General features: G+C 38.2%; 14 protein-coding genes and 1 pseudogene across 32 annotated transcripts in view; 10 read left to right on the top strand and 5 right to left on the bottom strand.

Annotated features, from left to right (window-relative positions):
- The window catches only part of zhx3a (zinc fingers and homeoboxes 3a), a 12,694-nt gene extending 10,447 nt beyond the window's left edge, over nt 1-2,247 (bottom strand). The window contains exon 1 of the mRNA XM_051673289.1: nt 2,012-2,247. The gene's annotated coding sequence lies outside the window, so the exon portion shown is untranslated. The remainder of the gene's footprint in view (nt 1-2,011) is intronic.
- Nucleotides 2,248-6,385: 4,138 nt separating this feature from the next.
- Nucleotides 6,386-16,162, top strand: fam83d (family with sequence similarity 83 member D). Its single transcript, XM_051673423.1, has 4 exons — nt 6,386-7,315; nt 9,491-9,658; nt 11,814-11,938; nt 14,725-16,162. Exons 1-4 carry the CDS (start codon nt 6,842-6,844, stop codon nt 15,674-15,676), a joined length of 1,719 nt encoding a protein of 572 aa, XP_051529383.1. The 5' UTR covers nt 6,386-6,841; the 3' UTR covers nt 15,677-16,162.
- A 39,236-nt stretch (nt 16,163-55,398) lies between these two features.
- LOC127426534 (transcription factor MafB-like) lies at nt 55,399-56,709 on the bottom strand. The gene has a single exon (XM_051673402.1). The coding sequence runs from the start codon at nt 56,498-56,500 to the stop codon at nt 55,505-55,507; it is 996 nt and encodes a 331-aa protein (XP_051529362.1). The 5' UTR covers nt 56,501-56,709; the 3' UTR covers nt 55,399-55,504.
- A 3,453-nt stretch (nt 56,710-60,162) lies between these two features.
- On the top strand, nt 60,163-62,643 carry LOC127426535 (DEP domain-containing mTOR-interacting protein-like). Of its 2 annotated transcripts, none has more exons than XR_007894799.1 (4): nt 60,163-60,283; nt 60,475-60,653; nt 61,181-61,359; nt 62,512-62,643. XR_007894799.1 is itself a non-coding variant. In XM_051673403.1 (4 exons), the coding sequence occupies exons 1-4, from the start codon at nt 60,443-60,445 to the stop codon at nt 62,553-62,555; spliced, it is 525 nt and encodes a 174-aa protein (XP_051529363.1). In that variant the 3' UTR covers nt 62,556-62,643. The 2 variants fall into 2 exon arrangements, 1 of the variants encoding a protein (XP_051529363.1); XM_051673403.1 differs by lacking the exon at nt 60,163-60,283 and adding an exon at nt 60,805-60,895 and having other exon boundaries at nt 60,443-60,653.
- A 5,043-nt stretch (nt 62,644-67,686) lies between these two features.
- Nucleotides 67,687-85,666, top strand: LOC127426014 (activity-dependent neuroprotector homeobox protein-like). 2 transcript variants are annotated; one of them, XM_051672437.1, is made up of 5 exons: nt 67,687-68,056; nt 69,276-75,565; nt 81,189-81,301; nt 82,368-82,457; nt 82,564-85,666. In XM_051672437.1, the coding sequence occupies exons 3-5, from the start codon at nt 81,194-81,196 to the stop codon at nt 85,279-85,281; spliced, it is 2,916 nt and encodes a 971-aa protein (XP_051528397.1). In that variant the 5' UTR covers nt 67,687-68,056; nt 69,276-75,565; nt 81,189-81,193; the 3' UTR covers nt 85,282-85,666. The 2 variants fall into 2 exon arrangements, with proteins under 2 accessions (XP_051528397.1, XP_051528396.1); XM_051672436.1 differs by lacking the exon at nt 69,276-75,565.
- Nucleotides 85,667-90,298: 4,632 nt separating this feature from the next.
- On the bottom strand, nt 90,299-98,631 carry LOC127426015 (GATA-binding factor 1-B-like). Of its 3 annotated transcripts, XM_051672439.1 has the most exons (7): nt 98,495-98,631; nt 95,812-96,019; nt 94,824-95,309; nt 93,978-94,123; nt 93,767-93,892; nt 93,258-93,563; nt 90,299-92,765 (listed from the first exon to the last, which is right to left on the bottom strand). In XM_051672439.1, exons 1-6 carry the CDS (start codon nt 98,561-98,563, stop codon nt 93,285-93,287), a joined length of 1,314 nt encoding a protein of 437 aa, XP_051528399.1. In that variant the 5' UTR covers nt 98,564-98,631; the 3' UTR covers nt 90,299-92,765; nt 93,258-93,284. The 3 variants fall into 3 exon arrangements, with proteins under 3 accessions (XP_051528399.1, XP_051528398.1, XP_051528400.1); XM_051672438.1 differs by lacking the exon at nt 90,299-92,765 and having other exon boundaries at nt 92,982-93,563; XM_051672440.1 differs by lacking the exons at nt 90,299-92,765; nt 93,258-93,563 and adding an exon at nt 93,595-93,641 and having other exon boundaries at nt 93,706-93,892.
- Nucleotides 98,632-111,264: 12,633 nt separating this feature from the next.
- si:dkey-13a21.4 (uncharacterized protein LOC494576 homolog) lies at nt 111,265-118,812 on the top strand. 6 transcript variants are annotated; one of them, XM_051672134.1, is made up of 5 exons: nt 111,265-111,431; nt 112,345-112,471; nt 114,488-114,706; nt 114,800-114,925; nt 118,522-118,812. In XM_051672134.1, exons 1-5 carry the CDS (start codon nt 111,379-111,381, stop codon nt 118,810-118,812), a joined length of 816 nt encoding a protein of 271 aa, XP_051528094.1. In that variant the 5' UTR covers nt 111,265-111,378. The 6 variants fall into 6 exon arrangements, with proteins under 6 accessions (XP_051528094.1, XP_051528099.1, XP_051528095.1 ...); XM_051672139.1 differs by having other exon boundaries at nt 114,800-114,921; nt 118,522-118,668; XM_051672135.1 differs by lacking the exon at nt 118,522-118,812 and adding an exon at nt 117,133-117,348 and having other exon boundaries at nt 114,800-114,921.
- A 264-nt stretch (nt 118,813-119,076) lies between these two features.
- LOC127425837 (host cell factor 1-like) lies at nt 119,077-147,780 on the bottom strand. Of its 2 annotated transcripts, none has more exons than XM_051672130.1 (28): nt 147,617-147,780; nt 145,328-145,532; nt 137,931-138,079; nt 137,669-137,829; nt 137,360-137,568; nt 137,178-137,262; nt 136,973-137,079; nt 135,659-135,838; nt 135,117-135,452; nt 134,753-134,904; nt 134,470-134,652; nt 132,166-132,390; nt 131,966-132,070; nt 131,326-131,542; nt 131,082-131,218; nt 130,823-130,955; nt 130,481-130,677; nt 129,277-130,240; nt 127,553-127,677; nt 125,737-126,054; nt 123,933-124,161; nt 123,013-123,285; nt 122,736-122,839; nt 122,516-122,653; nt 121,781-121,966; nt 121,095-121,392; nt 120,943-121,006; nt 119,077-119,226 (listed from the first exon to the last, which is right to left on the bottom strand). In XM_051672130.1, exons 2-28 carry the CDS (start codon nt 145,521-145,523, stop codon nt 119,187-119,189), a joined length of 5,511 nt encoding a protein of 1,836 aa, XP_051528090.1. In that variant the 5' UTR covers nt 145,524-145,532; nt 147,617-147,780; the 3' UTR covers nt 119,077-119,186. The 2 variants fall into 2 exon arrangements, with proteins under 2 accessions (XP_051528090.1, XP_051528091.1); XM_051672131.1 differs by lacking the exon at nt 147,617-147,780 and adding an exon at nt 147,412-147,526.
- A 16,443-nt stretch (nt 147,781-164,223) lies between these two features.
- LOC127425838 (opsin-1, short-wave-sensitive 2-like) lies at nt 164,224-168,952 on the top strand. Its single transcript, XM_051672132.1, has 5 exons — nt 164,224-164,711; nt 164,958-165,126; nt 165,338-165,503; nt 168,418-168,657; nt 168,779-168,952. The coding sequence occupies exons 1-5, from the start codon at nt 164,336-164,338 to the stop codon at nt 168,884-168,886; spliced, it is 1,059 nt and encodes a 352-aa protein (XP_051528092.1). The 5' UTR covers nt 164,224-164,335; the 3' UTR covers nt 168,887-168,952.
- A 2,865-nt stretch (nt 168,953-171,817) lies between these two features.
- On the top strand, nt 171,818-175,179 carry LOC127425840 (red-sensitive opsin). Its single transcript, XM_051672140.1, has 6 exons — nt 171,818-172,033; nt 172,400-172,696; nt 172,852-173,020; nt 173,936-174,101; nt 174,200-174,439; nt 174,522-175,179. Exons 1-6 carry the CDS (start codon nt 171,931-171,933, stop codon nt 174,618-174,620), a joined length of 1,074 nt encoding a protein of 357 aa, XP_051528100.1. The 5' UTR covers nt 171,818-171,930; the 3' UTR covers nt 174,621-175,179.
- A 1,161-nt stretch (nt 175,180-176,340) lies between these two features.
- On the top strand, nt 176,341-184,996 carry LOC127425841 (red-sensitive opsin-2-like; annotated as a pseudogene).
- A 2,968-nt stretch (nt 184,997-187,964) lies between these two features.
- Nucleotides 187,965-229,963, top strand: LOC127426203 (transcription factor E3-like). The gene is made up of 16 exons (XM_051672853.1): nt 187,965-188,005; nt 188,426-188,539; nt 188,888-189,005; nt 189,772-189,855; nt 191,903-192,006; nt 192,109-195,441; nt 195,537-195,676; nt 195,821-196,000; nt 200,489-200,724; nt 209,467-209,691; nt 211,557-211,652; nt 222,287-222,398; nt 222,475-222,531; nt 222,632-222,707; nt 222,878-223,025; nt 224,835-229,963. The coding sequence occupies exons 8-16, from the start codon at nt 195,835-195,837 to the stop codon at nt 225,285-225,287; spliced, it is 1,569 nt and encodes a 522-aa protein (XP_051528813.1). The 5' UTR covers nt 187,965-188,005; nt 188,426-188,539; nt 188,888-189,005; nt 189,772-189,855; nt 191,903-192,006; nt 192,109-195,441; nt 195,537-195,676; nt 195,821-195,834; the 3' UTR covers nt 225,288-229,963.
- A 2,282-nt stretch (nt 229,964-232,245) lies between these two features.
- si:dkey-245f22.3 (uncharacterized protein LOC492819 homolog) lies at nt 232,246-236,944 on the bottom strand. Its single transcript, XM_051672907.1, has 3 exons — nt 236,824-236,944; nt 236,293-236,520; nt 232,246-232,678 (listed from the first exon to the last, which is right to left on the bottom strand). Exons 1-3 carry the CDS (start codon nt 236,942-236,944, stop codon nt 232,365-232,367), a joined length of 663 nt encoding a protein of 220 aa, XP_051528867.1. The 3' UTR covers nt 232,246-232,364.
- Nucleotides 236,945-239,777: 2,833 nt separating this feature from the next.
- Nucleotides 239,778-263,970, top strand: cxxc1b (CXXC finger protein 1b). Of its 2 annotated transcripts, none has more exons than XM_051672845.1 (14): nt 239,778-239,976; nt 240,441-240,556; nt 240,696-240,796; nt 240,930-241,054; nt 252,579-252,734; nt 252,817-252,948; nt 253,553-253,660; nt 253,762-253,940; nt 254,263-254,470; nt 262,880-262,990; nt 263,112-263,161; nt 263,273-263,369; nt 263,447-263,599; nt 263,702-263,970. In XM_051672845.1, the coding sequence occupies exons 1-14, from the start codon at nt 239,974-239,976 to the stop codon at nt 263,846-263,848; spliced, it is 1,686 nt and encodes a 561-aa protein (XP_051528805.1). In that variant the 5' UTR covers nt 239,778-239,973; the 3' UTR covers nt 263,849-263,970. The 2 variants fall into 2 exon arrangements, with proteins under 2 accessions (XP_051528805.1, XP_051528804.1); XM_051672844.1 differs by having other exon boundaries at nt 240,930-241,075.
- Nucleotides 263,971-266,976: 3,006 nt separating this feature from the next.
- Nucleotides 266,977-287,028, top strand: LOC127426177 (uncharacterized). Of its 8 annotated transcripts, XM_051672803.1 has the most exons (18): nt 266,987-267,118; nt 267,260-267,565; nt 273,266-273,644; nt 276,400-276,540; nt 276,623-276,749; nt 276,873-277,183; nt 277,294-277,376; nt 277,506-277,537; nt 277,632-277,802; nt 278,027-278,101; nt 278,229-278,264; nt 278,343-278,420; nt 278,647-278,811; nt 281,964-282,194; nt 283,899-283,973; nt 284,221-284,313; nt 284,893-285,003; nt 285,119-287,028. In XM_051672803.1, the coding sequence occupies exons 2-18, from the start codon at nt 267,559-267,561 to the stop codon at nt 285,593-285,595; spliced, it is 2,592 nt and encodes an 863-aa protein (XP_051528763.1). In that variant the 5' UTR covers nt 266,987-267,118; nt 267,260-267,558; the 3' UTR covers nt 285,596-287,028. The 8 variants fall into 8 exon arrangements, with proteins under 8 accessions (XP_051528759.1, XP_051528758.1, XP_051528761.1 ...); XM_051672805.1 differs by lacking the exon at nt 267,260-267,565 and having other exon boundaries at nt 266,979-267,118; XM_051672797.1 differs by having other exon boundaries at nt 266,980-267,565.
- The last annotated feature ends 1,330 nt before the right edge of the window (nt 287,029-288,358 follow it).

Raw genomic sequence — 288,358 nt, 5'->3', positions numbered from 1 at the left:
TCCTTTCCCTTTTCTTGCCCACAACACACAGAGGGGACTAAATCCTGTGTTCTTCACCAAAAACACTCTCACTTGGGGTACATTTTTTGTACCGCTCTCACCCGAAAGAGACAAAACTCCAATTATTTTATTTGACTGTGCTCTATGTTTATGCCAGTAAACAAACTGGAAACAAATAAGGATCCTTCCTTTTTTCCGCTCTGTAATTTTTTTTTACCAACAGAGCACCTCAGAATTGTACAATAGCCAGTATTTGCGTTTCCAGAATTGCACTTGCCATTCTTGCAGAACAAAAAACGTCCATTAAGGGCAGAGACAAGTTTTAGAAATTGGCAAATGAAATTAGTTCTTTTTACTCATGCAAATAGAAGAGGAATAAGAAAAAAGAAAGATGGCGGAGCATCATGAATTGTACCGAGTCAAGTGCCAGGTCTTGATAAATGCCAACTCCTTCATACAAAACCATGCTTTAACAGCTGAAAATGGCTACTTGTATTGGTGGCATTCTGCCGTTAAGCCAAAAGTTTGTCTCGAAAAGTACAGAGGTTAATACAGGCTTTTCAGAGAGGTTTAAGGGGATATCTCCAATCGCAGTCATTCCATGTCATTCTTCGTTAGATTTACAAATTTAATAAGGTAATGTGAGATATCACAGAAGGGCATTTTTGTTATTACATGCACAGAGAGCTTTTCATTGCAAATAATTTAATCGTAATCATTTTTGACTGCTCGTATAGCATGGACGGAGCCGGATGAAATTTATGAATACTCCATATTCATAATTCCGCTTCGAAATCCAGTTGGCATTAGGCAGACAATTTTCCTCTCTTAATTCGAGAAGTGTTACATAAACCACCGGCTTTTACTGGAAATTAACATTAACACACCTCAATTTTGTGCCGTGATTTTACATTCTCTTTAAATATTACACAATAAAAAAAGAACTGTGCATGTTTGTACACACAGATCACATTTTCTTTGGTATGCATGAACAAATACTCTGGAATGCTCGTGATTAAAACGGGTTTGATGTTCTAATTGCTCAAACTCAAGATGAAATTGGAATGGAATATTACCTTGTCTTATAACAACACAGCAGACCAGACAGGGAAGAACATTATTCCTTATTCCCACACAGGGAACAGAAAGCTGCATACTAAATGGGTCCTATAAAATCCATGCATTCCACACCTCTTGACAGATGAATGGTTTAAATGGCAAAGACTATAAAATATACAGTACTTTACAAAAACTATCATTTCTACTATAATTTAAACTTAATGTAAAATGCCCGCTAAAGCATGAGGCAGACAGTTGAGATGGAACGCATTCTCAATGTGTTCCATTATAAATAATGATTTATAATGTGTGATGTCACAGGCAGGGTTATGATTTAGAGTTGAATGGGAGTTTGAGTACATTCTGTCCCCATTAACAGTTGATAGCGCGTGCTTGTCTAGATTTGTGCCAGCTTTTAACTATGGATCCGTCATATTTTGAAAACCTATCCCTTTGCCTCACCGGCTTGATTTACAACCAGAACGTAACGCAATAAACGACATGCATCGCACTTTAAAGAAGAAAAAAACAACACAATCTGAAGTAGAAATCTGGCGCGAGAAGCATCGAAAGCGACATGCAATACTACCATCACATAGTCACGTTGTAGCGTGCGAATAATCAAATTGGAAGCAGACACGAATATTGAGTAACAAACTGTAACAAACTGGTAAGTTAACCCTTTCGCGTCGTATTGAGGCACTAGTAACCTCCATCCGGCTAGACATTTCTCGGGAGTTTCAGTGTAGCGCAGCTCCTATGGCTGTGTGGTGCACACTTTGGCTATTACCAAAAAAATTTTAACTAAGCACTCCCATCTACTGTCGCCATTTTATACATAGAGGCTGCATATGAATAGAATAACGAGCAGCGCTCGTCTGCTACTTTTGAGTACTATTTGAGTCACATAAATGGATCGCTTTCACTTCTTGAAAAGTCAAAAGTTTCCTACCTTATTCGTCGGCTCCGGTGACTGCGAATCAGTTACTGAAACAGAAATGAATAACATTTAGATTGTGCTCCGATTCGGGTCTCGGGGGAACAGGAGGGGCCGAGACCTCTCCTCAGATGAACCCTGTGAAGTAACGTGAACCCGTCGGGTCACCGCGATATGGAGCATCTAGTGCTTTATGATGATGTGCCCGGCTGACATGGGCGCCGCTGGAGTGGAGAGAAGGGAAAGAAATGTATGCCAGGCGCTCTCAAATAAGGGCACGTGATTAAAACGCGTCACCCAAACCCAAAATCCTGATCCTACCCCTCTCTGTTCTAGGACGGACTGAGCAGACACACTGAAGGGAGTGACTCATGCGCAAATGTCTAATATAGCCATAAATATGGAGCAGCACTTTCGGTCAGTAGGTCGTATGGGGACGTGGGGGGGAAAACTACTAGAGCTACTGTGAGCATGTGCTTACTACTACAAACAGATATTTGTAACATCAATATAACTGGAACGAAATGCTCGCACTGTTACTATAGAATAGAATCTCTATCGTCCACAATACACTATAGCGTAATAAATCACGCGAACTGTTTATACACATTCTGTGTAATTAATTGCATCGAAACCTGTCATTTTCCCGCCATATTTACCAGCGTCCATTAACAGTGCAGCAACAGTGATTGCAAACGGTTTGAGAAGGTAATTTGAGGTAAAGTAAGTCTGTGTGTTCACACAGACAACTGTTGTGCTCTCCGTGCTGATCATAACCAGTCAACCGGAGCAGAACAAAAACGGCCTGTCTGTTATCAACAGGTTGCGTGATACTCTCTGTATGTGGGTTCATAAATACGTACAATGTTTCAAGGTCTTTTTTCTGTCCTCTTCTCTTTTCATTTCTTTTCTCGTGGTGGTGGACGTGCTTTCCAGGTGCTCCCCCTCACGCCAGAGTGGCAATTACACCTTCAGAAGAGCAGCTTTATTTATTTATTTATTTATTTATTTATTTATTTATTTATTTATTTATTTATTTTACAGTACAGGCGGAGATGAATCTGATTGGATAAAGCCCGAAAACACCTACTGTCCATTACGAGACGGTTGCCATGCGGTTTGCTAAAAATCTGGATAGGCACTTACAATAGAAGTGAATGGGGGCCAGTCCGTAAATGTTAAAATATTCACTGTTTCAAAAGTATAGCCGCAAGACGTAAACAATATGCACATTAACATGATTTTAGTGTGATAAAATCACTTACTAACCTTTTCTGTGTAAAGTTATATCCAAATTTTACAACTTCGTTGCCATGACGACATAATGGCAGAAAAAAATAACGATTTAAACAACTTTACAGCTCAAATATTACATGCGTTTTAACAGACGATTAATGTAATAAAATGTAACAAAAATTAATGTAAGTGCTTTTATAAAAGTATAAGCTTCACGTTTCTGCCTGTACACCCTCCGAAAATTGGCCCCATTCGCTTCCATTGTAACTTCCTCACTGCAACTTCGATTTTTGCTTTTTTTAATGAAAAGGAGGGACAAGTCGAAATTATTATTATTATAATATTTTTTTTATGGTAATCAACATTATACCACAAATGTATATATATATATATATATATATATATATATATATATATATATATATATATATATATATATTTTATTTTTTTTGTTTTTAAAGAAGCAAAAATCGAGGTTACAGTGAGGCACTTACAATGGAAGTGAATGGGGCCAATTTTTGGAGGGTTTACAGGCAGAAATGTGAAGTTTATAATTTTATAAAAGCACTTACATTAATTCTTCTGTTAAACATGTATTATTTGAGCTGTAAAGCTGTTTAAATCATCATTTTTACACCCGTTTTAGGGTTTGTTGACATCATCATGATGACGAAGTTGTAATTTTGGATATAACTTTACACAGAAAAGGTTATTAAGCAATTTTATCACACTAAAATCATGTTAACACACATATTGTTTATGGCTATACTTTTGAAATAGTGAGCATTTCAACATTTATGGATTGGCCCCATTCACTTCCATTGTAAGTGCCTCACTGTAACCCAGGTTTTTGCTTTTATTTTTTATTAATGTTTTTTTTTTTTTTTTTAAGAAAAGGAGGGGCAAAATGAATTAGTCAAAATTAATTTTGTTGTTATCAAAATTATGCCACAAATGCTGTCAATTGAGCTTAGCTTGTGATGAACCCTGAATATTCCTTTAAGGCTTTGCCTGAAATTTTCCCATTCCCATTTGAATGTACGGTCGACATCGGTTATGGATGTGTCAGCCTACCTTTGCAAAAAATATTCAGTATATCTAATAAAAATAAAAAATTTAATTGGAATAACCTGTTATGTCATGTTAGATCAACTGTTTTTATTGCACCACAGAAGGTACAGTACTGTGTAAAAGTGTTAGGCACTTACATTTACATTTATTCATTTGGCAGACGCTTTTATCCAAAGCGACTTACAAAAGAGGAAAACATAAGCGAATCATCTTAAGGAGACAGTGGTATGAAAAGTGCCATATTACAAAGTTTCACTAGCATCAAAATAGTATTCAAAACAGAATAAAGTGCAACAGGAAATGTTTTTTTTTTTTTTTTTTTTAATGACTGGTTAAGTGCTCATGGAAAAGATGTGTTTTTAGTCATTTTTTGAAGACAGAGAGTGAGTCAGCTTCACGGATTGAGTTGGGAAGGTCATTCCACCAATGTGGTATGATGAAGCTGAAAGTCCGGGAAAGTGTTTTGGTACCTCTTTGTGTAGGTACAACAAGGCGACGTTCCTTAGCCGACACTTGTGAAAAATGTTGCATAGTGAGGATGTCTTCAAAAATAGTTTTAATTTATCAGTTAACATCATACAAACATAAAAAAGCTAAATCAATATTTGGTGTGGCCACCTTTGCCTTTAAAACAGCCCCAAATCTCCTAGGTACACCTGGACACAGTTTTTCTTGGTTGTTGGCAGATAGGATGTTCCAGAATTTACCACAGTTCTTCTATCTGTTTAGACTGCCTCAGTTGCTTCTATCTCATCATGTAAGTGTAAAGTAAGTTGCTTCTGATGCTAGTGAAACTTTGTAATATGGCACTTTTTCATGCCACTCTCTCCTTAAGATGATTCACTTATGTGTTCCTCTTTTGTAAGTTGCTTTGGATAAAAGCATCTGCCAAATGAATAAATGTAAATTTAATCCCAGACTGACTCGATGTTCTGTGGGGGGCCCTGTGGGGGCAATGCCATCTCTTGTAGAGCACCCTGTTCTTTTATTCTAATCTTTTCTATTTGCGAAAGTAATGTTTGGGAGTCTAAAATGTATTTTTCCTGTTGACACACTAAAGTAGCAGATATAAATAACCATCTTAAGACAAATGTTTTTGTGAAACATCTTAAGTGCCTAAAACCTTTGCACAGTACTGTACATCCAAGTGGTTTTATACTATTGTAAATAACCACATTATTACAGTTATAATTAATATCACTAAAATATCATCATTCATTAATATTACAAGATAGTAATTAACAGTAATAGCAATGCTGAATTCTCATTTAACAATACATGTATTCTTATGCTATGTCTTATTCTTATTGATCCATTTTTTATTCTATACTTTCTGCCTTTTTTTTTTTTTTTTTTTTGTACAAACATTCGCATGCACAGGTTAGCTGGAAATGCGTTTCACCAACTTAACTATTCACAACGTGTACGTGACAAATACGACTTTGACTATGAGTTACTTCTTTAAAAATTGAAATTGTGACGGGGCCTGGTTTATATTTATGCCTGAATTTATATTTGATATTTATATCGAATTTACCTAAATATTTTCAAAACACAGCCTGTGAGTGTGCAGTCATGAAGTGAGTTAGTAACTGCCTGTAATTCAGCAGCAGTGTTGCCAACTAGTTTCAATGGAAAGTAGCTAAAGCCTGCTTGGAAAGTCGCTAAATGTCGTCATAAGCTAATTAGCATATTCGTAACGTCATCGCGTCTTATTTGAATTTTGCATAGTGTCCGCCCTTTACTTCTCTGTGCTTACCGTACATACTGTAATACCCTATTAATTCCCTATATCTATCAATCTCTCAGAGAGAAAGTTAGAAGTGACAGAAACTTATCTTTTCTCTCACACAGCGCTCAGCCATAACAAAACCAATATGTGCATATTTAAAAAAAAAAAAAAAAAACTATGTGCATGTTTACAAAAAACTATACAGATTCGTGATTGGTCCTTGACAACGCTGTTTGCACATGCGAAGCTCATTCACATCTATGTCAGCTGCCGTGCGGTCAACTGATTGTGCTGCTCCGTCTTCTCGCCTGCTCACCTCTCTCTCTGTCAGTCTCACTGAACAGAGTAGACGCAGAGAGTGGTGTGCCTCCGAGTCCGGGCAGGAAAGAAAGACCACGGGCTCGCGGGGGAGTACTGGCGACTTTCTTCTACGGAAGGTAGCTAAGGTTTGTCCAAAAAGTCGCTAGATATGTCGCTTGGCGCTTTTTTGAATGAAAGTCGCTAAAGAGGTCTGAAAAGTCGCTAAGTTGGCAACACTGTTCAGCAGCGAAGAATCACGCCGCCTCTGTCTGCCTCCAAATTCAAACTCTTGACCAATGAGCGCAGGGCTGATTGTCCAATGGTGTTCTTACTTGGTGGACACGTGACCCAACAATTCGACTGGCAACAAAATATCAACCAATGGCCGTCTGACAGTGGGATGGGCTTTACGAAAGTACAGGATACAGGTATCGGCGCAAGTGGTGGATATTCCATTTAGGAACGTTAAGTGTCATTGAACGTGGAAGACTAAACGACATTCAGTTATGGCTCTTTCCCAGTGTCTTGAGGATTCGCCAGGCTGGCGGACACCGAGGACAGGACAGGATGTCAACGTCAAAGAATTGTACAACGAGAGACACCGACTCGCTCTTGAAGAGTTAGTCGCTGGCGGGGTCGAATCCTTCATGGGATTCCTAAAGAAAGAGAGAATCCCCAACTTTCTGTCGGATGACGAGATTAGGCGGATTTCACGTGCAGCTGTCGTGCCGAAATCTGTTTCTTCTATCGGAGATGATTCTCATTTGGACCATTCTGGCACACTGGACTGCTCATCTGTCACTTATTTCCCTGCGATCTCCGATATTGAGCCTCCAGTTTTAGAGATGGGTTGGCCAGCGTTCACTACAGGATCATTCCGCGGAGTGACGCGCGCTGTTGCACACTTCCAACCAAGTTATGGCGAGTGCATTTATAGTTGCAAAGAGGCGGCCAGGAAAATGATAAAAAATGCAAAGGAGGTAGTTTCTCACGTTTTTACTGTTTTAGTCATATACGTGGCTTATGTGCACCATGATTATATACTGTTTGTTACAATGAATATTTTTGTCAGCTGTTATATGAGATGAACATGTTTTCAGTTTCTAAATTCAAGTCATTTAAATAGTTTATTGTATATTTTATTCTGGGGCTTAAAGTAAAAAATAAGTGATCCGGAGATAGTAAATAAAAATAAATATATGCTGGCATGAGTGGTTTGCAAAAGGGCTGTGTCGATACAATCAAATATCGATATATCGCGATATTTGTTTTTCATTATATTGTATCGATACTTTATATCTATGTATCGATATTTATACTGAACTATTTGTGCATTCATATCATGTAAACACACAAAAAAGTTGTCACACTCTTACTTACAAATAAATTTAATGAGCTCACCAAGGGACAAAAACCTTATGTTTCGAGCTACATGCTCATCAAACATCAGTATATAACTGAAATATACCCAAATTAATTTAAATTTAAATTGATTTAATCGAATCAAATATTTCAAAATCAGATATCATGTTGTATCGCAGTATATCGAATCGTGTCGTGTATTGCAATACCTGTCATATCCTGAGGTGCCAGGCGATACCCAACCCTACTTTGGAATAATCTTTTATTATTATTTCTTAAAAATTAAGCAGTGAAAATGTTATTTTAAAATATTATTAATATTATTTTGTCCAAAAAATCAAAGTCAGGTGGTGTATCCAACATGCATGCCATTCTGTCATGTGACAAAAAAATAAATAAATAAAAAGAAAAAAGAAAACATTAAACAGAGAAAACCCCTTTTATTTAAAAAAAAAAAAGAGAGAGAGAGATATTTTGACATTTTGTATTAAAAAGGCATATTTTGTTCATGTCAGATGGAGTAACCCTAAGAAAAACTTTGATATGCGTGACTCAAAAGTTCATGATTTTCACAATGTAAAAAAAGAAAAAACATTTTCCTTTAATATGTTTGAAACTTTTTTTTATTTTTTTTAACATTTTATGATTAGGTTGTGTACATGTGCAAGAAAAGTATTTTAATACCTTTTACTTAATGGTTACACCGCTTGACATTTTTTAAGTTATTACATTGTGTTTTTGTTTTTTCTAGAAAATGCTGTAAATGTTTTTCAGAAATGTATGAAACCAACATGGACATAAAGTTCTACATTTATAAAAGATTTCTCATTTTTATCATCTCAGACAACATATTGGTCTATTACTCCTAAGCAATAATTAATCTGTTGTTCGCTGTGCTGAAACTCGGTTCAATTGAACTCAATCCCATTTTATTTGTGTAGTGCTTTTCACAATACATTGTTTCAAAGCAACTTTACAAACCCCATGTGAATAAGTCAAATGCGACAAAAATCAAAGCAACACTTTAACACTGATTGTTGTATAGGTCTTTATTTATTTAATCTTTTGTCCATCTTTCAATAAGCCTATAGTTCCTGTACTCTATTGATCTTTGTCTGAATGATTCATTAATTTCCCACAGTCTTTTTTATTCATGCTTGTCCACACCTTGAATCTAAAGTAGTCCTTTTAGTTTGATGTTTTATGCCTATTTTTCTTGGTAGAGTATAACAACCTGAATTCATTTGATGGGTTTTAACCGCACAGTAAAACAACAATGATGAAAAGTACCTCTTGTTCCAAGATTTCCCTCCTCTCTCTTTGGGGTTTCAGGTGATGTCTAGAAAGGTAAATCTGGATCTGATGTGTGGAATGCTAAAAATTTGCTGAAGCGTCTTTCGCACAGAACTGTTACCTTTAAGGTCTGAACTTGAAGCATTGAGGTGCCACGACAGGCTCTTCACGCCTTTAAATTAAGTTTAGGTTTCTGACCTGAGTGTATTGCAGTTATAGCTGCAGGCAGCCTGGATCTGTTCCAGCTTACATCAACTTAAAGGTCCAATGTAATAAGAAATCATCAAAGTGCATAGTCAGTTGCATGCCTGTCTGGCTCTTGTATGATTGTCAAGCTGGTTGAGGATTTGGTTTATTTCCACCATATTTGGATAAAGTAGAGCTGAACTTGTGATGATAAATTCTCAATTACAGAATCATTTAATGCACTTTTTTATTTTATTTTTTATGATCTTCTCTGTGGGTGGAGGTTATTAAACAGAAGTGATTTTTATCCTTAGGTGATTGCTATTGTGACTGACTCTCTGACAGACCTGGATATCTTCCAAGACCTTCAAGAAGCATGCACACGCCGCCTAGTCCCTGTGTACATTCTTTTGGACCAGTCTTCTGTCCCCTCATTCTTACAGATGTGTAAAAACCTACATGTACATTTGGATGAACTACAGGTATGCATATAGTGTGATGAATACTGTTTATCCAAAAAGGAAAATTCTGTCATCATTTACACCCTCATGTTATTCCAAAGAAGTATGACTTGCTTTCATCTGCGGAACACAAAATAGGCAGCAAGTTAGCCTCGGTCACCATTCACTTTCATTGCATATTTTTTCTTTACAATGAAAATGAATGAGACTGAGGCTAAAATTCTGCCTAAACTCTCCTTTTGTGTATGGGTTTGGAACAATATGAGTGAACCCTCTAATCATAGGATGGCAAGGGAAGACTCATTCATATTTATGAAGAAAGCTCTATCTGAGTGGGTAGCATTAGGTTTAGGGGTAGGGTTAGTGTTGGGTTATAGTTTCTCTGTCCAATCAGGAATCACTTTCCTCGTGAATATAAATGACTCTTGTCCTGCCATCCTACATTTTGGGAATTCACCCCCACGCAATATGTGACTAACAGGCAGCTTTCTCTGTTATGCAAATACACTTTATAGTCCTTTTTTTGTCAAGGAGTTAATAGAAACACAGTCAGATATGTCTAAAGCAGAAAGCAGATTTGTATTAAAATATCAGATCTGTGAATTTGAACTTGCAGTGAAAATGCAGCCTGATAGACCGAGACAACCATTCATTAACCTTGGCTTGATAACTTTATTAGTTTTAATCATGCAGTGAAGACCTGAATTCTATGTAGTTTTATGTTGCATTTAATTACTTTTCTCAATTTCTAAATGTTTATTTGAATTTTGTTACTAGGGATGTCAAAAGTACCAGTACTTTGGTTCCAAGTCGATACTAAAATAAAAAAGTGTTTCTCCAGTACCATTAGTACCGAGCACCGACTCAATTCGGTCTCTACACACTGTCAGACTAACACACGGCTGCTTTCAAATGCTCACACGCTTATTTGAGTGTGTGCTGTTACTCATTTCACACCGAAATGAATAATTCCTCAAATTAAAATTTTTATGTCCTAGTTTGAAAATTAAACCACGAAAGGATGCAATTAAATTAAATTAATAAACAGTCTGCATGTGCTGCACGCTTCAATGTGAATGTGTGAAGCTGCTCATAAGCCTGAAAACACCAAATTTTATGAGCATCACACACTGTGCTTGTTGTAGATAACGGGAGAGCACACATTCACTTTGAAGCTTGCAGCGCCAGCAGACTTTATATTTAAATAATACAATTGCAGCATTTTGTGCTTTAATAATTGCAATTTAAAAATTCAATGGTATGTTAAAAAGTATTTGTTCTATTTTCATTTGATTAAAGTTTTATGAATTCATTTTGGTGATTAAATAAAATTAAACTTAAAAAATGGAACTGCCATTTCAAGCATTTTCTAAAAGTTGTCGCAGACTAGTCCACACTGAAACGTATGAAAATGCTTAAATTCCCTTACTGAGCATGCGAACAATGGCAATGGCTTCCTGTCGCCTTTGAAGAAGTGCAATGTGAAGATTGTACAAAGTAACCCTAATCTTTATCAGTGCTATCAAAGTGAATAGCAGGCACAACAACGCCACTACGACATGGGCCACCATCTTTATTGTTTTGGATTGAATGGATCACATGACAATAAATATGTCATCGTTTTCAGATATCTTCATTTCCCCAGTCCACACTACAACGTGGAGACAGCGTTTTCAAATGTATCCACTTGGGAGAGCATTTCCAAAAAGCTCCGTTTTCCCTGTCAAAAACTCCATCTCAGTTTGGACAGCAGGCCAAAACGTAGAGAAAATGATGCGCTTTCAAATGATGGTATCGTGACAACCCTACTTGATACTGCTGTTAGAAACTTTCAACACTGTTTGCTTAATTTGTTTCTTTGTTTTTATTATATTACTGTCTATGTCTTGAATAATTACTTATTAACTTGAAACAATGGTTATCTCATTAACAAATAAGTAAGTATTAGTTTCGGTATCAAGAATCATCAAGTTACACTGGTATTGGTACCGACTGCTTACATTTTGGTATCGTGACAACACTACCTTACTGCAGTATAATGGCATTATGAAAAAGTAGATCTCATGCCATAGAAGTGTGAGCACCACTGCATTTTTATCCTAACAAAGAAACTTCATGCTATGTCATTTTGAAATAATTGTTATTATCTATTTTTTATTTGTTTTTTAATTTAAAGCAAATGAACGTACGGACCATAACAGGCTCTACCTATTACATGAGATCAGGTGCTCGGATCACTGGAAAGGTTCATGAGCGATTCATGCTGATTGATGGGAACAGAGTGGCGACAGGTTCATACAGGTAAGACTGATTATTTTCCATATGTTCTAAAGATGCTAATTGCAGGTTGTAATGGTATACCTTGAGTGCATAGTGGGGGAAAAAAGGCACTTCAGAAACATTCTTATAAACAGGGTTCATACAAGGTGCTTGAAGTACTTGAATTTGGCTTTTTTTTAATTTAATCCTGTAAAATACATGAAAATAGCCATTTTTAACAAGAGGTGCTTAAAAAGTGCTGGAATTATAGAAAATCGTTAAATACATTGCATAAATAAGTTACATTTATTTATTTATTTTTGGAAAAACATGTATACAATCCTGTTACAGAAAGACGACACCCCCCGATGCTACAGTCAAACACCAGATCTCTTCCAACTTCTTGCTCTCACACATGTCTCGTGTCATGAATCATGGAGAATAAAGGATTTCTTTGAATATATTTTTGCATAATTCTCTCTGTGTGCTGTATGCTTCTTATTCAGAACCGCTTACAAAAACACAACAATGATTTTCATGACTGTCGTTTCCATTAACGGTACTCAAACATACTGTACATTCTTCTGCTGGAGCAGATGAAACACCATACTAACACACTGTGACAGTGTTTCGAGAAGCACTATTCAGTTGCATGTGCAGCAAGAAACACAACGCAACCAGTAGAGTCAAATTGATGAACAAATGACTATTATGAGCTGGTTCTTTTTAACCATATGGGCAGAGGTCGAGACCACTGCTGAAGCAGCACATAGATGGCGATGTCACGTGGCACCCGTTACTTTTGGCAGTGCTGTTCAGAATGGGCCAATCACAATCAATTGTTACTGGTTGAGGATTTAAAGTATTTTATAGATTCTGCTGTGGCAAATTTCACAATCCTTGCAACTATCAGTTTTAATTACAAATTACTCCCAGAGTGAAAAAATTCTCCAATAAGATGTAAAACGTTCTTAGATTTGAATGCGGATCAGAGGAGGATTCAGTTTGTGAAGCTCTCCCTTGTGTAAAGAAAGCATTGTGTTTCACAAAACAGGATGTTTCTGACAACATTTGGGTCAATATCAAAATATGTTGACAAACATGTCCCTTGACTTTTTAGTCATGAAAAAGCTTTCAAATAGCCAAAAAAAAAAAGTCTGGGGGGATTTCTCCTGAAGTCCACTATCATCTCCACTGTTTTGAGCGTGTTCAGCTCAAGGTTGTTGTGACAGCACCAGACAGCCAGCTGTTCAACCTCCCGTATGTATGCAGACTCGTCACCATCGCGGATGAGGCCGATGACCATGGTGTCATCTGCAAACTTCAGGAGCTTGACAGAGGGGTCCTTTGCAGTGCAGTCATTCGTATACAGGGAGAACAGCTGTGGATAGAGAACGCATCCCTGAGGAGCACCTGTGCTAATAGTGAGGGTCCCGGATGTGAGTTTCCCCAGTCTCACTAGCTGCTGCCTGTCAGAAAGCTGATGATCCATCGACAGATTGGGTTGGGCACGGAGAGCTGGGTCAGTTTGGTTGAGAGAAGATCAGGCATGATGGTATAGAAGGCTGAACTGAAGTCCACAAATAGGATCCTTGCATAAGTCCCAGGTCTGTTGAGGTGTTGCAGGATATAATGCAGTCCATTGTTGACTGCATTATCCACAGACCTACATGATGTTTCAGAACGCTGCTTTCTGCAAAAACCTTGGAATAACCTGCTTTAAGTGCATGTAAACGTGATCAGTGAGGCACTTCCACTGTAAGTCAATGGGGCCAATCTGTAAACATTAATATACTTACTGTTTCAAAAGTGTAGCCACAATACTTAATATGTGCATTAACATGATTGTAGTGTAAATTAATATATCGCATACTAACATTTTCTGTGTAAAGTTATAGCCAACTTTACAACTTTGTTGCCATGACAATGTAATTTCAACAAGCCCTTAAACCCTAAAATTACTGTAAAAATGATGATTTAAACAAATGTACATATCAAATAATATGAGTTTTAACAGAAGAATTAATTGTAAGTGCTTTTATAAAATTATAAGCTTCACAATTCTGCCTTTTTAAACCTTTCAAAAATTTGCCCCATTCTTTTCCGTTGTAAGTGCCTCACTGTAAACCTTTTTTTTAATTATTATTATTTTTTCCATCCCCCCTTTTTCACCCAATTTGGAATGCCCAATTCCCAATGCGCTTTTAAGTCTTCGTGGTTGTGTAGTGGTTCGCCTCAGTCCGGGTGGCAGAGGATGAATCCCAGCTGCCTCCACGTCTGAGACTGCCAACCCGCACATCTTATCACGTGGCTTGTTGAGCGCGTTGCCACGGAGACATAGCGCGTGTGGAGGCTTCACACCATCCACCGCAGCATCCACGCTCAACTCACCACGCGCCCCACCGAGAACGAACCACATTATAGCGACCGCGAGGAGGTTACCCCATGTGACTCTACCCTCCCTAGCAACCGGGCCAATTTGGTTGCTTAGGAGACCTGGCTGGAGTCACTCAGCACGCCCTGGGATTCGAACTAGCGAACTCCAGGGGTGGTAGCCAGCGTCTTTTACCATTGATCTACCCAGGCCCTGATTTTTGCTTTTTTTAAGGAGGGATGAGTTGAAATAATTTTTTGTGGTAATCAACATTATGCCACAAATGCTGTCAACTGAGCTTAACTTGCATTGAACCCAGAATATTCCTTTAAACTAATGTGTGGGTGTGACCTTTCCAACAATGCAGAATGATTATAAAGGATTTTTGTTTTTTTTTTCAGTTAGAGATTTTTCAAGTGATTTGCGGTGTCACTTTTTTTTTTTTTATCTTCAGGTTTAACTGGACCGATGGCAAACTCAATAGCAGCAATCTGATCGAGTTATCTGGCCAGATAACTGAGAGATTTGACGAAGAGTTCCGCATCCTCTATGCCCAGTCCCTACCACTGCCGGTGAATACAAGAGCTCCCTCTAGTGCCAGAAACAGCGCTATATATGACCACCTTGTCCTCAAACCACCTGGAACGCCTCCCTCCCACTTGGCACGAACAATAAAGCCTCAACCAGAATGTCTGACGAGCACTCCAGCCAGACTTCAGACCCCAGAGAGCCAACAGATGAATAAAGACAGAGAGAATCGAGACAGAAAGAGTAACCCAGTTTCTGATGCTTCCACTCTAGGAGAAGACTGGATAGAGCAGGAGCTCAGGGAGGAAGTGTTAACCTCAGATGATCATCCTTGTGTGCCGGCAATGAACGTTTGCAATCACATTACGACTCACACTCAGACAGTGGATGTGACTATCTCTCCTACTTTACCTTCCTGCCATATCTCTACACAAACGGCCTGCCACACAGCAGACATCAGTGTGCAGACAAGCACAGACACCTTGCCTCCACAAACCTCCTCCAGTAGCAGCCAGATCAGCCACAGCGCCTCATCCACCTCAAGCTCTTCTTCACCCAGAAATTGCCCAAAACTACAGGAGGTGGACTGTCGCCCACCTATTCGCCGCAACGTTGCAGTCCGTCTAGATGGAAACCTGAGGGTATGCTTTCAGAAGCTCACTAAAGAGCGACAGTACCACTACTCCTCGATTCGCTCCAAGCTGGACCACATGGTGACACTGCTCTCTCACAAGAGGGAACTGGTGGACCTCACCAACCTGACTCTGAGGCATGGCCTACACAGAGGACGCAAAGGTCAGCAGGATGTCAGGCAGTTTCACAGTGCACTTGACAGTGCGATGATGGGGACTTGGCCTAGGTCAAGGTGTCTACAGTAAAGGAGGTCTGGAGAGCGGCCTAGTGGTGGGTGAATTGGTGTAATCCTGCTTTGTTTTAGTAATGCACTTTTTCGAGAAAAACACAATCCTTTAGTGTTTCATAGAGAATGAATCTAATAAATTAATCAGAAAAATATTTTAAATGATCATATGCAAGTATGATGCTGTTAAAAAAGACAAATGTGCAAATATACTGATTTTGTTGTTGTTTGTTTCACTTTAATTCTACTCAATGTTGGATTACAGGTAAAGGAAAATACTATGGTATAATTCTATATTTACAATTGTTTTTAAATACTGTTGTGAAATAAACCAAAGTGCTTTTCTATTTGGTGATATAAGTTTGACATCCAATTGTAAATTAGTTCTTTTGTACCTGTTTGTCTACATTTTACCATTTCTGTTGTTAGTTTAAAGTTAAGGAAAGTTATGAAAATGACCCTCTTTGTATCATTATTATGGTTATATTCATATAAAAAATGATCAACAGTCACCAGTGGTTGTGTATTTTTTGTCTGATATAAGCGAGTGAATCCAAAATAGTATTGGAAAAGCATTTGAATATTTTTTTTTACACCAAGGTTAAAGAGATCGTTCACCCAAAAGTGAAAATTCTCTCATCATTTACTCACCCTCATGCCATCTCAGATTCTTCTGCTGAACACAAACAAAGATTTTTAGAAGAATATCTCAGCTCTGTAGGTCCTCACATTGCAAGTAAATGGTGGCCAGAACTTTAAAGGTCCAAAAAGCATATAAAGGCAGCATAAAAGAAATCTCCAGTAGACTCCAGTGGTTAAATCCATGTCTTCAGAAGAGATATGGTAGGTGTGGGTAAAAAAAAAAAAAAAAAAAAACAATAGATCAATTTTTGCTATAAATATCCACTTTCAGGTCCACATGTTTCTTTTGTTTTTTTGATGATTCACATTTTTTGTGCATATCGCCACCTACTGGTTGTGGCTGGTCAAAGGTGGAGATTTATAGTAAAAAATTACTTAAATATTGATCTGTGTCTCACACCTATCATATCTCTTCTGAAGACATGGATTTAGCCACTGGAGTCATTTTATGCTGCTTTTGTATGCTTTTTGGACTTTTCTGGTCACAATTCACTTGCACTGTATGAACCTACAGAGCTGAGATATTCTTCTAAAAATCTTAATTTGTGTTCTGCTGAAGAAAGAAAGTCTTACACATCTGAGATGGCATGAGGGTGAGTAAATGATGAGAGAATTTTCATTTTTGGGTGAACTAAACTTTTTAATTATTTATGATTGACTCATTTTAATAAAACAGTGCATTTAATAGATATGCTTGTTTTATACAATGAGTATAAGGGGAATCTAAAATTGGTCACATTTATTTTCACTACATTACAGAATTATAAGTTTTGTGCAGATAACTTATTGTAGTTTATACAATATAGGACTGGATGTAAGAGGACCCTTCCATGAAGGATAACTAACAATATTTGTTATATTAATTTTCCAGAATGTAAGTTGTTTTTGCTGTAACAATTTCTAAAGTGTAAATAGACATAAACAATCCTAATTGAATTACTAGTTTCTATTTTCAGAGTGTATTACAATAAAAAGGGACAGATTTAGAAATGGTATGGCGACTTTTCAAACCCACTGTAGGCACTGTAAATCAGTGGCTACATGGCTATGTTACTTTGGTGAGACTACACTAAAAGCCATAAGGGATTACATTTTTATTATCCATTACAATTAGTCATGTAACATGTTTGTAATCTAATGGATCTTTCATTAAAAAAAATAAAATAAATCCATCTCAGCTGACGAATAATTCTGTAAAAAAAAAAAAAAAGTCAACATCTGCATGTTCATGGATTTCACTGAAAATGTGTTCTTGGAATTCCACGTCACAACAGCAACAGTCCTTTGCAAACTGAAGAGGGCGCTATCATCTTGCATCTTGCAAGTATTTCATTAGGTTGATGTCTTGAATAACATTCTGGATTATAACACAAAAAATCAGAAGTGACAGTTAGTGAATTTTTTTTTAATGCAGGTCAAGTGGATACTAGTAAAAAAGCAAATAGAGAACAAACCTCTTTGTTATTTTAACAAATAACATATTTCACACACACACACACACACACACACCACGCCTTAGCTATCTAAATGGGGACTTTCTATTGTTTTATATAAAGCTAATTATAATAATTATATACTAACCCTAACCCACACCCTAAACCTAACCCTAAAAACAGTTTTTAAAAAGAAAAACATTATTTAATTGATGTGTGGATCGTAAGCACGCATAGATATGTAACTTGTATTTGTCTCTTTAGAAGCATATACTTGTGTGTACATCTATGCTTTAATTACAAATGATGACCTGTCCCAAATATCTACATTTATCATGTTTTCAATAGTCTCATCGTGAAAACAAAATCGAGGTGTTGTAATGTCCAGCAAGGAAAATGTATCCTGTGAGTTTCATAGTTAGTGAAGCATATTTAGCATAAAATGCAAGTAACGAAGGAATGTAAAATATCTCAAACCGAATTAATATTCAGATGCTGTTTAACACCTTAAATTATCATACTTTCAAAAGCCAACCCTGAGATTTTACTATTAATAGGTTGATTAAACAGAACATTAAATAATTGTTGGCGGTTAATTATTTATCCTGTTTTCACAAGTCTTTTGAACCATATCCACCCCTCAGGCACCGTTCAACGAACTGTCCAATGAACTGTCTTAATCCCTTCTCTTAAGTAAGAAACCTGCTTGTTGTTTCCTAAAAGCAGTGGTTCTGCTTTCAGTAAAGGCTACTAAAGTAACAGTTGACCTTAGGTACATTTTAAAAGTTACCTAAGCCAAACTGTGCATTACTTAAATACAAACAGTACACATACTTTAGTCAATAGCTGGTCAATATGAGGGCAATCTATATATTATAATTAATGATGAAATATATTGTGGAGTATTTATGTTCTGTAGAATCAGATTCAGAGTGAGCTTTATTGCCAAGTATGCTTACACATACAATTTGTCTTGGTGACAGAAGCTTCTAGTGCACAAACAATACAACAACAATACAGAGATAATAAAAAATAGAATAAAAATAAAAAGCTAATAGAAAATATAAGTATATATAGAAATACACATTAAGACTATATATATATATATATATATATATATATATATATATATATATATATGTATGTATGTACAAATACAAATCTGTTATATACAGATAGTGCAAGGGAATGTAATGGAAGAAGAGGTAGGATATGTTGGATAAATATAAATAGACTAAGCTGTGTATTGCACATAATTATTGCTCAATGGGGCAGTTTTAACTGTTCATGAGATGGATAGCCTGAGGGTAAAAACTGGGTGCCAGTGCTGATCGTACAGGTGCTGAAAGTGAATTTCCCTAGTCTCACTAACTGCTGCCTATCTGTCAGAAAGCTGGTGATCAACTGACAGATAGAAGTGGGAACAGAGTGTTGGTTTAATTTAGTTCAGAGTATAGCTGGGATGATGGTGCTGAAAGCCTAACTGAAGCCCACAAAAAGAATCCTTGCATATGTCCCTGGTCTGTCCAGATGTTGCAGGATATGATACAATCCCATGTTGACTGCATCATCCACAGATCTGTTTGCTCGATAAGCAAATTGAAGGGGATCCAGAGAGGGTCCAGTGATGTCCTTCAGGTGGGCCAACAGCAGTCTCTCAAATGACTTCATGACCACAGACGTCAGAGTGTTTCATTGGCAATCAGAGTGCTTCCTACCATTCATATATTTATATGAACATTGTTTAAGATACAATTGTTGGAGTCGGCGCCATATGAGGTTTGGACATGTGAACGGTTAGCTCTGCGCACTTTGCTAGTTTTAATACTTTTTGTGTCATAAACCGGTGAGACTTGATACACCCTGATTCTTAACTGTTCTAGGAGACAATATGTCAAAGAATTCAAAATCCTCTGGCTCTGGAGACATTAAAAGACACTTACATGCTCAAGCTGAAGCCCCCAAGCAGCAGGCCGAAAGCCCGGGACTCAATTTGGCCAGTAAGGTGAAAGAAATTTGGTGACAATTGTTGAACATGTTGGCAATGCTGATGAAGGTTGTTGCGGACTTGGAGTAGCTTGCTGTAATACGTCAATCGATCACTGCCATAGAGACGAAATTCACTGAGATGGTTATAAGAATGGTGGATGTTGAGAAACGGATCGATTATCTGGAGTCTTTGGAGAGGGAATTAGCTGCTAAGCCACTAGCAACCAAGGCAGACTTGGAACACATTTGGAAAAAGTTGGAAGACCTTGAGAATCGTAACCGGCGAAACAACATCTGAATTGTGGAATTCCTGAGCAAGCAGAGGATCAGAATATGGTGGAATGTCTGGACGGGCTCTTTCCAAGTCTGCTCGACATAACAGGCCATAAGCTGGAAATCGAGCGAGCTCACAGAGTTCCGGCTCGGAGATCCATTGAGGGAGACAGGCCCCGATCAATTCTGGCCAAATTTCTGAGATCATCCGATAAAGATCTCATGTTACGTGAGGCGAGGAGTAAAGGAAGGCTTTCTTGGAAAAACCATAGCATTTTCTTGTTCCCAGACTTTGAATTCGACAAGAGAGAAACGTGATCGATTCAAGGAATGCAAGAAACTCTTATATCAACAGAAGGTAGCTTTTGCATTGATGTTCCCGGCCAAACTGAGAATGGATGCTAAGGATGGCCGCAAAATTTTTACATGCCCACAGCAAGCATTGTCCTTCATAAAGTCAATGGAGTAAGTCACTGTGTGATACTCATTTTGCAGCCGAGTGGACCTGACTCACTGAACATTCACTTGACCGTCCGAGGAAACTGGGCACCTTTTTTGTTTCTTTTTGTGCTGGTTCTGCCTAGTGGCTGGAGTTTGTTTTGTGGAATAACACTCATTTGGGACAGTGTTGTGGATGAATCTGCACGTTCTTTGTGCTTATGCCTTCTATTGGTTGGAGTTTGTTTTTTGTAGCAGCACTCCTTCGGGACAGTTTTGTGGATGAATCTGCACGTTCTTTGTGCTTATGCCTCCTATCGGTTGGAGTTTGATTTGTGGTGTATTTCTTGCAGGACATTGGAGTGATTAGGTCCTGTGTTGCACTCATTTAACAGCCGGCTCACTGAACACTCATTTGACTGCCTGAGGAAACTGAACGTTTTTTTTTGTGCTGGTACCGCTAGCGGCTGGAGCTTGTTTTGTGAAGGAACACACCTTCGGGACAGTTATGTGGATGAATCTACACATTCTTTGTGTTTATCCCACTTATTGGCTGGAGTTTGTTTTATAGATTATTTTCTTGAACGGGAGTCTGTTTAATGCCCAGTTCAGTACTCGCAGGTCCAAGATTGGCCGCAACCCATCGCCTTTTTTCAGTACGATGAAGTAGGGGCTGTAAAACCCCTTCTTCATCTCGGCTGGAGGGACAGGTTCTATCGTGCCCTTCTGAAGGAGGGTAGTGATTTCTGCGTGCAAGGTAGCAGCGTTTTCGCTCTTGGCAAAGGTGAAGCGAATACTGCTGAACCTGGGTGGGCGCCTGGCGAACTGAATTGCGTAGCCGAGTTGGACGGTCCAGATCTGCTATCGCGACGGATTGGATAGCACAAGCCACGCGTCCAAGTTCCGCGCAAGGGGGACCAAGGGGACAACGTCGTCGGACGTATCGGCAGGTGGGGCCTCGCGGCGGGGCGGAGCTCGAGGTGCCACACCATGTCGTGGCCGTGCTGAGTCTAGGGACATCGAAGCACTTACCTGGCTCCTTGCGACCACCCCTGGAACAGCCTGGGATGGGGGAGGAAGAGGCCTGTCCTCGTAACCCGTGGAGACTGCCACATCGGGGGCGGCTGTGTGCCACAGCTGGGCGCTCAGGGGCGGAAAGGCCACCGCTGGAAGGAAGCCGCTCTTTTGCTGAACTGTTGGGTACCGCAGCCACTTGGGCATACGGCGAAATCAAACAAAAAGGCAACAAAAGATTTTCCGCCCGGCCCTCCACCGGGGGATGGAGTGGTCTTTTTACCAGCTCCAGGTTAGTGGGTTCCCTCGTCTCTGGGTTGCCCATCTTAGGGGCGCTTTGATGACCTTCGTGGGTTCTTAGGCGCCGGCTGCGAGACGGGTGGCGTCTGCTTCCTGCGGTGGGCTCCACGCCAGGGCCGGGCCGAAGGGGCGGGCTGCGGCGGAGCCGGTGCAATCACCACAGGAGGATGCCCTTGGCGACGAGCAGACAGGGTGCGGGATCTTGAGCCACGCCGGGGCAGGATATGCCGGATTGCCTCCGTCTGCTGCTTCACCGCCGAGAACTGCTGGGCAAAGTCCTCGACGGTGTCGCCGAATAGGCCAGCCTGGGAAATGGGGGCAGCAAGGAACCGTGTCTTGTCGGCCTCGCCCATCTCGACCAGGTTGAGCCAAAGGTGGCGCTCCTGGACCACTAGTGTGGACATCGTCCGCCCGAGAGACTGCGCCGTGACCTTCGTCGCTCGGAGAGCGAGGTCGGTCGCCGAGCGCAGTTTCTGCATCAAATCTGGGGCGGAATTACCCTCGTGCAGTTCTTTCAACGCCTTGGCTTGGTGGACCTGCAGGAGAGCCATGGCGTGCAGGGCAGAGGCGGTTTGTCCAGCAGCGCTGTAGGCTTTAGCCGTCAGGGATGACGTGAGCCTACAGGGCTTGGACGGGAGCTTAGGGCGTCCGCGCCAGGTGGCGGCGCTCTGCGGGCATAGGTGCACCGCGAGCACCTTATCCACCGGAGGAATCACCGTATAGCCCCTGGCCACCCCGCCATTGAGGGTAGTGAGAGCGGGGGAACTGCGGAATCGGGGCCAGGCAGTAAAAGGTGCCTCCCACGATTTCGTCAGCTCCTTGTGCACTTCCGGGAAGAATGACACTGGAGCGGGGCGTGGCTGCTTTGAAAGGCGCCGCGAGCCCAGGAGCCAATCATCAAGCCGGGAAAGCATGTCCGTCATTTTGTCATCGGCCTGTGACTGGGCAATCGTCCCCGAAGGGGGAAGTCCAGCTGAGGCTTCTGTGTCCGACTGGACAAGCCCGCTCTCCGATGCTTTGCTCCAGATTTCATAATCTTCGTGGGCTCCGAACAAGAAGCCAGACTCGCCGAGACGAGCCGGCAAACTCATCCGGAAGCCCGATTGGGGCAGATGAGCGTGCTGGGGTATGGGAGGTCTGCGGGGGGATACCCGGCGGAGACGATCCCATTGGGGTCCCCAAATCACCCCCAGTGCTAGCCGCGCTGGCCTCATACCCATAGGTAGAAGGACCGAGGCGAAAGCAAGCCACTACCGCAACGTTGTCATTGTCATGTTCTCGCAATGAGAACATGATCCATCCACAAACACTGCCTCCGTTTGGGTCGCACCCAGACACGAAAGACAGCGATCATGACCATCCGAAGTTGAGAGATAACGACCGCAACCAGGAATAACACACAATCGGAAAGGCATCTTTAAAAAGACGCGTCTTTAAAAAGACGTTCCGTGTGTGCCGCTCTTTTAGAGAAATATATACTCTTTTAGAGGAAAAAGGCTCTTTCAGAAAATATACTCTCTTGTTTTCTGCCGAAGCGCCCAGGGGCGTTCTCTGCAGTGCACCAGTGCAGAGGAGGGAGAAGCCGCTGAAATGCGCCGTCAGATCCAGCAGAGGTGAATGAACAGTAGAATTCAGCTCAATGAGCATGACCGTTCGGCTCCAAAGAGAAAATCTGAATGAGTGGTTGCATACCAGCTCCTTTTATACCCGTATATCCGGGGAAGTGGCATGCAAATACCACTCGCCAATTTTCATTGGCCTTTTATCAAAGACCAGAGGTGTCTCGGGCTCCCAAGAGTGACCCCTAGTGTCACTACATCGACACAACGTCGAGTGAGTGACAGATAGGGAACATTAGGCATTTCATTAATGTCATGTGGTCAGTGGTGAATGATCAGACTCTGATCGCTGCCATCTCACTTGACGTCGAAAGGCATTTGATATGGTGGAATGGGATTATCTTTTTAAGATTTTGGAAATATCAAAATAGGGGATAAACACATAAAAAATTGGGTTCTGACCAGTGTGATGACAGGCAGACAGATTGTTTTAAGGGGATGGAAGTCGGCTGGAGCATCTTCATTTCGGGAGTGGTGCGCGGAGATGGGGAGGGTGGTTTTTCGAGGAGGTGTCATATAGAAGGCTGGGGATCTGGGAGTCATTTGATGGGAAATGGGGCCGTGATTTGGAGTTTTGGGGGGACTCTCAGGGAAGGGCTGTGGAGAGAGAGGCGTAGTTTTAGTTGTGTATGATTATTATATTCTTTTTCTTTATTATTATTCTTTTATTTTATTTTTGGTGTGTGTGTGTGTGTGTGTGTGTGTGTGTATACTTACGTGTGACCATTGGGATGTTTGTTGGGGGTCGGGTGGGGTTGGTGATTGGGGAGGGATAATAGAGGGTGTTAAATGTTGATTCAATGTATATTTATTTTGTTTTTCTTTGTCAACTATTTGAATCAATAAAAAATTTTAATAGAAAAAATTTAAATAAATTAAAACAACTGAAAAAAAAAAAGATACAATTGTTGAACTTAGGTAGGCTAATGCACTAAAGTGTCATTCAAATAGCGCATCATCAGGTTTTGCACAAACTTGTGGAATCCATGCCAGCTCAAGTGATATCAATTAATTTTTCAATTCAACTGCGAAACTGAAGCATTTTCACCAGTGGACACCACCCCAATGCATACAGAAAGCATGGATCATATTTACAGGTCATCGTGAGGTACTGCAAAAAATTACAGAGAGTCCAGATGGAAATTTTTCTTCTTCTTTTTGCATGGCAACATTTTTGTTTGGTGTTGTATGCCATTGGCAAGTTGGCAAGTTCTCTTACGATTCTAAGGGGATATGGAACAAACTTGGCACCACATGGGTGTATATCCATCCCTAATACAGTTATGAGTAATCCCAATTAAACTAGATTCACCTTTGTGACCTGACTGCCCTTGTCAGCTCTTATGCCCCTTCACAGGGCTCTAGCAAGCACCTGATTTTCTATCAAGGGGAGGCTGGAACAGTTACCATCTGGAGGAGGATGTTTGGCCCGAGGATACAAAACAATGACATGAAAATACAAGTCAGGGGAAAACAATGTGATGACACGTGCCAAAATGGCCCCGCCATGTCTTTTGTAGTTTACAGGAGAGATTTCAGTTTTACTGTCCCCGCTCCTATTTTCGGCCTTCAAATACTGATGACACATCGTTGTTTTCATTCCCTGTGGATCTGATGAAATGCAACATGTTCAAGTAAAGTTTTCTGCTCGTTCCCTGGTGTAATGTGTTCTTGCCCTTCATATCTTCTCCTAGTGCTCACATTTAATTTCAGACTGTTCCATTGCCTAATGAGAGTGGAGATAAACTTTATGAGATGTAATGCTTTTCTCTGGATCACTGTTTTAGCTTCATGACCTTGGTTCACGCTTTCAGCAAAGCAGTAATACAAGCCACATAATAGTAACTGCTGTCGGTGAAGATAATCACTGCTACATCTAGATCTGTGTGTCAGCACCACTGCCAAATGGTGTTATTAATAGAAACCAATGTGTGTGTTAGGTAAAAGCAGTCTTTTGTGTCCTGTGGTTTTTGCTGTGTGGGCTGTGCGTGTATGACCACGAATGTGTGAATTGGGGAAGGTGCAGGTGCAGCTCATCTGTTTTGCAGTTCTGTCTTTTTAGTGATTAACATTTTTATTAATTTTCAAAACAAAGAAAAACAAAACATATATATAATGATTCAACATTAACTCCCACTACTTCCCCTCCCCAATCAAGAACCCCACCCGACCCCAAACGAACATCCCAGTGGTCTTACATAAGTACACACATTTACAGAGAATAAAATAATAAATAAATAAATAAATAATATATATATATATATATATATATATATATATATATATATATATATATATATATATATATATATATATATATACACACACATACATATACATACACACACATATACACATACATACATATATACACACACATATATACATACACATACATACATACATACACATACACCTATAATAAACATACAACTCTAAACTATACCCCTCTCTCCACAGACCCACTGCGAGAGCCCCCCAAAAATGTCAAATATCTACCCCAATATCTGCCCCATCTTTCCCAATAAAAGAATCCCATATCCCCAGCCTTCTACATGTTACCTCCTCAAAGGCTGCCACCCTTCCTATCTCCTCGCACCACTCCTGAATTGAGGGTGCTCCCACCGACTTCCAACCCCTTAAAACAATCTGCCTGCCTATCATCGCACTGGTGAGGACCCAATTTTTTATGTATTTATCACCTACGTCGATGACCGCCCCATCACCCAAAACACAGAGTCTGGGGCTAAACGAAATCCGAATGCCCAACACGTCACACAGAACACTCTGTACCTTCAACCAAAATTCCTGAATCTCAGCGCGCCACCAAAAAACATGGGCCATGTCTCCTTCCTCTGATTGGCATCGCCAGCAGGTGGGTGTGTCTTTAAGACCAAGCCTATACAATTTAGAGGGGGTCCAATAGAACCGATGTAAAATCTTGAATTGTATAAGGCACACCCTTGCATCTCTCGATGCAGTTTTTATGCTTTTTAAAATCCTAGCCCATTCTCTCTCCTCCAATTCCAGGTTTAAATCTTTCTCCCATAATCTCTTGAGAGTGGTTGAGACTCCGTCCCCAGACTCTGAATTAATAAGGAGTAATACACTGATGCCTCGTGGCCCTTTCCAAAAGCAGAAATCACCTCTCCTAGAGTATCTGCTGCTTTAGGGGGGTGTATGTTACTCCCAAAAATAGTACAGAGCAAATGGCGTAACTGAAGATACCTAAAAAACTGATCTGGGGATCCCAAAATATTGAACCAGATTTTCAAAGGATCTCATCACACCGCTCTGGTAAAGATCACCGAATGTATTAACCCCCCTCACAATCCACTCAAACCAACAAAAAGGGGACTTATTAATGCATAGTTTGGGGTTTAGCCATAGGCTCGAGGCAACATTTAGATAAATATCTGAATTAAACACTCTGGACACTTTTGTCCATATTGAGTGTAAATGTGAAATAATGGGGTGTGATTTAACTTCTCTATTCAGTTTGATGGAAAGGCTGTGCAATGGCAAAATAGGGGCAAGAAGTTCTTGTTCAATGCAGAACCTGGGAGGGGCTCTTTCAGGTGGAAGTGACCAATGAGCCAAATGTCTGAGACCGAATGCATAATAATAAAACAGAATCTTGGGTAGGCCTAGCCCACCTTTGTCAATCGGCCTATGTAATTTATTGAAATGTAGTCTGGGGCGCTTACCACTCCAAATGAAAGACTTCGCTATGCTATCAAATTGCTTGAAATAAGAGAGGGGCACATCTACCGGGAGAGTCTGTAGCAAGTAGTTAAATTTTGGAATACAGTTCATTTTAATAACATTAACCTTCCCAATCATCGATAAATGTAATGAAGCCCACCTGACTACATCGCTCGAAAACCGTTTTATTAAAGGGTCAAAATTAACTCTGACTAAATCTGACAAATTTATTGGGAATAAAATGCCCAAATACTTAATGCCCTGTTTGGGCCACTGGAAGGCACCTGGCTGGAAGGCCGTTACTGGACAGTACGCTGTCAAAACCAAAGCTTCGGATTTAGACCAGTTGACTTTGTATCCTGAGAACTTGGAAAAGGAATTAATAATTCTGTGGAGGCAAGGCATAGATCTAGTGGGGTCAGAGACGAATAATAAAATATCATCTGCATAAAGCAAAAGCTTATGTGCCACACCTCCCGCCAGCACCCCTGGAAAATCATCATCTTTTCTTATCGCGGCTGCTAATGGTTCCAGGGCAAGACAGAACAATAATGGGGAAATAGGGCAGCCCTGCCGAGTGCCCCTATCCAGAGTAAAATAATCTGAAATTAATTCATTTTTTTTTTTACCGCTGCTACAGGGTGTCTATAAAGTAACTTGATCCAACCAATAAACGTACTCCCAAACCCATACATTTCCAAAATCTTAAAAAAATAATCCCATTCTACCATATCAAACGTCTTTTCGGCATCAAGTGAGATGGCAGCGACCGGAGTCTGATCATTCGCTACTGACCACATGATATTGATGAGATGCCTGATGTTATCAGAAGAGCTGCGGCCCCGAATAAACCCCACCTGATCTATATGTATAAGAGATGTCATAACTTTACTTAATCGATTAGCCAAAATTTTAGCCAGAATTTTAACATCTAGATGGATCAGGGAAATTGGACGGTAACTTTTACACTCGCTTGGATCTTTGTCCTTTTTAAGAATCAGACTGATCCGGGCTTGTGTCATGGTTGGCGGAAGCTTTCCATTCTTTAATGATTCAGTATAAACTTCTAACAAAAGTGGAGCCAGTTCTGTAGCATAGGATCTAAAAAATTCAGCGGCAAAACCATCTGGCCCAGGAGCCTCGCCTGTAGGTAAGGACTTAATTACCTCGTCAAGTTCCTCCAAGGTTATCTCAGAATCAAGAGTGTTTTTTTTTGCTCAGTCTTCAGTTTAGGAAGATCTAATGGTTCCACAAAGTTTCTTATATCTTCATCAGTAGACGAAGATGTGGAACTATAAAGATCAAGATAGTATTCTTTAAAAGCATTGTTAATATCAATGGCTGAGGTAAATATTTCACCACCAGCAGATTTCACTGAGGGAATGGTAGAAAAAGACTCTCTCTGCTTTATATATCTAGCCAAAAGTTTTCCTGCTTTGTCCCCTGACTCAAAGTATGAATGTCTTGCCCTGAACAACCAAAACTCCACTTTCTGCGACAAAATAGTATTATACCTGTATTTCAATCGGGTCTATTCTCTGAGACCATCAGATGACATACGGCGCTTCAGCTCTGCCTCGGCACTTTTAATATTTCCTTCCAACTCCACAAGTTCTCGTGCTTTGGATTTTTTGATAAATGAGGCATACTGTATGATCCGACCCCTAAGAACCACCTTAAGTGCCTCCCAAACCACGCCCACAGAGGATACTGAGGACCAGTTGGTCTCCATATAAACATTGATTTCAGTCTTTAACATTTGTTGGAAATCAGGATTTTGCAAAAGGGATACATTAAAGCGCCAACTATATGATTTCCTTTTCTCTGTATGTGGCAATATCTCTAAGTTCACCAGGGCATGATCTGAGACTAAGATGTTTCCAATTGAGCAATCAACAACAGATGAAATGAGAGAATTTAAAACAAAAATCTATTCTAGAGTAAATCTTATGAACTGATGAAAAAAATGTATAATCCCTACCAGATGGGTTCAAAAGTCGCCAGATATCTACAAGACCAAGATTTTTACAGATCTTGTGAAGTGTCAATGTTGCTCTAGGGGGTTTACACACTTTTGCTTCACTATGATCAAGGACTGAGTCCATCAAAAGATTAAAGTCTCCTCCCAATATTATATCATGAGGGGTGCCAGCGGTTTGCAACATCCCTTCAAGATCTATAAAAAAGCCCTGATCATCAGTGTTAGGTGCGTAAATATTAGCCAAAATCAACCTTTGCCCCTGAATGTCTGCTTGAACAACAATGACTCTTCCTAATTTATCTTTAATCTGTTTGAGACATTTGAATTGTAGATGTTTATTAATCAATATAATAACTCCCCTGCTCTTACTTGAGCCAGCACTAAAGAAAACATGTCCACTCCATATCTTCCCAAATTTTTCAGCTTCCTGCGGGGAAAGATGCGTTTCTTGAAGAAACACTATTTCATATTTCTTGCACTTAAGAACAGAAATAATCTTCCTTCTTTTTATGGGGTGCCCCAACCCATTCACATTCCATGTGGAGAGAGATAACCCATTCACATTAACATTAGACATATTGATATAATAAAAAAATAAAAAAATGAGTGTGTCAAAAACAAGATTACACAGACCACATTCCCCATTAGTGAAACAATCAAACCCCGAACTTCCCCCTGAACAAAACAAACAGAAAAAAGAAAAACGTGCGCATTAACCCCGCACACGACAGCACTAACTGGCGACGATCCCTCTAAACTCAAAAAGTCCATGTACACATGCGAGAACCCCCGCGATGACTTTGCCATCGGATTATTCAAGTCCAGTGTTTCTGCTCAAATTTTGTGAGGCACAATTACATAACAGAAAATACTTTGTAAAACAGACCCCAGCCAACAGGCAGAATAACAGAAAAAACATGTAGATTCATTCACAAAACTGTCTCGAAGGTGTGTTCCTCCACAAAATAAACTCCAGCTGATATAAAGCCATTCAGTTTCCTCGGACAGACAAACAAATGATCAGTGAGCCGGCTGTTATGAGTGCTGCAGATGAGGAAATCATTCTACTAGGAGGCATAAGCACAAAGAACAAACATATTTAACTACAACTGTCCCGAGGTAGTGTAATTCCACAAAACAAGCTCCAGCCACTAGGCGGAGCCAGAGCGAAAAACAAAACCGGAATCCATAACTTACACCATAACTTACTCAGCCCATCAACTTTATAAAAGACGTCCTTTATGTGAGCATGTAGATATTTTGTGGTCATCCAAAGCATCTATTCTCGATCTGGCCAGGAAAAAAAAAATCTTCAGTCAGTGCAAAAGTTTCTTGGAGTTATGCCATAAAACAAACTCCAGCCACTAGGCGGAGCCAGAGCGAAAAACAAAACCAGAATCCCAGTTCCTCGGATGATCAAGAGCCAAACTAACTCGGAGGCCGCACAAAAAAATAAAAAATAAAAAAATACACCATAACTTACTCAGCCCGTCAACTTTATAAAAGACGTCCTTTATGTGAGCATGTAGATATTTTGTGGTCATCCAAAGCGTCCATTCTCGATCTGGCCAGGAAAAAAAACATCTTCAGTCAGTGCAAAAGTTTCTTGGAGTTATGCCATAAAACAAACTCCAGCCGCTAGGCAGAGTCAACGCAAAAAGAAACAAAAATGGCACCCATCTTCCTCAGATAATAGAGTATCTGAACCGCAAGTCAGTCCACTAATATAAGAAACATCAAATGGCTTACTCACTCCAATGTATTTATAAAGGAGAGTGCCTGTTTTGGACAAGTAAATACTTTGCGACCATTCTTCGTTTCTATTCTCAGTTTGGCCGGGAACTTCAATGCAAAGGCAATCTTCTGTTGGTGTAAGAGTTTCTTACATTCCTTGAACTGATCGCGTTTCTCTCGTGGAATTCGCAAAGTCCGGGAACAAGAAAATATTATGGTTCTTCCAAGAAAGCTTCCCTTTACTCCTCACCTGGCGCAACACGAGATCTTTATTGGATGATTTCAGAAATCTGGCCAGAATCAATCAGGGCCTGTCTCTCTCAGCAGATCTGTGAGCTGAGACTCTGTGAGCTCGCTCGATTTCCAGCTTGTGGCCTGTTATATCGAGCAGACTTGGAAAAAGCTCATCCAGGAATTTCACCATATCTCTGCCCTCTTCATGCTCAGAAATTCCAACAATTCGTATGTTATTCCTTCGGCTCATATTTTCGACGCGGGCGGATTAGCGGATAATTCCCTTTCCGATGACTCAAGATAATCGATTCGTTTTTCAACTTCTGTCACTCTTGTAAACAACTCAGAGAATTTTGTTTCCATCGCCGTAATCGATCGACGTATTACAGCGAGATCCTCCAAGTCAGCAAGAACCTTCGTCAACATCACCGACATGTTGGACAACTGATGCTGAATATCTTCTCCCGACGTGCCGTCCAAATCGTGTCTCCGGTCCGCAGTCCCTTCAGAGGCCTCAGCTTGAACACATAAGTGTCTTTTAATGTCTCCAGAGTCTGAGAATTTTTACTTCTTTGCCATATTTACCTCAAAGAGCAAGTATGTAACTGGGTGTATCGAATCTCACCAGATCACAACATGAAAATAATTAAAAAACTATAAAAGTTCACAGAACTCGTGTCTCACACGTCTGTCTCTCGCATGGCGTCACGTGAACTCCGCAGTTCTGTCTTTTTAAAGACGCAACCTGATCTCACAGTGAAATTGGAGCAAAAACATTTCTTTAGCTGAAATCAGTCTGTGCTTACCTAAATTGAAAACACTGCCCCCAGTGGCCAAAGCAGTAGGTATTGTTGTGCGCATGGGCATGTGTGAGCTCCATTTTCTGGGTGAAATGTCCACAGAGGGGTGCCAAAAGCAAGTTGTTTTCAGCTGAAACACAGGAGGAGGAATGCATATTTTATAAACTGTACCCCCCAACCCAAACCCTTAAACCTTAAACTAACCATCCATCATTTTTTTTTTTTAAATCTCTGAATCGCGCTCGTCACTAAATATGGTACGTGATTACTTCCTGGTTTCAAAGCAAGATCCGAACCCAGGTCTTCCATGCTTCTGATGCGACACGCTTCCGCAAAGTTAAACACACTTGAGCCGATGCAAAAATGTCTGATGGGAGATGGTGCTTGTCATTGAGTCGGCAAAATGTGGCCGACCTAGGGTACTGGAACTCTTGGAAACAACATGATGACTTCCCGTGTGATCATTTTGGAAGAAGATATAGCATTAGACCTAGATCTTGTTCCAAACCTGTATAAATGTATTTCTTCCTGTATAACAGAGATGTTAGGACTCAGTCCCCATTAACTTTTACTGCGTGACAAAGATGCAATGTAGATGAATGGTGACGGAGGCTAACATTCTGCCATACATCTCCTTTTGCATTCCATGTAAGAAAGAGAGTCATATGGGTTTGGAACAATATAAGAGTGAGTAAATGATGACATCATTTAAATTTTTGGGTGAACTATCCCTTTAAAAAACAGTTACTTACTGAATTACAAGGTAAAATGCATTTCAGACTTATTGAAAAACCATTAACCCAGTAAACACTGAAGTTTAAATTTTAAAACAAGGTAAAGGTAATTCCATGATTCTGTTATTCTGTTTTCTGATTTAGATGTTAAAATCTGATTGCCTGTGGTTATAGAGGTGCCTGAGAGGAGAAGCCTGTGCAAAACAGATAAGGCCCCTTTCTGCTACACTCACTCACCCTCTTCCAGTGTTTTCTACAACTTTATAGTATTTATCGCAACTTATCTCCCAGCCTGGATGCACCACAAACCCTCTCACCCCCTCACAGTTTAACCAGCAGCAGTCAAGGAGGCACGCCTGCTCTACCAGCACTCTTTCCATCTGCTTCATCAGTTTATGATAGAGAAGTGTGAAGTTACAGCTGATTCTGAGAGCTGTTAAAGCCCTTCTGAAACATGCACCAATAGCTTTTATCAACAGATAAAGGGTTCAAACAATTATGAACACATTAATTCATAACGCATAAGAAGAATCCTTTTATGTTTGTCAGTTTTCAAATAACATTTCAGACTGAAAATTAAAGGATAGAAATCAACAGCTTTTTATTAAAAAGCTTTTATTAAGCTTTTTTATTAAAGCTTTTATTATTTGCCCTCTTACTCAAAAAATTATTTAAGATTTATACATTTCATTTTCTCAACAAAATTCCATGAAATTAATTGAATTAATCTAAAAAAACGAGAGTAGTCTTTAATAAAATAAAGTTTTATTTACTTAATTGTGTTAAACATTACACAATTCAATTTGATAGAATTTTGTTATGAAATGATAAATTATGAAATGAAATGTGCAAACCTTAAAAATAGGCTAATATATATATATATATATATATAATTAAGGGTTGGAATTGATTTTCAGAGGCATTTTCACCTTTATGAGGTTTTTTGTTGTTGTTTTGTTTCCAACCCATAGAAAAAACAGACCATGTCATCCACTTATCTAAAATACTTCAGTTAAATCAATGGTCACACTTTAGGTTGTATTCATTAACATTAGTTAACTATATTAGTTAACATGAACTAACAATGAACAATACGTTTACAGCACTTATTAATATTGGTTAATATTCTTTTTGAAGTTACACTAGTACATTTTTTAAAGCTGAAGTGTGTAACTTTTTCAGTGTTAAAATACTTTCTCCTATACCATTTTTGGGACCCCTGACAACTTTACCATCTTATCGCAACCTGTACTGTACAACTTTTTTTTTTTTTCATAAAAAGTTATTATTATTAATAAACATGAGCATAAACATGATTGCACATTAAATAAGAGACACTAAAAACTTTTCTGAGTTTTAAAAGTTCATTAAAATAACTTGATGCATTTAACAGAAATAACTACAATAAATGAATGAATATATATCAGAATGTTTGATCATGTCATTGGTAGTTGGGAATTTGTTTATAATGGAAATATTGGATTTTTTGTTTTAAATGTTGATTTAAGTCATCTCTTAATATGAACAGAATATTCACTTGAATATCTGAAGGCAAATAAAACCAGATTCACGTTGTTATTGAATATTATAAAATATCTTAAATGGGAGAATTTCACTATGTGGGCATTTTAGCCCCCACGTTTTTACTCTGAAAGTGTTATGGCTGTTAAACAACACATGTCCTCTTGACTATTGATCACCACCTTCTTGGTGTCTGTTTCAGTGACTCAATCCCATCAACATATTGATTCATTCAAATTGATTTCAGATGGATTTTGTGATGTAATCTATTAGCTGCTCATGTGCCTGTTAAAGGCTTTTAAATGATCAGCCAAATTGAGCTGTAGGTCAGATGAGGTCAAGAAAAATTATGTGACAAGAGAGTGAAAATGAAACGGTGCGAGTCGAGAGAGAAGAACGAAATGGAAGTGTAATTAAATTACTGAGAAATAAAACAGGGAAGGTCATGGAACTGTATCTTGTTGACTCATATGAAATATCGTAAGCATACGATTTGTAATAATTGACACAGATTTGAACCAATGCCAGAGCGAGATACATCAACACCTCAAGCTCATTCTATGTTTAATAAACTATCTTCCTCTGCTGTGCAGACTTTTAAAAAGCATTTATTTTGTCACAAAGAGTTGTTTTAAGTAAGGAATGTTCCGGGTTCAATTCAAGTTAAGCTCAATTGGCATAATATTGATTACCACAAAGAATAATTTCGATTTACCTTGTTTATTAAAAAAAAAAAAAAAAAAGAAAGCAAAATTCGCAGGTACATTATGTAATTTACAATGGAAGTGAATATAGTGAATATACTGTAAGTGAATACAGCCACTAGACATTATACATATTATACATGATTTTCAACCAATGGATGAGTCTAAATTATTTTTTATGCTAATCTACATTATTCTACAAATGCTGTCAATTAAGCTTAACTTGTATTTAACCTGGAACATTTCTTAAACTGTTCAAACAATGTAACAAGGGTGGGTTGTTACTACTAAAATGAAATAATATAATAATGACAATATTATTCATTTATTTTAAAAATGTTTTCTTCTGACCATGACAAGGATCCTTAATGATTATTTAGTAAATATTTCATAATATTCAATTTGGACAACAACAAAAAAGTGCTACTGGGGTGAAGGCATTACGTAAAAATTGGAATATTTACTTGTTATTTATAAGAGAGGAAGATAAAGAGAAGCAGCAACTGCTTCTAGTTCAACAGCATCTAAAAAATTTTTTGGGGTAAACAGACCATATTTTCAAATAAAGGCTACACACAATTCTTGGTGTCTTTAATTAGAAACTCTCAAGTAAAGTGTTCTTAACAATACTTTGTTTCTAGTAAATTGTACTCACTCTTTGTTTTGGACATTTTACTTCAGCAAAGCAGTACTGAATTAAGCCATGCTTCCAAAAGTGTACTAACATTTCAATGAGTTTTTAATGTGCTTAGGCATGTAGCACACAACACACATACTTATTTCATTTACCTGTGAAATTTACTCAAATTAGCAAATAAATATGACAAGGTTTTTGCTTTAGGATTGGTATATGATGACGCATTGTAAAGATAACATGCAATCATAAATAATATTTACTTATAAGCTACAGAATTCATTTTTACACGTTTATAATTGATTACAAATATAGAATTGATTTAATATTTTCAAGTTCACACTTTATTCAATGTAGAAAGTACTTAATCATTTCTCCTATATTTACTTCACCACAACATAATTTTTATCAGTCTATATGTTTATTTGGTTCAGTGTGGTCATCAGTTTCAAATCATGTGTGGGATTCCTTTGGCAATTTTTTTTTTTTAAATATATATTATTATTGTTAAAGAAAGCAACTGTGCATTTACAAACATTTACTCACCCTTCAGCAGCCAAGGGGGGGTTACATTAGACATTTGAAAGATTGAAAACTTAATGCAATAATGAAGCAATTAGTCAAAAGCACTTGCCTACGTCAATGTGAATGCCGTCTGAATTATGCAGATGGTGCAGTCTCAATCTCTCCTGTGAGCACGTATGAACTTGAATTTAACTCAAGGGTATACCCTGCTCTGTAAATTGGCTGGCCAACAGAAGAAAAGAAATCGAGGTGATGTCTTCTACACATGCTGACGTTTATCACAATATATTCACTGGTGGTAATGTGTTTAGACGCGTATGTCAAGACCACTGGTGTTGTGTTGGGGGGGAGGAGAAGCTAAGTTTATCCTGCTAGATCAGCACAACTTTGATTACATTGATTGAGTTGACTGCAGAGGACATCTTAACAGTGTGACATGATTACGTAGAGAAAAGACTATAGCTTCCATTTTCTGCTGTACAGGCCTACACATTATGCCTGCCCCAAATAACAAATATATATAAAGTATATTTTTAAATAACTGGAATAAAAATTATTGTTTTATTTGAAACACAAAATATTTTTGGATGACTATATATTAACGAATGTGTAATTGGTTAAAAATGTCTAAACCTAAAAACAATTTTAGGGACACGATTCATTAACATATATTAATTGATTGTGTGACAGAATTGAAAATTGCAATATTTTTGTTGCAATATTTAAAATAAAACATATTGGACATACAATAAAATTAGCTTTTAAATTATTTTGTAAATAATTTTTAGTATTGGGAATTTATTTAGGATTTTGATTGGCTTTAGATTTTTACTATCATGAATGGAGTGATTAAATGTAATGAAATATATAGGGCTGTCAGTCAATACATTTTTTTAATCTAATTAATTACATGGTGTGCCAATTAATTAAATTAATCCCAATTAATCGCATATATAAATATTTGCTAAGAAAGCCCCTCAAATAACAATAATTCAATATATAATGATGAAATAATTATTAATAGTTTTATTTAAATTATTACAAATAATATATATATATATATATTATTATTATTATTATTATTATTATTATTATTATTAAAAACATATTCAGATAATTAAAATGCATTACATTATTGTGGAGTTAAGCATTGATAAGACAATACAAAAATTGGCTTTAGAATACAATGTATTGTTTATTTGCATATTATTGAACATAAGCCAATCATTGGCCTACAGTTCATAGCAATCCATTTTGCAACTGAATTTGTCAATCAGTCCGAGATTTATTATGAGGACTTTTCTAAAGACGCATTATTGTACACCAGCGTCAGACGGATGCTTTTGGAGCATCTCACTTTGGTTGCGTCGCGTTATAAATATACCATTTTTAGGTCGCTGTGTCAAGTTAAACGTACTTTAATACTTAGAAAAACACGTCTTGAGATCCCTTAATTCAGATTTGAGCTCCATCAAGCTGCGTTTTGAATGCAAGAACGTGTCCTCATGTTGTGCTGTCTGCTGAAGGGTTGGTTTGTTCTCTATATAAAATGCGCATTGCCTATACAGCTGAAGTTTTGCTTACTGCCCCCTGGAGAAAACAGGTGGTACTTCAAGTTTGAATTGTTCCGTAATCTTCCTTATTACGGTCCGAGGACATGATTCATTTAGTTAATTTTTTAACACTTTTTTTAAATATAATTAATCGCACTGAATTAACACGTTAAATCGACAGCCTTAGTAATATAGTGAGTAACCAAAAGTGTACTGCAAACAAAATTTGCAAATATCACTTGTACAAAATCAGACCTTGGAAATTGTTTCAATAATGCAATAACTGCACTGAATTAAGACAATATTCAATGTACTACTCTCTTTTGCCCAATGTCACTTTTGTAAAAACTCATGACTCATAAATGCATAGATGTATGTTTCAGTACGTATGTGTAAATGTTAAGAACAAATATCTACGGATAATAATGATATCAGGCTGAGATCAAATGGTTAGCAATATTGCTGTAGGTTTTTTAAATGTGTTAAAAGTAGCTAATTTGATATCTGTCAGATCACCAGTAATAGTTATGTATACAACAATGGACAGTACAGAGCGTCTAAATCCTGTGACTGACGAACGTACTGTTTTCTCACACCACAGAAGAAGCTTTCTGCCGACTCAGTGCTTTGTTTATCGGCTGTATTTATACACTTCTTCTTTATGGTGGCTTGACAGAAGGGAGTGGCACGCTGTTCTCAGTGTCACAGTTTGTTGTGGAGGTGACAGAGTGGATCCTTTACCAAACTTGTGCATTTCTTTCTCTCTCCATAACAGAAAAGTGCTAATTGCTTGTTTATACTGCACATGCAGTGATAGGGTATATTTGCATGGATTTGGTTGTAAAACCATCAGCAGTTACAGTGCAAAGTGTTTAGTTTTCAAAATGGCTTTTGTCTGTCTTCACACACTACCAGTCAAAAGTTTGGACACACTCGACTGAATATTTACATTTACATTTATTCATTTGGCAGACGCTTTCTGTCAAAAAATCCAAAGCGACTTACAAAAGAGGAAAACATAAGCGAATCATCTTAAGGAGACAGTGGTACGAAAAGTGCCATATTACAAAGTTTCACTAGCAACAAAATAGTAGTATTTGAAACAGATTAAAGTGCAACAAGTTGGTTAAGTTAAGTTAAGACTGGTTAAGTGCTCATGAAAAGATGTGTTTTAGCTTTTAGTGTTTTTTGAAGACACACTTATATACTGTATGAATATACTGCTTGTTTCTCATGATTTTGAAAACCAATTGATATTTTTTGGATGTCTTGTAGACAAACATCAATTGTCATGCCAGCTTATGAATTTCTTTACTATTCTAAAATGTTATTGGATGTTAATGGATAAACTGGAGCATATAGTGAAGGAAACGCAGGCAAAAAGTGTTTAAAAAGGTTCACAGTGTGCAGAGCTGTAATCTAGGCAATGTTTTTTTTTTTTTGTTTTTTTTTAAATAAGAATTAAATATACAGTATGTACAGACACTGAATTGTCAGTAAACACAACAGAGGTTTTCAGTGGCTGACATAAATATTGAGTGCGATGTGTGCATGCCATATTGCCATTTAATAATCCTCATTGGGCTGGACAACCACAAAACACACTTAAAGCTAATTTTCTCAGTCACAATGTTGGTATAATTACTGACTTTTGACATTATAGGTCAATATTGTGTATAATAATTTTAAAAATGTAAGCGCACTGTAAAAAGTAGTAACCTTAAAGGAATATTCTGGGTTCAAAATAAGTTGAGCTCAATTGACAGCATTTGTGGCATAATGTTGATTACCACAAAAATTAATTTCTACTTCTCCCTACTTTTCTTTAAAAAAAGCAAAATTCTGGGTTACAGTTTTGCACTTACAATGGAAGTGAATGGTGGCGTAACGTAAATGTTAAAATAATCACTGTTTCAAAAGTATAACCACAAGATGTAAACAGTATGCGTGTTAACATGATTTTAGTGTGATAAAATTGCTTACTAACCTTTCTGTGTAAAGTTATAGCCAATTTTACAACTTCGTTGCCATGACAACGTAATGTCAACAAACCCTAAAATGACTGTAAAAATTACGATTTAAACAACATTACAGCTCAAATAATACATGAGTTTTAACAGAAGAATTAATTTAAGTGGTTTTATAAAATTATATGCTTCACATGTCTGCCTTTAAACTCTCCAAAACTTGGCCCCATTCACTTCCATTGTTTAAAGAAAAGGAGGGACAAGTCAAAATAATTTTTTGTGGTAATCAACATTATGGCCACAAATGCTGTCGACTGAGCTTAACTTGTATTGAACCCAGAATATTACTTTAAGGAGCTATTTTTACTTGATCTAACACTTGTTAAAACATATATTTTAATTTGAATAAAACCAGATAAATTAGTTGTTACCACATGAAGCACATGTTTTAGGTTAACATTTTTCTTCCATTGCACATCAGATTAGCATCGTCTGTCAGCTTTTTGTTTTAAAACTGTAAAGCTGCATTAAAACATATTTCAAAATATTCATATTAAAACTTGGAATACCCAATTCTCAATGCGCTCTAAGTCCTCGTGGTGGCATAGTGACCCGCCTCAATCCGGATGGTGGAGGACGAATCTCAGTTGCCTCTGCATCCGAGATCGTCAATCCGTGCATCTTATCACGTGGCTTGTTGAGCGCATTATCGCAGAGACATAGCACATTTGGAGGCTTCACGCTATTCTCGGCAGCATCCACGCACAACTCACCACGTGCCCCACTGAGAGCGAGAACCACATTATAGCGACCACGATGAGGTTACCCCATGTGACTCTACCCTCCTTAGCAATCGGGCCAATTTGGTTGCTTAGGAGACCTGGCTGGAGTCACTCTGCACGCCCTGGATTCGAACTCAAGACTCCAGGGGTGGTAGTCAGCATCAATACTCGCTGGGTAGCTCAGGCCCCCACAAAAACTTTTTTTGATGAGAAACAATAATGCAAATACACAGTGTCTCCAAACTTAAGTCACACTTAAAAATGTTTGGATGTCATTAAATTAAATTAAATTTTTCCAATTACATTCTGTCACATTTATGTGTTTTGTCCTTGTTTTCATGTCTTTTATTTTGAAAATCTAGTTCCTGTTTTATGTCATGTGTTCCCTAGTCGTTACAGAATACCTGACCTAACCATGAACCCAGAAATCCAACTCCTATGCCTACGCCAGGGGAATTGTCCCCTGGAGGATTATGTGGAGGACTTCTGCGGTCTGGCCTGCCAGGTGGACTTTAATGAGGTCGCCCTCAAAGACTGTTTCCATTTTGGATTGAGTGAGCCAATCTCCTCGTTGATGCCTGGCGGTCGCAGTTCCCTAAATCTGGTTCAGTGTATCGACCTTGCCCTGCAGGTTACTGGTTCTACGTTCTCAATCAACGAGCCAACGCCCATGCCTGCCACGGTTAACGAGCCAATGCCTGTAACCTCGACCATCCCAGAGCCTGCGTTTCTAGCCTTGTCCGTCCCAGAGCCTGCGTTGCCAGCTTCGGCCTCCGAGGAGGAGAAGAAAGGCTTCCGTTTCCAAGTCTCAGCCCATGTTCATGACCACAGAGGTCGTCTCCGAGTCTCAGCCCATGTTCACGACCACGGAGGTCATTTCCAAGTCTCAGCCCATGTTCACGACCACAGAGGTTGTCTCCGAGTCTCTGCCCATATACACGACCACGGAGGTCGTTTCCAAGTCTCTGCCCATGTACATGACCACAGAGGTTGTTTCCAAGTCTCTGCCCATGTACACGACCACAGACGTCATCTCCGATTCTCTGCCCTTGTACACGACCAGGGAGGTAGTTTCCAAGTCTCTGTCCATGTTCACGACCACAGAGGTTGTCTCTGAGTCTCTGCCTATGCCCATGACCACAGAGGTCGTACCCGAGTCTCTGTCTACGCCCACGACCACAGAGGTAGTTCCCGAGTCTCAGTCCATGCCCACAACCATAGAGGTCATTCCCGAGTCTCTGCCTAAGGCCACGACCACAGAGGTCGTTCCCGAGACTCAGTCCATGCCCACGACCACAGAGGTCACTCACCAGACTCTGCTCATGTTCACGACCACTGAGGTCTTTTCCCAGTCATCCAGGACTCTTAGTCTCGAGCCTCCCATGGCTCTGCCTTCTACGGCTTCACTCCTCGAGCCTACCACGGCTCCACCTGCCACAGCTTCATCCCTTGAGCCTCCTATGGCTTCGCCTTCCACGGCCTTGCCCCTCAAGCCTACCATGGCTCTGCCTGCCATGGCTTCACCCCTCGAGCCTCCCATGGCTCCGCCTTCCACGGCTTTGCCCCTCGAGCTTCCCACGGCTCCGCCTTCCACGACTTTGCCCCACGTCATGGCCGCCAAGCCCAAGTTCCACATCATGGCTGCCAAACCTGAGTTCCACGTCATGGCCGCCAAGCCCGAGTTCCACGTCGTGGCCGCCAAGCCCGAGTTCCACGTCTTGGTCGCCCAGCCCGAGTTCCACATCATGGTTGCTCAGCTTGTGCCACCTTCTGCCCCAGATCCCCAGTGGGCTCCATGCCATGTCATGGCCACGCCAGAGTCAGCTCCAGGCCATGTCACAGCCAAGCCAGAGTGTACTCCAGGTCATGTCACAGCCATGCCAGAGTCAGCTCCAGGCCATGTCACAGCCACGCTAGAGTCAGCTCCAGGCCATGTCACAGCCACGCCAGAGTCAGCTCCAGGCCATGTCACAGCCACACCGGAGTCAGCTCCAGACCATGTCACCGCCACGCCAGAATCTGCTCCATGCCATGTCACTGCCCTGAGTCTGCTCCATGCCCTGTCACCGCCACGCCTCAGCCTGCTCCATGCCATGTCACAGCCATGCCTCAGCTTGCTCCATGCTATGTCACAGCCATGCCTCAGCCTGCTCCATGCCATGTCACAGCCATGCCTCAGCGTGCTCCATGCCATGTCACAGCAACGCCTCTGTTCTACGTTCCAGGCCCGCCTCCGCTCCACGGTCCAAGCCCGCCTCTGCTCTATGAGTCATAATCCACGTCTACCATGGCCAAGTCAGGATACCATGTTTCCATGTAGCCACGCCCCCCCCCACATGTCAAGTCACCACGACCACCCCCCCACCCCCAGCTCGCTCACAGTGAACTTTGTGTTTATGTTTTGGGGTGTCGGGAGCTGCCCCTAGTGGGGGGGATGTGTCACGTTTATGTGTTTTGTTCTTGTTTTCATGTCTTTTATTTAGAAAATCTAGTCCCTGTTTTATGTCATGTGTTCCCTAGTCATGTGATTCCTGTTACCCTACATGTTCATGTGTCCTGTTTTCATTGGTTATTTGTCTTGTTATCTTGTTATCAGTTCTGTCTGTTCATTGGTTCCCTCTTCATTGTTTTACCCCTTGTCCATTTATTTGAGCCCTCATGTTTTCCATTGTCCTTTGTGAGGTATTGTGTTTGGTAACATTGTCAGTATATGTCAAGCCATGTTAATGTCAAGTCAAGTTTTAAGTTCATGTTTATGTTTCACGTTTGTAGTTAGGGTTTTTTGGTTTTCACATTTATTTATAAAATTGCACTTGGGTTTTTCATTCCATCGTCATCATCTTCGTCACTGTGATTTTTTTTTTTATTGAATGTATGAAGTAAGTTTCCCTAAAGTTCACACAGATGTTGTAACGGGTGTAGTTTATCACATTAACTATAGACATGTTCTACCTAACTTCTGACAACCAGATAGTGTCTAACCTCTTTTTGTGCAATGTTTTTCTGGAAAAGTCCACTTGGATTTTTTTATTTAAAAATAATGCCACTCGGTTAGATATTCTGTTATCTAATGAAAAGATATTCAGACATTTTTAAGTGTGATTTAAGTGTCCAAACACTTTTTGGGGCCACTGTATATGTTTGTGGTCCACAGTCTTGGCGTAAAATGTTACCTCAAAGTTACACATTACTTACAACTTCCCCATTCTGTTGATGCTCATAAGCCAGAGTGAGAGTGTCAAATGCCCTCAGAGGAGAAAGTGCTGACAAGCGAGCTCAACGTGAGATGGCGAGGCCTGATAACGGCTTTTGGAGTCTGATCCCTGTTTGCCAACTGTGGGAAAGCTTGTCTTGTCTGTCCCCCATGTCCTCTAGCAATCATGGTCCTGTTACAGACTGGTTTCAAGATCAGCTGAGACAAACAAATGCCTCAAAATGAGTGGCAAAACACCAGCTATACTGGGTGGAGGGAGTTACACTTGGGTTTCTGTGTTTTGTTTTTTGTTCTTTATACTTTAAACTTTGAGATTGACTTATCTCTGATAATACGGAGGACATTTAACTAAAACTAAACGCTGAGCTGACTCATTGTTTCGCAAGAATATTGTCACAACACTGAGCTACTTCAACAGCAGGAGTTCCCTCATCCATGTTCAATTTCATGCTTTGATGGGAGAACGTAATACTCTTTTGGAAACATTTGAGATGTTTTAGACACACTAACTCAAGTTTAAGACAATACCAAAGAGAAGAGTGCTGCTATATCTGATATGCGCATATACACCCGGTTGCTTTGTTGTGTGTGAGGAACCACAGTCTTTTAGGCACTGTCATTTACTCTATTGCACTATGAATTACTCTATAACATTTGACCCCACCTATAAAGACTGATCGAATGTCTGTGTTCTATGAAAACCGTTAGTCAGCTCTTGAGTTCCTTTGAACACACATGACTCGTCCTCAAGCTGATTAGGTAATTCGGTGTGTGACGGAGGTTTGAGTATGCTGATTCTGTTTTGTGAAGTACAACTGCAAGCAAAGCCTTTTAGGCCAGAAATATACTTTGCACAAGTAAACAAACGCAGATGTGAACATTTGGCCAATGCATTTTAAGCGTGCACTTCCATTGAACATACTGTGGCGGTAACAAACCTCAATACTCAAGGGGGTGATAGAGTTACCTTCATATATCTGTGCTGTTAAACCAGAAAGGTAGTAATTCAGGTAGTTAGCTGTATACATGTCAACTTGACAGCTTGGTCTTGTGAAAATAATGTGACTGTGGCAACATTTTGGCAAAATAAATTTCATTGCATGCATCGTGGCAGTTCTGTGGTGAAATGTCCACTGTGTGTCAGAAATTCTCCCAAACGGATGATGTTTATAATCTTGTGCGACTCCGCATACACATGCGTGGATTTCAGAACAGGGACTAAAAACGAAATGTTTTTTATTTCGGTTCGTTCTGAGCAAAAACTATATTTTTTTATTCCGGTTCGGAAGTTCCGCAGCCACCTTTCCAAATGGTAACCGGTTAGAACAAAATAAAAGAATGGTTAATAATGTTCTTTTTTTAAATGACAGTACTCTGAGCTAAGAGTGGGTGAAATACCAGTTGCGGGGTTGCCAGATCTAGCAAGAGAAACAAGCACTGTGATCTGGAAAAACAAGCCCAAAATATCTTACCACACCAAAATAAGTGAAAATAAGCCATTAAATTTTTACAAGCATACAGTTAATTCAAGTATAATTTTTTTATTACAGATCTGCTTCTCAGATCATCTCAAACCTGGTAGCATCAAATCTGTATTAATGCATCATATCTATGTCACGGTTCCGGCATGTGTGCCGGTTCTAACTGTTGTTTGTTTTTTCTCTCCCTCGTGTCTTGCAGGTGGAGCCGGCATGCGTGATCCGTGTTTCCATGGGAACGCTGATCGGTCTCGTGGAGATGCTGATCACGGTGATGAGTTTCATGCCCGCTACCACCTGTTTTCTCCTAATTGCACTCCCTTCTTATTCCTCGTTTTTCCTCTCCTTCTTTGCCAGTTTATTGTTTCCTGTTACTGTTGACATGTGTGCTGTTTATGGTAAAGTCTAACTTCTCTCTCGTATAGTTGGAGCGAGCTTGAGTATCTGTTGGTTGCCTGTTTATCAAGGAGCGATACCTGTCTGCTTGAATTCTCTCACAAGCTGTGCCCAGGACTGTGGAGGAGGATTCCTTGGTATCTGCCTGTGTCTCAGGAGATTCATCTGGGTCTCGCTTGCACCTCACCAGCCTTCTACGGACCTCGTTGGATGAGCTCGCATTTTGGTTGGCTGACGGTCGATTGAGGTCTGGTTACCTGTCTGCTTGCATTCGCCCCTCACTTGATGCCCAGGACTGTGGAGGAGGATTCCTCGGTTTCTGCCCATGTCTCAGGGGAATTTGTCTGGGCTTCGTTTGCACCTCACTCTCTTCAACGGACTCCCATCAGAGTGCTCCTGACTTCCACATGCGCACATTCTCCTCACGAACACACTCTCCTCTAGCCCGGAGCGGCTTTGCATCCCTGCCTTCTTCAGTTGGCACTGGCGCACTTGGACTTGATTGCTTGAACTAATTATTAAAGTTGATCTCTGTCTCTGCTTTTGGGTCCTTCATCCTCCCCCACTTCCCAAATGCGACAATCTAACAATAATTCAGTGAAGACATGGAAACAACTGAGAAAAGTACTTTTTACCATTTTCCTTGCATCTGGATTAGCCGTACATGTACTGTACAATATGTAGTAATGTTACATACACCTGTTTATTCTGTTCTGTTTTCTCTTTGAGAGGCTGCTAATTGGATGGGGGGCGGAGACTTTAATTGGTTAATACCTGACACCCTACCTATTTAAGAGGTGCTGGCTGCTCAGCATGGCTGCTGCCCTAGGAAACCAGTTCTTTTGCTGTGGTTTTTTTTTTTTTTTTTTTTTTCTTTTTTTTTTAAGATTTCTTTTCTTTATTTTGGAAAAGGCTGGTGAGTTTGTTCTTTGTATTAGTTAAAACAGTTTGAACAGAGAGGAGGTAAGCAAGCAGATCCGGAAGATTTACTATTTTTGTGTTATTTTTAACGGGAGTTAAGGAGTTTCTTATCTCTCAGTTTGTTAGTTTAAGTTAGCTAGCTCACCCGGCCTTTTTTGTTAAGTTTTGCACATGTTTATATTCATTGATATTTTTGTTTGTTGTAAATAAAATTAATCTCTTTCCCTGACCATTGCACTGTTTTGCTCTTATTTAACGGCTTTCTATTTTGGTCCCAATTTGGGTCGTAACATACTGTAAATTGGGGGCTCATCCGGGATCTGGACTGCCTTTGCATTGCTACTTTTCTTTTTGTTGTAGCATGCTTTGTGCCTGCTGCATTTTGTTTGCATTGCTATGCTATGAAGTGGTCGTTTTTTGTTTTGTTTTTAACCACTGATTTGCCTTTTTTTGGCTCTTGTTGGCCAGAGGTTTTGGGATGGTTTATAGGGCACAGTCTTGTGTTTTTGCCTATTTGTATTTTTTATCTACACTAGGCTTTGTTAGGCACTTGTTTCAGGAAATTTTTTGTGATGGAGGTTTTTGATTTAGATAAGTTTGTGCAGTCTCCTTCTTTGGAACAGCTCAATGTTTGTAGAAAAGCTGAGCTTCAACAAATAAAAGATTTCTACAAAATTTTAATTGCCCGTGGTAGATTTGCATTGATAGACCAAGAAGTGTTCCTTATGATGCTGTGTTAAAAAAAAAATGTTTTTCAGACTGATCCTTTTGTTCAGACTACTAGTGAGGTTGATTTGCCAGTTGCTGTGAAATCTCAACGTGTGAAGGAACTTGAGCTTAAACCTCAAGAACTTCAGGTTAAAGAAAAACAGTTTGCAAATGTCTTGGAACTCAAAAAGTTAGAACTGGAGTCAGGCAAATTGGAAATGGAGAAAACACTGCATCTAAGAGAGTTAGAACTTAGTGCTGTTAGATCAAGTAAAACTGTTGCTCCTGTTACTTTTATTGCTACTGCTGACTTTGACATCAGTAAAAACATTTGTTTAGTCCCTCCTTTTACAGAAAAGGATATGGATAAATATTTTACTCATTTTGAACGTGTAGCTACATACTTAGGTTGGCCTAAGCGTGTTTGGACATAGTTACACATAGTTGTTAAAAAGGTCTTCATCTACAGAATACAACATACACAATGGGCAATTAGGCAAAGAAATGTGTGATGCAGCAGCTTCCTTCAGGATCACAGCACATGTTTTTTCGGGCAACACGAAGTGGTGTAACTGTGATAAACCCTTAGGCCTTTGGTTTCATGAAAAAATTATTGGAACGAAAATTATGACCGGTTACCAGCAATTAAAAATAGCTTTTTCACTCTGGAACAATTGAAAATGACTTTGTTCCCATTTTTGGTTACGTTCTGCAAAAAAAATGTGTTCATTTTCATTCCTTGAACCGTTTTCAGTCCTTGGTTCAGAAGACTCTGGGCTGTCAGTAAAGCGTTAAACTTTCGATGCACAAAGTCATGTGAGAAAACATGGCGCCGATGACAGCGGAGTTTGTCTTTGGGAGAAACAGCAACAAAACTATTTCTGGTAAGAAGCCTAATTAAGTTTTTACATTGAAACCTGTTTAAATCAAAAGTCTCTACATTCATCATGAAACTCCACGCTGCTAAACACAATGTACACTATGGTGTGCAGTAGCCCATGGTTTTCATTAGAAATCCTAAATTTAATGTGCATTTTCTCATTGAGAAAAAAATTCGCTTTCAGAGTTATGTGGAGTTTGGATGAAGATATGGTGCATTTCTAACTGTTCTGACAGACAGTACACTGGAGGTTAAGTCATTCACTAAATAGTGAGCAAGGGAGCATTCTTTAGCTTTCCTATGCTGCTAAGCGCATTCAATCCAAACTTCCTATCAAAAGTTTAGTTTAAGGCTGCAGATGATGTTTGAACCACTCAACATGTTTGGCACATGGAACAATAATAATCAGTAAATAGATTCAGAATTTATAATGTATAATTTTATTGTAACAGGGTTTGCAATGACTGGACCATGCTGGCCATTACTTGTATCAGAATTAATTATGCTAATTTCTGATTGGTAAAATGCTTCATCACTGGCTATCACTTGTTTGATGCAAAGAGAGAACTTTTACACGACAACGATGTACTAAAAATGGAAAAGTTTTTCCTTTGCGTTTTTGAAAAGTTTTGCATACAGATGACAACGTTGTCAAAACGATCCCCGTTCACACGGATCTGCGAAAACTATTAAAAACGCTGTATTATGGATGCCAGGCCAGTAGTTGGCGATGTCACTTTGTAAAGAAACACTACATGCCTGCGCACATAAGCATTCTTCCACAGAGCGGTGAATACAAACAATGAAGATGGCGATCACTAGTCGTAGTAGTGATGCAGTAAATCTACACTTTGCTGGAAAAGCGTCAATAAACTCAAAATCTTGAGCAGCACAAACACAGTCTTGTAGTCCATCACTGAATTTTTGAATGTCTCACGCGTTGTTTTGAAGTACTCGCATGCCTATAGATTGAACACGTAATACATGTGCGCATGACATCATCATTTTCACAAATTCTCGTTTTTGTATATTTACACGGAGATGATAACAGCATCGTTTTCAAAAACGTGCACTTTTTCAAAAGTTTGCGTTTTCAGGCCCCAAAACGCCGCTGTCGTGTAAACGAACAGCCAAAACGCATACAAATTTTTCCGTTTTTAGTTGAAAACGTTGTCATGTAAACGGCCCCTTAGCCACGCTTTGCACATATGTGGACATCAATTTTAGGAAAACTATTTCTTCTAGAATTTTTGTACATTTTTTTGGCAATGATTATTAGGTACTACTAACAAATCAAAAACGGAAATGTAAAATGCACACAGCAGTCATGCTCGGGTCTCAGGAGGTTAATGTTAATGCTCTATCTAGTTTTAAATCTATGAACCCAACTTCCCTACACTAAACCTTAAACCTAAACCTAACCAATAGTGTCATGAAAAGCAAATGTGAGATGAAGAACAGATATTTGCTGTAGAACCCCTTGTGACAGCGCTGAGAACGTATTTTCCTTTGTGAATTCGCGGTCTGACACATTTCGGAATGCAACGATGCACAGAATAAAATCATTATTATCTACATACTTGTGTACTTTGAGTGTGTTTAAAGTTTCTTATACTGCTGGCTCTTATACAGTTTGGCTCTGGTTTTTTAAAAAAAATCTTCTTACTGAGGACATCTGCAAGAAACCTCTCTGTGACTGTCCCTCTGTATATTGAGAATAAGATCACCTGGTGAAATATTCAGAATGTAACCTTTGTGGCTCCAGACATGCACTTTTTTGTTACTTTCTAGTACCTCTGTGCTCATGAAAAGCCTTTTTTGAAATATCTGGCTTTTAAATAACAGGGTGCACATCAGACTTACAAAGGAATGACCCACTGAGTTTGATGGGCCAGTTTAATCCAGTGCTTAAGCTGAGCTAAAAGGCAAGTGAATCAGTGCCAGAGGTCTATTGGGAAGTGACAGTGTGGGAGGAAGCCTGCTCCTTAGTGGGTCATGTGTATGTTGAGTGCTCATGAAATGCTGTCATCAGTTCTGACGCACAAGAGACCAGCCCGCAACTGCTTATCTGAAAGAAAGAGATCTTTTTTTTTTTTTTTTTTTTTTATCTACAAAAGTGTACAAGAATGTTTGCAAAGGTCCACATACACCTAAACATATTGGTCAGGTTAATTACATTTAAAATGTTAGGTGAAAAAAAGTTTTGTATTTTGTTTTTTAAGTAAAAAAAAAAAAAAAAAATCCAAATGTGAAAAAAATTATAATAATAAAAATTAACTTGGATAAACACTTGCAAAATGTAAAGTGGGCTTAAAAAGATTTGTCCACATTGAAAATTTGGGATTCAAAATCTAATTTAAACCTCAAAATGAATAGAAAGATGTAAAATGTAAAATAAAATAAAAATGTATGACTCAATCTGAATAAGAAATATTTAACATTTTGTACTATTTCTAAGTCACTAATCAAATAAGCAAATCAGTGACATTGACCATGTTAACCCCTTTGTGCAAAAGGTCAGATTTCCTTGCTTCTGCTGAATCTTTGGAACAGTCTGGATCATCAGATTTTGACATTTGCACACTTGTGGAGTTCGTGCACTGTTAAAAAACAAATTCCATAATTTTAACAGTAAAAGAATGTAAAAATGTTACAATAAGAAAAAAAAAGTTAATAAGTAAATGGGTAGTTACCTTAACATAAATGGTAAAAAATGATAATATACAGTATTTAACAAGATAATACATGTAATTTTACTGTAAAATATTGTAAATTTTTAGTTTTTTTCATCGTGTTTTTTAGATGTAAGAAGTATGATTTTACTGTATAACTAACGGTAAAAATGTTTATTATGTTTAACAAGAGAATAAATGTGCTTTTTATGGTCAACTTTGTTAAAATTACGGTAAAAATCAATACTCGGGTGTTCCCAGAAGTCCCTGCGTGTCCTTTCACATTTCATTATATGTTATGGGAATAGTTATGTTTCTTCTTATATTTTTAATATTAGTTATGGACATTAGGGTGTTCTTTGTTATCTTTTTGCATTTTAGTTCATGTTTATTGCATTATTTTAGTGGCACAAACGTTACTCTACTGGTGTTTTGGGCTTGTGTGAGTGACACTGTGCACTGTCTCTACATGTGTATTCATTATTTCTCCTGAAATGGTCATTCTTGATAAACCTTAAGTCTTTATGTGGTCTTTTGTAGTTACTACGGTGATAAACAATATATATTAAAGTGAAAAGCAGACTTTTATATTTTCAGAAGGTTAGTGTATAGACACATTTCCAGTACATTTTTTGGCAACCACAGCTGCAGGCATTTTACTGTAAATTTAACAGAATGGTTTTTTTTACAGTGTGCTGTCATTAAAACAAAAGGGGTGGACATACTATGAAATTATATCATGTTAATTTTTCATTTACCTTTTCACTCATGTTATGCTGATAATATCATTTGAAATGAAAACTGAATTTAATTAGAAAATTACACAATAGAAAGTGGAGAACTTACAAAAATGAGATGATTAGTTAATTGATTCAAAGTGCTTGTGAAATGGTTAATCACAATGAATCACAGCTCCCCCACTAACTGTCATAGCTCCAAACACAGAAACAAGTGGACATCCTGAGCGGAAACCACAAACCCCATCGCCACGTTGCATTCCTTTACTTCATCTCCCCTCAATCTCGGACAAAGTCACTTGACCAGACCCCTATTTAGGAAGTGAAAGAGGAAGCCCTATATATCCCCATCCATCCTCACTGCCACACGGCTGCTGCTGCTGCTGTTCACTTGAAGGGTGTGTGTGTGTGTGTGTGTGTGTGTGTGAGTGAGAGAGAGAGAGAGAGAGAGAGAGAGAGAGAGAGAGAGAGAGAGAGAGAGAGGACATTGGTATTATCCACACTACAAAACAGCCTGAAAGCAGGAACAGACCAGTTCTGACCAGCCAAGTTCTGCTTGACAGATCAGGCACTTTTGATTCAATGTTGATGTTCTGCGAGAGAATGTTTAGTGGTTTAACTGAACTAGAGTCTGAGCAGTTGCTCGGGTCACTGTACTGTAGCTACATAGATCCTTTGGGAATTCTAATTTACTAAAATCAAATAATACAAAAAGGTGCAAGGTGATTATTATTATACAAAATCTGATTTAAACAGAAATAAACAGAATTCCTGTTAATATTTCAGTTGAACTTTGCACTCAAATCGTTACAGTTATAATCTATTTAACCCTTAAAATCTTTAGTATTCCTCAATCTTTCTCTTATAAATAATGTAACACACAGAAAATTCCAAAACTGCAACAACAAAAAAAGTATAAGTTTAAGTATCAAAAGTGTATAGGGTCATTAGGGTCATTGCACTTCCATAAATGATATTTTTATGACTATTTCATATCTATATAAGTTTATTATCACAGTATATCTTTGTTTATTACAAGATAAATTAGTATCATATTCATACAAATAAATACTTTATCACATTGATTTTCTGTGAAATTATCAACAAGGGTGAATTATCAGTATACAATATGCATACATATTAAACATGTTATTTCTTACTCAAGGTAGCACTGTTGTTTCAGTGATTGACTTGATTTACATTTGTCATTGTTATTTGATGAAGAAACAACGTGGAAGTAAACTATAGCAAGTGTAACACATAAATACTATGGCTATTGTCATTTTGTTGTACTACTGAAATTATGTAAGTTGTGCATCTATTTTGACTCAATAAGTGCCTGAGAAAATACTTATGTGTAGCTTATGTTAGCTTATGTTATGTGTAGCTTGTGTGTATCTTATGTGTTGTGTAGCTCAATAGGTATTTGATAGACAGTTGTATCTCATGAAATTTCAGTGTGAAATTAATGAATCTTATCCTGATTTGTTGCATTTTCTCTTTAACATATAAAAAATAAAACATCAAAATATATTTTATTCTATTATTCTCTAACTGTCTTGAAAATATCTTGAAAATTTGACACTATCTGGGCATTTTGTATATCCATTTGTGATAGATATACATGCTGGGTCTCTAGAGACCCGAATATGTAAGAGTGTTTGGTGAAATTCACATGCATTTAGGGGTTAACGTGAATTATTAACTTTTTAATGACATTTATTTAAAAAAAAAAAAAAACTGCTTTAAATTAGAAAAATTAAAAACAGTCTTGTTAGTCTATTACCAAGTTTACAACTTTCCTTGGTCTCTTCCTGCCTCAGTCTTTCACATTTCAGTTACCCTCTGATGCCACAGAGAAGCAGACACCTTGGGCAGAGTGCTGACTCAACGGCCCCCTCCCCCTTGGGCAATGGCCGTATAGGGGAAGGAGGGGTCTGGAAGGTTCAGTAATTAGCCACAATATCTTACGCGCAAGAAAAGAGGTTGTTGACTTTTACAATGGCACTGTGTACGCTGTGATAGTGTGAGTTGTTTCATTATATTTCGATAGCAAAAGATAAAAATAACTAATGCTAATTATGATTACTTACACTCACTGAGCACTTTATTAGGAACACTATGGTCCTAATACAGTGCCCGATGTAGTCTTCTGCTGGTGTAGCCCATCCACATCAAGATTCGACTTGTTGTGCATTCTGAGATGTTATTCTGCTCACTACAATTGTACAGAGTGGTTATCTGAGTTACCATAGCCTTTCTGTCAGCTCAAACCAGTCTGGCCATTCTCTGTTGACCTCTCTCTTCAACAAGGCATTTCCGTCCACAGAACTGCCACTCACTGGATGTTTTTTGTTTTTGGCACCATTCTCTATACACTCTAGACTGTTGTGTGTGAAAATCCAAGGAGATCAGTAGTTACAGAAATACTCAAACCAGTCTGTCTGGCATCAACACTCATACCACAGTTGAAATCACTGAGATCACATTTTTTCCCCATTCTGATGGTTGATGTGAACATTAACTGAAGCTTCTGACCCGTATCTGATTATTTTATGCACTGCACTGCTGCCACACGATTGGCTGATTAGATAATCTGATGAATAAGTAGGTGTCCAGGTGTTCCTAATAAAGTGCTAAATGAATTTTTATTATACAAAGCCTACTGTGCAGCAAAAATCATGCACTTTTATGCAGAAACCTATAGCAGAATATGTCCACAAAGCTACAAAACAATCCACTGACCTGGATGAATGTCACTCATGTTCAGTTCAATTTGCATTGATCAGAGTTCACACTGATTTTATAACAAGCATTCTTTTGGAAAACAATGACAAGCTTCTTTTGGAAGCTTTTGCTTAGTGAAAACCCACTTTTGCACCTGTGACCCGTCAATGGCTAGCTGTATTGCACAGGTGGCACGTCATAACAGAGAGGTCAGTCTTGCACTAACGGTTAAGGAGCAGTTGACAACAAGGTGAAGGGTTAAAGGCCATTTTGCCACACATGTTTTTTGGAGAGTTCCCGAGAAATGGAGAGTTGTGCAAACCAAAAATAACAACCACTGTTCGTGGACTAGCTTTACTCATTTAATTTCCCTTAACTAACAATGTGTAATCGATACTTGCCTTCACGGACCGTGCACACTTCAATCTTTTTACTTCATAACCCAAAAATATTCTGAAGCTACACATTATTTATTTAGAGTTTAGATCAGTCAAATCTAACACTAGTTGTGGAGTTCATGGAATGTTTACAACTTTACGAGTTTTTAGTAAATCTCAATACTTTCCAGAGAAATAGAACAACAGGTCAGATAGATGACCTTTGTTTTCCTCTTAAGGAGAGGGCAGAGGACGAATTTCCACCATGGTACAATCAGTGCTGTGCAGTTCTTCTCCGAGTCTCTTGAGTCATTAGAAACACAGTTGTCTCAGGAAGCAGCCGTTAAACAAGGTCAAAGGTTGCAGCAAGCGTGTTCTGGGTTGTTTGTGCGAAAAAAATATATAAATTTTTTTTCTTACATATATGCATTTTGCAGATGCTTTTATCCAAAGTGACTTACAGTGCATTCAAGTTATACATTATATCAGTTTATATGTTCCCTGGGAATTGAACTTGTGATCTTGGCATTGCTAGCGCCATGTTCTACCAGTTGAGCTACAGGAACCCTGTATGAAACATTTTTTTTTTTTTAAAGTTCATGCAAAAGTTGTGTGTTCTTGTGAAACATAAGACAAAGATTAGGGAGAATTAATTTTTCTTTAAAAAAAATTTATTCTGGAGGAAATAATAAAATGTAAATCACATTTATTTACATCTTTAGGGAACAAAATTCTGATTAATGAAACAAATACATAAAGCCACAAGATCTATCTGAGAAACACACACACACACACACACACACACACACACACACACCAATGCAATGCATCTATTGCCAAAAGGGTCAAATGTCATTTGCACTGCTGTAATGACTGATGAAGGCTATTGTGAAAACAAGCAGATAAAAGATACAATATCAAAACCAGCTTGACATGTCAGGGATAAAAGTCGAATGAAAAAATAATAATAAAAAAAAAAAAAAAAAAAAAATATATATATATATATATATATATATATATATATATATATATATATATATATATATATATATATATATATATATATAATAGCCTAGTTACTGCCTGACAGAATTAAAAATCACTTTTTTCCCTTTTACAGTGCATGTCCACAGATTGACATAAAAACTAGTTCAGCTATCGCAAGAATTTAGGCGATGATGTATTTTCACTAGAGTTCATTCCGTCAACTAGTCTCTCGCATTTCAGTTTATACGCGTCCCTCTCGCGCACTAACCGACTGAGCTCGTGCTTCAGCTGCTCAACTTGAGTCGCGAGGTTCGTCTTCTCGTGCTCCAGCATGTGTTTTTGATGAACGCGCTTGTGTCTGCAGGACTGCGCGTATCCCCGGTTTTTCAGGGTACGGCGTTTCTGCTTCAGGCGGATAACGTCGTCCTTACTCATGCCGCGGAGGTGTCTGTTCAGTTCGCGCACAGACATGGTCACCAGCTGCTGGTCTGAGAAGCGGTTCTCCGCGCTGACGCCGCGCTCGTTCCGTCTGTGGTGCTGCTGTTGATGGATGTTGTGGGACTTGAGCAGGTGTGTCGCACTTTGAGGTGAACAGTCGAGGTGTTGCATGAACTGTTCGACGCCTTTTCCATGCGTAAAGTCGTGCGCACCCGCGCGCATCTGGAGCGCGTCGAGATCGGTGAACTGCTCGTGGTGATACGGATGCACGTTTGGCGCGTGGAACTGACCCATGCTTCTGTATTCCTCCATATCTGCCTGATGGATCTGTTCTGGATGCATCTGTTGAGGCGCCGGGTGTCCATGCATGAGATTTGCGCTTAGGGCTTCCCGGACATCCTCAGATGTGAGATCGAGACAGTGTGGATCAGCGTGCTGTGGATAAGCCCCAGTGCTCAGGGTCCAGCTGTAGAGATCTTCAGCACCGCTTCTCTGTCCACTCGGGCTGAAGCTTGGCGATGAAGGCACGGAGCTACACGGGGTGCTCATCGGTGTGCTGGACACGGAGCCTGGTACTTGTACACTGCAATGTTGAATGAATGAACGCCCAGGTCCCAACGCTGCTGCCTCCTTTTTCACGTCAAACCTCGTCATGTCAAAGTCACAGTAGTCCAAATTCAGCTGATTTTTGGCCAAGTCCAAAAGACCATGTTGCTCCGCCGTCATGATGCCCGTTTCGATGAAGTAAGCAACTTGTTATAAAGTTATTACTGTGGTTTAGGTGTCATTAATATGTTCTGAAAACGCGATTCCACAACGTCACCATAAAAACGTAAAGCTTTAGACTTTCAAAGGAAAGTTGACAACTGATCGCTGTTCTTCTTTCAGATGGTCTCTCTGTGAGCTGCGCAAGATGTGTGTTGAAAAGAAAGTAAATCACGCTGCTTTAAAAGCAGCCGCGCAGGAAGACCACGCCCTCTTCCTATACACCCTTCCTACTTTTAGAAAACAAACTTTTAAAACACTAGGTAAAATACTAGTTTATTTAATTTGTTTAACAATGGCAACATCCAACTGTGGACATGCATTCACATTTCCACCACATCTCAAATTATGTATTGTGTTTGACAGCATTGTGTGGTGGAAATGATGTATATATCATATTTCATCTCATGCTCTTCACTGACAGAACTGTCTCCTTTACAAGTACACTAACCAAGGCCTAACAATGTCTTGAACGTTGGGGAGTGAGTGACCAAACCATTTTGGGGGTGGGGGGGTCGCAGGTGTTGAGGTCACAAATATAATTGTCCTCTTTGGTCCTTTAAAATAGTAAAGGCTCTGAATGCAATGATTTTCTGAATAAAGGCTTTAAATGCAATAAAGGCCCAAAATTGTATAATTTTTGGTTTTAAAAGATACATGTTTTTTTTTTCACACAGAAGTTCACACAGTACAAGACTACCACTGTGTCTACATTGCTAGCAGTTTGCCTGTTTCTTTCTTTTTTTGTGCTGTATCAAAGAAAAGAAGAATATAATTTGAATTTCTTTTCATCACTGATGTATCTGTAAATTTACATGACTGTGTCAGCAGGCTAGCAAAAAGAAAATACACAAAATTATTTACTGCCAATCTTAACACAATATTTTCTCCAAGAACCCGAACGCTGCTCTTTTCCATACAAAAACAGTTCATATTGAGAACTACTGTCAAGGTCCAAAAAAAAATAAATAAATAAATAAAAAATTATTAATATACCATAAAAGAGGTCAATACAACACAAAGCTGATTTGTGGCTCCAGAAGGCTTGGAATATAATGCACAAGTCATATGGACTACTGTTATGATGTCTTTATACTGAACCTTTATTAATGCTTTATAGTAGTTGTTCTTTTTAAGCTTGACAGCTGGCCTGGCTCCAGCTCTAAGATGTAAGGTGGGCCATAGGACCCGCAGGGTGGGCCGAACAGTTGGAGGTGTGGGTGTAGCTGTAGTTCTCAAGGTGGGTGTAGTTCATGATTGGGTGGGCAAAGGCCTGTGGAGCCAGGCCTGCGACAGCTCCTGCTCACTATAAACTGTTATTCTATGTAATAGAGTTACTTAAAATATCTATTTTTATGTTCCAAGAAAAAGTAACAGCATGTGGGTTTTGAACAACATAAGGGTGAGTAAATGAGTGAGTAAAAGTACATTTTCCATTCTCAGGTGAACTACTCCTTTAATTGATGGCTCATCCTCAAAATAAAATGGTCTCTTTTAAAAGAAGACAAAATTCAGAATTAAAGACATAAATAAATTATTTAGAAAATTGATTTCACAGGTCTTACCACGTTCTAGTTTTAATCTGAGGGTGAAAACACTCTACTTTGTGTTATAGATCATTTTCTAAGACAATATCAAGTGAATTTTCTAAAAGGCTACTTAAGAAACTTGCCAGATAACCACATTCACTCAATTCCTTTACAATATACACACATTCGCTCTTTATCTTAAGCCTGACAACTGAAAACGGCTCCGTTAATGTTTTCACATTCAAATTTATGAATGACATATGAATCACGTGACATTTTTAATTCAAAATGGCAAATTTCTCCAAATGGTAAATAGTTTGCACCATTGGAATTTACTGTTGGTCTGTACAACATTTCAATCATAAAATAGTGGGCTGCTGACACTGATGCGTGCGTGTTGCATGGCGCTGGAATAATCAACAAGGTTCCCACTCGGCTTCTTAAATCCTGCCTTCATCAGTTTGATTGGCTATTTCAAATGACATTGACGAGCGGCATTAGACTACTGTGCATGCTAAAAATGCAACTTTTTAAACCATTATGTTATTCCTGCAACAACTAAATGACAATTAAACAACGGTGCATAATGAACTGCAGCAGAACAGCAACAAGGATATCAATTATTGTGGGGACAATCTAGACATATCTGATTATTGGGGGGGACTTGTCACCCTCAGAGTATTTTGTGGTTACGGCCCTTACACTAACTATAAAAGACTTTTACCTATTGGAGCACAATTGTTGATTGTGGTGAAAATGACGCCACAACTACGGGACAGTTGTAATTGTATATGCTTATTTCACTCTTTTTTCACTCTCAGGTTGGTGGAGGGAGTGTGATGCTCTGGGAAATGTTCTGCTGGGAAACCTCGGGTCCTGGCATTCATGTGGATGTTACTTTGACACGTACAACCTACCTAAAGATTGTTGCAGACCACGTACACCCCTTCATGGCAACAGTATTCCCTGATGGCAGTGGCCTCTTTCAGCAGGATAATACACCCTGCCACATTGCAAAAATTGTTCAGGAATGGTTTGAGGAACATGACAAAGTGTTCAAGGTGTTGACTTGGCCTCCAAAATCCCCCGATTGAGCATCTATGGGATGTGCTGGACCAACAAGTCCAATCCCTGGAGACCCCACCTCGCAACTTACAAGACTTAAAGGATCTACTGCTAACGTCTTGGTGCCAGATACCACAGGACACCTTCAGAAGTTTTGTGGAGTCTATGCCTCGATGGGTCAGAGCTGTTTTGGCAGCATGAGGGGGACCTACATGATATTAGGCAGGTGGTTTTAATGTTGTGGCTGATCGGTGTATAGTAAAAAAAAAGGACTTAAATATATATCTGTTTCTCAAACACACCTATCATATCACTACTGAAGACATTGATTTAACCACTGAAGTCATATGGATTACTTTTATGCTGCCTTAATATGATTTCTGGAGCTTCAAGTTTCTTGTCACCATTCACTTGTATTGTTTGGACCTATAGAGCTGAGGTATTCTACTAAAAATCTTTGATGGTGTTCTGTAGAGAAAAGAAAGTAATACATATCTGGGATGGCATGAGGGTGAGTAAATGATGAGAGAATTTTCATTTTTTGGCATACAATCCCATTAATATGAGAGTTACTTAAATGTAAGTAATAAACCAATATAAATTAAGATGGCGTTTGGACCATAGTCCAAAGTTATTATGTCAGGCTATCTGAAAACTCTTGTGGTATGATGGCATGCTTTTCTATTTACTCTTTTACTGACACCATGTGGCCATTATTTGAAACTGCTGATATGTATAGCAAAATCTCATTAGGCAGGAAAGTTTGTTGTTTTAATTTAGGGGATAACTTAAGATTTAGCCAATTCACTTTTTAACAGTTAATCATCATTGCAACTGTGCATATTGCAGTTTATGTTTAAAGGGTGTTTTCAGTAAAACCACCCTACACTGAAGACAATAAATTCATAGTGACAAGGAAGTAGACAGAGAGAGAATATTTTTGTGTACACAACATTTCACAAAACTAAAGAACTGGTGTCTCCGAGCAGTGCATATTTAGTAAACACAAGTGCACCAATAAAGTGAAGAAAACAAGTGCACAAAACCACAGACATGAAAGAACATTAATGGAGCTACTCGGCAGCATTCAAAGTACAGCAATATCGAGGCACCAAAAGGAAGAGGAAATGATTGCCGGAGAATAGCTAAGGTATGCTATATTAACAAGAAGGTCAACATAATTACAATGTATTTCTGTTTGAATTATTAAACATCTCACTACCTGACTTCATATAACTATTTAATTCTACAGATCTGTTTGATATTGCACCATATAATATTCTATAAAAGACATGTATTTAACATAACAATGGTTCTGATACAACCATCTCTATTTTTGAGATTGCGGTTGCAAGACAGCAAGCTGATTAAGGACCGCAGACACAATTTGCGCACATACCCCAATTGCTTTGTGGCTCAGGAGCTAATTGATTGGCTGATTGCTCTTAAGGAAGTGCCAGATCGAGTGACCGCTGTCCAGCTCATGCAGCACCTCATGGACCATGATATCCTACGTCACGGTACATAAAATAAGAAAGAATATGATTGTAAGACAACAAGGTCATGTCTGCTGTCCTACTGTGTTCATCTCATATAAAGATCCATTTATTTGACTGTTTGTGCTTGGACGAATAGGTTTTTAACTTAACATTCAATTTCTCAATTTTATAGTGTGTGATAAGTGGCCCGTGTTCAAAGATGCCAAATACTTGTACAGATTCAGAGAGGATGGAACATTTCCTTTCAACATACTGTATGAATAGTAAGACATTTTCTTAGTAAGAATAGTAAGAAACTGTTAATTTAAATAAATGTGAGAACAGGGCTCTGATATGACAGAGTATTACCATAAATAACAGTGATCACCCATAATATGTATTGCTATTACCACGCACATTATGTAATTACACTGTTATTGTACAAACTTGGGTTTTCTCTTTAATGCCTGTCATGTGTTAAATGATTCTTTACATGATCTGTATCATGATCTCTGTATGTTCTAAAAGTGATCCTCAATGTATAAAGATTTGTCTTTTGCTCTTTACAGTCTGATTATAAGCAAAGACTACATCTTACAGCTGAGACAGGAAAAGGGAGTGGCTTATGAATGCTCTTCCTCTGGTTACATGTTAATTGATTGGCTGCTACAGAACGGTGAAATAGAGAGTCGAAGACAGGGACTAGAGCTCTGCAGGGCTCTACTACAGCATGGTATCATTCAGCATGGTGAGAACAATAATCAATATAAAATATTGTCTGGCTTATGATAGAGTGTGATTAATTTACCCCTTAGCCAGATATAGTGCTTTTTACATTAACCCTTAAATTAATCGTAATATAGGGGTCTTTAGAGACCCAGTACATTTATCTATTAGAAATGGATCTACAAAATGCCTAGATAGTGTACAATTGGAAAATAATAGAATAAAATATATTTTTATATATTTTGATGTTTTATTTTGCATATATCAAAGAGATAATGCAACAGATCAGGACAAATCTAGAACAGAATTCATTATTTTCACAATGAAATTTCATGTGACGCAACTGGCTGTCAAACATACAGTATATTGAGCTACACATAAGTATTTTCTCAGGCAATTATTGAGTCTAAATAGTGCACAATTTACATAATTTCAGTAATACACCAAAATGACAATAGTCATTTCATTCTGTTCATGTGTTAAACTTGCTATAGTTTACTTCCACATTGTTTCTTCATCAAATAGCAATGTCAAATGTAAATCAAGTCAATCACTGAAACAACAGTGCTACCTTGCATGAGAAATAACATGTATAATATGTATTTGTACATGCATATGGAATAATGATAATTCACCATTGTTGTTCATTCATTTTTGCACAGAAAATCAACGTGATATAGTATTTATTTGTATGAATACAGTACTCATTTCTCTTGTAATAAACAAAGAAATAGATCCTGTGATAGTAAACGTATATAGATATGAAATAATAATACAAATATAATTTATGGAAGTGCAAAATAAATAAATAACAACACTATTACATACCTAGGGTCTTTAATGTTCCTATACACTTTTGGTACATAAGCCATTATAAAAATCTTTTTTTTTTTTTTTAATTTTGGCATTTTTTTTGTGTTACACTATTTATAAGAGAAAGATTGAGGAATACTAAAGAGGTGTGGGCACAACTCCAAAAAAATCGATGAGGTACAGGCGGTGGAATGAGGACCAGGGTCACTAAAGACCCGACGTATGCGTTTAAGGGTTAAATGTGTGATTTTGAAGCAAGTCAGTGTAGAATAACCAAAGCAACATACCTGCATACAGAATGCGGACCTCTTTGTAATATCATCTCTGTCTCATCATATCGCCTCTCCATTTCTTTCTGCAGTCTCTCTGAAGCATCACTTCTTTGACAGTGGGCTGCTGCATTAATTCTGCATTAACTTCCGCCGGCGACGCCGTCTCTCCCAACTGTTGCATGAAACTGATGCTGAATGTGTAACGGCAGAACCAAGAGGACTTTGCTGAAAGTCCTTTCACAGTCTTCTGAGGGCAACAGTAACTTCTTATCTGGTGGTAAAATGATTACAAATCAGTTGCATACACTAATGAATATTTCTAAGCTTTGATTATGAAGAGTTAGAACTTAAAGAGATGGTGCTGAGGCAAATAGTTCTAGGATGAAACCCATTTCATCCAGAGTGTATTCAGCACATTAAATACATGCCCAACACTTTTGGAGAAATATGAGGTAAAGTGCATAGAAAAAATTGGGATTTTTAATGTAGTTATTATTTCTATTTTATATTTAATTTGTAATTTCAATTTAGTTTCGTTTTTGTTAGTTTTTACACTTTGTCTGTTAGTTGTAGTTTATTTAGTTTTTATTTCAGTTTTAGTATTTTATGGCTGCTAAAGCTGAAGCATTTATTGATATCACTTAAAATGTCTAACATCATAACATTTCTCAGGGCAGTCTTCAGTTACCTCCATCTAGTAGCATTTCCATGTTTAATTAAGATGGATTGTAAATGTTTCAAATTTTATAATAGTCAAGTCAAGTCATTTTTATTTGTATAGTGCTTTTCACAACACGTGAATCATTTCAAAGCAGCTTTACAGGAAATCATGCATTAACAAAAACAAAGACAAAAAACTTTTAACTGTTAAATCTATAATGTCTTACAGTGATCATTGTGTAGTTTGATTAAATAATATAGGGTGAAGATGGATGTATTTCCTTAAATGGTTAAAAACCATTACTTAACTTTTTGAGGTTTTAAATTGATGATTTGATGTGTGGCAGAGCTCTTTTCATGACCACCGGTCGGAAAAGCAATGGTAAAGAAAATAACAGAAATTTGAAGTATCTTTTCAAGGTTATAAAAACGTAAAAGTTGACTTAATGTTCTTAAATGTTACATATGATGATTTATGATGTGAAAGTTAATTTAAAATAATTTGTATATATTTTTTTAGAATTGTATTTTTCTCTGTCCCACTTTACCAATACTGCCTAAAAAATCTGGTAGTTAGTAATAAAAGTGTCTTCAATGGTTCTTCTTCCCAGTATTGAGTATTTCTTTATTTTTGCTTTTGACTAAGGTAGGAGACATCCTACATTTTCTATAAAGGTATAATGTCAGGTTATGTGGCATTTGAATTAAATTTAAATTACATAAATAAAAGTGCCAAGAAATGTAAAGCTTCCAAATGTGTCCCACTTTGCCCATATTCACCCTACTGTGTATCTGTCAGGATTGTAAGTGTAACATTGTAGGATTGTTTAAGTCAAGTCAAGTTTAGTCAAGTTTATGTTTTGTTTCACGTTTGGATTTACAGTTGTTGGATTTCACTTATGTAAATAAACTGCACCTGGGTTCTAACTTCATCATCATCTTCGTCAGCCTGTCTTTGCCAGCAACGTTACGGTATCAAAAACTAAAATTAATCCAAGGTTATTTTATTTTATTTTAATTCGTTTTTTTTTTTTTTTAGTTTTTCCAATCATTTCAGCTTTTATTTTTATTTCAGATAACGAAAATGTTTTCATTTAGTTTTTGTTTTATTTTCCGTTAATGATAATAATGCTGATTTGAACCCCTAGAAACTTGAGTGACAATAGATTGAAATACTTATCATTACTTTCGAATTTCAAAAACGTTTAAGGAACTATCAGTTTATGTGTTGTATGCCTACATCATGATTGTAGCTAATTTCAGCATTTAAATAAAGTTATCATATTTTAATTTAACTAACTTTAAGTAATTTTAAGTCATTCTGAGGCACCTTTGGAAGTTTGAGGCCCCCTGGTTGGAAACCAAAGGTGTAGTGCATTAATATCTGTTTATAGATAACAAACACTGTGTATACACTTTATTAATTCATAGTTTCTTTCAGTTCATCTGACTGAAGATTTAAACGTGACTACAAATGGGCGATGTGAATGTTTGACCCACCAGCAGCACAGTTTCAATGGATACCCAATCACGGTCTCTCTTACCACTACACTCGCAATACAATGCAATCCTAAATCAGGTTATAATATGCATAATAAGCATTTGCATACTTTCATGAATTAGCTAAATGCATAACTGTAATATTTCAAAGCATAAAGTAGAATTTAATAAGCACTTGCCTTTGCAAGAAAACATTTAGAGACATTAATCTATAAATTGACAAATACTGTTCACAAAATGCATGTGGATTATCATAATAGACAGTGCTGAATAGAAATGTAACCTGTGAGGACCTGTTATCTCCTGGTGCTCCTTATGTACAATGAGTTCTTACGGTAAGTCCTGCATACATCATGCTCAGTTGGCCATGACAATAGAACCTTGAACTACAGTCTGTTTATGTGAATTTTATAATTAAAGATTCTCGGAGATGCCCTCAGCTGGGGATTTGTAGTATGAGGAAAATCACCTTGGCTGTGGATCCCGGAAGCCCTGCTGCAGTAGCAGGAGTTAAGGTGATCATAACCCATGCACACACGAACAAACACAGACTTAAATGCTTACACAGTAAAAGTTTAGAATCCCTCATCGGCTGGTCTCAATTTTTGCTTAGGGACGGCAATTTGTGTGCCGAGTGAATGGATGCAGTGTGCTTTTTCAGTGTGCATCATCCTTACGATTTTCCTTGTGCCCCTCCAATCTGATGGCAAAATGACCAAGGGGGACCCTTCCTGTCAGACGAAGAGAGAACCTCTTGTCCACCCTTAAGGTCAAACCCCCCCCCCCCCAAAATACTCATACCCAAGTACTTGTCCCGCAAAATCCTATAAATGAGTCACTCTATATGGGTGATACTGGTTGAAGTATATGCAGTATTTTTTCTTTGTATATTATTTGTTTATATACCATGTAAAATCCTCAAATATTATATTTCTAAAATATATTAATTCATTTTTTTAAAGGAACAGTGGGTTTACAAATTAAAGATATTATAAGTAACATCATACTGATCTTATTGCATGTCTAGTTTTTTTCTTTTTAATGACCATGTTATTTTACTACAGCTAAATTGTTACCACTGGGAAATCATTATTTATGTCAAGAAAGAAAAAAGAAAAATACCCCTTAGTTGCGATTGTAAGGCTATACTGTCATTACGGGTTTGCTTAACTTAAGGGTTTTTTTATCCGGCCCCAAATCTCTTTTAAAGAGTAAGACATTTTCAGAATCCTTCTGTCATATTTAGAATTCAGAATCCTTGTCATATTGTTGTTTATTTTTATATGTAAGTGGCAGAATAACAAATTACGTCAGTTTAGATTAATAACTGTGGTAACTATGGTATACTGGCAGAAACTGTTATTATGGTATCTTTTGTAACATGCCTACATCTTAAAGGCCTATTACAATGACATGACATGCATTTTTTAATATTTTAAAATGTTTCTTAATGTTCACTTATAATATTAGTAAAGTTTTTTTGCACAAAACACAGTCATATATTTGTAAAACATGATAATTTTCCCACCTCATTCTGAGCCTGTGTCAGAAACACAGACTCCTTCTCCTTTAAGACTTGACAGTCAACGCCCACTGTTATGATTGGCTATCTGCTCTTGACTGACCTGCTCTCTTCTTTGGAAGTGATTAAAGATAAAAATTAGGCATTGATGTGTTGTTGTGTAGGCAGACTGTGACATCACAGTGTGGAGGAAGTAGAGAACGAGTCGTTTTGGCAGCTTGGTTTCAACAGATGCTCTTTTTGCAGTGAGAAGAAAGTTTTGAGTTCTGAAACTTACAGTATGTTTTTATTAGTACAATGACCTCTTAGGCTATATGTCAAAAGTTCAAGGAAATTTTGATTCCTCATGTCATTAAACTTTTAAAGGTGCTGTGAGCAATTTTTGTTCTGGAACTTCCACGAGACTGAGTCGTTCAATTAGACACGCCCTCTCTTTCCAAAACACCGCCCTCCAAAGATAGCGTTGACAGTGCATCTTCTCATGGTTGTAAAACACAACAGTAGCAAAACAGCACCCTCAGCTGACAAGCGGTATGATAGGTATGGGTGAGAAACGATATGAGTGATATGATAGGTGTGGTTGAGAAATAGATCAATATTTACGGCCTTTTCTACTATAAATCTCCACTTTGTCTTTCACTTTCACAAGTGGAGATTTATAGTAAAAAAGGACTTAAATATTTATCTGTTTCTCAACCACACCTATCATATCGCTCATATCATTTCTCACCCATACCTATCATACCGCTTGTCAGCTGAGGGTGCTGTTTTGCTACTGTTGTGTTTTACAACCATGAGAAGATGCACTCTCAACGCTATCTTTGGACCCACACCTATCACATCTCTTCTGAAGACGTGGATTTAACCACTGGAGTCATATGGATTACTTTTATGCTGCTTTTATCTGCTTTTTGGACCTTCAAAGTTCTGGCCACCATTCACTTGCATTGAAAGGACCAACAGAGCAGAGATATTCTTCTAAAAATCTTTGTTTGTGTTCTGCAGAAGAAAGAAAGATGTACACATCTGGAATGGCATGAAGCTGGGCAAATGATGAGAGATTTTTTATTTTCGGGTGAACTATCCATTTAAGAGTTTGTTGTCCAAAAGTCATCAAGACAAAAAGTTAAAAAGCTCGAAATTAAATGACAAACTACATTACGGTCCTGGAAATGCCTGGAAACACCAGAGCTAAAGCCAAATGTCTTACCGTGTTATATTACAAATCTGAGGATGATAACTCTGAAACTAAGGGTTTTGTGAAACATTTTCAAAGATCAAGTCACATGGATTTCATAGAGGACAATATTGTGCAGAAGTCATTTTAAGAACGAACCCCTCCTTTGTGCTATTACTTTGTGAATCAATGACTTATACACTCACTTGATTTGTCTTGTGTCAGCCTCCCAGACATCAGTGTGGTCCCTTTTTAATTTCACACACACACACACACACACACACACACACACACACACACACACATATATATATATATATATATATATATATATATATATATATATATATATATATATATATATATATATATATATATATATACGTCACTTCCGCATGGAATCGTTCGCCATTTTGAACAGGCTGGGCTGGTGTGTGGAACAGTCTCGAAGAGAAAAAACAGTTTCCTCTGTCCCGTGTTAGAATTGCTGTCACAGAACCGGCTATCTAAACGGCTCGTTTCATGAACAGGTCCATGAGGTGCATGGAAACATCACTGTGGTCTGTATGAATTCAGTTGATGACACATGGTGCGGATTCTCAGGATGAGTTTCCGAGATCCCCCGGCGGCAGCAGCAGTAGCGCGAAGGACAACTGCAGCATCTGTCCGGGCCGAATAAACCACAATCTGCCTCTGTCCTCTCACCCAGACGATCAGTTGCCCTGTAAGCAAAGCGCTTGGAAAGATTTCCATGCGAGACCGTGAAGAAAAGCAGGTACCGTGTCCTTATAAACGTCTGTTTTCCTCCATCCACGCTCTGTGCTTTTGTGTAGTTCTGAGTGAACATCAAACATCCCGCGGCTAAGCTAGCGCGCTAACCGACTATCTTTGCGCGGAGGGTCTCGATTTTGTTGGCCTCTTTGTTATAGGTTAGCTTCCGAAATAAATTAGGGGGTGGGGATTTATACGCAATTTACTTTTTTGTAATTGTAAAGTTGCCGCATGATGTTAGTTATGCGACAGTAACCCGGCATTATTTTGCTAAGCCCATCAATAGTATTTAAGGCCTGCTTTGGCCTGTATTGTCTAGTGGGGCTGCACATGAGTTGCATTCATTCGAGCTGTCCCATTCTCTGCGCTGGTTGATGCATTGTTTCAGAAGTCACATTTATATTGACGTAGTTTGTTTACTTCTTGCCAAATCGGATGCTTTCTTTCTCTGCTACTTTAACTGAATCGAGAATTGTCAGCACTTATATCATAACAATTGTACAATGCATATACTGTTACATAATTAATTTCTTATTTACCTTATGCGCCAGAGAAACTAGAGCGCAGCCATCTTGAAAAATTTGTCTCGGAACTTCCGTTCCAGCGGTTCACTGTAGATATCTGTGGTGTTGATGTCAGAGTGTAATTAGCTAGTGAAGTGGATTTACAGGTTATAGAGTTGTCATAAACTATCATGAGTATTTTAAAGTGTTCATGGGATGTCATAACTAAAAACGGAGCTGGGAGATTTTAAAACATGAGTACTTCATAAATACACAAGATCCTACCTTCACACTGTGGATGTCCTGATATGCCTCTGTGCAGGGCCGTAGCTAGTGGGGTGAAAGGTGGTAACAATTCTAGGGGCCCAAATATCCAAGGGGCCCCACAACACATTCTAAACTGTTTTTTTTTTTTTTTTTTTTTTTTTTTTTTTTGTCATTAACAATTTTTATTGAATCCATAGTCAGATTTAAACAAACGGCACAAGAAAACACAGAATCAACTTTGATAATTATATGCCCCCCTCCCACCCGTCACCCAACATACATCCCAGTGATCAAACATTGAATTATAACAGACACACATATAAACAGACAGTCCAAAGAAAATACTTAATGACATAAAATTAACCAACAAAAATGAAAAGGTTCCACATATTAATTTACATGTATTTATTCAAAATTGTCCCTCTCCACTGCTCCTCCATGGCAACCTTCTAGGAAAGCCAAATAAGTGCCCTACTTCTTATCATAAGCACCCAAACTGCCCAGCCGTCTATGTGACATCTCTTCAAAAGCCGCCACTTTGCCCAACTTGGTGCACCACTCATGAAATGAGGGCGCACCAGCTGACTTCCATCCCCTTAGAATTACCTGCCTGCCGATCATCACGCTGGTAAGGACCCAGTTTGTTATATATTTGTTAATTATGTTAATGAAAATACAAAGTCTGGGGCAAAATAAAATCTGAGTGCTCAAGACCTCATAGATAAAATTCTGAACACTCAACCAAAACTCTTGAATCTTAGTACAGAGTCAAAAAACTTGGGCTATGTCCCCTTCCTCCAACTGGCATTACCAGCAAGTAGGTGTGTCTTTAAGGCCAAGCCTATACAATCTAGAGGGAGTCCAATAAAAACGATGCAGTATCTTAAATTGAACGAGGCGCACCCTTGCATCCCTAGACTTAAAATTTTTAAAAATCCTACCCCATTCTCCATCTTTCAGTACTCTCCCATAACTTAAGATATGTTAAAACCCCATCCCCTAGACTCTGAATTAGCCAGGAATAGTACGCTGAAGCTTCATGACCTTTTCTAAAAGCAGCGAGCACCGTCTCAAGAGTGTCTGCCGCTTTAGGGGGCTGTGTACTACATCCAAATGTGGTACGGATGAGATGGCGCAGCTGGAAGTACCTGAAGAATTAAGATCTGGGAATCCCAAAAGGCTGTATTATATTTTCAAAGGATTTCAACGCTCCATTTTCATACAGGTCACCCAGCGTAGCAACACCCTTCTCAATCCATTCTGTCCAGCAGAAAGGGGACTTGTTGATGCACAATTTAGAGTTCAACCAAATACTTGTACGTTCAGGTAAATGTCCGAATTTAACTTGTGGGAAACTTTTGTCCACACTAAATGCATGTGCGAGATAACGGGATGTGTTTTTACTTCTCCGGGCAGCTTGGTAGAAAGACTTTGCAATGGCAAGATAGGGGCAAGGACCTCCTGTTCAATAAAGAGCCAGGGAGGGGCTCTCTCAGGTGGAAGTGACCAATGTGCCAAATGTCTGAGACCAAAAGCATAATAGTAAAATAAAATCTTGGGGAGACCTAATCCTCCTTTTCGAATTGGCCTATGTAACTTACTGGAATGCAACCGAGGGCGTTTACCATTCCAAATAAAGAATTTAGCTATACTATCAAATTGTTTTAAAAAAAAAAGAGGGGAACTTCAATGGGGAGAGACTGTAGTAGGTAGTTGAATTTTGGAATACAATTTATTTTTATTACATTAACCTTCCCAGTCATAGATAACCTGTCCACATCACTCAAACCTTTTTATTAAAGGGTCAAAATTAACTCTAAATCACTCAAATTTGCTGGAAATAAAATGTCCAAATACTTAATGCTCTGTTTGGGCCACTGGAAGGCACCCGGTTGAAAAGTCGTTACAGAGCAATACGCTGTCAGAGCCAAAGCTTCGGATTTAGCCCAATTCACTCTACAGGGCTCCAGACGGGAAAAAATTATGCAGGAGCCATTGGCTCCTAAACTGAAACATTAAGGAGCCAAATGGCTGTTTTTAGTCGCCAAATCACAGAATTGCTTGATTTAGATTGCTGTTCAGAAACAAGATAGAAAGCCATAGAAAAGGAATACAGCTGATAACCCATTAATCGGAGGTTTAATAAACAGAATATATTGTTGAGAAGATAACTTAGCATTCCCTTTTGTCTCAAATGTTCACACCCCTTTCATAATTTATACAAATATAAGAGATAAAAGATTTTTTTATTTAGTACTGCCCTTCAGAATCTACAATACAGATAATTACATATAGTATATGCATATAGTAGTTTGTTGCCTTCTTGAGCATCAGTGAATGTTTGCACCTTGTGTAATAGTTGTGTACAAGTCCTTCAGTTGTCCTCAAGTGTCAAAAGCTTGATCTCATATATATATTATAATTTTGTTATTATATAATATAAATATCTATAATTCAATGTTTTTTTTAATATTTCCTTAGTCTTTCTTTACGAATACAGGATGGCCCAGACACAGAGACTACAAGAGTGCAAATTGAAAGAAATTCCAGATGCAGTTTATTGTGCTACTCCAATCCCAATCAATAATTAACAGAAGAAGAAAAAAGTGGTACACAATACGGGACTTTTAATTATAAAGAAGCCCGAAATACACTTGGGACTCTTATTTTGAAATGTCTGCACTCCCAGATGTGAGGACACTGACGGCTGATTCGCTGAGAAAGTGAATCTGATTCAAACTGCTAACCTGAGCTCCTGAGTTCAAACCCTCAGCTCTTTTCGGGTGATTCAAAAAGACCCGGTTCAAAAGAGTAATTTGTAAGTTGGTGCAGCGAGCTTTCATCACGACAGAACGGGTAAAAAGCTGTGCGAGACACACTGGTTGTGTGCGCTCTAAAGATGTATTCAGTAACTCACAAGATGATATCTGACGAAACCGCATATGAACGCACACAACCCGACTGTTGCCAATGGCGACTAGATGTTAAATTATTCTCGCAATAAATTTTTTTTGGTCGCATTTGCAACCATTTTAGTCACAGTCTGGAGCCCTGCTCTGTATCCTGAGAATTTAGAAAAGGAATTAATAATTCTATGGAGGCAAGGCATAGATCTAGTAGGATCAGAGACGAATAATAAAATATCATCTGCATAAAGCAGAAGCTTATGCGCCACACCTCCCGCCATCACATGGGAAAATCATCATCCTTATCGCGGCTGCTAATGGTTCCAGGGCAAGATAGAACAATAAGGGGGTGCCCCTTCCAGAATAAAATAATCTGAAATTAATCCATTCGTTTGAACCGCCGCTGCCGGGTGTCTATAAAGTAACATAATCCACCCAATAAAAGTATTCCCGAACCCGTACATTTCCAAAATCTTAAATTAATCCCATTCTACCATATCAAACACCTTTTCGAAATCAAGTGAGATGGTAGCGACTGGAGTCTGATCATTTGCCACTGCTCACATGACATTAATGGAACACCTAAAGTTATCAGAAGAGTTACGTCCCCGAGTAAACCCCACCTGATCTATATGTCATAACTTAATCAGTTAGCCAAAATTTTTGACAATATTTTAACGTTTAGCTGAATCAGGGAAATTGGATGGTAACTCTTACACTCACTTGGATCTTTGTCCTTTTTAAGAATCAGACTGATCCGGGCTTGTGTCATGGTTGGTGGAAGCTTACCATTCTTTAATGATTCCATGTAAACTTCTAACAAAATTGGAGCCAGTTCTGTATCATAAGATCTATAAAATTCAGCAGCAAAGCCTTTTGGCACCGGAGCCTTGCCTGTAGGCAAGGCTTTAATTACCTCGCCAAGCTCCTCCAAGGTTATCTCAGAATCAAGAGAATTTTTTTGCTCAGTCGTCAGTTTAGGAAGTTCTAATGGTTCCACAAAATTTCTAATATCCTCATCTGTAGATGAAGACATGAAACTATAGAGATCAAGATAGAATTCTTTAAAAGCATTATTAATATCAATGGCTTAGGTAAATATTTCACAACCAGCAGATTTTACTGAGGGAATTGAAGAAAAAGACTCTCTCTGCTTTATATATCTAGCCAGAGGTTTTCCTGCCTTGTCCCCCGACTCACAGTACGACCGTCTTGCCCTGAATAGCCAAAATTCCACCTTCCGCAACAAAATAGTATTATATCTGTATTTCAATCGGGTCAATTCCCTGAGGCCATTAGACTACATTTGGCGCTTCAGCTCTGCCTTGGCACTTTTAATATTCCCTTCCAATTCCACAAGTTTTTGTGCTTTTGGATTTTTTTGATGAATGAGGCATACTGTATGATCCGGCCCCTAAGAACCGCCATAAGTGCCTCCCAAGTCACACCCACAGAGGATACTGAGGACCAGTTGGTCTCCATATAGACATTGATTTCAGCCTTTAGCAATGTTGGAATTCAGGATTTTGCAAAGGGATACATTAAAGTGGCAACTATATGATTTATTTTTCTCCGTATGTGGCAACACCTCTAAACACACCAGGGCGTGATCTGAGACTAAAATGTTTCCAATTGAGCAATCAGCAATGGATGAAATGAGGGACTTGGATAACAAAAAAATAAATAAAAATCTATTCTAGAGTAAATCTTATGGATTGATGAAAAAAATGTATAGTCCCTCCCAGATGGGTTCAAAAGTCTCCAGATATCTGTAAGACCAAGATTTTTACACAAGCATCAATGTTGCTCTAGGGGGCTTGTCGCCTCCCAATATTATATCATGAGGGGTGGCAGCGGCTTGCAACATCCCTTCAAGATCTATAAAAAAGCCCTGATCATCAATGTTAGGTGCATAAATATTAGCCAAAATAAGACTTTGCCCCTGAATTTCAGCTAAATCAATAATGACTCTTCCTAATTTATCTTTAATCTGTTTGAGACATTTGAATTGTAGATATTTACTTATCAGTGTAATGACTCCCCTGCTCTTACTTGAGCCAGCACTAAAGAAATCATGCCTCCCTATATCTTCCCAAATTTTTCAGCTTCCTGCGGAGAAAGATGCGTTTCTTGAAGAAACATTATATCATATTTTTTTTTACACTTAAGAAGAGAAATAACCTTCTTTTTATGGGGTGCCCCAACTCATTCACATTCCACATGGAGAGAGACAATCCACTCATATTAACATTTTGACATAAGAAAAAATAGATTATGTGTCAAAAACAAGATTATAAAGACCACATTCCAACATTAGTGCTACAATCAAACCCCGAACATCCTCTAGAACAAAAAAAAGAAAAACGTGCGCATTAACCCAGCGCACGACAGTGCCAACTGGCGTCCATCCCTCCAAACTCAAACAGTCCATGCACACCTACGAGAACCCCCACGACAGTCGGATTGCTCTAGTCCTGTTTCTGTACAAATTTTGTGAGACAAAATTACACAGCAAAAGATAATCTATAAAAACAAACTCCAGCCAGTAGGTGGAATAAACACAAAGAGCATGTAGATTCATCCATAAAACTGTCCTGAATGTGTGTTACTCTACAAAATAAACTCTAGCCGCTAGGCGGAACCAGCACAAAAAAAGCATGCAGATTCCTCAGAGTCAAGTGAATGTTCATTGAGCTGGTCCACTCGGCTACAACGTGAGTACAACAAGATGACTTACTCCATTGACTTTATGAAGGACTGTGGGCATGTGAATGTTTTACGGCCATTCTTAACAGCTATTCTCAATTTGGCTGTGAATATCATTGCAAAAGCGACATTCCGTTGATGTAAACGTTTCTTGCATTCCTTGAATCGATCACGTTTCACTTTTGTCAAGTTCGCAAAGTCTGGGAAAAAGATAATGCTGTTTCTTCCAAGAAAGCTTTCCTTTACTCCTTGCCTTGCATAACACTAGATCTTTATCGGATGATCTCTGAAATTTGGCCAGAATTGATCGGTGCCTGTCTCTCTCCGCGGATCACTGAGCAGGAACCCAGCTTATGGCCTGCTATGTCGATCAGATTTGGAAAGAGCCCATCCAGGAATTTCACCATATCCTGTCCATCTACTCCTATGATAAACACGTTATTCTGCCGGCTACGGTTTTCCATGTCCTCCAACTTCTCCCAGACACGCTCCAAATCCACCTTGGTTGCTAGCAGATTAGCAGATAATTCCCTCTCCAATGACTCCAGGTAATCGATCCGTTTCTCGACATCCCACACTCTTGTAACCACATCAATGAACTTCGCCTCAATGGCGGTGATCAATCGACGCATTGCAGCAAGATCCTGCAAGTCAGCAACGACCTTCGTCAGCATTGCCAACATGTTCAGCATCTCCCTCACCTCCCCAACCAAATCGACTCCCAGGTCCGCAGACTGCTTGAGGGCATCAGCTTGAGCACATAAGTGTCTTTAATGTCTCCAGAGCCCAAGGATTTTGAATTCTTTGACATTTTGTCCTCCTAGAACAGTTATGGAACGTGTATCGAATCTCACGAGTTTGTCATAAAAAGTATTAAAACTAGCAAAGTACGCTGAGCTCAATGTTCACACGTCCGATCCTCGCATGGCGTCACGTGACTCCCCCTAAACTGTATTTTTTAATAGGAAAGGTGCCCAGAGCAATATACAGTCAGGGGGCCCAGATGACCTATTATGGCCCTGCTTCTATGCTCAAGAAACTCCAAGAGACAACACAAAGTCATTCAAAATATCCCTGTAAGACACCTCTGACCATCTTCTCATGTCATTTACCCATCGTGTTATAGTTAAGGTGAGTAGATTTTTTCTTTTGAGCGTTAAACTGGGACGGGGGAAGGGGTGCAACTGTATTTATATACGCACACATACAAATGTGAACGTGTATGTTTTATTTTATATTCCGTTTACAACAGTTTTAATCACATTAAGGCCTCTAAAAAAAAATTTAGGTTGGCAAATTAATTTTAAAAAGTACATGTGTAATAATACGAGCTGTCACTGTTGGAAATTTCATAACCACACAATCTAACACAAATTAAGTTGAAACCTAAAAATTAAGGACAATTACACATATAACAGTTTAACGCTGGTATCATGAAAAAGTACAGTTTGTTATAGCTGTCTGAATGTGATCTGCCAGGTCCAACTTACCTCCATGAGTGTTGGGGAAAAAAGAACATTTAGAGAGACAGAAAAAACACCTCACAAGCATTTTCACATAGTAAAGGGGTGGTGTAGACTCACACCATCAACTATTGGGGAAAAATACTTTCTGTGCTCCCACACGTAATCCATTTTGATCGACTCTTCTCAGTAGCTTCAACACAAACAGGAGGTTAGATGACAAAATTCGGAAGAGCGGAGCGCAGAAAAGGGGCAGAGCTGAATAAGGTGAATCATTTTTAACCTTTTCTGAGCCCTTGACACACATTTAAAATGAAAGTATTTTCCTTTAAACTATGTTCAAAGCTTAAGTGTGTAACTTTGTAGCTTAATATGCAGAAATAACTTAAGCAAGCCATTCATATAGGTTGATTTCTTCAAAAACTGTCAACACTGTGTCTCTGGCACTATAAAAATATTGTTCTGTTTGAAAGCAGCCCCACACATTGCGAAGTTAATATAATTCTATAGTGGCACAGAAATTCTACACTTCAGTTTTCAGCAGGTACAATCTGCCAATTGGTTATTAGCTTAATCATACATTTTGGTGAAGTCTTGTTGCAAATGTATTAAGCGGTCTGCATTTGCACATTTCCTAGTTGAAGCTGTGTATATTTTGTTTTTCTGATGTTAATTCTTTCTCGTATCTCAGCTTAACCTCGTAAAGTTTATTCTTAATTTTTCACACTCAAATTTAAAAGCCCCCCCCCCCCACAAATAAAATAAAAAAAGACTCCAATAATTCATAAATAATATTTTATGTATTCACATATGTGCTCGTCCATAGACATTCAGGCTAAATGTCATTTCACACATCACCCCCATTGTTTCATCGAATATCTCGGAATATTAGTGGACTAGAAGCTCAATCTAGGTGTCATTAGAAATCCTCACATGTACATAAGTATTCACAGCCTTTGCTCAGTTCTTTGTTGAAGCACCCTTGGCACCAATTACAGCCTCACGTCTTTTTGAGTATGATGCTACAATCTTGGCAAACCTATTTTTGGGCAGTTTCTCCCATTCTTCTTTGCAGGACCCTCTCGAGCTCCATCAGGTTGGATGGGGAGCGTCGGTGCACAGCCATTTTCAGATCTCTCCAGAGATTTTCAGTCGGGTTCAAGTCTGGGCTCTGGCTGGGCCACTTGAGGACATTCACAGAGTTGTCTCAGAGCCACTCATTTGTTATCTTGGCTGTGTGCTTAGGGTCGTTGTCCTGTTGGAAGATGAACCTTCGCCCCAGTCTGAGGTCCAGAGCACTCTGGAGCAGGTTTTCATCAAGGATGTTTCTGTACATTGCTGCATTCATCTTTCCCTCGATCCTGACTAGTCTCCCAGTTCCTGCCGCTGAAAAACATCCCCACAGCATGATGCTGCCACCACCATGCTTCACTGTAGGGATGGTATTGGCCAGGTGATGAGCGGTGCCTGGTTTCCTCCAGACATGACGCTTGCCATTCAGGCCAAAGAGTTCAATCTTTGTTTCTCATGGTCTGAGAGTCCTTCAGGTGCCTTTTGGCAAACTCCAGGCGGGCTGTCATGTGCCTTTTACTGAGGAGTGGCTTCCGTCTGGCCACTCTACCATACAGGCCTGATTGGTGGAGTGCTGCAGAGATGGTTGTTCTTCGGGAAGGTTTTCCTCTCTCCACAGAGAAATACTGGAGCTCTGTCAGGGTGACCATCGGGTTCTTGGTCACCTCCCTGACTAAGGCCCTTCTCCCCCGATCGCTCAGTTTGGCCAGGCGGCCAGCTCTAGGAAGAGTCCTGGTGGTTCCAAACTTCTTCCATTTACGGATGATGGAGGCCACTGTGCTCATTTGGACCTTCAATGCTGCAGAAATTTTTCTGTACCCTTCCCCATATCTGTGTCTTGATACAATCCTGTCTTGGAGGTCTAGAGACAATTCCTTGGACTTCATGGCTTGGTTTGTGCTCTGACATGCACTGTTAACTGTGGGACCTTATATAGACAGGTGTGTGCCTTTCCAAATTGTGTCCAATCAACTGAATTTACCACAGGTGGACTCCAATCAAGTTGTAGAAACATCTCAAGGATGATCAGTGGAAACAAGATGCACCTGAGCTCAATTTTGAGTGTCATGGCAAAGGCTGTGAATACGTACATGTGATTATTGTTTTTATTTTATTTATTTATTTATTTATTTTTTCGTTTTTTATTTTTAATAAATTTGCAAAGATTTCAAACAAACTTCTTTCACGTTGTCATTATGAGGTATTGTTTGTACAATTTTGAGGAAAATAATTAATTTAATCCATTTTGGAATAAGGCTGTAACAACAAAATATGGAAAAAGTGAAGCGCTGTGAATACTTTCCGGATGCACTGTATTTAACAGGCATATTTATTGAAAATGATTGAATGAATAGTGCAGGACCAATAGAGCAACCTAAATGGAATTCACCACATAAGTTACTTAACATATTAAAACAGTCAGGACATTGTTTAAAATAATTAACAGGTAGACTAAGCAAAATCTATGAGAGAGAAAATGCGCTGAAAAGCCGTGCGTATTTCATGACGTGCAGTCGTGCCTTAGCCATTGATCTAATATGACAGCTGTTCGATAAAGAACGTTAGCCAATTACAGTTACCCAATAACAGATGTAAATAAAATAAAAGTAGCCATAGGATAGAAAAAATAGGCTTGTGATGTAGCCTAAAATAAACCTAATGTATTTTAAACTAGAGCCCGACCGATATGGAATTTGAGACCAATACCGATTTTAGAGGGGGAAAATTAACTGATTACCGATATGGTGGCCGATATAGTTAATTTTTGAGCTGGAATGAAAACAACCCTTTTCTATGTGGATTGTTCACCGATTTTGCACCGATATGACTATGCAAAGATACACAGAAGGTTGCTTTCTTAAATATTTTTATCAAAGAATATTTGACATTATTATTATTATACATTGTCATCAAATTCTAGAAATGAACACTGAGAAAATAAAGAATAAATAAAAATACAATAAATAGCTTAAAAAACATCAGTACTGTATGTTTAGTATCAGTCAATTGCTGACCATTACAATAAAGAATAAATAAAATAAATAGCTAAATAAACCTCAGTACTGTTTAGTATCAGTCAAATGCTGACCATTTAAATAAATAAATTCAAATACAATAAATAGCTAAATAAACATCAGTAGTACTGATTAGTATCAGTCAAATGCTGACTATTTTAATACTGCCAGTCAATTAGTGGCAGGTTGTAAAACAAGAAGCATTTACACCTTCCGAATCAAGCGGTGTTGCACCGTATTCTGCTATACAAGTTCAGGGGAAACTTTCAATGGTGGAAAGCCAAACTTTTAAATATAACATTTTATAAATGCAACGACTAGAATTGTTCAGTTGAAGGGGGTATCAAACTGTGAATCCTGAACAAAACAGTTTAGTGACAGTTTCCACTCAGTTGAAAGGTATGAAAGTAGCTACGTGATTAGCAAGTTAGCTATAAGCTTGTTGTCACTGAAAGTAAAAGACTTTGTTTATTTTACTTTCCAGCATTGCGTCTCACCAACTAGGTAACAACATAGCGTGAAATCAACACTCAACAGACACAATCCACCACCTCACTTTTGTCTGCTGAGCTGCAGAAAGATGCTCTGATGTTTACCTTTCAATCTGCTACATTACTGACAAACTATAGCTGGCTAACACAGCAAACGGATGTGATAAACATGAGTGATATGGTTGTCAGGGGCAGGGTTAATGTTATATTAGTTATATTGAAAAGGGAAAATGATGGGGTCATTTTTTATTAACTTTCCAGTATGTATTTCACAAATTAGTTAGCAACTTAGCGAGAAGACACCATTTAACTCAGCACCGCTTAACTCCGCCCTGTCTGCAGAGCCACCGTCAGATCAGCTCTGTAAACAGTCTGAGTGCGCTCTGCTGGACAAACTACGATATGACACCAATTCTAAAGCATTGTTTTCTGCATTACATGTTCTGAAAAAAGTTTTCATATCTGCGCATATTAGTAAACATATACGCCGATACGATATACCGGTGAAAGTCTAATATTGGCCGACCGATATATTAGTCGGGCACTATTCTAAACATGACGTGCACACAGAAAAGAGTGTTTAACCCGTTAAGCAGTCGGCACCTCATTGAAAATAAACCGTCATTTTCTAGGTTACTTACTCAAAAGCATACATTTATTGATGAGCAAAATTAACACGTCAACATGGTCCGGTGAAAGACGGGACTTGACTTACCTGAGGCTGCTATCCTGCACTTGAAAAAGCCTGCACAGCGGAAAAATAACGTACAAGCACAGATGTAAAGAAGATTCAAATGTGAAAACATTCATAGAGACTTTCAAAAGTTTGGAAATCCGATTCCCGCACCACCACCGAAGTGAGTTTGCTTATCTAGCTAGATTTTCCTGCGTGCGCCGCGAGTGAGAGAGGGAAGAAGCAAGCGCGGCCTGAGGTAAAATGAAACGTATCTGCTCCAGATATTCTCTTTTTAAAATAATATTTGTATTGTTAATTCTATTTAAAATATGTAACATTAGTATTTAAGCGCAGCCTCTGAAAAATATAAAGCCAAACTTAAATGTGTAAAAATTATGATCAGTTTAATGGGGGAAATATTAACCGACTAGTAATTCCAGTGTCGACTAGCAGCATCAACTGTTCAGTCAACTAGTCTCACACATCCCTATTTTATATTCATATTAACATTTCTTCCACATGACCTCTAGATGGCGCTGATTTGTGACGTGAATGTTTTCAGGCCTTATTTTGTTATTTTATGTAACATAAATGCAGAAGTAATGGTTATCTATGAAAAGTTCAGATTCTACGCTTTTAATCCATACCCCATATGCCTGACTTACACATTCCAAGACTTGAACATTTTAAGTGTAAAATTTTTTTGCAACATAGCGCCCCCTTTTGGACCTGCCGGGTCCACAGAGTTATGCAGAGACAACTATAAATAAACCATTTGATGGCTGATTTCACCTAAAGTGTAACACTCTGTGGCACTATCAAAGCAGCCAGCAACATTGGCTCAACCATTGGCATGAGTTGGGGCAGGACTGTCTGTTTGTAAAGCAGAATTTTAAAAAAAAATCTATTTAAAACGGATTATATTTGCAACTCCAGCTAGTGGTGCAGAAATTACACAATTCTGCTTTAACAAAAACACAGGTGACACTTAAGAACAACAAGCTTAACTAACATCATCCTTTTCTTTTTAATGTGTAGAAGAGATGTTTCAGCTTCCAGTGAATAACCTCACTCGGTTGAGGAAGGCCAGGAAGAAAGTCAAGAGACTACTGAGTGATATTGGCCTTGACTACTGCAAAGAGCATGTTGAGGTGATTATTCAAAAAGTGTTCTAGACGCCAGTGACGTGACAATTTTATTTTTATTTTTTTTAATTTTTTTTTGTCTGAATCTATTATATATATATATATATATATATATATATATATATATATATATATATATATATATATATATATATATATATATATATATATAAACATTACAAATGCAATTCACACAAAACAATGACTTAAATTCACCTCTTGTATGTACATGTTTTCAGTTACTGAGTTAAGTCATTTTGATATTTTTTCTAGGGCTTAAAGTAAAAAATGTCATGTGGTGTTGGTATGAGTAGTACAGATTTTTTTTATTATTATTTCTTAAAAACAAAAGCAGTGAAACAATTTTAGCTATTTTTATATATATATATATATATATATATATATATATATCTCATCATGTGGTGTAACTAACATGTAGGTTGCAATTATGTTGTCATTATGTTGTCATGACAAAAACATAATTCAGCGAGAGGAACCCTTTAGACACTGAAGACTGTTTGTAGAGTATTAAAAATAAATGCTTTATTTCATATTAAATATTTATATATTTACATGAAAAAGCACATTTTGTTCAGGTCATTTGGTGTAACCTTAAAAAAATCTTGATATTCTTGACTCTGAAAAAAAAAAATCACCTTGAAAAATGTTTTCCATTTTTTTAAATGAATTATTTAGTTGTGTACACTCGTGTATTCAGTGTGCAAGGAAAGTATTTTAATACCTTTTACTTGATGGTTATGCCACATGCCATTTTAAAATCATTAAAAACCTTTTTGGTGAAAATGCTGAAATGTTTTTAAAATATTTGTGAAACCAAAATGGATTCAAAGATTACATTTCTACGAACTTGGAACATGTATTTTAAACTGGACTTTTTTAAAGAGTTCTCATTTTTATTACCTCGGACAGCCTTATTTGTTAATGACGATCATGTAAGCCTAGACTTTTATTGTGCTTTTCATATTGTGTCATATTTAACAAGAAAGCCCAATATGCTGTAGACACATTCACGGAAGACATGGCAGTTCTTTTAACTGTCTTTTTTCTGTAGGACTACAAAGAGTTTGGTCCCAGTGATTCGTATATGAATCAAGCCTACCTTGATGTTTGTCTGTGGGATCCATCCTGGACAAAGGCACAGGTATGTCACATACAGCTGCTGCAACAGAAACCTTCAAAGCAAAATATTATTTTTTTCATGCCAAAACAATCCCCTCTAATTTTGGTTTGTTTCTCACGTGTTGCAGGACTACAGGACGAAGCAGTTTTGCTGCTCAGATTGCCCATTTGCCTCCAAGTATTTCTCCGCCTACAAAAACCACTTCCGCAATGTTCACAGAGAAGACTTTGAGAGCCGGATCCTCCTTAACTGCTCCTATTGCACATACAGTGGGAACAAGAGGACTCTGGAAACCCACGTCAGGCTCTTCCACATGCCTCAGAATATGGTGCGACAGGGTGCTGCAGGTCCTCATGGAGCCCAAGTGTGGGTCAAGGACAACATGCGGGTAGACAAGCCCTTACCAGGTGATCGAAAGGAGCTGCCGGTCTACTACTGCAAGAAGTGCACCTATCGAGATAGACTGTACAATGTGGTGCGCAGGCACATCTACAGGGAACACTTCCAGCATGTGACCACACCTTACCTTGGAAAAAACTCAGAGAAGCAAGAAAACAGTGTCGAGGCACCTGGCAACAGTCATGGAATCCACTGCAAGAGCTGCCACTTTTCGCCTCGTTCTTATGAAGCACTGGTGCAGCATGTTATCGAGTTCCACGAGCGCATTGGTCATCAAGTCACCGCTATGATTGGACACACCAACGTCATAGTGACGAGACCCCAAGTGAATATGATTCAGAGGGGCGTTAATATCACTCCTGGTGTGCGTGCTCAGACACCTCAAATGAATTGCTTCAATATGCCCAAAATGGTAGGGTTACCCGTAGGCAACCATTTCAAGCAAAGTGTTGCAGGCAACTCCATGCCTGGTCAACCAGTGCGCATTACACTACCTGATAAAGCTTTCATGTCTGGTGCTGTCTCCCAGTCACATGCAGGAAAACACCTGCGCAGCTGCGGAGTCCATGGTGCTACACATCTTAATGCTAAGTCAGCTTCTTTCTCCCCCTCACTGAAGAGTCTACCTCTCTCTTCATCAGTGCAGGCTGCTACTGCCACTTTGACATCGTTACAGGCTAAGAAAGCCTCAGCCAATGCTCTGAACACCGCACAAACACAGAAGTGGAAAATTTGCACCATCTGCAATGAACTATTTCCTGAGAATGCATATAGTACTCATTTTGAAAAAGAGCATCAGGCAGAAAAGGTGAGAGCCATGGCGAAATATATCATGAAGATCCACAACTTTACTAGCAAGTGTTTGTATTGTAACCGTTACCTACCCAGCGACTCTTTGTTGAACCATATGCTAGTGCATGGGTTATCATGCCCACAATGTCATTCCACATTTCATGAAGTCGAGAAAATTGTAGCACATAAGCGGCTGGCCCACCCTAACGAGGTAGGGGATGCGCCAACTGGCTCGCCTCTCACATTTGATCTCACACTTCAACAAGGAAGTCCCAAAAATGTTCAGCTTATTGTAACCACCTACAACATGAAGGAGACACCAGAAGCATCTTCAACTGCTCAGCCACAAAACAGCGCTGTGGCCAAGTCTGCAAAGGCGCCAGAGAACCAAAGTGATTCTGTGGTCCGAAACATGTCCCAATCTTCGTTGTCCCAGAAGAAAGAAGTTGGTAAAACACTCTGCCCTCTATGCTTCACTATTCTCAAAGGTCCCATCTCGGATGCCCTCGCCCACCATTTACGGGACCGTCATCAAGTACTCCAAACACTGCACCCTGTGGAGAAAAAGCTAACGTACAAGTGCATCCACTGTCTGGGGGTGTACACTAGCAACATGACAGCTTCCACCATCACGCTTCACTTGGTCCACTGCCGAGGCGTTTGCCAGACACCAAAAGGTCAGAGCAGTAAGTCTATCTCAACTGCGCTGGGATCACCAGGAGCTGGGTCTCTCAAGCGTGAGTTAGTTGCCTTAGATGCATCTGACCCCAAGAGGAGGAAAATGGTAGACCAGTCCAGGTATTACCCAACAGTTTTTGTTGAGAAGCCAGAGGAACCCATTGTGTTGGCCTTAGATCCTAAAGGTCACGCCTATGAGTCTTACGAGGCACGGAAAGCTTTCCTTACAGCATATTTTAATCGACATCCCTACCCTTCCCAACGGGAGATCGAGAAACTTGCTGCAAGTCTCTGGTTATGGAAGTCTGACGTCTCGAGCCATTTTGCTAACCATAGGCACTCATGTGAACGAGATTTCGTCACCCGCAAACCTGTTATATTACTAGGCTTTGACATGAAGATGGTGTGCCAGCTCAAGCATGACATGACCTTTGATGGTAAATGGCTGTTCGAGATCAATAATGAAGAAAACAGTGGATTCTCAAGGACCTCAAAATTTAGATCGAAAGCTCCTGTTGGGTTTTTTTGTGCAGATGATGGTGCTAGAGCTGTCCAATTCAAGGAGGAGAAGCAGACTTCATACACTGAACAAAGTAGTCAAAGCAACTGTGCCTTCAAGCCATGCCCTGGATCATCCTCAGAACCTATTGCCATTGACTCGGACAGTGATTCAGAGCCAGAAGTGATCCCTAATAAAAATCTGAAACGTAATCAACAAGCTCCAGCGTTTAGGCCTTTAGTAGTTCCATCCCACACAAAAGGAACAGTGCTGCGAGAGAGCTTCCATTACGAAAGTGGTGTGAGGGGGAGCAGAAGTTCTCCCAGAGTTGGGGCCAAAAGTCTTGATGATTCTGTTTCTGGCTCCAGTCCTGAAGAGGCAGCCTGGTCAAACAGCATGTCTCCTGAAGAGAGCCACTACAGACCAGCAGAACGATTTGAAGTGAAGGGGGAAAAGGTGGGGTTGCTTGGTAGATGATGGCTTGTGGTGACAATCCCCGCTTCTAGAACTCTTCATGCCCAGATTTGTAGGTCAGAGTCCTTACGTCATATTTGGTTGACATCAAATGTTACGATATGAACATGACATGATATTAACTGTCAATGTCATGTCAAGCCAGAGGGGTTACACACTTTTAACTTAAAGTCATGTTAACTCTCAAACAATTCTGTTTTCAAAGAGCGGAAAAACTAATATACTGTATGATAAATTTTTTCAACCGATCCATAGTCCTTGGTGATTTCTTTTGTTCTCCCTTTTTTTTATACTGTTCTCTGTATTTAATCATACACTTGTTGGAATTGTAACTAAATTGATAGGTCTATTGTTTTCCTGATCAAATAAAAAGGATGGTGTAATTTACTATCAAGTGCTTGGATGTCTTTTTGTTAAAGTTCTTCTGATTTAATTCATACATGTTAAAAGCAGATATCTTCAGTTTGCACAATTCACATTAATACCATATGACTTTAATAGGTCTGATAACATTATAATGTGCAGGCCGTTGAGTTTGGGTGTGCTCACTCAATGTATTTTCCTGTAAACGCTAAATAAAGTTACGTTTTTCAATTAGTTTTTGTTTTTAGTTCTATCTCAAAAACATCTCTCATAAACAGTCATCTTTAGAATCTAAGGGGTCAATTATTAAAGTTGCTGTGTATATTCCTAATTGTTGTGGGGGGGGGGGGGGTATAGGTATAGTACAGGTATAGTTCACCCAGAATGAAAATTCTCTCATTTTTACTCACCCTCGTGCATTTGTTTCTTCTGCAGAACACAAAAGTAATATTTCTAGAAGAATATCTCAGCTCTGTAGCTCCACACAATGTGAGTGAATAGTGACCAAAACTTTGAAGCTCCAAAAAACACAAAGGCAGCGTAAAAGTAATCCATATGACTTCAGTGGTTTAATCCAAGTCTTCAGAAGTGATCTAATCAATTTTGAGTGAGAATAGAGCGAAATGTAATTCCTTTTTCACTGTACATCATGCCATTGCAGTCTCTGGACACGATCATGATTTCAAGCCGATTACTTCCAAGTGCTTGACTCATGCGCAGCGTGTTAGATGGCGCCAGGAAGTGTAATTGAGCTTGAAATCATGATCGCCAAGAAAACGGCTCATGTCAAGATTTATAGTGAAAAATGTGTTACATTTTGGTCTGTTCTCACCCAAAACCGATTAAATCGCTTCAGAAGACTTGGATTAAACCACTGAAGTTTTATGGATAACCTTTATGTGCTTTTTGGAGCTCATAAACATTTTGGTCACCATTCATTGTGTGGACCAACAGAGCTGAAATATTCTTTTAAAAAATCTTCGTTTTTATTCTGCAGAAGAAAGACCTACACATGGGATGGCATGAGGGTGAGTAAATGATGAGATAATTTTAATTTTGGGGTGGACTGTCCCTTTAATGTTTTATCAGGTATGCGAATGGCCGTTTGAGTAGTCCTGTGCAAATAGTTTTAATCTGACCTCTCAACTATCTTTATTGTATTGTATTGACACCACACTGCCTGTAGAGGTCACTGTAAGCTCAATGTCATTAATTTGACTGTTGACTTGCATGGTCATGGCAGCTGCTTTTGATCATGTTTGCCTAATATTAAGGCAAAGAAACATAAATATAGTCTTTGCACAGACTCTCAGTGTGGATAAACTGACAATATTACGCGTGCCAATTTTACATTGCTGTTGTATTAATAGGCCTTATAGTCCCTCAAGTAGACATTTAGTGCATGTGTGTGCATATGTTGCATTTTGTCTTGCAATGCACTGATTCGGTAGACTTATTGAAGTCAATTGAATGTCATGTCTGAGGTTTGTATTGGCAAGTATTTAGGAGTGAAGAGACAGAGGGACTTCAACGGATGGCGTTTCGAATTTGTTCAGCTGATCCTGTGGTTGCTAATCTCTTGCAGTCATTTGTTACCATTTCCCCAATACATAGTTGGCCGTCACAGCAGATAAACTCCGTAAGAAAACAGAAAAAATAGATACCCACCTGCCACTCAAGAGTCTGTTGATGAAAAGTTTTAAATATATCTTACTTAGGACAAACATCAATTTCTAAAGCTTCTCTTATATTTAAATTTGCGTGTGGTTAGTTTCAGGATCTATAACAAGTACAGTATGTCACGTTGAATGGCTAAGATAAGAGAGATTGACTATTTACATTACCTTGTGAAAGATGATGACAAAAGGCTCCTGGCAAGCTGCAGTGTATTTATGCAAGTATTTATTACAGAAACGAGCTGTTTGTAATATGAACTTTTAGCTACTTGTTTACTTACTGTTTATGCTTTTGTACAATGTTATTGATTATTTTTGGATAAAATATACATTTATCTGCACGAGCAGAGATATTCAAGATTGAATGTCGGTTATTGCACGGTGGCAAAATGTAGGTACTCTAGTAAAGCTGATTAATTCAGATTAACTAGTCAACCAGAGGTTAGAATTAGGTAGTTTCCCCCTCAGATGTTCATGATCTGGTCTTCACTCTTGCACATGACTAAAAATCAGTCATGCAAGGATTTGCGCAGTGAACACAATTATGCAAATATTTATGTATTTATGGAATTCGTCCATTAATTATACTAATTCATTTTAAGGAACAAAAATTCCAGGTGCTTGAGTTATGTTTACATTTGTTGCATATGAGCTGCTAAAGCTGCAAAGATCTGTTTTTGGCAAAACTTTGTGGAAAAACAGTATTTTACTGAAGCCCAGCCATTACATTATGTTAAAGTCAAAGTTGCAAAGTTTGTAATTTCAGTGTTACTATCAATGTTTGATTTAATGTTTAATTTTGTGAAGAAAGAAAAAACGATGTAAAAATTAATTTGTCCCTTTTAATCAGTCCTGTAATTTGGAAACTCATCAACACATTTTGCCTTACAAAACATGATTTAAATGACCAGAGATTATTTAGCAGAGATGGGCCACTTCTATTCAAATGAATGGGAGAAATTGGAACGCTCAACCAAGGCGTTCTGAGCGCCTAACGGTCAACGGATGTAGAAAGGAAGTCCCGCCATACAGGTAAAAGAGCAAATCACTTTTTGGATAGAGACATCGCCTGTCAATCAACTCGAGAACGCGCATGCGTATTAGCTATACAAGCCAGGAAAATTGCGGTTTTTTTGTGTTTGTTTTTGTTTTTCGTAAGGTAAAGAAGCACCGTTTATGAAACCAGTTTGGTCAGATTTTAGTGCTGATTTAAAATATGCTCTTTGATCATAATCTTGACCAACCATTTTTGAGATTTTGGTCTTTCTCCATTCAAGTAGATAGGAGCTGCACTGCCATGACTGGAAATAGTCTCCCAAGAGCGTTCCAAATATGGCCGACAGTTGACTGACTGACTAGAAAGACTTTGAAATGACTGAACTCCGAGTCCCGTATTTTGGCGTACTGTATTTAAAGTTGCTGTTAGCCGTTTTTATGGAATGTTATGCAGAATATGTTTATATTCCCTGAAAGATATCACTGAAATAAATTACCTGTGTGAACGGCAAACAAAAATGTGACTGCGGGCTGTGGTCACAATCTTTAATCAGCCAATCAGAAGACTTTGATGTGATTTCGGCCTGTCGGTCATTTTTCACATTCTCATAGTATAGTAGTTGAAGCGGTTCATTTAGGTTTAACGGCTTATTCAGATTCATAACAGTCATCAGTTGATGGTGCTATTTTGCCACTGTTGTGTTTGACAATCCTGAGAAGACCTGCTGCTGCTCTTTGGTCTCAGCGATATCTGTGGAAGGCAGGAATTTTGGAAAGGGGTCTGTCTAATTTAACGGCTCAGTCTTGTGGAAGTTCCAGAACAGCTAAAGTCGTTTACATCACTTTAAAGCCCCATTCACACTGCCAGCGACTTTGTGGCTTGGTGTCGCTAGACTCTGCGATCTGTGTCGCTAGTGGGCGTTCCTACTGTTTGTCACTATAACGTTATAGATGAAGTTACTGTTTACAAACATACGCTCCACCCCACCACTTCTGGGTTCTTTTGGTTGCCCAGAAAATAACTGCCATCTATGGGTGCTTTGCTCTGCGCTGAAACTGTCCAAAAACTGCTATTTGTGGGGTTGAAACACCCCGTTTCCCACAGATTATTGGAGATTAGGGCTTCTTTAAATTTCCACCAGATCGTTGCATCAGGGAAAACTCTGGATTTTACATAAATTAAGATATTTCACGGGGCACCGTCATTGTTGTCGCATCTGCTCTATTAGACCCAATTGGCCCGCCGCAGCTGTTGGTGGATTTTAACTTTTTTTTAATGAAGAAATCGTGCAAACTCTGATTGCAAACGGCTGTTTTTAATTTCCAAAGCACTGTCGCTGTGACAGATACGAGGTCAAATATGATCTAACGATGATCAAGACCACTATATAAGATATAACATGAGGAACGGGACCCTTCTTCATCACAGCAGCGCATGGACTAATGTTTGTGAAAGGATAAGTGAATAAAAATAATGTCATTCTGCTAAAATGATGTCTTTGCATTTATTTTGAATGCAGTAAATAATATTGTTCTATCGAAAATGGCTGTTATTAAGTTTTGAAATGGAATATTATCATATTGAAGTAAAATATTATTTGTTATATGTGGGTTAATAATTTATTACGCTCTATAAATCTTAAAAGATTATAAAAACTGCAGCGCTGCCTATTTCCACCATTGAAATCTGCTGCTCAAAAGAACCCGGAAGCACGGTTTCCTGCGGTGTGACATCAGAGTAATTTCATCTATTAGAGGACTGCACGTCTGGCCACAGCTTTTGATAATTTGATCACGGATGAGACCTAATACTGGTAAAATTAAGACATCATTACAATTTGAAAAGGAATCAGTCCTCTTGTCTTTAAAAATGTACATTCTGCAGTGTAGAGTGTTTTATAAACGTGCAGCAGTGTCCAGTGCATTAAATCATTAACAAGACGATCAATCAATCTATCATGAATGAATGAATCAATCAAACTCAGTCGGTTTCTGACACGTTTTTCCACATATCAATGTTTTATTATATCCATGCATGTGGTTACAGACAAATAATATAGAACAGTAAAAATCCCTCATGACACTGAAACTTCTCCGTCTTGCCTGCACTCATCTCCAGTTCGCCAGGAGACAGATGACGTGAGCGCCACTGTCTTCACTCTCATTGGTAGTCGCTCATGATTATCGCTCATCATTTGCATAAAGTTGACATTTTCTCAAATTGTCTTGTCGCTCTCTAAGGCGAACTCTGTCACCATCAGCCGCGACAGCTCGTGTCACCGTAAGTATGCTCTCATTGAAAATGAATGGGGTCGTTTCGCTGTCTCGAGCAATGTCACTAGCGGTGTGAATGGGGCTTTACGGCGAAAGTTCGAGGGCCGCCAATTTGTCGGCGAAATGACCCGTATTTTAGGGGGCCATCCCAACTAAAAGGGGACGTTACAACAACTTTGGCTAATATTATTTAAAGGTTTGGAACAAATGTTGTAAATAAAATGTTAATGGAACATCCTTATAACATTATTATTAACCTTAACGTTCTACTAACGTTAAGAAAACTACATTTTCATGTTCCCACAACCACAATGTTACGTTTGGAAAATGTTTTAAGAACATAAATTTACTAGCTGGGGTATTCGCTTGGCGAATATTTGGCAACCCTAGATAAAAGTGATTAAATGCAGTAGACCTTAGTCAGGAAGATGTAAATGTTTTTTTTTTTTTTTTTTTTTGCAATTTAAAAAGAGGCTATGAGGAATAGAGGTGCAGTCTGTTCAATGGGTTGTACTGTATATTTTCTAAATCAGTGTTTTCTGGAGTTTTGTCAACTGGATTGTTTTGGCATGACATATTTTTAATGCTGCGACAGCTGAACGTTCTACACCAAGTACAGTACAAACCATTGGACAGACTGTACTACTGTTCTCACAGTCTCATTTCCAGTCACGAAAAATTAAATATGTCGTCTATGCTGTTTGGCTGTGGGGGTGGGGACGTGTTGAGAATGTTGTTAGCATGATAAGGTATCACTTTCACAGCAGTCCAAACTGAATTGTCCCAACTCCATCACCTTGCATGAATAAAAACAGCAGTTCTGTGTTAACTGTCACGATTGTTTTCATCTGTAGCCTATTAGATGGAATGTCAAGACACAAGATAGACCCATTTCACACAGTTTTTTGCTTCTCCAAAAGGCTGTGTTTAAAAGAATATTCCAGGCTCAATACAAGTTAACGGTGCACTCAGTAATTTTTTCCTCATTAAAAAAGTTTAACTCCTAAAGAAATGAATAGTAAATTTGAAATATATGTATAAATTCATGACCACTCACATTAAAATGAAGACTCTAGTCATATCAGTGACCTTATAAAAGCTGTTTTATTCTACATGGAGAGGGTCCGCACATGGGGGCTGCCATTTTAGAATCACACGACCAGCCGAATACTACTCGCTTAATCTCAGTAACCGTCTTGTTATTTCACACTTTCACTCATTGATTAAAGTAATCATGGCTGACTGTGAATACTATATTTCTACAATGGCATCTAAAACTGAAATGATTTTAAATGATGCTGCATCCAAGCCGCTAGGTGTCAGTGTAAGTCCAAGAAGAAACAAAGACAAAGAGTGCACCTTTAAGCTCAGTCGACAGCATTTGTGGCATAATGTTGATTACAACAAAAATTAATTTAGACTTGAGGCACTTACAATGGAAGTAAATGAGGCCAATCCGTAAATGTTAAAAATAATCACTGTTTCAAAAGTATAGCCACAAGGCATAAACAAAATGCATGTTAACATGATTTTAGTGTAAAACAAAATCGCATACTAACCTTTTCTATCTCAAGTTTATCCAATTTGATAACTTTGTTGCCAAGATGGCATTACACTGTAAATCCTAAAATGACCGTAAAAATGATTTAAACAACTTAACAGCTCAAGTGATACACAAGTTTGAATAAAATAATTAACATTAGTGATTTTATAAAATTATAGGCTTCGCATTTCTGCCTTTAGACCATCTAAAAATTGGCCCCAATCACTTCCACTGTAAGTGCCTCACTGTAACATCAATTTTTATTTATTTTTTTTAAAGAAAAAGACGGACGATTTGAAATTATTTTTTGTGGTAATCAGCATAAAACCTCAAATGCTGTTGATTGAGCCTAACTTGTATTGAACCTGGAATATATAAGCAACAATAAGTAACACTAATTAGTTCTAAGTTCCCTTTGTGAGGTTTTCAGTGCAGGTGCATCTATTTTGTCAGCATCCGAGCACAGAGCGTGGTTGTGTTGTGTACACAGATATAACAGTTTTTCCGTGTGAGTTAAATTTAGGACCTGGCACAAATGGAACCTTGGTTAAGTGTTTTGTCGCCCTCCGCCAGCTTTATGGAAAGTGTTTCATTTGCATGTTCATGCTCCAAAAGCAGATGAATTGTCAAAGCCTCTGCAGAGAGGATAAATGGACAATGACACTATTATTGCATGGCAAGAGTGACCTGAAGTTAAAATAGTGAGCACTGAACCACAAGGTCTAAAACAGTTTTGAAAATTTAAATACCACAACCTTTGAAAGTAAAAGGCCTTTGTGCATGGAATGTATTCATCCATAACTGAATATTGTTGCAATAGAGCAATAGAACAAAAATATCAATGCATGGTGTTATGTTTTATAAACTTTGTATTTATCGATTTAAAAAAATTTAATTACAACACACATTTATTTATTGTCTTAAAAGAAATCACAGTATAGCACATCCAATAAGCCTTAATAAATATACAGTTGTCGTTATATGCTATAGCTGAAAGCAAACAGTGTCAGCAACTATTCAAGCTGTTCCACTATTCAAGCTGCACTATCGGTTCAAAAACAGTGACAAGACTATGCTGACTTTAAGCAAGTTGTGTATTTATTATATGTACAATGTAATGTACATGCCTTGTTATGGTCCAGTAGAAGTATCCCTCACACTAGTGTGGGCACCATGCCAGAGTGGTGAGCGTAGGACAGGGTGGGGGAGGAGTGCAGGGTGGAGGGGGGCAGCAGGTGAGGTGTGTGACTGTAGGACAGGAGGGGTCCTGGGTTTAAAGAGTAAGGTCCTACGTGCTCATCATGAGGGGCAATATGAGACATGTCAGGGTAAAGCTCTGAAGCTGCACTCTTTTTGCCCTTCTTGTTTCTGTTAGACACCTTGCGATTCCGTGTTTGTATGCCATCTTTTTTCATAGTTAAAGGCCTGTTGACCTGCAAAAAGAGAGATGGTTGTGACTTCAGTTTACCCATTTCAGCATTAAAGGGAGAGTTCACCCAAAAATGAAAATTCTGTCATCATTTACCCACCCTCATGTTGTAAACCCATGACGTTTTTGAGTAAATGATGACAGACTAGTCATTTTTGAGAGAACTATCCCTACTACACACAAAGAGAAATAAACACATGGACTCACATTGTGTAGTTTAAAGTAGAGGCCACAAGCATTGCACACAGGCTCACCACTGGCATTGCGTCTCCATAGTGTTGTAGTGCTTGTTTGGCAGTTGGCACACTGCGTTCCAGCACGTTTGCTGACAATCTGTCACAAGAGAGTGAAGTTTAATGTCTCTGAAGTCTATAGAATCACACACTATTGCCAGTTTCTTAATTGTAATTTTACATACCAGCCTCTTTTTCGGTCTGATGAGGGGTCTGTTCTGGCCATTCATCTTATGGTACAGTCCGCAAGCGTTGCAGAGGTAGTGGCCTGTACCATCTCGACGCCACAGAGGGGTGGCAGTGGCACCGCAGTTTACACATTCACGTGCCTCTGTCAAAACAAAAGTTGAAAGTAATTAATGTGAAGATCCATGGAAAATTGCCTTATTTATGAAATACGAGGGGAACGGATTCCTTTGTAAAGCCATTCTTACGTAAATTCGACTATTATGTAAGAATGGCTTTGCTCGTGTTTCATGCAACATGATTATATGGGAATTCAAAATTTTATGACCGAGTGTTCCGGTACCCATTGATCCAATTCTGCCGAGTTACTGAAAAGTGTTATCTCCCATCATACACCTTTGTGTTTACCTTTTCCAGTGGCGTTACTGACAGCATGTTGTGCAAGCAGTTTCAAAGGCATGGGTTCTGGTCCCATGGAAAGCAGGAAGTAATTGCATTCAAAAAATCAATGATAAGTGTGATTTGGAGGTTGCTTTTTCACTATAAGATTGCATTTTTACTCCACTGACAATTAGGTTTAGGGTTGGGGTTTGGGTTAGGGAGTATGGTTAATAAAAAATGCATTCCTGTTGACTGTATTACATCAATACAACTCGCTTTTGGCACCAATCTGTGGACATTTCACCCAAAAACTGGAGCTCGCATGCACACATACATTCAACAACACTTCTGGGGGCAGTGACTCGAATTTCGGCTTAATGAAAAAGGCCCTAAGCATTCTCCACTTAAGTTATGCTTAGAAATCTTCTGGCATGGCATATTTATAAAAGGTGCATATTTCTGACCTGGTGGTGAAAGTCTTATCTTGTTGCGAAGTTTGGGTGAGTAGGATGAAGGGTTCATCCAGGGTCCCGCGCTAGAGTAGAGTGCAGCTGAACTGTAATCTTGTGACGTGGCCATGTATGATCCATAGGGACTCAACATGTGTGGAGAAGGACCATACACTCCTCCAGAGGTGGAGGTCAGATTGAGGAAGCTGCTTCCACCTCCACCCATGGGACTTAATCGCTCAGCTTTTAGGGCCTCCTGGAGCCTGGGACTTTCCTTATCATCACACCTTGGGGAAGGGAAGCCCTCTTTAGAGGAGGTGTAAGAGGAGGTGGTAGGGTAGATGGACGGGGAGGTGTGAGAGTGAAGAGGTGTTTTTGTGTAAGGACTGCTTGTCCAGACTGTGGACGTGGTGTTGTAAGAAGAGTTCAGAGAGTGACCCGGAGAGTTGTCCAACCACTGGATGTTTCCCAGAATTGAAGGAGAGGTGTAGACCTGTCGAACTATTGCAAAAGAATAAAAAATGAAAACATTTTGACTATAATGTACCACAATATTGACTATCCATTATTTTGCACGTTCTCATAGCGTAGTAGTTGAAGCACTATTTTGCTACTGTTGTGTTTGACTACTTTGAGAAGGTGATGGTCTCAACGCTATCTTTGGAGGGCAGTGTTTTGGAAAGAGTGGGCGTGTCTAAGTCAACAGCCCAGCCTCATGGAACTTCCAGTATTGCCTGATTACTAATTATAATTCGGTAATATAAAGTCTCACGTAAATGTGGTTTCCTTGCATTAAATAAATAAAGTAATATTGGTTTGGAAGAGCATGAGAGTGAGTAAATGATGACGGACATTTCATTTTTAAGGTGAACAATCGCTATAATTTTGTACATTAGCATATGGATGGCTTCAAAGCTAATAGATATGTACTAAAAGCCACAAAAGTCTAATTCTAATTTAATGGGTTTAAAAAATTTTATTTTAAACTACAGCAGTATCTCACCTGGGCTGTGTCTGAAGGACGATGAGGCTCTGCTCTGGCCGTTATTGGAATAATATGATGGCAATAAGTCAGTCTCAGAACTGGAGTAGAAGGGCTCATCTTCCTCACCGGGTGGCAGCAACCCAGGCTCTGTGGTGTAGCTTGCTAAAGGATCATGATTGATCAGGCTGGGGGACACCCAACGAGACTGCTCAGATGAATTCTCCATCTTTCAGGTGGGGAGAATAATGTTCAGAGTTTTGGAATATTTATTGACAGTTTAAATTGAGCAATTTACAAAAAACGATATCCATTTATCCATATTCATTTGTAACAGTCGAATTGTTTTGTTTATGTTCAGCATACAAAAAGATATATCTTCTGGTTACCAATACCATTGCAGAAAAACCCTATTTGTTTTCATATATCATTAATTTATTCTGGAACAGAAAGTGTCAGATAATAGGGGGTTATTAAGTCAAAGGGATAGTTCACCCAAAAATGAAAATTCTCTCATCATTTACTCACCCTCATGCCATCCTAGATGTGTGACTTTGTTCTGCAGAACACAAACGAAGATTGTTTTAGAAGAATATCTCAGCTTTGTAGGTCCATACAGTTCAAGTGAATGGTGACCAGAACTTTGAAGCTCAAAAAAGCATATAAAGGCAGCATAAAAGTAATCCATATGACTCCAGTGGTTAAATCCATATCTTCTGAAGCAATATGATATGTGTGGGTGAGAAACAGATCAATACGTAAGTCCTTTTTTACTATCAATCTCCACTTTCACATTCTACTTTTGTTTTTGGCAATTCTTATTCTTTGTGCATATCACCACCTACTGGGCAGAGAGGAGAATTTATAGTAAAAAAGGACTTAAATATGGACCTGTTTCTCACCCACACCTAACATATCACTTCAGAAGACATGGATTTAACCACTGGAGTCATATGGATAATGTTTATGCTGCCTTTATGTGCTTTTTGGACCTTCAAATTTCTGGTCACCATTTGCTTGCATTGTATGGACGTACAGAGCTGAGATATACTCCTAAAACATCTGGGATGGCATGAGGGTGAGTAAATGATGAGAGAATTTCCCTTTTTGGGTGAACTATTCCTTTAAGCAAGTATTCAGCTGGTCATGTGTTCTCAACATGGCAGCCCCCATGAGGCAACCCATGTAAATAAATAAAGCTTTTATTATGCTACTGATATGACTGGATTCTTCATCTTATGTGAGTGTAGTTTAGTGGCAAAATGTTTTTATTGATAAAAAAAAAAATTACTGAGGGCATGCACATTTCACTATATAGTGTGCATGCATTGTTGCTGTACAATAATGATTGATGGTATGCAGACTGAGTAAACAGGCCAGATCTCAGTGATCTGATAGACATGAAATACCTGTTTCTTTACAAGTTTTTTTCCCCCTTTGGGTAACTAGACAGTATTGGCTTGTCAGACTTCCCTTTAAAAGGTCCTCATTTGACTGTGGCAAAAAGACAGCACTAAAAATACACCAGCATGTCTGAATTTGACCTAGGCTTTAACAACAGTTCGCATAAGCTTACAACAACGTTAACTCCCTTAAGGGAATTGACTATTAAAAGATTAACAGAAAATCCATTATATACAGGAAAACAGAATGACACTGTTACTGTAATGCAAGATGTAGTCTTATGAATATTAACTTCTATATGTATCTAAGCATGAATCTATGTATCAAATTGTTTTAAGCCTTAACAATATTTGCCTTTCTTTATATCGTTGTAATAAGGAGCAAGAGCTCAGATAGCGCTGTTGATAATTAGATTAATAAGAAGACTAATAATGCCAGTCTCAGCCAAACCAGAAATCAATAATTCACCTATTAGTGCCAAAGTCTTTTCTGCATTAATAATGCATGTCATTAGGCCCTATGTGTTTTTTAAAGCTTTTTGTTGTTGTTGTTTAGCTTGAGTTAGAAAGCATGAGGCCTCCCTCGAGGATTAGATTTGAGCTAATTGCAACCTACAAACCTCTGACATTATAACTTGCTTTTAATATGGCCATAATAAATTCACTAAGTATGCACCCAACTAATTTTAACAATTTTTGCAAAGTATTTTCTTTTCATTTGCCCATCATTTTATACCATGTTTAGTCAAGTGATTATGAATAGAATTACCGTACATATTCCCTTGATACCCCACCCATGTGACTTATTATTAAAGAGTCTACTTCATGGTTGCACATAATAAAAGTATCACAAAAAATACAGTTCAATTCAGTTCATGTCAATATTAAAAAATGTGGAATAATTTTTGAATCAAATTTTAAATGGCCCACGCTGGATTTGGTCTAATTAGATTAGTTTCACTTGTAAAGTAACTTGCACTTTTATTTTGATAAAATATGTTGCCACCAGCACACAAATGTATTTATTTTTGTTGATTTATTATATTGATTTATTTATTTTCATTGATTTATTTATGTTTATTACATTTCCATTTCTAATATCTTACACATCCCAACAAAATGTATTAAATGTTGATCAAATGTTTCAATAGTAACTGTGGAAAAGTTCATTTAAACAAATTTAATTAACTAATTATTAAGAAAATACTCTCTTTTCCATATCTCAACCCAGAAAATACTTTGATGAGCAAAAAGCCTGATAAAGTGTTGTAACTTTACTAGCTCTGTCTAGAAGAACTTACCTGCAAGTGATGTACTGAGTATCTTGCTGAGCCGATGAGTTGATTGTCACACTCTCCACTCCACTGCATATATCATGGAGGACTGCTGGAGAATGAGCGTTTACTGGTGCTCTGCTCACTTGCTTATCTCTTTCACTCATTGGGAACCGCTAACTTCATTTGAAATTGTAGGGCACGAATGGGTGGGGTTGGGGGTAATTTTTTTGGACACTCCTACAATTACGGCCATGCTTAGAATCTTGAATATTATATGGCACATCTCTAGCTGACACAGCAAGAGTATAGGCCAATTTAAGAATATTCTCGATTATTACAATTGGTCAGAATATCATTTTGAACAAAGAACTGTTTCCTATTCAGATGTTTTATTATAGATCTCACATTAAACCTGTAATCAGCTCTTGAGTTTCTGGGTTCCACAAAACAGTCAATATGAAACAGTTAAAGCAACAAAAAGTGGACAACAAAAATAAGTCACACTTACTTAAAAATGTACCAGTGTTATGTTATTAGATATAGAATAGATATACATTTTAAAAATTAAAAAAGAAAGTATTGTGACACATTCTAATTGCCCAAGTTTGGTGAAACATGTCCATAGTAAATGTGGTTATCCTGAAGTCAGGGGGAACTGACTTCATACATCCACTAAAAACTACCTTGACATCAGATGGTCACTGAAAAAAAAAATAGAAAAGTTAGTTCTAAAAACATTTCTAGCATCATCATTTTTGTAGATGCCAATTTCCTTGTCTATGATATTTGGTTATCTAATGCAATTTAATCCATGCGTTTTTCAGTTTAAGTGTCCATATATTTTTGGAGTCACTGCATGTCCACAAAAATACCCTAACTGTGTCCAGTGGTATATTTGATCAATTATACCAATTCCTAATCCTTTTTTTTTTTTTTAATGGCTTTTTGTATGGATCAAGCCAGATAGAGTGAGACATCTGACAGCTCATTACAATTTGTCACGGTCTGAGAACGTTTACTGCAATCATAAACTTAATACAACCCAGGAGTCAAACCTGTGATGCAAGCTCAGCAATGATACAGGTGCATTGTTGAAAAGAAATGCATAGTGTATGTTAGTATGCTATGGCACATACACAATCAACTAAGAATTATAAGTGCACAAAGGTGTCACAAAGACCAATCGAAATGGAAACGGTGGCTGTGAACTAAAGCAAATGAAAATGCAAAATAACTTTTCCCTGGCGCAGCTTAGCAAAGCTGCACAAAACAGTAATGCAAATAAACTCAAATGCTGCAATCATGGTCAGAGATATGGACCCAGCACGGCCTGCCTGAGCACAGAACTCAGACTGTCCCTGTCATTTGACAGTCAAAACACTTTCAACTTCCATCCTCCATTGTTCATTTACAATTTTCAGGGAAACTGGGATGAGATCCAGAGAAGCAAATCTATCAACAAGGGCAAGGTTATGATTTACATAAGACCCTTATTAGTTACATTGTCATTATGTGCATGGGTTAATTTCTGTCCAAAAAAAAAAAAAAAAAAAAAACGGCACATTTAAAGTCAGTTTCTAAAGTCGGGACATGTATCCCCATACAGTGGGGATGGTGGCGACATGTCTTTTTGCCATGGCCAATTCTGTCCCTACCACCCCTTTTGATATAAATCCAATGATACATAGCTCCAGTTTTGATATATATATAAACAGTATATCCAGCTTTTACAATATCAACAATGTCAGATTTAATGATGACATCAACATAAAAAACGAAAAATATGTAGAGGATGTTTTTTGAAGGCCATTCAATTAACTCATTTAACTAATTTAGTAAAATAATAATAATAATAATAATTTATAAATGTAATATTAATAAAATTGTTGGCATTGCAGTTTTAACTTGGAAAAAAGCTAATGCGCTACTAAAACCCGATCTCATGAGTAACTCATCACATAAGCTTGCATACTACTATACCACTCTTACTACGTATTTCTGCTATGTATAGATATATAGATATTTGGTAAGAGTACATTTATTCATGCACATGTATTCATTAACAGACTCTTTTATCTGAAGCGACTTACAAAATGAGGATGGATACAACATAAGTGATTCATCTTAATGAGACAGTAACATGAAAAGTGCTGCATTACAAAGTTTCAATTGCACCAGAAAAGTGCTAGCCAAGACTAGAGAGATTGGAGTACAACAATAATTTTTTATTTATTTATTTTTTAAGTATGGTCAGGTGCTCACGTAAAAGTTGTGTTGAGTAGTATTCCAATCCAAACACAGCCATAGACTTCACATCACATATTTGAGATAGAGTAAAGCTGGTCTGTTTTCTAAATCGCTGGCTGGCACAAAGGCCACACGCTCAGCATTCAGAAAGCAATCAGCACTGGACATAATATTACAAATCCTTCCATAGTGAATATGAATTGCATTGCCTGGTGTATTATTTATTATATTTTTTACATGATATGTAAACAGCCCCCTATCTCTAATCCTGTGCAACTGTCAACACCACTTTTAAAACAAAGTTAAGCTGATAGTTACAGTATTTGTGGTGTGAAGACAACAAACAAACAAAACAAACAAATAACAAACAGAAAATTGCAGTTTACAGACAAAGTTGCAGTTAAATATAAATATTAGTATAATTATAATGTATTATATTCTTTATTTTTCAAAATTTGGAATAAATTGAATCAACTCCCCAGGCAAAATTTACAAAACAAGACTCTCTGAGGACCAGAGAGCAAGAGAGAGCGAGTAAGAGAGAGAGAGTAGAGAGAGAGAGAGAGAGAGAGAGAGAGAGAGAGTCAGGAGCAGTGTGGAGGGATGTGGCTGGTGGCCGTGTGTGTGTGTGTGTGTGTGTGCTGGCTGCTCAACTGTGATAAGAGGTTATCAAGATTGGAGTGGGAGGCTGGGGAATAGAAAGACTTGCCATGACATTATGAACAAACTCACAGGAACAGTGACACCCTACAATGGTAACCAGACTACTTTCACTCACATACACACACACACACACACGCATGCACGCACACACCCACATGCTTGCTCAGCTATCTAAATGGGTACATATCATATGTACTGATGTTTTTATATAAAGCTAACCATAATTACTATACCCCCAATAATCAAAACAAGCAAGTACAACCCCCCCTACAGGTAAATCCAGAGGAAACCAATTGCGAATTAACCTTACGCGTCAGCCTACAATTTGATTTCACGGCTAAATATCTCTATTCATACGAGATGGTAAAATCATAAGATATCATACGACTTATGAAAAGTTATGACTTTTAGACCAACCAATCAGCAAACAGAATTTCAAACTGATACAATACAAGCATACAATTTTACCGCGCTTCATATCCAACACTTTATTTTAAGTAAGGAAGCACCTATGAACAATTCTACTGTATTTAGGCTATGCAATACAAATGTCTGCATTGTCATACAAGTTCCAAACTAGATTTTGTCGTTCTTCCATACTACACAAAATATATTTTACTATGAAAGTCATGGGTAGGTTTAGGGTTTGGCTAAGGGGTTACACTTTAAGGTTAGGTTTAGGTTTGGGGTTAAACTTAGAAAAAATCATAACAACATGGTTCGTTAGTTTGTTTTTGTTTTTTCTTGGAAAACAAGGTGTATGTTTTTGTATGAGCCAACTCAAGTTTTGCCCTCTTTTATTAGGACTGACATGTTTGTCTCGGTTTACTGTTTGCGCAATACAATGTGACAAAAATGTAGCGTATGGCGATGCTATAGGAAAAGCTAGTAGTTTGTTACTGGAAAAGCTACACACTGGTGTGAAAATAGCTGAATTACTGTCACACTACTGAAAATGTGGTTAATTTAGTAGCATCACTACTTTTAGTTAGTTACTCCCAACACTGGTCAATACTGCTATTTGAAATGGTCGATTTTGTCCCCAACAACACTACTGAAATTCATTCACTGACATGTAGCTGCAATTTTGTTTTATAACATTATGCACAAATTTGAACTTTATGCAGGAAGACAGTGACAGTGCAGTTTTCTGTTTAGTGAAATTATATCCATTCATGTCCCGATAAGAAGTGCAATCAGGAAGTCCTCAAATCCAGGTGCCGAATTGAAATGCACAATGCCCATGCTGCTCCACAAGAATTTACAGTTGGTGAGTGACACAAGACCTAGACGGGAACAGTTATACTGGTCAGGATTGTGCGGGGACCAGGGTAGAAAGGCCAAGAGGTTGGGGGCAGTTGTGGGTTATAGGGGGGCACCGCTCTAGTTCCAAGGAAAGAAACTTCCATGAAAGCAAGCCCTTATCTCTGGCTCACACAGCCAGCTGAGCGACTCAATGTCATGTGGGTACAGCTCAGAGGACCGCCTCTAATGCTCACTCTCTCTCTATCTCTCTGTCCATGCTGCTTTCATCAGTCTGGATGGCTTATTCTTTTTGGATTTCTAAAGCAAGACTGAATCAATTTCAGCTCACAGAAGAAGCATGTAAAAATACACAGTGTTATTGCCAATATTTAGCTACATCCTTAAATAATGACATATTTCATCCTCAAGAGTCGAAATTCTTTCTCGTCAAAGGTCTTATCCCGAAGATAAAAATGAGTGAGAACATACAGAATGCTTCTTGTCTATGGGTCGCAGACTGTAAGAGGATATCTTGCCTAAATAATTTCCACCGCTGCCTACTGCATCCACCCTATACTAAGCAAACAATGCTTATTTTTTATTGAATATTATTCATAGAGAGAGTGATACATTGGACCTGATCATATATACACATGCAAAAAACAATCCATGTTTAAAACTTTCAAAGAAGAGGATGTGTACCTGACCTCAAAGCCACAGCTCCAAAAAGTAATAGTGTGGCTCAAAGGTACCAGCTAATTTTGTCTGGGTTTTTCAGTGAGGTAAGTCAGTCAAAACCACTTTTCAGTTGTGGAGAACTGATGTCACTTTTACAACGTACAGTTTTGGCCTCCACACCCTTAACTGACTTAGAGAAAGACCCCTCCCACATGTGGACCTCTGAGGTATAGTTGTCTGCCAATATTTTTCTCTTTTGAGGAAAAGGAACGATAAAAAGCTGACTATATTTTAGTGATCAAAATTGTAAAAGCTGACAAGACATTAATGTACCAACCCCAACGTAGTCTCATGAAAACTCGATGGCGAAATCATAAAATATTTCTGGCTCGTACAGCAGAATTTCAAATCAATACACTACAGGCATAATATTTTAGCTAGCCTCCCATCCAACACTTTATTTGAGGAAAAGAAATGTGGTGGACCAACTTTATATTTGGTATCTTTAACTACTATGTACTTAAGCATTTGATACAATGTTCTTGTTATGTATGTACAGTTGAAGTCAGAAGTTTACATACACTTAGGTTGAAGTCATTAAAACTCATTTTTTAACCACTCCACATATTTCATATTAGCATAGTTTTGGCAAGTCATTTAGCATATCTACTTTGTGCACGACACGAGTAATTGTTTACAGACAGATTGTTTCACTTTTAATTGACAATATCACAATTCCAGTAAGTCAGAAGTTTACATACCCTAAGTTAAAGCTGGAGTATGTCATTTATGCGACACTAGTGCAACCGAACGGAATTGCAAAAAAAGCTTTGTTTTTAAAACAGCTTTCTGAATATGCCCCTTGCCTGCAGTTGTTCAAACAGTCAGATAGTCTTGCCCCCAACTCACACCATTGAGTGCACGGGCAGAGTGCACTGAGGTAGGCAGGTATTAGACAGGCAGGTAGGCCATCCAATCATTGCATTTGGGCCGAATGAAATGATTGGACAGGCCTGTGATTGCCACAGATAATGGATTATTATTCTTTTTAGTATCAGAGCATTTGATTTATTGATTGCTGTCAGGTAGCAAAAAGACTTTCAACCAGTTTAACAAAAAATGCTTCTGGTATAAATTGCATACTCTAGCTTTAACTGTGCCTTTAAGCAGCTTGGAAAATTCCAGAAAATTATGTCAAGCCTTTAGGCAATTAGCCAATTAGCTTCTGATAGGATAATTGGAGTCAATTGGAGGTGTACCTGTGGATGTATTTTAAGGCCTACCTTCAAACTCAGTGCCTCTTTGCTTGACATCATGGAAAAATTCAAAAGAAATCAGCCAAGACCTCAGAAAAAAAAATTGTGGACCTCCACAAGTCTGGTTCATCCTTGGGAGCTATTTCCAAACACCTGAAGGTACCATGTTCATCTGTTCAAACAATAGTACACAAGTATAAACACCATGGGACAGATGTTGTTCCTTTAAGACTTTTCAGTGAAGTTATTGGGATTTTAGGTCCTTCTTTGTTGTCTATAGTGAATAGCTCGCTCATGTCAGGATATGTCCCAGAGAAGTTAAAGACTGTAATAGTTCAACCGCTTCTGAAGAAGCCCTCATTAGACCCTTCGGTTGCTAATAACTATAGACCAATCTCAAAATTATCTTTCATCTCAAAAATTTTTAGAGAAGACAGTAGCGAAGCAACTGTTGGAGGTAGTGAAGGATAACAATATTTTGGAGAAATTCAGTCAGGTTTTAGAGAAAACCATGGTACCAATGACTCATTGATGGTGGAGGATGCTGGAGAGTGCCCCATTTTAGTGTTGCTTGATTTAAGTGCAGCGTTTGATACAACTGATCATTCAGATTTAATTGACACACTGAAGAGATGGGTGGGAATATCTGGGGTGGCTTTAGATTGGTTTGTTTCCTATTTGTCTGTTGGAGATGAGATGTCCTCCTCTTCAACAATAAATTGTGGTGTTCCACAAGGATCCCTGTTAGAGACAAACAAAACATCTGTAAACAGCAAACAAAAATGTGTCCGCAGACCATGGACAATGATGCTTTCAACCTGTCAATCACTATGCACGATTTCATAGTGTTGTAGTAGCAGCGAATTATTGAGACTTACTGCCATTTTTAAGCCATCTTGTTCATAACAGTTGTCAGTTGAGTGCGCGTTTCTGCATGATGATGGTCTCAGTAATGCTCATTTGTTATCTTTGGAGGGTGGGGTTTTAGAAAGAGGGGGCGTGGCTAATTCAACGGCTCAAAAATCGCTTACAGCACCTTTAATCAAGTGGTCACGAATATTCAGCAGGTGGTGAGAAATTTGGCCGTCTATTTTGAAACAAATTAAAATTTTGAATATCACATCAGGAAGTTAGTTCAGTCTTTCTTTTTTTATCAGTTAAGGAATATTTCTAAGGTGCAGGGCCAGATTAACAACTGAGAGGCTCTTCCTTTGAGTGAAATAATCAACTACATCATTAAAGTCCATAGCTCTGACCAAATCAGTTTCAGTTGCCATTAATGACAAGGATGTGAGACACTTCTGACCCATTTGCGTTCTCAATTCATTTTTCACATGTCACAACGTTCCCCTTCACAATTTGTCACTGGTAACGTAAGAAAGATCCGAAGTGCTATGTAGACGTTTGGAAAAATGGACTCGAGCCCCAGGTCCAAGATTGTTTTCAGCATCTTTGTACATGAGAAGTCTCCATCTAAGAGAAATGACCTAAGCTGCACAAGTTCATCACCAAGGTTGTGGTTCAAGTCAGTTGGATATGCAGAGGACAGCACCTGAGAATGTGCTAGTATGTTGCTGTGTGGTGCCTCCTTATCCATGAACAAGACCCCGAATATATCGGTAAGATGTCTGTATGCTCCAACACAATGATCTAAGCAGCACAGCAGGTTGTCAATGATAGCATAAAATGTACCTATTTTAAATCGATCTCTACCCATCAGGGTCACCTCCTCATTTGTGCTTTCATCTGCAAATGATTTTCGTTTTCTCACATGCCTATTTTCATGTGCATATGTTGTGGCCATACCAGGTATGGCTAGTGCAGCACTTTCAAATGCATCAAACGCATCTCTCTGAACCAAAACAAATGAGCGCAGTGACTTCAAGAGTCAGTTGCCAGAGTGCAGTTCCCAAATTTATTTCACTTCTCTGTAATTCTATACTGGTTGCATTAAATCTCTTCACGATGATGTTCCAAAAGTTTGCCATAAATGCAATCTCGAGTGTGCCCAATTTAGCACCCAAAGACATAGCTTCATTTCTTGTCTCTTTTCTCAGTTTCTGTGTCTGATATTTTATTTAAAATCTCTCTGATACTTTGGTAATTTTTCCACAGCACATTCTCGCACAGTCCATCGTTGCCTGACAAAGATTTAAATGTCGAGTCAATGTAACATCTGCATTGCGAAACACCATTCCCCATCTATGTGAAGATGAGGATCAGAAATTATACAGAGACTGTAATTTATCAGAGTAACTACCTGCCTCTGGGCAGTACTCTACTGCATTCACTCCGACCAGATTTAAGGAGTGAGCGACGCAGGGAATATAGTTCATCAAGAGGTTCTTGTGTTTGAGATGGGCTTGAAGCCCTTGGTATTTCCCAGACATATTCGCTGCATTGTCATAAGACTGGCCTCTGCAATTAGCCAAGTCTAAACCAAGGTTATTGATCAACGAAATCACTGTTTGAGCAAGACCTTCACCAGTGTGACTCTCAATGGGCTGGAATCCCAGAAATCGCTCCACAACACATCCTTCCCTATTGACAAATCAAAAAATAAATGTTAACTGATCGATATAGGACAGGTCTGGGGTAGAATCCACTATGAGTGAAAAATACTTAGCATCAAGTAATTCACTGACGATGGCAATTTTAGATTTTTTGGCCATTAAATCTATGAACTCTTCACAGATAGTTGATGATAAATATGACACAACGCCTCCGCCTTTATTCCCATACTCCTCAAGGTGCGCTGCTAAAAACGGGTCTAACTGAGCGATGAGTTCAAGAATGCCGAGAAAGTTTCTGTTGTGAGGGGAATGTAACAATTCGTCGTCCCCTATAAATGACAAGCCTCACTCCCCAAGAAATTTGACCACAGCTACGACTCTCTTGAGTACTTCATGCCAGTAACGCTTTTCCTCATGGACTTGCTTTTCTAAGCCCGAATTAACTGTGGATGTGCCTCTGGACCTTTTTAATAGTGAAAACATGCATGATTTATACTGCTCGCACCTCTTGTGACTACTGAGACATTCAGGGTGCTTCCAGTCACAAAAGACTTCAACAAATTGGTTGGACTTTGTGGAAAGTAGCCGGCAAGCAAAGCAATATATGTTACCCGCTGATAGAAAATAAATCAACCAGTCTCTAATCACGCTTTAGCCTTTTGGTAAAAGAGAAATCGGCATATCATAAGTGAGAGACCTAGACTTTCCGCCTATCAGTCTATCTCTTGCTGAAGAAGGGTAATGATGCCTGTGATTGTGAAAAGCAGCGGCTCCTCTGTCAATGAGAACAGTTTTCACTTGGTCACTTGACGTATCACCCCACAAAGCAGGGTCAGTAACAGTGTGGCTCCACTCCATTGAATACTGTCCGCTGTCCTGTTCTGATCCCTCATCTTGTACAACTTCCTTGTTCTTACTCCCGGTGTCCTCTGTGACTGCCTCTGTACTCTCCTCTTCACACACTGATCTCTCCCTGATATTGCCTGCTGTACCTGTCAAACCATAAACAGTTTTTTTTTTTTTTTATTCACTCAAATATTTTAGCCTATTTTTTAAGATTTACAAATTTGAATTTTGTAACAAAATTCCATCAAACTGAACTGAGTAATCTTTAACAAATATAAATAAATAAAAATAGCATATATTTAAGTTTTATTAATTTAAGTTTGCTAAAGATTACTCAATTCATTTTGATGGAATTTTATTATAAAATTCAAATGCGTAAATCTTAAAAATAGGCTAAAATATTTTTTGAAGGAAAATAAAAACAATCGAAAGTTTTACTAAAATATTATAGATGTAGGGCTGTGCAATTAATCGCAATCTCAACAGAGTTGCAATATGAGCAAGTTACATTTTTTAAATGGCAGCAAGTTGGGGGCCTGGGTAGCTCAGTGGTAAAATACGCTGGCAGTTTGAATCCCAGGGCATGCTGAGTGACTCCAGCCAGGTCTCCTAAGCAACCAAATTGGCCCAGTTGCTAGGGAGGGTAGAGTCACATGTGGTAACCTCCTCGTGTTTGCTATAATGTGATTCGTTCTTGGTGGGGCATGTGGTGAGTTGAGCGTGGTTGCTACGGTGGATGGCGTGAAGCCTCCACATGAGCTATGTCTCCATGGCAACGCGCTCAAGCCACATGATAAGATGCGCAGGTTGACGGTCTCAGACGCGGAGGCAACTGGGATTCGTCCTCCGCCACCCGGACTGAGGCGAATCACTACGCGACCAGAAGGACTTAGAGCGCACTGAGAATTGGGCATTCCAAATTGGGAGGAAAAATAAATAAATAATAATAATTTGGCAGCAAGTTGCAAATCACTGCAAAAACAGACCTTAAATCGGGAAGGTGATTAAAGAATAGCTTAGAGGAAAAAAAACTATAACTAATGCTATTATCTATAATTTAAGCAAAGACTATTTTCCCTCCTGAAATGTGTTTTTGAACAATGAAATGCATTTTTGAATGTAAGGAAAAACCATTTACCAAAATCACAATTAAAATCGCAATTGCAATATCTAGCTTTTTTGTCCAAACTGCACAGATAGCTAGCTTACTTACTCTCATCTTGTACATGCTCGTCATCCTTACTCTCTTTCTCCTCTGTCCCTGTGTCGTCACTCCCTATGGCCTCCTCATCACGCACTGATCTCGCCCTGAAATTGCCTGCTGTCCCTGTCACACCATAAACAGTTTTATTAAGTCAAAGACAGCTAGCTTGTCTAACTATGGGAAGCTAAAATATGATAGATAGATAGATAGAAAGATAGATAGCTTATCGATGGGGCTGGTGTCAACTTATTTTCCTTGTTTACATATATATATAATTTGAGATGTTTGACACTGCTGCCAACACTGCAGTCTCTCTTGCTTTTCTTTCTTTACTTTTCTTTTTTGGCTCCACTACAGCATTGATGAAACTCCATTATTATATTCATACCCCAACAAACCGAACATGAATATGAACTACCACTAATGTGAAAAATGGGCTCTAATTGGTCCATACTGTTCCTGGGAAACGAAAGCCAATAAGAGGCTATTTATTTATAACATTTTCATAAAAATGCCATCCAACTGGCTAAGAGAAAGCAAACGCATCTCAGACCGAATCTCTTCTAGCGGGATTCCGCTATAGCAGAACGCTGCGTTAATTATTTCCTCTCGTCAGCCGGAGGCCCTTAGACATCAGAGGACCCTGGGCACCGGCCCAATCGGCCTGGTTGTTGATCCGGCCTTGCCAAGGTGAGACATATTTTGAGTTTTAGGGATACAGAGAAGCTTATTCATGCTTTTATTTTGTCTCGCCTATATTATTGTAATGCACTTTTTTCAACTTTAAATCAACGCACTTTAGCACGGCTACAATCAATGCAAAATGCTGCAGCGTTTTGACACAAACTAGGTCTTTTAATCATGTTACTCAAGTTTTAGCTTCTTTGCATGGTTACTAATTCATTTTAGGGTTAATTGATTAATTACATATAAAGCATTACATTGTTTGGCACCAGATTATTTAGCAGAACTTTTAATACCTTACGAAACAGTTAGACCTGTTAGATCTTCCTGTCGTGAGCTGCTGGCTGTTCCAAGATCTAGATACAAAACAAAAGGTGATAAAACATTTGTAGTGAAGGCCCCGTGATTATGGAACAGCTTGCCCTGGGACATTAGATCTGCTGGATATGTGTCTGTTTTTAAGTCTCATTTAAAAACTCATTTGTATAAACTTGCTTTTACTACTTTGTAAATGTATTGTTTTTACCTGTATTTTTACTGAGTGTGTTTTAAATTGATGTTTTGTGAAGCACTGTGTCCTTGTTTTAGTAAGTGTTTTGATTTTATATTTGTGAAGCACTTTGTGCTAAATTGCTAAAAGGTGCTATATAAATACAGTTATTATTATTATTATTATTATTATTATTATTATTATTATTATTAATATTATAAGAAAAAAAACATCTGGGTTTGGAATGAGTCAATGGAAGTGTATATATAAGTTTATTAACAAACATCTGTCATTTGTAATGCATAAATAATTATGGAATAAGTTATCAAATTGGTCCCACTTTATCTTAGGTGTCTTTAACTACTATGTACTACAATTAAAATATATACAATACAATGTAATTATTGTGTAACTACATGTTGTTCTGCAAAATTTTCACAAGATTCACATTTGCTGCTACTGAGATTGAGTTACGGGTAGGTTTAAGGGGAAGGATTTAGGATAAGGGTTGGGGGTAGGGATAGGTTTAGGGTTTGGGTAAGAAGATAGACTTCATGGTTAGGTTTAGGTCTGGGGTTAAACGTAGGAAAAATATTCCTGTAACAGTGAGCATTTGGATTGAGTCAAGAGAAAATTCACACCCCAATTTTTCTTTAGTATCTACAATGTGTTTCTGATCCTGGTGAATTCCACTACAAACTTTCCAAATCGTTGTCAGCGTCAGCCCCTTTTTAAAAAATAAAATAAAATACACAGTACTGAATAATGCAGCAATGCTCAAGTATTTTCAAATATTACATCATGGTCTTCTATATACTGCAGAACAAGTGTAATGTCATACATTTTTGTTAACTTACACCAAAACACTGACACAGCCGCACCTGTTTAGTTTAGCAAGGCGTTTGTTTACCTTACACTGAAAATGTGGTTAACCATTACCTACTTTGCCATGTTTTTTTATGGATCAGTGTGGGACATAACAGACTGTGGTGAAGTCTGAAATGCAGCAATGGGAAGTGTTTTCTAAGATGAGTTCCTTCATGACCTCCCTTCATTGAAGACAGCTTTTGGTTATAGTTAACATGACTGAGTGGAGCACACAACACTTGAAAGTGATTCTTATCGGGAACTCAGGGTGAGTCTCTCTGCCTTAGAAATTGGTTTTTAATGATCTCGTATAAAAGCCTATTAATTCTGTGTATGTGTGTGCACATGTAGGCACACATGGGTTTTTGCATAAAAAGGCGATATGAACAACAGTAGCTTTGCTAATTTCACAATACAGTCTGACACTTTTGCAAAAACAAGCAATATTGTTAACATTGTTCTGATGTGCTACAGGTTACAGTGACCCACAATTGTTTGATTCATAGACATTTACAGTATGTGTGAGTCTGAACAAAGACATAGAGATGGTAAATGAGGAAGTAAAGAAAGAAACTAAAAGCAATGTTACTTTCTGAAGTTGAAGACTTTGTCACCAGCTGTCTGCTTTTGTTTCAAAAGAGAATTGCAAAACTGCTGAGGCATCTGGTTCTGTAACTCAATTAGGATGTTGTACTGTAGATACTCGGGAATATATTATACTACAAGCAAAAAGTTTGGACACTCCAACTCATTCTTTATTATAACATGTTTTCCGCATTTTAGAACATTAGTAAAGTCATCCAAACTATGAAATGACACAAATAGAAGTATAGGAATTATGACCAAAAAAAAAAAAAAAAAAAACTATTATTGATTCTTCAATGCAGCAAACCAGTAGCAACCAGCTGGACACTTATTGGCTGATTTTCCTTCACCATTTTTTTTTTTTTTTTTAATCATTAAAGTTTCAGTTTTGTAAATACATACGTAGTCACAATTTACAATCACCTACAAAACTATTTTCAGGCTTTTAAGCACAAGCCTTTAGATCAAAAGATTTTTTAATATCTTAAGGAACATAAATTCAGTGAACTATGTCCAAACTTTTTACTGAGTACTGTAGTTTCAGTTAATTCTCTGGTCAATAAAAATGTTTTCCCCATTTCTTTTTGTGTAAACAGAGTGGGAAAATCTTCATTCATGACACGGTTTGTTGACCATCGTTTTACTAATTTGTACCGTGCCACCATCGGGTTAGATTTCCTTACTAAAGAAATCACCATTGATAAAAGATCAGCAATTCTTCAGGTGAGAAATTTACATCCATTTACAACCAAATTTACAACCAACATTTTTAAAAATCAAAGCCAGGTCCACCTTTCAAATTGGTGTGTGGAGTATCTTAAAATAGTTCACTCAAAGGTGGAGCAAATAACGTTGCTCATCTCCTAACAAGGTCACATGTCAAGGTCTGGGTAGATTAGATGGTAAGCGAACAATTAGTTCTCGTAGTCAACGTGTTGAATGCAGGAGAAATGGGCAGGAGTAAAGACCTGAGTGACTCTGACAAGAGTCAAATTGTTATGGCCAAACGACTGGGTCAGAGCATCTCTGAAACAACAAGGCTTGTAGAGTGCTCCCAGACAGCAGTGGTGAGTATCTACCGACAGTGGTCCAAGGAGGGACAAACCACAAACCGGCAACAGGGGGTTGGGGCCCAAGGCTCATCGATGTGCAAGGGCAACGAAGGCTATCTCGTCTGGTCTGAACCAACAGAAGGTCTACTGTGGCACAAGTCACATACAATTGTAATGATGGTTACAGGAGGAATGTGTCACAACACACAGTGCATCGCATCCTGCTGCGTATGGGGCTGCGTCGCTGCAGACCGGTCAGAGTGCCCATGATGACCCCAGTCCACCGTCAAAAGCGCCTACAATGGGCACGAGAGCGTCGGAACTGGACCTTGGCGCAATGGAAGAATGTAGCCCGGGTCCCGTTTTCTTTTACATCATGTGGACGGCCATGTAGGTGAGTGCCATTTACCTAGGATGCACTGTGGGAAGACGACAAGCCGGTGGAGGGAGTGTGATGCTCTGGGCAATGTTCTGCTGGGAAACCCTGGGTCCGGCCATTCATGTGGATGTCAATTTGACACATGCCACCTGACCTAAACATCATTGCAGACCAGGTACAACCCTTCATGGCAATGGTATTCCCTGATGGCAGTGGCCTCTTGCAGCAGGATAATGCGCCCTGCCACACTCTTGATGAAGACAATGAAGATCCAAATTCCCCAGATCTCAATCTGATTGAGCATCTGTGGGATGTGCTGGACCAACAAGTCTGATCCACGGTGGCTCCACCTCGCAACTTACAGGACTTGAAGGATCTGCTGTTAACGTCCTGGTGCCAGATACCACAGGACACCTTCAGGGGTCTTGTAGAGTCCATGCCTCGGCGGGACGGTGCTGTTTTGGCGGTATGTGGAGGACCAACAGCATATTAAGCAGGTGGTCATAATGTTTTAGCTCATCAGTGTACATATACACTCATCATTCTATTTCTTAAAAAAAAAAAAAAAAAAAAAAAAACATAATTCAAGGTTGCAGTGAGGCACTTACAATGGAAGTGAATGGGGCAAATTTTGGGAGGGTTTTAAGCCTAAATGTGAAGCTTATAATTTTTTTTTAACTTTTACATAATTTCTGTTAATGTGTGTATTATTTGAGCTATAAAGTTGTTTAAATCATTGTTATAGGGTTACAGCGTTAGTTTGTCATGGCAACTAAGTTGAAATATTGCATAACTACACAGAAAAGGTTAGTAAGTGATTTTATCACACTAAAATCATGTTAACACACATATTGTTTACATCTTGTGGCTATACTTTTGAGTATAGTGCCTCACTGTAACCCAGATTTAAAGAAAAGAAGGGACAAGTCGAAAAAAATTTTTTTTTGGTAATCAACAATATGCCACAAAGGCTGTCGATTGAGCTTAACTTGAATATTCCTTTAAAGTAAGCAGTATCCAGTTGGTAGTGTGATCTCAACATGGCGACCACAGAGGCGGCGGCCCAGTTCCGTTCAAAATAAAAAAAAATTTAATAAGCTACTAATGTGACTGGATTCTTTCAGCTCATGATTGTAAACATGTTTTTTATTATTATTATTTAAGTACTATTAATTTCTTTAGGGGTTAGACGTTTTTAAAGAGGAAAAATACATTATTCACGTATAAAAGGGTTAGGTCTCAAATGACAATACTGAAAGATCTCTCATTAGCAACAAATGGTGTCATGCAGCACTGTTTTTACCCCAGATCTGGGACACTGCAGGCACGGAGAGGTTCCAATCTCTGGGCACCACACTGTATCGTGGAGCTCACTGCTGCCTTCTAGTGTTTGACGTTACATCATCCGCTTCCTTTACGGCACTGGAAGGCTGGAAGAAAGAGTTCCTGTTGCAGGCATGTCCTTCTGACCCCAAAGGATTCCCTTTCATAGTGCTTGGCAATAAAATTGATTTGGAAAATCGTAAGGTAAGTCAGCTCTAGACAACCTGTTCAACTCGGTTTGCAAGCTGAGCTGTAAAATCTCTTCGCGTGGAACTGATGGCAGGATTTGACTCACAGGTGTCACCAAAAGAAGCCCAGCAGTGGTGCAGTGATATCGGTGCAGAATATTATGAATGTAGCGCCAAAGAAGACATTGACGTGGACAAGACTTTTCACAGTGCAGCGCGAGCTGCTTTGCAGTATGTGAGTTTTAAAACATTTCATTATTTCCCTGATAGCAAACATACTGTACATCACCCAGACGTCTATTTAATTTACATCTGGGAGACGTATTTTAGGTTGTTTGCTCGTATGTGACGTTTTCTCTCAGATATCAATAAGACATTCAGCATATGTCTTTGAGACGTTTATGATTTAGATTGTTTGTAAATCTGATGTTTTTAAGAAGATTAGCAGATTTTAAAGGGATATTCCGGGTTCAATACAAGTTAAGCTCAATCGACATGCAGCTGTTGGGGCATAATATATATATATATATATATATATATATATATATAATCCCCTTTCTCCCCAATTTGGAATGCCCAATTCCCACTACTTAGTAGGTCCTCGTGGTGGCACGGTTACTCACCTCAATCTGGGTGGAGGACAAGTCTCAGTTGCCTCCACTTCAGAGACAGTCAGTCCATGCATTTTATCATGTGACTTGCTGTGCATGACACCGCAGAGACTCGCAGCATGTGGAGGCTCATGCTACTCTCCGCAATCCACGCACAACTTACCACGTGCCCCATTGAGAGCAAGAACCACTAATCGCGACCACGAGGAGGTTACCCCATGTGACTCTACCCTCCCTAGCAACCGGGCCAATTTGGTTGCTTAGGAGTCCTGGCTGGACTCACTCAGCACACCCTGAATTCGAACTCGTGACTCCAGGTGTGGTAGTCAGCGTCAATACTCGCTGAGCTACCCAGGCCCCCCGTTGGGGCATAATATAGATTACCATAAAATTTTATTTTGACTTGCCCCTCCTTTGCTTTAAAAAAAGCACAAATCTGGCAGTGAGGCACATACAATGGAAATGTTAAAATACTATTTCAAAAGTAAAAAGATGCAAACAATATGCTTGTTAACATGATTTTAGTGTGACAAAATCGCTTACTAACGTTTTCTGTGTAAAGTCATAGCCAATTTTACAACTTCGTTGCCATGACGATGTAGTCATCTAACCCTAAAATGAATGTAAATGATTAAACATCCTTACAGCTTAAATAATACACAAGTTTTAACAGAAGAATTAAAGTGCTTTTATAAAATTATAAGATTCACATTTCTGCCTTTTAAACCCTCCAAAAATTGGCCCCTGTTCACTTCCATTGGAAGTGCCTCGCTGCAACTTTTTTTTTTAAAGGTGGCACGAGTCTAAATATTTTTTTGTGGTAATCAACATTATGCCACAAATGCTGTCGATTGAGCTTAACTTGTATTGAACCCGGAATATTCCTTTAATTAGAATGCAATGCCAGAGACTATTTAGCAGAGATAGGCCACTTCTATTAAAATGAATGAGAAATTGGAATGCCCAAGGGATGTAGAAAGGAAGTCCCGCCTTACAGGTAAAAGAGACAATCACCTTTTAGATACAGAAAATGCCTTTCAATCAACTCAAGAATGAGCATGCGCAATAGCTAAACAAGCTAGAAAATTGTTAGATTTGAGTGCTGATTTGAAATACGTTCTTTGATCGTAATCTTGAACAACCGTTTTAGAGATTTTGGTGTTCCCCCCCATTCAAGTAGATAGAAGCTGCACTTTCATGACTGGAAATAACTTCCCAGGAGCATTCCAAAGATGGCCTCCAGTGGACTGACTTGCTAGAAATATTTGGGCAATTCTTTCCAGATGAAACGCTCTTAAACAGACATCTCCAAGATGTCCCTTTTAGATCTTTTCATCTGGAAAGCATCACAATCTAATTAACTTCTGCTAAACATCTTTACAAACATTCTAAATCATAAATGTCTCAAAGACATCTGCTGAATGTCTTATTGACATCCAAGACTTACTTATTGACATACGTCTTCAGACATATTGCAGATGAGCAAACAACGTGACAAATTCATCTTCCAGATGTAAACGCACACATCAAATAGACATCTGGGTGATGCACGTGTGCTATCATGGTCGTTTTACTTAAATGTGACTAATTTTTGGTACAGTAGGGCAGAAATGCAGACTACAAAAGAGCTCCAACATCCTTTGTTCCCAGCATTTTATAAAGATGCAGTTTAGAAAAATGTTCACTCTGTATTCACTTTTAATTTTATTTTTAGGTTTTCCATAACCATGGGAACCCTGAGCATTTTCAGAAGATAAATTAAAATTTTGCCTTGGACTATTCACACATTTTACACTATCAAGTTACACTTTTTGTGCCACACTCCCTACAGCTCAAAAGTCATTCTGCAGATATTGAAGACGATATCCAGATTATACAGAATCAACCCAAGACATCAAATGGAAAATGCCACTGTTGAGGCACAGATGTCAACAAAGGACAAAGTCCTCACTGCTGTGACTTCATCCATTTCAAAGTTTATGTGCATGTGTAAAGGACTGACCTGTATATAAAAATAAACGTCAATAACTACTTTATATGAATACTACACTGGGTTATCATTCCTTTATTTCAACTGAAATATCTCCATTTTAATGCAAACGAGCAGACAGTCATTATCTAATCAGCTCTATGAAAAGGTGTTTGATCAAATGTAGCAACTCAAATTCACAATACATTAATGTGGAAGACACTAGGGGGTAGAAAATCTCCCTGCATGAAACTACAATGAATCGGTCAAAATCAATCAGGGAGACCGTATATATATTTGTTTCTTTTATAAGTCAAGACAAAAAAAGGCAATCAGGAGATGACCGACATGTAAAAACATTTAGTTACAGGTAAGTATATAAAAGGCCAAAATGTCATCGTTACCTCTTGTGGTATGAATTAACTATATTACAGTCGAATCCGTACTTGGCTTTAACCAAGAATGAGAACCTCCATCAACTCCCAACATGGAGACAAACGGGTATACATTTAACATTTACTTTGCATACCCCTCAGATAATCAAAGAAAAACAAGGTAGAAATTTAATTAATCTTCACATAGACAACTTCCTTCACAAACTTGGGCAGAAAAAGAAATGTACAAATGTATGTGGTGGAACATGTGGAAAAACGTAAGAGGAAAAGCAAGAGGAAAGGAACAGCTAATTGTTGCTAATAATGGCAGTTTGGTGAGGTGTGGGAAAATTAAAATGTTAAATGTTTTGCGTTTTTACATCTTTAGGTTTGGCATACACAAACACAGAGTTGAAACAAGCGTAGAAATATGCAGTAAACAAAGTAAAAGCCCTTCAGATGTTTAAATCTGTTAACATACTTTCAACTGTAACACATTAACACAAATACAATGTCATTACTTGTGTAGTCAAGAGTCTAACAGAGCATTTGAAGATAGCATGGCCCCTCCAAAAGCTCCTCTTACCACAAATCCTTGAAAACCAATGGGGATGAACAAGAACTTAAAAAAAAAAAAGGAAAAAAGTAGTGGGTTAAAAAATACACACTCACACAAACATACACATAGGAGAAAAGCTTTTAAAAATACAAAAATAAACTACACAAAAGATCTTCGCAGTCTTCGCTCGCTAATTTTTTGTGAAGTTTTCCTTTTTTTTTTTTCGTATGGCAAATCTCAGTTCTATCAAAGTCTCTGTCTGGCCACTAATGAATGTCCTTGGCCATTTCTTTATCTGCAGTTTTGCCTCTCTTTCAGATAAATGCAAAAGTGCACAGTGATGACTTCACCAGGAGGCTGCAGTCCAGAAATAATCCTTGTGCAGATTTTACATCACTGAACAAACTTTCCACAAGTGAAAATATCCTCTCTTGTCTGGAGGACAAGTGCTTCGTTTGTTTCCCCATTTCCATTTTCTCCCCCAACCATGAGAATGACATCAAGACTCATCTCCATTCAGAAATCTTAAACCTATCTAAAACCACCCTGAAGTCCATCACAGGAAAGAGAGTAACTTCAGTTGAACGAAGAAAACTGAACAAACATTGAACAAAATCTTAAAACTGATCTTTGAAACTTCTGAAGCAAAATACATGTGTTGAAAGCAATGGGGTGAGCTGAGTGGAAGACTATACAATGCAAAAAGCTATTTGTTTTTTGTTTAGTTTTTCCATTTCCAAATATGTTGGGTGGAAATATACAAAAAAAAAAAAAAAAAAAAGTGCTTTTCTCCATTCATTCTATTAAAAGAGAAATGCTTATCCTAGAACCAATTATTCTTCATTTTAAACCCAATTTTCTTTCTGATTTTGTGCTGTTTTAATGGATGTTCTGGTTACAGTTGAAGATGTGTTGAAGTCAGATGGAGCGCTAGGAGTTGGGATAAGTCTTCCTGCTTTTGGAGGAAGAATGGAGAGAGGGCATCACTGGTCCATTCTTGCTTTCTTGAGACCAATCCCTTTCCTGTAATACAATGCAATAAAATTATATTATCAACATACTAATATAAGTAAAAAGTCCAGACTGTGACAGGGCCGTCCAGACACAGAGGCTTCAAGATTCCAAATTGAATGAAATCCCAAATGCCGTTTATTGCCTACCCAAATCCTAATAAGAAACAAATATGATTTGGTGCACAACACTGGACTTCAAATTATAAACAACCCATAAATACATTGTGAGATTGACCAGGTTACAATGCTGTATAGTTAAGTAGGCTATTTACCAAATTAAGCTTTTAATAGCCTACATATACTCATAGCACTTTATTAGAAACACTATACTAATACTGGGTAGGGCCTCCCTTTGCTCTCAAAACAGCCTCAATTCTTTGTGGCATGGATACCACAAGATGTTGGAAACATTCCTTTGAGATTCTGGTCCATGTTGACATGATTGTATCATGCAATTTCTGCAGATTTGTCAAGGTGTTCTATTGGATTTAGATCCGGTGACTGGGAAGGCCACTGAAGAACAGTGAACTCACTGGCATGTTCATGTAACCAGTTTGAGACGACTTTTGCTTTGTGACATGGTACATTGTCATGCTGGAAGTAGACATTAGAAGATGGGTAAATTGTGACCATTAAGGGATGTACATGGTCAGCAACAATAGGCTGTGGCATTCAAGTGATGATTGAATGGTATTAAAGGGCCCAAAGTGTGCCAAGAAAACATTCCCCACACCATTACACCACCGCCACCAGCCTGGACTGTTGACACAAGGCAGGTTAGGGCCATGGATTCATGCTGTTGCTGCCAAATTCTGACTCTACCATCTGTGTGCCTCAGCAGAAATAGTTTCTTAAGACCATGCTAAGTTTTTCCAGTCTTCAACTGTCCAGTTTTGGTGAGCCTGTGCCCACTGCAGCCTCAGCTTTCTTTTCTTGGCTGACAGAAGTGGAACCTGACGTGGTCTTCTGCTGTTGTAGCCCATCCGCCTCAAGGTTCGATGTGTTGTGCATTCTGAGATGCTATTCTGCTCACTACAATTGTACAGAGTGGTTATCGGAGTTACCATAGCCTTTGTTAGCTCGAACCAGTCTGGCCATTTTCCGTTGACCTCTCTCATCAACAAGGTGTTTCCGTCCGCAGAATTGCCTTTCACTGAATGTTTTTGTCACCATTCTGAGTAAACTCTAGAGACTGTTGTGTGTGAAAATCCCAGGAGATCAGCAGTTACAGAAATACTCAACCCAGACTGTCTGGCACCAACAATCATGCCACGGTCGAAATCACTGAGATCACATTTTTTCCCCATTCTGATGGTTGATTTGAACATTAACTGAAGCTTCTGGCCCATATCTGCATGATTTTATGTATTGCACTGCTGCCACACGATTGGCTGATTAGATAATCACCTGACTAAGTAGGTGTACAGGTGTCCCTAATAAAGTGCCAAGTGAATGTACAGTATACTCACCAGATGAAGGGTTTTGTCTATATTCATATAATCACCAGATTAGAGGCAGACCAATATATCAGTTTTATCAGTGCCGATAGTTGCTTTTTGAAACTATCGGTAATCAGCAAAAGTCTATTCCGATAGTTTTTTTATGGTTGTAACTTTATTATAGTTCCAGGTTTAAATTAGAGCATCAATGTGGTCTCAGACTTCAGGATTCCAACTTTAAAATGTATGTGTCTTCATGAAAACATGGTTGAGTCATGGACACTCACATATCTGGTGAAGAAACTGCTCTTTTTGGGGCAGGCTTTGCAGAGATGCCCTCTTTGCTGGACTCTATAAAGAAAGGGAAAAAACAGTGTTAACAAACATCAATGCCTGAAACAACAACCTTTTCTTTAACCAAAGAAAAGTGGCACGCTACCTTGCAGCCATCGCACTTGTGTAGCTGGGCCGTAGCCCTTCTCGTTGCGTGCCGCAATGCGGAAGATGATGGCGGGTTTGGTGGTGTAGTCTATGTGAGCGCTGGACAGGCTTGAGGACTGGACCAGACAGGAGGGTTTGGGCCCACAGTAAACACGCATGAAGGCGAGCTGAGCTGGGGCAGAGGTTTTGGCCTCAGTGGTCTGGCTGCTCTGAATGGCCAAATACACAGAATACTCCGTAATCTTTCCTGATGTCACTGATGGAGGCTCCCATGTAAGGTGTGCACCATCTGGACTCTGAGGGAAGAGATAAAGTGAGGGATGATGCTTTTAGCATGTGTGAAAGCTGAGAGTGTCAAGTAATCATAAAAAGCAGCCTATTGTTTTAAACTTCGCCTTGAAAGTACAGTGTGTAATTTCTGCACCAATAGTGCCACTATAGTTTACATGACATTTCAGAACTTCGCTTTCTGCAAAAACCCTGCAATAAATATGTTTTCTTAAGTGCATGTAAACATGAACCATCCCTTTAAGTTGGGATGGGATTGTATTTCAACCTGAAAAATATTACACATGTCACCCTTTTATCATTTCAAAAGATTTTAAAAAGGCACAATGTGCTTTCTTGTAAAAAGAAGTGAGCAAGTGCAAATTAAGATTAAACAGCCCACTCAGCCACACATACCTTGCTTATCTTTATGGCACACGGTGCTCCTGGGAATCCTGGTAAGCAGGTCTTGAAAGCAGATATTTCAGAAAAGGCTCCCCGGCCACATGTGTTTATACCCGCCACTCTGAATTTATAGGCCGTCCCAGGCTGAAGCTCCACCTTCTTCATCTGGCTGTAGTCAGGGATTGTGCCGGAATCATCCTATAACAGAAGTTCTGTCAGAGTACTTACAGACAAACAATGAAACAGTCTTAAAATATCATACCAAGTAGAGGTAGACCGATATATCGGTTTTACCAATTAATCGGTGCCGATAGTTGCTTTTTGGAACTATGCAAGATCTTTTTGGAAAAATCTATGCCGATAGTTTATTTTTAAATTTCTTTCTTTTTTTTTTTATTCCTCATCAATAAACCCCATCTGGTATATATATATTTAAAAACTCTTCATCTGGTGAATATTTTGGCTATTAAAAGATTAATTTGTTATATGTTTGGTTATTATTGAAATTTTGGTTGTACAATAAACTGCTTTTGGGATTTTATTCATTTTGGACTCTTGAAGCCTCAATGTCTGTTCCCTTCATAGGAAGGAAAGACTAAGAAATGTTTTTAATCATTCTTTAAATTGATTATTTTTATTTTTTTACTATCTGCCGATTAATCGGTTATCAGCCTTTTCCACCACCTTAGTTATCGGTATCTGCAAAATCCACTATTGGTCGACCTCTAATACCAAGTACAAACTTACATCAATATAAGCGGAGTTATCTGCAGGCATGTAGAAATGTGTTGCAACCATGTTGGTCACTTTCACAATGCCGACATCAAACCACTGGTTTTCTTTCTTCACTTGAGGTTTGATGGTAACCGTGGGAGGCTTTTGTTTCTGTAGAAAGAACAGCAGATATTAGCTATTCTTTTCCATAGCTGGGCAAGTTATACATGACTACCAATGAAACGCTACTTACCGCAGCCTCAATTCCATTGGCCACTTCAGTGAGAGCCGCCGCTACTTGCAACTTGGCTGGACTGGCGACTACTGCAGGTGCTAAAGTGCTGGATGGAGCCAAGGCTACAAAAGGGAACAAACAGAGCATTCAGAATGTCAAAATATATATGTGAATGGTACGAGTACAGTTTTGTACACAAACACCCTCTCATTCTCTACTGTGATTTTTGTCATATCGCCCATCCTATACAGCACATTCCCTAATATAATGGGTAATGTTAAAGCTTCACACATACTCTCTGCAGAAGTCCGAGACAGCAGTGTAACCACTGCACTTGTGGCAGCGGCAGATATTTCGTTGTGTCCATTGCTCTCTGATGAGGGATCATTTAGGCTGTCAGCCGGAGCCAAGCCCTCAGTGGAGAGAGCAACCTGGACAGCAGCTTGCTGCTGGGCCGCCTGGAGCTGCTGCTGCTGATGAACAAGGGCCGCCAGCTCCTGCTGGGTCAGAACAATGGGTATGGTGTGGGTCTGCTGGTTGTCTCCTCCGGCAACAACTTCACCTGAGTCTGAGGGTAAACCAGATACAAATCATTTTATGCAAATCGAAAAATCAGAAATGGAAGTTGATGGAATAAGTGGCAGAAAAATACATTTTAAATCATTGCATTTGGGGGGATTTGCAATAATAGGCAGAAATTTTACAATTATCACATAACTGTGTGACAGCTATAAATTAAAATATTAAAAACTGCATTTAAAAAAAAAATGATACTGAATTCTCACATCGTTTTCTTGAATAACAATAATATAAATTTAAATATTTATATATTAAACATTATTTTAAAAAATGATGCTGCACATTCATTTTCAACCCATTCTAACTGATGCTTCCAAGAAAGTCATTGTCACAATTTCAACAAAATTTCTCTCTACCTGCTATGCTACCTGGGTGACAATTGCATCAGCTGAATTCACACAACAAGTGTTCAAAACACAGAACACAAAATGTTTAAGTTTGCAAGGCATATAAACTTTGCAAAGCCTTTATATCAATATAAAAATGTTCATGATCGACAAATCTAAGCTGATGGGAATGCAAGAACGAGGGCCTTATTCTTGAGCCCTCTTTAAGAAGTTTAACGCTGAATTTGAACACAATAAGAACATTTGTTGTGGTTTTGTGGACAATGATAATGATGCCTGCAGTACTCACTCATAACAGCCTGCTGTGCTGCTTGTAGTACAGCCTGGATAGCAAGGGCCTGGGCTTCTTCTGTGGCTGCAGCCCGCGCTGCTGCCTCTGCGGCTGCTGTAACTGCTAGCTCCTCTGGGGTCAGACCTGTCACCATCAGCGTTGTGGGCTGTCCATCTGACATCAGCTCTGGGGGCAAGGCCAGCGCCACGGCATCCTGGGATGCTGATGCAGACTCAATGCCCTCCATCTACCAACAAACAGCACAGCCTGATTTCAAATTTTTGTAAACTTTTTTGGTCAAGTTGGATGATTGACACCTAATAAGAGACAACACTCTCATATAATACTTACCATACAATATAAAACTATATTTTGCAGTAACTTGTGTCTAAACATTAACATTGGCTAATGTAATATTAGTTGGATATTAGATCAAACTAACAAAAAAAAAAACATTCACAGCATTTATTGGTCTGGGTGTGGAGATGGGGGCGTGGTCGAGCGACGTTCTGTAGAGAGCAAGGCTGGAAAAGGGAAGCGGTAAGGATTGACACCTGGGGAAATTATCTCTAACAGCTGTTTTGTGTTGCAGTGAGAGCTGGAGAAAGATATAAGGGCAGTCCAGACCGCTGGAAGGGGGAAAGAGAGTGACGCATGAAACAGACCGTGTGTGTGTGGTGTATGTACGCTGAAAAGTGAAACGGCGTGTGTATGCATCTGAAAAGTATGATTAATAAAAAGACTTGTGTGGACTATTCACCTGGCCCCCGCTTCCTCCTTCACAAGTGAGCAAGGGAACCTTTCACACTTGGTTAAAGTAAATTTATAAATGGTTTATGTAAATTTGTAAAATGTATAAATACTTTTAAATAAATTTTTATTTGAAATAAAAAATATTATTATAAATTTACATTAAGATTAATAAATGTTATAAAATAATACGGTTTGTTAAGGTGAGATCTAATGAATTAGCTAATGTTAATGTTTAGAACCTTATTGAAAATTGATGCATTATGAACAAACTTACAACTACTAATGAACAACAGTATATAAATAAGCAAATTTTTTATTAAAACATTTACAGCATTTATTAATCTTGGTTAATGTAAATGTATGAATGGTTAATGTATAAATATACCTCTTTTATATTTATAAATGTTTATACAAAATGTAAAAATATACATTTGTGCTTTATTAGTTCTAGTCCATAATGTATTAATTTTCAGAGCGCTCTGTTTAATATGCGCTCATTTATAGAAGCTCTTAACAGAACTGTTGGTTTTCTTAAAGAGACAGTACCAATTTCAGCATGTGTTCTACAAATCAATGTAAATATTTGTAAATAGTATAAATTTTGCATTAAACAATATGTAATCAATTATATTAAATATAATATATTTATTGAAGGAATACATGGATTTGTAAATTTAAAAAAATCTAAAATGTGACAAACGATTAAAAACCAAATATTATTTGTAAAATTTATATTTTCATAATGTTCCAAGTAAGATGGTCCCCTGTATAGTAAATAGCATAAGCTGGGAGAATATTTCTTTCATATGTAAGCAAAATGGACATTATAACGGAAATACTCCCATATGAATCGACTTCAATACCGAATTGAAAGCTTGTGAATCAGAATCAGGAAATCTGTATCAATACCCACCCCTAATCTTGTTAAATATAAGATTTATAAACAAACTATTGTTCATTATTAGTTCAAACTAGGTTCATAATACATTTACTAATTTTAACAAATACAACTTCAAAATGTTACAAATGTATTAGCATTTACAGAAAATGTGGGAATGATTGACTGTACCTCTGCTACTGGTAGCTGCACCAGAGCCGTCTCTCCCTCTGCTATGCCAGAAGCATCGTGCTCCATGGGCTCAGCGGCCTCTGCCTCCATGGCCACAGCCTGAGCTTCTCCCTGGAAGTCACTCGGCATGGCCGCTGCCTCCGCCTGGAAGTCACTCGGCATAGCCGCTGCCCCTGCTTCCGTCTGGAACTCTGCCTGCATGGTGAATGCCTCTGTCTCAGCCTGGCCTTCTGTCTGCAAGGACTCTGCCTCCGAGCTTTCCAGAACAACAGGCTCTGCAATTGCCTCTGAGGAAGACTCGGTGATTGAAGAGATAGACTGCAGGAGAAGGACAGAACAAACAAACAATGAAGCTTACAAATCAGGAGCTCACTCTAATCCATTACAGAATAAAACGGTATTAAAATGGCTCAACATCGGTTAGGAGGACTAGTAGTGTCTGCTGCTCTCTGACGCTTAGATGTCGCTTAAGATGCGTTTTGGGCGATCCGTTTGAAACGGGACGATGCCACCAGGGTTTTTAATTTTGTTTTGTGTTTTGGTTTTCAATTTCAGCTTCATACGAGTTATTTTTAATGGTGCATATATCAATCATAGTTTTTTGTTTTATCAATTGTTGTTGAACAGTTGAAGTGTTATCTGCCTGTAATGACACTTGATCCAAAACAACTCATGCTCAAAATAAGACCATCAAAGTTTAAGTCAAAATTGTATTTGTCAAATTCACAACAACACGGCATACTGCAGCACTTACTGACATGAACAAAATGTGCTATAAATGTTCCATTGCCGATACACTTAGCAGTGACTACTCTGACATCTCTGCAGCATTTATCAGCAGCATGGACTAAAACCAATGTGTCAGACGGCCCGTACCAGAGAACAAGTAGTCACTTATTTATCAAAGTTTACGAAGTTCATGGGATGAAATATATTCAGAAGTTTTGTTTGAGGTCAACTAAATTAGGCTCCAAAGACAGCAGCACCCTTATTTACCGATCGTGCTAGAGGAAGGCCGATATATCGGTTTCACCGATTAACTGGTGCAGATAGTTGCTTTTTGGAACAATCGTTTTTTTTGGAGAAAAAAACCTATGCCCATACTTTTTTTTTTCTTCAAGTTTTCTAAATTGAAGCAAGGGCATACAAAGACAAATGCTCCCAATTTAATATCTTGGGATGGATACACACACACACACACACACACACACACCACTTACAGCACCTATAACAATAATAACCTTGGTGTAAACGGGTTCCGAAACATTTTAAAATGTATCCACTTCAACCACATGCGAGGTAGTCTGATGGATAAAATGAAATGCTGCCCTACGACATTTTTTCTTGTTAAATATTCTGACTCAGAAGTACATCAGATTACCAAAGTAAAGGGGGTTGCAAATGGCATTCCACATTTACTGTAAAACCTAGTGAACATTGCATTAGTAAAATATTTATTTGTTTTTAATGCCATGTCAGCTTCTATGGCTATTTTGATGGTGAAATCCAGGTTAAAAAATAAAAACAGGAAAAAAACCCAAGTAAAATCCATTTTAAATAATTTTAAAACTGATTCTGCACCGACTTTGTTCAAAACCATGTAAAAGGTGTCAGCAGAATGAAACAAGTGGATGAGAAATACCACAGTCCAATAAAAATAAATTTGATAAAGAGTGGATTCTGGCAAAAAGCACAAATAGGGGGGAATCTTTGCCTTATAGCAAATAGGTGCGTGCAAGTGCATTGGGAAAATAAATCAGACACCATTAAATACAAGCACAGAGTTGTCAGGCATGTTAAAACATAGGACACTCACTGGAACAGATGGTCCTGGTAGAGGTGTTGCCTGGGTGACTGTGGTGATGGCTCTACTCTGGGGTGCTACAGTGGACGGCACCTCTGTGTTGGTGGTAGATTCTGATGCTTCACCAGTCTGTTGGTCTGAATGCACAAAAAATCATTACCATAAACCTTTAAAGACAAAAAAGAATTGAGAGTGTGTTTGAAAACTAGCCACTTTCACGCATGAAACCAACTAAACTGCCAGACTAAATTCGCCAGTAAAGGAATCACGTTATTTCTCACAAGCAGTGGCTTTCCGTTTAATATGTATTGCTACAACCACTAAAATGCCATTTAAAGCACGTCTTATTCATTTAAACATGCATCCATTTTGACAACATTTCTTGACACAACGAAGATAGTTAAACCAAGATTAGATTTTCAACCCGAGTCACCAGTATATGCCTTAGTAATTATGTGAGAACGTGTTATGTAAGAATGTTCAGACTGTTAAAGTTGCAGCTGTGTTCACACAGCATCAATATGGACACATGTAACAATGTAACAACCAGAGGTTGCACTATAAAAAAATATCTTTTTTTACATTTATTATCATGCAGTAACAAACTAGTCTTGTGTAGCCAGACCTTTGACTAAAACGGCTAAGGTCTGGGATTTATAGCAGCTTCAATTGGTCAAGAACTGCCCAGTTAGACAATAAAAAGCTTCTAACTGACATGTAAAGCGATGTCATAGTTTGTTTAGTTATCACGTGCTGTTTAGGGGCGGGGTTATCAGAGATATATCATTCCATAATAAAAGATCATCATGGGGAAAGATATAATTCATTTAATGTGTGCATGTGTACGTGAGCAGGACACTTATTTCAGTGATATAAATAGTGTAAAAAGGCAAATAGCGGAAAATGAGTCTAAGTACAGCACTACAGTACAGCATTATAGAGAATTTCACAGACATAACCAAGTAAACAAAGAAGAATATGCAGCTCTGCTCATGAATATCTGCTTTACTTTCAGCTACATGCCTTAAACGAAACTCAGAATATCTTTAAATGATTTAATGTCACTAACCTGGCAAACTTGGACAAATCCGGTGATTATTTCGCCCTTAAAAGCATTCATTGTATCAACGTGGAACCTTGTGAACACAATTCTGTTTCCAGGCGGACTGATGAAAAGTCCTATGTGCTTCTACTCACAGAAGTTCCATCAAACTAGCCAATCAGATTTGCCCTGAGTGGTTCTAGAAAGCATTTTCCAATTTTGTGTGCTTTGCGCATCAGACGGTTAGTGTACGGACTGTGGATGGTCCATGGGTGCGAGTATAGGTCTCTGCTGAACAATAATGGGTGTTTCCCAATCTGTGGCCGTTTTCAAACTGGGATGGGCATTTCTAAACTATCCAATGAAAGTAGGGAATCTCAATGTAGTAGGCAAATCGTGTAAATCAGTTCAAAAATGCCCATCCCGGTTTGAAACTTTAAAAGAGACACATACTCTCAGGTGTAAATGGCAATGGCCCTGTCTACTCGTAATCGGATTGCCGAAATGCATCTTAATACCAGGCAATAAACAAGGCACAGACACACACAGCGGAATGCACTAGGTTAAAATGGTTTTCTTGTATCTTTTTTGTCTGTCAAAATGACAAAGCATTTGGAATGATCTGTTACTGCAGCTGTATGTGTAAAGCTCTACTGAAAATCTTCTACAAATCTACACAGAGAGAATGAAGTACCTGTTCCCTCATCTGTCTCCATAGTGCAGGTGGCAGTGGTGGCCGTGTTGGTTGTACCGGTCTCGTGGGTCTCACAGGGTGGGTTTGAGCAAACCCTCTGAACTGTTCCTGCTTGGTCGCCACCCATGTTAGATGAAGCTGTAGTAGCCGTGTTGGTGGTGCCAGTTTCGTGGGTCTCACAAGGTGGGTTGGAGCACACCCTCTGAACTGTTCCTGCTTGGTCACCACCCATGTTAGATGAAGCTGTAGTAGCCGTGTTGGTGGTGCCAGTTTCGTGGGTCTCACAAGGTGGGTTGGAGCACACCCTCTGAACTGTTCCTGCTTGGTCGCCACCCATGTTAGATGAAGCTGTAGTAGCCGTGTTGGTGGTGCCAGTTTCGTGGGTCTCACAAGGTGGGTTGGAGCACACCCTCTGAACTGTTCCTGCTTGGTCGCCACCCATGTTAGATGAAGCTGTAGTAGCCGTGTTGGTGGTGCCCGTTTCATGGGTCTCACAAGGTGGGTTGGAACACACCCTCTGCACTGTGCCAGTAGGGGCAGTACCCATATTTGAGGATGCTGTAGTTGCTGTGTTGGTGGTGCCCGTTTCGTGGGTCTCACAAGGTGGGTTGGAGCACACCCTCTGCGCAGTGGAAGTAAGGGCAGTGCCCATATTTGAAGATGCTGTAGTTGCTGTGTTGGTGGTGCCCGTTTCGTGGGTTTCACATGGTGGGTTTGAACACACCCTATGAACAGTGCCCATGTTGGCAGATGCTGTGGTGGCAGTGTTGGTGGTACCCGTCTCGTGAGTCTCACATGGAGGGTTGGAGCACACTAGAGTAACACTGCCGGAGGCATCAGCTGCCCCGGACTCAGTAGAGGCAGACTGCTCCGAGTTGGGTGAGGCCAAAAAGGAAACAGGCAGGTCTTGGCCAGGTTGAGCCTCCACACCACTGGGTGTAGTTATGAGTGTCACCTGGGTGGGCTGAAGAAAGGATGACATGAGGTTATTTGCTATTATTATTATTATTATTATACATGTCGACATAATACCAGCCACCCTGCTCTCTTTATATCTGTAACGGCCATTAAATTCCATATGGATTGACCTCTACAGGAGATGTAAACAAGTTGTTGTGTAGTGGTAATGTTGTGGTTTTACTCTAAACACTGTGTTCTGAAAAGTGAACATTGAACAGGTCAGAGAAGAGTATCTGGTCACAACCTGCATGGTGGAAGGGATGGTGGTCATGTTGCCCTGAGCAGTGGACACAGTGCTGGCATTTATGACCTGGCTGGAGAGGGTGGCAATCGTGCCCAGGGTGGTGATGGGGGTTGCCAAGGTGGCATTGGCACTGGCTACGCTTCCTCCTGCTAAGCTGGAAGAAACTGTTCCAGTGACTGTGCCAAGGGTTGTTACACCTTTGAAAGAAGAGATACGTGGTGAGAGGGTCATACTTCATAAACATTTATAACAGCGTTTGCTTAATTACACTTGTCAAAGAGACGTATACTGTCTTACAAATGTAAGAAACAGTAAAATTACTTTATAGGTACATATCCTTACCAGTTGTTCCCTTGACAACCAATGTGGTTACATTTGGTTTGACCCCAGATATTGGCGAAACAAGACGCATTCCTCCCATTGGCACAGTGCGAAGAATAGTACCGGGCTGGCCTGGAGCCCCCTTCAAAACAACCTATCAAGGAGGTGGAAAAAAGAAAGAAAACAATCCAGGTAAGAAAGTGGACCCAAGGACTCCATGTTTCTCATGACGCACCAAATATTAGGGTGACTGATCCCCCCCATCCCCCAGTCCCAATACCTGTGTAAGGCCTTGCTGGCCTGTTGCTGTACCAATCTTAGGCATTGCAGTAATGATTTTGCCAGGAGTTCCAGATGTCATCATCTTGGAGGTAATGATGGTGATGGGGCTCTTTACCCCTGTACTACTAGTTACACCTAAAATTCCAAAAGAGACTCAAAATTATTATTATTCTAATTTCCAATAACGCAAAATTGGCACAGAAAACGGACACTTCTTGACAAAAGATATGGATCTTTTTTACCTGCAGCTCCCTGTTGTAAAGCTGACATGGGTATTGTTTTGAAAATAGTGGTGGTGCCTGGCTTGGTGGTGGTACTGGGGGACATGCCACTGAAGCCCAGGATGGTGGGCTTGTTTCCTGTGCCACCTGCTTGAGAGGTGGTAATTATGGTGGTTGGTTTTCCATCAGCAGACGTTACAAGCTTGAAAATTGTGCCGGGAGGCAGGGGACCCTTTGTCTGTGGAATCAGAAAAGTTAGGATTATTTAAAATTTGGGACGTGCCCATAGCCAAATACCATATTTGGGAAGGCACAAATAATGACGTCAAAATGAATAACGAATTCTTCCGAATAACAGAAAAATCATTTTAACTGATTTCCTAGTTTTTTGGCCATTTAAATAAACTCTAGGCCTGATCACTTAGAATTAGTAGTAGTAATAGCACATTTTTCCTAAACAAGCCATATATTTTGAGGTGTCATTCACAGTCAAAGCATAAACAAGACGAGTTACATTTAATAGTTTGAGCAAAGATAATAGTAATGCTGCCTTAGCAAACACCACTAATAATAAGAGATAAACATCACTCATAAGATGTCTTCAGATACTTAATGTCTAGGTTGTGTTATTTAGGCTTAGCTTCACTTGTGTTTAATTTACCTGTATAATCTGAGTCAGTGGGTTGGAGGAGGCCTGGCCAGTCACAGCAGATGTCTGCACTGGTTTGGTCTGCACCACTGACATAACCTTACCCAAGTTAGAGAACTAAACAAAAAGAGAAAATAAACAGAGGTATATAGGGGCCTTTGTTCAATATCATTTTCAACATTGTTCAATATCATTTTGTATAATTGCTGTACCAGTGTGCCACTTCCTCCCATGGAAAGTGGGCTCTTGACGAGAGTGATGGTCTTGGTAACCCCGCCCACCATAGTGGTCACAACCTGAGCCTGCTGAGCTACGGTAACTGTGCCTGACTTGTGCACCGTAATGATGGGCCGGGCAACTGTAGTGGGACTGGACACTGTTGGACTGCCCACTTGGGCAGCGGCAGACTTCAGCATGCGAGTGGCAGGGTTGCTTACCTACAGCAATTCAATTAAATGTCATGAGATTAGGACTGGGGGAAATTGCAGTACATACTTTGGTACGACCAATAACCAATTAATCGTCCGATGTCTTGGTCTTTACATACTGTGACAGATTTAATAATTACCAAATTAAGCCCTTTACAGCCTATATATATATATATATATATATATATATATATATATATATATATATATATATATATTCACCAGATGAAGAGTTTTTTTGTGTGTGTGTGTATATAGACAATACATTCAGAAAGTATTCATTCTGTTCACATTTTATGTTGCAGCCTTACACTAAAATGCTTTCAATATTTATTTATTTTTTCACATCAATCTACAATCCATACCCTATAATAACAAAGCAAAAAACTGATTTTTGTTAACTTTGCAAATTTATAAAAAAAAACAAAAAAAAAACTGAAATATCACATTGACAAGTATTCAGACTCTTCACTCAGTACTTAGTTGAAGCACCTTTGGCAGCGATTACGGCCTCAAGTCTTTTTAGGTATGATGTGACAAGCTTTGCACACCTGGATTTGGGGATTTTCTGCCATTCTTCTCTGCAGATCCTCTCAAGCTTTGTCAGGTTGGATGGGGACCGTCGGTGGACAGCCATTTTCAGGTCTCTCCAGAGATGTTCGATTGGGTTCTAGTCTGGGCTCTGACTGTGCCACTCAAGGACAATCACAGAGTTATCCCTAAGCCAATCTTACATTGTCTTGGCTGTGTGCTTAGGGTCATTGTCCTGTTGGAAGGTGAACCTTCGGCCCAGTCTGAGGTCCTGAGCACTCTGGACCAGGTTTTCATTAAGGATATCTCTATATTTTGCTGTGTTCAGTTTTCCTTGAACCCTGACCAGTCCCCGCCCCTGAAAAACACCCCCACAGCATGATGCGACCACCACCATGCTTAACCGTTGGGATGGTACTGCGCAGATGATGAGCGATGCCTGGTTTCCTCCAGACATGACGATTGGAATTGAGGCCAAACAGTTCAATCTTCATTTCATCAGACCAGAGAATCTTGTTTCTCACAGTCTGAGAGTCCTTTAGGTGCTTTTTTACGTGTCTTACACTGAGGAGAGGCTTCTGTCTGGCCACTCTGCCATAAAGCCCAGATCGGTGGAGTGTTGCAGTGATGGTTGTCCTTCTGCAAGTCCCTCCCATCTCCACACATGATCAATGGAGCTCAACCAGAGTGATCATCGGGTTCTTGGTCACCTCTCTTACCAAGGACCTTCTCCCACGATTGCACAGTTTGGCCGGGCAGCCAGTTCTAAGAAGAGTCCTTGTTGTTCCAAATTTCTTCCATTTAAGAATTATGGAGGCCACTGTGCTCTTGGGAACCTTCAATGCAGCAGATTTCTTTTTTGTGTAGCCTTCCACAGATCTGTGCCTCGACACAATTCTGTCCCTGAGCTCTGCAGGCAGTTCCTTTGACCTCATGGCTTGTTTTTTTGCTCTGATATGAATTTTCAGCTGTGAGACCTTATATAGGTAGGTGTGTGCCTTTTCAAATCATGTCCAGTCAAATGAATTTGCCACAGGTGGACTCCAATCAAAGTGTAGATACATCTCAAAGACGATCAAGAGAAATGGGATGCACCTGAGCTAAATTTCAAGCAAAGGGTCTGAATACTTATGTCAATGTGATATTTAAGTGTTTCCTTTTTAATAAATTTGCAAAGTTATCAAAAATCTGGTTTTTGCTTTGTCATTATGGGGTATGGAGTGTAGATTGATGAGAATTTATTTTAGCATAAGGCTGGAACACAAAATGTGAAAAAATTAAGGGGTCTGAATACTTTCTGAATGCACTATATTTATACACACACACACACACTATAATATGCGCTATATGTAGCGCAAAGTCCTAACAAGTCAACACAACTGTAACTAAACAGTAGCCAACACTTCAGTATTCACATTTAATGCTATTATGATGTTACTTTCGTGTCTAAAATTATATGCCATTTCAGTCAGAGTAAAATGAACTCAAATGAATAAATATGACTTATGACCAAAACAAACAGCTGTGTGAAAATTAAAACCAAAAAGACTGAATTACCATGACAGGAGATGCTACTTTTACAGTGGATGACCCAGGTGTCACAGCCACTGTTTTGACAATTGTGGCCCCTGCCGGCATATTGAGAACAGTAGCTCCAGGTGAGGGGGGGATTTTCTGCGTGGCTGCAGCAGCTGCAGCTAAAGCTGCCATTCCACTCATCTGAGGGCTGCTGCCTATGGGCTGAAAGAACAAATTGAATGAAAAATTTGATAATTTACTAAATCAGTATTTATTATGAACAATGTTTTACAGATTCCACCTTCTCATTTTTGCTTATTACCGTTCCTTGAGTGGCCTGAGGTGGCACAACCATACGGACACCTGCAGGAAGTGATGTCACAGTGACTGGGGATTTTCCAGCTTGGGTAGCATGTCGCACAGTGACAATCGATGTCCCAGTGCCTGACTGAGGGGCTGCAACTTTCAGAATAGCTTGAATATAAAATGGAAAGTTAAATTTCACTAAACCTTTTGTTTAAATACTGAAAAAACAAAGTGAATCGAAACTATTGCTGAACTATTAAAATGTAAAATGTTTAATTACTGCGCCACTAGTGACACCAAACGGAATTGCAAAAACTAACAACATAATTGAAAATACTGCTGCACTATTACCAAAACAACAAATATTTACAAGTGAGTACCTGGGCCACGAGCTGTTGAGGCAGCCAAGGGACTTCCTGGCGTGTTGGGCAAAAGCGCTGTAGGGGAACCAGCCTGGGTCACTAGAGTGATGCCACTCTGCGGCAGACTCTGAGCAGATGGAGCAGCTGCAGCAGGCGCTGGACTCTTAGGAGAGTTTCCAGGTATTGAGGGAGCTGCGTTGAGGGCAGGTGAGGTGGCAGCAGTGGCTGATGGGATATCGTACTTCTGAAGCTGAAGTAAGTAAGTGTCTGCCGTAGATACAGCTCCCCAGCTAACCTCTAAAGAATTTGTATTAGCCCGAACAAGCTGTACCCGTGAAGGAGGATTAGGCCGTTCTGCAATAATAAAAAAAAGTGACAATTTTTTTTTGATGCTGCTCAAAATTACTGCTCAAGGGGTGATAATTTATGCATTGATTTTTCAATAATGCCATTTTTTGTGTATGAGAAATAATATTTTCATGCATTAAGAAATATTTGACTACTCTTTGTTAGATATACATGGACATAATATATACACACAATATAACTGCTGCACTCACCTGTCTCCAGGTACCACAGGTCTTTGCAGCACACCTGATTGTTCCACGCTTTGCGGTACCCATCACGTCCACTCCACACATAAAGTCTGTTGTTGATAGCAACCGCGCAATGTCCCGCTCGTGCACGTGGTATGTTGTCCTCCAAAGCGTCCATCAAAACAGTCTCCCAAGACAAAGTGTCTAGAAGCAAAATAAAGTTTGTATTGTGGTTAAAGGAAAAGTTCACCCAAAAGTGAAAATTCTCATCATTTACTTACCCTCATGCCATCCTAAAACGTGTATGACTTTCTTTTTTCTGCTGAACACAAAGACTTTTTGAAGAATATCTCAGCTCTGTAGGTCAATACAATGCAAGTCAATAGGGTCCAAAACTTTGAAGCTCAAAAAAGCACATAAAAGCAGCATAAAAGTAATCCATATGACTCCAGTAGTGAGATCCATATCTTCAGAAGTGATATGATAGGTGTGGGTGAGAAACAGATCAATATTTCAGTCCTTTTTAACTATAAATTCTCCTCCCTGCCCAGTAGGTGGCGATATGCACAAAGAATGCGAATCGCTAAACACAAAAGAACACTTAGGAGAGAAACACACTTAGGAAGGCTGTTTGTAAGTGGAGATTTATAGTGAAAAAGGACATAAATATTTATATGTTTCTCACCCACACTTATTATATCGCTTCTACAGATATGGATTTAACCACTTGAGTCATATAGATTACGTTAATGTTGTCTTTATGTGCTTTTTTGAGCTTCAAAGTTTTGGACCCTGTTGACTTGCATTGTATGGACCTACTGAGTCTAGATATTCTTCTAAAAATCTTTGTGTTCTGCAGAAGGCAGGCACTCACATCTGGAATGGCATGAGAGTGAGTAAATTATGACAGAATTTTCATTTTTAGGTGAACTATTCCTTTAAGTGCTAATTAAAACAGTTAATGGCTCATTCAAATGGTCCTAACACATCATAAAACTAGCAGATCATTTTTAAACGGATCAGTTTTTGCCTTTCAAAAGTTAATGAAAATATCATTAAAGCTGCTGAGTAATATTTTCTCCTAACACTATGATACTTTCAAAAACACTGCTATTTGTTTGGCATCCAAACATTAGATCAACCAATGCCTTAAGTTTGAGGGCGGGACTAACTGTTTGTCTAACCAATGACAGATGGGGGTAATGTTCAGGAAATCTGTTTGTAATCACTTCTGAAATTGTTTGGTGATGCTAGCTGTTCAGAAATTACGCACAACAGCTTTAATCAGCTTTTCAACACTACAAACACATGTATTTCGCCTTCAGAGCAACAACATACCCAAATTTAGGCAGGCCAGTGTGTTTGTACACTTCCATTCCTTCTCATGTGTGGCCACCTTTACATCATCCATCACCAAGGGAACCCAGCCACCAAAAACATACATCCTACAAAGTAGAGTGGGACAAAAAAAGGTCATCACTGCCGCCATGTGAGTGTAGAGAATGCTTGTGGTGATGCAATTCTAGATTCCATTAGAACTCACTTGTTTGTAATAGTAGTGGCTGAGTGGAGGCTGCGAGGGAGGGGTGCAGTGCCACTTATTGCAGGCTTGTTCCAGGTCAGTGTGTCTGTAAAGAAAAGAGCGACCCAATTATTGATCGACCTAACTGATTGATTTAATAAATTATTAATTTTTTTAACAGAAACCAACAACAATTTTCATACCAATATCTAGTGTCCAAAGATCACCCAAACGACAACCGCTCATTCCTCCATATATGACAAGACGGGACTTCTTGGTAGTTTTTTCAGTATAAATTACAGCAGTGTGGCTCTCTCTTGGAGGTGGCAGAACTCCATATGTGACTGGCATATCCCAGCCTGCAACACTGGAGCCCGGACGCAACTCGAGAGTATAAAGGTCATTCAAATATCTGAAAACATGCAAAAAAGCAATTCTATGAATCAAATACTACAAACAATCATTTTTAAAGCATAGATATCATCAGCTAGATTACTATGTGGCCAACATACCTGGGAATGTTGTTCTTGGGGTCTTCGCTGTCATTGGCAAGCCCTCCGAAGAGATAGCACTTGTTGCCCACAAGAGAAAAACTATGGCCCAGACGAGGACATGGCGGTGCTCCATTTTTAGGGGCCTTTGGTTTCAATTTTTTCCATTCCCACCTACTTGCCTGATAACATCAACCACAGCGAGAATTTCATATCGAGCCAAACACAGACAAGAAAGTAAGTCACATAACAGTGTGATAAAAATCAAAGACATTTTTATTACCTGTAACTCATAAAGGTCATTGCTGTACTTTCCATATTCCACCATCCCACCAAACGCTAACAGCCGTGTACCGTCACATACAAAGCCATAAGCTGCACAGCCCGGAGGAATGTCTCCTCGAACAGCTGGTATGAACCACTGGTTTGTTGCTGAAAAAGAGAGATCTCTCATTGTTCAGGCAATATTACAGTGATAAGACGACGACGACACTGCAATAGAGCTCTTTTGCAATCTAAAGCCAATCTAGAGGTGCAGGCAATGTAAATAAAGAGCACATATTTACATTTGTAATTATTTTTTTCTAATAATCATTTGTAAAATTGTATGTATAAGAAAAACAATGTATAAAATTTAATGCTGTCATTCTATTACATTTTTTAATCACGATTAATCGCGTAATGTTTCATAGTTAAACGCGATTAATCGCAGATTTTGAAAGTGCTGAAATTTCTCTCTAAATATACTTTTCCGGTCAAAATGCATTTATTTGCTTCTTAGGAAAGAAAACAAACCAATATGTAACAATATAATGCTTTATTAACATTTTCCAAACAATAGCACCAATTCAAGTAACATTAAATGTTTCCCAAAGTCTAAGTGTGAGTTTGACTAATTGAAAGAACTAGTCCCCACACAGGTTGCATATTCACCGCAATGGGCATGAAAACTCCGAAACGCTCATCCTCCACAATATTAATCAGCTGGCAGACTGTGGCTATCCACTTTGTTACAGCAACTGTGAAGCCGCATTCATGATTTGCATCACGGCGTCAGCATCAAGATTTGAACTCAACATGAAAAGCGCTTGCAGACAAAAACTCTTCATTCTGCGTTTTGGTGATAGTTAAGACTTGCCGTGCTTCTGTGGTAATTAAAATGCGCCTTACTTAGGCTAAAAAATACTTGATTTCTGTCACAAGTTCCATCTAGGCTTGTTTTGCACAACAAATAGTGTAAAGAGCTCCTTTCCCAAACACTATCACTGAATCACTGTTGTGGGTGTTTGTGGTGTGTAATGAGTGTAATGACTCCAGGTGGAAAAATCGCAAAGGTTCCGACCTTCCAATGAATGTTTATGCTGGTTTATGCTGTATTAACGGTAAATGAGGTAATAGCGATTGAGAAAAAAATAACGTGTTAAACTTTAATTGCATGCATCACACTATTGAAGTCTGTCCCAAATGCATGCTTTTATAACTAATGCACCGTCATGGCCTTACTGACTAGCACTACCACGGTCTGCACTCGCTTACATCACCAAGTGTGGACTCGGAGGAGGACCGTAAGGCCGTAGGTGCCATGGAACCTTTTCACATATCCGGGTTTGGAATGCGGAAGTAAACAATAGCAAGATAAACTTGTACAGTGGTGAATGGGAGACAACAGAATATACAATTTTTGCCTACCCGTTTGCTCCAACAGCAAAAGAAAAAAAATCCACCATTACTTTCACAGCTTTCCAAAAGAAGAAAAAAAAAGATGGCGGTGGATTACAGCATTCAGAAGAGAAAAAGAGGACAAATTTTCTGTCATTCCCTCAGCAGCTGTATTAGAAACCTCTTTGGAGCTGTAGGATCTTGTTTTTTAAAACATATTCCAAGGTAATATAACACAGTGTAAAATTATAAATTTATACTAAATATTTTAAAAACTGCAAATGAAAAAATTTGCTAGTTTTACACTGCTAAACGCGGAAACGCGTCACAGTCTGCGAAAAGGGGCAATTTTTTTTATTAATGCCAAAAACAATTTACATGAAATTGCACCAGTATGTACAGAACATGAAAAGAAAAATTAAAAAGAAAATTAAAAAAACCAGAGTTATGAGGTTATACACTGAAAGTCATTTGACAGTTCAAGGATTTTTGTTTTTGTTTTTTATGCCCATCACAGATGTAAAATAAGAATCATAATCTACCAAAAACAGAGTATAGGATTCTTACACAGAAATTTCCATTAATGTATAAAATATTTCCCAAGAAAATTGAATAAATTCACAATGTACTGAATTTGAGTTCGAATTGTAAAAAAGAAAAAAGGTATTAATGGATATTTTGACTCTCTTGTAAGCCAATAGTTAATTTTTTTTCTAATTATATCAGTCATGGGATTTAGATTAATATCTGTGAGGGCCAAATTAGAATTTAATGTTAAATTTAAAATCAAATAATTAATTACTTCTTTAAGGTGAATTCCACATATTACGGACTTATCTATATTTTTTAATGCCAACATTTCACATTTTTAAATATTAAAAGAAAGACCAGAAACCTGAGAAAAATATTTTTTTAATCTCCAGTGCTTTAGGGACTTCATATTGAAAATTGCCATTATTTTGATTAATCCTTAAACTTAAAATCTGTTTAACAATCAGGAATAAAAAGGGGGAAATGGGGCAACCCTGTCTTATACCTCTGTGAATTGGGAATTTTGATGTTGTTCCAGATGTTTGACACAGCTGTTTCCGCTCACATAAAGAGTTCACAGCATTGATAAAATTACTAAAATTTAAAAAAATTAATACACTATGACTAACAGTGTCAAATGCTTTTTGAAGTCTAAAAAAATTAAATAAGTGAGGGATCTAAAAACAAATCACTATATTCAATCAAATCCAGAACTAACCTTACATTTTTGAATATATAATGACCCTTCATAAACCCTGACTAGCATTCAATCAATCAACTCATTAAGACCATGTTTAAGTCGTTTTGCTAAAATTGAAGTCAAAACTTTATAATCATTATTTAATGAGGTGATTGGACGCCAGTTATCAATCAAAAGTGTCTTTTGGGGGTTTTGGTATCAGAGTAATAACACCCTCTCTCACTGATGGTGGAAGGTATCCTTTAACCAAAGATTCTTCATACACTGTCAATAAGAATATAGAGATTGTGTCACAGAATGTCTTTAAAAGTTCTGAAGTCAATCCAATCCATCGCTCCCAGAAGATTTATTGTTTTTTTTAGCTTATTTATGCCCTCCTCAACTTCTCCCAATGAAGTGTTTTCAGAACATACAGTTGAAGTCAGAAGTTTACATACACTTAGATTGAAGTCATTAAATCTAAAAAGGTTTTAACCACTCCACAGATTTAATATTAGCAAACTATAGATTTGGCAAGTCGTTTAGGACATCTGCTTTGTGCATGACACAAGTAATTTTTCCAACAATTGTTTACAGACAGATTTTTTCATTTTAATTGACTATCATAATTCCAGTGGGTCAAAAGTTTTCATACACTAAGATAACTGTGCCTTTAAGCAGCTTGGAAAATTTCAGAAAATTATGTCAAGCCTTTAGGCCTTTAGCTTATGATAGGCTAACTTGGAGTCAATTGGGGGTGTACCTGTGGATGTATTTTAAAGCCTACCTTCAAACTCAGTGCCTCTTTGCTTGATATCATGGGAAAATTAAGAAGAAATCAGCAAAGACCTCAGAAAAACAATTGTGAACCTCCACAAGTATGGTTCATCCTTGGGAGTAATTTCCAAACATTCATCTGCATGAACAATAGTACGCAAGTATAAACACCATGGGACCACGCAGCCATCATACCGTTCAGGAAGGAGACGCGTTCTGTCTCCTAGAGATGAGCGTAGTTTGGTGCGAAAAGTACTTATCAATCCCAGAACAACAGTAAAGGACCTTGTGAAGATGCTGGAGGAAACTAGGGCTGCAGCTAATGATTATTTTGATAATCGATTAATCTAACGATTATTAGAACATTTATTCGACTATTTGGCGATTATTGTAATGATTAATCATTAGCATTTAACTGATGATTCAGCTTGTGCCCCGACTTAAAAGGTTGTATTAAATGTGCTTACTAACAATAAAGAGGACAAAATTATCTTTTAAAAATACCTCTAAATGACATTCACTGAATTAAAGGGGAAAAAAATACTTTGTTTAATTCAGTAAAGAAATTCACTGCAAAAAAATCCTATTGTTATCAAGTGTTTGTCTTGTTTTCCATTTAAAATTGTCTAAAAATCCTTAAAATAAGATACATTTACTTGAGAAGCAACATAAGATATTTAGACTTGCTTTCGGAGAATGTATCTTGAATAAGTATATTTTGTATATTAGTGTATTTTTTCACTTGTTCATACTTCTGTGAGTGCAGTAAAGACAAAATATACTTACATTCAAGATCTATTCTCTAAAAGTAAGAGAAATATCACAAGAGATATTCTCTAAATATCTTATATGCTGCTTCTCAGGTGAATTCATCTTTTTTTAAAGGATTTTTGGATATTTTTAATATTATATTCAACATTCTCAGATAACAAATTTCTTCTGCAGCTGCTAAAGAAAATGTACATTGTTTTGAAGGAGTTCAAAACAAAGCCAAAACAAAAAGTATTTTGTTGCAGTGTATAATGGGGATAAGACAACCCTCTCTCACCTTTCTGTTCACTTCAATCCATCTTTAACTCTCAAAAAACAAACTCTCTCTTATTAATAAAGCTGTGTATTGGCAATTTTCTTCATGATAAGAAATGCACAGTGACACAAATTATGATTCAATAAGTCGCGAGCCATTACGTTATAATCTAGCTGCATTAAGCGTGCACGCTCAAGGGATGAGTGTCCCCGCAACAGAGTCTCTCTCAGCCGGGTGCAGTTTCAATCTCTCCCCCTTAGATCGGGACATTCACGAAACTCACAGAAGAGGCGCTGACCGCACAGAGAAATGTCAGTTTCGGAGTTTGTAGTTATTTACATGATCTGCTTCCATACTATTTGAACTTTAATAAAGCTATAACACATTAAATATAACTGCATTTAAGATTTAATGCCGGGGTGTTTCCTTTAAAGAGCTCCGGCTCCAGGGCCTGGGTAGCTCAAGTAAAGATGCTGTCTACCACACCTGGAGTCACAAGTTCAAATCCAGGGCATGCTGAGTGACTCCAGTCAGGCTTCCTAAGCAACCAATTGGATCGGTTGCTAGGGTGGGTAGAGTCACGTTTGGTTAAGCTACTTGTGGTCACTATAATGTGGTTCTCGCCCTCGGTGGGGCGCATGGTGAGTTGTGCGTGTCTCCACGGTAAAGCGTTCAAAAAGCCACGTGATAAGATGCGTGGATTGATGGTCTCAGACATGGAGGCAACTGAGATTCGTCCTCCACCACCCGGATTGAGGCACATCACTACGCCACCACGAGGACCTAGAATGCACTGGGAATTGGGCATGCCAAATTAGGGAGAAAAAAAAAAAAAAAGAGCACCGGCTCCCAACGAGAGTGCTTCTGTATTTACTTATTTGGTATTTTTGTATAATTCCCTCATACTTTGCGATCCACATCACCTGAAGCTGTTTGGAAAGTTTAGAGTGCATCTGGACTGTGAGTTGTTTTCTTCCTCTCCTCAGTCAGGCGTGAACTGCAGTGCTGCTCTCGCGCGTCATCATTAGAGTTTAATGTGATCTCATGTTATGGTAAATTACATCAAACAAATATTCGGCAACGAAAATTTTTGTCGACAATTTTTTATTGACGACGCTGTCAACTAATCATTTCAGCCCTAGAGGAAACAGGTAGACAAGTATCTATATCCACAGTAAAACAAGTCCTATATCGACATAACCTGAAAGGCTGCTCAGCCAGGAAGAAGCCACTGCTCCAAAACCGCCATAAAAAAGCCAGATAACAGTTTGCAAGTGCACATGGGGACAAAGATCTTATTTTTTGGAGAAATGTCCTCTGGTCTGATGAAACAAAATGGCCATAATGACCAATCATTATGTTTGGATGAAAAAGGGTGAGGCTTGCAAGCCAAAGAACACCATCCCAACAGTGAAGCATGGGGGTGGCAGCATCATGTTGTGGGGGTGCTTTGTTGCTGGAGAGACTGGTGCACTTCACAAAATAGATGGCACCATGAGGAAGGACAATTATGTGGATATATTGAAGCAAAATCTCAAGACATCAGCCAGGAAGTTATAGCTCGGTCACAAATGGGTCTTCCAAATGGACAATGACCCCAAGCATACCTCCAAAGCTGTGGCAAAATGGCTTAAGGACAAAGTCAAGTTATTGGAGTGGCCATCACAAAGCCCTGACCTCAATCCGACAGAAATTTTTTGGGCAGAACAAAAAAAGTGTGTGCGAGCAAGGAGGTCTACAAACCTGACTCAGTTACACCAGTTCTGTCTGGAGGAATGGGCCAAAATTCCAGCAACTTATTGGGAGAAGCTTGTGGAAGGCTACCCAAAAAGTTTGACCCAAGTTAAACAATTTAAAGGCAATGCTACCAAATACTAACAAAGTGTATGTAAACTTCTGACCACTGGGAATGTGATGAAAGAAATAAAAGCTGAAATAAATAATTCTCTCTACTATTATTCTGACATTTCACTTTATAAAATAGTGATCCTAACTGACCTAAGACAGGGAATGTTTTCTACGATTAAATGTCAGGAATTATGAAAAACTGAGTTTAAATGTATTTGGCTAAGGTGTATGTAAACTTCTGACTTCAACTATATGAGACTGAAATCATTACTAATGGTTCTTACTGAATTAATAGTAGCAAGAATAGGCAAAAAATGTAATCACTTTCATATAATTTACCATAAAAGTTTGCAATATGAGATAAGATTATATTTGTTTCCTCATGTACAACATCAATTTGTATTTTCCTAATCGCATTTAACTGCAACCTTTTAAGTCGGGCACAAGCTGAATAGTTGGTTAAGAGCTAATGATTAATCGTTGCAATAATTGCTGAATAGTCAAATAATCGTTCTAATAATCGTTAGTTGCAGCCCTACAGTGAACAGAACCAGCGCACATGCAGTTAACAATACAGGGAAGGTGGAACAGGTATCCCCTATTGCTTTTCAGGACTACAGGGCAAACTATGTCAGGTTAATGAAGGCTTTTTACTTTTAAAACATGATTGCGTTGCTGATAATTAAAGTAATTATGCTACATCATAACTTTGCATGGAGAGTAGCACGTAATTTACTTTTGCATTAAAAATATAAATAGTGTGCTACATGGCCCAGTGTGATCGTTAAAGAGCAAATGCTGTGATTTAATTATATAAAAATAATGCTTCAGTGTATGAGCGTTCTGCTTCACACATTTATTTAAAGCTCATGCAGCTCATACAGACTAAGTTTGCAGCATTTTGTGGTTTAATAATCACACTAGGACATATCCTAATTTTAATTAAATTAGTTATGCATTTCAGTGTAAAAGGAGTAAAGCACACGCTCAAATATGCGTGGGAGCATTTGAAAGCATTTGCTAAACTCAATGAACACAATAGCTAAAGCTGACATGATTTAACAAGGTACAAGACCTTGTAACGCTGTTAAACATGATTTGAATACATTTCCAAAGCTACCGTGCAAAACTAGGTTTGTAAACTTTTTTTTTTACTTACCAGTGTTATAAACGTGCAACTCGTCTGCGATTCCTTCATTTCCTCCTCCGAACACGACCATAAGCTCCTTGATGGCCACGGCTCTATGTCCATGTCTCGGTCGGGGTACCGGCCCAGACCACCCCAGAACCCGCTTCCATCGCGGCTGCAGTGGGGCACCGGTTGTTCCAGGCACAACGGAACCGGGGGATGACATGTCCTTTTACTAAAAAATAGGGAATGCACCTCAGCGACTCTTAAATAAAATTTAAAAAAAATCTGTCAACTATAGCTTGCAAGGTAGATACTGCATGAAAAGACCTCGACAGATAGTAGGCAACAATTCTGCATAACACCCATGTGTACCTGTTGATAGTAGGGATGGGTGGATCGAAACTAAAGTAACGAAATTCCAATACTGATGTAGTCTCAAGATTATCGATCCTCACATCAAAATATAAATTCTGAAGTTGTTGCTTTTTTAACTAGTAATATTAATTAGATAGCATGAATATTAATTCATCTCATAAGCTTCAAAGTGGAAAAAAATAATTATATTAGCGAAAAGTTGCATGGCACCCAAACTACTAATTTTATCCAAATAGAGGTATCGGTATTGATATCGGCGATATTGGCCTACAAGTACTTGGTATCGGATTAGGGTTGCCAACCCTCACATAAAATACGGGACTGTTCTGTATTTAAATATAAAATGATGCGTCCCGTACTGAATCAATACGGGATGCGATTTGTTTCCGTATTTAAGATGGTCAGATGGCGTCATGGTGAAATCGTTCCAGATAGACAATTTAACATTGATGTAAGTTGGAAAATTTGCCTATGGTGGGTAAGGGACCGTCTGAAAAGTCCACACATTGTGCTAAAACGTGCTAATACTGTGGAGGGCGTGGAAAGGGACCGTCTGAAAAGTCCACAAATGGTGGTAAAACTGTGGAGTTTCTTTCTATATAAATGTTCAATAAGATCAAACAATGTGTGAATACAATCATAAAGATAAGTACAGGTGAAGGAAAAAATAAATAAATAAAAATTATAACAAAATATGTAAAAACCATCCAAAATGTATACATAAAGACAAATAATCCAAAATAAGTATATTTTTAACATATAAATTATGTATATTTTTTTTATAAGTCATGGGCCAGGAAAGTTCTCATTTTAGCATATAAGAAAGGATATACAGTTTATTTTAATGTGTTGCTATTAACTCAACGCAACCCCCCTTTTAGGTGTCCCTTATTTTACTACTTAAAGTGGCAACCCTATATTGGATCGAAAAGAAAATAAGTGGTATCGCCCATCCCTAATTGATAGGTTTAAATTAAATCTGTTTAAATAACAGTACAAGTCAAGTACCAAACAGTGTGGATTATTCAGGCATTTGGTCAATTCAGAAATGCCGCCATTTTGGTGCTTGCACAGAGGCCAAAAGCCGGTTATCTATGCTAAAATCCCCGTGTGCAATAAAGTGCAGCAACTTTCGCACGCATAGATATATATTCGAAGAAACGTGTTGCACCGATAGCTACTCTAAAAGTCACATCTCAAAGCAACATTCTCCAGTTAAATGTCCCTGATGCAGAAAGTGTATCGGCCCATGGAAGTCGCCATCTTGAAACAAATAAAGCCTCGGCCAGTCTGAAAAATGGCGAACAAAAACAATACATTTAAAACTTAACTGTTTAAAAAGCGCAAATGCGCTAACTGGCTGCGAATTAGTAACTGATGCTTAAGCCAAACACCACCCTTCTCAAAATGCTGGAAAGTTAGACAAAGCTAGAAATTCAGAAACTAACAGTGAAAACACTGCCTATTTGCTGCAGAAGGCTGTTTTCATGCCTCTCTCGTCAGCCACTCAAAATAGCAAATAATACTCAATTTTGAGTTTGCTAATTAATTCCAGTACAATTCAAATCAAAACAGTGGGATCTATGCTACAGTTTCCAAGCGGATTGGACAAGTATTTGAGACTGTAATGCATGCATATATTCAAGCAGCGAAACGCGGCTTCACAGCGAGCTAGTCTCATTTCACAAAAGCATCCAAAACTAAATATATGAGCAGAAATACACCCCGATACATACTATGATCAGACCCGTCCGTATAAATTATATCTCCAAGTAAAAACTCTCGCTGGTTCTATTTTTATTTAATTCATGCCGCCCCGGTGTAAGCAGCCATCTTGTCGTCAAACAGCTCCCACAAGAAAAATGGCGGCTAAATTTGTGTTCACTATTCAAAAACACAAGTTTGGCGCAATGTGTTTTCATCACCACAAGTCATACATACGAGATTCGTGTTGCGATATCCAGGGAGATGTTTTGATGGTCTTGCTTTGAGATGATTGCCCAGTTGCATCTAAATTTGTTCAGAAGGATCCACTCTCATGCCTGCCTGGAAGCCGCCATGTTCTTGACAATGTCCAGACGCTCCTGCCACCCGAAACAAATATGGCGGAATAGCACATCCCTCTCTAGAGCTTTTAGCAAATACACACTTGCAGTACGGCCTCAGTGATGCCGTTTCTTTATTAATAATATATAGTCATTATACCCACTAGAGTTGTATATCTGAGATGCGCTAAAATCAATACAGAAAATTACAACCGAATTTTACGCTTTAGCTTTATCTTGATGAAGTGTTTATTGTCCCACACTAAATATGGCGACATAAACTCACGTTTATTGTGAGAATTTCCTTTCTGGCCCATTTCGTACAATGAACGCCTATGTATCAATTTTAGAATAAATTGGTGCTTTCTAAAGAACAGGAATGGCATTTTATTTTATTAAAATCAATGTTTGCCACGTCACAAAAAAACAATTGTAACGTAAATATATGTATAAATTAAATAACACAAAAAGGAAAACATAAAAATGTGTGAGTTATACAATTACATAAACCATTATATATATATATATATATATATATATATATATATATATATATATATATATATATATATATATATATATATAAGATAATGTAGGCAAAGTGGATTTTTCATCATTTTTATTCATCAAGATTTTGAAGGCAAGGTTTTGCATTCCCTTGCAATAAATTTACCATTACCTAACATTACCATTACTAGAGTAACCAAATTTTAACCTTGATAATCGTAATAAAAGCATATTAATAATACAGGAAAATGAAAATTATGCTAATAAAAATCTTAATTTTTTTTGGTTATTATTTGACTACAAATACCATAGCTAGGCCTACTTTTTATAGTTACAATATGGTTTCCCCAAAAACTATGGTTGTCTACAATATTACTTTAATACAATGGTTTCTGCCAAAAAACTATGGTTACTACAGCCTACAGTGTAGTCTAGTAAGTTTCCACCCAAATAAAAAACTTTAAACTGTCACGGTTACTACTATAGTAAAGCCATGGTTGTACTACAGTAACCATATTTAAACAATAATTACCACAAAATTATGATTTTTGTTACCAAAATTTTCATGTATTATCACTATGGTTTCACTGTGTATATCATGGTTAAAATATAGTTACTGTATTAAAACCATGGTAAATTTTTTGATAGGGAATGCAAAACGATAAGGTTACAACTGTAACCATGGTTCCCTGAAATGAGGGAATGAATACTGCATCATAGCTGACTATGGGGTTATCCCCGCAGGTGTAGCCAATCTCTGAAATTCTTTAAAATCTTGGCAATTTAAATTGGCAGATAGCAATTTGTGCTCCGCCTCCCTTACGTGCGCAGTGGGCATATATAGACTGCAGGGTGCAAGCGATACTCGACCCTTGTAGCGAAGATTCAGTAGTGCAGCCAGCTTATGCAGCATTCATTCCCTCATTTCAGGGAACTATGGATACAGGCGTAACCTTATCGTTCCCTATCAGTTCAGTCATGAAAGCTGCGTTATAGCTGATGCTATGGGGAATGTATACCATCACGCCATGCTAATGATTCACACAAGTAACGATGCCTACTAGCCAATGGGGTAGCAAAAAGCACCAACAGAGTCTCCCTTCGCATCGCAATAAGAAGTGAGAAGTAGAATGATGAATGGATGGATATACATGGCAATGACGCTAACCGGATGGGGTAGCGCAATCATCGCAAGATGAATTAAATCACTACCATGTGTGAATAAGTATAAATAAGGGACTAACCAAATGGGTTGTGAAAACGTATATAAGTTACCGCTAACTGCGGGTTATTATGGGATGACCATGTATAAATAAACTGGTAGTAAGCAGCAGGATACATAGTTTAACTCTCCTTCACAGTAAGCACCAGGGAAGAGAGAGAGGAGACATCCAGGTTGTAAAACCTATGAAAGTGCTAGGGGAAGCCCAACCTGCAGTTCGGCAGATGTCTTCAAAGGAAACACCATTAGACAATGCCCATGAAGATGTCATGCCTCTAGAGGAGTGAGCTTTTACTCCAATAGGGCACTGTATGCCTTGCGAGTCGTATGCGAGCGCAATGGCATCCACTATCCAATGTGAAAACCTTTGTTTGGAGACAGCCAACCCTTTAAAGTGACCTGTGACGCAGACAAAGAGCTGATCCAAAAGCCGCATTTGCCTCGATATATGCACGCAGTGCTCTTACAGGACACAGTGTGTGTAGCCTCTCCACTTCGTCTGAAGCGAACAGGGTTGGGGGGGGGGGGAGAAAGCCAGAAGGGTAGTAACCTGTGCCCTGAAGAGTGGTCAAAACGTTCAGCATGTAGCCTTTCTTGGGATTAAGAACAGCTTTTGATAAGCCTGGTCCAAACTCTAAGCTTGAAGGTCCCCGACATGTTTTACTGAAGTGAAAGCAAGAAGCAGCGCAGTCTTTAATGAAAGTACGCATAAACTCACTGAATCCAATGGCTCAAACGGCGGGCCTGTGAGTGCTTTTAACACAAGCGCGAAGTCCCAAACTGGCACAGTAGTGGGGCGAGACAGTCTCAACTGCCTCCCGCCATTGAAGAATTTCATAATCAATGGGTGTCTGCCTATTGATAGACCACCCCGTGGGATATGTCTGGTTGCAACGGCAGCGACATACACATTGAGCTTAGGTGGGGTGAGACCCACATCTAAACGTTCTTGTAGAAAGTGATGTATAGGCTTTACGATGCATTGTACAGGGTCCTCGTGCTGAGAGGAACACCAATCTGTGAACACTCGCCATTTCAACGTGTATAAACATCTTGTTGAAGGGGCTCTGGCTTGTAATATAGTGTCGAGCACCGGTTGCGAGGGCCCGTGCGCATCAGTCAGGCACCGTTCAGTGGCCACACATGACGTTTCCACAATTCTGGATGTGGATGCCAAATTGTGCCCCCCGCCTACGTGAGCAGGTCCCTGCTCAGTGGAATCCTCCACGGGGGGCTTTCAAGAGTTCTATTAATTCTGAAAACCATGGGCGGTTGGGCCATTCCGGTGTAACCAAAAGTACCGCTACCTTGTCCTCCTGAATTTTGCACAAGACTTGGTGAAGTAAGTGGATGGGAAGGAATGCATACTTGTGTCCCGCTGGCCAATTGTGGGCTAGAGCTTCCAGGCCCAGCGGGGCATGAGTCACTGCGTACCACAGGCGACAGTGTATTGTCTCTGGTGATGCAAATAGATATATTTCGGCTTCCCCAAATCAATCCCATATCATCAGAACTGTCTGAGGACAAAGTCTCCATTCTCCTTTTATAACACACTGTCGTGAGAGCAAATCTGCACCGCTGTGACCTGGAACATGCGTTGCAAGTATCGATAGATGTTTCTCGCACCAGAGGAGAAGCTGGCGCGTCAGGTTCATCAATGGTCGTACTCAAACTCCTCCTTGGCAATTTATGTAAGCCACGACCACCGTGTTGTCAGTTCTGATCAGAGCATAAAACCCCTGGATGGCTGGTCGGAAAGTCATTAATGCTAGAAATACAGCGAGTAGTTCCAGACAATTTATGTGCCAGGTCGCTTGAGCACCTGTGCAGGTGCCAAAGGCTGGGCGTCTGTCGCACAGGGCTCCCCAGCCCGTGTCTGACGCATCCGTCGTGACCACTTTGCGTCTGGACGCTTGACCGAGTTGATAGAATGTGGGCGTTTTCCAAAAGGTTAACGCGGCTAAACAGTGGCGTGTCACCAAAAGACGTAAGCAGTCCTGTCACCATGAACGATGGGGTACCTTCAATCTGAGCCAGCACTGAAGTGGTCTCATACGCAGTAGTCCCTATGGGGTGACCACTGTTGCAGAGGCCATGAGGCCCAGGGCTCGTTGAAAAAGCTTCAGTGGAAACGTTTGTCCCAGCTTGAAAATGTTCAAACACCGGTGAATGAAATGAACGTGTTCTTCCGACAGGCGCGCTGTCATAGGTACTGAGTTGAGATTCATGCCCAGGAATGAAATCTGACAACTGGGCGTTAACATGCTCTTCGACCAGTTGACTTTCAGTCCCAAATGCTCCAAATGTGCAAGTAACAGGTCTCTGTGTTTGCAAGCTTGTTTTTTTGACTGTGCTAAGAGCAACCAGTCGTCGAGGTAATTCATAAATCGAATGCCACTCAGCCTCAGCGGAGAGAGCCCTGCATCGACACAATTCGTGAATGTGTGAGGAGCCAGGGATAAGCCGAAAGGCAGGGCTTTGAACTGGTAAGCAATCCCCTCGAAGGCGAATCTCAAGAATGGCCTGTGATGAGGGGCTGTGTGTATGTGACAGTAAGCGTCATTCTGGTTGATCGATACAAACCAGTCCATAGGACGAAAGTGAGACAGCATTTGTTTCTGAGTAATCATTTTGAATGGAAACATCACGAGTGATCGGTTCAGGCATCTTAGATCCAAAATAGGGCATAATCTTCCATCCTTTTTGGCGACTAGAAAATAACAGTTGTAGAATCTGCTGTGGGCATCGTCTGCTGATACCATCTTTATTGCGTCTTTTGCGAGGAGATTTAATATCTCTGAGTGGAGAATTGGCTCGTCCCGCACTGTTATGGCGGAGGAAATAACGCCATTGAAGCGATGCGGCCGCCTCGCGAACTGTAACATATACACTTGTTCTATCATCCTCAGCATCCAACTAGAAATGTCTGGAAGATGGCACCATAGCGTACGCATAATGGGCCACCACAAGGGGTAGAAGAAAACTCAGATCCACCCGCTGTGAGAGGTGCAAATCTTGATGACGATTCTTATTAGAAGAAAATCCAATTTTCCATGCAGAGTATGTGAGAGAGATTATCGGCATCCTGAAGGAGAAAATTCTGAAGAGATAGCGCTATGCACCACCTCTATATACGCCCGCTACACGCGTGAGGGAGGCAGAGCACAAAGCGCTATCAGCCAATTATAACTGCCGAGATTTTAAAGAGTTTCAGAGATTGGCTACGCCTGCGGGGATAACCCCATAGCATCAGCTATGATGCAGCATTCATGACAGAATTGATAGGGAACTATTTCAGAAAAACAATTCCTGCTCTTTATTACGCTGGGACAGCTCAGTTTTAAAAAATATATGCTATTGAGGTGTTGGTTTTAAAAATCTACATTAATGAACATATATATATATATATATATATATATATATATATATATATATATATATATATATATATATATATATATATATATATTTTAAGATTAATATTTTTTATTGATTCATATATTATACAAAACATATATACACAGAATGAATAATTTTTTTTTAACAAAAGCATCAGATTATTTATAAGCAAAGCTTAATTTTCCCCTCAAATATTTGACCAAATTTCGCAATATCCTCAAAAATGACAGATAGAGGAGATTGTTTTATCCAGTTGTTTGAAGCCTATTATTCCAGATGGATGCTGCACCACACTGCAATAAAAAACAGATGTTCAACAGTTCCTGAATCAAGAGCTATTTCACATTTGGCATATGTTTTGAATTAACAACATTAAATCCGATGTTTTGAATGATTCTTGGAGTTGGATTCTTGGAAATATGATAAATAGGACCTAATTTATTATTCCCATTAGGGACAATTAGAAAACATATTTTTAAAGTTGTATTTTTGTATTGTTCTATTTATTAATGTATATAGAATCTATAAAGTGGTGTTGTGGTATGTTTGTAAATGCAGTGATTTGTTGTATTTACTTGTACTTTTAGGACTTTGAATTAGAAATGTAATTATTTCTTCGTAGCTAGATGGCACTGTGACACCTCTGCTAAGCAGCAGGACACTTCTTGCAACATAGGTACCTTGTAAATAATAATAAAACAATATACACAAATGAGACAATTGTTGACATACAGTAAGAGTATAGAGCTATTAAATTAATGTGGACAGCATATAGTTCAGATTATGAGGGTCTTTTTCTCAGCAGAAAATTCTGAGAATTACTTGATTTAAGAAATAATTAGATCATTTAGATTATAAAGACAAAGCATGTGTGATTATTCTTTCCTGCAGGTGAGACTGTAGTCCAAAAGAACAAACCAGATGCAACGCAATGATCCATCAAAAGTGTAATGTGTCCCTACTGATCAACTGAGGTGAACACACAACTGAGAACTAATAAAAATAATCTGAATTTGGAATTCTGATGTCCACTTTAATTTCAAGTAAAGACCATGATTTCCCTTGACATTCAGTGAACATGCGACGGGAATGCAAACTGTATTTATATAAAGAGGGTCCTCCCTCTTCCGGTCCTTTTTTGTCGTCAACTGTTAATACCTTTGACCCTTCAGTCTGTCTTTGACCTGATCTGTTTCAGTAAAATCTATTACACAAGTGGTTGTTGTAATTTCTGATTTGTAATGTCGGTCAAACTATCTGTGGGTAATGTGCAATGCCAATTCAGTCACTTATGGTGAAACAAACAAATATAAAAAATGAACCGGTTTCCATTTTGTATTGAATGTTTTTATGGTTTGTTACACAGTGATCATTGCACATGGGGTACAAAAACGTATTAGTATCCTAGTGATCATTCATTGTATGGCAGATATTCCTTGTTGTAAGGTTTTGCTTTTACATATAGTATCAAAACAAATGAAAGACTTACACTTGAATTTTTTTCCAAGAGTAGATCTGGCTGTTGCAGTTAGGATCTTATTTCTTCTCATTCAAAGATTTTAGATATGTATAAATTAATCTTTATGTTTGTTATGTGTGCTTGAATTGTGGTGGTCTGTTGACAGGGAGCAGTGAAATTAACTGGTGTTGGTGTTGATTAGGTTAGCCAATTAACCCTTAAATTAATGGGTGTTTCACCAAACATTATTACATACTAGGGATTTAGCGACCTGACACTTATATCTATCACAAATGGATCTGAAAATATGATTTATGGAAGCGCAAAAAAAATAAAAGAGACACTATTACATATCTCGTGACTTTAATGACCCTATACACTTTTGGTAATAAAGCAGTTAAAAAAAATTGCCTTTTTTATTATTAATATTTTTACACGATTTAGAAAAGAAACGCTGAGGAATACTAAAGAGGTGTGGGCATAACTCCAAAAAATGGATGAGGTACAGGGGGTAGAATGAGGTCCCGGGTCACTAAAGACCCAAGGTATGCATTAAAGGGTTAAGGCACTATGCAAGATGCTTTTAACATGCAATCAAGTGCGACCGGTAGCGGAAAAAGAGAAAACCATCTACAGTTAACACTTCTTTTCAGCCCAAGTTATTTTGTAACAGAATTATTATTTTCAAGAAAAACAGCCATGACTGCGCAAGCCTCAGAAAGTTCAATATTTATGTTTCTGTATTAAAGCATATTACTCATTTCTAAGCTGTGTAACACTTTATAATAGCTTTCCCTAATAACATTAACAAACATTTTTAAATGATATAATACCTAACTTATCAAGATTGAATTCAAATGCTCTGAAAACAGTATAATTTATATACAAAACTGAATTACAACAGCAAATCTTTGTTTCAGCTTCTCTCCAGAGTTGTATTTGTTTGCTTCAGTACCTCTTATTGTACTTTCACTTGTCTATTTTGATCACTAAGACTTGCAAATATTGAAAAACTATAAACTGGCAGTAGGCATACTGACACTAACTCGTTGGCACATGTGGTCTTCTGTGATGCAGGTTAATGGGTTGGAGATAACTACAGTATGTGACGCACTTGAATGTGTCTTTACCTTAGGCACCTCTCTTAACTGCTATATAATGACTGTGGTCGTTAAGAGCCTTAGCACAAGTCCAATAATTAGTCCTGAGCCACTAAATAGATGAATAGAGGAAGTGAGGAAGAGCAGGGATAAAAACAGAAGAGGAGGGAGGGGATAGAGCTTTGGCCACAGAGGGCGAAGAAATGGTTAGATTAAGAGTACATCAAGTACTGCAATGATTTTGATAACATAAGAAAAAGAGAGGCATTTTAAGACATGTATATTTATGCATTTTATTCAGTCTGGCTTATAGTGTATTCAAGGTGTGTTGTTTTATCATTACATGTGTTTCTTGAGAATTAAACCCTTGACCTTGGTGTTGGTAACACCATGATCGACCTGTTAACCTACACAGGAAAACATGATTTATTTGTTCAACGATGTTTGGGAATGACAAATAAGGATATCTAAGATTATACAGAGAAATCTTTTAAATGTCTTGCTTTAAACACGTTTCATTTCCTTAGAAGTGTAATCTTTGTATTCATGTTGGTTTCATACATTTTTGAAAAATGCTTATACCATTTTTAACACAAATTTTGATATAAGGACAGTTTACTTTGTAAATACTCCTCATATACACTGAAAAAAAAATTATTTGCAAGTTTTTGCACACAGTTTTTCTAAGTAAATTTGAATGGTATAAAATTAAGTAAAATCTACTTAACTTCATGATGAAAATAAACCTGCAAATAGTGAAACCTTTTAAGCTCATTAAATATTCAAGCCAGTGCATGCTAGGAACAGCTTTGAAAAGTTAAGTAAAATGTACTTAATTTATTTACCTGTTAAATGTACTCAAATTAGAGAATAAACACAAGGTTTTCTACTTTAGGATTGATAAACCCTAACCCTAAACAATAACAAATAATATTTACTTATTAAGCTAGAACATTCATTTTTACATGTTTGAATTAAGTACAAATTTAGAATTTACTTAATATTTTTATGTTCACGCTTAAACTTATTCAATCTAGAAAGTATTTAATCTTTTCTGCTATATTTATTTTCACCACAAAATAATCTACTGATACTTAACTCAAACCTCCCTCAAGAAGGGGAAAATTCAAAATCGGTTGGATTTTGAATATGGTTTTTTTTAACATTCATGAAAGTTAACACTAGAAATATTGAAACTAAATGTGTATTGCATGTATACTGGATGCATATTACCATGTCACAGTGCATATACTGGTGTTGAACGTTTAGTCGGGCCTGCTCCAGATTAGCTGTATACAGTTGCATGGGAAATCTGCTGTTTGCTTTTCTAGGAGTGATTATCTCAGAGGACTCAGAAGCATTAAAAGCAAGAAGACCTGAATTAAAATATCACTCTGACTCTTTCCTCATACAACAATTATTCAGCCCTTTCACATACAAAAAAAAAAAACAAAAAAAAATGACTGTTTGAATCCACTTTTCTGATAGCTTGTGTCCAATCATGTGCATTTTTATTCCAAATGCATAAGATTATCTTCACTTCTGTAAGTGTAGTATAACCATTATTGTCATTTTTGATTTATTATAAAATAATATTATTTATTACTAAATGTGTGAAACCTGTCATTGCCATAACATTTTCAGAAAACATTTGGAAGATTATTTTGTGTGTTATAAGCACATTCATTTAACATTCATTCTACATTTTTCAATAAAAGTGATAAATTCCCCTAAAATAAATGTATTTACATAAAATGTACATTTCTTTTTTACCTAACTGATTATGTTACTGAAAAAAACAGGCATGAAGGTAAACATCATGATTTTTACATGTGAAAATGTAATTTTAACCTGACATAAATACACCGATCAGCCAAAACATTAAAACCACCTGCCTAAAATTGTGTAGGTCCCCCTCGTGTCGCCAAAACAGTGCCAACCCGCATCTCAGAATAGCATTCTGAGATTATATTCTTCTCACTACAATTTTACAGAGTGGTTATCTGAGTTACCTTAGACTTTGCCAGTTTGAACCAGTCTGGCCATTCTCTCTTGACCTCTCTCATCAACAAGACATTTCTGTCCACAGAACTGCCGCTCACTGGATTTTTTTTGTTGTTGTTGTTTTTGGCACCATTCGGACTGTTGTGTGTGAAAATCCCAGGAGATCAGCAGTTACAGAAATACTCAAACCAGCCCATCATGCCACGGTCCAAATTACTGAAATCACATTTTTTCCCCATTCTGATGATTGATGTGAACATTGACTGAAGCTCCTGACCCATATCTGCATTATTTTATACATTGCACTGCTGCCACATGATTGGCTGATTAGATAATCGCATGCATGATTGTTGGTGCCAGACGGGCTGGTTTGAGTATTTCTGTAACTGCTGATCTCCTGGGATTTTCATGCACAACAGTTAAGTAAAGTCCAAAGTAAAACTGATTTTTGATGCTCATTCAATTTACTTCATTAAAATGAAAGCAACGCAAATGTAATTTCACTTAGTCCATTTGTTTTGGGAAAACATAAAAAAAAATTCTACTTTGCATTTCTAGAACTGTAAATAAAATGTCCGTAATTAACAGAAAAAGAATGTTAACATGCTACAGTAAAAAAACATTAATTGGTTAACAGGTAGTTTTTCCTTAACATACAGTAAAAAACTGATAATATATTTAAGAATACAATACATGCAATTTTACAGTTAAATATTGTTATGTTTTTATATGATTTTACAGTATAGTTAACGGTAAACATTTATGTTATGTTTAACAAGAGGATACATGTACTTGTGATTGACAATTTTTTAAATTTCTGTGAAAAACAATAATTGGGTGTTCCCAGAAGTCCCTGCATGACCCATCAATTTTTTTCATATTGTAAGTAGTTGTTTCTTATTATTTCTTTAATAATGTTTATTGCATTATTTTAGTGTCACATGTGTTGCCCTGATGGTGTTTTGTGCTTGTGTGAGTAACACTGTGCACTGTCTCTACATGTGTATTCATGATGAACTTCAAGTCATCATGTGGCCTTCTATTGTTACTACAGTGTTTAACAATACAGATTAAAAAAATGATAAAGTGAAAAACAGATTTTTGTAGTTCCAGAAGGCTGGTATATTAAGTTTTTATCATTTATATGCTTTGCATGAGACTCAATGGGTAGAGTAAATGTTGAAATTAATTGCTATTTTATGTGATTTTATGCAATATTAATAAAGGGGGAGATTTGGAAGTATTTAATGTTCTGTTATGTTGAGATTTACAGTTGAAGTCAGAAGTTTACGTACACCTTAGCCAAATACATTTAAGCTCAGTTTTTCACAATTCCTGATATTTAATCGTAGAAAACATTCCCTGTCTTAGGTCAGTTAGGATCACTACTTTATTTTAAGAATGTGAAATGTCGGTGGCCTGTGTAGCTCAGCGAGTATTGACGCTGACTACCACCCCTGGAGTTGTGAGTTTGAATCCAGGGTGTGCTGAGTGACTCCAGCCAGGTCTCCTAAGCAACCAAATTGGCCTGGTTGCTAGGGAGGGTAGTCACATGGGGTAACTTCCTCATGGTCATGATTAAATTGTTTTTGCTCTCAATGGGGTGTGTGGTAAGTTGTGCGTGGATCGTGGAGGGTAGCATGAGCCTCAACATGCTGTGAGTCTCTGCGGTGTCATGCACAACGAGCCATGTGATAAGATGCGCAGATTGACAGTCTCAGAAGCAGAGGCAACTGGGACTTGTCCTCCGCCACCCGGATTGAGGTGAGTAACTGCGCTACTACGAGGACCTAGTAAGTAGTGGGAATTGGGCATTCCAAAATTGGGGAGAAAAAAAAAAAGAATGTGAAATGTCAGAATAATAGTAGAGAGATAATGATTTATTTCAGCTTTTATTTCTTTCATCACATTCCCAGTGGGTCAGAAGTTTACATACACTTTGTTAGTATTTGGTAGCATTGCCTTTAAATTGCTTAACTTGGGTCAAACGTTTTGGGTAGCCTTCCACAAGTTTCTCACAATAAGTTCCTGGAATTTTGTCCCATTCCTCCAGACAGAACTGGTGTAACTGAGTCAGGCTTGCTCACATATGCTTTTTCAGTTCTACCCACAAATTTTCTATTGGATTGAGGTCAGGGCTTTATGATGGCCACTCCAATACCTTGACTTTGTTGCCCATTTTGCCACAACTCTGGAGGTATGCTTGGGGTCATTGTCCATTTGGAAGTCCCATTTGCGACCGAGCTTTAACTTCCTAGCTGATGTCTTGAGATGTTGCTTCAATATATCCACATAATTTTCCTTTTTCATGATGCCATCTATTTTGTGAAGTGCACCATTCCCTCCTGCAGCAAAGCACCCCCACAACATGATGCTGCTGCCCCCATGCTTCATGGTTGGGATGGTGTTCTTCGGCTTGCAGCCTCACCCTTTTTCCTTTAAACATAACCATGGCCATTATGGCCATTATGTTTCATCAGATCAGAGGACATTTCTCCAAAAAGTAAGATCTTTGTCCCCATGTGCACTTGCACACTGTAGTCTGACTTTTTTATGGTGGTTTTGGAGCAGTGGCTTCTTCCTTGCTGAGCAGGCTTTCAGGTTATGTCGATATAGGACTCGCTTTACTTTGGATATAGATACTTGTCTACCCGTTTCCTCCAGCATCTTCACAAGGTCCTTTGCTGTTGTTCTGGGATTGATTTGCACTTTTCGCAGAAAACTACATTCATCTCTAGGAGACTGAATGCGTCTCCTTCATGAGCAGTATGATGGCTGCATGGTCCCATGGTGTTTATATTTGCGTACTTTTGTTTGAACAGATGAACATGGTACCTTCAGGTGTTTGGAAATAGCTCCCAAGGATGAACCAGACTTGTGGAGGTCCACAGTTTTTTTCTGAGGTCTTGGCTGATTTCTTTTGATTTTCCCATGATGTCAAGCAAAGAGGCACTGAGTTTGAAGGTAGGCCTTAAAATACATTCACAGGTACACCTCCAATTCAGTACACCTCCTATCAGAAGCTAATTGGCTAATTGTCTAATGCTGCGTTCTATTTGTCTCGGAAGTCGGAGCTCAGGACTCGGATCGACATCATATCCGTAAAAAAAAAAAACAAGAAATCCGAGTTGGATGTGTTCCTTTTACACACAACACGACAAGTTGGAAAAAAAGATGGACGCCTCCAGGAAAGTAATTGTTGCACTAGCTCTTTTGGAGTACAGAGAGCTACTAAATAAGTATGCCCTTCACCTAAGAAACCTCAAGGAAGATGACAGAAAGCGGAGAAGGTATGTTAATGTTTCCGCGTATTTGATTGTATCAAAACATGTTAACCACGTTTTAATCGAACCAGCGGTGTAAACAAAGGGCAATGCCCTATGGAAGTATAAACGTATATTTGCAATATAAATTTGCCTAACTGTGTGATGTGTAAACGGTTTTACGGTTTGTAACATTAGGCAGTGTTGTTGTAGCAACATTGACCATTGTTCTTGTAGCTGCAGTGACCATTGTTGTTGTTAGCAGCAGCGACCTAGCCAATTTTAGCTGTACCAGTTTATAAACAACACATTACGCGGTAATTCACGCATAACAGGATTGTAGCAACATGCCTATAGGCAACGGTAATACAGTCTTGTGTATATGACTTACTAAATTGGACACAATAAAGACAAAAGTGCTAAAAAAAACGTTAAACCCACAGCATACTACAGTCGATGCTCTACGCAGCCATCTTGCTTTCTGAACTCGGGGTCCTCTGAGTTTGTCTGACTTTCCGAGTAGGAATTCCGACATTGGGGGGGCGTTCCATTTGTCAGTTCCGGTCTCGGAACTCGGAAAATAACTCGGAGCTCCGACTTCCGAGACAAATGGAATGCAGCATAAAGGCTTGACATCATTTTCTGGAATTGTCCAAGCTGCACAGTTAACTTAGTGTATGTAAACTTTTGACCCACTAGAATTGTGATATAGTCAATTAAAAGTGAAACAATCTGTCTGTAAACAATTGTTGGAAAAATTACTTGTGTCATGCACAAAGTAGATGTCCTAAACGACTTGCCAAAACTATAGTTTGCTAATATTAAATCTGTGGAGTGGTTAAAAAATGTTTTAATGACGTCAACCTAAGTGTATGTAAACTTCTGACTTCAAAGAGTTTCTGTAATGTTGGAGTTTTGGAAATAAAAACTAAATGTAGAGTAGCTGCTGACAGTAGCTTTTTTCCCACTAGGTGGCGCCATTAACCCAAGTCATAAGACTACAAGGACTAGTTCACCCAAAAACGTAAAACTCTTTTCTCCTTAGAGTTCTTCTTCTTTTGTTTTTGGCAATTTGCATTCTTCGTGTACAACACCACTTACTGGGCAGGGGACTTAAAGTAATAGTTCACCCAAAAATGAAAATTCTCTCATTATTTACTCACCCTTATGCCATCCTGGATGTATATGACTTTCTTTCTTCAGCAGAACACAAATGAAGATTTTTAGAAGAATATCTCAGCTCTTTTGGTCCATACAATGCAAGTGAATGGGTGCCAACATTGTGAAGCTCCAAAAATTACGTAAATCAGCATAAAAGTAATACATATGACTCCAGTGGTTAAATCAATGTCTTCAGAAGTGATATGATAGGTGTGGGTGAGAAACAGATCAATATTTAATTCCATTTTTACTATAAATTCTCCTCCCTTTTCAGTCAATGTCCACTTTCATTCTGAAGGGCTCATCCCTATGCCCTAATCCCTTCAGAGGGTTTGCCCTCCAGAGTGAGAGCTTTGGAGGGTTGAAGGTTGTAGGGATCAAAAATATTAGTTTTTTTATTAGTTAAATATTATTATTATTATTATTATTATTATTATTATTCAACTCCTTTATTAAAATGAACAGATCAAGTGAATTTACAGGAATATAACACAAGCAAAAGCCAGTTTTAAACAGAAAGCCAGGGGGTTAAATATTTTAAAAAAAAGTTAATTATAATAATTAAAAGCCTTTACATATAAACTACAGATTTTGTTTATAGAACCAGAGTGTGTTTAGAGGTGCAGCTGGATTTACAACAGACATGTAGATTTATGACATATGGTCCAGTTGAACCCTACGGAAACGCCCCTTTTGAAGTGCCCTTTGAAGCAGCTATTTATTAACCCCTCGGTTTGGAATGACCCTTCAACTTGGCGGCCATGATAGTTCCCCCTTCGAAGTGCCCTTCAGAGGTGATTTATCCCGTTTGGAACACAGGGAAATTTTCACTTTCACATTCTTCTTCTTGTGTTTTTGGTGATTCATATTCTTGATGCATACGCCCCCTACTGGGCAGGGAGAAGATTTCTAACAAAAATTTACTTAAATATTGATCTGTTTCTCACCCAAAACTATCATTTCACTTCTGAATATATGAATTTAACCAATGGAGTCTTATGGATTACTTTTGTGCTGCCTTTATGTGCTTTTTGGATGAATTTTCATTTTTGGGTGAACTATCCCTTTAATTTCAAGCCTCTATTTATAATGACATGTGACCTGCTCCATCATTTTTATCATTTTGTCCCAAAAACACATTTTGAGTTTTAAAAATTAAACTAAAGTAAGACGCAAGATTTCAGGAAACATTTAAGTGATTATATCCGTGCAAAGATTTGGAGCAGAAACACAATAAATAATTCTATCATTAGAAAAATGAGGCTTTCCTTCTTATTATGGTGCATAAGACTTTAAATGGTTTTTTTTTTGGGTCAAAGTGACTCAGAATAATGAAGCAGGTCACAAATGGATAAATACATTCTAGAAATATTAATATAACATTCTCTTTTAAACAATTGTCTGACCATAAATGTACAGAACATACGTATTTGTATATTTTCTATGCTTGTTTGGGAGTGTGGAAGAATGTGGTAGTGACTTATATTTTTATATTATCTTAAAAAGAATATACTGTATGTGTCAATTTTTTTGGTTTATTTCATTTAAATAAATTCATATTTAAACATTCATATAATTATCTACTTTAGGTTGTCCAATCAAAATTCAGAAAAGGGATGAACATAAAATAATACACACTGAATAGTCATCAAATTGTGCTTTTCTACAAATGAATAAAGGCTAAATGTTGGAACTGTATTAGCATGCAACAGATATAAAATATAATATATAGCCAAAGCAAGCAAATACTATTATTAGTAATTACTGTATTAGTAGTTATTAGTAATTCATAATAATTTAACCTATATAAGACAATGGATATTTAAATGCATCTATACGCAGTAGGGAAAAGAGAATGCAATGAAAACTTAGGACCATTCACCATCCAATAGTCCCTTTCTCATCTCTGACTCGAGAGCCCTCAGATGAGTGTCAAGGACAATCCATCTGTCAAGTATTAAAGACTCTTCATAAAGACCATGATTCCAGGCACAAAACTGGAGATAATACCACGGGAAGCAGATTAAAGAGCGTTAAATGCGAGTGATTAACTGCTTTTTCTGCACTGGGAGGCAGATTAACTGCCACCCTTAACACAGAACCAAACTGCTGGGTGAAAAGGATGATCCGAATTAGCCAGGTTTTGGTGTTGGAAATGAGATTAAGTAAAGTGTGTGTCTTACACTGCGCAGATGTAGTTGTATGTGTGTTATTGGATCCATACGTTGTGAATGTGTGTACATATGTGTGTACCAACACACCTCAAATCCTTCCATTAAGACTATTTGGGAGGAGCACAATGGTATCGTTTGGATCCCTATAAAAGAGGGATCAGTCAGCACTAGTTTGAGGGAGGCTTCATCTGTTGATCACCGAAGAGAAAATAGACAATTTTTACTTTGCAAAGCTGCAGTAATCTGCAGAAGGAGATAGCATAATTGATTTAAAGTTTTAAAACGTTACAGAGTTCTCGGCAGAGTGGTTGCCAGTTTCAAGCAAGATGAGGAAATCAGAGCCAGAGTTTCAAGATGACTTCTACATCCCCATCCCTTTAGAAACCAACAATGTCTCAGCGCTAAGCCCTTACCTGGTCCCCCAGGACCACTTGGGACACCATGGCGTATTTATGGCCATGGCTGCCTTTATGTTCTTCCTTTTCATTGCAGGAACTGCAATCAACATCCTTACCATTGTCTGCACAATTAAATTCAAGAAACTCAGATCTCATCTTAACTATATTCTTGTGAACCTTGCAGTTTCCAACCTGATTGTGTCATTTTTCGGCTCCTCAGTAGCATTCTACTGCTTCTGGGAGAAGTACTTTATCCTCGGGCTGCTGGGATGTAAAATCGAGGGCTTCACTTCAACAATTGGAGGTATTATGCAACATGCATCAACATTAATTTGAATGCTTCTGTGCTAGCCTGTTGGAAAACATTTCAAGTAATTCAGATAACATTGTAAATACCCTTAACTATTGTTACATGTAGTGAAAAAGAAGAGTTTCATTTGTTAAATCCACACCTAATTCAAATCATTCTGGTCCTGGTTTGAATCAAAAAGGGATAACTGCTTGATGTTTGTCTTTTCACTTCTCTTTCTCTGTCTCTGTATTATTGCAGGAATGGTGAGTTTGTGGTCTCTCGCTGTGGTGGCATTTGAAAGATGGCTGGTCATTTGCAAACCCCTTGGAAACTTTACCTTCAAGACCACTCATGCCATCATTGGCTGTATCCTTCCTTGGATTATTGCATTGTCAGCCGCAATTCCTCCACTGTGCGGCTGGAGCCGGTAAGTCACCAGAACCAAATATAAACATAAATGGCACTGACACTTAATTGCCTAAATTGCCTCCAGTGAACTTTAAGATAATCAACACCTAGTCCCCTTTTGTTTCACTCCTATACAACTAGTTCTAGAAAGAAGTGAGGTTCTTCTAATTGTAACTGAAGAGTGTGTGAAGTTGTCTATCTCGTCAGCCTCACTGAGGTCTGTTTTACAGGTACATACCCGAAGGTTTGCAGTGCTCTTGTGGTCCTGACTGGTACACGACTGGGAACAAGTACAACAATGAGTCCTTCGTCATGTTCTTGTTCTGCTTTTGCTTCGCGGTTCCCTTCAGCACCATTGTGTTCTGTTATGGTCAGCTACTCATCACACTCAAATCAGTGAGTATAGTTTACCATGCTCAAACTGCCTCAGAATTATTTATTTTCATACAAGTTCGGTTAAAGAAGTTTAAGTGAGGAAGAGGTATTTTATGTGACAATACAGTGGTGTAATTCTAACTCTTACATGTGTAACCGGTCCTGCTCGACCCACTCCGAACGGGACTCGAACCGGCATCTCCGGCATGGGAGACAGGTGCGCTAACGAGGAGGCTAAAGACTACAGCCTTTAGCATCAGTCGCTAGTGGGCCTCTTGAGGCCAGGGGAGTGAGGTTTACACACTGCACAGCTACCTATTGTACCAGCTGGCTACCGTTACATTCACCCCCCTAAACCTCAATCCCATCCGGGTTACGGCACCACTGAAACCGGTCCTGCTGGACCTGCTCCAAGCGGGATATGAACCGGTATCTCTGGCATAGGAGGTGGGCGCGCTAACGAGGAGGCTAAAGGCTACAGCCCCTAGCATTAGTCGCTGGTGTGCCTCTTGAGGCCAGGGGCGTGAGGATTACATACCGCACAGCTGCCTACCAGCTGGCTACCGTTATACATGCTGCTAACTCAACTGATAAAATCCCAGCCATTTATTGTACATTTGCCAAATGAATATTCCAGGTTAAATACAAGTAACGCTCAATTGACAGCATTTGTGGCATAATGTTGATTACCACAAAAATGAATTTCGACTCATCCCTCCTTTTCTTTAAAAAAAAGCAAAAATCTGTGAGGCACTTACAATGGAAGTGAATGGGGCCAATTCATAAACATTAAAATACTCACTATTTTAAAAGTTTAGCCCCAAGACGTTAACATTATACTGTATTTGTTAAAGGAATGTTCCAGTTTCAGTACAAGCTGAGTTCAATCAACAGCATTTGAGGCATAATTTATTTTGACTTGTCCCTCCTTTTCTTTAAAAAAGGCAAAAATCTGTGTTACAGTGAGACACTTATGGAAGTGAATGGGGCCATAATTTATTCATAATTTTAACATTAATGTACTCAGTGTTTCAAAAGTATAACAACAAGACATAAAGGATATGAGTGTAAAAATAATTTTAGAGTAATAAAATCACTTTCTAACCTTTTCTGTGTAAAGTTATAGCCAGTTTTACAACTTCATTGCCATGACGATGTAATATCAACAAACCCTAAAATTCTAAAATGACTGTAAAAATGATGATTTAAACAACTTTACAGCTCAAATAATACACAACAGAAGAATTAATGTAAGTGTTTATATAAAATTATAAGCATCACATTTCTGTGTTTAAACCCTCCAGAAATTGACCCCATTCACTTCCATTGTAAGTGCCTCACTGAAACCCAGATTTTTGCTTTTTTTAAAAAAAAGGAAAAAGAAGAAAAGGTGGGATGAGTCGAAAAAATTTTTTTTGCGGGAATCAATATTATGCCACAAATGCTGTCGATTGAGCTTGTATTGACAATTTTATTTTGATAAAATCGCTTACTGGTCATTTCTGTGTAAGTTCTATCGCTGTAACACTGTAATTGTTACGATTTAAACCGATTTTAGTTGTTACAATGATGATGTAATGTTAACAAACCCTAAAACGACTGAAAAACGGACAATTTAAACAACTTTACAGCTCAAATAATACACAAGTTTTAACAGAATAATTAAAATAAGTGATTTTATAAAATTATAAGCTTCACATTTCTGTGTTTAAACCCCTAAAAATTGGCCCCATTCACTTCCATTGTAAGTCCCTCACTGTAAATTTATTTATTTTTTTTTAAGAAAAAGAGGGACAAAATAATTTTTACTGGTAATCAACATTATCCCACAAATGCTGTCAACTGAGCTTAATTTGCATTGATCAGAATATTATGAATATTCCTTTTAAATGCCTTGGGATATACATTGAGGTATTGCCAGGAAAAAAACAGAAAATATCAGGAACTTTTTTAAATTTTGATTTCCAGGCTTGGAAAAATCATGGAAATTAACAATAGGCTCATGGCAAAAACGTAAGTTATGACTTGGCTCATTCAAAAAGGTAAGCTAAGACGACTTGTAGAGCAACTAATCAACAAACATAATTTCAGATCAATACAATAGACCTAATTCACAGAAGCGCCATCTTTGTTTTTTGACGGGAAGGAAAACAAGGCTGTGAGGAATAGACTTACAGTCTCTTCAATGGCATGCACTGTATAAAGCTATATACAGCTCCTATATCACATCTAATTTTCCACAACTCATGTTTTTTGTCTACTGAAATTTCTTTGAAAGATATTTTTCAATGTTTTGTCAGCAGAACGACCTAAAAACACTTTAAACAACTGTACAACCCATTGAAGAGAAGTCTGTCCCTCACAGCCTAGTTGTCATTACCGCCTAAAATCAAAGATGGCGTTACTGTGAATAAGGTCTATAAAGACATAAAATTGTTGCTAGCGTCCTGTCCAACACTTTATTATAACAAAGGAAATGTCTGTGAACAAATTTGATTACTCACTGCATAAATTTATGCAAGACAAATGACCGATGTCTGACAGTATCCTTGTTTTGAGTAAGGGGTTAGACTTGATTTATGTTTGGGTAAGGGAATAAACCAGGAAATATAGTTATAGCATCATTCTTTGGTTCATTTTTTATTCTCCGTGGGAGTAAAACTTGTACAATTTCGCCATCTCATATTATTATTACGACTCGTCATGAGGCTGAAAGTAATCATATCTTAAAAAGTCTAGAGTATTCAACCTACTTTTTCTAGTTATGCTCAGCTCTAAAATATCTAATTGGTTAGAAATGGTAATCTCTTTTTTTAATGATATTTTCCAATAATCACAAATGACTGGATAAGTCATGTACATTAATTGCTCAAAACGTGTGGGAACACTGCATAATGCTGCCATGCTCCTTTAATATCCATTGCATGTCTATTAGGCAGCCAAAGCTCAAGCAGATTCAGCTTCGACCCAGAAGGCCGAAAAGGAGGTGACAAAGATGGTGGTGGTGATGGTGTTTGGCTTCTTATTATGCTGGGGACCATATGCATGCTTTGCTCTGTGGATGATTTCCCATCGTGGTGAAACATTTGACCTGAGACTGGCAACCATCCCATCCTGCCTTTGCAAAGCCTCTACAGTGTACAACCCTGTTATCTATGTCATGATGAACAAACAGGTAGAACTAGTTTGCTGACACTTGTCCCTGCCAAATGCCATATTTATACTAACAACAAAAATCAAACTCATTCCTTTGAGTAATATGTACTGTTCTTTTTCTCTCCTCTATTTAAACTCAGTTCCGCTCGTGTATGATGAAGATGGTCTGTGGAAAGAATATTGAGGATGATGAGTCCTCTGCTTCATCTCAAGTCACCCAGGTCTCCTCTGTTGCACCAGAGAAATAAACTCATTCTTGATGTAACCTCATAACCACTCTGGCAGTGAAAATTATTTTTACAATGACTGTAAATAATAAACATTGGCCCAATAGGAATTTTTGCTTATAATGTCAAACATTTTTAACTTGGACTTGGCTTGCATATACATGTAGAATGAGTAGACGTTGTTATTATTATTATTATTATTATTAAAAATATACAATAAATGCAAAGAAAGACAGATTGTGTTGTTATATTTATATTTATGTTGAAGACTAGTAAACATAAGTCAAAATGATTTATATGACATATGTTACGTTAGTCTTAATTCATTCAGTGTCAAACAGATCGCTATGATGTAGTGAGCACACAATTTTACAACAAACAATACATAAAAAACAAAGAAGTATCTCATATTTCAGATTGTAATCAGGTCTGTAGTTTTTCCACAGCAACAGGCAACACATCCAGGAATGGTCTGGAAAGTGAAGAAATAAATATTTAAATCAAATAAAAAAAGGAATAATAACAGTGGTTTTCAATGAAAAAGAAAGGTCACAAATGCTCACATGAATGATTTTAGTATGCATGCTTACTTTAACTTCTTCTTTTACTTCACTAAACCAAAAGGAAAAGAGAAACAAGAAAGAATACAAAGTTAGTTTTCCTCATTTCCAAACCATGCATAACACAATAATATCATGAACAAGATAAACTCAGTCTAGAAATGAGAAAGTCTTGAAATTAAACCACAAATGATGTTAGAGAAACAAGGAGCAGGGAAAGCAAACTGTTGCTCATGTTAAATTAACATCAGTTACATGGATTAATTCCGTTCAAATTGTAAGAATCGTAAAATAAACGTTCAATTCAAAATACCGTGAAAATAGCAGTTGTCCAATGGCAGGTCATGCAAGACCAAACTTGAGCTATTATCTTGAGTTTTCGTTGAAAATTCAGGTGTATATCTGAGTTCTGCTAGTAGTGAACTTTTGCCAATCACGAATAGTTCAGAACTAGCGGAATTCCAGACATACGACTGACTGAGTGCTGCACCATGCTTTAGCTGAAAACATTCACTGAAAAACATCCTTTTCAACTACATCTCTGAATATGTTTGTGATCTACACTGTAATGGCAACAACAAAAATCACACAAGAGACCCTCGATTCTCCATCCCATCAAATAGACATTATCCCAACAACCAGATATTAGTTTCAATTTCAGTTTAGAAGAGGACATCAAAAATCCCAATTAACAAATACCCATAAAAATATAAATATTAGCACCATTCTCTTCTGGGTTTCGTATTTCTGTCCCTAAACAATTAAATCATCACATCCTGGGTCTTCATTTACAAAGACCACAATATTATATCTGGATTAAAAGGAAACAACTGAATAAATAAATAAAATAAAAAGTTTACAGACTGCTCTTGTTCTTCATGTCGGCTCCATCGTCACCCTGGTTTGGTCTCTTCACGTCCTAGTGTCCACTTCCTCTTGCTCCAATTTGTTACGATAGATAGAGAAGCTGATGACTGGAAAAAAACATCTACCGTCAGAAACGGAGAGAGATTAAAACTGACCTCATCAAGATTTTCAGATAAACCCTGCTTTCCCTAAATTGAACCATCAATCCATTGGGATTAAGAAGGTTTGTGCTGCATCCTTGTCAATACTAATTAGGATCTTGTGTGTAGGGTACCTAGGTACCCCGGTTGTCCCAATAAGCTGATTTGGACTCGGACTGTAACCTACATGTCTGTCTTATAGTTACCCCCTACATAACGGCCATTTGAACAAAACTGTGTCACATTTGTTTTACATGGACATGAGTGAATGTGAATGATAGACAATGTTGCTGGGTGTGAACTGGATGGCACAGTGTTTACAGTGACATCAATTTGATAAAAAAAAAATTTCTAAAAAGAAAGAAAATTCCTTATGAGTAAGAAAAGAAAGAAAAACATAGCCAACAGTCTAAAAAAGGATTCCTTAAAGGTCCTTTAATGATATTAATAATTTAATTTAAAACCATATACACTTAAAAAACCCTTTTAAGATGAAATGGTCCTTTGTGTTGGAATAGAATAGAATAGAATCAAAGCACATGGAAATGACTTGTAGGTATGAAAATAATTGAATCGTTAATGCAACATGCAATATACACGGAACAGCGTGTGAATGTGCAAATGTACAGTACTATGTGCAATGTCCTAAACAATACCATGTACAATATAAGTATGTAATTATAATTTTATAATAATAATTATAATTTTTTTAATTATAATTTTATAATTATAATTTTCTTTATTTATCACACATTATACATTTTGCACATATACAGTGAAATTCTTCTTTTTCACATATCCCAGCTAGGCTGGGGTCAGAGTGCAGGGTCATGTATATGTATAATGTACAATATACAATACAACTGTACTTCACTCCTGCACTAGACTGTTGTTCTCTATTAAACCAAAAAGCAGGGTTTTACTGAGCACCAAAATGATTTCTGCCAAAGAATCTAGTGCAATTTAGAATTGTGTTTCTTAAGAATGTTTGTACAAATGCTTCATTTCCTTGTAATAATTATCTTATGCATGGTTAATACAAGTGTGTTAGAGACTGTACTGGATGCTTTAGCCAAAAGATGTCTTAGACCTAAACTTTAAAGGTTGCAGAAAGTACCAAAAGGCCCATGTTACCTTATAATCACTGCATGCTAGATCGTGCCAAATGCCATGGCACATTGTTTTGGTTTACCTGTCATGGCTTCAACAATCCTAGGAAGCAACAGTAGCTTAGGCCTTCTGTAAGCCTAATGAAATGAGTCTTTGTTCGGTTCTCGATGCCAGTTTTGACCTCAACAGTTCTCTACCCTGCCAAGGCATCCTCTTTTTACCCCAGCCAGGGAATCCTCTTTTTTGAGTATAAAAGCACTTTGATAAGAGTCTGAAGTCTGTCGGTGTGAGTCGGCCAGAGATAGCAGATAGTAGAAGCACTAGAGGCCCAAACTTTATTAGTGACTAATAACTACAAGAGTTCGGGCTTAACAACAACCTACACAGAATGGCAGAACAATGGGGAGAAGGGATGTTTGCTGCAAGGCGAAGAGCGGATGAAACGACACGGGAATCAGTCTTCACATACACCAACTCCAATAACACCAGGGGTGAGTCTTTAAATGATAATCACAGTATTATTCCTCACACTAGAAGAAATATGGTTAGACATACGTAGGCAGACTTCATGCATTAGATATGTTGACCTTGACCTAAACATTAAGTTCAGCCATGACAACTATGAAAAGGACTGTACGGTAGCAATCTATTCTGTTGTGAAAATTTTTGTGGCCCTTAAACCCATCAATATTGGCAAAGCAATGGGGCAGGATTTGGTACCTTTACCTTAAAGCTTTCTGTGCATTTTGACACATGCAACAATAGGTAAGTAATGCATAAAAGAAAGAGTTTTCTGGGACTGGTTCACACACCAAAACAAGATCACAACTGTATTGCTTTGCATTTCTCATTTCCAGATCCCTTTGAAGGACCCAACTACCACATTGCCCCTCGATGGATCTACAATCTCGCAACAGTGTGGATGTGCATTGTGGTTGTCGCCTCAGTCTTCACCAATGGCCTGGTGCTGGTGGCCACAGCCAAATTCAAGAAGCTCCGCCACCCTCTCAACTGGATCTTGGTCAACCTCGCTTTTGCCGATATTGCAGAGACTCTTTTGGCCAGCACCATCAGTGTCATCAACCAGATCTTCGGCTACTTTATCCTCGGACACCCAATGTGTGTTTTTGAGGGCTACACTGTCTCTGTATGTGGTAAGTTACTTTAAGCTCAGTGCCATCATTGACATTGGCAAGTAAACAACAACAGCAGATAAATCATTTGGACCAACGGTTTTAGAATTTGGCAAATGTGGTCTGTTTTATTTGTCTTATTGGCTTTAAATGGCATCTAACAACACAATCAACAGGTATTGCTGGTCTGTGGTCTTTGACTGTCATCTCATGGGAGAGATGGGTGGTCGTCTGCAAACCATTTGGAAATGTCAAGTTCGATGCTAAATGGGCAAGCGCTGGCATCATCTTCTCCTGGGTTTGGTCTGCTTTTTGGTGTGCACCTCCCATCTTTGGCTGGAGCAGGTAAAAACGCCATACTGACCTTGGTTCCTACAATAAGGACACTTGACTGCTATTTAAAAAAAGTAATAGTTAACCAAAAAATTCAAATTCATGATTTACTCACCCTCATGTCAGTCCAAACCCATATGACTTTCTTCTCCAGAACACCAAAGAAAATAATAAAATGAATCTCCCAATGACTAAATTCAATACAATGGCAGTGCATGGCAGGGGCGGACTGGCTATAGGGAGAACCGGGACCTTTCCCGGTAGGCCAGCCGCAAAATGGGGCAGAACAGGTGGCGATAAGCTGAAACGGGCCACCGCATTATGTTGAACGGGCCGCGACTGGCTGAAGAGGGCCACAAAATGGCGCCGCTATATGCAGAAGGGGGCCGTGATATGCTGAAAAGGACCATATATTAACGTTTACGGATTGTCCCCATTCACATCCATTTTAAGTGCCTCACTGTAACCCAGATTTTTCCTTTTTTTTTAAGAAAAGGAGGGTCAAGTAAAAATTATTTTTTGTGGTAATCATTATTATGCCACAAATGCTGTTAATTGTGCTTAACTTGTTTTGAACCTGGAATATTCCTTTAATGGTTTAAGTTGATTTGAGAATAAATAACGAATTCAAGTACAGTCTGTTCATTACGCAAAGTATTTGTATGCCTTCAGAAGACTTGGTATATGACGCACGGCACTTTTGAGTGCTTTATAAAGCATTAAAGTGAGTTATCATGTACAGCTTTTGTGTGGATTCAGCAAATGGGACGTTTCCTTTCGTGTTCCACTGAAGAAACAATAGTCATATGGGTTTGGAACAACTTGAGGGTGAGTAAATAATGAGTAAATAGACAGAATTCTAATTTTTAAACTATTCTAAAGCAGTTTTTTTACATAAATGTAAGCCAATCCATTATTTTCTCACAGGTTTTGGCCTCATGGTTTGAAGACCTCCTGCGGCCCTGATGTCTTCAGTGGAAACGAGGACCCTGGTGTCCAATCTTACATGCTTGTTCTGATGATCACTTGCTGCATCATCCCTCTGGCCATTATCATTCTCTGCTACATTGCTGTGTGGCTGGCAATCCGCTCTGTAAGTTGTTTCATGGATCCTGCAAGCACTTCATTCCATTAGGTTCTCACAGTTGGTAAAAAGGCACTAAGCACCCGCATTGCATCATGCTTCAACAGGTTGCCCAGCAGCAGAAAGACTCCGAGTCTACACAGAAGGCTGAGAAGGAAGTGTCCAGAATGGTGGTTGTCATGATCGTGGCCTACTGTGTTTGTTGGGGTCCTTACACATTTTTTGTCTGCTTCGCATCGGCAAACCCAGGTTATGCCTTCCACCCATTGGCAGCAGCTCTTCCTGCCTATTTTGCTAAGAGTGCCACCATCTACAACCCCATCATCTATGTCTTCATGAACCGACAGGTGAGTCTGTGCTGTTTAACCTTGTGCACATTGAGAAATCTTCACATTGGGAAAATACTGAAACTGAAATTTTCTTTTGCAGTTCCGTGTATGCATCCTGCAGCTCTTTGGAAAGAAGGTGGATGATGGTTCTGAGGTGTCCACATCCAAGACAGAAGTCTCCTCTGTGGCACCTGCATAAGCGATGCATAAAATCTAAGAGCAAGGATCCGGAGCCAGATCATATGGGAAAAAAAGATGAAAATGGGACTTTTTATATTCCTTGTTTGCCCTCACCATTGACAACTCTGCATCCAGTCATTTCCCCCAGAGAGATGGAAAATACCTTTTTGGATGGCAGTGTGTGTTAAAGCATCACTTTCTCAAGTTCCAAAGGAATGACTTGTTACTGAAATGTTACAGTTTTTATGGTATTCAATTTTTACACAATCATTTGTCTATGGTACGCCATCCACTAGCTATTCAGAGAGGTGTATGCCTATACATAGCACTGCTTTGGGGGGAAGTGACACTCAGCATGGGATAACTAACAACAGTGAAAACTAAACACAATGGTTTGGCTTGATGTTCAATGGTGATGTAATAATGACTCTGTAACTTTAATTTTGTAGCCATCTTGCAAGAAAACAAAAATGATTAAAAAAAAGTTTGATAGATAGATGCCTGCCTATGTACAGCATGTAATACAGTTCTATTTTGTTTTTTCTTTGATGACAATAAAAAAAGCATCATAATAAGAACAGTTTTCTCTTCTGCATGACATTTTCCTTGTAGGCCTCCATATGGCAAGAATTAAAGTAGTCAAGGTATTATCTCCTTTCACAATGCAAAACAAATCCTTTTTGTAATCAGAATTTTGTCTTGTTGTCCAGTAAAAATATCTAAATATCCTTAAAACAAGATCAATTTACTTGAGAAGCAAAATTGTGCAGGATAATAAGAATTGTTTTTGGAGTATATATCTTTAATTAAGTTTATTTTTCTTACCACATTAGTTTTTTTTTTTTTTTTAAACATACAGTATATCTAAAAAAATAAATAAAGAGGTTTATGCTTAAAACAAGAAAAACATGTCTGAAAACATATACACAATTTTGCTTTGCAAGTACATTTATCTTGTTTTTAAAAAATTTTCACTGGAAAACAAGTTAAAATACTGATTAAGAAAATAAATTTTGCAGTAAAAGTGTCCCAACATTCACATTTACACACTTACACTGTAAAACCAAGTTTTAAGTTGATTTTTCATTAAATCCCTTTGACACCCAGACATTAATGGAAAATAACTTTCATTTCAATAAGTTTAATTATGCTAGACAGGATTTAAAGCTTGAAATGTAAGAGGAGCAAGTCAATTGCAATTTCTCCATTTAAGCCTGAAGAGGCTAAGTAATTTCCATTGGAACGTGACACTAAAAGCACTTCTTATCTAAGGAAGATTAACCTCAAAATGAGACCTTACCTTTTGACTCCAAGTGTCCGTGCACCATTGTGCGCCTGCACACTAATCATGTGCATTCATCCCATATGTCTATGTGAATGTGTGAGGTCAGAAACAGTTTTAAGACCCATAATTTGCATGCAGATTTGTGGGGCGTACTTCTTGTTTTGCGAGATATTCGTACCTCCGGCTAGCTTTTATTTGTTCCACGTCATTTAGTTACATTGTTAATCTTTGGGAAAATGAGCTGGTATAAAATGTATCTGACCCTCTCTGGTAGTTTGGTTGCAATCTGAACCACAAACGGAGAAAGCAGAGACAAAGCAGGGGCCAACTCAGGGAGAGGAGCGTCTAGTATCAGGTACAACCAAGAACCATTGGCAAATGAGAATGGGTGACAAGAAATTTGACAATAATTGCAAATCAATGTTTCCACTTTGTGCTCTCTGAGGTTTACACAATGGCAGAGGAGTGGGGAAATGCAGTATTTGCTGCCAGACGACAAGATGACAACAAGAGAGGTGGTTTTTACCTACACCAACAGCAATAACACAAAGGGTAAGAAAAATCAAAGTTTTCCAGAGGAGCTAGATTAGGTCAAACTTGGACAAGACATTATTATATAAGATCCTAAATAATGTCACTTTCTAAATTGCCTCTTCTTTTCACAGATCCCTTTGAAGGACCCAACTACCACATTGCCCCTCGATGGGTCTACAGTCTCTCAACACTCTGGATGTGCTTTGTGGTTGTCACCTCAGTCTTCACCAACGGCCTGGTACTGGTGGCCACAGTCAAATTCAAGAAGCTCCGCCACCCTCTCAACTGGATCTTGATCAACCTCGCTATTGCCGATCTTGGAGAGACTCTTTTGGCCAGCACCATCAGTGTCATCACCCAGATCTTCAGCTACTTTATCCTCGGACACCCAATGTGTGTTTTTGAGGGCTACACTGTCTCTGTATGTGGTAAGTAATTTTATGCCCAGAGCCATCATCACTGATCAAAGCTCAAGATTATTATTTAATTCTAAGTTCTCTCGTTGCAGATGTTCATCTCATTTGCTGGCATTTGTAATTTCAACAGGCATTGCTGCTCTTTGGTCTTTGACTGTCATCTCATGGGAGAGATGGGTGGTCGTCTGCAAACCATTTGAAAATGTCAAGTTTGATGGTAAATGGGCATCTGCTGGCATTATATTCTCCTGGATTTGGGCTGCTTGCTAGTGTGCTCCTCCCATCTTTGGCTGGAGCTGGTATGGATTGAAATATTGTTGTATTGCATTAAAGTTTTAAATTATAGGTCATATGATTTCTTCAGATAAAAATAAAACCAAATGAAATGCTGCACTGAAAGAAACTGTTTTGTCAGGTAGTAGAAATATGAGTCAACTAGACTACATTAGGTTACATATACAAAAGTATTTTTGTTATGGTTAAGATCAAGTTAGAAATCGAACCTTAAAATAACAATTGCATGTTTAAAAAAAGTTACTTTTCAACAACTTTTCTACACCAGATGCGCCTCAACAATTTTGTAAGTTTTCGAAGTGAACATTCTAAATGACATGCAGCAAACAGACGGACTAATCAGCTTTGAGCTGCAGTAGACTTCAGCAACGGTTAAATGGGCAAATAACCGTTTGAACTGACCAGCACGATTGGTCACCACATTAAGAAGCTTCAAAACAAAATTTATAGTTTGGATTTCGTGATATGTGTACATGGTTTGAAAGCTGAAAATAAAAACAACATAAAACACAAAACAGTCAAAAATGTGTTTTGGGAGGGGTGACGCCATGCAAAGGGCAGACGTGTGAGAGACAGCTCTGCGCACTTTGCTAATTTATTAAATTATTTTCATGATATAATCTGGTGAAATTCAATACACCCAGTTACACATTTACTGTTTGAGGTAAACATGGCAAAGAAGTCGAAATCCTCGGGCTCTGGAGACATTAAAAGACACTTACGGGTTCAAGATGAAAGCCCAGACAGGCCTGTGGACCGGGGACTCGATTTGGATGGTGCGGTGGGAGAAGGAATCAAGCGTCAACTGTCCAACATGTCGGTGATGTTGATGAAGGTACTTGCGGACTTGGAGGATCTCGCTGTAATACGTCGATCGATTACAGCGATGGAAAATAATTCTCTGAGCTAGTCACAAGAGTGACAGATGTTGAAAAACGAATCGATTATTTGGAGTCATCAGAGAGGGAATTAGCCACTAATCTGCCCACGACCGAAGTTGATTTGGAACGTGTTCTTGAAAAGCTTGAAGATCTTGAGAATAGAAGCCACAGGAATAACATTCGAACTGTTGGAATTCCTGAGCATGAGGAGGGCAGAGATATGGTGAAATTCCTAGATGAGCTTTTCCCGAGTCTGCTCGACATAACAGGCCACAAGCTGGAAATCGAGCGAGCTCACAGAGTCCCAGCTCACGGATCTGCTGAGGGAGGAAGGCCCCGATCGATTCTGGCCAAATTTTTGAGATCATCCGATAAAGATCTCGTGTTGTGCCAGGCTAGGAGCAAAGGAAAGCTTTCTTGGAAGAATTACAATATTTTCTTGTTTCCGTACTTTGCGAACTTGACAAGAGAGAAACACAATCGGTTTAAAGAATGCAAGAAACTCTTACATCAGCGGAAGATCACTTTTACTCTGATGTTTCCAGCCAGACTGAGAATAAACACCAAGGACGGCAGCAAAGTATTTACATGTCCCAATCAGGCAATGTCTTTTATTGAAACAATGGGTGAGTAACCATTGGGTGTTTTTCTTGTGAGTGGATTAACTCATTGTACATACTCTGGTTTTCGGAGGAAGCTGGGCACCATTTTTGTTTCCTTTTGCGTTGGCTCCGCTGAGCGGCTGGAGTTTGTTTTGTTTTGTGGATTAACACTTTTCCTTAAAGAAACTTTTGCATTGACAGAAGATCACTTTTACAATGAACGGATGACCGCAAAATATCTACATGCCCACACAAAGGATGTCTTTTATAAAATTGGTGGACTGTGTAAATCATGGGATATACTTTTATGCGGCCTCCCAGTGAATTGACTCTTGACCATCCGAGGAACCGGGATGCGTGTTTCATTTCCTTTTGTGCTGGTTCTGCCTAGTGGTTGGAGCTTGTTTTGTTAAATAACATTACTTCGGGACAGTTATGGATGAATCTGTCAGTTCCTTGTGCTTATGCCTCCTGTTGGCTGGAGAATGATTAGTGGAGTATTTTCGTGGGACACTGGAATGATTATGTAATCTGCTGCACTCATCAGCTGGCTCACTGAAGATTCGTTTGACTGACCGAGGAAACTGAAGGGCTTTATATCAGCTGGAACTTGTTTTGTGAAGGAACACATCTTTGAGACAATTCTGTGAATGAGTCTACACGTTCTTTGTGTTTATTCTGCCTATTGGCTGGGGTTTGTTTTACAAAATATTTGATGTTATGTAATTTTGCCTTACAAATTTGTGAGGCAAAATTGAGCAATCCGATGGCAAAGTTGTCGCTGGGGCTCTCGTAGGCGTACATGGACCTTTTGAGTTTAAAGGGATTGACGCCGGTTGGCGCTTTCGTGCGCGGGGTTAATGCGCACGTTTTTCTTTTTTCTGTTTGTTTTGTTCGGGGGGATGTTCGGGGTTTTATTGTTGCATTTATGTTGAAATGTGGTCTTCATAATTTTGCTTTTGTCACACAACTTATTTTTTTCTATTATATGAAAATGTTGAATGTTGGTATGAGTGTACTATCTCTCTCCGCGTGGAATGTGAATGGGTTGGGGCACCCCATTAAAAGAAGGAAGGTTATTTATTTTCTTAAACATAAGAAATATGATATAGTGTTTCTTCAAGAAACACATCTTTCCCCGAAGGAAGCTGGAAAATTTGGGAAGATATGGGGTGGACATGTTTTCTTTAGTGTTGGCTCAAGTAAGAGCAAGGGAGTCATTATATTGATTAATAAACATCTATAATTCAAATTTCTCAAACAGTTTAATGATAAATTAGGAAGAGTCATTATTGTTTTAGCAGAAATTCAGGGGCAAAGTCTGATTTTGGCTAATATTTACGCACCTAACATTGATGATCAGGGCTTTTTTATAGATCTTGAAGGGATGTTGCAAGCTGCTGGCACCCCTCATGGGTGCCAGCACTGAAGCAAAAGTGTGTAAGCCCCCAAGAGCAACATTGATGCTTCACAGGATGTGTAAAAATCTTGGTCTTACAGATATTTGGAGACCTTTGAACCCATCTGGTAGAGACTATACATTTTTTTCATCAGTCCATAAGATTTATTCTAGAATAGATTTTTTTTTTTATATCCAAATCCCTCATTTCATCTGTTGTTGATTGCTCAATTGGATTCATTTTAGTCTCGGATCACACCCTGGTGAGTTTAGAGGTGTTGCCACATATAGAGAAAAATAAATCATATAGTTAGCACCTTAATGTATCCCTTTTGCGAAATCCTGATTTCCAACAAATGTTAAAGACTGAAATCAGTGTTTATATGGAGACCAACTGGTCCTCAGTATCCTCTGTGGGCGTGGCTTTGGAGGCACTTAAGGTGGTTCTTAGGGGTCGGATCATACAGTATGCCTCATTCATAAAAAAATCCAAAGCACGAGAACTCGTGGAATTGGAAGGAAATATTAAAAGTGCCGAGGCAGAGCTGAAGTGCCGTATGTCATCTGATGGCCTCAGAGAATTGACCCGTTTGAAATACAGATATAATACTATTTTGTAGCGGAAAGTGGAGTTTTGGTTATTCAGGGCAAGACAGTCATTTAGTCAGGGGACAAAGCAGGGAAGCTTTTGGCTAGATAGATAAAGCAGAGACAGTCTTTTTCTACCATTCCCTCAGTGAAATCTGCTGGTGGTTTTTACCTCAGCCATTGATATTAATAATGCCTTTAAAGAATTCTATCTTGATCTTTATAGTTCCATGTCTTCGTCTACTGATGAAGATATTAGAAACTTTGTGGAATCATTAGATCTTCCTAAACTGACAACTGAGCAAAAAAACTCTCTTGATTCTGAGATAACCTTGGAGGAGCTTGACGAGGTAATTAAGTCCCTACCTACTGGCAAGGCTCCGGGGCCAGATGGGTTTGCTGCAGAATTTTTTAGATCCTATGCTACAGAACTGGCTCCACTTTTGTTAGAAGTTTACACTGAATCATTAAAGAATGGAAAGCTTCCTCCAACCATGACACAAGCCCAGATCAGGCTGATTCTTAAAAAGGACAAAGATCCAAGTGAGTGTAAAAGTTACTGTCCAATCTCCCTGATCCAACTAGATGTAAAAATGTTGTCAAAAATTTTGGCTAACCGATTAAGTAAGGTTATGACATCTCTTATACATACAGATCAGGTGGGGTTTATTCGGGGCCGCAGCTCTTCTGATAACATCAGGCGTCTCATCAATATCATGTGGTCAGTAGCGAATGATCAGACTCCAGTCGCTGCCATCTCACTTGACGCCGAAAAGGCGTTTGATATGGTAGAATGGGTTTATCTTTTTAAGATTTTGGAAATGTATGGGTTCGGGAGTACATTTATTGGTTGGATTAAGTTACTTTATAAACACCCTGTAGCAGCGGTACAAACAAATGGATTAATTTCAGATTATTTTACTCTGGATAGGGGCACTTGGCAGGGTTGCCCTCTTTCCCCATTATTGTTCTGTCTTGCCCTGGAACCATTAGCAGCCGCGATAAGAAAGGAGGATGATTTTCCAGCGGTGATTCCATTCATTTAATTAATGTAATTAAAATGAATTGTGTTCCAAAATTCAACTACCTGTTACAATCTCTCCCTGTAGATGTCCCCCTCTCTTATTTCAAGCAATTTGATAGCATAGCAAAGTCCTTCATTTGGAATGGTAAGCGTGCCAGGATAAATTTCTATAAGTTACATAGGCCGATTGACTAAGGTGGGTTAGGCCTACCCAAGATTTTGTTTTATTATTATGCATTCGGTCTCAGACATTTGGCTCATTGGTCGCTTCCACCTGAGAGAGCCCCTCCCTGGTTTTTGTATTGAAAAGGAAGCTCTTGCCCCTATCTCACCTCTGCATAGCTTTTCGATCAAATTCATCAGAGAAGTTAAGTCACACCCCGTTATTTTGCATTTACACTCGATATGGACAAAAGTGTCCAGAGTGTTTAATTCGGATATTTATTTAAACGTAGCCTCGAGCATATGGCAGAACCCTAAACTATGCATTAATAAGTCCCCTCTCTGTTGGTTGGATTGGATTGTGAGGGGGGTTAATACACTCGGTGACCAATATGAGAGTGGAGTATTGAGACCTATTGAAAATTTGGTTCAAAATTTTGGGATTCCCAGATCTCAATTTTATAAGTATTTACAGCTGCGCCACCTACTCTGCACTGTTTTTGGGAGTGGCGCGCACCCCCCTAGTGTAGCAGACACTCTGGGAGTGGTGATTACTGCTTTTGGAAAAGGTCATGAGGCATTAGTGTATTACTCCCTGCTAATTCAGAGTCTAGGGGACGGAGCTTTAAATTCCTTCAAAAGATTATGGGAGGAAGATTTAAATTTGTTTTTGGAGGAGGGAGTGTCGGCTAGGATTCTTAAAAACATCAAGTCTGCATCTAGAGATGCAAGAGTGTGCCCTATGCAATTTAAGATTCTACATAGATTTTATTGGACCCCTTCTAAATTGTATAGGCTTGGTCTTTAGGACACACCCACCTGCTGGCGATGCCATTTAGAAGATGGAGACACCACCCATGTTTTTTGGGGGTGTCGTAAAATATGGGAGTTCTGGTTGAGGGTCCAGAATTTTATGGCCGACGTATTGTGTACTCGGATCTCCTTTTGCCCCAGGCTCTGTATTTTGGGTGACGGGGCGGTCATTGATATAGGAGATAAGTACATGAAGAATTGGATCCTGGCTTTAGTTATGGTGGGTAGACAGGTTATCCTTAGAGGATGGAAGTCAGCTGGAGCCCCCTCATTTCGTGAGTGTTGCGAGGAGATGGGCAGGGTGGCAGCTTGGGAAGAGTTGTCATATAGAAGGCTAGGCAACATGGATATGTTCATCAGGAGGTGGGGCAGCTATTTGGCCTTTTCGGAGGGCTCTCGGAGAGGAGCAGTGGAGGGAGACGTGTTGTTTTAAATGTGTATGCTGTAGCCTTTTTGTTTTTGAACATACACTTTTTTTAAATGTATTTCTAAATATTTTCTTGTTTCATTGTTTGTTTGTGTGTCTTTGTAAATTGTATTTGACCACTGGGGTATCTGTTTGTGTTGGGTGGTGGGGTGGGGTGGTTAATGTTCAGGAGGAAGGGTTGTAAATAATGTAATATGTCCAACACAGCCCAGCTTCAGTGGGCTCCAAGCCTGGATTGTGTTTTCCTCCTATGGGGTAGTTTTTGCTTGGTTTTGTTTATTTTTGAATAAATAAATCCTTTTGTTTTATCACTCTGCGTTTGGGTCCTGCCTCTGCGTCAACCTGTGACAAGAACGTGTTTAAAACAATCCAGTAAATTCCTTAAACCTCTTATCTTTTGGGGTTTAAGACAAGTGAGATGTTATCCTAGCTTTAAGATGTTATTAACAACAATTTTAAGAAAAAGTTTGAGAATTTGAATTCTTCGTAGGTTTTTATTCTTGGAGCACAATCTTCAGAAAAAGATAAGAACTTTCTTAAGACGTTTTGTCAGCAATACAAAATATTTGTAACTTTTTTTCTTAAGAACGTTCTTGAATTCCGGTCCCTGTGTCCTACCAAAACCCTTCGACATATGTGAGCCTACAAGCTTGGCATAAAATAGCACTGGTGAGTAGACAAGATGCTGTTTTTTTTTGTTGTTTTTTTTCAATGGATGTCTGTGGAGAAGATGCTTCAATGTGCTGAATAAGCTGCTTTTGTGAGCTACTACTTTTTACTACTTTCATTTGCAACGGAAAAATACTGGTATAAACATTTACTTTTTAGTGCAATTATTGTTATTGTTGCTAAAACTGCATATACGTGGTTAGAAATAATAGATTATTTCAATTAGTAGTCATGAGACCAGAAACATCACGAGCTGGATTTGATGTAACAGTCAAAATTTATTTAAATATATAAAGAATAACATTAATGGCAAAAACAAAAACAAAAAATTCACACGTATGATATTTGGTAAGAAAAATAATTTTATTTCAGACGGACAGGATATTAAAATGGCTGGAGTAGCTCTGCAGTACATCAGCAATACACTGTCAACATGGTTCGACACGACGTGATACGACGGACGCTTCCAGTGTAGACCGCGTCATTGGTAATAATTGGAGCAATTTGCTTTTGACGCGACGCTCGCGTCTGATGTAGACAGGGTGCTGTGTAGTGTATAAGGAATCTTCAGTTGTGTTACTCCTCTCTGTAGGTATTGGCCTCATGGTCTGAAGACCTCCTGTGGACCCGATGTGTTTGGAGGAAATGAGGACCCTGGAGTCAAATCCTACATGACTGTACGATGCTCACCTGCTGTTTCCTCCCTCTGAGCGTCATCATTCTCTGTTACATTGCCGTGTGATAAGCTCATCTTTTGAGAAATTCTTGTTTTATGTCTCACTTTGTTCACTGTGGAGAACTGAGCATGTTTTAATCTTCTCCAATAGGTCGCCCAGCAGCAGAAAGACTCCGAGTCTACACAGAAGGCCGAGAAGGAAGTGTCCAGAATGGTGGTTGTCATGATCCTCGCTTTCTGCCTTTGCTGGGGCCCTTACACTTCCTTTGCCTGTTTTGCAGCTGCTAACCCAGGCTATGCTTTCCACCCACTGGCAGCAGCTCTTCCTGCCTATTTTGCCAAGAGTGCCACCATCTACAACCCCATCATCTATGTCTTCATGAACCGACAGGTAACATTGCATTGTATGAACATAATCAAATGTGCTCTTGCTTGTTCTTTAGTTACTTGAACCCATTTTTGGTAGGTGCAAGAGCTCATGGACAGAAATGGAAATTTAATGTTTGGTTCTGCCTTGTTTTGCAGTTCCGTGTATGCATCCTGCAGCTCTTTGGAAAGAAAGTTGATGATGGCTCTTGAGGTGTCCACATCCAAGACAGAAGTGTCTTCTGTGGCTCCAGCTTAAACCACTGCTTGTCAATTATATCACCTATTTAAAAAAAGGACAGAGAAAAGGATTTCAGAGAACTGGACATACAGACTTCAAGTTGTAATAGTATGTAAACTGTACATATTTATCTGAAAAAATACTCTGGGGAAAAAAAGAAGCTTTTTACTGTCTTGGGAAATGTTGAACACCAAACAGAACATTTTGCAAGACTTGAAGGGATTTATTTTTCCAATCCATTATCTCATGTGCAAGTCTCACCAAAGTTTTTCCTAAAATAACATGTAATATGTGTTCAGAAGCCTTTATTTTTTTTTGCATATACACAGTGAAATGTATTTGTTTTCACATATCCCAGCTAAGCTGGGGTCAGAGTGCAGGGTCAGCTATGATACAGCACCCCTGAAGCAGATAGGGTCAAGACCTTGCTCAAGGGCCCAACAGTGGCATCTTGGTGGTGCTGGGACTTGAACCCCTGACCTTCTGGTTAGTAACCCAGAGCCTTAACTGCTGAGTCACCACTGCCCCTATAGGAATTACATCTTAAACAGGTCACTTCATCAAACAATGTAAAAAATAAAAAAAACTTTTATGATTAATTCTATTATTGTCACAGAGCTTGGTTTTGTAGATGTATTTGCAAATGTAAAAAAAAAAAAAATTAACAACATTTCTTTTTATCTTATATTGTTTCAATGTTTTCTGAAGAAAATAAAACATGCAGCATAATTTTATTTTGTAATCTAGCTTTGCTTTAACAATTATTTTTTCAACAATTTGCAAAAAGTTTAAAGGAAAATTCTCATCATACTCACCCACATGCCATCCCAGATGTGTATTTCTTCTGCTGAACACAAACAAAGATTTTAAGTAGAATATCTCAGCTCTATAAGTCCATACAATGTAAGTGCTGTAAATGGTGACCAAAACTTTGAAGCTCCAAAAAACACAAAGGCAGCACCAAATCTAATCGATTTTGAGTGAAAACAGACTAAAATATAACTTTTTCACTATAAATCTTACCATTGCAGTCTCTAGGCACAATCATAATTTCAAGCTCGATAACACTTCTTAGTTCTTGAGGTATGCGCCGAGCACTAGATGTAATCGAGCTTGAAATCAAGGTCGTGCCTAGAGACTGCAATTGCAAAATTTATAGTACAAAAGGACTTAAACATTGATCTGTTTCTTACCCACACCTATTATATAGCTTCAGAAGACATGGATTTAACCACTGGAGTCATATAGATTACTTTTATGTGCTTTTTGAGCTTCAAAGTTTTGGCCACCATTTACTTGCATTGCATGGACCAACAGATAATAATCTTGGTTTGTGTTCTGTAGAGGAAAGAAAGTCATACACATCTGGTATGGCATGAGGGTGAGTAAATAATAATTTTTACTTTTGGGTGAACTATTCCTTTAACAGTTTGTTTTTAACGATTTATTTTCCCCCAATTACTGTTAATTACTAAAACAGATTACTTTATCAAATTGCACATAGAACATCTCAGTTGTTCATGAAATCCACTGCTGAAATTCTTTGGAGCAATTTCCAGAGATTTTAACAGACTGTCATTGCTTTTTCAGTTTTAAATGATAAATGCACTTAAATAGTTGAGCATATACACTATAATGTAATAAAACATTAGTTTCAAGGGTCTTGTTAAAGATTGTTTCCGAGAAGCCAAGTAACATCTTGTAAGCTCACGTAAGCCCTCTATTCCACATCAAGTGGATAGAGGATTTCACCTAGGCTGGCCAGTAAAGTCACAACTTTTGCTAAGAAGCTTATATCACTGAGCTCATTAGTTTAAAACATTGTTGATGGTATTTGTGCATGTGTAAGTGCATTAGTGAGGGTGTAAAAGGGCTTCTGTGATCAGATTCTGGATTCTACATTGTTCAGGTGCATTTGTGTGAACTATAAGCTGCACAGTAAGAATTAATCTGTCATAGTAAGAATTGCCCAAAGACAAGAAAATAATAAATGTGTGTGTGTGTGTGTGTGTGTGTGTGTGTGTGTGTGTGTACAGGGGCAAATCTTTGAAAATGTCTCACTAATATAGTGAAACACGACGAAAACTGATTAGTGGGAAGTTTCTGGTAAGCTTAGGTTCACGGTTGGAGTTAGGGGTTTAGCAAATATTATTACTTTCGTATAAAAACCATAGCATCTATGAGATGGCCTCACTAATATAGTGAAACAAGTGTGTGTGTAAGTATGTGTGTGTATGCAGGGCCATTTCTGAGCATATTGGTAACCTAACGAATTCCTACTTGGTTAGAATGAAAAAACGAACTTGCTATGTGGGGCCCCCGGTGACTCAGGGGTCCTAAGTGGAAACTTATACCGCTTATAGCTACAAACATGAATGTGTATGTGTGGGTGGGTGCGCGTGCATGGGGTTTATTCGATATTAATATTATTCAGACTGCAACTGAAAATTGTGAGGAAAAGGATGCATTCTTCTTACCTATTTCACACCCTATTATAATATAATTTTTTTAATCTACCTGAGCCCGGGATTTGACTGTTGGAGGGGAAAGATATGGCTGCATTAGCTGAGCTTTGCAAGCACATCCAACTTCATGTTTATTTACAGTTTTATATAGGTCTGCCAGAATAATTTAATTTCTTGACACTTTCTCAACATTTCTGTTGTTATGACTGTGAATTGGTCTCAAAGTGTTCTGAGAGGGACATTATGTGTTTTTGCATTGTCCACGGCCTTGTTTTATACCTTCAGAACAGTTGTCAATTGATTTCAGGCCACATAACTTGCGGCTGCTACAGGTTTTGTGTAAGACTTTTATTTTGGAAAATTGGATGCTAGCTTCACACAAGCACTTTAAACCACTCCCACTTGTAGTTGTGTCCAAAGCAAGTGAGTATATTTTCTGACTCTGTTTCACAGGTTGATTGTTGTGAAGTTCTGCTGACATAATTGTCATTGTTATTTAATTGCTTTTGTACTTTTATAGAGCAAAAGCGAGCGAAACGCCTAGGGTTTTGTGGTTACTAAGGTGCGTAGTTTAACCGAAAGTCTAACTTGATTATAATAGATGATTGTCACTGTCAGTTTTTGAAAAAAAAAAAAAAAAAAAAAAAAAATATATATATATATATATATATTCATTCAGAAATGCAAGTACCTTAAAACTAAACAATTATTATCTGTATTTCTAAAAACAACTTTTGAATCCTTAATAAATGTAATATATATATATATATATATATATATATATATATATATATATATATATAGGCATTTTTGAAGACCCTGCTACATACTTTATAATTCTGCTTTTTATTTATTTATCTATCTGTCTTTTTAAATTATGTTTTATATGTGCTCTGTTTTATGCAACTTAAAAAACTGCATTGAGGGCTCATATATTTGTAGTGCAGTTGTTGGCTGTCATCACTGTTTATCCTCTCTGAAGGCCAAGGATGGGCAGCAATCTCAAGCAGGGAGGAAGGATCCTGGCTTGCCTAATGTGCGCAGCTTCATGGAAAACAGTCAGACTCAGAGACAAGCTGAACTCAGAAAACAGAGGGTGAGATATGATATATTTTTCTGCATATTTGAGAGTAACATCACATTTTACTATATGTCTAATCTTTGAATGGTTGCATGCACTATAAGTCAAAAGTCTGAACACAGTCTAGTCCAACTCATACATTAAAAAAATTATGTTTTTTATTTTTATTTTATTTTTTTAAGAAATGCATGCAGAAATATTTCCATGTAGAAAACTAATTTCAGGCATTTAAGCATTAGCATTTAGCTCAGAAGATTTTTAAGATCATGAAAGTCTAGTGTGTCCAAACTTTTTTCTGGTAAGTCTATCTGTGTTCATGCTGATGTGAGATTTGTTAACACAACTATTATAAATGTTTTCCAGATGGAGGAGTAAAAAGAGAGATGGAGGTTAACAAGAGAGAGTGATGATGATGAAAAGGAGAAGTCTGGACAGGTTCCAGAAAAACATTCAGCTACGGCAGAGAGAGTATGAACAGAGGGTTTGTTGTCCATTCCTTTTTTACTAATGACAAAGCAGTGACTTTGCATCAAACTCTAAAAGAAGAATTAGAATAAAATAATTTTATTAAAAGTATTTCAAACATTCGTTCACTAAAAACGTTATTTTGATTTCTTAAGCAGTAAACAAGTCATTTAAGTGATGCGTTGGACTTCAGTTTCTGTGTAAATTGATACAGAAAGGCCTAACAATTTTCAAACTATACTAGAGTTTAATATGTAATAGAGCTTATTTCTGTAAAGAACTGTTTAAAGGAATGTTCCAGTTTTAGTACATTTTAAGCTCAATTGACGGCATTTGTGGCATAATGTTGATAACCACAAAAATTTATTTTATTTAAAAAAAGCACAAATTTTGCAGGGTTTAAAGACAGAAATGTGAAGCTTATCATTTTAATAAGGCACTTGCATTAATTCCTCTGTTAACAATTGTGTATTATTTGAGCTGTAAAGTTGTTTAAATTTTAATTTTGAGTCGTTTTAGTGTTTGTTTTACACTCATATCCTTTATGTCTTGTTTCTATACTTTTGAAACAGTGAGTATTTTAATGTTCAAAAATTGGCCCCCATTCACTTCCATTGTAAGTGCCTCACTGCAACCCAGATTTTTGCTTTTTTTAAAGAAAAAGAGGAACGAGTCGAAATTAATTTTTGTGGTAATCATTATTATGCCACAAATGCTGTCGATTGAGCTTAACTTGTATCGAACCCAGAATATTCCTTTAATTGTTTTTGCCATTGATGCAGGAACTTCAAATGCAGAACTTGGAGAAAAACGTCAATTTTGAAACTGAGAACTCAAGGAAGGCGTACTGCAGAGAATTTAAAAAGGTACTGTTTTTTTTTGTATTGACCTGTTTTGTTTTCTTATCACTCTTAGTCTTGAATTTTCAAATGTAGACCTCTAAAGAACAGGGCCCGTATATAAAAATCTTTGTGAATCTTACCATTAGGAGTTCTCCAAAGAGTTCCTGGTTAGGAGTTTTTGCTTAAAACCTATTCATAAAACTGCTGAGAGCAGGTTTTAGTAAGGAAATCTTAAGATAAGTTGGAGTAAGGCGGAGTTGACCTTGTTGCTATGGATGACATCACATTTTATGAGTGTGCTCTTGTAAATCGCCCACATTGACTGGCAGTCAGGCAACCGCTATTTGTCAGCTAAGACAGACAACGATATATATACATACATACATACAATAGATAGATAGATATAATTTTTTTCCGGTTGATCCTGTTTTAATGTAATGAAACGAGTGTGTATCCCGTCAACAGCATAAAAAAAAAATGGGTAGCCTCGTGAATGCCTCCTTTTTTCTCTGCAGTGAGCGCGCACCACAGGAAAAAAATACGCTATGTACTTTTGGACGATGTGCGGTCTGGCGAGGGCATATATATACTGTATATTAAACTATATAGTATGTACATACGAATTACAGAAATTCCCAATTCATCTGTACTACACAGTTTTATTTTTACGTGGCCAGCGAGCACAGAGTTGTCATCTCTGGTGTAATTGGGTTGTTTCAGTTTTTGGGAGAGGTACCTGCATGTCTAACTCAGGTTACAGTAATGAAAACACCCTCACGATTCAGGTGATTCCTTTTTTTTTTTTAACTACTTAGTAGGTCCTCGTGGTGGTGTGGTTACTCACCTCAATCCGGGTGGTGGAGGGCAAGTCTCAGTTGCCTCCACTTCTGAAACAGTCAATCCGAGCATCTTATCACGTGGCTCGTTGTGCATGACACTGCGGAGACTCCCAGCATGTGGAGGCTCATGCTACTCTCTGCGATCGACTCACAACTTACCACGCGCCCCACTGAGAGCGAGAACCACTAATCATGACCAAGAGGAGGTTACCCCATGTGACTCTACCCTCCCTAGCAACTGGGCCAATTTGGTTGCTTAGGAGACCTGGCTGGAGTCACTCAGCACACCCTGGATTCGAACTCGCGACTCCAGGGGTGGTAGTCAGCGTCAATACTCGCTGAGCTTCCCAGGCGATACCTTTTTTAAAGGTCAATGTCAACATTATAATATTTATAATATTATTAAAATACATCGACTTGGGGGCCTGGGTAGAATAACGTGATAAGATGCGCGGATTGACGTTCTCAGATGCGGAGGCAACTGAGATTCGTCCTCCGCCACCCGGATTGAGGCGAGTCACTACGCCACCACGAGGACTTAGAGCGCTTTGGGAATTGGGCATGCCAAATTGGGGAGAAAAGGGGAGAAAAATAAATAAATAAATACATCAACTCAATTGTGATTCAGGCGATGCTTTTTTAAACAATGTCATAATAATATTCTAATATATTGTTTTTAATATGGATTGACGACAGCAGCCATTCTTCGGATAATTTGTGAGTCACTCAAAGGATTTAGAAGTCCTCTGGACAACTTCTAAGCTGTTGTGGGTTTACGAGCTACTTTTGGCATTAAAATGCTTCATGAATCACTCTTAGATGAAAATTTTACAAGTCCTAAAATTAAAAGTGACACGCCCCTAATTTTTAAGAGTTGCTCCTAAATTTCCGTGTTAAAAGCTACTTTTAGCCTTAAAAACTTTTGTGAATATGGGCCCAGTTCTTTATAATGACAGTTACTTCTTGTTTTGTTTAATATCAGGTAATAGAGGCAGCAGATGTTATATTAGAGGTTCTGGATACCAGAGACCCGTTAGGCTGTCGCTGTCCGCAGGTTGAACAGGCTGTTGTCCAGAGTGGAGCCAACAAGAAAATTGTTCTTGTTCTGAATAAAATTAGTATAAAATTGGAGACTTGATCTTTTTTTTTTTTTTTTGCATATTCTATGATACGTCCTTTGACAAAATGTCATTTTGCAGCATGCAGTAAAACATTACTTTGTCTGCCTCAAGATTTGGTGTCCAAGGACATTGTGGAAAAATGGATCAAGTATCTTTGCAACGAGTTTCCTACTGTGGCTTTTAAAACCTCCACTCAGCAGCAGAACAAGAATTTGGTGAGCGCTGCAGTCATGATTGTCATTATGGCCACAGCAAATAAAATTTTATTACAGTCTACCAAATTTTTTTTTTTACTGTCCCTTGTCTGTCCTTCACAGACGCGCAGCCGTGTACCTGTGACCAAGGCTACACAAGAGCTTCTTGGAAGCAGCGCATGTGTCGGAGCAGATTGTTTAATGAAGCTTCTTGGAAACTGCTGCCGTAAGATATAAAAACTGCCATAACTGTAGGGGTGGTTGGTGAGTTTTCAAAAAACAGTTTTGTTTCTTCTGTAAATTATATTACATGCCAATTATTCTAGAGATGTCCCAATTCCGACTCTTAAAAATACTCTGATACCAAACACCGATACCGTCTAAATTACGAGTGTCATTTCGTAACATTCAGTGCACAAATTAAAAGCACGTTAAGTCCTAGTGTGATTATTAAATGGCAAAGGCTGTGATTTAATAAAAGAAAATTATAGTCTGCATGTGCTGCATGCTTCAAAGTGAATGTGTGAAGCTGGCTAGTCATACACTGAAACATCTCATCACAATCATCTTGCGCACTCTTGTGTGCAGTAGATGATAGAGCAGAGCATGCATTTACTACACAGTGCGCAGCACGTACAGACTATATATTGGTTAAATTAAAATGCAGTCTTTTGGAGTTAGAAAATCATACTAGGCCATTTAAAGATTTGCTTTTCCAGAGGTGTGAAGCTGTCGTCAAAAACATACACACCAAAAAGGACTTCACTCGGTTTTCTGCCAAAATAAAAGCTCCATTTAATTGGGGGGAAAAAAACACAACAGAAATATATCACTAATGTGTAGTTATGTAATATCCACTTTAATAATTATAATAAATAAATAATAATTGTATTATATTTAAGCAATATCTCTGATCTGTAATGCTCTTTGTACAGCACTTAATTTGACAAAAATAACTCCAATTTTGGATTGTGCTGCATAAAAGTACTTTGTATGAAAAAAAATTATGCATTATGTTGAAAATTAATTGTGCTATTTTCATCAGATTAAATTAATAAATTTTATTTGTTCAGACACCCTTTTGATGATAAAATGTAATTAAACTGTCAAATATGAAATTCAGAAAAAAATTAAACCAAAAACACTTTTTTTTTAATAATTTTATGCAGCTAAAATGACTATTTTATTGTCTTTTGAGTAACAGTTGTTGAAACACAACAAACACGCAATCCTCAAACCATCAGTGTCACAGTGCTGTATTTTAAATAACTGCAACATTACAAAAAAATATAACAAAACCGGTAGAGTCCTGAAAAGGAAGTATCTGTACTCGGTCTCCAAAAAATAGTATTGGGACATCCCCAACTAATTCCATATTATGCAAATTGGCAACAGACACCTGTTTTTTTTTTTTTTGGAATCATATTGCCACACTTGAATGTTTCAGGTTTTCCAAATGTGGGTTAAAGCAGTTTAATTAACAGCTTGAAGCGTGCTTGCGCTTGTAACATCGTAGCTACACCTGGAGTTACTAAGTATGTGTAGAATTTTGTTTGTATTTTTTATAAAGATTTGTTTCCTTTTATTGATATTGTCTGCTGCCCTTCCCTCAAATCAAGCTGTTTTTCAGGTGTTTACAGGAAGTCCATCTGGACAATCACATTAAATGTTTAATAGGTTACAGTACTGGTGACCTTAACATCACATCAGTGTTGGGGAAGCTACTTTTTAAACTGTGGTTTTCCAGGCTACAGTATACTTATTACTTAAAGTAGTTAAACTACAGTCAAGCTACTCTTTTAAAAAAGTAGTTAGCTACACTACAAGCTACTAGCAAAAAGTAGCTAACTGCATTGAAGCTATGTAACCTTTTCAACTCTGAGGCATTTTTGGGCTGCCACCTGCAATTTTTCACACTCAAATATAAAAGCTCATCATATACACATACTGTGAACTAGTTGCCAAAAATTGGTCTAAAAAATAAAAAAATTAAAAAAGACTCCATTTATTCATAAATAATACTGTATATATTTACAGTCTTGTGAGTATAATTTTTTTACCTCTTTTTTTTTTTTCCCCTCCTAACTTTGTAAGCATGTAATTCTGGTTATGTTCATGCCATCTCCCTCTAAAAAGTCTTATTTTATTCCACTAGATAGCAGCAAGTACTAGAAAAAATATTTTTTCTTCTATCACCAACACAAAATGCCGATCTGAAAGGTAGGTGGCGCTCTAATGCATTTTAATCCTCACAGATTTACTTGCCCATAGAAATTCAGTCTAATTTACAGTTCATGCCCCCGCCCCCCCCAATTGATTCATCGAATATATCGGCTTCTGAGTGAACTAGAAGCTAAATCTATGTGCCATTAGAAAGCGAGATCCTCCCCTTTGTGATGATGTTTAACATTTTATCACCAATAGTCGATAACATATATTTCCAGTGATATGTTTAGCATGCTTTTCCTGCTGGACCGCATATTTTGTTCTGGACATCTTAGATATAACTGGATTATTCACACAAGCAAGCTCACAGACAAGCAATGGCTAATTTTTTAGAAAACTGCCTACGGTATAAAGCAGCAGTGATCGGTGCATAAAAGAGACGTTTGTATTTGATGTCTTACAGATATCATATTTCACTTTGTGTTTCTTTTGAAAATCTTTCTAACTGTGCTATTAGAAAACCATAGTTACTATATATGGATACTACAGTATTACAGTAGTAAAACCATGGGGTTAATTGTATCAAAACTATGTTTTCCACCAAAGAACATGGTTACTACAGTCATGGTTACTACAATAGGGTAACAACATTAAATTGAACATAAATGTATATTTATATACACCAATAAACTAGAAAACATTCTATTTTATATGACAATCGAAATATAGTGACAACAAACGGCAGTTAAGTAAATATTTCGCTTAAACAAAAAAAAAAAAAAAAAAAAGAAGGCAATGTCCCTTTAAGGCTGTGCAGCGGCTCAAATGAATAAGTGAATCATTTATGTGAACTAGTTCATTGACATGAACCGTCCAAAAGAACACACTCAGGAAAATTAATCGGAGTTCCCAGTGCTAAATATAAGGGGAAATATTTATTTTAACCGGTTCATTGAACTGTCTGAACAAACTGATTCACTTAAATTATTTGCTGTGCATTTGGTTACACCACATTGACCTGTTGTTTTAGATCAATCAAAATGTAAAATCTAAATTTGCTGCCTTGCAAACACTGTAACTAGCAAAGCTGTTTTTGGTTTGTCAAAATCAATTAAAGTCTTTGGACTGTATTTTCAAAGTACATTTGGAATTCCTGTTTGAACTCTTTGTCTGTTTAAGAGGTCGCATCAGCTACTTCACACATCCTCCGGAGACACGCTGTCCACGCATGTCATTGCTGAGATGGGCAAGGCATTTGACTGGGATGAATTGGAGAAGGGCAATCTGGAGGTGCTCGCCAGTAACCCTGTCTATACCATCAACGAATAATGACACAATGGCACATTAACATAAACCTTAGCTGATATATTTTTTATACAATCTAGAGTGTAGCACATCTGATGTGGAGATGAGCTTCTGCATTGCTACATCTGGAATGACACAAGGGGGTCAAAGAGATGAACCATTAGAGGATCCTGACCTTCAAGAGACCGCTGAATTAATGGATGCAGATGAGGACCAAGAGGTACGTCAGTTAAGACAGTTCTTATTTTACACCCACAGTTACTCCTACTTTTATCAGTCCACAAAAGGCAGTTTGGGTGTTGTTTGTGATGGAAAGTTTCAAAACTCAAATCCCATTTTTGACTTTCAATTATAATTCTTTCAGTTAAGTTTGGACCAATGACGGTTGAGCTCAAAGTTCCCAAGACAAAAACCAGTGGTGCGGTTGAAGCGGCAGGCCCAAAGCCAGTGGACTTAAAAGATATCTTGGATGTTGACCCTCTCCTGCAAGGGCAGGCGCTCCTGGCTGCCAACAAAAAGAGAAAGAAGCAGCAAAAAAGAGCTGGTAAGGGCTATTCTCTTTTCCCTGTCTTTACTTTAAATCTGTTTTACATTTGATAACCACGCAAATTAATAGCATCTTTTTGGGGGTTTTTAGCAGTTTGTTTTACATGGATTACAAGTCCACACATTTTGAGGAAGGCAAACGCACTTGCATTCTTTAACTTGAGTTTAGTATAAGCACATTGTGTTGGTCTACTTGAAACAGTGCTTTAGAACATCACTTCTTTCTCTCTCTTTTTTTTTTTTTTTTTTTCATAGATAAGCTCGGCACCAAACTTTCAGATTCTCTCACATCAGCTTTTAATTTCTCCTTTTCTGACAGCTGACGTGATCATTAAAGTAGAGTTCATCCTACCTGTGGCTGGAAATTCTCCATGTTTGTATATTTAAATTATGTACAGTTTAAAAATGCAAATAAATCTTTCTTTCTCTAACTTACAAGACTGACTTGTAAGAATGCTCCTCTCTAAAATGAGACAATACGGGACAATCAACTATACCTCTACTTCTGTCCATCTCTCCATCCATGGGGATTGAAGAAATTATCAAATATACACCGATCAGCCATAATAGCATAACAGAATAGCATCTGAGATGATTTTCTTCTCCCCACAGTTGTACAGAGCGGTTAACTGAGTTACCGTAGACTTTGTCAATTTGAACCAGTCTGGCCATTCTCTGTTGATCTCTCTCATCAACAAGGCATTTCCATCCACAGAACTGCTGCTCACTGGATGTTTTTTGTTTTTGGCACCATTCGGAGTAAATTCTAGACACTGTTGTGTGTGAAAATCCCAGGAGATCAGTAGTTACAGAAATACTCAAACCAGCCCATCTGGCACCAACATTCATCCATGTGATTATCTAATCAGCCAATCGTGTGGCAGCAGTGCATAAAATCATGCAGATATGGGTCAGGAGCTTCAGTTAACTCACATCAACCATCAGAATGGGGAAAAAATGTGATCTCAGTGATTTCGACCATGGCATGATGGTTGGTGCCAGACGGGCTGGTTTGAGTATTTCTGTAACTGCTGATCTCCTGGGATATTCACACACAACAGGCTCTCGAATTTACTCCGAATGGTGCCAAAAACAATAAACATCCTGTGATCCAGAATGCTATTCTGAGATGCAGGTTGGCGCTGTTTTGGTGACACGAGGGGGACCTACACAATATTAGGCAGGTGGTTTTAATGTTGTGGCTGATCGATGTGTGTGTGTGTGTGTGTGTGTGTGTGTGTGTGTGTGTGTGTGTGTGTGTATATATATATATATATATATATATATATATATATATATATATATATATATATATATATATATATATATAATGTAAGTACCTACAAATATATATATTTATTACTTTAATAATTTAATTATTAATTCATATTTTTTCTTTAAAAGGTGCCTGCTTTGAAGAAGATAAAATTTAAGATACATTTCATTTGTTAAACATTACTGGTCACTAAATAATTCCCAAATTTGCATTATTTCATAGTTTTTAAAACTTATTACATATTCAGTCGATTAATCAATTGAAAATGTTTAGCATACAGAGAGATTGAAGGAATGATTAAATATGAATACAAATTGCACCTACAAATGAATATCTTTTAAAATCTTTGATAAATATGTAATTATTAGTTAATATTTTAATTTTCTTTAAAGGGAGGCTACTTTGAAGAAGCTAAAATATAAAATAGTATTTGATTTGTTTAATAGATTTGGTCACAACATAATTCCCGTATTTATTTTATTTTTATAGTTTTGAATAATAGTAAAGTATTGAGTTGGTGTGTCAACTTTTGATTGGTAATGGAAGAAGTTAGAAGTAAATCTGAAGTTTTAAACTTTCAATTTATATGGATGTGTGAGCAAGTGCAGGAAAACGTGTAAAAAAAAAAAAAAAAAAAGGCAAACTGGGAAGTGTAACGTATAGGGTTGCTACCATGGCCCTGTAAAACTGCATATTGCTGGCCATCATACAAGAAATAAAACATAGTATTTATGATTGTTTAGGCTACTCCTTGTTTGATATGGAAATTACAGACTATGTAGCATATAATTCAATCAAACAATAACATCAATAAACTCAAACAAATTAGCCTCTTTTTAAGATTGCACCTACATTTCATCTTTCAACTATTTATTTTATTTTGTTAAAGATTACACAATTCAATTTGATGAAGTTCTGTTATGAAATTGAAATGTGTAAAAAAAAAAAAAAAAAAAAAGTGTAATTTTTGTGTGTATGTTTGTACACATTTAACATTATTTACTTATTCTGGCCCCAAGCAGTTTTCTTGAGTTTAAATGTTTTAAAATGTATAAATATTTATGTGTAAATGTAACGGTAGGTAGCTGTGCAGTATGTAAACCTCACTCCCCTGGCCTCAAGAGGCGCACCAGCAACTGAAGCCTTTAGCCTCCTCATTAGCATGCCCGCTTCCTATGTTGGTGATGTTGGTTCGAATCCCGCTCGGAGTGGGTCGAGCAAGACCTGTTACAGTAGTGCCATGACACGGATGGGAGTGAGGTTTAGGGGGGGTGAATGTAACAATAGCCAGCCTGTAGGTAGCTGTGCAGTGTGTAAACCTCACTCCCCTGGCCTCAAGAGGCGCACTAACAACTGACACTAAAGGCTGTAGCCTTTTGCCTCCTCAGCGCACCCACCTCCTATGCTGATTATGCCGGTTCGAATCCCGCTCTGAGCGGGTCGAGCAGGACCGGTTACATAAAGTATAAAGTTATGGATAAAGTTTACCAAAACTTTCGTACATTTAAACTAATTCAATCAAATAAATGTAGAAACATTTACTCAGAAAATATTTTCAAAATGTACAGTATGCATTTCAAGATGAACACATTTCAATTTCATAAGAAATTTCCATTAAATCTTTAACTAAATTAAGTAAAAAAAAAAAAAAAAAAACTTTTTAATGTTAACTTTTACTAATTTAATTTAGTGAAAGATCACAAAATTCAGTTTGATGGAGAAAAAAAAATGCGTAAATATTAAAAATAGGCTTTTTCTCTCTATCTTTTTTTTTTTATAGTGTTGGGCATTATAAACATAGGAGATCTTACAGTAATTTGGACATATTTGCCAGAACATTAAAACTTTATAGTAAGTAGACTGAGGTTTAAACGATTGTTCACACTAAAGTGAAAAATCTCAATCATCCGAACAAACCGGTTCGCTAAAATTAATCGGACTTATGATTCATACAAGAATGCTTTTGATTCTCCACCTTGCATAATGTGCTTATAAACAATGTTACGTGTGAACATGTCCAAAAAAACAAAAAAAAAAAAAACAACCGGTACGATCCTGGAAAGTCCTGGACAGGTGGTTACCCTATTAAACCATGGTCGATTGTAAAATGGGTGAGGTGAGCATTCTTGCAGATTCAAAACAAGGAAATCCTCATGTGAGGCTAATGGCGATTCCTGCGGCAACCCCGCTTTACTTCTGACGAACCAGGTAACTCAACTCAAATTTCTTTCCACCTTCTGTCGAGATAACTCATAGGTATAAGCTGATATGCTTGTGTAAATCGCAGATGACTTAGGCGTTAATAAAAATTAATTATGTTAAACTCGGGCAACGTTGGTTGGTTGACATGTCAACTAGTTAGCTAGTTAGCCTAGCACCAACAGCTGGATGCTTTCAAAAATAACTATTACGTGTTGAAGTACGACACAGTGATAGTTGTGTTATTACGTTTGTTTACTGGAGCAAATAACTAACACACAAGTTAATGTGGTTGAAGTTGACGAACTCACTCAACTTCAAATAGTTAAGCTAATCCCGACATTTAGCATTGTATTACATAACTTACTAGCCATAGTGGCATATCTATCTTCGCAGTCGTAATTGTTTTTTTTTTTTTATGTTATGTTAATAGTTGTTGGATTAGATTCAGATGACTGTTTGTGCTTGACGTTTTGTTGAGGTATTTAAAAAGACGACAGAACAATAGTGTTTGGCCCTGTAGTGATTAGCTGTCATCTGGTCAATTCTGTACTTCCCCATAATACAGCTGTGGATTACAATCATATGACATGTTACTAGTTCAGGTCTTAAAGTGTTTTCACTTTGAAATTTCTCTAGGTACAGTATTTTGGCCAAGCACATGTTTTGTGTGTAGCTGAGCATGTCTCATTCGTTTCTGTCATTTCATATCGTTAGGGTTTATATGAGGGAAATGATTTTTTACATACCTTTATATACCTTTATAGACTCTTGGCTACTATTTCCTACACATTTTGTAGGAGATTTGTGTATGTTTATGTGCTATGGTAGAGGGGCAGTGTAACTATTTGAGTATGGTGACTCAGCTCAGTTATATTTTCCTGTTCTTTAACCCTTCATTGTCCTAAAGAAGAACTCATCGCCCACATTAGTTCCTTCTTATACTATTTGCAGCTCCTAAGCAGAGAAAGATTGTTAATAACTCTCTTGTCCATGCTTTCACCTTTGCAGATTTTTCATTCTTCTTATACGTGGCCCGTGGAACCTGTGTAGCCATGTCATCCCGAGTGTTGCTTCGGCAACAGCTGATGCGGGAGCAGGCGCAGGAGCAGGAGAGGAGGGAGGCGCAGCAGCAGGCATCAGTCGCTCAGCTCCGACCTACAGGCTCCACTCCAGCCATCTCAGTCACGGTCCCACCCATGGCTGCCCGCCCTCCTCCAGCTCAAGTACCAGTGGAAGTTCTGAAGGTGGGTCGGGCCGTCTTAAGACCCTTGAAAAAGTCTCCCTTTATTTTCAACAGAAACTCATTGCTGTAAATACTTATCAGCCTATACTTTTTGTTAAAATCGGTATTGTACACAGATTTTCATAATGGTGCATCCCTACTAACCATTTATCAAGTGCTGAAACTTTACTGGAAGAAGAACAATCTGGAATCATGTGTAACAGTCACATTAAGTCCTCTTTGCAACCTGAACTACTTGAGAACATCAAATCTTTGTGACGCCTGCTCTAAAAAAAAGCTTGATGGAGCGCCACTAAAGAAACTGAACACAGTGTCTCAAGAAAAAATTAAGTTCTGTTTTAAAAAAATCCGGCTGTTCTGCACAAATAACTGAAAACAGTGAGACACGACGCAACTGCCAAGGGAGCCCGTCCAGCGTGTGTACTTGAAAACCAATTGAAATACAGCGCAGATGCATGTAAAAACACGTTCGGTGTGTACAACCCTAACTCGTCTGTTCATGTGTGTCTGTGATTAAAGGAATAGTTCACCCAAAAATGAAAATTTGCTGGTAATTTACTCACCCTCAGGCCATCCAAGATGTATCTGAGTTTCTTTCTTCATCAAAACAGAATTTAAGACTTTTAGGATTTCATTTCAGGCCTCCTCCTCTAAACAATGCAAGTGAATGTCCTCCATTTTTTGACGGTCCAAAATGCATATTTAGGGTGCATCAAAATAATCCTTACGACTCCAGTCGACAAATAAAGTTCTTTTGAACCCAAACGATTGATTATTTTTAGAAACAAAACAATACTTATATACTTTTTAACTACAAATGTTCGCTTCCGTACATCTCTGTGATGCGCGCTCATGAGAGGGATGACGTAAGCTTGATGGTAAGGTCACGTGGAGGAGGAGTCAGGAAGCGTGTCATTGTTTACAAGAGAAACTTGTGCCGTTCACAAACTAAAACACTCCAAAACTATTTATAAACAATATAAAAAATAAAAATAATTTCCAAATAATAATAAAAAAACAAACAATGTAAACAATGACGCGCTTCCTGACTCCTCCTCCACGTGACGCGTGACCTTACCAATCAGCTTATATCATCCCCCTTTATTTGTCGACTGGAGTTGTGTGGATTATTTTGATGCACCCTAAATATGCATTTTGGACCGTCAAAAAATGGAGGACATTCACTTGCATTGTTTAAAGGAGGAGGCCTGAAATTAGATCCTAAAATTCTTAAATTCTGTTTTGATGAAGAAAGAAACTCAGATACATCTTGGATGGCCTGAGGGTGAGTAAATTATCAGCAAATTTTCATTTTTGGGTGAACTATTCCTTTAAGAGTCTGTACACGAAACAAGTTATGTTAAAATTAAGTCTGTCGATTGAATGCATTAAAGTGTAGTGTGTTATATAGCTGTTTGTGAATGTAAAAAAAGTCTGCAAAGTTTCAAAAATCAAAGTGCACTACAAATGGAGTTATTGGCTGTGTCTCGTCCTCCGGAGGTCGCATTTGTCGGCCGCATATGTCATCGAGGCTGTCTCGTTTCATTTATTATTATTTATTTTTTGTCTTTTTCTTATTTTTATCTATTGTCAATGCCTTTTTATGTATATGCACTTACATTTATACAATTGTTAACCTTTTTTGCATTCCCAATAAAAACAAATTCAAAAAAATTAATTGAGACAGCCTCGATGACGTATGCGGCCGACAAATGCGACCTCCGGAGGACGCAACCTTCCAAACGACACACAGCCATCGACTCCCAAAAGAAAGAACTGATTCTGAACACCTGAAACGAGTCTTTAGTAATTCCAGAATTACTTCCTGTACTAACCTACGTAATTTGGTAACAAAAAAACCCACATCTGGTCTTCATTGGCTGCTCGCGAATAGCTTTGACCTGCCCTCAAACACTACACTAAGCGGTAGACCAATCACAACAGACTGGGACATCTGACCAATCAGAGCAGAGTAGGCTCTCTGAAAGGAGGAGTTTAGAATGAAGCCTTTAGAACGGATCATTGAACGAGCCGTTTTTGACACTGGGGAAAAAAAGGTAATGCTGTAATTTAAATTATGAGCAAATTAAAGTGTTTTTTGACCTTGAATGCATGTAAATCTATTGTATGAGACCTTTAAAACAAAATTAGGCATGTTTAAAAACCATAATAGGAGCTCTTTAATTCAGTGCGATTAATCATTAAAAAAAATAATGCATGAAAAAAATGAATGCAGTTAATCATGCCATTTGTAAATTGCGTCAGAAAGGGGCAGTAAGCCCATGCTCAGCTGTTCGGGCAACAAACCACATTTACAGAGAGCAAACAGCACGAAAAGACGCTGTTTTTCTGTTACGCAGTTTATGCTCGAGGTGCTGAAAACCAGTGAAACATGACGCAACCACATCGAGATGCTCCAAAAGCGTCCGTCTGACCATGCATATGCTGGCTTTGGGAGTAACAGAATACTGGTAACTGTGTTGTGTAATCAGGATACAAAAATGTGTAACTAATCTGTTACAATTACATAAAAACCAAACATAATCAGATTACAGTTACATTTGGCAAAACATTGGATTACTAACAGGATTACAATTTTTAATATAAAACAACAGAAGCAAAAGATCTTCCTGATGTAAAACGATGTAGACCACTGCTTGCTTTAGAGTGGTACAGACCTTCAGATGCGTGCTTGACATCTCCTTTGGTTCTCTCTCGTAACTCGCTTAAGTCAGGAGCTCCTCTTACTGTTGGATTCATCGTGATGATTACTGGAGAAAATTTAGACATTTTGTTTCTTCAAAGAAGAAAAGGGAGTCAACATTACTGTTCAGTACTATTTATGCATTCCACCTGTAACGATGCTGTCATTTTCCAAGGACCTGACATTTGAAGGTAAGACCCACATTAAAATTAAGTTAGCTAGGTTAAAATTAGGCTAAAAGTAGTTATAAGTGTTCCCTGATAGTTCTTTGCGTCCGTCGATCATGTCGCGGGAGTAGGAAAACTGCCAGTTTTGTAACACGAATTCCGCATCATTGATGGTAGGGATGCAAATTTTGGCAAAATCTTACTATGTTATTAACCGGTTAACCAATAAGTCATTTCCATAGCCATAAGTCATCAAGCAATTGACCAAATAGGCATGACAAAGGTCTATTCTGGCTGAAACAAAACAGGCTCACATGACATATGTGCATATTTAACAATAGTTATTACATCAACATTTGAATGAACAACTGAATATTTCCTTCTTATATTTTGTGACACATTTTGAATGAATCGCATGCATGCCAAATTAACCTACGAGGTGATAACTTTTAGCAGTTTAACAATGGAAGAATAAAAACCGCAAGCCTGCCCACAAATTCAACATATATACACCGATCAGCCACAAACATTAAAAGCACCTGCCTAATATTGTGTAGGTCCCACTCATGCTGCCAAAACAGCGCCAACCCACATCTCAGAATAGCATTCTGAGATGATATTCTTCTCACCGCAATTGTACAGAGCGGTTATCTGAGTTACCGTAGACTTTTCCAGTTTGAACCAGTCTGGCCATTCTCTGTTGATCTCTCTCATCAACAAGGCGTTTCCATCCACAGAGCTGCCGCTCACTGGATGTTTTTCGTTTTTGGCACCATTCTGAGTAAATTCTAGAGACTGTTGTGTGTGAAAATCCCAGGAGATCAGCAGTTACAGAAATACTCAAACCAGCCCATCTGGCACCAACAATCATCCATGCAATTATCTAATCAGCCAATCATGAGGCAGCAGTGCATAAAATCATGCAGATATGGGTCAGGAGCTTCAGTTAATGTTCACATCAACCATCAGAATGGGGAAAAAATGTGATCTCAATGATTTCGACAGTGGCATGATTGTTGGTGCCGGACGGGCTGGTTTGAGTATTTCTGTAACTGCTGATCTCCTGGGATTTTCACGCACAAAAAACATTTTCTTTGCTTGATGCAGGCCAATAATTTGCCCCTTCTGAAACACAGTAACATCTTTTCCACGACCACAGGTTACATCTTCCGACATGGTTGTTTAAGAAATGAGAAGCTACACATTGCATCAGTTAGGGTTAAAAGAATTGTTGCCAGCTGAAACATATTAATCACTGCAATAATGATCCAGGCAGTGTATATACAGTGGTGTGAAAAAGTGTTTGCCCCCTTCCTGATTTCTTATTTTTTTGCATGTTTGTCACACTTAAATGTTTCAGATCATCAAACAAGTTTAAATATCAGTCAGAGATAACACAAGTAAACACAAAATGCAGTTTTTAAATGAAGGTTGTTATTATTAAGGGAAAACAAAATCCAAACCTACATGGCCCTGTGTGAAAAAGTGTTTGCCCCACCTGTTAAAACATAACTTAACTGTGGTTTATCACACCTGAGTTCAATTTCTCTAGCCACACCCAGGCCTGATTACTGCCACACCTGTTCTCAATCAAGAAATCACAGGACCTGCCTGACAAAGTGAAGTAGACCAAAAGATCTTCAAAAGCTAGACATCATGCCGAGATCCAAAGAAATTCAGGAACAAATGAGAAAGAAAGTAATTGAGATCTATCAGTCTGGAAAAGGTTATAAAGCCATTTCTAAAGCTTTGGGACTCCAGAGAACCACAGTGAGAGCCATTATCCACAAATGGCGAAAACATGGAACAGTGGTGAACCTTCCCAGGAGTGGCCGGCTGACCAAAATTACCCCAAGAGCGCAGCGACGACTCATCCAAGAGGTCACAAAAGACCCTACAACAACATCCAAAGAACTGCAGGCCTCACTTGCCTCAGTTAAGATCGGTTCATGACTCCACCATAAGAAAGAGACTGGGCAAAAATGGCCTGCATGGCAGAGTTCCAAGACAAAAACTACTGCTGAGCAAAAAGAACATTAAGGCTCATCTCATTTTTGCCAGAAAACATCTTGATGATCCCCAAGACTTTTGGGAAAATACTCTGTGGACTGACGAGACAAAAGTTGAACTTTTTGGAAGGTGTGTGTCCCATTACATCTGGCGTAAAAGTAACACCGCATTTCAGAAAAAGAACATCATACCAACAGTAAAATATGGTGGTGGTAGTGTGATGGTCTGGGGCTGTTTTGCTGCTTCAGGACCTGGAAGACTTGCTGTGATAAATGGAACCATGAATTCTGCTGTCTACCAAAAAATCCTGAAGGAGAATGTCCGGCCATCTGTTCGTGACCTCAAGCTGAAGCGAACTTGGGTTCTGCAGCAGGACAATGATCCAAAACACACCAGCAAGTCCACCTCTGAATGGCTGAAGAAAAACAAAATGAAGACTTTGGAGAGGCCTAGTCAAAGTCCTGACCTGAATCCTACTGAGATGCTGTGGCATGACCTTAAAAAGGCAGTTCATGCTCGAAAACCCTCCAATGTGGCTGAAATTCTGCAAAGATGAGTGGGCCAAAATTCCTCCACAGCGCTGTAAAAGACTCATTGCAAGTTATCGCAAACGCTTGATTGCAGTTATTGCTGCTAAGGGTGGCCCAACCAGTTATTAGGTTTAGGGGGCAATCACTTTTTCACACAGGGCCATGTAGGTTTGGATTTTGTTTTCCCTTAATAATAACAACCTTCATTTAAAAACTGCATTTTGTGTTTACTTGTGTTATCTTTGACTGATATTTAAACTTGTTTGATGATCTGAAACATTTAAGTGTGACAAACATGCAAAAAAATAAGAAATCAGGAAGGGGGCAAACACTTTGTCACTTCTCATTTCCATCATAACTTCAGTTGAAACTCTAAAGTTGTTCTCTGAAATGATTTCGTGATGTAATTTTATTTTTTCACTATTAAAAAAAAATCCATAGTCAACACAAATACCAAATGAATTGAAAATGTGAAGTTTGGGAAAAAGTGCAATGGATAATTTATCTGATTTTGATACTTATTATAAATGTATTGTTGAGAACAGTTAAAAAGTTAGTGAGGGATAAATTCTGGCAAATGTAAAATTTTAAAACTCACAGAAAGTAGGAATAAGCAATTAAAGACACACTAAAAATGTTTAAATCTATTTTTATCTATTCTTTAAAACTAGCTTTCTTTTTTTTTTTTTTTTTTCATTAAAATCCTCCTTAAACATAGAATCACCCATAAACTTTACCTGGTGATGTTGGATTGTGGATCTTGAGCAAGCGGAAAGAAGACTGGAGGCATTACATTAATAATAATGATGATGATGATGATGATGATGATGATGATGATAATGAGTGGTGCCAATTAGTCTACACGCTAACTGCAGTACGTACATGGCAGAATTAATCTTTGAAGTGTTTTTGAATCTGAGGTATTTCCAAGATATTCAGTGCATCTGTTGTAATTGTATTTGCTTGATGATTAAATAAGCCTTTTTCTTTTTCTAACCCTAACCCTAACCCTAACCCTAACCCTATTTTCTGTAGCAGGTAGAGGACTCACCATTTGATTTGTTCTACATTTGAACATATTCTGTTTTCCTATTAAGGAGTCAGTGTCCCTGTTTTTCATTTTTTTTCTTATACAGTTTAGAATAATAACCACCACTCATAACATTATTCAAATATGTTTTGTTTGCACCCCAAAGAAATAAATAAGTCTTTGAGATCATATTGCTTTTCTCTTGACTTTATTCACATATGTGACCTTGAGGTAATCCAATTATAAATGCAACCCTGTTTGTACGTAGACCAACAAAAATAGCTCAGATGGACGCAATTATGTGAATTATAAAAAGGATTGATGTGGTTCAGGATTGACTTGTGTTTGATGATATGAAAATTAGGGGTTGGATGACTACGAGGGGTTGATGTCTGTCTGTCTATCATTATTACATTTTTTGATTATGATATTGAATGATTAACATTTTTTTAATCTGCATCTCATGTAATTAATTTGATTAAAGGTGCTGTATGTAAGATTCAGAAACCCTTGTTATTAATGACACCTGTGGCCGTTAAGTGAACTGCAGCCAGCTACCTGTTGCTCGTGCTCATGCACACACTGTATAGGGACGCGAGTGAGGGAGCATCATCCAAAACAATGACGTAACGTACAAAGAGACTGAACGTGATTCACCGGCATCATGATGACAGATGAGGTAGCATAATTAAAATTACACAGTTATGATTGTTTTACTACAAACTTTGAGACTGTATATTATATTTGACTCTCCAGTGCTGGAACAGGGCTAAAACAAAGTGTGGATATAGGTCTGACTATGCGAGACTGTAGTTTGAAGTAATCACTTTTCTTTGCATGATTCATTGACTGCATTTATACGATAGCCTATGTCAGCGTTAGCTAGCTAGCCAGCTTTATCAATAGCTGTTAGCTAAATTTGGTGGATGATGACAGTAGCTGTTTATAAAATAGACTGTACATTATAAATATGTTGACACAATTCAGTATTGATGTGATTCCATCACAACTGTCATTTTGATATATATCGATGCGCTATTGTTTTATAATAATAGATTGTATATATTTTCTCTATAACCAAGTTACGTTACACTAATGAATGGAGCTTTTTGCATTATCTTGAACATTGTCTAGCATTCATTTCATGTGTTATTGTAGTTTAGCTAAAATTACACAGCTCAATCCTTATGGCACTATATTTCACATGCTTTGCAGTTATGTAAGCTTACCAGTCCAATAAGAAGAATGCCAATATTCAGGGTCGGTTTTGATCCCCAAAACCGAATGAAGGTCCCTCCAGGAATCAAATGCCCTGCCGATGTTTACTCTAGTTTTCGCTTGACCAGCATTGATCAGTAGATAAATGTTTTTTTTTTTTTTGTTGTGTTTTTTCTTTTTGGCTTACTTGGAGTTTGTGTAGGAGTCAGTGTTGTGCTGGGAGCCGGCCGTTTGCTGGATTCAATCTGTAAGATAACGTTACCTAGTGTTGCAGACTGTTTGTTGTCGCTGTTGAATAGCGGAAGAGAAGCACTGAGGCAAGGCTCTCGAGAGCGCGCATAAATGTCACGTCATTTGGATTTTCCCGGCAAAAGTGACCCGCTCCCTTTGTATGAAAATCAGTCTACAGGCTTTAATAGGCAACCTAGGAAGTCCAGGAAGGGCTCATTTGTTAAGTTGCGTTACAAGCCGTTCACACATTGGCAAAAAAAAGGCGAATATTACATGAAAATGGTTGCATACTGCACCTTTAAACATATTAATCAATTGACAGCCCTAGTTAAAATAAAACAATAATGTTATATATTAAATGTTGCTTATATTAAATATACTGTATATTATCAAAATATTTATAATAATAATTTATTTATTCATTAATTACAAACCCGAAGTTATACGTGATATACGATTCATTTGCGCTGTGCAAATGCGAAATGATAAGAAGCATATTAAGTTCGTATAAAGTGGCAAACGCGAGATGAATATCAGAAAAATTTCCTGGGAGTCAAACCTGTAGCTTTGGTGTTGTTAGCAACATGCTTTACCAATTGAGCTACATGATCACTTTTACAAAATGTATAGCATATGTTATTTGTAAATAAAATCATTTCATTTCATGTGGTTGGGGACAATAAAATGGTTGTGTACTTTTATTACAGCTCCATTCATTATAATGGTAGCTTTGATGTCTGGTGTGGAAAGAGTGAGACTGTTCCCCTTTCTAAAAATGTAATGTAGAGCTTCAAATGTCACTGATACTTTTAAACCATCATTTATCCACTGTTTTTATTTGACTTTGTTCTAGGTGCAAACTCATCTTGAAAACCCAACTAAATACCACATCCAGCAAGCTCAGAGGCAGCAGGTGAAGCAGTACTTGTCTACCACACTTGGCAATAAAGTTGCCACACAAACTCTTGCCGTGTCCCCTGTTCTGCAGTCAAACTCTGCCCCAGAGAGGGCAACCTCTGCAAGCAGCGCTCCCAACAGCCCAATGGCACATCTGAACCTGGGCTCCAACAAAGAAGAGGTAAAGCAGTAATAAATGTACTGTACACCGTTAGCTATGCGACTTTAGAAGCTTGTTATTTTAGTCGTACAGAGCGACTAATGATTCCTGTGTAGTCGTAAATGTTTTGCCATATTAGCGCCATATAAAAACAGCAATTATGTTTTTATTGTGTGAGGGGAATTTGCTTCTCCATTCAGCTTGCCATCTCACTAGCTTTGTGTCACATTGTGCTGTGAAATATCACACCAGCAACTTAATTATATCTTAACCTCCCTTTCACATCATACATCACTTCTGCTTAAGATCTCCCATACAACACACACTTGACAGTTCTCTTATTAAGAGTACACAGTATCTTGGTTTCCTAAATAAATATTTCTTGGTAAACCACTTCAAGGAATAGTTCACCCTAAAATGATAATTATCTCATACTCACTCTTATGCTATGTCATAATCGTATGACATTGTTTCTTCTGCAGAACACAAACTAAGATATTTTGATACAATTTAAGTCAATGGTTCCAACACTTCAAAGCCCCAAAAAGGACATAAAGGCAGCATAAAGGTAATCCATATGACTCGAGTGGTTTAATCCATGTCTTCTGAAGTGATTAAATCAGTTTTTCACTATAAATCTTGACATTGCTATCCTGGGTGCGATCATGAACTGAAGTTCGATTTCTTTGCACTTCACGCATGCGTCTGTTCTCACCCAAAAACATTCATATCTCTTCAGAAGACTTTGATTAAACCACTCGAGTAGTATGGATTACCTTTATGCTGTCTTTGTCCTTTTAGTGTTGGACCCCATTGACTTAAATTGTATGGATATATTCACATCATATCTCCATTAACCCTTTAAGCTCAGATCGGCCCGACAGCCAACACAAAATAGGTATCGTTTTAAAGCTTAGAAGCTCTATTTACAGTGCATTTAGGCATTAGGACCAAAACTGAACAAGTGCTTTGAAATTTGCAGACAAATCAGAAGTGTTCTGTTTTGATAATTTATTAAAAATTTTGCACTGTACATATTATTGTAATTGGTAATAACATCAAACTGATCAAATAGCCATGTGTCATATGTTGTTGAAAAGCTCTCAAAGAGTAAAATACAACCAGCCTATTTGTTTTACTCTGACAAAAATAAAGCAATAGCTAAGTACATGAGGTGTAAGCCTCGTTTTCTCCATATACATTCACAAAATATAAACGGAACATAAAATAACACATACCATTACTTAGAGGAGGCGATTATCTTTAAAAGGATCCCACACACAAAGTAATCGGATTCATAGATCATTAGACAATCCACACGAAGCACAATGTGAACACAACACATAATTTACTATCGTTAGCTTTCCTGGACCAGATAACATGAATCGGAAATGAAGTAGTACGTTGTCCAGTATCATGGAATGCTAAAGCAATCGTATTAGGATTCAGATCGCTGCAAGCAGAGGTGGAAGTCATCCAAATATGGGCAGAGAGGATTGTTCACTGTAATTACATATGGCCACCAGGAGATGGCACCAAGTACATGACACAGAATGGAATTGAATGAGATCTTTTTACTTATGCCTGCATGCTTTTTCAATATTTTGTTTGTTTTTAAGTATTTTTTGATGGTAACCATCAGGGTTCCCATGGTCATGGAAAACCTGAAAATATCAGTGCATTTTAAATTTATGATTTCCAGGCCTGAAAAGCAATAGGAATGAATGATAAAATTTGAAAAAGTCATAAAAATTCTTATATACAATGAATATACAATTTTCTATTTATGCTTATCTCTAAACTACTTTTGCAATCTCATGAAAAAAACATTGGTGTGGGAACCCTGAATCATTCTAAACCTTGATGTCACAATTGTATCCTCTCAGATGGATGATGTTATTGATGACATCATCAGCCTTGAGTCCAGCTTTAATGATGATATCATGTCACTGATTGATTCTGGGCTACAACTCCCAAACACGGTAAGCTGAATGATCGTCTTCATTATTGATTAACCTATCCATAACATTATAGCTGTTCCGAATTAAAGCCTCTTTGAACCCTACGTGTATTTTTGGTAAACCGCCACAAAGCATTTCTAAAAGCTAAGGAGCGATAATGTCCTGAACATAAATGTCCCCACCCCTCTTTTGAGTGAGTGCTAATCACTGCACTTATGAGGCAGGTGATAAATGGGATGCACCTCAGCAATGGACATAAACATTCGCTTCTGACACGTTACTAACACCTGCCTGGCAGGGAACTATCAGGGTGGGGACAGAAGGCACTGTGAAAGGAGAGTACATGCTGGGACATGGCACTGGATAGAAAGACCTGGTGAAATCGGCAGCAAGGAGTGGCTTGATTTAAAATGAGGATTTTAGTTTTGTTGCAGGAGCATGAAAAGAAAAGAAAAAACAAAGAGGTAAAATGATCTCTTTTGGAAATAACTAATTGTTAAGTTTTACTTTTGAAATTGTGTGGCTTTTCTTTAACATAATAGCCTTGATTATTTGAGGAATCCTGCCATGGATATCTACAGTTTTGGTTTGAGAATAATATTAATATATGTCTCATGGTAAACTGTATGAACAATTTAATTAGCATGATATAATGTAGTCACAGTATTGGATTGTTACTACATTCAGTTTGTATACTAAAAGTGGTAAAAGATTTATTCTCTGTTGATTTAAGTACATGACACAGTGTTCTTTGTAGATTTCAATATTAGTTATTATTGCTTCTACATATTTGTGCCTCTAATGAATTCATCTAACATGGGGACCAGCCAATTATGTTAAAGCCAGCAGCTGTATCACCCTGTAGCTCAAGTGGTGATGGGTTGTTCGCGAACGAGTCGGCTCTTGTAGGTGAACGTTGGGATCCGGCTCGCATATCAGAAGAGCCGAATCTATTTATAAAAACCTTTAAAAAAATAAGATATGAATAAAAGATTTAAATGAATAGAATTAACGAATTCAAAGAACGAAAAAAGAAATAAAATAATATAGGCCTAAATGCTCAAGAGCACACACATTCATTCTGACTGTCTGCTTAGACTAACAGCCTCACCTGTTGTTCCTGTCAATCAGATACGCAGTGTCAACCAATGAACCAAAGATGCGTGAGGGAGGGCGGAGCCAACTTATTACTGAATTGTTAAATTTATATGCACTTTGTTTATATACATTAAAAAAAGTTATACTTTAAATGCTCGTGTAATAGCATCCTCCTTTTTTACATTTATTTCAGTTTGTGGGATGCTGTAGTTTTGCAAATTATTTATTTTTCTTTGATATGGTGCAATATTCTATTATGCTGTTCAGATTGTATTCATTTAGAATGGTTTGATTTATATGGACTTTGTTTATATACTTTATAAGTTATACTTTAAATGCAAACAAATGCATTTTAAAATAGATTGTGGTTAAGGTAGAGTATGATTTCATTTAATAATTTAATTAGAATTGTTTTAACACCAATCATAGAAACTATTGCAAACTGTTTGACTTGAAAAAATACTAAACATTTTTTTTTTAAAGAGCCAAAAGAGCTCACTCTTTTTGGTGAGCTGAGCAGAATGAGCCGGTTCACTGAAAAGAGCTGGAATGCCCATCACTAAGCTCAAGACCGGTTGCCCACTGAAGCTAAGCAGGGTTGAGCCTGGTCAGTACCTGGATGGGAGACCTCCTGGGGAAAACTATGGTTGCTGCTGGAAGAGTATTAGGGAGGCCAGCAGGGGGTGTTCACCCTAATGCCCCAGTACAGTGATGGGATCACTATACTGTAAAAAGGCACGTCCTTTAAATGAGATGTTAAACCAAGGTCCTGACTCTCTGTGGTCATTAAGGGGGCTTTCACACTGGGCACATTTTCTGCGGTCCGATTCCGAGTGCGATTGTTCCCGGTGTTTGGGAACCAAAGCACCCAGCATTGGTCTGGTTTCACACTCACTTGATTCTGTCGAACCCCAATCCATTTGCGTTCATCTTATGTCATCACAAACTCGCTTGGAGAACACAACGCGACTCGTCATACTTTTTGTTTTTTTGTTATTTTGGTGACATTATGCACAGCAGAGTGAACCACAACTGCGTATATGTGCGCTTCATGGTGTAACAGATGTCCAGGGGAAGGCGGCTTGCTGCTACTCGCAAACGGCGTTTTTTGAGGAGACAGCTGATTGCAAGGAATTCATTTGCATCTTTGTTTACACTGCACGCTTACTCACGCTCGTGTCCAAGGTGAAGTTATCGCACAGTCATCTCCTATTATACCCTATATTTATAACCTATAATAGTATTTATATATAGTATTTATAAGGTGTATAGATAGATGTCATCATCGGCTAAAACGCATGCGCAGGTTACTTTACTTCCTGAACGAGTGCGCACCCGAGTCCGTATTGCTTTCACATTTACGTGAATCGCGCTACAGTTCCATTGCAACCGAACTCAGACCACCTCCTACAGGTAGTCTCGGGTTCGGTACCGCGGTGCGCTCCCGGTCTGCATGACAGCTTTCACATTACCAATTTTTCATGCAAACCGTGCTCTGTTTCGAACTAAACTGCCAGTGTAAAAGCACCCTAAAAATCCTAGAGCACTTCTCATAAAGAGTAGGGGTGTAACCTCGGTGTCCTGGCTAAATTCCCCCCATTGGCCCTTCTCAATTATGGCTTCCTAATAATCCCCATCCACTAATTGGCTCTATAACTCTACTCTCACCTCTCCACCAATAACTGGTGTGTGGTGAGCGTACTGGCACACTATGGCTGCAATCGCATCATCCAGGTGGATGCTGCACACTGGTGGTGGTTGAGGAGAGTCCCCTGTTCAGTGTGTAAAGCGCTTTGAGTGTAGTGTCAGAAAAGCGCTATATAAATGTAACGTTCATTCATTCATTCATTAAAATGTGTTCTAGCACAAGTAGGGATGCGCCGATCGGCTCCGATACTGACGTTTTTAACCAGATCGGGTATCAGTCCGGCGAGCCCAAACCTAATACTGTGTTAGTATGGGGTTAGAATTGTTTCTTATTAACATACAAATGGAAATAGATTCACAAATAAAAAAATGGTTCACAAATAAATTGAATGAGATCCACAAATAAATGTAAGGAGTTTTGCAGAAATAAAGTGAATTCACAAATAAGTGTGCAAATAAAAAAGTGATTTACAAATATATGTTTTAACTCCCAAACACAGCTCTGTCCAGCATTCATTTGTGGATCGCTTGCTGTGCATTTGTGAATTCTGAAACATTTCTTGTGCGAGAGCTGCAAGCAATCCACAAACAGGTGGACTCCACCCATCGTCTACTCAAGCCAATCAGATAACGGCCACATTACTCGGACCAATCGTAGCAAGTTCTATCTTCAACCAATCACGCTTCGTTTTACTATCAGGGCGGGACCAGAGTCACAGCGCTTTCATGAGCATGGAATCAAGCACATAGAGATATGCTCCAAGGCCGCAAACTCTTAAAGAAACGGATGCCATCAGAGGAATATTGTGACTTAAGGTTCGTATAATTTTCTCTCTGTTATAAACATGTGTAGTGTCTTGTTAAATGTCGACAGATTTGTAGAGTGTCTTGATCATTGGCTTTATAGCTAACCTGGCTGACTGTATGAGTCTTCTATTTTAATTCTAACCAAGTTTCTTGACTGAAACTCCTAGCTACATAATGGAAATGTATGTATGTGTCATCAACACCTTTACTCTTAATGTTACATGGCAGATCCAAACAGACACACTACTAGACACTACAAACGATCAGTAGTACAGATAGTGCCTTTATAATACATGAATCATAGATTATCTTAGGAGCACAAACCATAAATTAATACCCTATATCACACAGTGTACAAGATCTGCTATGGCATTAATTTGGTTTCACATTGTTAATGTATTTAAAAAAAAAAAAAAAAAAAAACATTTCATTGAAGTAATATTTCACAGGATTTATATTTTTAGCACTTAGTGTTATGGCAGACCAGTCCAGTGTTACTCACAAGAAATAATTACGTTCACCCTGTAAAACAATGCGTGTTTCACTTATTTATTCAGAAAGTATATGTGCTGTGAGATACAGGAGGACAATAATAATAATAATAATATTAAAAGAGTTGCGAGAATACTGGAGAACTGGTGCTGTCTGCTCCACATCAGTTTTATTATAGTTTTGGGTTTTTAAATGAGTTTTTATTTCTATTTTATATCAGTCTGTAATTCCAAATTAGTTTTAGTTTTTGTTAGTTTTCACAGTTTGTCTGTTAGTTTAGTTTTTGTTTTCTTAGTTTCAGTTTAGTTAGTTTTTATTTTAGTTATTTTAGTTTTAGTATTTTTCATAGCTGCTCAAGCAGAAGCATTTACTGGTATCATTTAAAAATGTCTAACATCATTACATTTTTCAGGGCAGTCTTGTGTTACCTCTGTCTAGTTGTATTATCATGTTTGATTTGGATTGGAAATGTTGCATACATAGGGTGAATATGGGTAAAGTGACAAAGGACATTTAAACTTTATCCCTACTGTATCCATATGAGTTTCCTTAGATGATTATAAATGTAATACATTTCTTAACTAATCTTAGGGAAGTAAACAATTAAAGGGATAGTTCACCCAACAATGAAAATTCTCTCATCATTTACTCACCCTCATGATATCCCAGATGTGTATGACTGACAGAACACAAAGTAAGATTTTTAGAAGAATATCTCAGCTCTGTAGGTCCATTCAATGCAGGTCATCATGGTAAAAACCTCGAAGCTCCAAAATGCACATAAAGGTAGCATCATTTATTACTGTAAATCTTGACATCAGCAGTCTCATTGGCGATCTTTCCTGTAGACTGCAATTGCAAGATTTATAGTGAAAAAGGAGTTACATTTTGGTCTGTTCTCACCCAAAAACCGATTAGATTTCTTCAGAAGACTTGAATTAAACCACTTATGGATTATTTTATGTTGCCTTTATGTGCTTTATGAGCTTCAAAGCTTTGGAGCCTGTTGACTTGTGTTGTATGGACCTACAGAGCTGATGTATTATTATATCTTTGCTTGTGTTCAGCAGAAGAAAGAAAGTCAAACACATCTGGGATGGCATGAAGGTGAGTAAATACTCAAAAAAAGAAAAAAAAGATTATTATTATTTTTTTACCTTTTTGAGGTTTTAAATTGATGATTTTTACATTGGGCGGCAGTGCTCATTTCATGACCACCGTTGGGAAAAGCAATGGTAAAGAAAATAACAGAAATTTGAGGTGAAATATTTGTAAATGTTACATAATGAATTATGATGTAAATGTGTTACAAAATATAAAAAACATAATTCTAAATACTTTGTAGATACTTTCTAGAGAATATTTTTTCCTCTGGGATTTGGTCAAAAGAGGGTTTTCAAAAGTCCTACTTCTCATATAAAAATTTCTTCATTTTTGCTTTTGTCTGAAGTAGAAGACATCCTCAGCTTTCTTCAAAGGTATAATGTCAGGTTTTGTGTGTTTCGATTATAATTAAAAGTGCCAAGAAATGCCCAAAACTAAAACTAAACTAAAACTGAAATGAATTCGAAATAATTTTTATTTTAGTTAGTTTTGGAGTTAAAAGTATTTGTTTAGTTTTAGTTTTTTCAAATAATTTCAGTCCCACAACTGTTTCCATCTTTTTGTGATGTGGAGCAGTGTTATTATAGTTAACGAAAATTAAAATAACTAAAACCATTTTCGTTAACCAAACTAACACTGCTCCACATCACAAAAAGTTGGAAACGGTTGTGGGACTTTTGTGCTACTGGTGGCAAGACATCACAAAGCTCCATGGCCCAATCTTGTTTGTGTAACATGTAGTTTTCTATACAGTAATGTAATTTTCTATACAGTAATGGACTCGTTTTTAACGTGTAACTGTTATTTTTCCCAATCATTTGTGCAGAATGCTCTTACCCTGACTAGGAGTATCCGTCCCAGACAACTGATACAACACCATGACGTGGCAATAAAGATGTTCATGTACAACAAAATTGAGCAAAATGCCAGCACTCCAGTTGTAATGTTCAATTCCAGTGTTTGTGTGTAAAATGTATTCAAATGTAATGTTTTTTTGAAGTTACATTCATGACAACCTGTAATTTGTAACCAAACAAATCATGCCTTTTAGCCAACAGACTTGCTTTAGTGTTAAAAAACAAAACAAAACAAAAGACCACACTCTTTAAAACCTATTAGCCTCAAAATGCTTTGATAGGCAAGGCTTAATGACTTAATGACTTAATTCTGTGGAAGTCAAAAGGAGATGTCAGTAATTATGATAGCGACTGACAGCCTCGCTTTCATTTCAGCCTCATTAGCAACATCTCCATTTTACAATGTATTCTCATATTCCACAGAAGAAACTAAATAGTACAGGGTTTTTTTAAAAACATGAGGGTGAGTAAATGACAGAATTTTCATTTTTTAAGTAAGTCAACCCAAAGACAAAGTTACGGTTTATTTCAATTTTGTATTGCACTTTCATTTTAAGACATGACATTGTAAATTAAAAGAAATCTGACGTAACAGAAAAATAAAGAATATCATATTACACATTTTAAAGGTGTCCTCTATTGGAGCTGGAACCACTGAGTTTTGGAGCAGGTGAGTGAATTGCTCAAAATTGATGGGCAGTACACATGGGAAACATCTGAAAAAGATGGCAATAACTAATGAGTCAGTTATCATTGTCAGAACATGAAGCTGTACTTTAGAAAGGGACCCCGTAATAGTACCTCCTAAAACATTCACACAAAATTCTAATGTTACCTTACAACTGCTTTTATTAAATAGATTAACATAATGTGAAACTAAATTAATGCCATAGCAGATCTTGTACACTGTGTGATATAGGGTATTAATTTATGGTTTGTGCTCCTAAGATGATCTATGATTCATGTATTATAAAGGCACTATCTGTACTACTGATCGTTTGTAGTGTCTAGTAGTGTGTCTGTTTGGATCTGCCATGTAACATTAAGAGTAAAGGTGTTGACGACACATACATACATTTCCATTATGTAGCTAGGAGTTTCAGTCAAGAAACTTTGTTAGAATTAAAATAGAAGACTCATACAGTCAGCCAGGTTAGCTATAAAGCCAATGATCAGGACACTCTACAAACTGGCAATTTTCAGCTGTCAACAAGACACTACACATGTTCATAACTGAGAAAATGATATGACCCTTAAGTCACAATATTCCTCTGATGACATCCGTTTCTTTAAGAGTTTGCGGCCTTGGAGCTTATCTCTATGTGCTTGATTCCATGCTCATGAGAGCGCTGTGACTCTGGTCCCGCCCTGATAGTAAAACGAAGCGTGATTGGTTGAAGATAGAACTTGCTACGATTGGTCCGAGTAATGTGGCCGTTATCTGATTGGCTTGAGTAGACGATGGGTGGAGTCCACCTGTTTGTGGATTGCTTGCAGCTCTCGCACAAGAAATGTTTCAGAATTCACAAATGCACAGCAAGCGATCCACAAGTGAATGCTGGACAGAGCTGTGTTTGGGAGTTAAAACATATATTTGTAAATATTTTTTTAATTTGCAAATCTCATTCTTTTTATTTGTGAATTAATTTCATTTTTGAGAAACTCTCATTCAATTTATTTGGGAACCATTTTTTTTTTATTTGTGAATCTCTTTCCATTTGTATGTTAATTAGAAACAATTCTAACCCCATATGTTAGTCATGGTAGTTACCGTCAAGCTCCAAAAATGGCATGAAAGAATCATAAAAGCACCATTAAAGTACTCCATATGACTCGTACATTTTATTTAAAGTCTCTTGAATGCATTCGATAGCTTTGTAAATCTCAGAAGGCTGCGTTTAATAAATATACAGTACTGTGCAAAAGTTTTAGGCACTTGTGAAAAATGTTCCATAATGAAGATGTCTTCAAAAAATAATGCCATAAATAGTTTTAATTTATCAATTAAGTGTCATAAAAAGTCCAGTAAACATAAAAAAGCTAAATCAATATTTGATGTGACCATTCTTGCCTTCAAAACAGCACCAATTCTCCTAGGTACACCTGGACACAGTTTTTCTTGGTTGTTGGCAGATAGGATGTTCCAAGCTTCTTGAAGAATTCACCACATTTCTTTTATCTATTTAGGCTGTCTCAGTTGCTTCTGTCTCTTGATGTAATCCCAGACTGACTTGATGTGCAATGAGAGGCTCTGTGGGGGACCTGTCATCTGTTGCAGGATCTCTGTTCCTCTGTTCTATTTGCAAATGGCATGTTTGGGAGTCTAAAATGTAAATTTCCTATTGACACTCTAAAGCTGTAGATGTAAATAATGTGAAACATCTTATGTGCCTAAGACTTTTGAACAGTACTGTATAGTCTGCATGTAAAAGAGCGGTGCTCTGTTGTGTCACACCTACAGTACATGCAGCTGATGCAGCGTTGCTGTTTTCTGCTCTCAGATCCGCGCAAAATATGTGAGCACTTCACACGAACTACACCTTAGATGTAAATGCTCAATAGTTTGGTTCGGCTATAACACGCATCAAGATCGGAAACGGAGGAGCAATTCACCAGATTTTGAATGAAAAGTATATTAAACCACTGTAGTGTAACCCACACACAGACACTCTAAAGTAACTATCTTCCTGAATTGTTCCTTCAAAATAAAAGCCCCGGGGTTTTAAAGTTAAGAGGTACCACTTTACAATAAGGTTCCATTTTTTAACCTGAGTTAAAACATGAACTAACAATGAACAATACTTTTACAGCATTTATTCATCTTAGTTGGTTAATTTCAACCTATACTAATACATTTTTACAATCAAAAGTTGTGCTTGTTAACATTAGTTAATGCACTATGAAATAGAATGAATTTACAATGAACAATTGTGTTTTTATTAAATAACATTAACAAATATTAATAAATGCTGTAACCCATGCATTGTTAATTGTTTGTTCATGATACCTAATGCATTAACTGATGTCAACGAATGGGACCTTATTGTAAAGTGTTACCAATTAAGAAATTACAGCTGAAATACATTAATATTGTATACAAAATGTATAATATTTATTAATATTATTATTATTATTATTATGAATGACAATAACAATAAAAAATAATTATAATTATATATTTTTTGTAATTGAATTACAGTAAGATTTAACTTGACTGTTCCAAAAAAATAACATGTGACTGAAAAGTGGACCGATAACATATAACAACTGAAGAGAACAAAAAAGAGGTCTTAATCCATATTTAATCCAGATACAAGTTGAAAATTGGCTTTTTTTTTTTTCTTTTTTTTTTTCTACTGAAGACTTTTGCTGGAATTACTGTTAAATTTGCTGCTGCATTATCTAGTGGACTCTTTTAAAAAATATTATTTTCTTCATAGGCAACACATTGATGTAATTTTTTTTTCCCTACTTTCTATTGATATAATGTGTAGTAAAAAAAAAATTCTTTACATATAAAAGAGTACCCCCAGTAAATTCCACACTGTGAGGTATAGATATTCTAAACTGATTAAGAAAAAAAAATGGTTTCGGATCGGTATCAGCCGATACTGAGATTTCATGTATCGTAATCGGATTGGGAAATAAAAAATGGTATCGGTGCATCCCTAAGCTAACTAAAAGTTAACTTTTATTGTGTTATGGTATCTTGTGCTCTATGATACAAGTGTATTTACTGGAAGAAAAAAAAATTCTCATAAAGGTAAAAAATGCCCCTGAAAATTCCAGTTGCCCCTATATTATTGCTACTTACTAAAAATGTTAATAGAGCACAACAGTCTGGTTCTGGAAGTAAAAATCCCATTATATTTTTCTATAGGCAAAATAATTTTTAAAGGCAACTTATAAACATTGAAAGACAGACCTACCATAAGCTCCTAGGTTTTAATCAATGGTATTTACCTCTGTTACAGCCATCAGTCTGCATTATTTCAGCTTTGTGTTTAATAGCTGAATTCCTGTTGAAGAAGTACACTACCCATAATCCTGAAGAGAAACGCTCCACCAATCCGATAATCGTGGCCAACAAAGCGTACCAAACAAACGCTGCAGCAACCGCCCTCTCGCAGGACGTACTGGGAATGACGCCTACACTCTCAAACTACTATTTGTAGATATATGAATATTTTGCAATAAAATGAAATACATTGTTTTTATACTTAATATCTGTTTTTTTAAATCAGTAGTTTTATATTTTTCCATCGTTTTTAATTCATTACATTATTCACAATGCTTCATTGGATTGTAGTTCATGTCCTCATTAAAGAATTATGTACACAGACTTTGTCAATACATTTTTGCTTCAAATCAAAATTTGTAGTGGCGTGACTACCCTCGGAGCTGGTTGCTTTGGTTTAAGGCTTAGAACTCTTTTATGGAGAATTTTATGAAATCCCTAATGGGAAAAATGAATGGGAAAAATACATTCCCAACCAAGACGACTGGAAAAATTGGGCGGGCATTGTCCTGACTCTGGTTATGACCTATTAATCTATGTGTTCTCCGCTACAAAAACAAAATCACCATATTTTTGTACCATCTTTCTTGGTGCCGTTGGATGTGTTTTTGATTTCTCTGTTGTTGTATTAGCTACCAGGCAACATTTTGGATGTCTACAACGGTCCTGGCATGGCAACCCCCACCATCACCATCAGCAACTCCTGTCCGGCGGATCTAACTAATATCAAAAGGGAATTAAATGGTAATGATTTCTTCAAGCCCTCCTCTGTTCAATTTAAATATATGGTATTGTAGTCATAATAGCTCTTAATTTTCAGAGGTAGAGGCCAGAACTCTCATGAAGGAGAGGCAGAAGAAAGATAATCATAATCTCAGTAAGTTTATAATCTAGAAACAGTCTCCACTGATATATTGTTTTTTGTATACTGTATGTTTTTGCACTGCCCATCCTGAATATAAATGTACTTTGTGCAGTTGAAAGGAGGAGAAGATTTAACATAAATGACAGAATAAAGGAACTAGGGGCTCTGATACCCAAATCCAACGATCCGTAAGTTTTCTTGTTTAAAGTTTTAGGCTACATGACATTTTTATAAATCAGTAGTTTATTTGTCATTTTTTATTTGTCAGTGTTCATTTATATTTCACACAGACATAAAAAAAACATACATTATACTTTTGATAAATGGATATTTACCTCCTTACTGGTTTAAATGGCAGGGAGATGCGTTTGAACAAAGGAACCATATTGAAGGCATCTGTTGATTATATAAGAAAACTTCAGAAAGAGCAACAGAGGGCCAAAGAGGTCGAGATGAGACAGAAGAAACTGGAGCAAGCAAACCAGGCCTTGCTGCTTCGCATACAGGTATAGGATCAACAATGACTCTGTATTACAACATAAAATCCACAATATGTGTTCTAAGAAGTTAACTTTCTTGACTGTACCCTAAAAAGGAAAGAAATAACTCATCCCTGACTGTTTCCATTGATTTTTCTCTTCTTCCACTAACTAAATACTATTATTTGAAGTATATGTAGCTCTGTGATAGTGTCTATTCTTGAAATTATGTTCTAGAGTTCTTTATTTAAATTCTCAGGTACACACACACACAAAAAAGTTTTTTCCATTTTATTTTATTTTTTATTACATTTCAATGGTATAAATGAGTTAATTTTAAATTATAAATGGTATGAAATTATAAAAAAAAAAGAAGTAAAATTTACTTTTTATAGAGATTTTAGAGTAACTTCTATTTACAAATCTGATGCAATGGTAGGTACTAGCCCTGTTGCGATTATTATTATTATTATTATTTTATTTTAGTTTTTGAATTTTTCCCAATTTGGAATGCCCAGTTCCCAATGTGCTTTTAAGTCCTCGTGGTCGCGTAGTGATTCGCCTCAGTCCGGGTGGCAGAGAACGAATCCCAGTTGCCTCGATCATCCGCGTCTGATCATCAACCCGCGCATCTTATCACATGGCTTGTTGAGCGCGTTGCCACGGAGACATAGCGCGTGTGGAGGCTTCACGCCATCCACCGCGGCAACCACGCTCAACTCACCACGCGCCCCACCGAGAACGAACCACATTATAGCGATCACGAGGAGGTTACCCCATGTGACTCTACCCTCCCTAGCAACCGGGCCAATTTGGTTACTTAGGAGACCTGGCTAAAATCACTCAGCACACCCTGGGATTCGAACTAGCGAACTCCAGGGGGGGTAGCCAGCGTCTTTACCACTGAGCTACCCAGGCCCCCTGCCCTGTTGCGATTATTAAATAATCGTACGATTATTGTGCACTTTAAGTTCCAATCACATTTTACTGTCCAAATAAGGGAATGAACGGCATGTTCCAGTGTCTAATTCAGTTGAACTCCGACCGTCTCACTGAGCTGCACTGTGGGCCGTACTGAGTGCTGCTCCTGAAGAGCGTGTGAAGGTTAACCGCTTCTGAACCAGATTTGAATTGCTGTTATATACGTGCCGTCTGCGGGGGTTTGCGCCAAACTCTAGAGAAAATATAAACAAGGATTTTAGTGAATGCAAAGCGTTCCGGTTTCACTTTTATTTAACGATAGTTCATAATATATTAATAATATAAATGGCTCCTACTGCTGGGTTCCAGCAGCAACAGTATAAATGCAAAATGGACCAAGACTAAAATTGACCAAAAAAAGAGACAGATATTTTAAGTATTTTAAAATATTTTGATTATTAAAAAATATTATTGTTAATGTCATTAACTTTTTTAAAGCCTCAAAGGAAATCATGCAAAAAATAAATATGAATAAATGACTTTTTAAGGTTTATGAAGCACACATATACATATGACAAAAGTATTACAATTTGTTTGACAATTAATCGTCATAATCGCAATTATTTGTGACAATTAATCGTCTGCCAAATTTCATAATCGTGACAGCCCTAGTAGTTACATTTACATGTACAGTATATATTAAACAGTCATATACAGTAGACTTTTAACATTTCAAACAGCCCAATCAAGCTGAATGCACGTTGTCTAATCTGTGGGACACCATCATCCTATAAAATAGGTGTAGGAAACAAGAGAAGTCTGCCAAGAACAAAAATGCTAGTCTGGAAATTGCAGTGCTGTTATATTCAGTAAAAAAGATGGATTCCAACATCCCCTGTTGTTTGTTGACCACAGGAATTAGAGATGCAAGCTCAGCTTCATGGCCTCTCTGCTTCTATGTCCCCTGGTCTGGGCTCAGACACTTCCTTCCTTCAGCAACAGCTACAGCAGGCAAACCAGTCTTTGCAGCCCATTGCTGGAGAAGGCCAACCTCAGACCCACCTCACCATGGAAGGAGCCATGGCACAGACTTCCCCATCTCCTTTTCTCACAGTACCCCCTTCTGTTTCTCCGGCTGGTGCGGCAGTCAGCGGCCCTCTTGATTTGGGTGCATTTAGCTTCGCAGAGCTGGATGACCCCACAGCCTCTGATCTCTACCCTGATGTGGGTCTCAGTGACATTCTGATGGATGAGGGCTACACGCTGTCCACTGTCAGGTCTTCAGATGCGCTCTTCTCTCCAGTGTCTCCTGGAGCCTCTAAAACCAGCAGCCGCAGAAGCAGCATGAATATGGAAGAAGACTTGTGACTGAACTGACCAGTGTGTGTGTGTGTGTGTGTGTGTGTGTGTGTGTGTGTGTGTTTGTGTGTGTTTGTGTGTGTGTGTGTGTTTGTGTGTGTGTGTGTGTGTGTGTGTGTGTGTGTGCGGGCTCTTTTTAATGCTCCATGTCTCTCAGGAGTGTCCACTATTCTAACTTATACCCCATTTCCACTGAAACAGTGCTGGTACCAGCAGAGTTAATCCCTTCAACAAAATGATTGACGAAAATGTTTTTTGATTTTGAAGACGAGCCAAAAAATTAGCATCATGTAGATAATTAAACTATTTCTTGTGATAAGAAATAAACAGCACTGCAGGATATTACCAATGCACTGTCAATGTTTTTAGAAGAAGAAATGTTTTTTTGAAAATTGTTGATTCAGATGATTTAGTCAGTCATAGTATTTAAGGGATTGCCCCGCTTGAGCTGCGTGAGCAGAAAGAGCTGAACATCGGTAAACTGAAGCTCTTATTTACTAGCAGGTTAAAGGAATATTCCGGGTTAAATACAAGTTAAGCTCAATCGACAGTATTTGTGGCATAATGTTGATTACCACAAAAATCAGTTTTGACTTGTCCCTCCTTTTCTTTAAAAAAAAAATCAAAAATCTGGGTTCCAGTGAGGCACTTACAGTTGTGGCCAAAAATATTGGCACCCTTGGTAAATATGAGCAAAGAATGCTGTGTAAAATACAGTATGTCTTTATTGTTTATCCTTTTGATCTTTCATTCAAAATATTCACAAAAATCTACCGTCAAATGGATATCAAATAATTGCAAACACACAAGTTTTATCAAAAAACAAATATTTTTGTCAAATATATGTGTGGCACAATTATTGGCACCCTTTTATTCAATACTTGGTGCAACCTTCCTTTGCCAAGATAACAGCTCTGAGTCTTCTCCTATAATTCATAATGAGGTTGGAGAACACATGGCAAGGGATCTGAGACCATTCCTCCATACAGAATCTCTACAGATCCTTCAAATTCCAAGCTCAACGCTGGTGGACTCTCCTCTTCAGTTCACCCCACAGGTTTCTATGGGGTTCAGGTCAGGGGACTGGGATAGCCATGGCAGAACCTTGATTTTGTGGTCAGTGAACCATTTTTGCGTTGATTTTGATGTTTGTTTTGGATCATTGTCCTGTTGGAATATCCAACCAGGGCCCATTGTAAGATTTCTGGCAGAGGCATTCATGTTTTGATTTTTTATCTGCTGGTATTTGATAGAGTCCATGATGCCATGTATCCGAACAAGATGTCCAGGACCTCTGGCAGAAAAACAGCCCCACAACATTAAAGATCCAGCACCACATTTAACCGTGGGCATTGGGTACTACTTCATCTCTGTGTGCGCCAAACCCATCTCTGGTGTTTTGTTTTATCTGACCATAGAAACTGGTCCTATTTGAAGTTCCAGTAGTGTCTGGCAAATTGAAGATGCTTGTTGGATGAGAGCGGAGGCTTTTTTCTTGAAACCCTTCCAAACAACTTGTAGGTGACATCTGATTGTAGTTTTGGAGACTTTCTGACCCCAAGAGCCAACTAGTGTTTTTATATAATCATAAGCTAAACATTTCTACCTTTTAAACCCGATTTAAACCTCGATTGTTTAATTTTTTTTATAAGAAAAGGAGGAACGTGTCAAAATTATTTTTTGTGGTAATCAACATCATGCTACAATTGCTGTCAGTTTAGCTTAACTTGTATTGAACCCGGAATATTCCTTTAAACTAAGTTGCGTGCTAGTCAGAATTATCTCTGGTTGTTAATAAGCCATTGCCATAATGCGCTATATGCAAAATCCTAAACTGTCTCTAAAACAGAGAAATAATAACATAGAAAATTTCATTTTTCACAAGGTCTTATACAAGATAATACATGTTTAATAAATGTTTGTTTTATTTTTTATATTTGGTAAAGGCTTCAGCTGTTACAGTTGGATACTGTGGCTTTTTTTTTTCATACTGCATATTAATAAACTATAACGTTTAACGTAAGGTTATTTTTGTTATTTACCATGACGTGCTGTTTTAGTCAGAGTAAAAATGAGTAAAATGAATGAAAATGACATGAAATATTGACTACATTTAAAGGACAGTTTCGTTAGAAAGACTAAAATTATGACAAAAGCAAAAATCTGTGTCAAAAGTTATATTTTTAGGATACCGTGGTTTTAAAAACAACCCAAAACCCAAAACAAAACCAGATGTTACAAAACTAGATCTAACTAAATTATTTTATTGATAAATATCATGTGTGAACTGATTGCTACTACTGATCATTAGACCAAAGCCAGCTTGTGATGGCTTAAAGATGCTGAATTAAATTACTTTGCAAGGTAAACAAAGGCCGCAATGCGCTATTTTGTTCGTGGTCAGTTACGTCATCATTCGTCTCTTATGTCAGTTGAAATGCGGGCCATTTCCATGAGAGGTTTGTAGATCCCCCAGCTGAGCACCGCCTCTCACCAGCATCATTTTGTTGGAAAAGGGGTATGAGATTGTCTTGTGTACAGTTATAAGTTGCTGTCGTATCTCCATTTTGTCTTTGATGTAAGGCAGGACATTTTAACATCTCTGTGTCGTGTCATATTATACAAATATTATTAGACTCTGCATTCACAGCAAATAAGTGCACGTGTATATGATTTTGGAGTGTGGAGTGAGTAGTCACCTTATAGTCACTTACTGTACCAATTCTGTTTCAGAATTGTGTTAATAGCATGGAGTGGAGTGATATTTCAAATTGCTCAACTTTAAGCAATATTATTAACCGCATATATAATTATATAATATTTTTTTAACACTGTTGGCTTCACATTCATTCAAGTGGTTGTGTATTTACTACTAACTGATTTGAAATTCAGTTTACATCATTTGATATCTTATTTGTTTATTCTTATTATTAATTAGATTTCTTTTAATGTTACATTGATAAACAAACATTTGATGGTGCAGTTCCTCATAAATCATTTTGTTTGTTTTTAGACTTGAGCTGTTTATAAGGAGACAAGCCACATAAACCATGTACAAATAGCTTTTCAGGTGTACTGTTTTTTTAAAGCTACCTCTGCCTAAAGTACATTTGGTAACAATTTACAATAAGGTTCCGTCCACTAACATTAATGCATTAGGTATCATGAACTAACAATGAACAGATATATATATATTACAGCATTTATTAATCTTTGTTAATGGTAGTTTATAAAAAATCCAATTGTTCATTTTTAATTCATGTTAGTGCATTAACTAATGTTAACTAATCCACCTTTGGTTTTAAAAATGTTACTAGGTTGAAATTAACATTAACAAAGATTAATAAATGCTCTAAAAGTATTGTTCATTGTTTGTTCATGTTAACTAATGTACTTAACTAATTTTAACAAATGGAATCTTATTGTACAGTGTTACCGTACATTTTAACCAGTAGATCCAAATTAACATTTTGTTAGATGCAGCAAAATACACGTCACTGCAAATGTAAATGTTCTGTAAATCTACCTACACATCTCTGTTGGTAGGAATAATGTTAAGCAATCTGCCAGTCAAAGCCAAATTAATTTTCTCTCTTATTAAATAGTGTAATGACACTCTCATAACTGTGCCTTTAGCATTAAGGGGAAAAACATCATTTGTTTGGTTTGTAAATATTAGAAAAAGAAAAAAGAATGCAGATGGGTCTCCAAAGTTCCTCGGTTGTTTTCTGTGAATTCTACAGCAATTGAATGTATAATATATAACTTTTAAAATATGCCATATTTTTCTGAATGTCTGAAGAACAGAAAAAGTGTTTCAAAGTTATGTGAAATCACACAGCAATAATATATATATTTTTTGACATAATTGCTGACAATAAATATATGTCCTTTGATACACACTACCGGTCAAAAGTTTTGAAACACTTGACCGAAATGTTTCTCATGATCTTAAAAATCTTTTGATCTGAAGGCGTATGCTTAAATGTTTGAAATTAGTTTTGTAGACAAAAATATAATTGTGCCACCATATTAATTTATTTCATTACAAAATTAAAATGTAATAATAAAAAATAATATTTTTTGAAATTGATGACTTTGACCAAATAATAAAGAAAAGCAGCCAATAAGTGCCCAGCATAGATGGGAACTCCTTCAATACTGTTTAAAAAGCATCCCAGGGTGATACCTCAAGAAGTTGGTTGAGAAAATGTCAAGAGTACATGTCTGCAAATTCTAGACAAAATGTGGCCACTTTGAAGATGCTAAAATATAACACCGTTTTGATTTATTTTGGATTTTGTTTAGTCACAACATAATTCCCATAGTTCCATTTATGTTATTCCATAGTTTTGATGACTTTACTATTATTCTAAAATGTGAAGAAAAAAAATTATAATAAAGAATAAGTGTTTCAAAACTTTTGTAGTATATATCAATAATTGTATCTCGGGACATATTTCCACTAATTAAAACTAAATTGCCAGCCCCTCTTTTGCTACTGTTGTTTTTTATTACCATCTTTATTATCTGGACTGATTTAAATGTGGATTGTTTTGTTCTTGATTTGTATTCTGATAAAGATTTTTCAACTTATAATAGAGAGAAACTGTATTTTTAGTAGGATTTGTCCCCTGTGTGTTGGTGGCCTTTAATTGGCTAAAATAAACTGATGAGAAAAGAGATCATGAGCATGCTTGCCTTTTTAAAAAAATCTCTTTTTTCATATTTTCATCAAGATAACCATAGGTCTGTACAACTCAATTATAATTGTTTATTAAAACAAATCTCTTGTTTTACCATGATGACATGTATATCTTCTCTATGTGGGTATGAATTTTATTTTTGTTAAATCTCAACAATCTTCACAATCTCCACAAGCACAGAGTTCTTGTACATGTACCTTATTTTATCTCAGCATTAAAAAATGTTCCAGAGGTAATCACAATGAATGCAGTTACCCCAGAAATGTAAATAGATCATTCTAGAATAGATTGTGAGATACGTTGAATTAATTCAATTAAACACTTTTTCACTCAAAATCCATGATAGTAACTACATCACAATGAAAACAATTTACAGAAGTAATTTATAATTTAATAAATACATTTTCAAAGGGGATATGAGTTTTGGCTTTGACAATTTACTGGTAGTTTTACAAATTATATTTATTTTCTGGAAGTGTTAAGAGCTGGAACATACCTCTTCATATTTTTATATTTTCTGGTTCGCATGATATAATAGTATATGGGTTGATGATATTTTCAAGCTGTTTCAGTTGTGACATGCAACAACTACTCTTAACACTATTTTAAACATGTTTTTTTGTGTGTCAAATTCATCAATAATTATAAAACATGCAGTTTTTATGACTACATGGAATATTTCTTATCCTTTAACAAATTCATTTGTCACACTGCAGGGCAGGCACGTGCAGAGGTGGTGGCTCTCTAGGGGCTCGAGCCCCAACCCTTTTGCTGAGGTGCCCCTTCAATGGAGCAGTGGCGTAGCCACAGGTGTTCCAGGGTGTGCAGATGTTACCCAAAATGAAAGCTTGTACATCCAACTGAAATTATATTTTTTACGCTTGATAATAGTATGTAGAGGTGTAAAAATGCATCAGTGTGCTGAAACTTTGATTAGCATTGATTACGGAATTTAATAATCAATTATAATGACTTTAATAATACTCAGTGTGTTACAGATGCCGTTTCTGATTACACAGACTCTCGCAACAGACGTGTGACGCGTGACTGAGGAAACAAATACACACTTTAAGAAAGTTTAGTTCAGATTTCTGCCTCGTTCATAATTGTGCTCATCTATGTAAACAAAATAAGATAATTGTTGTTCTTTTCTTTCCCAATTATGATATATATGCATTTTGTGGAATAATTGGAGAATACATTTGGAAAGGTAGGCAATACTCGACTTCCCCTTTACTCGCAATCATTATTTGTCCTTAACGTATTACACGCCATTAAGTTTTTGATTCTGTGAGCCTGCTTGGGTTAAAGATCAGACTTATCTGCCTGTACAGATGACAGATTTAAATTATTGGTTCAATAAATGTTCTCATGATGATATGCAAATATATTACGCATAATCAGCAGTGTACTTACCGTCTGTGTGTGTTAGTCTGCATAACGTCAGACATGATATTATCCTTAATTCTTATTGGCTCAATAATTACGTAACAACAGTATTTTTATTTTTTCCATTATGAACCAAAACCTCCCTGTACTCCATAAGTACAAAGAATGTTTGGGAAAATGTTTGAATCTTCTTAAAAGTTTTTGTTCAACACAATGCATTACACATTTATTTCTGATCCACAGTAGTTTGTGAATCAGTGAATGTAATCTAAATTTAGGTAGGGTTTATTTTTTTTATTTTTTTGGTCAGTTTTCTTGTACAAATTATCCCGCCATTTATATTTTTGCCTTTTGTATATTTTGGAAAATAATTATGAATACAAAATAATTTAATCGAAGTTTATTACTAATTATTAAGCCTAATATTTTGATACATTAAAAGGCTTACCTACTCCATTGAAAAAGTGTCATTAATTTGTTTAGTTAAGCATTAAAACATAACACAGGTCTTAAAAAAAAAATTTATTCCAAAAAATAAATTGAGGATGCGCGCACACACCCACCAAGTCCGAGGGACTATTTTGAAGCGACTGCCCCTCAAAAAGGTTTAGAGCCCCTGCCCCACAAAACATCTGTGCACATCCCTGCTGCAGGGCTGTTTAATGATGAAGATAAAAAGGTGATGAATGGTGACCAGTTACTGGTCCAAAAAAAAAGAAAAGAAAAAAAAACTTGTTGTTTTGAACTTCAAAATCTTGTTGAATGTTGAATAAAAACAGTTTGATGGAAATAACAAAGTTATGTTAACTATATGCTTAACTTTATGTTAACTAAGTTTTTCATTTAAAAATGCAGTATCAAATGCAGGCGTGCAGTATCACAGACACGATCAACCAACAGATTTACATGCATGTTGTGAAATCAGAACATTACATTTGCTAACATTCCAACTTTATCTGATTTTCATGACTAGTATATTAATCACAAGCAGTTAATGAAACATTAGCTGAGAGAGTTCCATGCCGAGTTCCAGACACTCAGTGGTCTGTAGACAGAGATCGCAAATGGAGCAGTCAAATGCGCCTCTTCCACAACTACAACCGCATGCCTCCACATAATCAGTGCAGCTGCAACATGGACAAAATTCCATAAAGTCCTCCAAAGAGGAAGGGTCACAACAGCATGCTTTAGAGCAGAGAGATGAACAAATTGAGGCCATACAGTATTGACATCCATCTCCAACAGCTAGCATGCAATCCCAAAACTTGCAGAACAAACAGGCCAACAGAAGGGTTGCACACAGGTCTAGGAATGTGAGGAAACAATGAGAATGGGAAGAATATGTGGAATTAATGGCTGAAAAAATGTGATGAGCTTGTGAAGAAGTCAATGACAAAAATTGTTATGTGGTTAGCAAGAAAAAGACAAGTATGGTGACACTCTTGGTTTAAAAGGTTTTCAAAGCATCAACAAATAAAACTAGCCTCATAGAATCACGTTATAATACCTACATTTTTGCAACATGATTTTTACATGGCTCGTAAGTATCACGTCAGTTCCCTGGTGAACTTAACACTAGAGGCGCTACAACAACAAAGACTTTTATTCACTTTCACACAAACCACAAGTGAAATGGCAGATTCTCAGTTCATAAACGTACTTTTTGCCCTGTTTCTCACACAATGTTATCGTATTACATCTAAACACTTTTACTATGCTGCATGACTTGTAAGGCGATATGTACATATGCTTGCATTAAATAACCAACTGCATTTACAAGCTTGTTTGAGTGTGATCAAACTGTACGGTTGCTCAGCAAATAGGGCATTGCACTCGTGATGCAAACAACCAGGGTACGAGTCCAGAAGAGCATGCAAGTCGACACATGAGCCAAAAGTGTCATAAAAACACCATAAAATTATGTGATTCCTTTAGTAATTGATTTTGTAATCTCACATTTGCTTTTTATGACATTATCGGTTCAGTTTAGGTTTAAGGTTTAGGGTAGAGAGGTAGGTTTTTCTATTTAACCTCCTGAGACCCTGCGTCCACATGCGTGGACATTATATTTTGGCCTCGCTATAGGCTCTGCGTAATTTTATTTTATTTAAATCGACTGATCTCAGTTCAGAAGACTCTAGGCTGTCATTAAAGGGTTAAACTTTTGAAGCACCGAGTCATGCGACAATTTAACATGGTGCCGATCTCAGCTGAGTTTATCTTTGGGAGAAACGGCAACAAAACTACATCTGGCAAGAAACCTAATTAAGATTTTACATTAAAACATGTTTGAGTCAAAAGAGTAGTCTTCATCTGATATGCCATTTTAAAAATATAATTGATTTATCACGAAACAGCACGCTTTTAAACACAATGACCACATACGTGGACTATTGGGTTCATTTTTCTTAAAATATCCTATATCACTGTGCATTATCACATTGAGAATCAATGGATGCATCCACAAACTGGAAAATGATGCTTTCAGAAGCTGTATACAGGTTTAGGATGAAAATAAGGTGCATTTCAAACTGTAACCCAGCACACTTGAGGTTAAGTAATTCCCTAATTAGGGAGCAAGGGAGCATCCTATAGCTTTCCTATTCAGCCATGTGCATTCACTCCTAAAATCTGGTCAGAGGTTCAGTTTCAGGCTGCAGATGATGTTTGGACCACTCAACATGTTTGGCAGACATGAGACAATGGTAATTAGTACATAGATTCAGAATTAATAATGTATCATTTTATTTTAACATGGTTGGCCATTACTTTGAATCAGAATTAATTATGCTAATTTCTGATGTCTGTAACGTCTCAAAATCATGAATAACCAACACTCCTGGAAGCATAATAAACAATCTGATTTTAAAAATCTGACTTTCTAACGCTTGGTATTATTTAAAATTTCACAAAGTCCCACTGTCCGCAAATGTGGACATCAATTTTTAGGAAAACTATTTGGTCTAAAAAAAATTATGTTGATTAATTTTCACTCGTTCCTCCTTTTCTTTAAAAAAAAAAACACAAATCGAGGTTAGAGTGAGGCACTTACGATGGAAGTGAATGACGGCAATTTTAAGAAATTTGAAGCTTATAATTTTATAAAAGCACTTACATTAAAACTCATGTATTATCTGAGCTCTTAGGTTGTTTAAATCGTCGTTTACCAGGATTACAGGGTTACGTCATCATGGCAGCGAAGTTGTAAATATGGATATAACTTTACACATAAAAGGTTAGTAAACGATTTTATCACACTAAATTCATGTTAACACACATATTGTTTAGAACTTGTGGTTATACTTTATGCTTGACTGTAACCCAGATTTTTGCTTTTTTAAAGAAAAGGAGGAATGAGTCAAAATTAATTTTTTGTGATAACATTATACCACAAATGCTGTCGATTATGCTTAACTTGTACTGAACCTGGAATATTTCGTAACTCGCTTTTAGCGCCACAAAGTTGACATTTTACCTTGGAACTGCCACGATACGTCTAATGAACCATGTAATGTCATTTTGCAAAAATGTCACCACAGTCACATAATATTTATGAGATCAGTCTGAAACAAACAGACTTTTTGTTTCCCGCAAAATTACCCGCAAGTTTCCCGCAAAATTACAATTCTTTCATTATTTAGTTATTTATAATTACTGTATTTATAGCAGAATGTGCATACTCTTTTCCAAACAATAACAGTGAATGGTGACTAAGATTTTCAGTGAATAAATATATTTCAATCAGTCTAATCACACAAAGCTATCATACACCGATCAGCCACAACATTAAAACCACCTGCCTAATATTGTGTAGGTCCCCCTCGTGCCACCAAAAGAGCGCCACATCTCAGAATAGCATTCTGAGATTATATACTTCTCACCACAATTGTACAGAGCGGTTATCTGAGTTACCGTAGACTTTATCAGTTCCAGAACAGTTACAGAAATACTCAAACCAGCCCATCTGGCACCAACAATCATGCCACGGTTCAAATCACTGAGATCACATTTTTTCCCCATACTGATGGTTGATGTGAACATTAACTCTAGCTCCTGACCCGTATCTGCATGATTTTATGCACTGCTGCCACACGATTGGCTGATTAGATAATCACATGGATAATTGTTGGTGCCAGATGGGCTGGTTTGAGTATTTCCGTAACTGCTGATCTCCTGGGATTTTCACACACAACAGTCTCTAGAATTTACTCAGAATGGTGGCAAAAACAAAAAACATTCAGTGAGCGGCAGTTCTGCGGACAGAAATGCCTTGTTGATGAGAGAGGTCAACAGAGAATGGCCAGGCTGGTCTGAGCTGACAAAGTCTATGGTAACTCAGATAACCACTCTGTAAAATTGTGGTAATAAGTATAGCATCTCAGTATGCTATTCTGAGATGCGGGTTGGCGCTGTTTTGGTGGCACGAGGGGGACCTACACAATATTAGGAAGGTGGTTTTCAGGTATGTCTTCAGAAGACTCAAAATAAAGGTCTAGTGCAAAAGTTGTGTGGACTACTTCTACTATGTTTTTAAGTTCTTTCTGGTCCCCCTTCTACTTTCATTGTATGGAAAAGAGCAGCGTGAACATTATACTAAACATCTTCTTTGGCCTTCCATGAAAGAAATAAACTAATACAGGTTTGGTACTATTTGAGGGTGAGTAAATGATGACATAATTTTCATTTATGGTTGAACTATCCCTTTAAAAGTCTATAAACCACTAATCTATATGTCACCAAAATATGTGGAGTGTGTATCGAGCTAAATATCTAAAATAAAAAATGACAAGGAGAACTCCTCTCAGTACCGCTAGCAAGGATTTCAGATGCATCTATAATGCATTAGATGTCATAAAAAATTAATCCCTCACTTCATTGAGTCAAATGTAATTTGAGGTGTTGGCAGAAACGTTGCTTACCTTCAGCAGGGGCATTTAGGCTTTGCTGACTTCTTGATATGGATGTGGAGGACCGGCTGATTTTGCGATGACGGTGTGTTGATCTGGCATTATAAGCAGTGGAATGTGAATCCTTGAGGTGTTTTGCAGGTAGCTGAGTGCAGACAGGAAGAGCATCACTGCCAGGAGGGTTTAGATCATCCTGGAATGGCTTTTGCGGATCTACTGGGACTTCTTTGATATGCGCAGCTAAATCTATGAAAAGGAGAAAAATACACATGTAGTTATGGGTGTTAGCTTAAAGAGTGAAAGATAATGATGACAACGGTTTCTTGATTTACCAAATGCCAGTGGTCTCGATGTGCCAAGAGGGGGAATAAGACAGGAGTGCTCCTTCCCAGAAATATCGTTGGTTGAAGACAGTTCAGTCTCCTTTAGACATGTTCTACTAGATTCCAAGTCTTTTTCGTCAAATGACTCTATAAAATAAAGCAATCATAGTATTATTACTTTTTATTTTCCTCGATACAAAAAAGAACAGAAAAGGCTTACCAGTTTGTTGCAAAGTTGATGTATTAAGAGTGCAATACATTTGTGGGTCATCTTCATGAAAACTTGACTTTGATCCTTTTGGTGACAGGCCACCATATTTATCCTCACAGTCACAATCCATCTTCCCAAACTCCCTTTCGACCTCACAGTATTCTCTACAACAAGATTGAATAAGTGTAAAGATGTAGAGTGAGAACGCCAGACCATTTGAACTCCTAACCATGTCATTAAATATTCAAACACAGGAAGCAAAGAGAATAGATGTGTCATATAGTCTCTGCCATATTTTAAATACTAATGGTAAAATACTGTATAGGGAGAAAACGGATTGAACACTTGACATGTTGATATATGACAGAACTATGAGTTAATTTATCTTTATCATTTATCTTTACTAATGGATGTGTTCATTATAAATATGTTATTGTATACGCACAAAGTATATGCAAAGTATTATATAAGCAAAAAATTAAAATTAAAATACAAAGCATAGCATAAAAAGTACTGATGAAGCAATAAGTGGCAGAGTCATTAATCTTTTATTAATCTCATTCCATTTGGCAAACAGATTGTGTTGGACAGACATAAGAGGCGCACAAGATGTAAAGAGGGCAACCTATTAGTCCAGTGTTTGCTTACCTTGAGTGTGAGAGATGCCAGGATAACTTCTTACCAAACAGCTCTCAAAATCCTGTTTTCTTTTTTTTTTTTTTTTTTTTTTTGTTTTTTTGGCCAAAATAATTAAACAAATAAATAACAGTTTGTGCTTATAGGATCTTAATTGACAGATAATAATTCTAAATTATTTAAATAGTATTAAAAACTAAATTAAATGTAAATACAACGATTATTTATGTAGCCTATTGAGCATAGGCTAATTTTCTCATAACAAAGAATTTAACATCACGACCTCACAATATAGGAAAGAGTGAATATGTTATTTTATTTTTTATTTCACCAAAGATAATTTGGAATATCTCATAAAGAACACAACTGACTGTGTCGTCATTATGTAAAAATATTAAACTTATAGGAGTTTCCTTTTATAGATATCAGTAGGTTATTAGTGATATAACAGTAATCGTAAACAAAATTGCGCTGTTTAAAGTCTAATAGACACATCTATTTCTACTTATAAAATTCCCAGCATGGATAGTTTATGTCATAGCATGGACAAAAATAAAATAAAATCTATCCTATTATTGTCTTTGATAAGTCAATCTTATGAAAATTCACTAACCTTTACTACCACATCCAACCCATCGTCCGTCAGCTCCCAGATTAACGATCTCGTGTGCTCTAGGTGCTCACAGTGTTGATAAGATGCACATGTACCATATCCCCCCACCCCCCACCGTTCATTTATTTACAATAAATAAAAATAAATTTAAAACATCCTAATAATAATGGGGTAATTATTTTATTAATATTAAGTATTAGTGCTATTTTGTATTATTATTGTCGTCGTTATTATTATTATTGTTATTAAAGTGAAACATTTATTATTATTAATTCTTCAGCTTCATCATATCACTATAAAAATTACGTTTGCGTAAAAGACCACAAAGATTTAAAGGAATATTACAGGTTCAATACAAGTTAAACTCAATCGACAGCATTTTAATGTTGCTTACCAAAAAAATAAAAAATAATAATAATAATATATATACATTTTTAACGTGTCTGTCTTTTTATTTTATTATTTTTATTATTTTTTTTTTTTAAATCCCCTTTTCTTCCAATTTGGAATGCCCAATTCCCACTACTTAGTAGGTCCTCGTGGTGGGGCGGTTACTCACCTCAATCCAGTTGTCTCCACTTCTGAGACAGTCAGTCCATGCATTGTATCACATGGCTCGTTGTGCATGACACCGTGGAGACTCACAGCATGTGGAGGCTCATGCTGCTCTCCGCGATCCACGCACAACTTACCACGCCACACTGAGAGTGAGAACCACTAATCGCGACCATGAGGAGGTTACCCCATGTGACTCTACCCTCCCTAGCAACCGGGCCAATTTGGTTGCTTAGGAGACCTGGCTGGAGTCACTCAACACGCCTTAGATTCGAACTTGCAACTCCAGGGATGGTAGTGTCCATCCTTTTCTTAAAAAAAACAGAAATGGAGGTTACAGTGAGGCACTTACAATGGAAGTGAATGGGGCCAATTTTTTTTAGGGTTTAAAGGAATATTCCGGGTTCAATACAAGTTAAGCTCAATCGACAGCATTTGTGGGATAATGTTTATTATAAATATATATATGTATATATATATATATATATATATATATATATATATATATATATATATATATATATATTTTTTTTTTTTTTTTTTTTTTTGTTTTTTTTTACTTGTCCCTCTTTTTTTTTTTTTTTTTTTGTAAATCGAAGTTTCAGTGAGGCCCTTACAATGGAAGAGACCATGGCCAATTTTTGGAGGGTTTAAAGGCGGAAATGTGAAGCTTATAATTTTATAAAAACACGCATTCATTTTTCTGTTAAAAATCATGCATTATTTGAGCTTTAAAGTTGTTTAAATCATAATTTTTACAGTCAATTTAGGGTTTTAGGATTTGTTTACATTACATCGTCATGGCAACGAAGTTGTAAAATTTGCCAAAACTTTACACAGAAAAGGTTAGCAAGCGGTTTAATCACACTAAAATCATGTTACCATACATACTGTTTAAGTCTTGAGGCTATACTTTTGAAACAGTGAGTATTTTAATGTTTACGGACTGGCCCATTCACTTCCATTGTAAGTGCCTTGCTGGAACCTTGATTTTTGCTTTTTTTTTTTAAGAAAAGGAGGAACGAGTCGAAATACATTTTTGTGATAATCAACATTATGCTGCAAATGATGTCGACTGAACTTAATTTGTATTAAACCCGGAATATTCCTTTAAACACCTTTTCCTGGATAGGACTTTTATTATGAAAAATAAAAAACCCACTAGCCCAAACAATCGAAGTGACGCTGTTAGCTAGTGACCATTCTGTTTATAATATCGCTTCAGTGCCTTGTTTATATTTACTGTTATAAAGATCGGGCGAATCACAACAATACTTTTTTAATAGTGAGATATTTGTGTAATTAATCCTCATTCAGACTCATTGATCGGATCTTTTACCAGGCGGTGAGCAGCGATGGTAAGTTTTCTTTAATGATTTGGTAGCATATTAGCTCCGGCTTCATTACTCAAGTCAATCTCTAAAATCCAAACAGTGTAAATTAAACAACGAGTGCTTTTAAGCTACGGATTATGTTTTAGAATAGTACTATATTTTGAAAGTGAACAGTTAATCCGCTCTCCTGCTATCTAGCATGCTATCATACTACTATGCCTTGTAACCCACTGATATCGAACTGTTCCTAAAACATGTATATGTGCATATATTTAAAAAGAGATATTTGCTCTTTGGCATATTTAATAAACTAGCTAATTAGTGCTGTCTATCTTGGGCTGTGAAATGACATACAAACGTTGTCTGAGGATCAAGATAAACTTTTGATGTTGAAATGCCTATTGAATGTGTTTAAGTTCAGGTATTTGTACACACTTTTCCATTGTTTAGATGACTGGTGTGTCAAAATTGTAATTGCATTTTTACAGGACAGTGAGATGTCTGATATGGATCTGACTCCAGCTGTGGATAACACCATAGTGGATGGAGAGAATGCTCCTCTGTACTGCATTTGTCGAAAGCCAGACATAAATTGCTTCATGATGTAAGACTAATCTCTGTAACCGGTTCCACCAATGCTTTTCCTTCCAATGGCAATGAACCCATAAGATAATTTAAGAAGTAAATGGAACAATGTCTCCAAACGGAGAGGTTAATTTGGGTCCATTTGTTTTTCTCCATAGTGGTTGTGATAAGTGCAATGAGTGGTTCCATGGTCACTGTATAAATGTGACCGAGAAGATGGCCAAAGCTATCAGGGAGTGGTACTGCCAACAATGTCAGGGTAAGTGACAAATTGTTTTTTTCCCTTCTCTTTGTTGCTGTTGTTTGATTACTGAATTACATTGTTGTTATACAAATGCACATTTAGAATATGTGCTAATTCATATGCTCTTAATCTATTCTCCATCTCTTAGATATGGATCCATCTCTTGAAATACGGTATCGAAAAAAGAACCGTGAGAAAGAGGTTGAGCCAGAGAGAGCTGAAAAACGATCCAGCACTCCAGAGTATAAGATCGATAGGCGCCGTGGGTCCAAAGTCAGTGTATCTTCAGTTAACGTAAAGAAAAGTCAAAAACTCCTCTGCTGCATATCAGTCTTCATTATAACTATATGTAATATGTAGGAATTAGAATGACACATATTTCAGTGTTTTTACTAGGGATGTGCCAGGGTGGTCGACTAATTGACAAGTAAGCTAACAACTGACTAGTCGATTAGTGGGGTCAATTACTAACATTAATACTTTTAGTGGTGGTGGTTTTAATGGGAGATGCAATTCGAGAGCGTTTTTGCATGATGATAGCTTGCTGCGCTTAACACCCTGTCTACACCGGGCACGTCCATTGACGCTATGCACCACATTGGCTTGAGGCTGTCTACACTGGACATGCGATTACTCTAAACCACTTATTTGTGTTGTTGGCAGTAGCTCAGTGGTGGATCTAGGGGAGGGGCCACAGGGGCAATGGCCCTAGCTGAAATCTGATTGGCCCCTTCAGTGCCCCTGTCCTGGAAAAGCATTTGTCAAAAAAAAAAAAAAAAAGCTTATTTGCATTCTGCCGTCACTAGCGCGAAGCCCGAATGTTCTAGCAACATCATGTCTGCAGGTACATCATACTGTTTTGACAGAAACATTTGTGTGAATTACAGTAGATCTTGCGCCAGAAGCGCTATGTTAAAGTTCAACTTACACGTCTCGAAATACGTACGTCTCGAGACCCCTGTGTATTGTAGCTGGGAAACCCAGCTATAGACAGACACACAAACACAAATTCTGTTCAAGTAAATCTGACTGAATCCAGACAATATAAGAAGGTTATTTTCTGCAAATTGTGGTTTGGTTTCTGTCCTATGTTAATTATGCCTTTTAAATGTAAACGTGCAAAATAGACATACTGTCGGTTAAAGCTAGGGTGTGCAATCTTTTCCAGAAACATTTTTTGTTATACTGGTTGAAAGTGTCTTCACATCCTGATAGCAATCAATAATTAAAGTGGTCTAAATGTAAAAAAAAAACAAAAAAATATCTTCTGTGGAAGGGACAGGACTAAAAAAATGATCGACCAATCATTGCATTAGGTCCAAATGTAATGATAGGATGTCCTTCCTGTCTGTCAATCTATATTTGCATACCACCGTGCAACTTGTTCGTGCAGACAATCACTCGTCATCAGCGCAGGTTCCTTGACGCTGTGCAGAGCGAGCACGAGAATGGAAGGTGAACCGCAGCTACCTTATGTTCCTCCTGAACCACCAGTAAAAGGAAACAAGAAAAGAAAGTCCATGTTAGAAACTTCTACAATGAAAAACGTCTGGATCAAGAGCGTGCTAAAAGCAGAATTAACTCTGCTCTGTGTGTGTGTGTGTCTGTTCATGTGTGATAGAGGAGGCGTGGCTTTGGAGACACCTCTGAAGCAAGGGCGGGCTCTATGCTTTCAAAGCTAGCTTGCTAACTGCTAGCCTCTCTGGATTACACACCCTAGCTTTAAATTGGAATTAGTCCGCAATGCCTTACTCCATTTTATAATGCATGGCCGTTATCACAGGAGAAACTCCATGTAGGTTCTTTTACTGTACAGAACCGCAGGTCTGTTATGCTGTCAGTCTGCGTGAACCGTCGGCAGCTCACTAACCAATAAAGTGATTTGATTTGATTTTGATAACCCGCAGACGCAGAATAATACAGGCTTTACTGATGAAGTAGCCAATGTCTGTCAGCTGGAATAATTTTTAATTTTTTACAATATAGATATCTGCGTTGGGTAACTGATAGCTTAAAAGGGATAGTTCACCCAAAAATGAAAATTCTCTCATAATTTACTCTCCCTCATGCCATCCCAGATGTGTAAGTCAAGTCATTTTTATTTGTATAGCGCTTTTCACAACACACATCGTCTCAAAGCAGCTTTACAGAAAATCATGCATTAACAGAAAATTAAACTGTAATATCTATAAAGTCTTAGAGTCATCATTGTGTAGTTTGATTAGATATGATTGTAAATTTTGTATAAAGATAAATAATAATTGTATTAAGAAACCTAGTGACCAAGCCGAAGGCGACTGTGGCAAGGAACATAAAACTCCATAAGATGTTGGTTAATGGAGAAAAATAACCTTGGGATAAACCAGGCTCACTGTGGAGGCCAGATCCCCTCTGGGTAACAGCATGAACATAATGCTAATACTACTTACAGTTGTGCTCAAAGGTTTGCATACCCTTGGAGAATTGGTAATATATGTACCATTTTTAAAGAACACATGAGTGAGCAGGCAAAACACATTTCTTTTATTTCTTATGGGATTCATATTCAACTGTAGGTTATAACAGAATGGCACAATCATAAAACAAAACATGGCAACAAAGAAAAAATGAAATGACCCCTGTTCAAAAGTCTGCATACCCTTAGTTCTTAATTCTGTGTATTGCCCCCTTTAGCATCAATGACAGCGTGCAGTCTTTTGTAATAGTTGTCTATGAGGCCCCAAATTCTTGCAGGTGGTATAGCTGCCCATTCGTCTTGGCAAAATGCCTCCAGGTCATGCAAAGTCTTTGGTTGTCTTGCATGAACTGCACGTTTGAGATCTCCCCAGAGTGGCTCAATGATATTAAGGTCAGGAGACTGTGATGGCCACTCCAGAACCTTCACCTTTTTCTGCTGTAACCACTGGAGGGTCAACTTGTCCTTGTGCTTAGGGTCATTGTCGTGCTGGAAAGTCCAAGAGCGTCCCATGCGCAGCTTTCGTGCAGAAGAATGCAAATTGTCTGCCAGTATTTTCTGATAATATGCTGCATTCATCTTGCCATCAATTTTCACAAGATTCCCCGTGCCTTTAGAGCTCACACACCCCCAAAACATCAGTGAGCCACCACCATGCTTCACAGTGGGGATGGTATTCTTTTCACTATAGGCCTTGTTGACCCCTCTCCAAACATAGCACTTATGGTTGTGACCATAAAGCTCTATTTTGGTCTCGTCACTCCAAATTACAGTGTACCAGAAGCTGTGAGGCTTGTCAAGGTGTTGTCGGGCATACTGTAACCGGGCTTTTTTGTGGCATTGGCGCAGTAAAGGCTTCTTTCTGGCAACTCGACCATGCAGCTCATTTTTGTTCAAGTATCGTCGTATTGTGCTCCTTGAAACAACCACACTGTCTTTCTCCAGAGCAGTCTGTATTTCTTCTGAGGTTACCTGTGGGTTTTTCTTTGTATCCCGAACAATTCTTCTGGCAGTTATGGCTGAAATCTTTCTTGGTCTACCTGACCTTGGCTTGGTATCAAGAGATCCCTGAATTTTCCCGAATAAGTGATTGAACAGTACTGACTGGCATTTTCAAGGCTTTGGATATCTTTTTATATCCTTTTCCATCTTTATAAAGTTCCATTACGTTGTTACGCAGGTCATTTGACAGTTTTTTCTGCTCCCCATGGCTCAGTATCTAGCCTGCTCAGTGCATCCACGGGAGAGCTAACAAACTCATTGACTATTTATACACAGACACTAATTGCAATTTAAAAAGCCACAGGTGTGGGAAATTAACCTTTAATTACCATTTAAACCAATGTGTCTGTAACAAGGCCAAACATTCAAGGGTATGTCAACTTTTGATCAGGGCCATTTGGGTGATTTCTGTTATCATTATGATTTAAAAAGGAGCCAAACAACTATGTGATAATAAATGGCTTCATATGATCACTGTCCTTAAATAAAAGACAGTTTTTTTGCATGATCAGTCATATTTTCAAAATCAATGCCAAATTTCACATTTTCTGCCAGGGTATGCAAACTTTTGAGCACAACTGTATTTATGTGCAGTGCAAGTCATGGTTTAAAATGAGTAAACTAAGTAAGTGTTAAGGGCCAGTGTTTAAAAGATTTTGTAAGAACTGTAAGATTAATGACTAATGTCTTTGAAGTTCATCCTGGATTAACTGATGCATTGTCCTTTGTTTGTTGGCTGATGAAGGCTTTTGTTGGCAATTCATTGATAGTCTGTGTATTCCATTTCAAGAGTGTAGTCCATCATTAGACCAACGTGATGCTGGCAGAGATCAATGAGGTGAATCGCAGTTCAACTGGCCGGTCATTTCGGGGAGGTCTGTCTTAAGTACAAGGTTCAGGCAATGGCATATGGAGTGTCCCATGTCTTATGGTTGGAGTTGTCATCAGTCCATCATAATAGACTGTAGTGATATCTGGCTGGCATCGGCTGCATTTAGTCATCATCACTCAGTGACACGTAGCAGTGAAATCCGACACCAAGCAGGAACGGAGCTGGATCTGGCTGGTTCTGGTGACCTTGGGATAGAAATCCCGAGGTTGAGACAGGGATACAAATAGAATAATATTAGTGTAGATGTCATTCAGTTTTTGCAAAGTTATAGATCATGAGTGTTTCTGGTTCCGGCAGGCCTAACTAAACCAGCCTAATTGTGAGTTGATGGATAAATTAGTTGTATACCTGGCTAAATAGATGAGTCTTTAGTCTAGACTTAAACTCACTGAGTGTGTCTGCATCCCGAACAGTGTTAGGCAGACTATTCCATAGTTTAGGAGCAAAATAGGAAAAGGATCTACCTCCTTTTATGGATTTTGATATTCTAGGAACTATTAACTGGCTAGAATTTTGCGATCGTAATGAACGTGATGAAATAAAGCGTGGTAGAAGGTCACTTAAGTACTGCGGAGCTAGACCATTCAAAGCTTTGTATGTAGTTAACAAAATTTTTAAATATTAAATTTATCAGGTAGCCAATGTAGCGACGATAAAATGTTGCTAATGTTATCATATTTCTTGGTTCTAGTCAGCACTCTGGCTGCTGCAACTTGAACCAATTGAAGTTTATTTATTGAACTTGCTGGACATCCTCCCAGTAATGCATTACAATAGTCTAGTCTTGAGGTCATGAATGCATGAATTAGCTTTTCGGCATCAGCAACAGAGAGCATGTGTCGTAACTTAGCAATATTTCTGAGATGGAAGAATGCTGTTCTACAAACATTGGAAATTTGATTTTCAAAGGACAAATTGGTATCAAATATAACACCCAAGTTCTTCAATGTAGAAGATGATGAAACAGTACATCCATCGAGAGTCAAATATTTTAGCTCCTTATTTTAGAGGTTTTTGGTCCAATAGTTAGTACCTCTGTTTTGGTGGAATTGAGTAGAAGGACATTTCTGGCCATCCAATCTTTGATTTCATTGATACACTCTGCTAATTTGGAGAATTGTGAAATTTCGTCGGGTTTCGAAGAAATATAAAGTTGGGTATTATCGGCATAACAGTGGAAACTTATTCCAAGATTCCTGATAATATCTCCCGGGGAAGCATATATAAGGAGAAAAGTAGAGCCCCTAAAATTGATCCCTGTGGCACTCCATACTTTTGTTTGATTTAACAATTCCTTGTTAACATAGACAAAGTGGTAGCGGTCTGCTAAATAGGACCTAAACCATGCTAATGCAAGTCCACAAATGCCAACATAATTCTCCAGCCTATCCAAGAGAATTTCATGATCTATGGTGTCGAAGGCAGCACTAAGATCTAAAAGCACTAGAAGAGAAATGCAGCCACGATCAGATGATAGGAGCAAGTCATTTGTTACTCTGATAAGTGCAGTCTCTGTACTGTGGTGGGGCCTAAATCCTGACTGAAATTGTTCATATATACTATTTATATGTAGAAATGAACATAGTTGGGAGGACACTACCTTTTCTAGTATTTTCGACATAAACGGGAGATTTGAAATCAGTCTATAATTAGCCAATTCTCCAGGATCAAGCTGTGGCTTTTTAATAAGCGGTTTGATAACTGCCATTTTAAAGTTTATTGGGATATGTCCTAAGGATAGCGAGGGGTTAATGATATTAAGAAGAGGTTCTGAGATTACAGGGAATATCTCTTTTAAGAGCTTAGTTGGTGTGGGATCTAACATGTTGTGGCTTTTGATGTTTTGATAAGTTTTGACCTAGGATTGAAGTTGCTTGTGAGGGAAATTATGAGACACTGTTTTCTGAGGTACTGTGACAGACGTTTGCATAATTCAGATTTTATTTCAGATTATTTCAATTTTATCAGTAAAGAAATTCATGAAGTCATTACTATTGTGCTGCGACAGAATATCTGGTTGAGTTGAGGATTTATTCCTAACCAATTTAGCCACAGTAATGAATAAACACCTTGGATTGTTGTGGTTATTTTCTATAAATTTGTTAACATATGCTGACCTGGCAGCTTTTAGTGCCTATCTGTAGCTACAGACACTATCCTTCCATGCACCGCAAAATACCTCTAATTTAGTGTTCTTCCACTTGCGCTCCATTTTCCGAGCTGTGTTCTTGAGAGTATGAGTGTGATCGTTGTTCCGTTGTTCTTTAATCGAAGGCACGACACTATCAAGAGTGCTAGAGAAGACTGTATTTATATTTTCTGTTATTACAGACCTTCAGACGAGGCTCATGTTTTTAAAAATAACCTGGGGGAGTAGATAATATTCATCCGTTTTAAGCCAGGTTTCAGTCAAACAGAGCACATCCAAACTATGATCTGTAATAATTTCATTTACAATTAGTGCTTTGGTTGAAAGAGATCTATTGTTTAGTAGCCCCACCTTTTATATGATGTTTTTATTCAATTTTATTGATATTTTCAAGTATTACCTTAATCAAATTTTTTCTAAATTATTTAGTGACAGTTTTGTGTTTGGTAGTTCAGGGAACAGACACAGTCTCTATATGATATCTAGGTGTGTGTTGTAGTTTATGCGACCTGTGTGACGTCTCAAGGCAGCTAGCAGACGTTTGGATTTGCCAGTTTGTCTGCTTCCTGACCTGGGTCCCATTTAGTCAAATACTATCGCTATTAAGATTATGAGCCAAATTACTAGAGTGAGCGGCACCTTCCCTGGAGGGATGGAATCCGTCACTCTTTAGCAGGTCAGGTCTACCCCGAAAACTCTTCCAACTGTCCATAAATCCTATGCTATTCTCTGGACACCACTCAGACATCCAGCCATTTGGTGATGCTAATCTACTATAAACCTCATCACCATGACGAGCAGGGAGGGGGCCAGAGCAAATTACAGTGTCTGACATCACACACCTCTTTAACATTATCTTTAATGATCTCTGACTGGTAAATCCAGAAGGTTTTATTTTTTTTAATTTTTTTTTTTATCCCCTTTTCTCCCAATTTAGAATGCCCAATTCCCACTACTTAGTAGGTCCTCATGGTGGTGTGGTTACTCACCTTAATCCTGGTGGATGAGGACAAGTCTCAATTGCCTCCGCTTCTGAGACAGTCAATCTGCACATCTTATCATGTGGCTTGATGTGCATGACACTGCAGAGACTCACATCATGTGGAGGCACATGCTATTTTCTGCGATCCACGCACAACTTACCACATGCCCCACTGAGAGCGAGAACCTCTAATCGCGACCGCGAGGAGGTTACCCCATGTGACTCTACCCTCCCTAGCAACTGGGCCAATTTGGTTGCTTAGGAGACCTGGCTGGAGTCACTCAGCATGCCCTGGATTCGAACTCGCAACTCCAGGGGTGGTAGTCAGCGTCAATACTCATTGAGCTACCCAGGCCCCAAAGCCAGACATAGTTAGTGTCGACATGAATAACAGTTTTAGAAAATCTACATTTAGCATTTGACAGCACTTGTGAATTTGATCTGATGTCAGACGCCCAAGCCCCCGAAATGCATTTAACAATAGTGGCTGGAGTCTCTATTTCCACGTTTCTTACAATAGAATCTCCTATAACCAGAGTGCTTTCAACATGATTTTCAGTGGGTGCATCACTGAGTGGGGAGAATCGATTGGAAACCCTAACAGGAACAGGAGAGTGGTGTCGCTTTGCTGAGCGAGTATGTTGCCGAGATGTCATCCAAACGCCCTGCTGCGGGGGCTCTACAGCGAGAACCATAGTGTGTGTGTTGCTCGCTGTACTATCCTCATTTGAAACAGTATCTACCGGCTTCCCTTTCTCACTGACCTCCACTAGCGTTCGGATGCGTGTCTCTAACTCATTAATCTTCTCCTTCAGCCTGACTAATTCCTTACATTTATCACATGTAAATTCCTCACTGCTGACGGAAGAAGCTATGGTAAACATGTGGCATGTAATGCAGGAAGCAATAACATGAGTGGATGCCGTGACTTACCTCAATTGTTTGTTGTTGTCGTTGTAATGATTGTTCTTGAGCAGCGAGATCAATGTGAATCCCTCACGCAATTGTTTGTTGTTATGGTTGTTCTTGATAAGCGGTGCTTTGAGATCGATGCAATAATCCGTGCAACACAGAGGAGAAAACGGGTGCACACGGTAAAATGCACGCAGTTGAATCACGAAGAGAATAGTGTAGGGGGAAAAAAACTAATAATAGGGTTCAAAACAGTGTTACTATAATACAGTGAGAGAGACACTCTATTAGCATAACACAAATATATATAAATAAATAAATAATTTCCAACATTCTTTTGAATGTCCATGTACTAAAATTAAATATTTGATGCCATGAGTGTACCTTCATTTACTATTACTATTATTTTGAATGGCCATGGAAAATGAAGCAGTGTGTTAACAATTTTACTTGGTTGCAAAAAGTAGTCCGTTAATTTACCTGATGAACTTTCACCTTTTGCTGACCCTTTATGCTTCGCAGAGCTAATGTGTGCTTCTAAATCACTTGCACCTTTATTAGCAACTGACACATAAGTGCCAGCTTTACATGTCATACATTCTGCTTCCCACGGATCTCAAACTGGACAAAAGCATGGGAATTGTTTGTGCAAATCTTCTGTAAATTTGCACTTTCGTTTGGACATTGTTTCCACTCAGCTGTCATTTGCTGCTACTGTCAAGCAACTGTTTGATGCCAAACACAACAGCGCTTTGCGCGTTCATGGAGAGATTGACAGACAGGAATTTGGCCAATAGTTGCTGCAAGCGTCATACAATCGACCAATTGGTGTGCAAGAAGGTGGTACTTACAAAGAGGGGTTAAAGCAATGCAAATATGCTTGCACACACAATGAAGTATTAGACCAGATGCACATCATAATGCAACTAAAGCCGAATCCCGGACATTTTCGCAAATTTAGAAATCCCGGCCGGACGTGCTTTTAAGGTCTGATAAAGAGGACATGTCCGGGAAAAGGAGAACGTATGGTCACCCTACTGAAAGTGAAAGTGGAGATTTACAGAAAAAAGGACTTAAATATTGAACTGTTTCTCACCCACATCTATCATATCACTTCTGAAGACTTTGATTTAACCACTGGAGTCGTATAGATTACTTTTATGCTGCCTTTATTTTATTTTTGGAGCTACAAAGTTCTTACCACCATTCACTTGAATTGTATGGACCTACAGAGCAGAGACATTCTTCTAAAAATCTTTGTTTGTGTTCAGCAGAAGAAAGAAAGTCATCCACATCTGGGATGGCATGAGGGCAAGTAAATGATAAGGGAATTTTCATTTGCATTTAACTAAACGTGACTGGCACACAGCCTGCCAGTTTCTACTCAGTAAATCTTACGGAATCCACGCAGACAATTTATATTTAGTTTATGTTAGATTTGTTTTTTATATACATTTATATTTAGTTTATATTTTGCAATTTGAGGTTTGGGTTCTGTACCATGTTATGTATTATCATTTGGATGTAAATGTGATCCTCCTCAAGAAAATTTAATTTCATGATAACTATGTTTTCAATTGATATCAAAGAACTGCTCAGAGCATGTAGAAGATACAACAAAATTATTTAATTATTGATAAGTTTGTTTTACATTCCTTGTGTATTATGTCATGTGTTCAGATTTCAAGAGCATAGACTCATGTTGACTTGAGTCAATAGCCTCTCTATTGCCCCCTCCTTTAAAAATTTCTGGATCCGCTCATGGTAGCGCCAGCACGTGCAGCGCAAAATGGAACGTGACACCCGTTTACTGTCGGTGTGACGGACGCGCCACAATGGACGCTTCCAGTGTAGACAGCATCGTTGATTATAATGGGATTCTATTGCTTTTGACGCAGTGCGATGAGCCACCTGTGTCTGGTGTAGCAGGGTGTAACACTGAATTTTTTCATATAAATAATAATAAAAAGACTCCAATTATTCATAAATAATATTGTATATTTACAATCTTAAATCCACATTTTTGTTGTTGTTTTTGTCCTTACTTGTAAGCATATAATTCTGGTTCTGTTCGCTCATCTCCCTCCAAAAAGTCTTCTTCCACTATATGGCAGCAAGTACTAGTTCACGCACCACCCCCATTGTTTCATCGAATATTTCTGCTTGAGTGGACCATTAGCTCAATCTAGGTGTCATTAGAAAGCTGAGATCTTCCCCTTTGCGAGGGGAAAATTTCATCATCCCCATATTGTCATCAGTAGTCAATAACATATATTTCCGATGATTTGTTTATCATTCTTTTCTTGCTGGACCTCATATTTTGTTCTGGACATCTAAGATATAACGTTGGATTATTCAGACAAGCAAGCTCACAGACAAGCAAAAAATGGCTCATTTTGTAGAAAACTGCCTAAAGTAAAAGCAGACAAAGTTTTTAGCAATTTGGGGCTTACAGCAGCAGTGATCGGTGCATAAAAGAGACATTTGTATTTGATGTCTTACAGAAATCATATTTCACTTGTGGTATTAGGGCAATAAAATAAACTGTACAGTCGCATTCCTGAGAATGAGAGCTTTCATTTGATATATGATTGTCTATTTAAGTGCTGTTTGAAAGACACACATTCATATTACTGTTTCTACCACATGACCTCTAGGTGGCGCTGATTTGCGACGTGAAAGTTTTCAGGCCTTATTTTATGTAACATAAATGCAGAAGTGATGGTCATCTATGAAAAGTTCAGATACTAAGATTTCAAACGATACCCATATGCCTGACTTTCACGACATAGCGCCCCCTTTTGGACCCACCGGCGGGTCTGCAGAGTTAAAGAGGTTTTTAGGTTTAGTCTTTTTATGCGCTGTATCAACAATAAATTTCAAGATGATCACTGTCAAATATGAAATTCTCTGCTGTGAGTAATGTTTACCGTATTTGTGAGGTGTTGTGGAGAGAGAAAGTTTTTTGCAGATTCTGTCTGTCATGACTTGAATAAATAGTTGACTTAAAAAAGGTTTATACTGATTGATGTGATTTGTCCTGAAGCGGTTTCATGCCGCTCTGTGTTGAAATCTTTCTTATTTCTTACGTTTCTTACTTTGAAAGTTTTGTGCAATAAGATGTTATAGTTATTTAGTCTATTTATTTGTTGAATATCCGTTAGTCACCATGTTGAATTGCTGCAGTTGGCATCAGTATATCCCTCTAGAAGGCGTCTGATGGGGTCACGTGAACATAACGGAACTCAGTTATACATTATTATCCTTAACACCGACTAGTTGTTCAAACAACTGACCAACTAGTCAATTATGAAAATTGGTAGTTTTTGCACATCCCTAGTTTTTACACCAAGGTGTGTGGAACAAACCAAGATGAGTAATATTACTGTCCTAACTGTTTCCCAGGTGAAACGTTCAGCTCGTATGTGCGGGGAATGCGAACCCTGCACTAGGACAGAGGATTGTGGCCAATGCGACTTCTGTAAAGATATGAAGAAATTTGGTGGCCCAAACAGGATTCGTCAGAAATGTCGTCTAAGGCAGTGTGTCGTCCGTGCTCGGGTGAGTATCGTCATTTATTTAGGTTATGTTTTTATTTATCTTTGCTTTTTAGATGTTGATTTTATTTCGCTTTTTTTGGCAGAAAATGCTACGTGTTCGGGATGAGGAGTTTTCTCTGCGTGAGAGGAAGGACAATATAATGCACAGACGATACTCGGATGATTATGATGAGAATGAGATGGAGCTGTATGAGCACTACAAACACAGAGATGCGGTATTGACTAACTGCTGATGCTCAACCACAACCACTTAGTATATATGTTCATTTTAACTCTTATCAGGTTGTAATTTGAAGAGCAGAGCAAAATCAAAAAACATATTCATTATTCCTCAGCTTTACCATATCACTATAAAAATAAAGTTAGCATAAAAGGCCACAAAGATTTAAATACTTGATTTAAATGCACAAGTTTTCTTTTCCCCAGATAGGACTTTTATTATGAAAATGAATCACTTGCCCAATCAGTTTAAGTGACACTGTTAGCTAGTGACTACAGTAACCATTAGGTTTATAATATCACTTAAATTCCTAGTCTGCTAGGACACATGTGAACATGAGCACCAGTTGGTCAAAAGTCCTTGCAAACATGACTCAGAAAAGTGAAGTTAGTTCTGAGGTTTAGCACCATTTATTTGCAGATGACACTTGCTTTGATATTTTGGTATCTAATGCAAAGACAGTCAGATATTGATTGTGACGTAAGGGACCAAAAGTTTCCATCTACTTTTTTCCATCTAGCTTGTTTGGGATGATACTTTAGTTATTATTGCTCAAAAGTTAACTTTTTCCCTTTTCTTCTGACACTTTTTTTATTTAGTCATGGGGCAGTGAAGATGAGGATGGACCAATTTACATTCCTGTCCCACGGAAGAAAGCTATAAAAGTCAAGCATGTCAAGAGGAGAGACAAGAAATTTGACAAAAAGGTCAAATGAAAGTCACCGACAGTGCTTTATAAATTATAAATAAATGCATTGCACTTGGTGCATTATAAATAAAATACATTGATTGTGCTTGTCTTTTATAGAAAGAGTCTCGTCGCCACAAGCAAAAACAGAAGCACAGAGATCGTTCGAGACACAGCGAGAGGGGAGACGGCAGAGATGGAGGAGACCATCGACAGTGCCTGGGACCAAACTGCATCGAGGCAGCACGTCCAAGCTCAAAATACTGCTCTGAGGACTGTGGCATGAAGTTGGCTGCCAAGTAGGTTATTCTTGCGCATCTTCTGCTGGAGTTGCATGCACAATCTGTTAACATAGAATAGTCATGTTAGGTTACACCAATTTTTCTTTTTTTTTCTTTAAAGGTGCACAAAGTAATTTTTTCCTTATTAAAAAAGTTTAACTCCTTAAGAGTTAAACTGAAACTGAACACTATTAATTTTAAGTGATGCTGCATCCAAGCCGCTAGGTGTCAGTGTAAGTCCAAGATGACACAAAGACAAAAGTTACTGAGTGCACCCTTAATATATGTTTTGAAAAAGTGAACAGACTTGATTGATTTACTGATATGCTGATCTGTGCAGCCGGATCTATGAGATCCTCCCCCAGCGTATACAGCAGTGGCAGCAAAGCCCCTGTATCGCAGAGGAACAGGGCAAAAAACAGCTAGAGCGCATCCGCAGGGAGCAGCAAGCCGCACGTTTGCGCCTAGCCGAGATGGAGCGACGTTTCCACGAATTGGAGGGCATCATTGCCAAGGCCAAGCAACAGGTGGTCCTACAGGATGAGGATGTGAGTATTCACTATTACTTTCTCATGAGGAGAAGTCTTTTGACTTTAATGGAAAAACTGTTTCTTGTCATGTTTATCTGAGTGTCAGTGTTCCCATGGTCATGGAAAACCTGGAAAGATCAGGACATTTTTAAAATTGTTTTCCAGCCCTGGAAAAGTTGTGATAATTGATACAATCTTGAAAGTTATGGAAATTTCTATAATGAACATACATTTTTTGAGTCTAAAATATTTCAATATTGGTCTTGTGTAGGGTAAAACTGACAAACTGTAGTCATGTCTGATCTGTGAACGAATCCTACTTTTAAAGGTCGATTCTTTTCAATGAATCGGTCAAACCAGTTGACAAATCGATCAGAATGCTTATTCATTAAGGTTTTATGTTGTGTGCACATGTGAATAAAATGTTTTAACCCTCTATTTCATGCATTATGAAATCATTTTTAAAAATGTTTGATTTACTTTTTTTTTATATATAAAATTGATCACATTACTAAAATAAAAAAATAGAAAAAATTCTAATTTAATAGAATATTAACAGAATACTTCATTGTTTAGAAATAGTGTTTGATAGCGGAATTCCTGGTTAACAGCATTTAGTTATGTTGCTTGGAGTGACTATACATTTTGTGGATGTCAGAATACTAAAAATGTAAAAACATTTTATAATGAACAATAATGAAAAACTATTTTATTACTCTAAATACTGGTGTAATAGACTTTATCTGCTATATGACACATATGAGATCATGATGACGCCATGGATGGCCACCTCGGTGTGGAGCACTTCTATTGTTTTGTTGTTTTTATTTGTTTGTCCTGTGTTTAGTAATCGTTTTCCAGTCAGTTTTACCAGAGATGAACTGCTGAACATTTTGAATATTCGGACGTTTTGTTTGACATTTTAGTCGGAGGCGCGGCTGTGTTGTTTAAACGCGCTATGAGACGCAGGCAAGGGAGAATTGCAGGCACGCTGGTTAGGCTCCGTCGGCAGGGCTTTCGAACAACGCTGCCGAGCATTCATCTTGCGAATCTCCGCTCTCTTCCTAACAAAACGGATGAACTACATCTCACCCTCACAAACAAGGACTTTTCAACCTCTGCTGCCTTGAGCTTCACAGAAACCTGGCTGAGTGAAGCCATTCCGGACAGTGCGTTACATCTGCCGGGCTTCCAGCTGTTCAGAGCGGAGTTAACGGGGAAAACGAGAGGTGGTGGAACATGCTTTTACATCATTGAAAGTTGGTGTACAATTGTAACAACGTTAGAGAAGATGTGCTGTCCTAATTTGGAAGCGCTCTTTATTAACTGTAAACCTTTCTACTCGCCGCGGGAGTTTTCCTCGTTTATTCTGGTGAGTGTGTATATCGCGCCAAACGCGTGTTTGAATGCCGTGCTGCAACAGCTGGCTGATCAAATCACAGACACAGAACAACAGTACCCGGACTCGGTTATTATTATTCTAGGGGATTTTAACAAAGCAAACCTCACCTGTGAACTGCCCAAATACAAACAGCACATTACATGCCCCACCAGAGACAGGAACATACTGGATCATTGCTACACAACAATAATGGATGCATATCGCTCTGTTCCTAGAGCAGCTTTGGGACTATCTGATCACTGTCTGGTTCATCATCTTCCAACTTTCAGACAGAAATTAAAATCTGCTAAGCCTGTAGTAAGGACTGTAAAGTGATGGACCAATAAAGCAGAGCTGGAACTACAAGCCTGCTTTGACTGCACTGATTGGAGTGTTTTTGAGGCTGCAGCCACAGACCTGGACAAGCTCACAGATACTGTTACATCATATATCAGTTTCTGTGAGGATATGTGCATTCCTACTAGGACTTATTTAACATTTAACAACGACAAACCATGGTTTATAGCGGAACTCAGACAGCTTTGTCAGGCCAAAGAGGATGCTTACAGAGTTGGGGATAAAGTCTTGTACAATCAAGCCAGGAACACACTGAATAAGGGAATCAGAGTGGCTAAAAGAAGATACTCTGAGAAGCTGAAAAACAGGTTTTCAGCTAACGACCCTGCATCAGTGTGGAGTGGCATGAAACAACTTACGAATTACAGGACTCCTACCCCCAACCCTGTGGTGGACCAACAACTAGCTGACGACTTGAATGTGTTCTACTGTAGATTTGAAAGGCCCAATCTCACACCCCACACCCACTCTGACCTTCACTTCACACAAACACCAACACCTCCTGCAACCCCCCTCCTCCCCCATCCTGCTACTCAACCTGCACTTAAGATCGGTGAAGATGATGTGAACTGCGTCTTTTGAAAACAAAGGATAAGGAAAGCACAGGGCCCAGATGACGTTTCAGATCCATCCTGTGCTAACCAGCTGGCCCCCATCTTCACACAGATCTTCAATTGATCACTGGAGCAGTGTGAAGTCCCATGCTGCTTCAAACATTCCACTATCATCCCATCCCAAAGAAACCAAAAATCACAGGACTTAATGACTACAGACCTGCCGCCCTGACGTCTGTGGTCATGAAGTCATTTGAGAGACTGGTGTTGGCCCACCTGAAGGACATCACTGGACCCTTTCTAGATCCCCTTCAATTTGCTTATTGAGCAAACAGGTCTGTGGATGATGCAGTCAATATGGGATTGCATCATATCCTGCAACATATGGACAGACCAGGGACATATGCAAGGATCCTTTTTGTGGACTTCAGTTCGGCTTTCAACACCATCATCCCAGCTATACTCCAGAATAAATTACACCAACTCTCTGTTCCCACATCTATCTGTCAGTGAATTACCAGCTTTCTGACAGACAGGCAGCAGCTTGTGAGACAGGGGAGATTCACTTCCAGCACCTGTACAATCAGCACTGGTGCCCCAGGGTTGTGTGCTCTTCCCCACTACACTTCTCCCTCTACACCAATGACTGCATCGCCAAGGACCCCTCTGTCAAGCTCCTGAAATTTGCAGATGACATCACTGTCATCGGCCTCATCCAAGATGACGATGAGTCTGCATACAGAAGGGAGGTTAAACAACTGGCTGTCTGGTGCAGTCAAAACAACCTTGAGCTGAACATGCTCAAAACGGTGGAAATGATTGTTGACTTTAGGAGGAACCTCCCAACACTGTCCCCCCTCACTATTCTAAACAGCACTGTGGCAGCAGTGGAGTCATTCAGGTTCCTGGGCACTACCATCTCACAGGACCTGAAGTGGGAGACCCACATTGACTCCATTGTGAAAAAGGCCCAGCAGAGGTTGTACTTCCTTCGCCAGTTGAGGAAGTTCAACCTGCCACAGTCGCTGCTGATACAGTTCTACTCAGCGGTCATTGAGTCTGTCCTCTGCACTTCAATAACTGTCTGGTTTGGTTCAGCTATGAAATCAGACATCAGAAGACTACAAAAGGACAGTTCAGACTGCAGAGAGGATTATTGGTTGCCCCCTGCACCCCCTTCAAGAACTATACACTTCCAGAGTGAGGAAAATGGCTGGAAAAATCACTCTGGACCCCACTCACCCTACCCACTAACTTTTTGAACTGTTGCCTTCTGGCCGACGCTTCAGAGCTCTGAGCACCAGAACTGTCAGGCATAGGAACAGTTTTTCCTCCAGGCTATCCATCTCATGAACAGTTAAAACTGCCCCTTTGAGCAATAATTAATGTGCAATACACAGCTTAGTCTTTTTATATAACACATCCTACCTCTTCTGCAATACATTCCCTTGCACTGTACATAACTGATTTGTATTTAGATTTGCACTACGTATGTGTGTGTGTATGTATGTGTGTGTATAATATAATTATTGTCTCCTTGTTTTTTTGTTATTAACATTTATATTGATTCCATTCATAAAAAACCAATAGACACAACATAAAATATGGAATCAGATATATAAATTAAACCCTTCCCCCGAACATCCCCCCCACCCAACACAAACACGCATTACAGTGGTCTCTTACAATTATAGCAAAAAATTTGAAACAAATTTAAAAAACAATACTTCTAAAAAGCAAGAGTGCACATACACATCAAATTAAAAATCAAAAATCGCTCTCCACTGCCCCTCCCCGAGAACCCTCCAAAAAATCAAAATATCCACCCCACTTCCTATTAAACAAATCCCACTTTCCTAACCTTCTGAAGATTACCTCCTCAAATGCCGCAACCTTGCTCATCTTCCCACACCACTCCTGAAACGAGGGTGCCCCAGCCGTCTTCCACCCACTGAGTATTATTCACGTGGCCACCATAACTCCGGCCAGGACCCAACCTCTCAAGTGGCTATCCCCAAAATGTATGACTTCCCCATCACCCAAAATGCAGAGACTGAGGCAAAATGAAAACCTTGTGTCCAACACATCACACACAAATCCCTGAATCTTTAACCAAAATTTCTGTATTTTAACACATCCCCAAAAAACATGGGTTGTGTCCCCGTCTTCTGATTGGCATTGCCAGCAGGTGGGTGTGTCTTTAAGACCAAGTCTATACAATCTAGAGGGGGTCCAATATAATCAATTCAAAATCTTAAATTGCATCAGACGCACCCTCGAATCTCTTGATGTAGACTTGACGTTTTTTAGAATCTTAGCCTCCTCCAATACCAAATTTAAATCTCTCTCTCCCATAATCTCTTGAGAGAAGTTGAAGCTCCATCCACCAGACTCAGAATTAAAAGGGAGTAATACACTGATGCCTCATGACCTTTTCCAAAAGCAGTAATCACCACTTCTAGAGTATCTGCCCTTTTAGGGGGGTGTATACTACTCCCAAAAATAGTACAAAGCAGCTGTAAGTACCTGAAGAACTGAGATCTGGGAATCCTGAAATGTTGGACCAAATTTTCAAAGGATCTCAACATACTACTCTCATATAGGTCACCGAGTGTATTAACACCCCTCTCAATCCACTCCGACCCACAGAAAGGGGACAAATTGTCTCCTTGTTAACATTTCTCCCAGAATTTACCTTAAAGGAATATTCTGAGTTCAATACAAGTTAAGCTCAATTGACAGCATTTGTGGCATAATGTTGATTACCAAAAAACATTTTTTTGTTTCGTCCCTCCTTTTCTTTAAAAATAGCAAAAATCGAGGTTACAGTGAGGCACTTACAAATGGAAGTGAATGGGGCCAATTTTTGGAGTGTTTAAAGGCAGAAATATGAAGATTATAATTTTATAAAAGCACTTTCTATTATTTTTCTGTTAAAACTCGTGTATTATTTGAGCCGTAGAGTTGTTTAAATAGATGTTTACTGGAATTACAGGGTTTATGGCGTTATGTCGTCATGACAAAATTGGATATAACTTTACACAGAAAAGGTTAGTAAGTGATTTTATCACACTAAAACATGTTAACACACATTGTTTGTCTTGTGCCTATACTTTTGAAACAGTGAGTATTTTAATGTTTACAGATAGTGCCTCACTGGAACCCAGATTTTTGCTTTTTTTTTGAAAGAAAAAGTGTAAAAAATGTTGTTGTTGTAATGAACATTATGACACAAATGCTGTTGATTGAGCTTAACTTGTATTGAACCCGGAATATTACTTCAAATGTTAAGTAAATCCTAATAAAGGTAGATAGTTTAAAAATGGATAATGCAAAAAAATAATAATAATAATAATAAATAAATAAACAGCATGACAACTGCAATATTCTCTGTAGTGGCTGGATGGGTAACACCACTGGACAGGTGGTCTGTATTCATTCCACTGTCACAGAGTGTTGCTTCAAGGCAACAAACATGTTTAAGGAATTCCTCATAACATACAAATTATATAGCTCTAAATTTTTTAAAAATGAACTTTACTCACTAAAAAATGTGAATATTTTTTGAATGATGAAAAATCAGTACAAATGGCTTTTCTGAGGGCAGTTCTGCAGGGCAAAAATGTTCAGCCTCCACACAGTTCATCATGCAAAAAAAAAAAAAAAAAAAAGATTAGGGTAACCACCAGGACACATTTTAACCAAGAAAACCTTAGGTTAACCAAGAAAACCTTAATTTTTAACCATTTTATTGGAATTTGATATACATAAAGTGCTTTCAAAGTGAAACCATCAACCTACTGCTTTACTTTACATGAGAACATACAGATGAGATAATGCAATGTCTTTTTGTGAATGCTGTGATTTTGTATGTTGAACCATGCCCCCATTTTTCAATCAGCCCCCTACATTGCAAGTAAATCACTTGCATATGTGACCAAATTACACGCTATTCATCTGTTATTAGCCACTGGCTAGTCAATTCTCAGATTTCACTCGTCAGTGATTGAGTTGTGTTGTGGTGAAGAACTTAAGCACAGTGATCAATTTACTGTATAAAAAGTTGCCGTTTAAGAAGCCTCATATTTTACTGCATGTAAAATGTAACTTAATTGGCTGCAGTGGGTCCTGAGGTGTCGTGGATCACGCTGTAACCATCGCTTTAGTTGAGCCACGATGTTACATTTACTTTGCATTTAACAACGTTGAATCTTATTTTGCTTAAACTTTTTCATGGACTGTTTTCACAACATTCTCTGTTTTACAGCATGGCTAAAGACCAATAATGCGCCTGTTGGACATCTGTTAGAAGGTCAAAGTGTTGCAAAACTCGAGGGCTTGTAGATTTTAATTTGAGAACTTGTACAATAAATATTTCACACATAATATCATGTAAGTCAATACGCTTTATGCAAGTAAAAGTTTCCTTTTGGCTCGTTCCGTGTATTTTGTGTCCAAAGACGAGATCCACACACTCCATTTTCATTTCATGTCTCTTTTAATTTACAGTCTGTTGGTGATCAAAAAATAAAAATGAATTGTAATCATACATTGCATGGATGAGGGAAAATCACCAAGCAATTTCTCTCTCGTTAATGCGCCCTGCGCTAAGTCAACCGTAAACATTTGTTCACAGAGCTGCCAGTTCCCATAAAGGAGTAGTTCACCAAAAAATGAAAATTCTGTCATCATTTACTCACCCTCATGCCATCCCAGATGCGTGTGACTTTCTTTCTTCAGCACAACCCAAATTAAGATTTTTAGAAGAATTTCTTAGCTCCTTTGTTCCATACAATGCAAGTCAATGAAAAAATCACATAGGTCTGCATAAAAGAAATCCATATGACTCCAGTGGTTAAATCCATGTCTTCAGAAACGATTTGATTTGATAGGTGTGGGTGAGAAACAGATCAATTCTTTAGTAAATTTTTACTATAAATTCTCCTCCTGCTCAGTCAATCTACATTTTAACTTTCACATTCTTCTTGAGTTTTTGATGATTCACATTGTTAATGCATACGCCCCCTACTGTGCAGGGAGAAGAATTTCTAGCAAAAATGGACTTAAATATTGGTCTGTTTCTCACCCACACCTATCATATTACATATTAAGATATGGATTGAACTACTGGAGTCTTATGGATTACTTTTATACTGCCTTTGTGCTTTTTGGAGTGTCAAAATTTTGGCACCCATTTATTTGCATTGTATGGACCTACAGAGCTGAAATATTCTTCTAAAAATCTTAATTTGTGTTCTGCAGAAGAAAGTAAGTCATACACATCTGGGATTGCATGAGGGTGAGTAAATGATGAGAGAATTTTCATTTTTGGGTGAACTATTCCTTTAAAGAGACAGTACCATTTTAACGCTTTATACATATAAATGTAAGCTCAATGTACATCGTACAAGTGCACATAAACATGTAACAAAATGTAGTAATGTAGTAAGTGTTATAAATGTGTAAATATAAATGTTTAAAGGGACAATCATAAATTATGAAATGTTAACTTCAACAAAAAAATTTAATATTGAGGAATTTGACAGAGGCTCTTGCAGCATCTATGCAGGCGTTTTTACATGGTACTTTTGAGAAAGTAGCACTTAAATTATTATTTTTATAATACAATTATTAATTATTGTTAAATGAGGAATTCTATCTTCATTATTAGGTTTCAACCTTGTTAATTTTTGCTAAAAATGTGTATGAATTTTTTAAACTGTGACAACAGCTTGAATTATTTCTATAAATGCAATTTCATGACATCATGAATGTGAAATTTGTACTTTTTTAAAAAACTAAATTGTGATTGATAAAAAGTCTCACATGCTATATTGAGTGGAGCCATATACAGTATATGAATACTTTATATATGTGAAGATGGTACCTTCTCAGTTTGCTTTAATCTTTTTCGGTTTTCAGTTGCATTACGCTTACATGTCGTCAAAAGTCTGGCGAGTAAAAACTAAAATATACTAGCCAATGGTGATTATTACTCCAACTTGTTTGTAGAGGGTTGTCAATACTTGTTAGAGATGTTTCAAAGAGGCATGAGTAGTTTGAACAATGCTTTCAAAGATGATCCACCCATCAGCTGTCTGGTTACCATGATAACATATCAGTGCACTCTTGCAGGTGAATGAAACAGACAGCGAGGACACAGACCTTCAGATCTTCTGTGTGTCCTGCAGTCACCCCATCAACCCCAAGGTGGCACTGAGGCACATGGAGAGATGTTATGCCAAGGTGAATTCCTTTGATAGTCTGTGATATATGATCAACACATACACATTGAACATGAGTTGCTGGTTAATCCCATTCTAAATTAATTCAGAACGTATTAACTCTTGGTTTATTATTTTAACAGTATGAAAGTCAGACCTCTTTCGGTTCCATTTTCCCTACAAGAATAGAAGGGTAAGGGGACAAAATTTGTTGAATTATAATACAGTCCTGCAATTATGTTTGGGTCTCCCCTAATTTTGAGTCTCCTATTCATTGACTTTTTTTATCTTTCTTTACTATCAGGGCAACAAGGCTCTTTTGTGATGTATACAACCCGCAGAGCAAAACGTACTGCAAGAGACTTCTGGTCTTGTGCCCAGAGCATTCCAGAGACCCTAAGGTGACAGTTTAGTAACAGTCCCATTGTATTTCCATTAAAACTACACCATCTCTGTATAACATGTTTTCTTCTCTCAGGTCCCACCAGATGAGGTGTGTGGATGTCCACTAGTACGTGATGTGTTTGAGCCAACAGGAGAGTACTGCAGGGTCTCCAAACGCAAGTGTAACAAGCATTACTGCTGGGAGAAGCTCAGGCGAGCAGAGGTGGACCTGGAGCGTGTACGAGTGGTCAGTGATGTTTTGCCTTCAAAACGGTTACATATTTTTATTTTAACATTTTAAGGAAAGAAAAACTTGATTTTAACCTAATTTCCTTCCCACTCCATACAGTGGTACAAGCTGGATGAGTTGTTTGAACAAGAGCGCAATGTGAGGACAGCGATGACCAACAGAGCAGGACTGCTGGCTCTCATGCTCCATCAGACTATCCAGCATGACCCACTGACCACTGACCTCCGCAGCAATAAAGACAGATAGCCATGTGAACAATTAGAGCTCATTGGAAAAACATTTGTTTACATTTGTATACTTTTCATAATATATATTTGTCACTATTTGGACAGTCATTCCTATTAAACATGTTCTTCATGTCTCCTTCAGTCTGCATTGCTTCATTTTACATGTGACAATGAAATTATTGAACTGTAACATATTAGGTTTTCTGTGTTCTGTCTACACATAGTTGTGATTGTTTCAAGTTGCCCCAGGCTGCATTGGTACAATAATTGATAAAATACCTTGTTCTTAAAGGGGTCATGACATGAACAATCAAAATTTCCTTCATCTTTTGACATATAAGAGGTCACTGCACTATACACTTTTACTACAAAACGGCACTGGCTCTCTGACGTTCTTCGTGAACATCGGACTGACCTCAGGGTGGCTGAGAGATGGCAGAAATCTAAAGATCCAGCAGATCTGAGTTAGTATCAGTCTCTACTTGATGCTTTTTCTGATAATGTTAAATCTGCAAAAACTTCCTATTATCATGACAAGCTCAGCAGCACCACAGACACTCGCAGTCTATTTAGGACATTTAACACACTTCTCTGTCCTCCCCCTCCACCGCTTGAAACCTCGCTGACAGCAGATGTCTTCGCCACATGTTTTACTAGTAAGGTTACAGCCATTAGCAATACATTATTAGCACCACACCCTTTCCAACACCCACTGCTTGTATGCACCTCTTCTATCTTTATGCTCTTTCCTCTGACAGACACTGAGGTCTTTAAACTCCTCCTCTCCAACCACCCCACCACCTGCCCCCTTGGTTGTATTCCTTCCCACCTCCTCCAAGCCATCTCTCCATCCATCCTACCTGCACTCACACACATAATTAACACATCTCTACTTACAGGCACTTTTCCCACCACATTTAAGCTGGCTCGAGTAACCCCACAGTTTATAAAACCTGCACTTAACCCCACACAAGTAGAACACTACAGATCAGTGTCTCTTATCCCATTCATGGCGAAAACACTTGAAAGGGTAGTTTTCAATCAGATCTCTGCCTATCTCTCGCAGAACAAGCTTCTGGATGACAATCAGTCAGGCTTCAAAAGTGGACATTTCACTGAGACTGCCCTGCTGTCTGTCGCTGAGTTGCTGAGACAGGCGAGAGCTGGATCCAGATCATCCGTCATGATTCTACTGGACCTTTCTGCAGCCTTTGACACAGTCAACCATCAGATCCTACTGTCCACCCTCTCTTCTCTGGGCATCACAGGAACTGTGCTTGGCTGGTTTAAGTCCTACCTCTCAGGTAGGTCTTTCAAGGTAGCCTGGAGAAGTGAGGTATACAAGTCACATCAGCTACTTTCTGGGGTACCTCAGGGCTCAGTGCTTGGGCCACTTCTCACTGGGACCCATCATTCAAGCATATGGGTTCTTTTACCATTGCTATGCTGATGACACAGCTCTACTTGTCTTTCCAGCCCAACGACACCACGGTGATTGCTTGAATCTCTGCCTTTTTGGCAGACATCTCAGCCTGGATGAAGGAACACCACCTGCAACTTAACCTAGCAAAGACTGAGGTCCTCGTCTTCACAGCCGACCCTGCTGTTGAACACAACATCACTGTACAGCTGGGTTCAACTACAATAACGCCTTCCAAAACAGAAATCTAAGGGTAACCATCGATAACCAACTCAATTTCACAGACATCTCAAAGACGGCACGATCATGTAGATTTACACTCTACAATATCAGGAAAATAAGACCCTTCCTCTCTGAACATGCCACACAACTCATTGTTCAGTCACTTGTCATAACTAGACTGGATTACTGTAATGCTCTCATTGCCCCTGCAAATGATCCAGAATGCAGCAGCACGTCTGGTCTTCAACGAACCAAAGAGAATGCATGTCACACCACTCCTTGTTTCTCTTAACTGGCTGCCGGTTAATGCACGTATCAAATTCAAGCCTCAGCTTATTTTATTGGTAAGCTGGGAGCTTTTAAATTGCTCGGTGCAGAAGATAGCACCAGCAGAGACTATTTAGCCTTGACACGGAGCACTTGTATTAAAATGAATGGGAGAAATTGGAATGCCTAAAATAGTGGATGTAGAAAAGGAAGTCCTTCCTTACAGGTAAAAAAGCCAATCACCTTTTAGATACAGGCTTCGCCTTTCAGTCAGCTGAGGACGCATTAGTTGGACCAGCCTGCCAATTTTGTTATTTAGCGTGATCTGACCTGAAGTAGCACAATAGAGTGCAACAGGTTTGTTTCGAATTAAAAATCACATTCATATTTCCATAGACACACTGATTGTCAATGATAACTTATAAACCTTTTAAGACAGACCTATCATGAGCTCCAAGGTTGTTCATCAATGGTATATGCTTCCATTGAAGCCATCAGTCTGCGTTATTTCAACTTCATTGTTTAGAGTTTGTGTTTAATAGTGGAATTCCTGGTTAACAACTACAATACCCATGGTCCAACTGAGAAAGCTTTAAACCAGTCAGAAAACTTCGGCCAACACAGCCACGAAATGAGCCCAAGAGCGACCGCACACTCTAATGATGCACTGTAAATGATGCAACAAAGTCGGTCACCCTTCACCCTTCAACTACTAATTTGTAAATAATGTAAAATATATTGTTTTTATACTTCTTATCAACAACCTAAAATCAGTAGTTGTATATAGTCCCATCATTTTTTACTTAATTACATCATTCTCAGTGCTTCATGGGATTGTAGTTCATTCTCTCAAAGACGTCAAGTACACATTCTTTGTCTTTTTGTCTACTTTTTTTTTTTTTTTGCCTAAAAACAACATTTGTAATGCTGTGATTCATCTCGGAGCTGGTTGCTTTGGTTCATGGCTTACAACTCTTTTAATGGAGGATTTTATTAAAAGCCTATGCAAAAAATGAATGGGAAAAATACTTCCGTAACCCAGACAGCTGAGAAAGTGTGCGGCCACTGTTGCGCTCTATTTATGATACCATTTTTGTCAGAATTTACTGCAGATTTGAAATATGTTATTTGATTGTCATCTTGAGCAGCCGTTTTGGAGATGTTGGTCTTTCCCTATTCAAGCAGATAAATGTACTTTCATGCCATTTGTAACCATTTTAAATAGCCACCCATGCCTGGGAGCGTTTCCAAGATGGCGGCCGACTTGTCTTGAAGGGACTTTGGCGGCACAAGTGTGAGCATTCTTACTTCCGGTCTTAGCGACGTTCGCGGTTTCTGTGAGAGGAGAAAGGAGACGTTCAGAGGAGACTTGGCTAACTGGTACGAGTGTTTTTAAAATGAAAGCGGGGAGAGTGATCTATCAGCGGCAGGAGAGATCATCCTCTTTATATTGTTGTGTACCTCAATGCGCTAATTCATCGAGATACAACGCTGAGATTAGCTTTCATTCTTTCCCTGTAGATTCTGCTGTTCGGGCTCAGTGGTTAGTCAAAATCTGTAGGGACCACTTCAGTCCTACACAAAACACTCGAGTGTGTAGTAGACATTTCGAGAGAGATGATTTTGTTCTGACATCTGGGGGACTAAGAAGGCTCAAAAAAGGAGCCTTGCCGTGTTTTTTTGCGTGGAACAACTACACTCTACCCACACAGACACCTAATGTTTGGGATACAGCAAAGATATCGCCGGCTGACTCCGACTTGTGTGCGGTTCACGCGGCGCCTGAACTTGACCACTCCGTTACTCCAGCAACGTCAGTGATGGAAGGTGAATTTGCAAACCATTAAGAAGAGTTTAAGAGGAAAATAGAAGAATTGCAACATTACCTCGAATCCCCAGTGTGAGGTTTCTCATGTTTCCTCACATACCTGTAGCCCTGTGTGATATTTGTTCGACACTGCGGACAGTATCATGTCATCATTAATACACTTGGGCTAAGACCAGGGTTTTTTTTTTTTTTTTTTAGACCGAAAAGGAGATGAGAGCATTTTTCTATATCTGGAAAGATTCACTCGTTCATTATAGGGATAGTTCACCCAAAAATGAATATTCTCTCATCACTCACTCACCTTTATGCCATCCCAGATGTGTATGACTTACTTCCTTCTGCAGAACACAAATGAAGGTTTCTAGAATAATATTTTAGCTCTGTTGGTCCTTTTACTGCAAGTGAATGGTGACCAAAATTTTGAAGCTCAAAAATCACATAAGTCATCCATACAACCATTGTTGGGTGTAATCAAATTACAAAGTAATAAGTTACTGTTAACTAATTACTTTTTAAGTCAAAAAAGTTGTGTAATGTTTTCCATTTTAAATTCTTGTAATCAGATTACAGTTACAGTCAGTAGTGTAGTTTAGGGCATACCCAGGCATACACCGTATGCCCACCTATCTTTTTTAGGATTTTGCGTATGCCCACCTGAAATAATTGATGATATGTATGGCCGCCAGAACAACGAGTAGTCTTTTTCAATCTACTAACGCGATGCTGCACCGTTGAGTGAATTATGTATATATAAGTGTACAGAGACTCTCTTTAAATGCGCATGGAGTAGCGGGAGCGCAACTGATGGCACTGGCAAGACATGTAAATGCAGCGTAGTTCTAGCGGGAAGACTAGCAACTGTACATCATCGTACCATTAGCTAGGTAACTCCTAGCCAATCACATGTAGGCCATTGCTTTATAAGTCTGCTCACAATCTATCGCATTGCTGTTTCAGTGCGCTAACATGGCAACCTCCACCACCCCACCACCACTGGTTGAGTCCCGTCCTGCGTGGGGGTAGGCTACTCGCCCCTGCCTCCTATCTCCGGCAGGATATGACGGTTCCGAGTACAACTTCTTCGGACCGCCAGACGGGGCTTACGCCAAAGAGAGACATTACATTTCTGTTTATATTCATCAAATAAATGTCATCTTAAATTTCACTCAAGTCTGCGAGTATTACTGATAGACAGTCCGACTAAGCTGATCCACCAATCAGAATGTTCATTTCAGACGTGATAGGATATTTGCTAGCCAATAATATTTTCCGTTTCAGTAAGGGGCGGGATATTTCCAGCGTCTAATGCTGATGCACAAGCATCCCTGGAGTAACCATAATTTGCGCTGTAAATTTATTTCCCTGCTAAACGTAAAAATATATATATATATATATATATATATATATATATATATATATATATATATATATATATACATACACGCACACACACATTTAAATGTAACTTATGCAATTAAACTTTGAGAAAATACTGCATGTTATTGCACCCCTGCTAGTTTTTGATACTTTTTGTTTTTGCCTTTTACTGCTGTCGGTGGTGCCTTTTTCTCATGATATCAAATCATTGCAATTTATATTTCTAAATAGGTAAACAATTTCAGTATACACAGAAAAGCACATAATAGTACACAAATAAAAAAATAACCATTAATTTTTAAGTAGGCTATATACAGTTGTGCTCAAAAGTTTGCATACCCTGGCAGAAATTGTGAAATTTTGTCATTGATTTTGAAAATATGATTGATCATGCAAAAAAACTGTCTTTTATTTAAGGATAGTGATCATATGAAGCCATTTATCATCACATAGTTGTTTGGCTCCTTTTTAAATCATAATGATAACAGAAAATCACCCAAATGGCCCTGATCAAAAGTTTACATACCCTTGAATGTTTGGCCTTGTTACAGACACACAAGGTGACACACATAGGTTTAGATGGCAATTAAAAAGTTAATTTCCCACACCTGTGGCTTTTTAAATTGCAATTAGTGTCTGTGTATAAATAGTCAATGAGTTTGTTAGCTCTCACGTGGATGCACTGAGCAGGCTAGATACTGAGCCATGTTGAGCAGAAAAGAACTGTCAAAAGACCTGCGTAACAAGGTAATGGAACTTTATAAAGATGGAAAAGGATATAAAAAGATATCCAAAGCCTTGAAAATGCCAGTCAGTACTGTTCAATCACTTATTAAGAAGTGGAAAATTCGGGAATCTCTTGATACCAAGCCAAGGTCAGGTAGACCAGGAAAGATTTCAGCCACAACTGCCAGAAGAATTGTTCAGGATACAAAGAAAAACCCACATGTAACCTCAGGAGAAAGATGGTGTGGTTGCTCCCATGGCTCAGTGCATCCACGTGAGAGCTAACAAACTCATTGACTATTTATACACAGACACTAATTGCAATTTAAAAAGCCACAGGTGTGGGAAATTAACCTTTAATTGCCATTTAAACCTGTGTCTGTCACCTTGTGTGTCTGTAACAAGGCCAAACATTCAAGGGTATGTAAACTTTTGATCAGAGCCATTTGGGTGATTTCTGTTATCATTATGATTTAAAAAGGAGCCAAACAACTATGTGATAATAAATGGCTTCATATGATCACTATCCTTAAATAAAAGACAGTTTTTTTTTTGCCATTGTCATATTTTCAAAATCAATGCCAAAATTTAACAATTTCTGCCAGGGTATGCAAACTTTTGAGCACAACTGTATGTTAATAAAAGATAACGTGTTAACGTGAACATTACTTCACTCATATTCGCTACAGTGCTTAACAGTTTATTGCGTATTATGAATTAGTTTGTTAGTGTAATAATGATGTATTAACAATTTTCATAGTAGCCTAATAAAAGGAACATCAATGACACCTATTAATTTAAATACATATTTAACATCAAGTTACCATACCATGGTTCTTAGCAGTGTACTCTACACCATGCCAGCAGGAAACTTACCCTGATATAAATTTTGTACGTTTATGTGGGACTATAATTACAAGTCATTTTTTTTTTTTTATGGAAAAAAAAAATTCTTACACATTTTACATATGTACTGTATATAAATGTAAATGAATTTTAGAGGTCTAGAAGCAATATGATAATTGTGGGTGAGAAACAGATCAATATTTAAGTCCTTTTTTACTATCAATCTTCACTTTCACATTCCTTTTCAGCGATTCACATTCTTCATGCATATTGCCACCTACTGGGCAGGGATGAGAATATATAGTTAAAAAAAAAAAAAGGACTTAAATATTGATCTGTTTCTCACCCACACCTATCATATCACTTCTGAAGACATGGATTTAACCACGAGTCATATGGATTACTTTTATGCTGCCTTTATGTGCTTTTTGAGCTTCAAAATGTTGGTACCCACAAAACTAAAATATATTTCTTCTAAAAATCTTCATTAGTGTTCAGCAGAAGAAAGTCATACACATCTAGGACGGCATGAGGGTGAGTAAATGATAAGAGAATTTTCATTTTTGAGTGAACTATTCCTTTAAAACCTGTTGTAAACTCGAATACAAACAGAAACGGTCTTCCTTCAGTTTTCCGCCAAAATAAAAGATTATGGGTTAAGAAACTTTTTAAGAAATATTACTTTTATAATAGTTATAATCAATACAATTATTATACTCTTGTAATATACAGTATTTCTGAAAAATGTCTTAACCTACTAACTATTATTATTAAAGGAATATTCAGGGTTCATTACGTTAACCTCAATCGACACAATTTGTGGCATAATGTCGATTACCACAAAAAAAAAAAAAAAAAAATTTCGACTCATCCCGCCTTTTCCTAGCAGAAATCTAGGTTGAAGTAAGGAAGTGAATGGGGCCAATTTTTAGAAAGTTTAAGGCAGAAATGTGAAAGTTATAATTTTTATAAAAGCACTTGAATTCTTCTGTTATTAAGAATTACGTCGTCATGGCAATAAAGTTGTAAAATTGGATATTTACACAGAAAAGGTTAGTAAGCGATTTATCACACTAAAATCATGTTAAAGGAGCAATATGTAACATTGGCATCAAGCATTTAAAATGGGTACTGCAGTCCAAATTCAAAATATTGGAGAGAGTTGTCTCCCCCGCCCCCTCCTCCCCAGACTCGAAGCTCACGCGGGTTGCCAGGTTGTTGACACTCAACAGGAACGAGTAAACTGACAATGGCAAGCGACAAGCCTTACACTGTAAGTTAATCAGCTAATGTATAGCCTACATTTGCAATGTTTTTATTGTTTGCAAATTATAAACCAGCTCATGTGGATTTTTTATAACTCAGTCAATGTTAGCTAGACGTATTGCTGGCTTCCATGGCTGCAGCACGCTGTGTTTTCCCGCTAACTTGTTTCAAATCTGGCAACCCTGGGTGTCGAAATACTATTGGGAAATGGGTAGTGGGCGGGATCACACAGGCCAAAACACAAACAGAAATTCCGTCCTGGAACAGACATTTCAAAGTAGAATATACTGGCTGTAGCATTGTTTTCGGAGAAGCCAGTATTTCAACTTGTTTCCTAAATCTCTGACAACGTATTATGATAATTTTATGCTGTAGTACAGTAAATATATTACATGTTGCACTTTTAAAACGCATATTGTTTACGTTTTGTGGCTATACTTTTGAAACAGATAGCATTTTAATGTTTACGGATTGGCACCATTAACTCCTATATTAAGTGCCTCAGTGTAATCCAGATATTTGCTTTTTTAAGCTTGCTTTATTTTATTTTTATTTTTTTGCTGTCGAATGAGTTGAGCTTGTATTAAATCCATAATATTCCTTTTGCGTTTTATATAACAATGATGTAACAAGTGCTCTCTGATGGGGCAGGGGTTTCAGTTCCGTTTGATTTATCCCACTGGAAATTTCATTTAAACGTGTCGCATAAAAGATCGTATCACACAAAGAACATGGTTCACAGGCCAGAGAGAGAGAGAGAAAGTCTGTATTAATATTGCAAAATCAAAATTATGTAGGAAGCCAGATATCAACATCATACAGCAATACATTTAAAACTGACACCAAAAAAAAAAAAAAAGATAAAGAAAAAATGCCATACAGCAAGGGATTGATGTCACGTGTTTCCGGGTACAACAGCACTTCCGGTCCCTGTCCTGTGTCTGGTTTTTCAAACATATCAAAGTGAGGAGCATTTCGCGTTTTGCAGGTAGGATTTTTTTTTTAAATGGCGGTGCTGTATTCACTTATAGTTTGACGGAAGCGATTAAAGATCGCTAACAAACCCACAATACCTCAATGGCTTTGTTATGTACAGTTAATTCACGCGTGCTAACGCTTTAGCTACCTCGCTAAATAATGTGGACAGTGGGTGTTAGGCTGTGTTTTAAAATCTGTCGAGATGACTACATAGACATCATTTTAGACATCGATAGTCGTGATTTAGCAAGTACCACCATTTAACCCTAATATGGAGTGCAGTAGTAGGCAGTCTGTTGGGTACTGGACTCAGTAATCTGATCTGAGTGCTCTCCATATTGTAGAGAGAGAGAGTATTCAGATAATGCATTTTCATTGAGCTGTAAGAGCTCCAGATGAGCAGATGTTGAACAGCTTTGCTTTTTGGTTATGTAAATCAGAAATTGTTTGCTGCTTGACACAATATTTTGAGTGTAGTTTTACTAATACAGACTTCTTGGTTGCAGCTCTAGAGGAGAAAAAAGAGGGCTCTGTAAATATGGAGACCGAGGAAGTAGCACCTGAGGCACCTGTAGAACCACCAACCGAAGTGGTAGATGCAAATACTGAGGCAAACAAAGAGCCCACGGCAAGCGCAGAAATTCAGGACATTCAGAACCATGTCACGGACAACAATAAAGAGGAAGCCGTAACTGAGACGCAAGGTGAGTCTGCCAAAGTCACGGAAGGGGAGACAGACCCTCACAGACAAGTCACGGACAATCCTTCTTGTGACTGGTTGGAGCCACTTGAAGAAGACTGTGATGAAGCTGATGCTCAGAGCGGCGACCAGGATGGAACAGAGAGCCTTGCAGGGAGCGAGCTGAGAGGGGGCAGAAGCGGCGGGTATTTACATGAACTGGAGTTCTCATTTCAACACCTCACATTAAACATATATCTAGGAGTTATAGCTTTTTAAAGGGTTCCCGCAGTCCTGGAAAATCAGGGAATTTACAGTTGTGATTTCCAAGTCTTTTTTTATTTTTATTTTTATCCCCTTTTCTCACAATTGAAATGCCCAATTCCCACTATTTAGTAGGTCCTCATGGTGGCGCGGTTACCTCAATCCGAGTGGCGGAGGACAAGTCTCAGTTGCCTCCGCTTCTGAGACCTTCAACCCGCGCATTTTATCATGTGGCTTGCTGTGCATGACACCGTGTAGATTCACAGCATATGGAGACTCATGCTACTCTCCACGATCCATGCACAACTTACCACACGCCCCATTGAGAGCAAGAACCACTAATCACGACCACGAGGAGGTTACTCCATGTGACTCTACCCTCCCTAGCAACCGGGCCAATTTGGTTGCATAGGAAACCTGGCTGGAGTGTGATTTCCAAGTCTTGGTCAAAATTAAAGTAAATTATTTTTCAAAATCTAGTGATCGCAAGCACCTGGAAAAATCATTCAAGAAATTCTTTGGTCAAAACAAGTGGCAACCCTTTTATGAAAGGAATAGTTGAAAAATGAAAATTCTGTCATAATTCGTTCACCCTCATGTTGTTCCAAACGTTAACATTAAATGAGATTTTTTTTTTCAGTATTAATGCAATGGATAGTGCCTAATTTTAAAGTTTAACAAAGCACCCAATAGAATCATATGATTATTCCATGCGACTTGTGCGTCATTTCAAGTCTTCCCAAGGCATACTGTAAGTTTAGGTGGAAACAACTCACAATTTTTCAGTGAATACCTTGACATCTGTTGCACATTCACGAGCGCTGTGAGAGAAGCTCATTCATAGTGGCACTTATGTTCACGTTAAATGCTAAAAATAACAAGCTTTAAAGTGAGGCACTATCCACTGTCAATGTATTGAAAAGACGGACTGAGATATTCATTAAAACATCTTTTGTGTTCTGCAAAATAGAGAAAGTCATACAGGTTTGGAGCAACATGAGGGTGAGACCTTTATTCCTCTAAGAAAGCAGAAAATATTGTTGCGCTAAAACTTTTGTCAAACTAGTATTTAATCAGGTGTTTAGAGCCAAGGAACTTGGAAAAAAAAACACTTATTTTTCTTCTATTTTGAATCTGTTTAGTGTGCTGGTAGCAATTTTTGTGTTCTTTATTATAAGCCAACAAACTGTTATTCTACAGACTTTGTTTAGGTTTTTCAAAAATCCCCAAACCAAGACCGAAATTATCTATTGTAACTCCTATAACTTTCAAGCTACATCCACCACACTTGGCACAGACCTTCAAGGGATAGTTCACCCAAAAATGAAAATTCTCTCATTTACTCACCCTCATGTCATCCCAGATGTGTATGAATTTCTTTCTTCAACAGAACACAAATGAGAATTTTTAAAAGAAATTTTTTGCTTTAGGTCCATACAATGCAAGTGAATGGACAAAGGTCATTGTGCCAAAACAAGGGTTTCAAACTGTGCTGGCTCGGTATGACTCTTAAAGAAAACAACCGCCCGATCGAGAAATTTGGAAAAGCTCACACAAATACATACATTAGACATTACAGAACCTTTTCACTATTCCTCTTCAGTGATACAGTCTGATGCAGTAAGAAATTAGAAACTCCCCTCGAAAACCGATAATAAGTCATCACAGGAGACTCGTGTTAAAGAGATAATTTTCATTTTTGGGTGAACTCTCTCATTTACTCACCCTCATGCCATCCCAGATGTGTATAACTTTCTTCTGCAGAACACAAAGTTTTTTAGAAGAATGGTCCACATAATGCAAGTGAATGGTGACCAGAACTTTGTATCTTCAAAAATCGCAAAGGCAGAATAAAAGTAATCCATAAGACTCCAGTGGTTAAATATGTTTTCTGAAACGATATGATAGATGTGAGTGAGAAACAGATCAATTGTCCTTTTTTCTATAAAGCTCTACTTTGAGTAGGTGGCGATATGCACGAAGAATGCGAATTGCCAAAAAACAAAAGAAGAAGTGAAAGTGGAGATTTATGGTAAAAAAAAGTACTTAAATATTGATCTGTTTCTAACCCACACCTATCATGTCACTTCAGAAGATATGGATTTAACCACTGGAGTCATTTGGATTACTTTTATGCTGCCTTTGTGATTTTTGGAGCGTCAAAGTTCTGGCCACCATTCACTTGCATTGTGTGTAGCAACAGAGCTGAAATTTTCTTTTAAAAACCCTTGTTTGTGTTCAGCAGAAGAAAGTAAGTCATACACATTTGGGATGTCATGAGGATGAGTAAATGATGAGAATTTTAATATTTTGGGTGAACTATTTCTTTCAAACTGTTCTGAATCGCATTGCAATATATTTTCTAACGAATGGAATAACAGTTTTTGCACAGCGGATAACAAATAAGAAAAATCCCATAGACTTACATTGACAGAATGTTCAAACGGGCCAATGGAATGCTCGTTAATTCAAACACCCAACTTTCATAAAAATCAAATGTAAACATAAACACACAAGGCCTGCCATATCATGGCTTTAGGTTACATAACCAAAAATCTATTCATCTATATATCTTTTACAAAATTTCATACAGAGACTTTGACAACCCAATCTAGTTCCTTTAATGAAATGTTCTTTCTCCTATTATGCTCCATTACATTATTGGTGGAGCTTAAACTGATGTATGTGTTTTTCCAGATTTAAACCTCGTAGGAGACCGCAGTGCGAGGCTGATGAAGGCTGGGAAGATTGCCCTTCATTAGGTGAAGGATGGAAACGCAAACAGGTTTTCCGTAGATCAGGCACAAGTGAAGGACGCAGTGACACGTACTATACAAGGTATCTTTTAACGGCTGAATTAAAATGAAACTGGTATCCTTTGCAGTTGTATCGGTTTATAAAATCTGTCTTTTTCTTTCAGTCCTTGCGGTCATAAAGTGAGAAGTAGGGTTGAGCTTCTGAGATATGTTGATCCTTCCCTCGACCTCACAAACTTTGATTTCAAGACGGGCAAGATCCTTGATGATGCAGTTCCAAAAAGAGGAAGGGTGAGGAAGAAATGTTCATCATCAGCATACTTTTTCAGTTTATTCTTTTCCAGAAATGGTAAATTCTTTCACATTGTCCTACTAATGCCTATGTTTCGTTCATTTCACCCTATTTACCCATAGAGGAGGAAAGTGGAATCTTCCCTGCTATACTTTGGAGGCTCCGCTGAAGTGCCAAATAAATTAATGGATGCAGGGGGCTGGGCCAGTAGTCCAGGATCTTCAGCAAATCTCAGTGCCTTCCAGAGAGAAGGCCCATATGTGAAGCCGAAGGTGGAGAATTCCACAACCGTGACAGATACAACTGTTCCAAGCTTTACCACTCCTCCTAATATTAGTCTGACTGAAATTCCAGCAAAGCCAACTGCTCCTCTCTTGGGGGGTTCTGACGGGCTTGTGAATGGCAGTGTTGGAACTTCAAAACCTTTCCTGAGGTATGCAAATTACTTAACTGACTTTTCTTTTTCCTATGCTTTAGCCTTAATGTTAAATACTTAAGTGCAAATGTCTTCTTTCCCTTTATGTTCGTTTCGTTTATATTCAGTGTCTGCGTGAAATGTAATAAAACTATTACATTTGAAGAGGGACAAACTATGTGCCAGAACTGCAGGCTTGAGGTTAACATACGTAAGTCAAAAAGTGCCATGCCTCATGTTTTGTGAGTGTCGGGGATGAAGCAGCTATTTTGACTTGTGTGTGCTTTAAATAGTCTGTTATTTCAGTTAACATCATGGTAATTATTTGGTTTTGTTTTAGCAATAGAGAAAGGCAGGAAACCCTACAAAAAGGTATGTTTTTTTTTTTTTTCCTAATGTAATGTGTTGCCTTTAACAATTGTTACAGTTGAACAACACATTTATGATTGTATTTTGTGTTGTTTAGTGGGTGCCATGTGGCCGGTGCCGGGGTTGCCAAGTCATGGTGGACTGTGGAAAATGTGTCAGCTGCAGAAATGGCAAGCTTCGGCTTCGACTGAATATCCGCTCCCGGAAAATCGTTAAATGTCGCAAAAGAAAGTGTTTACACCCCATCCGTAGGGACAAGAGTGGAAAGGTACAATGGATAAATTCAGATTTTGTGCATTTTTGTTGTTGGATTGCAGATATTCTTCATGATTATCTCACATTTGTATAAAAATAGAATTTACTAGCGGTGATACAAATCTTCAATCTACATATGTAGGTAATGTTTGTCTTGCTCATTTTATGTTCTTTGTTTTGTGTTATATGGTTTGTTGCTGACATTATAAGTTATCTTTAATCTCTAACCCATTTTAGGTTAATCCACAGACATCAGGAGGACAGTTTTCAAACACATTTGGATCCATCAGCACAGCTTCAAGCATTCAAAAAGTGAGAAGAAACCTCTTTATGCAGTACTGGTGTCATCATGGTTTCATTGTTTATTTCCACACAGTGTACTGTTACTTGATTGTGCTTATAAAGTGTTTGTAGTCATTGAGTTTTTCTCTTTTCTCAGTTTCAGCCCTCAGTCGCAGATTTTGAGGAATCACAGGTAACGGTTACTTAAATAATTCAGACAAAGTGATCAGAGGGATTGCTGTAAATCAAAATATTGTTTTCCTGTGAACAGAGCTCCTTGGCACAGTACAGTGACTCAGAGGATGTGTCTCTGTTCCTTGGCGGTAATGATGGTGACTATGGCTATGAGGTAGAACTTGATTCTATTGAACTATTTGGTACATTTTTGGAATTAAGATATAGATTGATAACTATTTAGAATTAAGTTAATAACGAGAATAGTTGGCTGACTAAACTTTAAATGGCTTTTGCAAATATTTCATAGTGTCAGATTCAATGAGAGCGTTTAAAATGGTGTCCTTGGTCTTTTTCAAATAATTCTTCTTTTTATTTCATCTTGTTCGATTGATCTGCAGATGGTTGCAGGAAAGTTACGTCGCCGGTCCTGTGGGAAATGTAGAGGTTGCGTTCGGCGTACGGACTGTGGAACTTGCGATTTTTGCATGGATAAACCCAAGTTTGGAGGCAGAAATAAAAAAAGACAGAAATGCCGTCTACGGCAGTGTGAAAGAGAGGCTATGGTGGGCTTTTGAACATATGATCTAATTATATTATTGGTATTTATATTGATTTTCATGTTTTCACCTCGAATGTGAATTAGATTATGTAGTGCAGGGGTTTTTAAACTTTGTCCGGGGGTGCTAGGGGGTCCGTGGAAAATTTCAGAGAAAGAAAAAAGTAATCATAAATGTAATAAGTAGGGGGCCTGGGTAGCTCAGTGGTAAAATACGCTGGCTACCACCCCTGGAGTTCGCTAGTTTGAATCCCAGGGCGTGCTGAGTGACTCCAGCCAGGTCTCCTAAGCAACCAAATTGGCCCGGTTGCTAGGGAGGGTAGAGTCACATGGGGTAACCTTCTCGTGGTCGCTATAATGTGGTTTGTTCTCGGTGGGGCGCATGGTGAATTGAGCGCGGATGCCGCGGTGGATGGCGTGAAGCCTCCACACGCGCTATGTCTCCGTGGCAACGCGCTCAACAAGCCACGTGATAAGATGCGCGGGTTGACTGTCTCAGACGCGGAGGCAACTGGGATTCGTCCTCCGCCACCCGGACTGAGGCGAGTCACTATGCAACCATGAGGACTTAGAGCGAATTGGGAATTGGGCATTCCAAATTGGGAGAAAAAGGGGAAAAACCCCCCCCAAAAAATAAAAAATAAATAAATTAATAAATAAATGTAATAAGTAAAAATTATATTTACTGAATTTGGCATTATTGCCATTTCATTTTAATCGAAATATTTTAACTTCACTCAGTTATTGGGTAGAAAAAAGACACGCTATCACTGTAGGCTAAATATTTACCAGATAATTAGGGATGCACCGATATGAACATTTTTGGCCGATACCGATTTTAACAACAACAAAAAAACTAGGCCGAAACCTTATTTTGTCATCAGATCACCGTTTTGCTTGGGAAGTATGCTTTAAAAATGTACAAAGATAATATAATATTCTCTATATAATGTTCTCTAGTTGTTTATAATTTATTTTGGCTTTTGTACAATAACAATATAAAAGCGAATTATTTAAATTGTCTTTATAATATCACTCGTATCAATTACAATTTTTCTTAATTTTTTTATGGTCGTTATACATAATGTATAGCGATCTTGGGGTCCTGGGTAGCTCAGCGAGTAAAATTGCTGACTACCACCCCTGGAGTCACGAGTTCGAATCCAGGGCGTGCTGAGTGACTCCAGCCAGGTCTCCTAAGCAACCAAATTGGCCCGGTTGCTAGGGTGGGTAGAGTCACATGGGGTAACCTCCTCGTGGTCGCTATAATGTGGTTCTCGCTCTCGGTGGGGCACGTGGTGAGTTGTGTGTGGATGCCGTGGAGAATAGCGTGAAGCCTCCACGCGCGCTATGTCTCCACAGTAACGCGCTCAACAAGCCACGTGATAAGATGTGTGGATTGGAGGCAACTGAGATTCATCCTCTACCACCCGGATTGAGGTGAGTCACTACGCCACCACGAGGATTTAGAGCGCATTGGGAATTAGGCATTCCAATTTAGGGAGAAAAAATAAAAATGAATAGCAACCTTTATATATTTTAGGAGTGGGTCCCTCGCAAGGAGATTGTCATATTTGTGGGTCCTTGGCATCAAAAAGTTTGAAAACCCCTGATCTAGGGTGCATCTCAATCAGCTCCCTAGTTCAGTAGTCAGGGCACTGATCAGTGAGTCTGCCATTTCTAGGGCTGTCCCAATTGCAAAATCGTTCCAGTACACTGAACGTTCGCTCTCTAAAAATTCCCAGAATGCACCGTAAAACCAGATAGCATCGCTGCTAGCTATATTTACTTACCGGAAATGTCATCAGGTCTTCTGAAGTCTCTCAAGTTGTTAGAAGATGAATGCAAGCGTAAATATAAGATGCCAAAGCCTTATTTTCTCTTAAAAAGAGAACGTTCTTTCATTCATAATGTTCATGAAAGGGAAACAATCTTTTAAATACAGCGTTGTTGCTGATTAATACCAGCTGCGTTTAAAAGCACAAGCTCGTAATTTTGTCGCAGGTGATCGAGACATAAGTGTCCCAATGCTCAGTGAATCAGTACCCTTGCCAGTGCCTGAATTCGTGTTCATGATCTACATATTCACAACATAGGGAGTTAGGGAGCTGATTGAGATACTGCTTGTGTATGGAACATTATTTAAAACTTAGTCTACTAAGGTTGGGAATTGAGAACTGAAAAATTGGGACCAAAAACTTGGCCATGATGTTTGGTTCTGTTGACTTGGTCTGATTCGTGAATGAATGACACATGTTTTATTTTAAAGAATCTGTAAAAAAAGACCAACTTGAAATGAACCAGATTACTTTGTGTAGTCAGGGGTTGTGAGACTTATACCAACATAGTTACTACTTGGTAGTTTATATGACAGTGTGTTGTTAAAGATGCACATTCAGAACAGAGTTTTGTTAGGGGTTGGGGTTACATCCTCAGAAACATTAAAGGGTTAGTTCACCCAAAAATGAAAATTCTCTTATTATTCACTTACCTCTGTCAGTTCCTTGTTATGGAAGTACATGGGTGTCAGCACTTTGACGGTCCAAAAGTCACATTTAGGCAGCATAAAAGTAATCCATGTGACTCCAGTCGATCAGTGAATGTATTCTGAAGCGAATCGATAGGTTTATGTAAGTCGATAATTAAAATGTTTTTAACTTTAAATCGACGCTTCCATCCAGGGCTCTGATGCTTTTTCAAATGTCCGACTCTCGCATGATGTTCGTTCTTCCATTGAAAATAAGCACCGCTTCCGAATTCTCGCATGAACTCGCTGATGCACTTGCGTCAGCTGCTGGCAGGAAGCGCTTTTAAAAAGTTCAAGTTTTTATTATCGATTTATTTTTGACACAAATGTATCAATTCACTTCAAAAGACATTCATTGATCGACTAGAGTCGCATGGATTACGTTTTTGCTGCCTAAATGTGACTTTTGGACCGTCAAAGTGCTGACACCCATGTACTTCCATTATAAGGAACTGACAGAGCTCTATCTTCTAAAAATCTTAAATTGTGTTCTGCTGAAGAAAGACAGTCATACACATCTGGGATGGCATGAGGGTAAGTGAATAATGAGAGAATTTTAATTTTTGGATGAACTATTCCTTTAAGGGACTGGAATTAAATGCCATTCTTGTCTCAATATTTGTATTTAACAGAAGCATTTGCTGCCCATGGATGAGAATCAGTCAGAAATGCTTATTCCAGAGGAACGTGGCAGGCCAAGGCCACGTTATACATATTCACGTGGTAGACCCAGGAATAGAAGATTGTGGGATTTCGAGGTCTCGGATAATGAGGCTGAACGTTATGAGACCCCAAATCCTTTCTCAGGTTCTGCACAGATGGTGAAAAGGGACAGGCTCCTCATCCCCAATTATAATGGAAAGGTATGTAGTGGAGTAATATTAGTTATTACTTTAGTTATGTTGGCTTGACAAAGCCGACATACTGTTATTATACTCCTCCTAGAGCGTTCAAGCTACACACACCAAACTTAGCACAGACTGTTCAGACTTACTCCGTGTGCTGTATCTTTTCTAACTAATCAGCAGGCCAGGATGGAGTCTGTGTGTGCAGAAACACAGCAGAGAACGCTGCAGATTTCCGTAGAATTGCGACATCTGTCATTCACATTTTCTACTTATCCCCCACCCCTTGCATGTTTATTTATTAAATATTTTAACTAATTTCATGATGATTTCAGCTACAAATAAGAGTGTAGTACTCTTAGATTTATGTTTAAATCCCTTCTGCAGAATTTTCCTCAATTAGCACAAAGTGAGCAGATTCTGTCATGGCCTGATCTGACTCTAGGTTTTCCCATAGCTGATGATTAAATATCCATAGTAGGGCTGGGTATTGATACAGATTTCCCGATTCGATTCTGATTTACTAGCTTTCGATTCCGATATCGATTCATATGGGTACATTTGCTACAATGTTAATTTTGCTTGCATATGAAAATAATTATCTCTCAGCTAATGCTCTTAATTATAAAGGAACCTTCTAGGCAACCCTTCTAGGTACAATTTGAAAATATAAATGTTACTAATTATATTTTATCTTTTGGTTTTTCATCAAATTGGTCAGCTTTATGGGCTTTGAGAATTTTTCAAATGTCCATCAATAAATGTCTTGAAATTGCGTATATAATGTTGAATATATATTTTTGTTACATTTTTATTGTTTACTTGCATAATTTGTGCTTTTTACAAGTATTTACATTGATAAGTAGAACACATGCTGAATCGGCACTGTCTCTATAAGACTACCGACATCAGCCAGTGAGTACATATTATGAGAGAAGATGTGCATGGTTTCTACAGTGCATCCATGTGTGATTAAAAATAAATGTTTCTTTTTTTATTATTTGTTTTTAATCAACAACTGACTGTAAAAAAACAGAAAGGTTATTAAAAGAGACATTATTGAATGACAAATGGATCGGTAGATCTCATCTTCTGACACACAGAACGAGTGAAACAGAACTTTTACTCTCAACACGCAGTGAAAGGACTTCTATGCTAATAACATCACTATACTACTCAATCACTGGTAAATGAAATCTGAACATTTACTAGCCAGTGGCTAATCATAGACATTTTTTGTCGCATAGCACATTTGTTCGCACATGCGAGTGATTTACTTGCATTATAGAGGGTTGCCACATAAAGTAAAAGATCGATCTTGGGATTTAAGAGTGGATATTGTTCAAATGAAGATTGCGATGCATTGGAAAATCAATATTTGAACCCAGCCCTAATCCATAAACATGCATGGTAAATTTCTGACCACACTTCCTCACAGAGCTTTCAAGCTATGTCCACCAAATTTAGCAAAGTCCATTCTGAATTAGTATGCTTTCTTTTTCTTATTCGACCAGACTTTTTAGAATTATCTTTTATCTATCTATAGATGTGGTAAGACCTGTGTATCTAGATAAAATCTTCTAACTTAGATTTAAAACAACTTTCAACTTCAGGCAAGGCTTTGTCATGCCAACATTTTAACGTTCCTTGTGTATGTTCCTTTTTTTTTCTTTCTTTTTTTTCCACTTTCAACAACCGTGTTTTCCTGTTTTGTTGACTTAGGCTTACAGTTATTCTGACATTCCAAACAGTTATATGCTTAACAACATCCCACTCTACAGCTTCCAAAATGTTGAGGTATGTTTACGCCATCAGTGCTTACCAAGGATCAGCTTTCTCCATTCCATGTAATCTAAATCATCAAGTCATGATGATTAAAAAAACTGATCCTAGAGCTGTTTTTTTTTTTTTGTTTCTAGCAGAGCTTGTTTGGTTAAAGGCATGTAGCTCTGAGCACTGATTTAGTTCCATATTCTTATGATTTTTAGACCTATATAATTATATTCATATCTCATTTTTCTGTCATCTCCCATGTCTTGAGAAGATCAGCCACCAGCTGCACGTAGGAAGGGTGGAAATGATCAAAGAAAATGGGCTTCAAGGCAGTGGCATCAATAGCAGAGGCCTTCTGTCTGTTGTAAGCTCTTTATGGTTGTTTTTCTTTAAGCTTCAACAATTGAAAAAGATAAGATAGGCTAGTGGAAAATTAATATAGCAGGTAAGTAAGTTAGCCTTTTGATGGCTGGTAAAATAAGTAAACAATTCAGTATTTTCTCCAGTGAGTGCCTACTAACTTCAGATGTTGTTACCGCTCAGAGGGCAAATTAAAAAATGCGTAGAAAAGGTTTAGGATTTCTTAAATCAGAGCTAAATGAATAGGGCAGTGTTTCCACAAGGAATAACTTGCCAATACTAAATTATCATCCTGATACATTTTCATTTCTGTTGGGTGATTATATTAAATTAATAGTGCTCTGATGTAGGTGTTTTTTCATTTTTTATGTATAAAAACGTACCTCTAAAGAATGGCACAATGAACACATTTGAGTACATGGTTTCTCCTCAGGTGGCTGAAAGTTATGCCCAAGCAAAAACACAAAAATTAAAGGGAACAATTTCAATAGGGTTTCAATGCACATTATACAGCCATTAATTGCTTGCTGTGTTTGCGCGGTCTGATTACACGGATTTATTTCTATTTTCTCTTTATTTGTAGAGACCAGGAATTCAGCAAGATTTTCTTTCTGCAGCAAGATGTGAGAGTGTGCCATTTCCCCCAAGCTATGGATTTGGTGCTGCTGAACAGGATGTTGAATCTTCCCCATCGGTAAGAAGCCATTTAATGGATATTGTCGTAATCAAATTGTGTATGGTATGGCTGTCAGTAGTTACAAAAATTATTACTCCACATTCAAGACTGCTTTGTATGCTGGCTTTTGCAGATCACCCAGATATTCAGTATGGCTGACAGTGACCCTGCAACCAAAGGCATTGACATTGATCATGAGCTGATGCAGCTGCTGAGGTCTCTTCGTAGCACAGTACTTCCTGTCCTCTGGTACTGCGTTGTGATGGAGGGTCCAAGGTTGCAGTTAATGCAGTGCTCCAAGCGCTCCACTATGGCAGACACCATTGTTCATATTGAGCCCAACTTCTACTACCACATCAGCGTCCAGGAACAGCCCCTCTTGCCCACCCACAAACTCTACGACAGCCACCCTCCTCGTCTCACCACAACAACAGAGGTTATTGCCCTCCTTGAGGACCTGGAAAAGCATGCTGTCTGCCAGGGCTTTGCGAAGAAATGTTCTACACCTGGACCAGAGCCGGTTCTTCCTGAGCGGGCGGCCACCTGCGACTTCCTCATTTTACCAGAGGCAGAATGCTGTCCAAAATGCTCAACTCTGCAACAGGGTTAGAGAAAATGTTCAGCACATGGGAATCGGTTTTTAAGGAACAGTTCACCCAACAATGACAATTGTTGTCATTTACTCACCGTCATGTCGTTGCAAACCTGTATGACTGTCTTTGTAATGTGGAACACAAGAGCAAAATTTGTATGAAAATCCCGGTGTGTCAATTCAGTATAATGGCAGTTAATAGTGTCCAAAAGCATCCAGATGTATCATAAAAGAAGTCCGTGAGGCTCCTATGACGTTCCAAGTCTTCTGAAGGCAATGGTAGGCTTTAATGAGAAATAACCTGAAATGCAAGTCATTTTTCAGTCAGTTTTTCTCGTTCATGAGTGCACGAGAGAAGCTCGTTCACGTGCGAACTTGCATAGTTTTTAGCGCTAAGCCTTAAACCTAACGCACAAGCCGCATGGACTACTTTTATGGTCCTTATTTATGTTTTAAAGTGAGTCCTTATCAACTGTCATTGCATTTAGTAGATTTTTTTTTTCTTTTGTGTTCAACATGGGAAAGTCACGCGGGTTTAGAATGACTGAGGGTGAGTAAATTATCACCGAATTTTCATTTAAGTAATACTCCTATTTATGCCAATTATGAACTGTTCCAGCCAACCTGCAAGATTAAATATCTTCCTACTCCAAAATAGAAATATTGAAGCACCCTTTATGATTTACTTCAGAGGGACACCAACATTACTTTGACTTTCAGATTATTGCTTTGTTACTTTAATCCATTGAAAGACAAATTGTGAACATAACGGTACAATGATTTGAAACCCTTACTCTATTATTACACTCCATTTAGGTTAAATAGCTATTGCGGTATCATCCCACATGAAGAAGCATTACCACCCTGACCTCTAAGCAAAAATGTGTATTTTTTTTTTTTTTTACCCTTAAGTATATAAACATAATTTCTTTTACCCACTAAGGCTAATGATGCACATTGAACCCTGACTGTTCATTAAAGTTGGAAGCAGTTTAACTGTACATCATGCCATGCATTAAGCTTGTAATAGTTTACAGAATTGACGTTTAAGTGAATCGCATTTCACACCATCGTCTGTTTGAATTCCTCATACCAGTAATGTCTATACATGATCATAGTTCTAATGCTTATATACTTCTCAGGGGGGATTTTTCAGAATGCATTAATCAAATGGAAGATCCATATTTGTTGAAAGATTTAATATTTGCTGTTTAATATGGGATGAGGCTGCTCTCTTTTGAATAGATAATTTTGTACATACTGCAACAATTACGGCAGTTAAATCAGATAGATAAAATCTAGCGAGAATTTTTTTATAAACTTGTCGTTTTTTTCAGAATTTTCTTTAATTTTCATTTCCTGTTACAAAACACTGAATTGTGTTTGTATGTGCTTTCATATTATGAACAATCTGATAATTCTCTATTTAATAAATCATATTATCAGTTGGATGGCTGCCTTATCTCTGTAATAATGTCTCACTCAATAATCAGCATTTCTAGAGATGGACTCAAGCAAAGTGCTTTGAAATAATATACAATACATTTTCTCCTGCAGCATCATGCATCAAATAATATTCAATACACACTTTCACCAGTGGGGGCGCCAAAACCCAGTAAACCGGTGCATCTTACTTCTAGCAAAAGTGCAACGTTAAATATTGTGTATTGAAACAATGTGGTATTTAGATATTTAATTAGATGGCTCATCAAAATTAAAATGTATTGGAAGAAAGGCTTTCAAACAGGCTTTCAGTACGCTATACCATAAATAGCTTAGAAAGTAATACAAATCTCAGGTCAGATAGGGTGCGTGGGGTTCAAGTCAATCAAATTAGCCAACATATAATAGCAGTCTTGTAATGAATGAGTTAATCAGGCAACTGGATACATATTGCTCTTCCCCTGTTTGCCAGTCTTGGCGTGACAGCGCTTTACTGTGCGCATCTGGGATGAATTAATGCAGAAATGTGAGAAGATATTCAAATCTTGCGATGCAGGACGCTGTTTGTGTTCCGCATGAAGGGGAGGATGAGATCTGCAAGATGTGACTGAGTCGACGGCCGCAGATTAATTTTAATCGGCATCGCAGGTCCGTGTGCATGGGCTTTTCCTCATGATCTCTTTGTTTTCTTAAACATCACGCTTTCTCAAACAAACAACATTTTTATACGAGTAACATAAGAAAAGGAAATGTCACTAGATGCAAATGTGGGTTTGAGGCGACAGGAAACCATGCGACGTAGAGATGCTCTCATGGAGACAAATGTGCCGTTACAATTGATGCCCACTCTATTTGTTCACCATATAGTCATTTTATCAAGCAGTTTTACCTTTTCTTTTGCACGTCTCATTCATGCAGCATGTAGTTCTGCTAATGAAAGCGTCGCGCGCGTGTCTTTAGATGAGGTTTTTTCATGGCATTTGTTGCTATGCGATGGATTAATGGTGCAAAACAGTCACACCTGTTTTGTCTGTCGCTTTGGATGTGATCTGGAGTGATCAACAGTAAATGTGTCATGCATTTGTTCTTTTGGATAAGCCTTCCCAATCAATAACGCTGAACTCTGCATCCTCGTGAGGGTGTCAGTCTGGCCGAGGCTTATTTTTCGTAAGTTATTATCATTCACATATCATACACGTTTTCAAATACATTTGGGTAGATGTTTATCATGTTTTTGACATGTTTGACTATGTAGTTCGAAAGGTGAAGGTTTTAGATGTTTTTTGGCTTAATTTCCTATATATGTCATAGCCATATGGACAACCTCTTTAGTGTGTC

This window comes from Myxocyprinus asiaticus, chromosome 35, assembly GCF_019703515.2.
Source record: "Myxocyprinus asiaticus isolate MX2 ecotype Aquarium Trade chromosome 35, UBuf_Myxa_2, whole genome shotgun sequence".
Lineage (NCBI taxonomy): Eukaryota > Metazoa > Chordata > Actinopteri > Cypriniformes > Catostomidae > Myxocyprinus > Myxocyprinus asiaticus.
The sequence above is the reverse complement of the archived record's forward strand: the minus strand, read 5'-3'. Positions and strand labels throughout refer to the sequence as shown.

What these genes read in the sequence shown, in the direction of transcription:
- LOC127426203 (XM_051672853.1), top strand. Translation starts at nt 195,835, where the DNA reads ATGACGGTTGAGCTCAAAGTTCCCAAGACAAAAACCAGTGGTGCGGTT. An exon ending in TATCAAAAGGGAATTAAATG is followed by an intron (nt 222,399 to 222,474) that starts GTAATGATTTCT and finishes CTTAATTTTCAG; the next exon opens with AGGTAGAGGCCAGAACTCTC. An exon ending in ATACCCAAATCCAACGATCC is followed by an intron (nt 222,708 to 222,877) that starts GTAAGTTTTCTT and finishes TTTAAATGGCAG; the next exon opens with GGAGATGCGTTTGAACAAAG.
- fam83d (XM_051673423.1), top strand. Translation starts at nt 6,842, where the DNA reads ATGGCTCTTTCCCAGTGTCTTGAGGATTCGCCAGGCTGGCGGACACCG. An exon ending in TGATAAAAAATGCAAAGGAG is followed by an intron (nt 7,316 to 9,490) that starts GTAGTTTCTCAC and finishes TTTTATCCTTAG; the next exon opens with GTGATTGCTATTGTGACTGA. An exon ending in GTGGCGACAGGTTCATACAG is followed by an intron (nt 11,939 to 14,724) that starts GTAAGACTGATT and finishes TTTTATCTTCAG; the next exon opens with GTTTAACTGGACCGATGGCA.
- LOC127426535 (XM_051673403.1), top strand. Translation starts at nt 60,443, where the DNA reads ATGGTTCTGATACAACCATCTCTATTTTTGAGATTGCGGTTGCAAGAC. An exon ending in TTCAACATACTGTATGAATA is followed by an intron (nt 60,896 to 61,180) that starts GTAAGACATTTT and finishes TGCTCTTTACAG; the next exon opens with TCTGATTATAAGCAAAGACT. An exon ending in GCATGGTATCATTCAGCATG is followed by an intron (nt 61,360 to 62,511) that starts GTGAGAACAATA and finishes TTCTTTCTGCAG; the next exon opens with TCTCTCTGAAGCATCACTTC.
- cxxc1b (XM_051672844.1), top strand. An exon ending in AGTGTGTCGTCCGTGCTCGG is followed by an intron (nt 252,735 to 252,816) that starts GTGAGTATCGTC and finishes TTTTTTTGGCAG; the next exon opens with AAAATGCTACGTGTTCGGGA. An exon ending in GGCATGAAGTTGGCTGCCAA is followed by an intron (nt 253,941 to 254,262) that starts GTAGGTTATTCT and finishes TGATCTGTGCAG; the next exon opens with CCGGATCTATGAGATCCTCC.
- LOC127426015 (XM_051672439.1), bottom strand. Translation starts at nt 98,563, where the DNA reads ATGCAGTGGAGTGGAGAGTGTGACAATCAACTCATCGGCTCAGCAAGA. An exon ending in ACTCAGTACATCACTTGCAG is followed by an intron (nt 96,020 to 98,494) that starts GTAAGTTCTTCT and finishes CCCACCTGAAAG; the next exon opens with ATGGAGAATTCATCTGAGCA. An exon ending in TCTACTTTAAACTACACAAT is followed by an intron (nt 93,564 to 93,766) that starts GTGAGTCCATGT and finishes CTCTTTTTGCAG; the next exon opens with GTCAACAGGCCTTTAACTAT.
- LOC127425837 (XM_051672130.1), bottom strand. Translation starts at nt 145,523, where the DNA reads ATGTCATCCCCCGGTTCCGTTGTGCCTGGAACAACCGGTGCCCCACTG. An exon ending in ACTGGCCTGCCTAAATTTGG is followed by an intron (nt 135,839 to 136,972) that starts GTATGTTGTTGC and finishes TTTTGCTTCTAG; the next exon opens with ACACTTTGTCTTGGGAGACT. An exon ending in AGCACAGCAGGCTGTTATGA is followed by an intron (nt 123,286 to 123,932) that starts GTGAGTACTGCA and finishes GTTTACCCTCAG; the next exon opens with ACTCAGGTGAAGTTGTTGCC.
- LOC127425840 (XM_051672140.1), top strand. Translation starts at nt 171,931, where the DNA reads ATGGCAGAACAATGGGGAGAAGGGATGTTTGCTGCAAGGCGAAGAGCG. An exon ending in CCCATCTTTGGCTGGAGCAG is followed by an intron (nt 173,021 to 173,935) that starts GTAAAAACGCCA and finishes ATTTTCTCACAG; the next exon opens with GTTTTGGCCTCATGGTTTGA. An exon ending in ATGTCTTCATGAACCGACAG is followed by an intron (nt 174,440 to 174,521) that starts GTGAGTCTGTGC and finishes TTTCTTTTGCAG; the next exon opens with TTCCGTGTATGCATCCTGCA.
- si:dkey-245f22.3 (XM_051672907.1), bottom strand. Translation starts at nt 236,944, where the DNA reads ATGGATTGTGACTGTGAGGATAAATATGGTGGCCTGTCACCAAAAGGA. An exon ending in ATCAACTTTGCAACAAACTG is followed by an intron (nt 236,521 to 236,823) that starts GTAAGCCTTTTC and finishes TCATAGATTTAG; the next exon opens with CTGCGCATATCAAAGAAGTC. An exon ending in CCTAAATGCCCCTGCTGAAG is followed by an intron (nt 232,679 to 236,292) that starts GTAAGCAACGTT and finishes TCACATTCCTAG; the next exon opens with ACCTGTGTGCAACCCTTCTG.
- LOC127425838 (XM_051672132.1), top strand. Translation starts at nt 164,336, where the DNA reads ATGAGGAAATCAGAGCCAGAGTTTCAAGATGACTTCTACATCCCCATC. An exon ending in CTTCACTTCAACAATTGGAG is followed by an intron (nt 164,712 to 164,957) that starts GTATTATGCAAC and finishes GTATTATTGCAG; the next exon opens with GAATGGTGAGTTTGTGGTCT. An exon ending in ATGTCATGATGAACAAACAG is followed by an intron (nt 168,658 to 168,778) that starts GTAGAACTAGTT and finishes ATTTAAACTCAG; the next exon opens with TTCCGCTCGTGTATGATGAA.
- si:dkey-13a21.4 (XM_051672134.1), top strand. Translation starts at nt 111,379, where the DNA reads ATGACTGAGTGGAGCACACAACACTTGAAAGTGATTCTTATCGGGAAC. An exon ending in AAAGATCAGCAATTCTTCAG is followed by an intron (nt 112,472 to 114,487) that starts GTGAGAAATTTA and finishes TTTTTACCCCAG; the next exon opens with ATCTGGGACACTGCAGGCAC. An exon ending in CGCGAGCTGCTTTGCAGTAT is followed by an intron (nt 114,926 to 118,521) that starts GTGAGTTTTAAA and finishes CCTCTCTTTCAG; the next exon opens with ATAAATGCAAAAGTGCACAG.
- LOC127426534 (XM_051673402.1), bottom strand. Translation starts at nt 56,500, where the DNA reads ATGACGGCGGAGCAACATGGTCTTTTGGACTTGGCCAAAAATCAGCTG.
- LOC127426177 (XM_051672797.1), top strand. Translation starts at nt 267,136, where the DNA reads ATGAAAGCGGGGAGAGTGATCTATCAGCGGCAGGAGAGATCATCCTCT. An exon ending in CAGTTCCAAAAAGAGGAAGG is followed by an intron (nt 276,750 to 276,872) that starts GTGAGGAAGAAA and finishes ATTTACCCATAG; the next exon opens with AGGAGGAAAGTGGAATCTTC. An exon ending in CAGCTTCAAGCATTCAAAAA is followed by an intron (nt 278,102 to 278,228) that starts GTGAGAAGAAAC and finishes CTCTTTTCTCAG; the next exon opens with TTTCAGCCCTCAGTCGCAGA.
- LOC127426014 (XM_051672436.1), top strand. Translation starts at nt 81,194, where the DNA reads ATGTTTCAGCTTCCAGTGAATAACCTCACTCGGTTGAGGAAGGCCAGG. An exon ending in ACTGCAAAGAGCATGTTGAG is followed by an intron (nt 81,302 to 82,367) that starts GTGATTATTCAA and finishes TTTTTTCTGTAG; the next exon opens with GACTACAAAGAGTTTGGTCC. An exon ending in CATCCTGGACAAAGGCACAG is followed by an intron (nt 82,458 to 82,563) that starts GTATGTCACATA and finishes CACGTGTTGCAG; the next exon opens with GACTACAGGACGAAGCAGTT.